The 288,358-nt window shown below is 38.9% G+C and overlaps 4 protein-coding genes, 3 long non-coding RNA genes and 1 pseudogene across 56 annotated transcripts; 4 read left to right on the plus strand and 4 right to left on the minus strand.

The window, feature by feature from the left end:
* The first annotated feature begins 36,202 nt into the window (after positions 1-36,202).
* Positions 36,203-50,402, plus strand: CCDC28A (coiled-coil domain containing 28A). The gene is made up of 6 exons (XM_072825132.1): positions 36,203-36,613; positions 40,681-40,880; positions 41,387-41,550; positions 44,543-44,697; positions 46,741-46,763; positions 49,832-50,402. Exons 1-6 carry the CDS (start codon positions 36,359-36,361, stop codon positions 49,887-49,889), a joined length of 855 nt encoding a protein of 284 aa, XP_072681233.1. The 5' UTR covers positions 36,203-36,358; the 3' UTR covers positions 49,890-50,402.
* LOC140633095 (BAG family molecular chaperone regulator 2 pseudogene) lies at positions 38,332-39,193 on the plus strand (annotated as a pseudogene).
* On the minus strand, positions 44,690-52,325 carry LOC140633154 (uncharacterized). Its single transcript, XR_012030744.1, has 3 exons — positions 52,192-52,325; positions 51,300-51,460; positions 44,690-45,512 (listed from the first exon to the last, which is right to left on the minus strand). It is a non-coding gene; the product is annotated as an uncharacterized lncRNA (long non-coding RNA).
* Positions 52,326-52,362: 37 nt separating this feature from the next.
* ECT2L (epithelial cell transforming 2 like) lies at positions 52,363-132,282 on the plus strand. 39 transcript variants are annotated; one of them, XR_012030802.1, is made up of 20 exons: positions 52,363-52,470; positions 61,936-62,062; positions 63,116-63,228; positions 82,240-82,399; positions 85,727-85,979; positions 86,881-87,058; positions 87,802-87,940; positions 90,885-91,053; positions 95,292-95,420; positions 101,916-102,008; positions 103,597-103,848; positions 105,568-105,671; positions 107,279-107,404; positions 111,281-111,367; positions 116,371-116,444; positions 116,544-116,700; positions 117,386-117,451; positions 118,833-118,921; positions 127,979-128,094; positions 129,942-129,956. XR_012030802.1 is itself a non-coding variant. In XM_072825261.1 (19 exons), exons 2-19 carry the CDS (start codon positions 61,961-61,963, stop codon positions 131,815-131,817), a joined length of 2,349 nt encoding a protein of 782 aa, XP_072681362.1. In that variant the 5' UTR covers positions 52,363-52,470; positions 61,936-61,960; the 3' UTR covers positions 131,818-132,282. The 39 variants fall into 39 exon arrangements, 25 of the variants coding, with proteins under 25 accessions (XP_072681362.1, XP_072681349.1, XP_072681355.1 ...); XM_072825261.1 differs by lacking the exons at positions 127,979-128,094; positions 129,942-129,956 and adding an exon at positions 131,760-132,282; XM_072825248.1 differs by lacking the exon at positions 127,979-128,094 and having other exon boundaries at positions 118,833-118,904; positions 129,942-132,282.
* On the minus strand, positions 102,761-109,401 carry LOC140633249 (uncharacterized). Its single transcript, XR_012030888.1, has 3 exons — positions 109,119-109,401; positions 103,440-103,829; positions 102,761-102,962 (listed from the first exon to the last, which is right to left on the minus strand). It is a non-coding gene; the product is annotated as an uncharacterized lncRNA (long non-coding RNA).
* LOC140633254 (uncharacterized) lies at positions 116,133-126,097 on the minus strand. Its single transcript, XR_012030896.1, has 3 exons — positions 123,884-126,097; positions 116,765-116,913; positions 116,133-116,656 (listed from the first exon to the last, which is right to left on the minus strand). It is a non-coding gene; the product is annotated as an uncharacterized lncRNA (long non-coding RNA).
* On the minus strand, positions 132,267-214,866 carry REPS1 (RALBP1 associated Eps domain containing 1). Of its 8 annotated transcripts, none has more exons than XR_012030871.1 (21): positions 214,604-214,865; positions 172,222-172,345; positions 170,445-170,641; positions 170,147-170,300; positions 169,518-169,642; positions 168,845-169,007; positions 168,500-168,563; positions 167,402-167,556; positions 156,425-156,546; positions 152,994-153,074; positions 146,874-146,961; positions 145,577-145,678; positions 143,514-143,586; positions 142,034-142,152; positions 140,514-140,578; positions 138,689-138,874; positions 137,739-137,834; positions 135,497-135,645; positions 134,582-134,687; positions 133,020-133,109; positions 132,267-132,529 (listed from the first exon to the last, which is right to left on the minus strand). XR_012030871.1 is itself a non-coding variant. In XM_072825551.1 (21 exons), the coding sequence occupies exons 3-21, from the start codon at positions 172,340-172,342 to the stop codon at positions 132,461-132,463; spliced, it is 2,235 nt and encodes a 744-aa protein (XP_072681652.1). In that variant the 5' UTR covers positions 172,343-172,345; positions 190,714-190,804; positions 214,604-214,732; the 3' UTR covers positions 132,267-132,460. The 8 variants fall into 8 exon arrangements, 7 of the variants coding, with proteins under 7 accessions (XP_072681652.1, XP_072681625.1, XP_072681610.1 ...); XM_072825551.1 differs by lacking the exon at positions 133,020-133,109 and adding an exon at positions 190,714-190,804 and having other exon boundaries at positions 214,604-214,732; XM_072825524.1 differs by lacking the exon at positions 133,020-133,109 and having other exon boundaries at positions 169,581-169,642; positions 214,604-214,866.
* A 29,981-nt stretch (positions 214,867-244,847) lies between these two features.
* ABRACL (ABRA C-terminal like) lies at positions 244,848-257,527 on the plus strand. Of its 5 annotated transcripts, XM_072825597.1 has the most exons (5): positions 244,902-245,124; positions 245,562-245,686; positions 246,888-246,989; positions 251,261-251,327; positions 256,952-257,527. In XM_072825597.1, the coding sequence occupies exons 4-5, from the start codon at positions 251,267-251,269 to the stop codon at positions 257,134-257,136; spliced, it is 246 nt and encodes an 81-aa protein (XP_072681698.1). In that variant the 5' UTR covers positions 244,902-245,124; positions 245,562-245,686; positions 246,888-246,989; positions 251,261-251,266; the 3' UTR covers positions 257,137-257,527. The 5 variants fall into 5 exon arrangements, with proteins under 5 accessions (XP_072681670.1, XP_072681698.1, XP_072681696.1 ...); XM_072825595.1 differs by lacking the exon at positions 246,888-246,989 and having other exon boundaries at positions 244,909-245,124; positions 245,597-245,686; XM_072825585.1 differs by lacking the exon at positions 246,888-246,989 and having other exon boundaries at positions 244,910-245,124.
* Positions 257,528-288,358: the final 30,831 nt, after the last annotated feature.

The following is a 288,358-nucleotide window of genomic DNA, read 5'->3' on the forward strand; positions in this document are numbered from 1 at the left end:
AAGAGAACTCCTGTCTGCATTAGAAGGAATTTGGAAAGTCCTATAAATCAAGAATTATCAAAGAACGATGTCTAGAGGCTTCACCAGATCTGAAAATGGGTCTAGAAGCATGAGAAAAACGATACCACCAGAAGAGGAAGCGGATTTCGAGGCCAGGGGTAAGGTCAGCACTGCAGCCACTGCAGAGACAACCACAAGGAGAAGTTCCAGCCAGGAGGAGTAACATGTCAACTTATGCCCAAGACTGGGGAACATCTAGTGGATAGATCCACATTTGAACCATTCCTTAGGGCCTCTTATGTGGCATTGGGGAATACCCACTGTAGGACTTTGGACCACTATGATTTGTCTATTGCAAAACATATGTACATAGATGTTGTTTGTTTATCTTTAAATAAAACTTGGTTTTACTACACTATAATTATTGAACTTGCAAGTGGAGTTCATGTCAGTTTACTATACTATCAAATAGACCATTTTCTTGGATTTTGGCTCATGCCAAAGAATATGATTTTGGAGTAAAAAACTCCATCACTAAAATGTTCAGAGCCCAGTTTCCTTTCTTCTGAAATGACAATATTTCTCATCTTAACAAGTCTTTGCTTCTAGTACTTTATCAGGCATATAGTAGACACTTCATGAATATTAGTTTCCTTCCTCTCTTTATGCCATAAACATATCTGGCAAGATGATTATAACTCGAGACATTAATGCATATTTAAGCTCTAATAAATGTTTCCTGTAAGAAAGCAAAGGAAATAGCTTGAACTCTCAGAATCATTGAAGAAAGCCCAAGAAAGCATTGTTACTTTGGTCTTGCTCTTCCCCAAAGTAGATGACATATTATGAAAAGCAAACTGTCTTTTAATTATTTTTGTTTTATGAACCATTTTTCATAAAATCAATTAGGGGAATTAATTTACTTCTTTCTAAGAAGGAAATAACCCTTCAAGCACCATGTATCCTTTACCACCTTTCTCATGCATGAAAATCTTTTTATACCTACTTTACACATCATTTTAATTTTAAATGCTTTTTAAAGGTTTTAAATGGCACTTTCACTGTTTGATATTTATAAACTTGAAAATTAGTAGATTTTGCCTATATTGTACATATTTCTAACTATCCATGTAGATATTCTTCTATGGGCTCTTAGTATTTCAAAAGGTTATGTAACTAGATATTTTTAAAACAAGGAAACAGGAACCAATAATTTGTGTTGGTCCTGGAAAGAGCAAACACAAACATCACTTTTCAATGTATCACATTGTAAATATGTTTTTGGAGTGGTTCACAGGCACTAATGAGGTTGGGGAATATTGATTATATATACATTACTGTATTAAAAAAGAAAATATCTATTCAGGTACAAGTTCCTATCTGTTGATCAATAATAATAATTAGTAAATAAGTAAACAATGCAGTTTGGGATACCTGGGTGGCTCAGTGGTTGAGTGTCTGCCTTCGGCTCAGGGCATGATCCTGGGTTCCTGGGGTTGAGTTCTGCATGGGTTCCCCTGGGAAGGCTGCTTCTCCCTCTGCCTATATCTCTGCCTTTCTCAGTGTCTCTCATGAATAAATAAATAAAATCTTTTTAAAAGAGAAAACAATGTACTTCAATCAACAAATATTTATTAAGCATATATTATATACTCAGAATTATGCTAGGTCCTACAAATCTGACTGTGAATGAAACCCCTTATCTCTTACTAGTTACAAATGATAGAATGATGCAGGTTTTTATTTTTTACTGAATGAAAACATAAAAATTAAAGTTTCATATATTTTAAAATATTAATTTTATCATAATAAATCAATAAATGGGGAACCTAGGTGACTTAGTGAGTTAGGCATCCACCTTGGGGTCTGGTCATGATCCCAGGGTTCTGAGATCCAGCCCTGCATTGCATCCGGCTCCCTGCTCAGCTCTCAGATAAATAAATAAAAAAAATTTTTTAAATAAAATCTTTAAAAAGAAAAAAAAAAAACACCACAAACCCAAATGTTGAGCCAAAATGGAAACTCAGCTATAACAGCTACTGGATTTATGGAAACTATTCTCTTCTTTTAAAATTCAAACTAGCTATAGAAAGCCCTTTCACTCCCAGAGGGCATATTAGTAATAGAAATTGAGATCAGAGGATTGAAGGAGCAGAGACAAAGTTCATACAAAGTGAAGCCATATGTACCAATTGGATTATTGTTCACAATTCTTTTCTTCCCTCAATTCCTGAGCCATGGAAACCTATAGCACATTAGAGTGGATGGGTGTTTCCCCTACTTTACTGATACAGTGCCATATAACTTGTTCTAGTCAATAGAATGGCAGTAAACATGACACGCACAAAAACTTAAATGTCCTTGTGTCATTTGGCTCAGTGTCTCACATTCCTGTGATTGCCATGAAAACTGACTATGCCCATTAACTGTGTCCCTTCAGTCTAGGGCCCAAAGTGAGATACACAGGCAGTCCTCCACCTAAGAGCCAAGGTATACTGCAGTCTTTATATAGGCTTCCTGTTATAAGCCAGAGTGGCTGTGAGATCTTTGCTGGATTTTTGTAGAAAATAAGTGAACTAATTCACCATTCCTAGGTAAAAATGGCAGTACATGCACAGATTCTAGTAATCCAATTAAAAACTAGTGTGAGTGCTTTATATCCAATTGGAGATAAAAAGACTGACAAATTGTGCGATTAGTTTAAAATCCTTAATAAAGTAATAGACCACACCAGTGAATGGAAACATGGGACATAGATGGGAGTCAGAGGAAGGTGCAGAAACAGAGCCCAAAATGAATTAAGCAGGTCTAGACATCATAGGCTTGTCCAGTTACTGAGAGTTGGTATGTCCCAATAGCAAACTGCCACAGTCAACCAGAGTTGAATTTGTCTCCTGTTAAAAACACAAAGCTTCTCTTCTCAATTCATAGTTGAAACACATTTTCATAGATCAAAGACTTTGCCTTAAGTAATTTAATAAAATGAGACTTTAATTTCAGATCAATATAATTTGAAGAGCAAGCACAATGATATTCTTTGTTTTAGCAACTAAGGAAAGTTAAGAAAGCCTTATTATGTACATCATACATTTGTACCAAACATTCGTTTGCTATGAATGTTGTCATAGCAAACTCTGTGAATGAAGGTTTTGCAATAGTTTAAAAAGAGAAAAGCAATGAAGAGATGATTCGTTACACAGCACACACCTTACCTTATGTGTGGGACACAAAGGTATGCAGAACTCAAAACAATCCACAACATATTCGTCAATGCCATGGTCTTTGGTGTTTGAGGAGGAGAAGTTTAGCTTCTGAAAACAAAAAATAACATTGTTGATTTGAACTTTTCTGGTTTGGTAGTTATGTTGGCACCTAATTTTTGTTTTTGTTTTAGAGTTACAATAAATGTTGGAGGTAAGAAGTTTGCCTCAGTTCATATCTTGTTATTGTAACAGAGAATCCAAACTCAAACTCACTTAAACAGAAAAGAAAATTTATTTATTCATGTAGTGGAAAAGCCTTGGGGTTGTTTAGTGTCATGAGTGGTTTGATCCAGGAGCTCCAAAAATGTAATAAAAATTCAATTTATCTTAGTTTCTTGGCTCAGCATTCTGCTGTGTCAGCTTCATTCTTAAGATTCATGCAGCAGCCTCTGGCATCTCCAGGCTCACATCTTCTCTATTGCTACGAGTTCCTGTGGAAAGAAAGAAAGTAGACCCCATGCACTGCAGTATTCACTCGGATGGAAGCAATCACTGCAGCCAAGGCCACATGCTCCTGTCATACAACCTGAGGCATACAGACAATTTTCAGTGAAAGGTGAGGGTGGGGGAAGTTTCCCAAAATGAAATTAGGATCCCATTTATAAAAGAAGGGGTGACTTTGGGTGGATAAAGAAGATCATGCATCTTCTATAACAGAAGTCAGCAAACTACAGCCCATGAACTACAGATGTCCTAATGCCTGTGTTTATACAGCCACTAGCAAAGAATGGTTTTCCCATTTTTAAATAGTTGGGGGGAGATTTAAAAAGAATAATAGCTCCTGATATTCAAATTTCAGTGTCCCCCTCCACAAAATTTTATTTTTATTTTTATTAATCTTTATTTATTTATGATAGTCACAGAGAGAGAGACACACACAAACACACACACAGGCAGAGGGAGAAGCAGGCTCCATGCACCGGGAGCCCGATGTGGGATTCAATCCTGGGTCTCCAGGATCGCGCCCTGGGCCAAAGGCAGGTGCCAAACCGCTGCACCACCCAGGGATCCCTCCACAAAATTTTATTAGAACACAGCCACATTCACTCATTTATGTACTGTCTATGGCTGCTTTCATGTTACAATAGTTACAGCTGAGATGATATGTCCGACAAAACCTAAAAAACTTGCTATTTGATCCTTTAAGAAAACCTCTGCCAACCTCTGCTCTATAGGTTTATATCTTTTAACATACTGTTTTTAATGCATCATAAGGTAGCATTATTGTTAAAATGATTTAAGCCAAGACTGAGGGTCTTCGGCCATCTATATCCTTTTAAAGGAGATCACACACATTTGAGACCTTCAGTTTCAGCTACAGGACACTAGATATCACAGATGTAACAATAAGCAAGATTTCAATTAAATAAAATAGAACTGGACACTACCTAGACAAGAAGACTTCTAATAAGGACAAGCAAATTTTGAAATGCTCCTATGACTTTGCCCCTCCCATGGGACACAGGCAGTGTTATGTGGGAGAGTTGGGAGGACACTAGGATACTTTTGTCCATAAGGGAAGGGAGTATGTATGCCTGGCAGCCAAGCTTTACATTGTTTTAGACACATCAGTTACATGTCTCCCAGGTCCAGTATCTTCAAAGCAAACCACCTTGTCCACAACCCTGCCAATGGCCTGGCTCCAAGCACTTCACCCAGGGGTTCCAAATCCATAGCTCAACCAATGGCCAATAAACATTAAAGTTCCTCAGAGATGAGCAGGAGTATTAGTTTCCAATAGTTGCCATAACAAATTGCTGCCAACTGAATAATTCATTTTTTTAAAGATTTTATTTATTTATTCATGAGAGACAGAGAGAGAGAGAGAGAGAGAGAGAGGCAGAGACACAGGCAGAGGGAGGCTCCATGCAGGCTCCATGCTGGCAGCCTGACGCGGGACTCGATCCTGGGTCTCCAGGATCAGGCCCTGGACTGAAAGCAGTGCTAAACCACTGAGCCACCAGGGCTGCCCCCAACTGAATAATTTAAAATAACAGAAATGTACTCTGTGTTCTGGGAGCCATGAGTCTGAAATCAAGATGCTGGTAGACTTGTTTCCCTCTTGAGGCTCTGAGGGAGAAGCCATTCCAAGCTTCTCTCCCAGCTTCAGGGGGCTGACAATCCCTGGCATTCTTGGCTTGTGGCTGCACTTTATTCTCTGCCTCCATCTTCCCAGGGCCTTTTCCCTTCTGCATCTCTAGGTCTTCTCCTTTTTTGTGTTTTTTATTTTTTTTATTTTTTTTTTATTTTTTATTTATTTATTTATTTTTTTATGATAGTCACAGAGAGAGAGAGAGAGAGGCAGAGACACACACAGAGGGAGAAACAGGCTCCATGCACCGGGAGCCCGACGTGGGATTCGATCCCGGGTCTCCAGGATCGCGCCCTGGGCCAAAGGCAGGCGCGAAACTGCTGCGCCACCCAGGGATCCCCTTTTTTGTGTTTTATAATGACACACTCATCATTGGATTTAGGGGTCATCATCCTCTATGATGATGTCATCTCATTAGCCCTACTTTAACCATCTCTGCAAAAACCCTTATTCCAAATAAGGTCACATTCTGAGGTTCTGGGTGAACATGATTGGGGGGGGGTGGGCAGCTACTATTTTACCCACAAGAGCTGGGTCAAACAAAACCATCCTCTCAGGAATTTGAGATGGAAGAGTATAGATGAGGTAACTAATATTGGAAGCTGATGTTTCAAAGATGTCCTAGATGGACCCTGGAGCAAGCTAAACTTATAAGCAAGCTGAAGGCATTAAAACCCAGAAATTATAGATCGAGAAGCTTTGAGGAAGAGAAAAGATATAGGATAGACTGTAAGGAAGCCAAGTGGCAGCAGAGAGAGGAGCAAAAAGACACTAAGAGAAACAGAGATCAAGAATATCAAAGTCAAATAAGTGGGAAATATCAGAAAGGGAGACAGAACTGAAAGACTCCTAACTCTGGGAAACGAACTAGGGGTGGTGGAAGGGGAGGTGGGCGGGGGGGGGGGTGACTGGGTGACAGGCACTGAGGGAGGCACTTGACAGGATGAGCACTGGGTGTTATTCTATATGTTGACAAATTGAACACCAATAAAAAATAAATTTATTAAAAAAAAGAATATCAAAGTCATGTTAATATCAGAGCATTCAAGTGATCACACATAACTGTCCCTTTACTGCCCTGGACATGTTCTAGATTTTGAAGACATCTATTGCTCATGAGTTTCTTTGAGTTTCAGTCTCTTTTTTTTCCGAATACATTTTTATAATTATCACTATTATTAGGCCTTGTTTTTAATGTCTCTTTTACTTATAACCTAAATAGCTGTAGTATCTGACTATATTTAAGGTAACTGCTGAGCAAAACTTAGGTGGTACATGTCCATAATGAGCTCTCAGTTATCCTGATTCATCTTTTTACTATATTTACAAGAACTCTTTTTTTTTTTTTTTTAAAGTAGGCTCCACACCAATGGGGCTTGAATTCATGAACCCGAGATAAAGAGTTGCATGGTCTACCAACCTAGCCAGCCAGGAGCCTCAACAAAAACTTTTTAGTTAAAAAACTTCTTCAAGTTATTATAAAAGATATCTATCTGAACCAGATCTGCTCAACCAACAATTATTCAAAACATGATTGTCAACAGTCAATATGGCCCATGTATTAGTGAGCTTATACTAATAAGCCCCATATCACAGTAACTTAACAAAATAAAGGATTATTTCTCATTCATGTTGCTTATCAGTCATGAATTGATCACAATTCTTCTGTAACATGTATCTTCTTCAGTATCAGAGACATGCTATTCTCAGAGAAGAGAGAACAGAGAGAAAAGGGTGGGAAAAACACACAGTGATAATAAACATTTCTATTTAAACATAATGTTAGTCATATCTACTCACATGCCATTGGCCAAAACAAGCCACATGACCAAGACCAACATCAAAAGAGCAAGGATGTGTGCTTTCACAGGAGGTACTGCAAGTAATAATAGGCAGGGATATACAGTCCTCTTGCAAGAAAGAAATGATTAGGACAATAACAAAATCTACTAGCTTACCATGTAAACTGAACCAAATAGGGTAATGTATTAACATATCAATATGCTCTTTTCTGGATAACATACAGCACTTTATGAAAGCATATTGAAAACGAGATTAATATGTATTTTTATATTTAATCATTTATATTCTTACAAATAAACTTTAACTATCACCATTATCTAGCATGCATAGAACCCATGAGAGTCAATACAAAGTTATAAATAATTCAGTTGCTTTTCTAAAGGAACTTAAGACCAATGAGAGTACTTGTTTCATAGCATACATATTAGTTTTGAAGTATTCTATAATATATATTATAAATTATAAATATATAAATAGGTACAGCATAGGGAATATAGTCAATGGTATTATAATTGTATGGTAACAGATGGTAGCTACACTTGTGATAAGCACAGTATAATGTATAGACTTGTTGAATCACTATGTTGTACACCTGAAACTAATGTAACATTGTGGATCAACTATACTTCAATTAAAAATTATCTGTTAGAAACCTTTTGTGTACATCTCCCTTTCTTACACCTGATTGTGATACAAATGATTCCACACAGGCTGTGACCCTTTTTCTCTCTCAGCATCTCGCTTCAAGAGTGGGTCTCACATTCTTGCTTCCCACCCAGAGCTTCTCTGGCATTATGGTGTAGGGCAACCCCGGAGCTCACCAGTACCGACACATGGCATGCATAAGTGCATATCAGCAGTGGGGGGAATGCTTCTCATTTTGTTCCTTTCACAGAGGTCTTCAGAAACCCTCAATAGGAATAAGCACTAATCTCTTAATAATGCAGTCTTGTGTTACATTTCCCTCCTTCTCTAGTTCACTTTCCTTGGTTTCTCATTTCTACTTCCTGGAATCACATCCCAAATAAACTACCACCATGCAACCCTGACCAGATCCTGCTTTTGGGGAAACCCAGAATAAGCAAGTTGATATCAGAAGTGACCATGGAAAGAAAACCCTCAAGACAGGATTCTAAACCTAGATAGCCCACTGGTCGCGCAGCAAAAAGATTCCCATTGTTGGTAGTATGTAAGATGGTTATAATCTCTGATAACAATGGTTTCACGAATTGCAATCATCTGTGTTGGACTGGAAGATGATGAAAGTAGAAGGCAAAGCATGGGTTATGTGGTAATTTGGCAGTAGTATAGAAAGCAATAGTAATTATAAGAATTATACAATGGTTTGGCATTTGTTAGCTGTTTTTCAAGTCTTGATAAAAGAAAACAACATAGTCATATCATCTAACTACCAACTCAAAGCCTACTGTAAAAATAAAAAGTTGGGTGCCTGGGTGGCTCTCTGCTTTCAGCTCAGGGCATGATCTCAGGGTCCTCGGATCAAGCCCCAGGTCAGGCTCCCAACTCAGCAGGGATCCTGCTTCTCCTTCTCCCTCTGTCCCTCTCCTTGCTCTTGCTCTCTCTCCTTATCTCTCTCCCAAATAAATAAAATCTTAAAAAAAAAGTCCTCCATGGCAGCATTTTGATAACTGGTGCTGGATCCACTAGATATCCATATAGAAAAAATGAATTTTGACCTCTATTTCATACCATACCCTAAAATTAATTCTAGATGGATCATGGATCTAAATGTAAATAGTAAAACAATAAAGCTTCTTTCACAGGAGAACATATTCATCACCTTGAAGTTAAAGAGAACATAAAGAGCACTACCAGTAAGAAAAGATTGATAAATGGACTTCATTAAAATTAAGAATCTCTGGTTCTTAAATGACACCATTATGAGAGTTAAAAGGCAAGGAGCCTGGGACGCCTGGGTGGCTCAGCGTTTGAGTGTCTGCCTTTGGCTCAGGGCATGATCCCAGGACCGAGGATTGAGTGCCACATCAGGCTCCTTGCAGGAAGCCTGCTTCTTCCTCTGCCTATGTCTCTGCCTGTCTGTGTGTCTCTCATGAATAAATAAATAACATCTTTAAAAAAAAAAAAAAAGGCAAGGAGCCTGGCTGGCTCAGTCAGTAGAGCATGCAACTCTTGATCTGAATTTCATGAGTTCGAGCCCCATGTTGGGTATAGAGATTACTTAAAAAAAAGAAAGAGAGTTAAAAGGCAAGCCAAGGACTCAGAGCATGTATTCAACAAAGTACTTAGATCCAGAATATATAAAGAATTCTTACGTATCAATAAGAAAAAAGGAAATCTGTATGGTTGGATTTTTAAAACTGCTTCCAAAACTCTTTCACACAAAGGATTAAAAAAAAAGGGAAAAATGCATATGAAAAGATGATTAATGTCATTATTCTTTTTAAAATATTTTTATTTATTTATTTGAGAGGGGGAGAGAGAGAGTACAGAGGGAGGGGGAGAACTAGACTCCCCACTGAGTAGAGAGCCTGACTCAGGGCTCATGACCCAAGCTGCAGGCAAATGCTTAACCGACTGAGCCACCCAGGTGCCCCAAATGTCATTACTCATATAGGAAATTAAAACTACAATTTGATACTATCACAGTATCACAAGAAAGACTTAAATGAAAAGGTTAATGAGAAGTAAGCAACTGGTGAGGATATGGAGCAACTGGAATCTTATATGTTGCTGGTGGGGGTATTTAAATCGGTACAACTACTTTGGAAAACTAATTGATAGTATTAAAGTTTTATGTACCTATGGCCAATAACTAGGCTACTCTACTACTCCTGGAAAATTCTACTCCCAAAAGAAATGAGTGTTAATGTACACCAAAAGTCATATGTAAGAATGTGCATTGCAGCTTTATCATAACAACAAACTGGAATTCACCCAAATGTCCATCAACAGAAGAGTGGATAAATGAATTGTGGTATGCTGTGGAATTCTGAACAGCAATGAACACAAACTACTGCTTCAGACAACACATGAATGCAGCTCACAGATACAATGATGAACAAGAGTACAAACCACAAATTATATTATGTGAACTTAAAGAACATGAAAAATACATTTATGATTAATAAGGTCAAACAGGGATATCTTTGAGGGGAAAATGTTGACTGGGAGGGGGTCAAGAAGAAGCAAGCCTTCTGGAGTACTGGAAACAGTCTATATTTTGAGTGGGTAATAGTCATAAGGGTGCACACAAAAGTAAACATATATTAAGTACTATGCTTAATATGTATATACTTTGCTGAATGGTCAATTATACCTTGATTAAAAGTTTAAAAAAAAGAAAAATAAAAAATAAAACATCCTTCATTTTCTGTGGCTGTGGGCAATATATGCTGAAAAAAAATCAGGCCTGAGATTTCATCGTAAGGGTGGCAAAGTTGCTAAGGGGAGTGAATGCATGGCCTCAATCTTCTGTGCCTAAGTCAAGGCCCTAGTAGGAAAAGTTGGATCCTGACATCTGGGATGGTGACATTTGGGTGGATTAACTAAAATATCTTGAACTCCCAGATTCTCATCAATCTTTTGCCAGTCCTTTACCCCTCACTAGAGAGAAAAATTTCACAATGGCTGGAAGCTTTGCAAAAACCTCACCTGAATCAGGCATCTTGCAAGACAATGCTTTTTTTTTTCTAGGCTAAGATTTGCCACCACATCCTCAATTGCCTCAGGAATAACAAGTGTCTACTGGGAAAATACATTTCCTACTCTGACAGGAAATAGCTTATACAATCAAAACAATTACAGGACCAGAATAATAAGTACTGGCAAGAACTGGAAGAACACGTGTGGGAGTGTATTTCGAGAATGTTCAATCAGGGTGGTGGTAAGGGGAAAAAAGATAAATCTGCATAGTGGGGAACTTGTTGACATTGAAGCACTCTCCTGTGACTTGGGGTTATGCCTCCTGGAAAGGAAATCTCGAGTCATCTTTTTTGCTGCTAAGATAGGCTCCTGAAGGTTGGCCAGGCAGATTTCTTACTGTAAATGAGGCTGCGATGCCAAAACTTCTTTGTCAGAATAGTGAGGAAGGGGTCTTAAGGCTCAGGGAGATAAAAAATGTTAAAATAGATTTATTACACTTATTATGTATGATCAGAGAACCCACTATCTCACTATATTCCCCAGGAAGCCCTAGAGAACACTGACTTCAGTAAGGGAATGAGAAATGCACCAAGAAGTTCGCATTGGGTCATTTAAGAAACTCAATGACACAGTTCTTCTATATGTTGAGGAAATGCAGCCTTGAAACCAGCCTTCAAAAGAGATGATAGAATTCTAGAATGGCAGAGGCCAGGGAATGGCACCTACCAACAGCTGATACGAACATAACTACTACAATAGATGGCAAGGCTGGAATGGCAAAATGCCGTCATAGACCACTGGGTAAAGACTTATGGGTGTCTGGAGATCCCTGGATGGCTCAGTGGTTTGGCGCCTGCCTTTCACTCAGGGCGTGATCCTGGAGTCCGGAGATCAAGTCCCGCATCGGGCTCCCTGCACGGAGCCTGCTTCTCCCCTCTGCCTGTGTCTCTGCCTCTCTCTCTGTATCTCTCATGAATAAATAAATAAAATCTTCAAAAAAAAAAAAAGACTTACAGGTGTCAAGTGATAAAGGCAGAAGTCCATGTTACTGTGAACCCAAAAATTCTGCAAAATAGAATCTTAAAGATACAAAATAACATATTTTGTGGTTATTTTCCCAGTTCCTCAGTGTGAAATTTGAATGGACATACTTATCACTTGGTAGAATTTTCACACTCCCTGACCAACTGTGTGAAAGTCATCACGGCAAGCAGGGCTATGAAGAAATCCTTGAAAATAACCCCTTCCATCCATCCCCATTATAGTCAAACTGCCAAGATAGTAAATTGAACATATCCCAAGAAGAATTTCAGGAATTCACACAACTTGCAAATATTTAAAGGATGCCGAGGTGTTGGTTTCCATCACATCCCTGTTTATCTATATGACCTTTGCAAAAACCAGACAGATAATGCCGGTTAATGGAGATATATTAAACTTAACCACTTGGTAGCTCTAACTACAGCTGATGGGCGGGACATAATATCCTTAAAATAAAAGATCAATATAAGCTCTGGTATATGGTATATATACAGCTCTTGATCTTACAAACATGTTCTTTTCAATATCCAATAGTAAAGAGGGTCAAAAAAGTTTGCCTTTACATGACAAGGACAGCAGTACATTTTACGGTCTTCACTACGGGCTATATATTGTCTTCTGCTTTCTTCATAATATTGTCTGCAAAACCCCGGATCATTGTGACAATTCTCCAGAAAATCAGGCTGGTCCACTATGACATCGTAAGTAGACTTGGAAATAGAAAATGACAAGTACTCTGGATGCCCTAGTAAGACCCCTGCATGCCAGAGGGTAGGATATAAACATTACAAAGATTCAAAGGCCTGCTACTTCTGTGAAACTTTTAGAGTTTCAATAGTCCAAGATGTCACAGACAGGCCACCTAAGGAATAGGACAAATCATTGTCACTTGCACCGCTACCAATAGGAGGCCTCTTTAGATTTTAGAGGCAGCATTTGCTGAATTTAGGAATACTGCTCCAACCTATTTATGAAGCAATTCAGAGGGCTGCCAGCTTCAAGTGGGTCCTAGAGGAAGAGAAAGTATATTAGCAATTTTAGGTCACTAAAATCATATGCTGATGAAGAACCAGTGATTTTAGAAGTATCCTTGATATGTAAGGATTTAGAGATATTAAGAATCACTGGCAAACCTTAATAGAAGAGTTGCAACTCAGACCCTAGGATTATGTTGCAAAGTGATACTTTGGTGGCAGAGAACCTGTCATTTGAAAAGTGGATCCTGGTGTGCTAGTAGGCCCCAGCATAAACTAAGCTGCTGACATGAGGCATCAAGTTACTATGTAAGGAGTACGAGCCAACATGAATTCAAGATCATAAGGCCCATCAAACAGTAAGTTCAGATAGGTGTAAGCAGTAATCTGTCATAAAAGGTAAATGGCACACACAGGATAGGGTCTAGCATATGCCTAGGGTTCAGGTAAGTGACATAAACAGGTGGCCCAAGATCCCCTATCTCCTACTTTTAGTGCACTGATGCCTCACTTTGTACCTCTGACCAACTGATGGGGGAAGATAAAACTCAGGCTTGGTTGTCAGACAGGTCCTGTCACAATGCTGAGTGAGAGCCAAAAATGCACTGCAGATAGATACAACTCCACACAAACAAGTGAAGGTAAAGTCCTCCCAGAGACAGACCTATATGTGCCAATGAAATCTAGCATTTTCTTTGACTATGTATGTAGATAACAAACCACATGAAGACTGACAGTATCTGAGTCATTGCAATAAATAAAAATAATAAATATCTTCATGTGATATTATTTATGACTATCACTACTTTGAAATTGTCAGTTATTAGTTGTTACACATTTAATTCAGCCATAAGGAAGCACACATTTACTGTATATTAATACAAATAATTTCTTTTATAATCCCACGTATTTTATCTTATGCATTTAAAAATACTATTTTGAGGAGTCCACTGGCTTCACCACACTGCTACAGAAGTAACAGCACAAAAGTAATTGAGAACCAGGTCCAGAAAAAAGTCACCTAGCAGTGTCTATGGGCATACATAGGGATAGTCATGCTAGAACTGTCTATCACACAGGGAGCTATGTATCCATCATTGGAATGGGTGAGTTAAATGCTGGAGTTTTATACTATGGAATACTACAGATATACATACTAAAACATGAATTCGTCTTAAAATCATAGCACTGAGTGAAACAGAAAAGGGACACAGCAAAATCTATGTGGTCTACACAGCACAGTGTAATTCAGAAAAATTTAAATTAAGAAAAAATTAAAAATAGTTGCACACATAAAACACTATATATATTTCCATACCTATATATTGAAAGAACATATATGCATTCAAGAACCTATATTACAGAGTTGTCATACTCTAGAATTGGAGCCCAGGGCCATGGGTAGGTATAGGTCAACAGCAATAGGTATTGCTCTTCAATAGAGGAGCAAAAAATTGAAAAAATTAGCTACCACATGAGAGGGGCCTTAACTGAAGCAGTAAGAAAGGTGAGCCATGAACTGAGACGTATGCATAGTTCACCCTGCTGATTCAAGTTCAAACAAATAAACCAAAAGACCCTACCATGAACAAAATGAAAAGCTAGGGAAAATAATTATGTAAAAAATAAGGCAAAGAGTTAATTTCCTTAGTAGACAAGTAGCTTTTATCGATTAGTAGGGAAAATAAGCAGATTTTTTAAATAGACAAAATATTGTCAATTAATAAAAGAAGACACACATACAACAAAGAAATGTTTAAGCTCACAAATAATACAAGCTAAAATGTCCAGTGTTGTCAAGGAAGGGGCAAATCTAATGTCTCAAGCACTCCTAGAGATGGAGGGAAAAATGGTACAAATGTTCTGGAAGGAAATTTGGCCTATATTTAAAATGCCATGAAAATCTGCCCTTTAAGCCTGTAAGTCTTTGGCACAGCATTTTCACATTTAGAAATATATCTTAAGGCAATAATGAAAGTGTATGAAATTTAGTTACAAAGTATTTACTGTAGCATTGTTTCTCACAACTGAAATGAGAAAAGGTGACTAGACCTTGGCAAAGTGAAGTGTAATATGCTCATAATATAGAATATGATGATATCACTCACATGGTATCAGTAGGATGAGAATGTGTTTAAAATACAGTAAAGTGGAAAACAAAATTTGTGTAGTATGAGCAATTTTGTGATTTAACACTTATATAGTATTTTGGATCATAAAAGTTTCACATTCACTAAAAGGATTTGGAAAACAAAGGTCAAAGAATATAGAAATCACCTAAAATTTCACCTACCAGATATATTTGCTGTTTATACTTTAATATATGTTATATGAAGTCTCCTTGTAATCCAATGTAAACAGACTAAAAACATGTTCCTTAGGAAGGCAATGCCATATTTAATTTCTAATCCAAATGTTCACAAATCAGAGAAGTTTGGTGAAGTTTAACATCATTGCATCTGGGAATGGTCAGGGAAATCTTAACGAAATAGATGGTCCTAAAAGCATAAGTTTAAAAGCAGAGGCAGGGGGCAGGAGAGTGGCTTAGTCAGTTAAGGGTCCTACTTAAGATTTTGGCTCAGGTTATGATCTCAGGGTCAAGAGATCGAGTCCCGCACCAAGCACCACATCAAGTCTTGTATCTGGCTCCACGCTCAGTGCAGTCTGCTTGTCCCTTCCCTCCTCCGCTTGTGCTCTATCACATGCACACACGCCCAAATAAATAAAATCTTAAAGATAATAACAAAAAAATAAAAGTGGAGGAGAGGGGATCCAGATGAGAGAAGGAATAAGAACAAGGTCTGGAAAACATAAGAAATGAAGTGGAACCAGGTAACAAGGGGTAGAGTATTTTGGCTAAAAACAAAGGTTCACAAATTGAGAGAATGAATAGGACCAGTATGAGAGAGGGGCTGAAGAGTTTTATCTTCATCCTTTCCCAATGCTAACTGACCCCAGAGTGCTTTTCTTATAATTATAATGTATTCATGGATGACCATCAAAAGTTAAATGCCTTTAAAAAAATGCCTTTTTAAGGTATAACAGCTTGATGAAACACCATTAGAAAATTCAGTGCCTGCCTGAATTAAAGTAGGCAGCCAAAAACTGTCTCCTCACAAATAAGGTAAAATCAGCAACAACAAACACAAGAAATGATCAACTTTGGATACTCCCCCATTTTTAAGGCTCAACCATGGGAAAATCAAAACCTTTTATTAAGAACAAATGATATCTACTATTAAATATCTCTCATATTTTTTTCTCTCTCATATTTTTATTGTGCAAAACAACACACACAAATATTATTTGGCCATCATGTGGCCACTTGATGTTGAGAGTCACGCTGCAGGTCAGGTCCTCGTATCAGGTAGCTGCATCAATTCTACTGCTTCATTTTGTCTTCACAAAACAAAGCTACACTTCACAAGGTGCATCAAAGCAGAGGGAATATTTCATATGTTGTGATATCCAAGTGCTTTCAAAATAGGCTGCTAGAAAAATCACTCTGTATTTTCAGTAGTTCACTTCCCTACTGTTAATTTTAGTTTTTTTACTACTTTCTAAAAAATGTATCATGTATATTGGTAAAAACAACAACAAATTTTCTAACTGTACAAAAGGTCTAGAGTGAAAAGCCTGGTCCATACTTCCTACCCTTGAGCCATGATGTCCTAGTTCACTCCCCAGACAAGCACTACTGTTACTGTCTCAATTGTCCTTGGAGACAGTATCTTCATACTCAAAATGGTAGCATATTCCAAAAACATTCCCCTGACCTTGCTTTTGTCATTCAATTCCCAGCTTTTTAAAAACTGCTGGTGCCACCGGTAGGCTTCACTTTGAAGTATTCAGAGATTTGCTTTTGGATTCAGAAAGTGTGAGAAACTCAGGTGTAGTTAGAAAAGTTTACTTTGTAATGGAAATAGAATAGCATTATAAATACATGGGGCCGATGGAAGAGGAAACCGCCACTTCTGCCACTAACAAATCAAAGGAAAACTAGAGATTAGGAGGTAATGAAGTTTGAAACTCTTGCCCAGATAATAGAGAATGTCCAGGATTCTACATGGGAGGTGCCTAAAAGGAATTGAGAGGAACCAGGTTAGAATAGGGATAAGTGCAAAGGGAGGACCTACTTGTAAGGCCCTAAGTCTTATTTTGCCCTCCCTTTGGAGAATCAAGAGAAAGCCCAACTGGTGAAACTTTGTGAAATTGCCCCAGCCCTTCCTTAGGAAGTTCTTGCAGACTGGTACAGCCTGCGATGCTAGTCCTGGGGAGATGGAAAGGATGGGGAGACCAGGGAAAAGAAGAGCTTTCCTTTCTTCCCAGATTCCAGAGGACCAGAGACTAAAATTCAAGGTAATGACAGTGAACAAGGCCAGTGGGTGACCTGAAGCATCACTGGGGATGGTGGGAAAGACATATGGCATTAGACATTAGAAAGGCAAGAGGCAGACCACCTAGCAGCTGAGAGAGTGTTTGCTAGTCTAACTGATCCAAATCAAGTTATCCTCTTCATGACTCCATTTCCTCATCTATGAAATGGAGCTGGATGTCTAAAGCAGACTTAAGACAAGTGTGAGTGTTAAGTAACAAAATATAAGTGTAAAAAGTGTAAATAGCTTAGAATGGTGCTGGGCCTACTGTGAGTGCTCAAAATGTGTGCCCCAGTGATGAGAGCACTGGTCTTCAAAGTGATCTCAAGCCTGGAACACCTGGGTGGTTTGGCTAAGGTCACGATCTCAGGCTCATGAGATTGAGCCCCACATTGTACTCTCCCTCCTCTTGCTTGTACTCTACTCTCCCCCTAAGTAAGTAAGTAAGTAAGTAAATAAATAAATAAATAAATAAATAAAATCAATCTTCAAAGTGATCTCAGGCCTACCTAGCTCCAGGCACTGGCCACCTCCTCCCTCACCCCCATCTCCACCAATACTTTGCTCAAATTCCCCAGGAAACTGCTTGCATCAAGGTGTTCACCTCTGTACCCTCCTGTGCCTCTAATGTTCCTCCCAAGATGTCTGCACTGCTCACTCCCTCACCTGTTCAGGGCTTACTCAGATGACACCAGCACTGTGGGATCTTCCTAATGACCCAAGAACTTCTCCCACCCCCCTTCTCTGCTTTATTTTTCTCCATAACACATCTATTTCTTATACATCATATTTTTCCTATCTCTTCCCCCCTATCCCACATCCTCCCTCTCTATGAATTGTAAGTTCTGTTGGGGCACATATATTTTTGTTTTGTATAATGTGGTACCCTTGATGCCCAGAACAGCACTGGCATACCATAGATGCTCAATGAATTCTCCTTGAATTAATGAATGAATATTTCCTAGTATATCCATTCTCCAATTCAGGCACACTTTTATACTTGTATATTGCTTCTAATCATTATTGTTACAACATTGCAGTGAACACTGTATGTGACTATACCTAGAAGTAACATGGATGTGAGTGTACCTAGAAGTAGAACTACTGGACTATGAGTTATGCACATCATTAATTTACCAGATATATTGCCAATCAACTTTCTAAAGTGGTACTTATTATAATCCCTATGCAGTGTGAGACTCCTGTTTCACATTCTTGACAGCACTCGATATTTTCAGGCTTTTTAGTTCTTGCCAATCTTGAGAGCTCAACGGTATTTATTTTCATTTTCATTCATTTGACTATTGGTGATTTGAACATCATGTGTTTGTTGATCATTTCTATTTTCTCTTTTGTGAATTACCTGTTCATATTTTTTGTCCACATTTTTTATATATTCTGGATCCAATCTTGTCTGTTATATGTGTGGCATGTAACCTCTCCAGCCTCTGTTGTTTTTAACTTTTTAAAAGTCACGTTGTATGCACAGAAGTTGGCACTCCATTTCTTAAACAAAGATTATCCCATGTTAATAATTTCTTTAAAATGTTTAGAAGTTTCCTAACATAGACTGATTTTAAAATACATTTTAGAAAAACATTTTTCCACAGGCATCTATTTTTCAGTAAGATGTATTACCGTCTTACAGAATACCAGTGTTCCACGCACAGATTTGGGGAGATGCTTCTCTAAGAAATAGGGATAGACAGGAGGCTTTTGAGCAGGGTAGTAACATGATGGCAACAGAGAACACTGCTTACTGTTTTCTTTTGTTAATGAGGTGGAGTATGCTCTGCCATCTTCAGTTTACACAGTTTTTCAAAAACTCTTGACGGATTTATACAATGGCCAAATTTATCATTGCATCTGAAGGTCCTGTTTTATCAAAACATTTGACAAGTCTGACATCATTCTGCACGTTACTCTGTCAAGGGCCTTAATAGTATCTGGGAAACTTCTAAAATACTTTATTGGGAAATCTCTATGCCTGACTTCATATGGGAAATCTCTATGCCTGACTTCATATAGGAAAGGCTTAATGTAGCTGTAATATTCTGTTTATTTTATTTTTTTTTTTTTATTAAATTTTTTTTTTTTTTTTTTTTATTTATTTATGATAGTCACACACAGAGAGAGAGAGAGAGGCAGAGACACAGGCAGAGGGAGAAGCAGGCTCCATGCACCGGGAGCCCGACGTGGGATTCGATCCCGGGTCTCCAGGATCGCGCCCCGGGCCAAAGGCAGGCGCCAAACCGCTGCGCCACCCAGGGATCCCTGTAATATTCTGTTTATTTTAAAAGATTTAACATTCTGGAATTAAAGTCATAAGATTTAGTCAGGCATGTTCATTTTAGTTTCCCCAATGCCTGATGATTACCAGCTGATCATTAAGTGCCTAAACTCTAGTGTGACAGAGGAGACTTAGAGGCCAAATTCCCCTTCCTCAGATGGTCAAGGAAACATTCTAGAGTCCTTATCAAGTTTGATCCTTTAAAGATAGAAATGGTATGAAGCTACTTCTTGTAACTCAATTCTGACCCTCTTCCTTCTCCCTCAGTTACAGTCTCAGGTAAACAAACGTTGACAATTTAAATGACATTTAATTTCCTCAGTGTTTCCCATCTTCTTTTCTTTTGACTTCTGTTCATCTTAACTCAATTTGAAATTCTAGATTTAAAGGAGGTAAGAGTAAAGTTGTTTAAGCATTGTTAGTTGAAAAATAAATATAACTTATTTGTAATAACAAAAAATATGCTATTAAAAATCACAAATATAACTTAGAAGCTATGACCTCTTAATATACCATAATTAATGATAATGTTTTCATGAAAGGGATTATTGAATAATTTCTAAGTCTTCTAACCAAGACACTTAATATGACAATTACAAAGGAGAGGAGATAAAACTAAAGGCATATTTTTTATAGGATTTTATTTATTGATTCATGAGAGAGGCAGAGACACAGGCAGAGGGAGAAGCAGGCTCCTTCGGGGGAGCCTGATGCGAGACTCAACTCCAGGACCTGGGATCACGATCTGAGCTGAAGGCAGATGCTCAACCAGTGCCACCCAGGTGCCCCAAAGGCATATTTTTAAAGCATTCAACCTAAATGCCTATAGCTCCACATGCATACAAAGGAAAAATAATTTTATGATTAACTAATGAACTGACAGGAGTAATTCTTAGGTTTGTTTCACTATAGAGTACTTGTTTTAGGTATTTTGTCACCATCTTGTTAACCTCTCTCTATTTTATGTAATAAAATAGCATCAATTAGGGGCACTTGGCTGGCTCAGTAGGGAGAGCATGCAACTCTTGATCTGGCATCCTAAATTCAAGCCCCATGGTAGATGTAGAGATTACTTAGAAAAAAACAGCATCAGTTATTTTCCTCCGCTGATAAATTTAGCTACTAAGAGATTATAGATCACAAAAAGATCCAAAGTGTAAAGTTAATTTTAATACTGTAGTACTTCTTATTCCAGGAACTTGTCTGGAGCTTTGAATTTCTCTTCATTGTGTCCTAATCTAATCTCTCTCTCTCTCATCCCGTCTTACAATTTGGCTCCACTCTTTGTAGCACAGATTGGAAGAATAGTACAGTACTCCTACACCCTGGACAGAGTTTAAGTGATAACTCGATGGGGGCGGGGGGGGGGTGGGGAGTCTCTGCTAACAACATATGGAAATTCTTAGATGTGAGGTATACTCCAAATAGCATCACCTTGAGAAAATCTCCCACTGAAAATTGAAAAATTTAACTTTAAAAGTCTGCTGAGTTACAAACAGGGCTCAAAAACATTTTTCTTTTTTCGGACTCTAATAAACAGTGAGTCAACCTCACAAAACTAGAAAACAAAAAAATATATATTTAATATGAAAAAAATGTTTCTTTTTCCTTTTCTATAGTGTCCTCTTCCAGGGACAAATTGAAACAACAGTTTTTATCAGTATGGTTATACAATACATTTAAAAGTGACACTGACGGGGGGTGGGGGTGACTGGGTGACGGGCACTGAGGGGGGTACTTGATGGGATGAGCACTGGGTGTTATTCTATATGTTGGCAAATTGAACACCAATAAAAAATAAATTTATTTTAAAAAAAGTGACACTGAGATTTGAGGAGAGCAAAGTATGAGAAAGTAGAGAAATTCAAGGTTTTACAAGAAAGGATGCAAATAAAATATCAGAGAAGTGTACAGAAAAAAATTAAATTTTTGGCAGTTAAAACTGATACACAAGGCACCAAATATAAGATGGTATTGACTAAAAGAAAAAGATCTGGAACTCACAAATATATTCAATATTTTCAAAAAGCTGTGATACGGGAATGTATTAGTGGCATTACAACTTAAAAGAACTATCAAGTGATCCTCCTTTTCAGAGTTGGTAAAATAAATCCCCAGCCATCACGCTTGTTATTTGAGGAAAACAGCAAGATCCTGTTTACCTTCTTTCGAGCTGGTGTTGGTTTCTCTCCTACCTGCTCTGAAGCTCGCACTATTAGAGCCACACCTTTAGGTTACATAATGCATATAGGGCATGGGCCCAGGATATACAGTTGCACCCAGTGATGGTGAAAACACTCTCCTCAGCGTGGATTCTCTTGTCAGATCACACAATCGTCGCAGGTGGATTCCAGCCTGCCCTCTGCCCTCCTTCTGCAGCATGCCTGTTTCTTTCAGGCTGTAACTTAGACTGTGGGTATCGGAAAATGAATAGGATATAGTCTTTTTCCTTTAGGAGCTCCTTGTCTGGCAGAAGACACCAACAGGAAAACAAACACAATGCAACATGATACATTTTGACTACACCAGACACAGGTTGAAAAGAATAATATCCAGCAGTAGCTAGAACATAAAGACACAGAGCACTGAAACACCTTTGCCAGAAGCTGGAATTGGTAACAAGTCTTCTGGAGGACACTGTGGCATTCTGTGTCAAAAATCTTAAACAACAAGTGAATACAGTTCACCTCAGCAGATCCTCAGAGCTCAGGATTTATTCTAAGGAAATCACCAGCAAGTTTGCAAAGACGTTTGCACAAATATATACAGTGAAGCACTTGTTGTAATAGTAAAATACTCTAGTGCCCAATAATAGGAGATTGGTTACATGAATTTTGCTACATCCATTCAACAGTATAAGCTACAGATTTATTCAGTGAATAAAAAATATGCTTTTGATATATTTTTGAGTGAAAAGTAGGTGAAAAAGCATCATACCGATGTGATAAAAAAGGCACTTAGCCTCTGTGATCTTCCCCTGCCAAACCTGTGACCCCAGCCTAATCATGAGAAAACATCAAACTCCAACAGTGAGACATCTTACAGTATGTCTGATCAGTACTTCAAAACTGTCAAGGCCATCAAAACAAGGAAGTCTGAGACACTGTCAGAACCAAGAGGGGCCTCAGGTGACATGACAAATAAATGTAATATGATATCCTGGATAGGATCCTGCAACAGAGAAAGGACACTCTTGGTAAAAACTAAGGATATCTGAATAATCTGTGAACTTTAGTTAAAATAAAGGTATTAATAGTAGCTCATTAATTACAACAAATGTGTCATATTAATGTAACATGTTAATAACCTGAGGGATGATTTGAGAACTTTGCAATTTTTCTGTAAATCCACAATGTTCTCAAAAATAAAATATATTAGTAAAAAATAAATCAGTTTTACGGATAGATATTTATCACATATGCATAGGAAAAAGTGAGGAAAGATATACCTCAAGGTGTTAATTTTTTCAGTCAGATATATCGAGGTATAATTTATAACAGTAAAATGCACTTCTTTTAGTGTGTAATTCTGATCATTTTAATATACATAGTCATGTAACTACCACTTTAATCAAGATACAGGACATTTCTATCAGCCCTAATACCCTTTGTAGCCAAACCCTCTGGCAACCACTGTCATTTTTCCCTTTGCCTTTTCTAGAATCCATATACATGGAATCATACAGGATGAACTCTGTTGATTAAAATTGTTTCCCCCCCCAGAATGTGGGACTATGGGTAATAACTTCCTTAGTTTTTTTTTTATCTTGCTTATTTGCATTTTTAAATTTTCTATAGTAGACCTAACTTTTGCTACTTAGAAAAATAAAAGTACAAATTAATTGTAATAGGTATTATATTAATAAGTAAGGGGATAAAGCTACTGGAGTACAGATGAGGACATTTTTGTTTAAGATATTTAAGTTGCAGAATTATTTTACTAAAGAGTTAATCCTGAGCAGCAACAGAAGTTAAGAGGTGGGCTCTAGGATTAGCTAGAGCTAGGTAAAAATCCTTGCTGCACTACGGACTAGCTATGTGACTTCGGTAGTCTATTTAATATCTTTCACCCTTAATCTCCTCATTTTAAAATAGAGTTAACACAGTACCTGTCTCATACAGTTGTTAAAAGGATTAGATGATACTGTAAATGTGTGCATTAATAGGTTTTAGCTACTAAAATGATTTTTATTGGTTATTTGGCTCTTCTCATTCTCATGATGATGCTATCACCATGAATACTGAGCTCCTGAGAGGTGGAAGATATGGAAGGCCATTCTAGGCCAAGGAAACAGTCCCAAGGACAGAGGGGCATGTAGGGGCTGAGGGAAGGAAGCCAACCTTCTAGAGCCAGGTCATAAAGGGCCTGCTCACCCAGGCCAGAGAATTTGTTGCTTATCTTAAGCCTGAGGGCAGGAACCATTTTGTTTGGCCATATATCTTGTACTTCTGGTTATCTGTCTTACAGTGGCATCACCTTTTATGCCAAGTTAGTCCCCCCCTTTTCCCTCCCCATGTTTCCAAAGCATTCCATTCCTATCTATGTTACTGCATGTATAATGTGGCATTGTAATGACTCGTTTACAGGCCTGCATCTCTCTTAGGCATGAGCTCCTGTAGACTCTGTCCTCTAGCTCACATTATTTTCCAAAGACGTAGAAAACCCTTAAATATTTAGTGAATGAACAGCTATGTTTTCTCAGGAAAAACAAAAACAAAAACAACAACAAAAACAAGAAAAACTGTGGGAGGATGCAATTTGTAGTAGATATGTTTCCATAAGGAGAAAAAGAAGAAACCGAGAAATGAATGATCTGAAGGAAAAACATTGTAAAAGGGGAGACAGAATGAAAGCTCTGCCTTACCCCGGAGTTGGGGTGGGGGTCCTCAGGGCACATTCACTTGACAGTTTTTTTTTTTTTAATGACAGTTTTGACTAAAATAATCTAGGCAGCTATCACATTAATCAGCTGTTAATATACTACTATATTTAGAAAGTGGCAGCTCTGTATATGTCAACATGGAACACAGTCTAAGATACATTAAGTGAAAAAAGAAAGTTGCAGAGCAATGTGCATATTCTATGTGTGGAGGGAAAATACATCTGTTTGCACATACCAATATTCATATACTTATATCTGCATGAGATGGAATCCATAACACAGGCTGTGTCTGGAAAGGAGAGCTCCTTTTCATTATACAACTTTCACTACATTTGGCCTTGATACCACATACATACATTAATCTACTCAAAATTTATTTTTATTTTTATTTTTTTTTTTAAATTTTTATTTATTTATGATAGTTACAGAGAGAGAGGGAGGGAGGCAGAGACACAGGCAGAAGGAGAAGCAGGCTCCATGCACCGGGAGCCCGATGTGGGATTCGATCCTGGGTCTCCAGGATCGCGCCCTGGGCCAAAGGCAGGCGCCAAACCGCTGCGCCACCCAGGGATCCCTCAAAATTTATTTTTAAAGAGCTCTGTAAAGTGATATTTTAGAATAGATTTCTAAGACTAACTTTTTTAAAAGGATTTATTTATTTGAGAGAGAGAGAGAGAGATCAAGCACATAAGTGGTATGAGGAGCAGAGGGAGAGGGAGACTCCCCACTGAGCAAGGTGCCACGCGGGGCTCAATCCCAGGACCCCAGGATCACAATCCAAAGGTAGATGCCCAACAGATTGAGCCACCCAGGCGCCCCTAAGACTAATTTTTAGAAAAGGAAGGCATATACATACAAGGAACAAAGGTCTGGAATGATACATGCCAAAATGAGAGTGGTACACATACTGTAGATATTTATTTTCTCCATTTCTAGTCTTTTTCTGTTTCCATTTTTTAATTTTGCTGGTTCCTCCTCTTTCCCAGAGCTCAGTCCTTAGTAATTTTCTCTGCCTGCATTTTTTTGGTGATCTCATGGAACCTCATGGTTTTAAATATCAATAATATGCCGGACAAATTTATATTTGCAGGCAAGATCTGGCTTCAGACTTTAATATTATATACAATGTTTATTCAATATCTCTACTTGGGACGTCTAAACATCATCTCAAACATAACACAACCAAAAGTTGACTTCCTGCCCCCTCCCACACACTTCCAACACACAAGTCTTCCCATCTTAGTCTATGGAAAATCCTTGCAGTTGCTCAGGCTAAAGATGGGGGAGTCATTCCTGATGTATTTCTTACAGCCTTCACCCAATCTCTCACTAAATCTTGCTAGTTTTATCTTCAAAATGAATCTGGGTTTTGACCACTTCTCACCTCCTTCACAACTGCCACCCTGGTCCAGGCACCAACATCTCTCACACGGATCACCTCAACACTCTCCAAACTGGCCTCCTTGTGTCTCCCCATTACCCTCTACAGTCTATCCCCAACAGCAGCATGATGTAGTGATCTATCAAAATATAGACCTGATCATGTCACTCCTCTGCTCAAAACTCTCCAGGTGCTTCTACTTCTCAAAGAGAAAAAGCCCAAACCCTTAAAATGGCCTACAAGGCCCCATGTAATTGGCCCAGTTCTTCCCACTCTCCCACACACATTGCCTTGCTCTCTCACCTCACCACTTCTCACTCTTTTCCTTGCTCATCCCCTTCCAGCCAGTCTGGCCTCCTTACTAGTTTTCACACACAGGGCATGCTTCCATCTCATGCCATGGTGCTGGTCCTTCCTCTGCTCTGACCATGGATATTATCAAGATCGGTTTCATCCTTTCCTTCACATCTTTGCTCAAAACTCACCTGCCCAATTAGGCCTTCCTGGAATGTCTGGTCTAAAATTGCAACCACCCACCCACATCCCTATTCCCTTTCCCAGCTCAATCTTTTCCCCTAACACTCATCCCTTTCTATTCTATAACAATGATTTGGTTAATTCATACATAATCGGCCATGGTCACATTTGAAATATAAGGTCCATGAGAACAGGGATTTTTGTCTGTATTGTTCACTTAGCCTAGAAAATACATGGCATAGAGTAAGTAGATGCTCAATAATACATGTTGAATGAATAAGTTTGCACTACTCACTCAGTAAAGAATAAATTTTAAATAAAAATCACTATAATGAATGAACGCTACAAGTGTGTACTTAATCATAATTTGAAAGCTTTTTGAATGTGTATAAACTTTATATTTTCTGTTAAAAAAAACCTCACGATTTTTGTTATCCTAGGAAAATACATTTCTAGGTTTTACTTATTTTTTTTTTTTTTTTACTATTTATTAGGACTGTAGTAGCAAAAGGCTTTTAAAATTTTCACTCTGGATTAATGCTGCAAACGATTTCATTCCAGTGATTTCCTTTTCTACTGCAGACAGCACAGCAAAGGCAAGACCAACAGCATTGGCACTAAACAACAGGGGTGCCTATCTCCACCACTCTGGTGGCCACCCTTTTATGCTTTCAAAGGACTTTCACCTCTCTGAGCCTCCTTTTCCCTAATTGAAAAATAGGAGTGACACCTCATATGGTCGTGAAGATTAAATGGGACCAGAGCTAATATTTGCCAGGTGCTTACAACATGAAGTGGGTAATATCATGACCATTTTTCACAGCTTAGGAAACAGGGACCAAAGGTTAGAGAGCTAGTTCGGTAGAAGAGTCAGAACCCTGTTCCCTAGACAGTGAGTTTGGGGCTCTTCCCCTCCACCCTCACTATCTCTTATCTCTTTGGGAAAAGGTAAAGGGTAGTCAGAGTGTCTAAAGTGTCTAAAGGCAGCCAATCGGGAATTGTTTGATTCTGCCTTCAGCACATGAAAGACCACCACCCTGAGCAGGGGTCTTTAGCAAGTCCACTCCGGCCACAACTGGGGGACACAAGAACTATGTCAGGACATCACAAATCTAAACAAGTTAAATAGAATTAACACTGATGTGGGGCAATATCCCTCCCACCTCTCCTTCCCTATTCATGTAGATAATCATGCAAAGTCAAATTCTTCTCCTTGTTAGTCTTCTTGTTGAGTCTCAGCTCAATAACTGGTCTTCATCCCATAAATCTCTTCCTCATACCCCACATACAAGTACTGTCTAATCCACTTCTGCTTCTCATTGACTCTTATCCAGTTACCTCTGGTAAACCTTTCTTCCTCTTTCTGACATCTTTAATTCCATTTATAACCTCTCAAATAACTCCATGATGGTTGGTAACCACCAAAGTGGTATTCATACTGCACTGAAATTAAGAAGAGACCTGCCATTTACTTTGAACTTTTCTAGGCTTAGTGAACCATACTGTGTACTACCCCAGACAGTGATCAGAGAGGTGTCACCTTCAAAACCTTCTCAGACAATTCCTTTACCTCTTTATTTCAAATTAATGTAACTGTGAGGGACAGTGGTTAAAGTGGCTACTGGCTGCCTCAAATCCCAGGCCTACTATCTAGTAGCTGTGTGACTCTGGGCAGCTATCTATCCTTTGTTCCAGTTTCCTCATCTGTGAAGTGGGATCATATGGAATCTGCCTCCTATGGTTATTATGAGGATTAAATGAGTTCATTCATTTAAAGCTTTTAGAATGGCTTCTTGCACAGAGTGAGAGCAAAATAAATATGAGTCATTGATATTTTCTCAAATATGAATATTCAAAACTTTAAAAACTTTTCCTAATTCTTGCTCTTTAAAATACTTTTATTACATCAACCTTTAAAGAGAATTTAACCACAAATAGTGTTTCAGTCATATAACCAATTAAATACATTTTTACTAGGTAACCTGAAGATCTGACTAATATAATAATGTTCCTATGGAAAGCTTGTTTTGAATTCAGAAATATCTGCAAATGAACTTTTGAAGAGCACTTTATCTGGAAGAGAAGGAATGCATACATTAAAAATGCAAATGTGTGGGGCACCTAGGTGGCTCAGTAGGTAAAGGCTCAAGTCTTGACCTGATTGAGCCCCACACTGGCCTCCACACTCAGTGGGGAATCTGCTTGAGATTCTCTCTCTCCTTCTCCCCTCTGTCACTCCCCTTGCTCATGTGTGAGTGTGCTCTCTCTCAAATAAATAAAATGTTTCTTAAAAAATGCAAATGTGCATAAAACTATGACATATGATTTAATTTACCAGAAAATTCTTTACTTTTTTGAAATAGGGCTTATTTCATAAATAATTAATTTTTTTTCTATTGACATAGCTGGTATGTATGAGTATCTCTGAAAAATATAAATCAGAGGTGAAGGGATCTAGGATCTCCTTGCTTATTCACAGAGCTTGGTTTTTACAATCAGATTCACAAATGCTAAAAAAAACACCGTGTTTGTATAAAATAGTCTCTTCAGACTATACCATCTGCACTTGCCTGAGGGGTCAGTTTCCTGAAAATAAGTTACTCAGCTAAAGAACTCTGCTCTTCATGGGTAGCCGGCAGCGTACAATGAGCAGAAGGTTGGACTTACAACAAGGAAGCTGATCCTACCAGTTACTTCCTTTCCATCTCTCCAAATAAGGAAACACCACGGTGTCTGGCAGACCTGGTAAAGTTATGCTTATTTTGGAATTAAAAACAACAGTATATTTGTTGGTAAGACTGCCAGATTTAGCAAAGAAAAATGCAGGAAAGAAAAATGCACGATGACCAGTTGAAGGTGATTTTCAGATGAGGAATATTTAGTATCAGGATGTCCCAAATATTGCATGCAACTTATACAAATAAAGTATTCTTTATATATCTGAAATTCACATTTAACTGATCATCTTGCATTTAATCTGGTCACCCTATTTGTTAGGCAATGATTTCTTTCTAGACATATTACTATTCACTCACTTTCTCTCTCCATGGCCTGTTCCTCCTCCCATACCCACCCCCCACATTTTCATACTTTGAAGGAATATATGTGTTTCATAAACAAAGTACCCAAATTTGTACTTATTGTCAATATTTTGGAAACTGCTTAAATTAGGGAACTACCAGTAATTTTTATTTATGTTGAAATTGGGGGGAAAGTCCATAATCTTATGTAATTATATTTTATTTCTTCTTTGGCTCTGTGCAATTATAGAAATAAACTAAGAATTGGATTTTTAATTCATTTAGGTTCTCAAAAGTTAAATGGAATCGGGTATCAAAACAATTTAACATGAGATAATACTGCCACCTGGAGATCAGAGGCCAGTATGACTAAGAATCAATCTTAATTCTAATTGTTGAAAGTAATCTGAGTTACGGTGACACTTAATTTAATAATAATTCCATCTGCCACTTGCCATCATATGGGTCCGATTTTTTCCTCATTTATTCATTAATTTAGTGAATATTTTCTAATCTTCCATTGTATGCCAGACACTAGGCTAGGCTTTGGGAACATAAAGATGTATAAAACTTAGTTCCTTCCTTGAGTAGCTAACAGACTAGTAGGAGAGCCCAGCATATTATTAGGTGTCATCTCATGTACCCCTACCCTTTAAACTGAAATTGAAGGGTACCTGGTGGCTCAGTCAGTTGGGCAACCGACTCCTGGTTTTGGTTCAGGTCATGATCTCAGGGTTGTGATATTGAGCCCTGAGACAGGCATGGGGCTCAGCATGGAGTCTGCTTCATAGTCTCTCCTTCTCCCTCTGCCCCCTCCCTCACTCCCCTACTTGTGCCCATGAGCCCACTCTCTCTCTCTCTCAAATAAATAAATAAATAAATAAAATCTTAAAAAAAATAGAGTGAAGCAAAATTGAATATAATACTTGTCTTTATGTAGTGACAAACTCATCTCTTTTCCTTTTTCTAAGATTATATATAGCATAGACCATGGTTTGTAATTTTCCCAATCACCTCCGACTCTAATCTGCCTCACCTGAAATAATGGAGTTTATAGATCACTCTACTGTTACACACATATTGCTCTTGTTCTCCATGAATCTCCAAAAATGCAGAATACAATGCGTTTTCCTTGATTTTCATAATGATTAATTCATACAAAGCTTTGAGCTCGAAGGGGATTTATCTTGAAGTGTGGAAGCATGGAAGACGTGTATGTGTCTGTGTAATTACAGCAACTCTGCAATTACAAATTGGACAATAGACTTCACTGACCTTTTTAAAGTCCTCTCCCTCTTACCACTTTGATCTCCTTTCTCACTTTGCTGCTTTCTTTGCTGTCCTGTTTCTCAATATTTCCCGACCTCTACCCTCTACCACAGTGAACAATTCTTCCCACTTTATTACATAGAACAATTCAATTTTCTCAGTTTCATGTCCTCAAACTCAACCTCCTGCCCACTTGTGCATATCCAACTCTCATTGCTATATTATGACACACAATGGGCCATCTGCCTAGAGTTTCATCCCCTTTCCCTCCCTATGTAAGATTTATTTCTCCTTGACAGGAACTATGACAACTCTTAAAAGACAGAGTGGTAGCAATTTAGGTTTTATTATTTTTTTTTTATTTTATTTATGATAGGCACACAGTGAGAGAGAGAGAGAGGCAGAGACGCAGGCAGAGGGAGAAGCAGGCTCCATGCACCGGAAGCCCGACGTGGGATTCGATCCCGGGTCTCCAGGATCACGCCCTGGGCCAAAGGCAGGTGCTAAACCGCTGCACCACCCAGGGATCCCTAGGTTTTAAATAACACTTTAAAATTTCCTTGTTAGATAGAGATATAAATAAGGTGTTATGAGGGCCCCTTCTACCCTTCCCTTCCTCCCTGCCTCCTTCCCTCCCTCCCCACCTTCTACTTTCTCTTCCATACCGTAAGCTATCCCTACAAGCATTTCTTACTAGCCTTGTGGTACTCTTTGGTAATACTACTAAACTTAAAGTTCAACAAAGGACAGAAAACTGATGGAAGTGTTGTCATGCAGTACAGCTAACTTCCTGGTCCATGGTATACTTTGTTTTCTGGTTAAGCCTATAACACAAGCCTTCTCCTAAAGCTGAAGTGTTCCTATGACAAGAACTTGGAGAAAAGATGTTAGAAAGATGAATTGTGCTCTTGCTAATATCTTGCTGATAATCATTCCCTAATCCTGTTAACTACTCTTGGCCTTAAAAAGGAAGTGTGAATATGAAATTGCATTAAAACATTTTGTAAAATCATAAACTAAAACTATCCCAAATATTAAGTTGAAAAAGAATTACTCAATTAACAATTTCCCTAAACTTTTGGATTAGTTTCGTCATCAGATCTCTTTGTTATGAAGGCTGGTGTACCAAAACACAAATTGCCCAGCTAAAAGAGATGATTTGCCTGGGCATTAGGGATGTTATCTGATTGGCACTGTGACTAGGCCTTGATCTTTGGATTATGGAGTTTAAATAGGGATTGTAGAAATCACTTCACTTTCAAAAATAAAATTAGAGAACTTTATCAATTCACAACACATACATTTATTATCTACTTTATGTCACATTCTACACAATGTGCTTAAGATACAAAATCAAAACATATCTGCTCTCAAGGAACTTATGATCTAATGAAGAAAACAAATAAATCAAAGACCATATATGGGGCAGCCTGGGTGGCTCAGCGGTTTAGCGCCACCTTCAGCCCAGAGCCTGATCCTGGATACCCAGGATTGAGTCCCAATGTCAGGCTTCCTGCATGGAGCCTGCTTCTCCCTCTGCCTGTGTCTCTGCCTCTCTCTCTCTGTCTCTCATGAATAAACAAATAAAATCTTAAAAAAAAAAAAAAGACCATATATGTAAGAATTCTGTAAATGTCTAAGTCTTTGTAATTGGTCAGGTCTGTTATTTACCCTTTGTTTTTCCAAAGCAGCTACCAGTAAAATACAATTATAAGCATCTCTATGTTTAGTTTTGAGCCTTTCACTAATGCTTACTTAACACGAACATTTTAGGGTAGACTAGTACCTTGGCATTCTTTCAGTTTCATGAATATGGTGAGCTCATTTATGTTTTAGGACTTTGTTATTAGATGTTTCCTGAGCAAAGCATGCAAAGAAGCATTGAGTCTGACCTATCCCAGCCTAGGCATTCTGATATGGCAGGAAAAGTAGGGGGAGAAACACTTAGCAAATGAACAGGCTTCCAAACGAAAACAAAACAAAATAAAAAACCTCTTCCATCTTAGAAGTACAGGCACAACAAAGGGATTACTCTTTTTCCAGGCACTGAGGTAGAGTAGAAATTTGCTTTGGGTTGAGATATCTGCCTTTTCCTTTAGAATGTGACCTTCTCAAGGGGAAGGACAACGCATGTTTGTGTCTGAAGAAACGAGGATGTAAAAAACACTGGCTTCCAAATCCATTCATCACCTGAGGACTTAAAAAAATATTCCTGATTCAAATGAAATGTGGAAAAAAGTGATGAATGACATTTATGATGCTATTGGAAATTTGAAGACTGACTGGATATTTAATAATATTAAGTAATTATTACTATTTCAGGAATAACAGTGATATTCTGGTTAAGTTTTTTTCTCTTTTAGAAATATATACTGAAATATTATGGATTAAATGATGTCTGAGATTTGCTTCAATATAATAGAGAAGAGGAAAAAATGTAGGAGGAAAAAATAAGATTGGTCATGAGTCAATAGGTAGATAACAGGTACTATTCTATTTTCTTTGAAATCTGTTTGAAATTTTCTGTAAGAAAAATTTTTTTAAAAACAGTGATTCCTGAGTTCCCAAGAGTTTCTGACTTGTAAGTCTAGAGTCTGTGAACCTGAACACTGGTATAACCATCACTACCAGGAGATTCACCAACAGCACTCCTCCTGCCTGTCTATGCTATAGAGTATATTAGTGGTGGGGCTAGAGATTGTTGATGATCAAAGCTCTTATGCTTTGCATATTGCCCTTAGGAAGAAAGCATCTGGTTAGAGTAATTTATACAAGGTGTCTATTTAACAATTAATCCAAAGGAGGGATTTTTGCAGTTTAAAGAAAATTCTAATAAATCTCAAAGAACAAAATTTCTTTCAAAGAAGAACTCTAGATTTCAAGTAAAAGAATCACACGCCAAACTGGTACAGCCACTCTGGAAAACAGTATGGAGATTCCTTAAAAAGTTAAAAATAGAGCTACCCTACCACCTAACAATTGCACTATCATGTATTTAACCAAAGGATACAAAAATAGTGTTTTGATAGAGCACAGGCACCCCAATGTTTATAACAGCAATGTCCACAATAGCCAAACTCTGGAAAGGGGCCAGATGTCCATCAATAGATGAATGGATAAAGAAGATGTGATATATATATACACACACACACACACATACACATACATGATGGAATATTACTCAGCCATTAAAAAATGAAATATTACCACCTACAACAATGTAGATGGAATTAGAGGGTATTATGCTAAGCAAAATAAGTCAGTCAGAGAAAGACAATCATTATATGATCTCACTCATATGTGGAATTTAAGAAATAAAACAGAGGAGCATAGGGGAAGGGACGATGAAATAAAACAAGACAAAAACAAAGAGGGAGACAAACCCTAAAAGACTCTTTCTTACTCATAGGAGACAAACTGAGGGTAACTGGAGGAGAGTGGACAGGGTAACTGGATGATGGGCATTAAGGAGAGCACGTGATGTAATAAGCACTGGGTGTTACATACAACTGATGAATCACTGAACTCTACCTCTGAAATTAATAATACACTATATGTTAATTAACTGAATTTAAATAAAAAATTAAACTTAAAAAATAAAATTCAAATTAAAAAAAGAAATCGCACTCTAAACTGTACCACTGTGGCTCTATCTCATGCACTCTGTCTCTAAATCAGTACAATTTGCCACACAGACCGCTTGCTTCCTCAAATTTGTCAATCTTGTTTGTGCCTAAAGACCTGTGGTTTAACCATATATTTTGCTGAAGGATGTTCTTCCTCTAGATCATTCCATGGCTGGCTTCTCTACTTCATTCATATCTCAACTCCTAAAGTTGCTTTTTCAGAAGGGCCTTACACTCCCTCTTCAGTACCCCACACCTTGCAGTAACACCCTGTGAACTTAAGCTTTTATTTCAGAGCACTTTTCATTAACTGAAACTTTCTTGTTTACTAATTTATTGACCATCTCCTTTATCAAGACTGTAAGATCTCTCACTATAGGGCTCTTGTCCAAGACTTGTTTATAGATGCCCTCTGACCTCCTACAATAGTGTCTGGCCAAAATAGGGACTCGATACAGAACTTTGAAGACCTGAAATATGTACACATGTAAGGATACCTTCTTGCGTCCCTACATTATATTAGGGGTTGCAAATGCAAATACGACAGGGCTCAGACGAGTACTAAAAGCAGAAGGACTTAGGGAAAAACTAGAGAGCACAGGAAACAGTGCTCGTCTGCTTGACTTATTGCTGCCAGGCTACAGTGTAGATCTAGTGTGGTCAGATCTTCCCATTATTATTAGAATGCCAAATGAATGGGATGACATCCATTTTTTTATTAGTTCCATTTTAGCTGTTAGCAACCAATTTGAAAAATTAGAATAGCATGTGAATCAACAGTTTGCAAGCTCTGCTCATACAGATAAAATAACTCAGAGATTAGTTAAGACACATTGAGAAAAGATATCGAGAATACTGTCCCCTACAACACTGTTTGTAATGGTGAAAAATGGGAAACAACCTAAATGTATCCATCACTGTAGGAATTTCCAAATAATGTGTGAGAAACTTCTTTGACACAATACTATACAGCCAACCAGATGAAGTCTAGACAGATGTATCAATGTGGATAGCTATCAAAAACAGTTAGATGAAAAAGCCAAGTTGTCGATCAATACACAAAATATAATAACATTCATGTGAATCTTCAAAAGCCCAGTCATACTATATATTGCTTATAAATATATAGTAATAGTGAAAGCATTCAAACCTAGATTAGCAAGCTGCTTATCAACTTTAAGACCATGCCTCTTACAAGGGAAGTAGAGTGGTACTGGGAATAGGGGCACCCACTTAATCTGTAATGTTCTATTTCTTTCATTAAAAAATATAAAATGAAAAAAATTAACATCATACCATTCTGGATGGTGGATACATGGATGTTCACTTAGTCTTTCTTTTTAAAACATTTCTGAATCTTTAAAAATGTAAGGAGTAGCGGTGGCAAAACATCCCAAACTAGAATACTTGACTTCTACTTTGCTCTGCCTTTCTAGAATTGATATATTGATATCAGTCTCTAGATACAGTTTCCTCATTAACAAATTCAGTATAAATATGTGGTACTATTCGGAGTCTATAAAATCTAAAAACCTAAAACTATCCAGAGTCTCTAAAGATGTACAAACCTAAAACCTCCCCCACCCTACCACCACACGGGAAACGATATCCACCAGACTAGGGAATGAAATATGGATCTGTCCCCTCATTTAGGATAGTTCGTCTCTCACAATTCACAATTCCTTCTCAGGAAGAAATATGTAGAGCGGAAGAACTGTCTTGGTGACAGAGAGACGTGGATTTATTAGTCTTTCTGAGTGTCAGAGTCCTCATCTCTAAAACGGGGATTAAAACCCCTAGAATTGTAGTGAAGGTGAGAGATTAACATATGTCTACGGCCTGAACACAGTAGCTCTTAATTGTAATAAAATCGCATTTACGGGCTCGGCCCGGGGTCGTTAAGCAGAAACACGACTTTTCATGCCGCCTTCCGTGCTAAAAAAGTTGGTTTACCTGGAGACATCCGGGAGAGGGAGTGGACTCAGTTGCTATGGCGACACTTTGGTTCCGCCTCCGGACTTGCTCGAATTGCATGCTGGGAATTGTAGTGCGTGGGAACTGACACTCACCCAGGGGGCGGGGCAGCTTCCGGAAAGGGCTCGGAGTTTCCCGTCCTGCCTCCATCGCCACTCCTTCACCCCCCGGGCTTCTGGGCCACAGAACCCAAAATAAAAGCCCAACTATGAGTCTGCCTTTCCACGTCCGCCTAAAGTACAGTTGAGGACAAGACAGTGGAAGCAATGCGGTGCCAAGGGCGGAGACGGGAGCCGTACTGGTGGGGCAGGAAGAGGCCAGGCTCCCGCCAGGGGCACGGAGGCTCCGCCCCCTTGCGTCACTTCCGTAAACAAAAGGAGTTGTGGCGGCGCTGGGTCCGGGATGTGACCCCGGCTCTAGCTGCAGCAGTAGCGTCGGCGGCTGCAGCTGCGGCACTGACTTCGGAGACTCCGGGGTCTTTGCAGGTTGAGGAAGAGAACCCCCATCCTCTCCTTCCTCAGGTATGAGGTGGAAGCAAAGTCGTTCCCGCAGTGTCCCCTTTAGGCCCCTGCCGCCACTCTGGTCACTGCTCACTTCGGGAAAGTCAAGGGTCACCGTGTGGGCAGATTGAGGAAGGGGAATGAGGTGAAGTCAAGAGGGACTCCTAGTGGTCCTGCTTGGAGGCTGTGCGTCCCTGGCACTCAGAACCAGTGTGTGAGTAACTGAGCAGTCTGGGAAGGCCTTCTCTAAAAGGTTCCTTGCTATGTGTATACGGGAAAGATTTCGGTTCTCTGTGGCAGAGATTTGCCTTCCAAAAATGGGTAAATTTCTAGTCCTCGCCCTTCAGTACATCGTAGTTTAAACCACTATTGGGGGCAGCCTGGGTGGCTCAGCACCTTCAGCCCAGGGCCTGAGCCTGGAGACCCGGGTCGAATCCCACGTCGGGCTCCCTGCGTGGAGCCTGCTTCTCCGTCTGCCTGTGTCTCTGCCTCTCTCTCTCTGGGTCTCTCATGAATAAATAAATAAAATCTTTTTAAAATTTTAAAATAAACCACTATTGGTTTATTTGCATAGCTTTACTTCCTCAGGTTTTGGGGTTTCTTTTCTTTTTCTTGTTTCACCAAATGTGTATTAGCATCATTAAACTTGAGGTTGAGTGTGTTTATGTGTATCACAAGTTTATACAGATCCTTGTCTCTATTCAGTTGCTTATTAAAATTCTTTTTACCTCGTGTTGTATGCTGAAACAACGCCAGAATGTCTGTTCAGTTACTAAAAATGTATCTTAAAGAAAAATTGTTAGCCACGATTTGGATGAATTTGCCCTTGGTATCTGGGATTAAAGACTGGTCATTAGAGCCTTTACTTTAAACCCTTTGCTTCTTTTTGAGGTATCATAGTGCCTGTTATGATTGTTTAGAGCCACCTTGAGCCCACTAAGCTGAAATGGTTTAAAGTCCAGTGCTGGTTAAAATCCAGTGGGAAAAATCTATTCTCACTAAAGTTCTCAAAGAATTATGTTAGGAGTCTAATCAGTGAATTTGAATCTTTTGGAACAGTCATAGCATGGTTACATTCATCACAGTGTACACAAAAAGAGCTAATACTGCTAAGGCACTTTATAGTCTGATGAGGTAAATAGCCATGTAAATTTGTCATGATATATGAAACAATATAATTAAGAATTTAATAGTATGTGAGAAGCCTGGGTGGCTATGTCGTTGAGCATCTACCTTTGGCTCAGGGTGTGATCCTGGGGTCCTGGGATCAAGTCCCACATCAGGCTCCCTGGGGGGGGAGCCTGCTTCTCCCTCTGCCTATGTCTCTGCCTCTTTCTCTGTGTCTCTCATGAATAAATAAATCTAAAAAAAATTTAATAGAATGCCTAGTTTAAAAATGTAGGATATTTTTAGATGGATGACTGTTAGGAAAATAAAACTGATTAATACATGAAATAAGGGGAAAATATTGGGTCTGTGTTCTCTATGGAAGGGCGACCTGGAGCTTCATAGTGTAACTTTTGATACTAGCAAACCTAAACGTATATAATACAGTTTCCTGTATCCTTGGAAATAAGTAGAGAAAGTTATATTCAAAATAGTCATGGAACAAGTTTAATTTTACAGAACTTCAGTTGATCAAGGAACTAGAACCAGTATTATCCCTAGGGTGAAACTGAGTTTCTGCTTCGTAGTTGAAATATGGTTTCTAGTTGTTAATTAAAATGCAGATACCTCATATGGCTTAGGCCAAGATCAACACGAAAGCCAATGAGGGGCATTTCTGCTGCTCCTCCTCCATGGCGGACCACTCCAGCCGCCTGCTGGAGAGCCTGGACAGCTGGAGCTCAGGGTGGAAGCTTTGAGAGAAGCCGCCAACTGCTGTTGAGCAAGAGAAAGAAATCCTTCTGGAAATGATCCACAGCATCCAGAATAGCCAGGATATGAGGCAGATCAGCGACGGAGAAAGAGAAGAATTAAATCTGATGGCAAACTGTTTGATGGGATGAACCCTCACTGTTGAAGTTTCAGTAGAAACAATCAGAAACCCCCAGCAGCAAGAATCCCTAAAGCATGCCACCAGGATTATTGATGAGGTGGTCAGTAAGTTTCTGGATGGTTTGGGAAATGCCAGGAGTCACTTGATGTCCCTGTACAGTGCATGTTCATCTGAGGTGCCACCAGGGCCTGTTGACCAGAAGTTTCAGTCCATAGGAATTGGCTGTGCTCTTGAAGACCAGAAGGAAATTAAGAGAAGATTAGAGACCCTGCTTAGAAATATTGAAAACTCTGACAAGGCCATCAAGCTGTTAGAGCATTCTAAAGGAGCTGGTTCTAAAACTCTGCAACAAAATACTGAAGGCAAATTTAATTAGTTTTGAAACATAAGAGCATTTAAAAATAATGGCATAAAAATGATTAAACACTAGTTCTTTGTGTTAGGCATAACCTTTGATATTGATTGTTGTTTGAGATGAGGAAAATACTCCAGTGTCATCGTTTTGTGAATGATACAATTAAAACTAGAAATATTTTAATTATCTTTCTAGAAGTTTTTAGATTGAATTCTTGTCTTGTATTAGGCTCTAGCACCTAATATATATATATATATATATATATATATATATATATATATATATATATTTTTACTATTCTGTGGATGAATGCTTAGTATATAGGAGAGAATAACTGCTCAGCCTGGGCACAAAGTATTATTGTTCTGTCCTGGGCTTTGTCTGGCATGGAGATACTTGGGCACATGGGGCATTAGGCTGACTAGAAATTCTTGACATTAGGCAGCACACAAACTTACCACCATACATCTACTGTTAACTACGTGGTGTGCTTAAAAGGACAAAAGAAATCACAAAGTAAGAAACTTTCCCTACATAATCTTTTTCAGAAAGCGCTTTTTTTGGACATTTGTATATTTAAGATTTACGCATCTGATAATATGAATATAAGTCTTGAAATATATAAAGGCTTGGCGTAAAGAGAATTCAACTCTAATGTTATCATTGTGAACAACTATATGTCCACCTCATCTTTTTCCAAGTGTATAATTTCTCTAAATTTTTAATCATTACAAAAATACAGTGTTGTACCTTGCCTTTAAAAAAAATGCTGCTATAAAGTCTAATTGTCAACTTTAAAACCTCTATTCTGTATGGTTGTATAATTTACTTACTTATTCCCCTTACTAGACTTTTAGGTTGTTCTAATTTGTTGCTTATTCCTGCAACATATTTATATACAGAGACTTTTTTCCTTCTTTGTTTTTTATTTTCCTTATATAAATTCCCAGTAGTGGGACTTACTGGGTCAAAGATATATATACATTTTCAAGCGTTACATCAATTTATACTGTCTTCAGTAATTAAAGTGTAGCTGTTTCATTAGAAAAAAAAATGCAGATACCTCTTCAGTTGTATCTGTATCTGTTTGAATCTAGTTGGTTCTTCTAAGAATAAATTTTAGCAGGGAGATCTAAAGACCACCTAAATCTTGAGTGGGCTGAGAATATCACATGGCTATTTTGTTTATTTTTCATGTATTGTTTCCCTTCTATAATGAGGCTTTTTGAGGACAGAGACTTTGTCTTTTTCACTACTATCTTCCCAATATCCAGAATAGCGCCTGGCATGTGGAATAGTGTAAATATTTGTGGGGTGAGTGAATAAAGAAAATGGTGAAAAAAAATTTCTAACAGATTTTGCTTAGGGCTTCTGTGGCTTCTGTATATATAGCACAGCAGCTAGATCTTTATTCTGAGGCACCTTGGTGACTCAGTCGGTTGAGTGTCTGCCTTCAGCTCAAGTCATGATCTCAGGGTCCTGGTATGGAGCCCCACATCGAGGTTCCCTGCTCAGTGGGGAGTCTGCTTCTTCTACCGCCGCCCCCCCCCCCACTCGTGATCACTCTTTCTCTCAAATAAATAAATCTTTTTTAAAAAAGGATCCTTATTCTAACTTTATCTAATGGCCACTGAAATTCTTGATCTTCTTTCCTCCTATGAAGTGGGTCTTTAAAAACCCCTTTCATTTTTGCATATTCTAGCATATATGTATAATTTTGCTGTATTTCCTTAGGTCATAAGAAGCTGGCCTTGGTGCAATAAGGAACTTAGAGCAATGGAGGAGCGGAAAGTGAAGAGGAGGAGTCCTAAGTCTTTTAGTGCCCACTCTACTCAGATTGCTAGTGCCAAAAAAAATGCCATTCCAGTTAGTAAAAGCACAGGGTTTTCAAATCCTGCATCACAGTCAACTTCACAACGACCAAAGTTAAAAAGGTGAATTATTTTCTTTTATATTATCACAGCAAAATGCTATCAGAGTAAATACTGAATCCAATAATTCTTATAACCCTTTTTTTCTCTTGGCTTGACTTTTTAAACAGTTGAAGCATGTATTATCATGTGTGATTTTAGAGAAAAATAATGAAGGTTACAATGTGTAGGGATTAGAACATGCAGAATGAATGATTGGTTTGAACGCCCTTACTTTGTTTCCTATTAAAATAGAATGAGAAAATTTGTAGACAAAGTTGATGCACTAGCCAGAAAAGGAATAAAAAATATACAGGGTTTTTGTTGTTGTTTTGTTTTGTTTTTTTAACTAATTTAGGAGCAACAGGTTTAAATGTGATATAGGATATTGCTGCATGTGTGTGAATATTTTGTAGTATTAGATATTTGGAAAGCAAGATAATATATCTTATGTATATTATATATGTATAATTTTCTCTTTTTAAAGATAATCATATGCAGTTAATGTTTTTATTGCATCATCTTCGCAGAGTGATGAAAGAAAAGACCAGACCTCAGGGTGGAGAAGGAAAAGGTGCACAGCCTGCTCCCATTCAGCACTCTTTTCTCACCGATGTCTCAGATGTTCAAGAAATGGAGAGAGGGCTTCTCAGCCTTTTGAATGATTTCCACTCTGGAAAACTTCAAGCATTCGGCAAGCCATAGATATTTCCCTTTGTTTTTCTTTTCAGGATGTTTGCATCCTATTTTTTGCATTTGTTTTGCCATTCCTTTTAAAAGTATCATTTTCTTTTATTAAAAAAAAAAAAGAGTCCAGAGGCATAACATGCAATCATCCTATATTTCATTTGTCATGGTCGTGGACTATAATTTGTCTTCTGAAATTTCAGGAAAAGTTTTTTTTTTTTTTTTTTTGACAGAGAGAGAGATAATGTGCAGGGTGGGAGGGGCAAAGAGAGAGACTATTAAGCAGGCTCCTTGTCCAGCATGGAACCCTACACAGAGCTCAATCTCACAACCCTGAGATCAGGACCTGAGCCAAAATCAAGAGTCAGACGTTTAACCAACTGAGCCACACAGGCTCCAGGAAAAGATTTTTTTTTTTTTTTTTTTTAAAGAAAGGAGGGTTTAAAAAAAAAAAAAAGAAGGAAGGGTTAGGGATAGGGATGCCTGGGTGGCTCAGTGGTTGAGCATCTGCCTTTGGCTCAGGGCATGATCCCGGGGTCCTGGGATCAAGTCTTGCTTCTCTCTCTGCCTATGTCTCTGCCTCTCTCTCTCTCTCTCTGTCTCTCATGAGGAAATAAATACAATCTTTAAAAAAAATTTTTTTTAAAAAAAAAGAAGGGAAGGTTAGTTGAAATGTTAAAGTAGGATTGCTATTATGAAATAACTATCCTGAAAGTAACAAACAAAAGGAATATTCTTTGTCAGTTAAATATTTTAGACTTAATGTTTTAGTTTGGGAAAGTCCCAAGATCATTTTTCTTTATCCTTTTAAGCCTAAACTTATTTCTTGCCTACCATTCCTCATTTTGAATTTAAAAGAATCTGATTTTCTTGTTCTTTCATGAACAGTTAACTGTTTCATTAAAAATTCTGAGTAGATATTTTTGTATGAGTTCACAAAGCATATAGTTAGAGCTTTTGTATTCAGCTTGCAACTCACCTTATAAGCCTTTTTTGATAGAATTATGTCCCTGTATTTTTTATAAAGCGATTTGAAAATTATTGAATGCACACATACAGAATCTCACACAAATCCAAAAGTGTTAACATATATGCTGGTTTTTTGAGGCCACCACTACCAACAAAAAGATAAATAACCAAATAGAAAATTGGGTAAAGGCCCTGAAAAGAGCAATTCAACTGCTTAACAAACACAGACACAATAGCAATCAAAGAGATATCACCTCATACCACCAGACTGGCAAAATTAAAAGACTTGTAATACCTGTTGCTGGTGGAATTCAGAGAAAAGAGTTCTTTTTATAAATTGCTGATGATACAAAATGATGTTTGAAAGTTTTCTTTCTTTAACTTTTCTCATCAATCCTGCCTGGGAATCAGTGAGCCCATCATATCTACCAACTCATTTTCATCTGAAGGAATATTTTTTCTATTGCTAGTTGATTTCTCCTCCATCTGTTCCTTTTTATTCTTTTGGAGTTTCTGTTGTTCTCATGTTAGATCACATGGATCTCTTATGATTCCTGCTTCTTTATATTTTTACTTTATATCCTTCCCCACCTTTTCTCTCTCTCTCTCTCTCTCTCTCTCTCTCTCTATATATATATATATATATATATATATATATGTTATATAGAGATACATTTATATGTCTGCCAGTATATACATATGTGTACACACACACACACACACCTCTCTTTTAGGGTATTTCTTCCACTTGACCTTCCAGGTTACGGTTAATTATTGAAAAACATCATTAAAGTAAAGGAAATATGAGATATTTTCTGTGAGAAAAGGATTATTTTTAAAGAGCTGTAACTAGCTTCAAAATTATCAGTAGTTAATTTAATATTGTCGGTGTGTGAAGATGATATAAAGCTAGCTGGAGGAAATTAATAGTGTAATTTACATAAATTCTTGTTGATTTAAGATATATGTACTTCAACTTCTGAGCTATAGTATATCTCTGAGAAAACCAGAGTTTTTTAGAAAAAAAAATTTTACTTTCAAGAAGTTGTAAGGGCTAGGAGCACCTGGCTGGCTCAGTCAGTGAAACATGTGACTCTTGATCTTGGGGTTGTGGATTCAAGCCCCACATTGGGTGTAGAGGTTACTTAAAAAATAAAATTCTCAAAAAAAAAAATTAAAAATTAAAAAAATAAATAAAATAAAATTCTCTAGCAAAATAAAAGGTTGTTGAGGCTATACTTAACTATATAAAAATATGTAATATGTACTGTATATATATTAGCTGCCCTGAGCAGATAATACTACCTCAGACAATTCTAGTCAATAAATAGTGTAAGACCTGTCCTTTAGCATTTAAGCTGTCTTGCACTAATGGGTATACAACTGAAAATATTACATTGTATTTCTCATGCTTCATAAATATTTTCATTTATATTTCTTAAAGGAGGCATACATAATTGGTGGCAAAAATGAGTCATAGTTGAAGCTCTTATAGGATTCTTAAGTTCCGTCATTAATATAAAATGTGAGGTCATTCGGTTAAAATGGCAGTTGTCAAATTGAACATGATTAGATGACGCTATTGCTTCTAGAAATGATATTACTATTGAAAAAAGAATTTCCTTTACCTAAAGGATGATTTTTGGGTTTTGTTTTGTTTTGTTTTAATTTTCAAAATATTTTATTTTCAAGTGATGCCCACCCCCAACATGGGTCTTATAACCCTGAAAACAAGAGTTGCTGGCTGCACCAATTGAGCCAGCCAGGTGCCCTGATGATTTTGTTTTTTACAGAAAATCTTTCCTATCTTATTTTCTTAGTGCCCATAGTCATTTCTTAGATTATCATTGTTTTCCTGGCCAGAGATTTGATTTGTGATTATACACAGAAAATATGCAGTTATTAACAATGTAACTTACAAAAGAAAGAAAGCTAATTTCTTGTGAACACCTTGAGTTTAAAAGTTTTTCCTCCAGGCAGTTAGTTTGAACTATCCTAATCTTTATTAATGTTCTGGGATGTTCCCCCAGGAAATGAATGTTCCATCGAACAGATGGAGCATGTTCGGGGAATGCAGGAGAAATTAGCTCGCTTGAATTTGGAGCTCTATGGGGAGTTAGAGGAACTTCCTGAGGATAAAAGAAAAACAGCCAGTGACTCCAATCTAGACAGGCTTCTGTCTGATGTGAGTATAATTCTTTTTCTTTATTCTTTCTTTCATAAACATTTTTTATTGAAAGTTCATCGTTTTAATCATTTTAAAGTATACCGTTTAGTGGTTTTTGGTACATTCACAGTGTTTTGGAGGCATCACCTCTGTCCGATTCCAGAACATGTTCATCACTCCCAAAAGAAACCCTGTCCCTCTCAATCCTCCCTTCTCTTCATCCCCTTAGCAGCCATTAATCTACTCTCTGTGTAGATTTGCCTATTCTGGATATTTCATATAAAGAGAATCACACAGTATGTGGCTTCTTATGACAAGGTTCTTTCACTTAGTGTAGTATTTTCAGGTCTCATACACATTGTATTCTACTCTTTTTTTAAAAAAAGAAATATATTTCAAAGGAATTGTCATATATACATTTACACATACATTCTGAGAATGCTGGCAAATCTAAAAGGGAAAGATTTACTTCTGTACATATATGATAAGATCTTAACATATAAACACTCCTGACATGATTAATATATTTTCTATTATTCACTCAGGTGATGGTTACTTATTTCTAAATACAGAACCATATTTGGTGTTTACGGTAATTTAGTACACTGCCATGTGTATTAGCATGCTAAAGCTGCCACAACAAAGTGCCATAGACTCGGTACATCTGAAATTCATTCCTCACAGTTCTGGAAGCCCAAAGATGGAGGTCAAGGTGTCGTCGGCAGAGCTGGTTTCTTCTGAGGCCTCTTCCCTTGGCTTGTGGGTGGCCATCTTCATCTTTACATGGCATTCACCTTTTTATGAATGGGTTGCCTATGTCCAAATGTCCTCCTCTGGTAAAGACAACCAGTCATCTGGATTAGGGCCCACCCTAATGACCTCATTTTAACTTACTACATCTTTGTAACACCCTATTCCAAATACACTCACATTCTGAGGTATTGGGGATTAGGCCTAAAATGTATGAGTTTGGGGAGGACATAGCCCTGTCTGTAACACTACATATGATTCTTATACTGAAAAGTATTAATGAAATTTGCCTCTTTAAACCTTTTCTTGAGGTCACCCCAGGTGGCTCAGCGGTTTGGCGCCGCCTTCAGCCCAGGGCGTGATCCTGGAGACCAGGGATTGAGTCCCACGTCAGGCTCCCTGCCTGGAGCCTGCTTCTCCCTCTGCCTGTGTCTCTGCCTCTCTCTCTCTCTCTCTCTCTCTCTCTCTCTGTGTGTGTCTCTCATGAATAAATAAATAAAATCTTAAAAAAAAAAAACAACCAAAAAAAACCTTTTCTTGATATAAAAATAAACTGAATTCAATGTACTTTAATTTCAGAATAGTTTCTGTATTCACTAATGACAAAAGGTTTCATTTCTGTTGGTTTTGTTTATCCTTTGAATAAGTAAATGTAAGGGAAATGGTAGGCCTACATGTTTTATTTCATATCTACTGTGTTCTGTCTTACAAGTATTTCCTTTTACTTGTTCCTCTTAATAAATACAAGTTTAATTTGCAGTACATTTAGGAAAGTGACTATGGTATAGAGAGAACACTGAATTTGAAACCAGAAAGCCTTTGTTTAGTCTGGGATTTGCATTTCAGTTATATCTGAATATTGTCAATTTAGTTAACATTTCTGTAACTTTGATTTTCTCCTCTGTAAAATAGGTGTGATTAATTCTACCTCATCCTGAAAACTGAATGATATGTGAAATCTTTTCATAATCCACAAAAGTTTTTAAAGATTTTGATCATTAAAATGGCAACTTTTAAAAACTAATAATAGAGATGATTATAATTATCATGGTTCTAAGAATCTTTATAAAACTCTAGTTTTTATTACCTGGTTTCTCTCCTTATATTTGTGTTTAATAAATGTTAACGATACTTTATAATTACTTTGTATAAGTGAATTTCCCAACCCGGAAATTTTTGGAAAGTTTTTTCAGTATTTACTTTTTCATTTAAAGAAAGCTTAAATGAAAAAAATAGTTTATTTTAAAATGTGTAAACAATTATCTACTTAAGATATTTTTCTTATAAAAGTTAAATTTGTTTCTGTTACAGTTAGAAGAACTGAATTCTTCCATGTATCCTTTTGCCTAATATCAACAGTGAAAAGTTTACTAATTATAACATCTGGTTATAACTTCTGGTTATAAATTATAACTTCTGAAGAGCCCTGCTGTTATTTACTGGGGCCATTTCTCTTCCCTTTTGGTTTCCAAATGACATTTTCAGTTGTTTTTTGTATGCTGCCATTGTTTCTGGTTTGTTCTGCTTTGCTTTGTATTGTTTTTGGAATTTTAAAACAAATTTTAAAAAAATTAAGAGATTTGAGGATTAGGCTAGTTGCCATGGAAATTATTTTGAATCTTGGATTCTTAAGTTAAATAGCAGTTGGATATATAGACATAATATGCCAAACTTAATTTACTATCATTACATAGAATACTTTAGATGTAAATAAAAGTGTATTACAGAAGTAGCTTAAAGGAAATCACCAAAACACATGTAAAATATTTAGGTTTTAACTTTTCAATTTGGAGCAATTATTGCAGGAATTTTCAAAATGTATTTTTGGATATAGTCCTAGGCACAATGTGAGATATATAAGAACAATAAGAAATTATCCTGCCTATAAAATAATTTTAGAGTTTAGTCCTTTTGGACTAAATAATGAGATACTGAAAAGGATGCTGGTTGTAGAGTCCAGAGATTTGATTTTTGAAATTTGGTTTTGATAATTTTGATAATTAACCTTGGATAAATTGTTTAACATCTCAAAGCATCCTCTGTACTATACAGTAATTGCTACATGTAATGATGTGTATATGAAATTTTTCAAAATGTAGAATATGTGTGTGTATATATATATGTATATATATATATACAAATTATTATTACTCTTAACACATATTGTTATTGTTAAAATTTGCAGTAACAACAATGAAGAAATAGAGAAGTAAATACAAATCCAGTAATAACAATTAAATAGGTCATCTTATTTGAGTACTTATTACTTGCCAAATATTTTATGACGGGCTTTACATGCATTTTCTCATCTGGTCCTATTCTTGTAAGTAGGTGGTGGTATACTTACCATTTTACAGATGAAGAAAATAAGATTTTGAGAAGCCACGTAAACTGTGGGCACATTAATGTGAAACATCATTGCCAAGAAGGACTTAAATTTGAAGATTAGATATGAGTTAACTATGAATCTTCTCTTCGTAGTAGTTCTTTTTTCTTTCCGTATTTTCATTCTGAGCTTTATATCCTATGCTTTTCTTTCTGTGCAGATGACACATCAGTTTAGGAACTGAGTTTCTGTTAAACATTAGGTTTATTTATCTTACCACTTGACTTGATTCGACCACAACAGTTGAACAAGGAAACATGATAGAATACAAGAGCATGGGCTTTGGATTGCTTGGTTTCAAATCTTGGTAAGCAGGTGTGTAACCTTGAACAAAGTTTGGCAACCCTAGTTTCCTCATTTGTAATAATTGTTCTCTCTGTATTCAGACTTTCCCTCCTAATTTCCCTTTCTGTCATCAGTTGCTTCTATTATTTCAGTCTCCAAGATTATTTAAATTCCTCCTATGACTATATCAGACATTGCTACTTAACCATGGCACTATCTGCCATTGAGCCTGGATGTGGGCAGGAAATTATTTGCCATTTCTTAATTACAGTTAGTTGTCAGGCATCATCAATTCTGCCTTTTATTCTTCCTTCATTCCCTACCCTCATCACTTTATTCCATAACCTTTCAAATTTCTTCTGTTCCAACCCTGGAGCTGCCATACTGTCCAATATGGTAGCCACTAGCCATGTAGCTACTGAGCATGTGAAATGTGGCTAATATAAATGGAAATGTGCTAGAACTATAATTTGTACACTGATTTCAAAGATTTAGCATGAAAAAATGTAAAATATCTCAATATTTTTATAATGATTATGCTGATAGTTTTTTGATATATTAGTGTAAATTAAATATATTTTTGAAATTATATCTGTGGCTTGCATTATATTTCTTTTGCACAGTACTGCTGTAGACTTTAGACAATACCAGTAAATTATTCTTCCTAAAAACATCACTGTCCTCTTGCCATTCCTATTTCAGACCAAGTTTTTTGTTTTTTGGGTTTTTTTTTTTACCATGTCAGATTTTCAAAGGCTCTCAATAGTATGATCACAGCCTACTTACTGTTATATTTTTCATTATCTTTCATTCCCACTAAGCTGATTCTCTGGATTTCTGAGAACACATCATGTTCATGCTTACCTTAATGCCTTTGTTCAGGTTGTACTTCCTACCTAGAGTTGCTCTGCTCCCCCTTTCCCTTACCAAATAACACCAAAGCTGACTATTTCCATATAGCATTTTATTTGTACCTCAAACTAGCATTCTGTCTTATTTCATTATCTGTTGATTTTTGTATATGTTAAATTTCCGCTTTCCAACTGGACGAGAATGTCTTTGGCAATACTCCTGTCTATATACTTTAGTAACCTTTGCCATATGTGTATTGCTAGCTTTTAGTTGTTCTCAGTGTATCTATAGCATTGTTTGAATTGGGGCTTGACAAAGTAGGTAGCAGGTGGATTTATATAGAGAGATGAAAGAGGAAAATGAAAAACATTAATGATAAGGAAAGGGAATAATACATGCAGGAATTCCATTCTGTTTCTAGTCTTCTTAAAGAATAATTAGGATTATAGAAAAAGTTTTAGAGCTATGATGATTTTATTTTTTGACTTTTACAAAGAAATCGTTTTCCCAAAGATGATAAAGTGGTGTTGTCCTCTTAAATTATTATTTTTTTAATCTGGTAAGTTTTCATATTTGCCTCTCATAAGTTCCTTACCATGAAAATGATTCTTGCCACATTGATATAATTCTGTGCTCTATTAGAACCTGTAACATAATCTTGATTTAGTGACTTTTTTTTAAGTCTTCAAATTCTGGATATAATTACTTCACTACGTTTAAAAATTGTCTTATTACATCCAAGTTTCTCAGGAGCTATATGGGCACTTTCCCTTTAAACATATTTCTTTTAATACCTCTCATAGCTCCTGAGCATGATTTCCCATAATTTAAAAGAAGCCCTCATTATAGAATGAAAATCTTCTTAACTGATGAATCCAGACAAAAACTACATTTGGCAGATGCACAAGATGTCCCAAATACTTCTTCTACCAGCTAAAATGACATGTGGTTGCTTTCTTGTGGTTTGAAGAAAAACAGCATTTTTTACTTTTCCAGCTGAATCCAGTAGCAGAATCATCTTCCACAACAAGGAATAAAGTCATTAAAGTGCCAGTGCAATGATTGTTTTCACTACTGCTTTTAGTAAATTTGACTTGCTGTTATTCGCCATAACCGGAGCCTCAGCCTTGTTGAAGGCTTAATCAGGAAATATGATACAGAGGCTGTGCTGCTATGCTTTCTATTGTTGCCTTATGGGGGTTATACTTGAAATGCAGTGCGCAAAATGTTATTAATAGGGCTGAAGGTTTATCCTTCCTGAGCTCACCAAACTTAGTCCCGTGTTGATTATAAGTTGATGATGCACAGGCTTTTTGTGGCAGCCCTGCTTCAGTTTACGTTAGACAATCAGTACACACACTGGTGTGTTTTCCAGTGGCCAGTGCCAACAAAATGTTAAATGAGTATTTGTGAGATTTGCTATTTTTAATAAAGTGATCATTTTAAATTAGTCTTTATTGTTTTATTTTGAAGAAACCTGTAGTCCTCAGTCTGGGAATACAAGAGTTCAGTCCTCAAAAGTAAGCTGTGTTTATAAAATTTTAGGTTACATAATTTTCTTCCAGATTTTGCACCTTTTGCACATTTCAGTATTGGTGTTAGTTATGAAAAGATCATGGACTTTAAAGTTGGACCTTGACTTGAATCCCCACTCTGCCTCCTTAGCTTTGTATTCATGCCCATTTACTTAGCTTCTTTGGGTTTTTTTGTTTTTCCTCTAGAAAATGAGATTAATAACCAACTTGTAGTAGTTATGAGGAGAAAGTTAAAAAGCATGTATAAGATGCGTATCACAACAGCTAACGCCAGTAATGTACAGCAAACGTTAATAATTACCCATTTTACAACAGCTTTTTTGAAATAAACGCCATAAAATATACCTTTTTATTTTTTTTAAGATTTTTTTATTTATTTATTCACGAGAGACACAGAGAGAGACAGGCAGAAACACAGGCAGAAGGAGAAGCAGGCTCCACGCAGGGAGCCTGATGTGGGACTCGATCCCGAAACTCCAGGATCATGCCCTGGGCCAAAGGCAGAGCTAAACTGCTGAGCCACCCAGGGATCCCCCTAAAATATACCTTTTAAAGTGTACAGCTCAGTGGTTTTTAGTGGATTCAGAGTTGTGCACCCATCACCATAATTGTTCTAATTGTAGAACATTTTCATCACTCCCATCTTTCAAAAAAAAAAAAAAAAAAACCCATTGGCTATCATTCCCCATTTCCCAAACCTCCCAGCCATTGGCAACCAGCAATCTATTTCCTGTCTATGGATTTGCCCATTCTCAACATTTTGTATAAATGGAATCCTACATGATTTTTTATGACTCACTTATTTTACTTACAATATTTTCAAGGTTTCAGGGTTCATCTATGTTGTAGCATGGATCAGTACTTATCTCATTGTGTGGTATGCCACATTTTGCTTATTCAGTCATAGCTCAGTTGCCTTCACATTTTGGAAGAGGCCCATGCTGCTTCCTCATTTCCAGGACAGAGAAATCACCTAATTTGGGGTGGGAGAGTGAAACCCATTGAATGATACAAATTTTAGTAATTTTAGTAACTTTTGGCATTCTGAGTTCAAAGAATTTTGATCAATTTATCAAATCAGTCTTTTTGATAACCCCTTTTAAAAATGAGAAAGTTAGCAGAACATTAAATACAATCTTGTAAACTTTTCAATTGGGTGGAGAGAACAGGGATTCCAGGGTGGGGAAATAGGGTCTAGGGTCTGACAGAGCAAAAGGAAATTTTGCCATGTGACATGTTTTTCTTGGATAGGTCCTGAGACAGTAAAGCAAAAGCTGTTTCCTGTGGATTAGTGACAGAGTATCAGATTGACCTTGTTTGTTCACTTGGTTCATTTGTCCTTTGTGTCAAGGGGACCCATGTGGGCCTCAGGTAATAAAATTTTAGCTTATCTAATTTGTACCCTTTCACACAATTTAAACATATGAAAGGCAGCAGGGAAAAAAAATGAGGTGCCTGGATTAGTCTAAAACTGTATTAGAATAAAATTTATTGATTATATAGGTGCTGTATATTCCTTGTAGACAAATTTTAATTACCGATGATTTTCTAAAAACACACTGCCAGGACAAACCATTTATCCTATTCTGTGTTCCCTTCAGATCCCTTAAACTCGTTTACTCTGGTGTTGGTACCTTTTGTATAACGCTAAAATTGGTAATTATTAAAATAGCCTGAGGAGCTGCGGACGCTAAGGAGCCCCACCTTTCCCACCACGGGGGGCGCCGGCCTTCAGGTGGGGGCTCCAGCACGCCGTCTCCGGGTCGGGGTGCCGCAGCCCGGCGTCGGTCCCAACGCTCCGAGCCTTGGGCGGAGCCACCGCAGCCTGCCCGGAGCCCCGCCTCTGCGCCCCCCCCCCCCCCGCGCAGGTGCCGGCGGGGCGCGGTGTGCGGGTCCCCATGGCGACGGCGCCCCGCTGCGGCCGCGCGCTCCTGCGGCTGCTCCGCGCTGGGCGGGCCGAAGAGGAGGCGGCCCCTCCGCGAGGTAAAGCCCGGCCAGCGCCCCCCCCCCCAGCCCCCCGTGACCTTGAGGACCTCGGCAGCCCCGCGCTTCCCCGAAAACACTGCAGTGGCTCTGGGGAGAAACCGAAGCAATCTTTGCGTAGGCTCGAGCGGGCGGTGGCAAGGAACCCCTTAACCTCCTCCGGAACATTCGGCTGCCGTAGAAATGCAGTCTAGTGACGAGCACTTGGGAAAACACGGGTTCGCGCCCGACGCCGCCCCGGCTCGCGCCAGCTCCCGCCCTCTGCGGTTCTCGGGCTCCTGCGACCCGGGAGGCGGGGCCGCGGGGGGTGGGGCGCGGCAGAGACACAGGCTCCTCCTAGGGAGCCCGACACGGGATCGATCCCCTGTGGCGTTGTGTCGCTCTGGGGGTTAACGCGCGAACGGGTGGTGAGCGGGACAAATAATGACTGGCATATGCTATTTCCGTTTTCGTGCTTATCACCAACTCTTGCGGCAAGTATCGGAACGGAATATCCAGACATCATCTGTGTCAAAGTCTGGCACAACCCAGGCCACTGTTTTCGGGCCGATCGTGACATTGGCGCGCTTTGGGAATCTCAAAAATCATGCTCTAAAATTTATTTCAGGGGATCCCTGGGTGGCGCAGCGGTTTGGCGCCTGCCTTTGGCCCAGGGCGCGATCCTGGAGACCCGGGATCGAATCCCACATCGGGCTCCCGGCGCGTGGAGCCTGCTTCGAACCCTCTGCCTGTGTCTCTGCCTCTCTCTCTCTGTGACTATCATAAATAAATTTAAAAAAAATTAAAAATAAAATTTATTTCAGGAGAAGAAAAGAGGGATTAGGGGCTTGAAAGTTTCAGGATAGCCATAACTGGTTATTTTTCCTGAATGAGTTTCAGTAGTACTGTTGCTTCTTGCCGCAGCTTTAATTTTATAGTTTTAATTTTATCAGTGAGCCAAACCAGCATTTGAATTATGTCCACTTTGGGCTCACAAGCAGGGCCTTTCTTATCACCTCCTGTGCTATCAAGAGTGCGGATTTCCTCGAAACTATGCCTGGGGCGCCTGGGTGGCTCAGTAGGTTAAGTCTGTCTTAGGCTGGGGTCATGATCTCAGGGTCCTGGGATGGAGCCCCATCAGGCTCCCTGCTCAGTGGGTTTCTGCTTCTCCCTCTCCCTCCGTGCTCGATCTCTTTCAAGTAAATCAATTAAATCTTTTTTTTAAAGCCATCATTTCATTTTCCATTACTTATTTGTTCATTTAATAAAAATAATATACCAGTTTATGTTCAAAGTAAATCATGTTTTTACATGCCATCAATACAGACTTTAACTTAACTGGAATAGTTTTTTATTTCTCTTTTTCACTAATCACACACATTTTTCTTATACTCTGGTCCTTTTTTGCAATCTTTAGAACCAGATAACTTTTTTTTTTTTTTAAAGATTTTATTTATCTGTTTATTTTAGAGAGAGTGGTATGTGCTTGAGTTGGGAGATGGGCAGGAAGAGGGAGTCTCAAGCAGGAGACTGAAGATTCCTCCTCCTGAAGAGGAATCTCAAGCAGACAGGAGCTGGTCGCAGGCATCAGCTAATTCAAGAGTCAGTCACTTAATGGACTGAGCCACTGAGGCACCCCTAGATCCCTCCTGAGAGGCATATTTGAGGGATTAAATTGGGGTTTCTTCCTCACTCCTAGTAGTTTATTCCTTTTTCATGCTACAAGAAGAAGACTTTCTATAGATTTTTTTTAAAGATTTAAAAATATATTTTTTTATTTATTTATTCATGAGAGACACAGAGAGAGAGAGAGGCAGAGACACAGGCAGAGGGAGAAGCAGGCTCCATGCAGGGAGCCCAACGTGGGTCTCAATCCCGGGACTCCAGGATCACGCCCTGAGCCAAAGGCACTCAACTGCTGAGCCACCCAGGGATCCCCTAGATTTTTTTTTTTTTTTTTTTTTTGTAATGCATAGAATCTAAAAGTTTCTCAAGGAACTACTGTCAGGTACATATTTTAAAAGTTCAGATGACTTTGCATAGCCTCTGAAATGTTGAAAATCTAGAACATGCTTAAGGGATTAAATTTTAGATAATAGATGAGTCATGGTACAATTTGCATGGGTGGATCATAAAAAAACTCAAATGTAGGTACCTCTGTGGCAGGGAAAAAACAATGGTTTGTTTCTAATTTTCCTTCAAGTCATTTTGTCTACTAGAGTGGGGCAGGACTGGTTGAATTTACATGTCTCCAACTGTGTAAGAAATCACCTGGGGAAACTGTTAATGGCAACATGATTCTGCTTTATCCCAGTGACAGTTTAGCTCTCTGTTGAGTGGCAATTGCCCAGCCTTTCACACCTTAATCTGGCTTTGATTGTCACACAACAGGCTCCTCCCCATCTCCTTCCCCTTTTTTTGCTAAGCAAAGAAGTGCTAGTGTCATTTGCTAATTTCCTCATCAATAGCCAGTTGTAAAGTATAGTCAGCCAGGAAAAAGAAGTTCTATTTCCAAATTAACCCAGAGAAGTAAAATATCCAATTTAAGTTATACTCACACTTTAGGGAAAATCCAGTATAATTTTTAAATGTGATGCCCAATTATTCCCTGTATGACCTCAGATAATTTTCTTTACCCTGCTTTTCTCCTCTGTAGTCTAACTGCCAGGGTAAATGTGAAAAGTGAAGGGGCTCGTGTATAGGGAAGAGATTTACTAGCACAGTGCCTGTCAGAGTAGCCTCTTAAAAATTAAGATAAGTATAGCATTTATTACATGGCTCCCTTCCCACTTTGATTTTGTAACAGTATGTATGTTAGATCTAGTTCTTTTTTAAAAATACTTTATTTATTTATTCATGAGAGACAGAGAGAGAGGCAGAGACACAGGCTCCACATAGGGAGCCCGACACGGGATCGATCCCATGTCCCTAGGCTCATGCCCCGGGCCAAAGGCATGCGCCAAACCGCTGAGCCACCCAGGTGTCCCTGTTAGATCTAGTTCTAAATGAGAAGAACCACAGATTGGAGTTTCCTATTTCATTTCCTTCTTGCAACCCACTTCAGAAACATTTAGAGCCCTTGTTTTTCAGGGTCGTGTAAGAAAGAGATATGGGGGGTGGGGGGCCTGGGTGACTCAGACCTGCCTTGGGCTTAGGTCATGCTCTAGGGGTCCTGGGATGGAGTCCCGCATCAGGTTCCCTGCTCAGCGGGGAGCCTACTTCTTCCTCTCCCTCTGCTGCTCCCTCTGCTTGTGTGTGTTCTTTCTCTCTCAGATAAATGAATAAAATCTTTAAAAAAAAAAAATTATCCAGTTGACATCACCCACACTGGGGCCTCAACTCAGTGGACACTTGGGCCATAAACAAGGCAGCAGTTGGACCTTTAATTTTCCAGGCATGACACATTTCTTTGTGTAAGAACAATAGAAATCCTAAATGATCAAGGAAGAACATTATGATACAGTATTTCATTCTTGGAGGTAGGGCACAAAGAAAAGACGAGGAACGGATGGGAATTTGGTTTTGTACACAGGTTTTGAGCCCCTCTTGGTAATTGAAGACATTGGGGATGGCCATATTATAGACCTAATTCCCAAGAAGTATTCTTGCCCCAGAGTTCGCAATCCAAATGAGCACCCTAAAACACTCCCCTTCCAATTTGCTGACGTTGTGAAAGAATCATCTATCAGATGTACGTATTAATTCAATTCTAAGCATATTTTACCATCTACCTAATTTAACATCATCATGGAGATTACTAATAAGATCTACACAAGTTAATAAATTGTCACAGTTGTGGGGCGCCTAGGTGACTCAGTGGTTGAGCATCTGCCTTTGGCTCTGGTCATAATCCCGGGGTCCTGGGATCAAATCCTTTATCAGACTCCCCGCAGGGAGCCTGCTTCTCCCTCTACCTATGTCTCTGCCTCTCTCTGTGTGTCTCTTGTGAATAAAGTAAAATCTTCAAAAAAAAAAATTGTCACAGTTGTGACACAGGGGCCAAATCCTAATAATCAGTGAAGGAATTTGGCTTTTTCTTAGCTCGTAACTTGCTTTTCAGCCCTTGAATTTGGAAAATTAGTACATGTGAACAATTTTTCATTTACTCATCCAACAAATACTTGCCAAGTGCTGGGTCAGTGCAAGCATTATGTAGTAGGGAGATTCTAAAATGGTTCCCCAAAACCCCAACTTCCTGATATCTATGCCCTTGTGAATTCCCTCCCCTTGAGTGTGGGCTAGACTTATTTCTAATGCAGGGGTTGCCAAACTTTTTCTGTAAGGGAACAGGTAGTAAATATTTTTGGCTTTGTGGGCCATATGGTCTCTCCCAATTACTCAATTTTTCCTGTTATTGTAAAAAAGCAACCACAGACAATATGTAAATAAATGTGATTAGCTGTATCCCAATAAAACTAGAAAAGTGGTTGGCAGGCTGAATATGGGCTGCCAACCACATTTGCTGACCTCTGTTCTGACTAATCAAAAAGCGATTGTGTCTCGCTTCTGAGATTATATTACACAAAGACTCCAACTTCCATCTTGCCTGTCCTGTCTTGCCCTTTCGATTGTTCACCAGGGTGGAAAACAGCTGCCATTTTGTAAGCTAATAGGCTATGAAGCTTACATGGGAGGGAACCCTCCAGCCAACAGCCTGCAAGGAGCTCAGACCCTGTTCTAGTAGTCTGTGGGAACTGAATCTTGCCAACAACCACTTACATGAGCTTTGAAGTGGATCTTTCCCCGACCCAGCATTTGGATAACTATAACCAACTGAAACTTGGTTGTCAGAGACTGTGAGCCAAAGGACTCAGTTAAGCCATGCCTTGATTTTTGACATAGAAACTGTGAAATAAAAAAAAAAAAAAAAAAAAGAAACTGTGAAATAATAAATGTTTGTTATTTTAAGCCACTAAGTTTTGGGACTCTTTGTTACACAGCATCAGTTTACCATCATGATAAGCATGTCATATAGCCAGTACTTACATTGTGATAGGCTCCTATAAGGATGAAGAAGGGAAATGCTGCCTATCATTTCTTGGAGATTGACAGCACCTATCAACATAAGGTTTCCAAAACATCTTATAAAAAAGAAACTTGTTTAATTGTGTTCAATCAGTCATTGCCCAAGCATATTTAACCATGGATCTTGTTTTTCTGAGAAATGCCTATTAATATCTTAAGGAGTCACTATTTGGAGAGATATAAAATGCTGGAATATGAAAAGAAATCATTCAATTTAAAGATGTAGTTATTGCCAACATGCCATTTCTTCCTGGGTTGAATAACTGATCAGCAAAATTGACATCTTAGAAGAATGTAAATAATCCTATGGGAATTTATATCCCTATCTCTATCTCTGTATTTGTATCTCTATCTGTATATTTATATCTCTATGATGTACTGTACTCACATATTTAAGCTCATCAGCAGAGATAGTGACTATTCTTTCTGTAATGTTCTGCTCATTATGTAACTCAGTAATCCCCTAACACAGAGGATAATAACAATTTTAAGAACTTGCTAAATCAAAACTCCTTATGTTGGCTCTTGGAGGGATTTCATATAACAACAGCTGGGCATCTTAGGGAAACTAAGGATTTGTTTTGATTTAATGTTGATTCAGAAGGAGGTATTTAATTTCCCACACTGCCATGAAGTTTTTATCTGAACAACACATTATTATACTGTAGTTTGCCAAGGCACAGCATTGCATTGCTTTGCTTTACACATGAGTAAACTGAGGCTCAGAGGTTAGATTACTTGTAAAGCTTCACTTGGGGAAAAGAAGAGTCAGAGCAAGGATCCAAATTCAGCATTGTCATGCTACTCTCTGTAATATTTCCAAAATTGTTCCGAGGTGGCTCAGCTGGCTCAGCTGGTTAAACATCTGACTCTTGATTTTGGCTCAGGTCATGATCTCAGGGTTGTGGGATTGAGCCCCAAGTCAGGCTTTGCCCTTAGTAGGGAATCTGTGTGAGATCTTCTCTCCCTCTCCCTCTGTCCATCTTCCTGCTCTCTCTCTCTCTAAAATAAATAAAATCTTAAAATAAAATTGTTCCTAATCTGGTACATGCCTTTCCAATATACTCATTTTTAAAGCACACTCCTTTCCCAAGTGTAGTAAGAGGAGAGAATCTGCAAATGTTTGCTTTATTCTCAAAATCTTCTGGCTCTCCTGGAAAGTTTCTTCAGCTACTCTGAGCCTCATTGTTCTCTCTCTTCTTGGAATTGATAGCAACAGAGGGTTGCTTAGAAACTTAGACATTTCTGATGCTGGAATCCCAGCTGGAATTTCACCAACAAGTGGTCATCCAATTTGTGTCTTCATATCTCCAGGAATGGACATAACCTCCTGAGACAGCTAAAGCTGCTGAAGTGACTGTTTTCCCACTTAGACTGATCCAAAATCCGTCTCTCTGACATCATACATTGGTCTTAATTTTGTCTTCTGGGGATTCACAAGCCATGTGTAATTGATTTTATATATGAAAAGCCTTCAGATAGTTGATGTGTGTGTGTGTGTACAGTGTGGGAAAGGGCTCCAATTTCTTCTTCTTCTTTTTTTTAAACAGATGCTCTGTTTTCTATTAATGGAAAAAATCCATCTCTTCTTTGATTTACCGTCTAACAAGTACCCACGTATACAGGAGTCTATTTCAGACTTTCTCATCTGTTCCCCTGGCTTGAATATTTGTCTCCACACTGATGCCATGTCATGCTATTGCCCCAGCTTTATAGTGAGTTTTTATATCTACAAATACATCTCCCTCTCTGGTTCTTCCAGACTGACATGACTATTTTTGGACTGTTAAACTTCCATAAATATCTTAGAATCAGCTTTTCAAGTTACACACACATACCACAATATCTCCTAGGATTTTTTTTTATTGAGTTTGCCTTGAATTAGTGGATCTACTTGAGGAAATTAATCTTCTTCATTCTTCTGAATTCTCTAATTCATGAGTAAAACATATCTCTCCTTATATTTAGGTTCTTTAAAAACATTATTCAATAAAATTTTTATAATTTTCTTTTTTTTTTTAAGATTTTATTTATTCATGAGAGACACAGAAAAAGAGGCAGAGACATAGACAGAGGGAGAAGCAGGCTCCCCGCAGGGATCCCAAAGAGGAACTCAATCCCAGGAGCCCGGGATCACACCCTGAACCGAAGGCAGATGCTCATCTACTGAACCACCCAGGCCTCCCCTATAATTTTCTTTTTCAATGTTTTGTTTTTTTTTTTTTAAAGTAGGCTCCACACCCAGCATGGCACCCAACTGGGGCTTGAACTCACGACCTTGAGATCAAGACCTGAGCTGAGATCAAGAGTTGTACTTAACTGACTGAGCCACCCAAGCATCTCCAAATTTTATAATTTTCTTCATAAAGTTTGTACTTTTATTTTTTCTGGATACTTAATAGCATTTGGTGTTTTATAAGTGATATGATTTTTTTTTTCTTTTGAGAAAGAGAGAGAGGGAGAACAAGTGAGAGGAGAGGAGCAGATGTAGAGAGAATCTTAAGGAAACTCCATGCCTAGCAGAGAACCCATACAGGGCAATCTCACAACCCTGAGATCATGACCTGAGCCAAGATCAAGAATTGGATGCTCAAATGACTGAGCCATCCAGGTGCACCCCCAAAAGGATGTCTTTTTTAAAACTTCTTGATTGAAATAGAAGATGTAGAAAAATATGGAAATCATAAGTGTAGAACTCAGTGAATTATAAAGTGAACCCCCTTGGGTCCTTACGGCCAGATGAGGCCCAGTACCCCAGAGTCATGTCTCATGTCCCTTTCAGTCATAACCTCTCTTTCCTTCTCCAAAGGTAACTACCATCTTAACTTCCAACATTGTAGTGGAGAACTTTGTATAAATTAAGCCATATAAAATGTAGTCCGTTATTCCCAGCTTCCTTATTTAATGTCTTATGTGTGTGTTTCACACATATTGTTGTGTGTAGTGGCAGATTGTTCATTGATATACAGCAGTCTAGCACATGGATATATGACAATATATTTATCCATTCGACTGCTGGTGAATGATGGCACTGTTTCCAGTTTAGAGCTATCCAATGTACTGTGAATGTGGCTGTGGATATATTTGGTCCACATGTTCATGTTTTTCTGTTGAGTCAATTGCATGCACATGTTCAACTTTAGGAAATGATGCCAAGCCATTTTCCAAGGTACTTGGAAATACTTACACCAATTCGCACATTCACCAGCTGTACGTGACTGTTCTGGATACTCACCGTACATGGCTCTGTCAGTTTGTGCTGGATAACAAATTCTAGGTAGCTTGAAATAGAAATCATTATTTTTCGTGGTTCTATGGGCACCTGGCAGTTCTGCTCCCTATTATAGTCTGGGGTCATTCATATGGCTGTATTCATTTGGGAGCTCAGTTGGAACAGAATACCCATGATGGCTTCATTCCCACATCTGGTGATTTGACTGGGGTGGCTAAAGCAGCTTTGGGCTGGCTCAACCTCTGTCTCTCCATCTGGTCTCTCGTTATTCTGTAATCTAGCCCAAGCTTATTTACATGGCTGCTAGATCCTAAGAGAACAAAAAGACAAACTGCAAATCATCCTAAGGCCTATGCCCATAAGTCACACGTCTTCACTTTATCTATATCCTTTGGTTAAAACAATGAGCAACCGAATCCTGCTAACAACCACATAGCAGAGCGTCAAATCCTTCAAATGAGCCTGGAGTCCTAGTCAACGCCTTGACTGCAGCCTGATGAGAAACCCCGAAGCAGAAGTACCTGTTATGGCCTTAATTGGCGCCCCCCAAAATTTCATGTTGAAGCTCTAACTTCCAATGTAACTATATTTGGAGAGAGAGTCTATAAAGAGGTAATGAAAGTTAAATGAAATTATAAGGGTGGGACCTTAATCCAATAGGACTAATATTTTTATAAAGAGAGGAAGAGACACCAGAAGATCTCTCTCTCTGTCTACCTCCCACCCATCCCGCCTGGTTTGCACATAGAAGAAAGGCCTTGTATGAACACAGAGAGAAGGTGGCCAGGCGGAGAGGTCTTTTCTGAAATCAGACCTTGATTTTGGACTCCCAGCTTTCAGAATTGTGAGACAATAAATTTTTGCTGTTCAAGGCACTCAGTTTGTGACATTATGTTGTGGCAGCCCTAGCAGACTGATTAGACACTCCACTATCCTCCCCAGTTAATAGCATTTGGTGTTTTATAAGTGGTATCTTTTATTTTTCTTTTGAGAGAGAGAGAGAGAGAAGGAGAATGAGTGGGAGTGGGGAGAGGCAGAGAGAGAGAGAGAGAATCTTAAGCTGTGATTTGCTATATGATTTATATGATTTGCTATAACTATCCATATAAATATAGAGATGTAAATGAGTGGCTACAATTATATAATTCCTAGAAGAACAACATTAATATACTGGATTTTTCTAGGTTATCTTCATTAAGCATCTACTGAAATGAACCTATATTTCTTAGGACTGGAAGAAAATAATTTGCTGAGATGTCAGCTGGGGATTCTTCTAGAAAAACCCTGGAAATGGAGTGCTTCCACACAAGATTCAGTGCCTGGACACCTTTCAGCAATAAGTCATTAAATAGACAGGTTAGCTACATACTCTTGAACAAAACAAGTTTAATTTGTAAGGTCAATTTTGCTGTGACATATTGAGTTTCATGTTGCCATATTACAAACAACAACAACAACAATGTAATGTCTAAAGAATTTAGTTTTGGAGTCACTCCAAACAAGATAAAAGCCTCCAGCACACACAGTGTGCTGGGGGAGGAGAAAAGAGGAGGTGCTTTGGGTGGTGTTTGGTGTGGAGAGTATTAATGTGTAATTAATTCTTTGCATATTTCTTTAATCCTGTCTCTGTCTCATGCCAACAGTTCAGTTAGATGGCCTGGGGATTCCCACTCCTTTGAAAGGTAGCCAGTAAGTAGTCACCAAAAGGCTTAGGTAGCTCTGCCAGCCATTAATGGAGTAGGCTGACTGCATGCATGGGTCAGGCCTTTTCCCAAGGGAAGGAGACTGGCAGGGCTGGGCCAAAGCCTGATCTGGTAATAAAACCAGTGAATTTGTATATGTCATGTGAGCAAAGCTGGTCTGAAACCCAGGTTTGGGGGTGACCCTGGTCCTTGGTGTATCTCTTCCTTACAGACACATCTAACAATGGCTACTTAGCAATATTTAATAACTTTTGTTTTGGTGGGACCTATGAAAATATAGGACTGTGGATTAATAAAATCATACCTCCTTCAAATGGTCCTATTTTCACAATTCAAGTGTAGCCTGTATGTGTTTTCTAGATGAAATGTTTGGAATCTTTCCCCAGGCCACATTCGTTTAGGTAGAAACAAGAGCCAAGATTCATTACCTGTTTTCTAAAGAGGCCCTCCTAAGGCCCCACTGTAATTATATCCCCTGGTCAACCTTTCCCACCAACCCACCCAACAAGCCTGGGCTTGTCTCAATCCCCAGGTAAAACCAGTTTAAGCTGAAGGGAGAGACCCCTACTACAGAGTAAAAGTGCTTTGTGAACTGTAATGTGCTGAGCAAATATTACCCATGAGGTTGTGAGATTGCCTAAGGATTGTTTAGCAACTAAGAATAGATCGAACCATACAGGAAAATGATATCTTCTTCCCCTTACAGCTCTTTCAGGAAAGAGTTGCTCTTATAAGTCATTGGTTTGACCTCTGGACTAACAAGCAACGTCAAGAATTCTTATTCACGATTTTTTTACGATGCTCCAAATCACAATTAAGGTAAATGTAGCCTAAGGATGTGATTATCATTGGTTCTTAAAGGAAATAAAATATAGTAAAAGGTTTATGTAACCTTTTAGGGTTTCTTCCTTGCCCCCCCCTCCCCAAAAGAACAAATAAAGCAATTGGTTTTTTAAGGTTTATAAACAGAAACTTCTAGAGCTGCTTCCTCCTTGAGGATGAAACGGAACCTTGAGGGCTTTAACATCTTCCTACCACAGTGGGATGTTTAGTGTTTGCAAACATCAGAAGCTTCAGCCAGTGAATTTTTAACATTCTCTTAGTATATTAATTACCCTTAGAACTATCAGACTGACGGACCATATATTTCAAGTAGATATCTGGTATGTAGGCAGTCCATAAGTAATTGTTACATGAATGATGGATCTGAAAAATATCCGAGGAGTGACCATGGTAGCAACATTTAGGAATATGCACAAGACTCGTACAACAGTGCCACTGATTGCCAGTGGGTCCTTGTTCTTATTCCTACCTTGACCTCCTATGTCTGTTACTTGCTTTCAATTATTCCAGCTGAGATGGTGTAATATTTGAAAGTGCTAGTTGAAATTACATGCAGAAACAGCTAGTTTTTTGATCAAGAATGACTACTCTAAGGGTGGTAAGCTCACATTGTATTGGAAAGGTCGCAGTGTCGAAGTTATCACAAAATACTTTGCTAATTAGCATAGCAAATATCAGACATTAGTTATTATCAGAGCAACCAGTGGCTTGTTCATCTATCAGATGAAGGGTAGAAATGGACTCTTTTTGGTGAAATTATAGGTATTCAGATGTGGGACTGAAAATATTCTAGAGAGCCCTCCAACATGCCTGGACCTGGTTGAAGAATCCAGCCAGCCCTGTAGCAGATGGTTGTGAGGCTTTCCCCAAATAAATGGCCTTGTCAGTCTGGGGGTTTCTGATAGCCTGAGGCTGTCAAAAAGGGTAACAGTATAATCTCATTTCTGGAATACTGTACTTTCTTAGTTGAGTAAACTTTTCGTCCAAAGAACAGAGAGCCGGGACTCCATCAAGCCCACAGAGGAGACTGTATAAAGTGGTTGGGGCTTGTTTACTAGGTTTGTTTAGGGAATCTCTAGGTATGACATCATTTGGCACTAGTTGTTTTCCCTATAACCTCGTGGTGAGGTTGTTGGGAGAGGCTAACCTTTAAATTTCTTGTAGCTTCCAGAAAGCATCAGAGTTGTGCAAAACCAAATTGGTTTATTTTAGTTTGTGATACCTGTCTTCCACTCTTTCACACTTCCTCCCACTGTCTCCTTCAGCAGCCATGTCATCCCCCCTGCTTGCCTGCCTCCTCACCTTCTCCCTTGCCTGCTTTCTTCTGCATCCATGGGTGCACTGTGGATTGTTAAGAGACTGCCCCTGATGGAGTCACCAAGTCACTGGAGTGAGATAGACATCCTGGCTGTGTTGAAAGAGGCTGAAGAAAGAAAGCCTCTTTAGTCCAGGCTTAAAAATCAGAGAAGGGAACTTTTTATAGTATTTATTGGCTAGGTTTCCTTTTACTCCAATTTTACAGCTTTCAAGATAAAATAACAGACCAAACCCCAAACCCATAACTGCTTGTGGTACATCATGTTCTAGTCTCCTGTATCATAAACCATGCAGTTTTAACTTTAACCACTGGAGGTCATTAGAGATCTTGTGGTATATTTTGAAGCTCATTAACATTCGGCCTGACATTTTATCACTGGAAATTGCACCCTTTGGTACCTGAATTACTATGACACAATGATATAGGACTAATCCATTCAGTGGGATTACTTTGCTTTGTTCTGTAGCAGCTGTATCTCTTCAGAGAGTCGTATACTGTAGTTGCATGAAGCTATTATTACATATTCTGGACTGCGGCTTTTAGGAGAAGTTGTATGCCAATTTCTGGTCTCTAGATTTGGCATCCTGAACCCATCTCTAATTTGTAGTGGTAGGTTTTTGTTGTTGAACATCAGTTAGTTCATTCCTCCAAGTCATAATTGAGTCTTTCTTCTACTCCTTTCCATCTCTTTGAGTCAGCCATGGCTTCTCTCCTGCCAACATCTACAAAAACCATTTGCTGATAGTCTAATCTGATTTGAGTTGTGCTGGATTTCGATTAAATCTAAAAACCCAATTCATTTTATTTTTTAAAGTTAGTGCAATCAAATTTCTTCTTAACATCTTTATTGAGATATAATTTACATGTAATAAAATTCATCATTTAAAAGGTATGAAGTTAGTGGTTTTAGTATATTCACAGAACTGTGCAACCATTGCCACAATCTAAGTTTAGAATATTTTCATTACCCAAAAAGAAACCTGCTACCCATTAGACATAACTGCATCTCCATCCCCAGCACTGGGCAACCACTAATCTACTTTCTGTTTCTATAAATTTGCCTTTGCTGGACCTTTCAAATAAATACAATCTTACAATATGTGGTCCTTTGTGACTGGCTACTTTCATGTATTATAATCTTGTCAACAAAAGGCAACCAAGTAAATGTGAAGATCCAATTGGCTTTATTAAATTTTTCCTGAATCCGGCAGCGCCCTGTCCAGTAAATAGAGTGGCACTCTGAGGAGTTATACAAAACAAAATGGTAGGAAAGTTTTTATGGATGGAGGGTGAGGGCAAGAATGTTGTTAGCAAAAGAGAAAGATTGTTTCAAACAAAGCTGTTTGCTGGGGGGAAAAGCAGTGTGTCTTATGTGTCGTGTTTCTTTGGGGGATGGAGAGGGCCCAGGGGACAGACAGACTTGTTGGTGCAGATAGAAAGAAAAATGTTCCTGACCAACCAGTTAAAGACCTATTTCTGAGGGGTTGAAACTGCAATTAGATTGGGTATTAAGCCCCAGTTTGGCAACTCAGTCTAAGTGACACCATAACCATCAGAGCCTGTGGTTTTCTTTTTTTAAACAATGTTCGCAACCTTCACCCATCTGTAGCATGTATCAATACTTCTTTCCTTTTTATTGTTAAATAATATTCCATGGTATGGATATACCATATTTTATTTATGCATTCCTAAATTGATGGGCATTTGGGTTGTTTCCATATTTTGGCTTCTGTGACTAATGCTGCTATGAACATCTGTCTATAGGTTTTTCTGTACAGATGTCTTTATTTCTTTTAGGTCCATGCCCAGGAATGGAATTGCTGGGCCAAATAGTGACAGTGCAATCAACTTTTAATTATTAAACATTTCTTTTGAACCCTATTTATTCCTATAGTCCCTACTCCCCCATCACTGAATAAGCAGGTGAATACATGAGAGAATATAGCATTATTTAAATGTCTAATATCTTTCTATGTAAGTGAGGCTGCATTTGTGCAGTCCCTGTTTTCAAGGCAGAGAAACCACTGTTTAGATGTTTTTGCTTTATAATTTCTGAATAATTTTATTTTAATTCAGGCAGTTATAATTACAAAGCTTATATGATATATTGTGGTATTGGTTGAGACTGTGTTTTGTTTTAAAGTTTCTTCTTGGGGATCCCTGGGTGGCTCAGCAGTTTAGCATCTGCCTTCAGCCCAGGGTGTGATCCTGGAGACCCGGGATCGAGTCCCATGTCAGGCTCCTTGCATGGAACCTGCTTCTCCCTCTGCCTGCGTCTCTGCCTCTCTCTCTCTCTCTCTCTCTCTGTCTGTCTCTTATGAGTGAATAAAAAAAATTTTTAAAAAAAAGTTTCTTCTTAGTGTCAGTAAGATATATTCCAGTACCTAAGATTTGTCTTTTATGTCCTTGTATTTCCTATTGTTAAGATTTGAAATTTCTAGGGGCACCTGGGTGGCTCAGTGGTTGAGCATCTGCCTTTGGCTCAGGGTGTGATCCTGCGGTCCTGGATTGAGTCCCACATCAGGTTCCCTGTAGGGAGCCTACCTCTCCCTCTGTGTCTCTCAGGAATAAATAAATAAAATCTTTTTTAAAAAATTAAAGATTTCTTAAATGGAGTTTTATGATATTTAAGACATTTTCCAGAGGTTCAGCTTCTTAAACTATGGCTCTGGCAAGCTCTTCCTCACCCAGCTTCAGTGGTCCCTCTCCTGGGAAGCTTTCCCTGCCCATCTTTCACCTCCAGTGATTTCTCAAACATCTATCATGGCATTTCCCCCCACTACATTGGGCTTATATGGCCACATGTCTAAATGCTTCCACTAGCGTCTTCCCTTGGCCACTTGACCAGGCTGACTTTTCCTGACTCCCTGAAGGAAACGGAGCTGTTTGTGTCTGTCACTCAGAGAAACCCATGAGAAGTCTGCGTCTGTCTCCTAGCCAACTGGTGGGACCGGTTTCAAATGGCCTCCACTCAGCAGCAGGCAACGCCCCACACAAAGGCCTCTCATTCCAGGGCTGGAGCTGTTCAAACCTGTAGCTTTCCCTGGTGGGTCCCTGGGGCAACATTCATGCAACTGCAATCCCAAAACACAGATGGATTACTTTTTTTTTAAGATTTTATTTATTTATTCATGAGAGACACACAGAGAGAGGTAGAAACATAGGCAGAGGGAGAAGCAGGCTCCATGCAGGGAGCCCAATGAGGGACTCGATCCCAGGACCCCGGGATCATGCCTGGGGTGATGCTCAACCAGTGAGCCACCCAGGCGCCCCACACAGATGGATTTTCTGCTCCTGTGTGCATGCCTGTGTGTCAGATGAGAGGGAGATCACAAACAGTGAAGGATTAGTTCTCATCATCAGAGCCAACAGGAAATGAGGTGGGTCAGAAAAATGTACTGATCAATGTACAGGTGAGCAAGAACACCCCTCACTCCCACTTCACTGCATTTAGCCGCTCTTTCCATGCAGCCCCTGCGAGAGCTCAGGTGAGCTGGTCTATCTCATTTGTGAACAATGAGGAAATCTGCTATATACATTTTTCAGAGACAACATACATTTGGGTTAATTTTGGATACAGAGCCACGTCACTCTGAGTTCCTGAGCACCCATTTGAAAGGGGAATATTTCTATGTAGAGGCCGTAGACAGCAGAGGGGTGTAGTCAAAAGCACACTGGGTTTCTAAATATCCAAGACGAGTCTGGAAATATAGGTCATCCTCACTCTTCCCTCCCTCAGCCCCATATTTTGGACATGCTCCTGTCCTTTCACATAAATCAGATGGTCATGGACAAACATAATTTGCCATTGGGGCAGTTTTTAGAGGTGGATGAAGTGAAGAAGAAAAATCCTTGAGTTTAAAAGGAGAAACCAAAAACCCACAGCTTTTTTATTGGGTGGGGATGAGGACTAGGGGGGTGGGTGGTGGGAAGGTCATTGGCTTATGCTTGGCAAAGCTTGTGCCCAAGAGATCCTCATTTCCAGTTTATAAGGGATACCATTCTCTACAATGGTTTATAATGTCTAACTTGTCTTTATAGCACTTAGCACCCCCCACATTATGTTATATACAGTGCTCATTTATTTACTGTCTGCATGCTCCACTGGACTCCTGCTCCATGAGGGCAAGAACTTTTTCTGGTGAGTCTTTGTGTCCCTAACACTTAGAGCAATAGTAGATAAATAGCAGCCACTCAGTAAATGCTTGTTGGATGAATGATGTTCAAAATATTCCTAATGACAAGGATAACAAAAAATTAATCACAACAAAGTTTTCATTCGGAGGAAGAAACTTTTCAAGATATTACAATTCCCAAATATGGGAGATTACTGATACTTTGCTTCATTCAAGACTTTTTGTTAATCAACTCAAGAAAATTGCAAAAGGAATTATGCACAATAATACTACCCAAGGGTAGTGTGTCACACAACTCTTGTTTCACACTATCATCTGTGATAATGGCATCTCCTGAAGTTCTTCATTGCACAACTTCCCAAATGCAGCAGCCCTGATAATGAATACTACTAGCTAGCTATTTATAAAGTACCTGTAGCTTCCACAGCTACCAAGAATCCTCTTAGCTACCAAAACTTCTCTGCATAGGAGTCCAATTCACAGGTAAATCACTGGAGAATGGAGAAAAATTTTAAGAGAACATTTGTCTCTATTCTGTATTTAAGAATCTCTTTAGGAAATGGCCAGGAAGGTTACGGCAGAAGAAGTGGAGAAGTGACAGCCCATGAGACCACAGCAGGCCAGCAAGTCTTAAAAGCAGAAGTAGAATGCCTCCAGTGCACAGTGTGTTTGTCATCTTTCCTCCTGCTCTCTCTGTGTTTTTTTGATGTCATGGTCAGAATGCTTTCAAGAGCAAATAACAGAAATGGAATTCAAACCAGCTTAAGAAGAAATAGGAACGTATTGACTTAAGATTTGTCTGGCTTTAGGCTGGGCTAGATCCTTCGATTCAAATAATGTTCCCTGGGCTGGTGGGCCTGCCTGCGCCCCCCTCCCCACCCCCTCTTCTCTCAGCTCTGCTTCCCTATGTCTGTTGTATAAAAGTAAAAAGAGAAGTGCAAGACCCTTACAAAGAAAATTATGAGTTTGTGTTAAAGGATAGCTAAGAAAAACAAAACAAAACCAAACCAACCAAGCCTGAATAGATAGATGTGCCATGTTTAAAAATGCCAATTCTCTCTAAATTAATCTTCAAGTTCAAGTCAATCCTGATACAAATTCCCCAATAGGATATTTTTATGGACCTTGGGAAACTGACTCCAAAGCTAATCCAGAAAAGAAAATGTATAGCCACAGCTAAGAAAAGCATACACATAAAGAAAAAAAGAATAAGAGTTACACTACCAGATATTAAAACCACATTTAACCATGTAAGAAATACCTGCAAGTAGTGTCTTGAGGGTAAAAGGGAACAAGAATGGAGATAAATAAGAGGTCTGAAGTAAAGGAGGAGGCATCTGTGAAGGTCGTGCAGATTGGACAGCTGAGGCAGCTAGATAGATCTTCCATTCCTTTCCTTCAGTTCGTGTTTAGTGGGCTGGGCACTGTCGATTACTCACCTGCCCACATCATTCTCTGTTACTTCTCCATATTCCTGACAGAAGCCTTTTGTCTGCAGGCAGTGTGTGTTTCAGAGGTGGCTTGTCACTCTGCCCCACTAAGGGTGAGTCAGGCTTGGACAGGATCATGATGAGTCCACCCCCTTGCTGGTGTCTGGATTACAAACAGGCATGTAGCTACAAATTCTTCCCAAGGGGACATAGAGATTGGCCACTAGAGAGCTTCTGGGAGAGTTGTCTTCACTCTGAAAGGAACTTAAATAGGGGTTTGAGGAAGGAACATGCTCTTTTGCATCCTGTGAGGATCACTCCTCACAATAGTCATTTGGAAATCCCCTCTAGGGACATGTCTAAGGACCAGAAAAAACTACCGAGCAGGCAAAGTGAAAATATGGACGATCTTTGTAGCTTGATGACATCTCTGAGTCCTTGAATTCACTAACCCCGGAACTGCCCTGACCCTCCTTATTGCTTAAATGTAAGGAAGAGAAATAGTTTTAAAATAGTCTGTAAGAGTCCATTTATCTAGCTGTACCTTCTCTAATCATAACAATTCTCCAGAATTGAGCTGTGAATCAGCTACATTTAGAAAAACAAAACGCATTTAGCAGTCAACTGATGCTCTTTACACATAGGAGAGAGCCTGTTGTGCAGTGTCTCAGTATTTAATTGGCTCAGGGCCTTAAAAAGGAGCTATCCTACTCCTATCCTAAAACCGCCATACATACATTCAGTGCTTTGTACTTGACTTGACCTGAGCATCAAGATCTGCTGCCCTGTGAAGTCAATTTCACCGATGCTGAAAAGGGCTAGGCCCATTAGTATTACTTGGAATTTGTAAAAACATAGACTCCGAGCCTCACCCATAGAGATTGTGGCTCAACTCATCAGGATGGGGCTGAAAAAGTGGTTCTAGTCCATTCTCAGAGTGATGTGGAACACAGCCAAGTGTAAGACACAAGGCCTGGGTGACCTGAAGGCCCCAAGGCTTCTTCCACCCCTTGATTCTACTCTTCCTCAGAGGAGGAGCACAGACTACCTGAGTGCCCCAACCCTTCTATTCTTAATGAAACAGAATTACCTGGTCTCTAGATGCCTTCTTCATCTTTCTGTGGCACTAATGCTTAGTGGTTTTCAAATGTATCATTGTAAGTAACCCTAACACAAGTAATAAAGGAAAAATTTCCCTCTTAACTAATTGAAAAATCCAGAGTAAGTTTGGCTGCGGTTGAAGCTCAATTCAGAGGTTCAGTAATAAAACCAATAACTTGATTCTTTCTGTTCTTCTGCTCTGCCTTTGGCAGTTGTGCCTTCATATTATGTTTTTTCAGTTGTGTACAGAAATAAAAAGAATTTCTCTGTTTGAGCTTCACTATGGTGAGACTAGTAGGTCCATGACCCAATTTTTGCCAATTGCTGTGGCCATAAGAGTGACCCACATGAATTGAATTAGCCTTGATCATATGCTTTTTGGAACCAGGGATGGAGTCAGTTTCTGTAGAACCACCTGGAACAACATATAGACAACGAAGTTATTTTACCTAAAGAAAGGGAAGTGAAAAAAAAAAAAAAGAAAGAACGAAAAGGAAGTAAATGATGGGTGTCAAAAGAGTGCTGTTCATCCAGCACTCAACAAATGTTTACTGAGTGCCAACCACGTGCCAAGCACATTTCTGGGTGCAAGGACTCAACACTAAAAAGAGAGTAAAAGATTCCTACCATCTGAAGTTCATATTTTAGTAGAATAAACCTTGTCCTAGGACAAGGGAACATCCATGCCTCTCACTGGATATTTGACAGCACAACGTAGTACCACTAAATATTTTGGAGTGTTTTCCATGTTCTTGGAAGTGAGAGCAGTGCAGTAGACTAAATAGTGGCCTCCAGATATGTCCATGCTGTCATTCCTGGAACCTGCAGATGTTACCTTATGGGGCAAAGGTGGTTTGCTGATGTGATTAAGGATTTTGAGATGGGGACACTATCTTGCATTATTGGGGCTCAGATCATAATCACAGAGGTCCTTATAAGGGATGCAAGAGGCATGACGGAAGACTATGTGATGTCTGGAGCAGTCAGAGAGATGGAGACATGTGAAGCCATGTGCTACTGGCTTTGAAGATGGAAGAAAGGGCCATGAGCCAAGGAAGGCAACCAACTTCTAGAACCTGAAGGTGACAAAAAGACAGATTCTCCCCTCCAAGCTTCTAGAAGGAGCCAGCATTGCCAACACCTAGCCCAGTGTAACTGATGAGACTTCTGATCTCCAGAACTCTGGAAAATAAATTTTTACTGCTTTAGGCCACTATGTCAGTGGCATTTGTCAGAATGAATAGGAATTAATATAAACAGTGAATTTCTATTATTTATTTTTATTCTTTCTTTATTCTAACTTACACATATTTATTTAGTTCCTGCCAAGTTAGAAGCACTGTACTGGGTGCTGGGGACAAAGCAGCAAATGAGACAACCAGCACACCTTCTTTCATGCAGCTTGTTGTCCAGTGGAAGAGAAAGACTTTAAATAATGAGTGAGCCCCAAAATGGATTGAGTTGGAGGGTCAGCAAGAATGGACATACAAAAATCATGCTTAGATTATATTATAGAGCATATTGAGTGTATAGGACACAGTTTCAGGAAGGCACGGGAGATGGCATTAAGAAAAGAGAGCTCAGTGAGTGGCAGTAGCCTCCTCATACAGGCTAGTATTTGGGCAGCAGGAATGGTCAGCCTGTTGGGGGAGTGGGGGGATTCTGTGAGTACACCAGGAATATCACCCTAAAATTTCACTATCGTTACCCTGTATGGTCCCCTATATTGTTGTAAAAATAGCTTTCCACAAACCATGTAATTTAGATCTACCACACGGGTTCCAGCTAAAATCTCTCACTCCTTCCCAGGCACCATATTGCTTCACTGGCCATAAGTTATACAATATGTAATATACATGGGAAGTCATACTGCACTTTTATAACATGACAGGTCTGTGTACAGGCATTATCCTTTATTTCTCAGAATCCAAGGCAGGCTTTGTCAACCTGATAGATATCAGATAAATATAGCTATGACTGTAAAAAGTGACGAAGGAAAAATAAGGTGACCTCACCCAGTCCCAGGGATTGGGGCCACTTTCCCTGAGGCTCTGACGTTGAGATTGGAGTCTGAAGGATGCCTAGGAAGTCAGACAAGCAAAGACTTGGAGGATGAGTGAGCCACCTGGCCAGGACGACATGGGTAGAAGCCTAGGGCCTTCTCTGTCTATTCAGTAGTAACACCAGGCTTTTGTTAGAAGCATTGGAAAATGTGAGTCGGCAAAAAGAGGGAAATACCAATTACCCATAATCCCACCCTCCAGATAGAACCTTATATTTTTTATGCTTACATGAATCAGAACATACGAATTATTTTAAGATTTTTATTTTTATTTTTTTAATTTTTATTTATGATAGTCACACACACACACACACACACACACACACACACAGAGGCAGAGACACAGGCAGAGGGAGAAGTAGGCTCCATGCACCAGGAGCCCGACGTGGGATTCAACCCCGGGTCTCCAGGATCGCGCCCTGGGCCAAAGGCAGGCACCAAACCGCTTCGCCACCCAGGGATCCCTATTTTAAGATTTTTAAAAATATTTTACTTATTTACTTATTCATGAGAGATGCAGAGACACAGGCAGAGGAAGAAGCAGGTTGCCCTGCGAGGAGCCTGATATGGGAGTCAGTCCCGGGACTCCAGGATCACACCCTGAGCCGAAGGTAGATGCTCAACCACTGAGCCACCCAGGCATCCCTATTTTATCATCTTTTTATTTAATTTATTTAATTTTATTTTTTATCATCTTTTTAAGACACTTTTCAATCACCCTCCCTTTTTGCTTCTCCCACACCTGGCTTTGCTTGCTGTCTTACTCACTGGAGACTTCAGCACATGGGTCTCCACTACCTTTATAACCCAAAGCTAGTCATTATCCTGTGTGACACTGGCTTCCATATGGAAATCCACCTAAGATAGGCCCTTGCCATGCCAGAAAGCGTTTGTAAAGCCACCAGGCAAGACTACAGGGAACTGCCCAGGTGGCAAGAAAGCAGACACCTCTGCAAGCTCTTCTTCCAATAATTTTTTTTAAGGATTTTATTTATTCATTAGAGACACACAGACTGAGAGAGAGAGAGAGAGAGAGAGAGAGAGGCAGATAGAGGGAGAATCAGGCTCCTCGCAGGGAGCCCAATGTGGGACACTCTCTGGACCCTAGGATCACGCCCTGAACTGAAGGCAGGCGCTCAACTGATAAGCCACCCATTTTCATCACAATTTGAGTAGCTTCTTTCTACTTCTTATCAGAAATTTAAGAGCCAAGAATTAGATTCAAGTTCTGTATTCCTAAGCCTTGTTATTTTTGCAAAGTACACATTGTACATTCAGGAACACACTGCAAAGTAGTGTCATGAATTATTTAAATGAAGTTATCCTTGTCACAATAAAGGAGCAAAGCACATTTTGTTCATTGTCTCCTTACATGTTTTTATTTCTCTTCATGGGTTTCTTACTTTGTAACATTAACTAAAATGCAATGAGCCACAATGTCATTACTGCAAACTACCCTAGTTGTGCTGCTTGGATACTAATTTTTTTTTTTTTAATGTGACTGAAACATTTTCCTTCTTTCTTGCTTAAGATTCATTATACTTGAATGTGTCCTTGTAGCAGTGCTGACTAGGAACAAACATACAACTTGCATAATCGAGGTTCACTTTAGAAAGTATTCTCAGAGTGTCTGGCTGGCTCAGTTGGTAGAGTATGTGACTCTTGATCTCGAGGTTGTTGAGTTCCAGCCCGACGCTGGGTGTACAGATGGTTTAAAAATAAAATCTTTTAAAAATTAATTAATTAAATAAATACATAGTAATGCAGATTTAGTTCTCCCTTGCTTGACTGGGATGGAATAGTAGATACTGTGGATGGGAATGAAAACTCAAGATCCTGAGACCCATCTTTGAAAAGGAGGTGAAAAACATTTTTGTTTTATACCTCATTTTATTGTTCTGTTTTGGAATTCTAAATGAGAGCATATTGTCCCCCAAGGGCTAATGAAAGGATGCTGAAGCCTGCCTGGGACACTGAGGAGTTAGGTCAGGGATCCACTGGGATTAACTGTTCTTGGTGTTATCACAGGCTCATTCAGCCTCAATGTTAATCTATTAACAATGAGAGGATTCCCCTTGTGTTACTTTTGTCTGTAGTTACTATATACTGCCAGTACATACACACACACACACTTTCCCCCTACTGCATACAAACAGGTTCATTTTATTTATTTTTTTACCAACAAGTTCATTTTATTTATTTATTTTTATTTAAATTTTACTAGTTAATATATAGTACAACTTTAGTTTCTGGAGTAGAATTCAGTGATTGATCTCTTACACACAATACCTAGTGCTCATCACAACAAGTGCTCTCTGTGATACCCAACCCCCATTTAGCCCATCCTCCACCCACCTCCCTCCAGCAACCCTGAGGTGGTTCTTTATTCTTAAGAGTCACTTATGGCTTGTTTCCCTCCCTCCTTTTTTTCTTTTCCCCATTCCCATATGTTCTTCTGTTTCCTTTTTAAAATTTATTTTAGAGAGAGTGTTGTGGGGGGGGGGGGTAGAGGGAGAGAGAAACCCAAGCAGACTCTGTGCTGAGTGTAGAGCCCGATGTAGGGCTGGATCCCATGACCCTGAGACCATGACCTGAGCCATAACCAAGAGTCAGACACTTAACCAGCTGTGCCACCCAGGTGCCCCTGTTTTCTTTCTTAAATTCCACATATGAGTGAGATCTAGTAAGATCATTTTAAATCACTCTGTTTTATCTCACGATGTGATAAACTGCATGGATAGGGATCAAGAAAGCAGTACCCTGGGACCCCTGGGTGGCTCAGTGGTTGAGCGTCTGCCTTTGGCCCAGGGTGTGGCCCTGGAGTCCCGGGATTGAGTCCACATTGGGCTCCCTGCATGGAGCCTGCTTCTTTCTCTGCCTGTGTCTGCCTCTGTGTGTGTGTGTCTCTCATGAATAAATAAATAAAAAATCTTAAAGAAAAAAAGAAAGAAAGAAAGAAAGAAAGAAAGAAAGAAAGAGCAGTGCCCTAAAATAGTCAGGGAAGTAGAAACACACAAAATAATAGGCAGTCACTAAACCTTCCAAATGAAGCAGTTAACCTTTAAAAAAAAAACTTTTTTATTTTGCCCTAAATTTCAACTTAATAGAAAAAATGCAAAAATAATGAAAATAATTCCTTTATGCTTTTTACCTGGATTCTTCAACTATTAACATTTACCATTTTTACCTTATTATTCTGAATCATATGAGAATATGTTGCATGGGACGCATGGGTGGCTCAGCGGTTGAGTGTCTGCCTTCAGATCAGGGCATGATCCTGGGGTCTGGGATCAAGTCCCACATCGGGCTCCTTGTGGGGAGCCTGCTTCTCCCTCTGCCTATTTCTCTGCCTCTCTCTCTCTCTCTCTCTCTCTCTGTCTCTCATGAATCAATAAATAAAATCTTTAAAATAAAAAAAAAAGATATGTTGCAAACATGATGCTCCATTAACCTTAAGCATCTCAGTATGTGTTTCCTAAAAAATCAAGGACATTCTGCTGAAAAATCAAAGTACATCCTCTAATATCAAGAAATCAGCATTGATACAGTACTATGGTCTAATCCACGGACTCCATTCGAATATTCCTGATTGTTCCAACAACGTCTTTTGTGATCATCCTTTCCTTTTCAGTCCAGAATCCAATCCAGGATCACCTATTGTATTTAGTTTTCACGTCTCTATAATCCACTTTCGATGTGGAGTAGTTATTTAGTTTTTCCTTGTCTTTTATTGCTTAACACTTCTGAAGAATACAGACCTACTCTGTTGAATGATCTTCAGTGTGTGGTTGGCTGATACTTCCTTAAGATTACGTTCAAGTTAAACATTCTTGGCAGGAATAACACAGAAGTGATGCTGTGTTCTTCTCAGCAGATCACACTGGGGCATCCCATGTTGATTTGTCCCATTGCTCATGATGTTGACTTATCACTTGGTTAAGATGATTAATTATTAAATATTTTATACTTATTAATTAATAATTAGGAAGTCTTTGAGTGATTAATTTTATTTTTTTTTATTTTATTATTTTTTTTTAAATTTTTTTTTTATTTTTATTTATTTATGATAGTCACAGAGAGAGAGAGAGGCGCAGAGACACAGGCAGAGGGAGAAGCAGGCTCCATGCACCGGGAGCCCGATGTGGGATTCGATCCCGGGTCTCCAGGATCGCGCCCTGGGCCAAAGGCAGGCACCAAACCGCTGCGCCACCCAGGGATCCCGAGTGATTAATTTTAAATTAATTTAAAAGTATTTGAATCTATGCAAATACCCTGTTCCTCATCATATTTTCACCCACTAGTTTGAGTCTCCATTGATGATTCTCATCTGACATAATTATTACTGTGATAGCTGCCAAGTGCTCATTTTCTGACTTCTTAATTGCTTCTACATGTATTATTAACTGATGTTCTGTTACAAGATAGAATTTTTCCTTCTCCCAAGATTTATAGATGAGGCTCCAGTTAAACCAGCAGTTTGAGTAAATTACTGTGAAGACCTTCTCTGGGTCTCATGAGTGTTCAGTTTGTTTATGTAGGTAACTAAGCTTTTTCTGGTCCCTAATTGGAGGTGTCATTTTCATTTCACATTGGAACTTTCTGGGGCTTGACTCACCTTGTTGGAATTTAGCTTATGCGGTTACACATTTAGAGGTCAGAGAAAGAAGACACATTGTAGAATGAGATCTACTCAGAGACAGGACTTTTCTTTCACTGAGTTAATCTGTGTCCATTAGGATCTAGTAACAGGACAGCTGTGGCCACTTAGCAGTGAGAACTAGTTCTATAGTCCAAATGGCTTGAGATAAATGAGTTCTGGTAAATACTTATTTTTAAAAATATTTTATTTATTTCTTCATGATAGAGAGAGATATAGACAGACAGAGTGAGGAGCAGGCTCCATGCAGGGAGCCCAACGTGGGACTCGATCCTGGGTCCCCAGGATCACACCCTGGGCTGAAGGCAGCATTAAACCGCTGAGCCACCCAAGCTGCCCTGGTGTGAATACTTATTGCCAAAGTTTCCAATTAGCTGTGAGATTGGCCACAAACATCTGTAATTTTACCAAATATGGAGGCAATTAGGGGTTCCAGGTAAGAGTTTGACTTACCAATACCTGGATTGTTTCCAAACTTTCTTGTTCTAGTGATTCTTATGCAAATATTATGACTTATTTGCTGGTTTGGGATTATAACAGATGTTTATTGCCAATATCTAAAGAGGGCAATTAGGTATTAGGTATCTGTTTTTTTGTAGAGTGGCTACAGGACCAGCAGTGGATCTTTCTTGGGCTATAAAATGTCTCTTTGGTCCAAGGGCTACATAGCCTCCAAGCCTCCACTTTGGTGAAACCTTGGATTTTTTATTCATTCAAGATCCATTTGTGCTTAAGTGGCCATGTGCAGAGCAATGTAAGAAGTTTTCTCAAAAAAAAAAAAAAAAAAAAAAAAAAAGAAGTTTTCTCAATGAATGCCATAAGTTTAGAATGTTTTTAAAATAGATATCACGGGGGTCCTAAGTAGCTCAGTTGGTTGAGTGACTAACTCTTGGTTTCAGCTCAGGTCATGATCTCTGGTTGGTGAGATGGAGTACCACATCCAGCTTCCTGTTCAGTGGGGAGTACCTCTGCCCCTCCCCCTACATACAACACATACACACATGCACATGCATGGGGATTTTCTCAAAATAAATACATCTTTAAAAATTTAAAATAAATGTCACATTAAGAAAGTATTATTGAATTTCTTTAGGCATGATGATATTATAGTATATGTTTTTTAAAAATGCTCTTATTGTTTACTGAGGCACATTGAAATATCAAAGAAGAAATCATAAAGGAAATTAGAATATTTCAAATTGAATAATATTGAAAGTACAATACATCAAAGGGGGTGGGACAAATGCAGTGATATGATGTCTTAAATTTGCTTTCAAATAAAAAGGGAGTGAAAGAGGAAGAAAAAGGAGGAGGAGAAGGAGGAAAAGATGATATAGCAGAAACCAGACTGGCTACAAGATGATAATTATTAAAATTGGTTAATGCAGGTCATAATACTACAAATATTAAAGTGAAATAAAGATATTTTCAGATGAAACTGATAAAGTTTGTTGTCAGAAGACATGCAGTAAAGAAATGCTAAAAGAAATTCTTCAGGCTAAGGAAATTGATACCAGATGGATACTTGGATTTACAAGCAGGAAATGGCGATGTGTGGAAAAATATAAAATTTTAAAGTCATTTTAAAGATACATGACTGTTTAAAGCAAACCCAGTGTATTATGGGCCTTTAACATAAGTAGGTGCAGTATTGTGACAAAAGCTTAAAGGATGGCAAGAACTATACCATTCCACTGTTCCTTAATTTTAAATGAATATTCACTCTAAATAGACTGAAATGTTAAAGATGCATAGTACACTTCCTAGCAACAACTTAATTGCATAATGCAAGAGGTATGCCTAAAAGCCAATAAAGAAATTGAAATGGAATACAAAAAAATTCATATCTCAAACCAAGGCAGGAGAGGAGGAATAAATTTTCATGAAACAGGGAAGCCCAGGTGGCTCAGTGGTTTAGCACCACCTTTGGCTCAGAGTGTGATCCTGGGGATCCAGGATCGAGTCCCACGTTGGGCTTCCTGCATGGAGCCTTCTTATCCCTCTGCCTGTGTCTCTGCCTCTCTCTCTCTCTCTGTGTCTCTCATGAAAAAATAAATAAAATCTTTTTAAAAAATAATAAAAAATAAATTTTCATAAAACAAAAGAGAAAAACAAAAAATCAAGACCTGGATTCAACCATATCAATAAGTATATTAAATATAAGTGGACTAAACCCTCTAATAAAAGGCAGTGATGGTCAAATGAGCTTTAAGAAAAACAAAACAAGATCTAACTGTATACTGACCACAAAGGATACATTGTAAATATAAACACACTGATTGGTTAAAAGTAAAAGGATAGAAGATATACCATACAAATGCTAAGTGGATAAAAGTAAGATGGCAATATTAATATCAGACAAAATGGACTTCAAGACAAGGAATATTACCAGAAAGATAGAGAGGAATGTTTTGTAAAGAGAAAAGGATCAATTCATGAAGAAGTCAGAACAATTATATATGTACCAAATAATAGAGTTTCAAGTTACATAAAACAAAGCTGACTGAATAGAACAATTAAACAACAAAAAAGTAAGAATATAGAACTGAGAAACTTCTCAATCACCTTGACCTAATATTTATAGAAAACTAAACCCCCAAAAAAAAGAAAAAAAAAAGAAAACTAAACCCAACAACTTCTAAATATATGTTTTTTATGAGCAAAGCAACTTTCACCAAGATACACAATTTCCTAGTCCAAAAAATAAGACTCAGTACATTTCAAAACTGTTAAAATCTAATTATGAATATTTTTTAAACAACAATGCAACAAATTTGAGGTTAAAAAATATAAAATATCTAGAAAATCCCAAAATATTTGGAAAATAACTCACAAATTACCTGTGGCCAAAGAAGAAATCACAAGGGAAATTAGAATACTTCAAATTAAATGACAGTTTGAATACAACACATCTAAGTGGGTAGGATCCATCTAAAGCACAGCTGAGAGGAAAATATATCATTTAATTTCTTATATTAGAAAAGAGAAAAAGGACTTAAAATTAATTATCTAAATTTCCACCTTAAATAGCTAGAAACAAATAGCAAATTACTTACAAACTAAGTAGAAAGAAATAAGTGATGAAGAGTAGAAATCAATAAAATAGAAAATGAATAGAAAACTTCTGTGAAAACAAAAGCTGGATATTTGTTTTTATTTTTAAATAGCAATAGAATTGATAAACTACTAACAAGAATAACCAAGCCAAAAAAAAAGAAAACACAAAATGCCAATATCAGGAATGAAAATGGGAATATTGCTTTTGATCCCATAAACATGAAAAAGATAAAAGAAAATCATCACAATTTTAGGCTAATATGTTCCATTTTTTATTTTTATTTATTTATTTATTTTAATTTATTTATTCATGATAGTCACACGGAGAGAGAGAGAGAGGCAGAGACACAGGCAGAGGGAGAAGCAGGCTCCATGCACCGGGAGCCTGACGTGGGATTCGATCCCGGGTCTCCAGGATCGCGCCCTGGGCCAAAGGCAGGTGCCAAACCGCTGCGCCACCCAGGGATCCCTGTTCAATTTTTTAAATGGTTGTTTTGTAGATTCCTGAGTTGTTTTTTAAACATTGTTTTGTACATTCTACATACATGAATTGAGAGTTCATGAGCTGCTTCCTTTCCAATATATATTCTTTTTTACTTTTTTTCTGGCTATGTTGAAATGGCTAGGACTTCCAGTATGTGTTAAATTGAAGTGGTGAGAGTGAACATTCTTGCTTTATTCCTGATGTTAGGAGTAAGGAATTAATATTTCATCACTAAGTGTGATGTGGCTTACAGGTTTTTATTTTAATTGCACCAGGAAGTCGTTGTAGGGTTTTACTTGCATGGGTGATGTTATCTAATTTATATCGTTAAAAAACCACTTGGGCTGCTGTGTAGAGAATGGGCTCCAGGAAGAAGAGCAGAAGCAGGGAGACTGTCAGGAGGGACTGCTGGAGTTGTGCAGGAGCGAGGTGGAGGTGCTTTGCACCAGAGTGATAGCAGTGGATATGGAGAGAGGTAGTTGGATTCGGAGATACGTATGTGTAAAGCTGATAAGACCTGCTGATTTATTGAATTTGGGGTAAAGGAAAAAGAGAGAAAATCCAGATTTACAGCTGAAATAACTATGTTTATTTCAGATTTTTTTTCCCTATGTTATTTCAGACTTAACTTTTTTTAAAAGTCAGAACATCATAGAAAGAACAATGACCAATATTATATTGGATTTTTGGTCAGTTTTAGATACTAGTGTTCTGATTGAAATTTCCATGTCTTTCTTTTTAGGTGTGTCCAAGACTTTTCAGAAAGGATGCAAGTGGCCAAACTGGATTTCTCTACAGTGTTACCACGCTTCATTTCTCTATATATCTTTTCCTTCCTGAATCCAAAAGATCTGTGTGCAGCTGCACAAGTCAGCTGGCCCTGGAAGTTTTTAACTGAACAGGTTTACTACTTGTCACTTTCTAGTAATAGGGCGCAAATACAACTGTATTCTGTAATGAAGCAATAGGGGTAGCTTCCTTCCTGAAGATAATGACTGAGGGTATTTGAACCGTAATTAACTTACTCTTCAGAGAAAAAAATGGGGATAAGTTAAATACAGTAATTTACTTTGTAAGTAAGGAAATATACACTATTCTAATAATTCGTGTAATTTTAAGAATCTTTAAATTACTCAATTTAATTATTTAGAAAATGTTTTATCTTGGCTAAAGAAGTCCACTTTTTTCCAAGAGAAATTAGTTAAGCTTTGGTTATTATATGATATTATTTTACCCATGATAACTCACCTTGAAAACTGTTATACAACCACAGCCTCATCTGATTCCTCTTTGACTAACATCTGTTAAAGAGATTTTCCTCCTCTGCCATTAATTTTGCCTCCGGCCTAGTCGTCTCATTTTCTTTTTAAAGATTTAATAAAGTGTAATGGCAGACATACTTTGAGTACAAGTCAATAATGAATTTGCTTCTTTACCGTGAACAAACTTCCCAGGGTGGGCTTGCATTGAGTGTCTGATCTCAGAGAATACGTAGCTCTCTATGGAGAGGCCACATGCAAAACCAACCATGAGCCTTGGATTGACAGCATTTAAGAACCCAGGCCAAGTGTTTGCACATGTATTGTTTTCTGACTTTTTACTTTCAACTTATGCCCTTATATTTAAGGAATATGTCTTGTAAACAGAATATGGTTGTTGGTGGTTGTTTTTTTAACATTTGACAATCTTTGGCTTTCAGCTGGAGTAATTTTTCTATTTACATTTGTGTATATACTACATATTTAAGCTTAAATCCACCATTTTACTTTGTATTTTTTGTTTCCATTTTTGTCTTTTGGAGTTCTTAAATGTTTTTTATATTGTTAATTATGAATTATTTAGCAGTTCTCTCATGGCTGTACTAGAGATTACACCACTCATCTTAGGGCTTTTTTTTTTTTTTAACCACTTCTGAGATAATGCAAGGAGCTTAGGACCCCTTTAACTCTAATAGCTCTGCTTCTACCTACCTTCAACTCTGTTGTCAAATTTGTTTTTTAAGATTTTATTTGTTTGAGAGAGAGAGAGCACAAGAGAGCAGCAGAGAGAGAGGGATAAGCAGACTCCCTACATAGCAGAGAGCCCAACACAGCTCAATCCCAGGACCCTGGGATCATGAAGTGAGCCCAAGGCGGAGGCTTAACTGACTGAGCCACCCAGGAGCCCTTCATGTCAAATATTTTAATTTTATACACACACACACAAAATACACAAACACAATTTATATATATAAATTATATATATTATATTATTATAAATTATATATATATATACCTCACAAGACTATTATTTGATATAGTCAATATTTACTTATAAGTAACTATATACTTTTTCTGTTGTTCTTCATACCTTTCTTCATCTCTGAGTTTCCATTTGGGATCCCTTTCCTTTTGAATTCTCTTTAATATTTCTTCTATTGCAACTTGCTGCTGACAAATTCTCTTATTTCTGTTTGAAACTATCTTGATTTTCACCTTCATATTTGAAGGATATTTTCACTGGGAATATGAACTCCATCCTGGCAGTTAATTTTATAAAACTTTGAAACTTTTCTGTTGTTCTTTGGCTTCCATAATCTCTTTTTTTCTTTGAGAAGTAGAAAGCTTTATTGTTGTTCCTTTAATGGTAATATTTTTGTTTACTCTAACGGCTTTTAGGATTATATTTTTCTGTCTTATCTTCTCTTTTCTACAATTTTATTATGATGTACCCAGAAGTGTGTGTGTGTATATATTTCTCCTGTTTTGTGTTTTGCAGTGATTTTTGAATCTGATATTTAATATCTTTATCAATTTTGAAAACTTCTCACAGACTATCTCCTCATGTATTCCTTCTGCCCCATTTTCCTACTTTTTTCTGATGAGATTGCAATATTTACACATTAGACTGATTCACCACCTCCCACGGTTTCATGTTTTCTCATGTGTCTTTTCCTAGTCCTTTTGGCCTTCATTGTTTCTACTTGGATTTTGCTTCTAGCTTTTTAGTTTACTAATTACCTCTTTAGCTAGATTCTAATTTGCTTTTAAACTGGTCCATTGAGTTTTAAACTTCAGTTATTATATTTTTCGATTCTAGAATATCGGTTTTGATTATTTCACCAAAATTTCACACCTCGCTGCTTAACTTCTTTAGACATATTAATTATAGGGTTATTTTTTAAGTTCATACTTAACAATTACAACATATGGCTCTCCTGAGAGTCTCTGTCTACTTAATAAAAGATAATAAAAGACAGAGAAGAAACAAACAACTATGATCCTTTTGTGTGCCTGGTGCTTTTGATTGAGTACCAGATATTGGATATAAAATATTGATGCAATAATTTGAGCCTCTGGATGATGTAATCTTCCTCCAGAGAGAATTTGCTTTTGCTTCTGGCATTTGGTTAGGGTAGGAATGCATCACTTAAATCCAGTCAGAGAAGGAGAGATTTTAAAATGGTTTCAGTCTTTGTGAGAGTTTGTCTAATTCCTTACCCTCACTGATAAGGATCTCAGCTGAAAGTCTGCTGTGATTATCAGGGCTTTTTCCCCTGGTGAGCCCTGAGTTTACAATTGTTTCCTCTCTTCCTTGTGAGAATGCCTAAAATTCTTTCTTAGATTCCATGTCATTCAGCCATAACTTTCTGCTCTGCTTCTCAGCCGTAGCTTTGCTTTGGAACTGTCAAATGCCTTGAAGTGAAAAGTAGTGCCAAATATTGGGCTTACCTCTTTAGGTTTCCCTTCTCTCTGGGGTCATGGTTGCATGAGCCCTTATTGCATTGGTAGCTCTATATGCCTTCAAATACTTGTTTTATAATAGTTGGTCTAGGTGCTTCAGTTAAACCACATGAAATTTGCTGTTTCCATATAGCAAAGCTGGTTGCATACTGGCAATATCATATGGTTCAACCAGAGGTGTTCCCAGTGGGAGGTTTGGTCCAAAACAAAAGAAAACGCTATTGCTAGTAGCAGAATACTCAGAATCTAGGGCTAACCGAATGCTATGGGAGCAGGTATACAGAGATGACTAATACATATATTCATATATAACATATATTGTCATCAAAGACTATTTTTGTATGGAATAAGGCATGCTTATTTGTTAGTGTCAAATTCAGATGACAAGTCAGCTGCCACAGAAATCTCAATGTAAAGAAAAAATATCCGTGTACCCAGAAACATTATTCCTAAGAAAGATCAGTAAAAATTTCTTGCAACTCATCTTTCTCATTTCTTTTTCTGTAGGATTGCTTATGGATGTCCAAATGCATTAGGTTTGGGTGGTTTCTGCCCTATACTCCAGCAGATAATGAGTATGGTGCTTGGAAGCATCATTACATTGCTTGTGTGTCCAACTTAGATTGGCTAACACCTAGGGAAGCTGCTGCTATCTATGGGACCCTGAATGAACCCAAAACAAAATATGAGGAGTTGCAGGAGAAACAAAGAGAAAAGTGCTTAAGAAAATTAATTTGGGAGAAAAGTGCACTACGTAAGAGTAAGTAGCATCTTAAAATGGTATCTTACCCAACCATTGTAGAAAAAAATGGATTCATGTATAGATTCCCACAGAGGAGGATAGCTATGTCTTTCTGGAATAGCATGTGGAGGGTATTCTCTAAAGTATACTCAGGACAAGCTCTTCCCCCTCCCCACCTCCACCATATACTTCAAGTTAATGGATAAGAAAAAAAAGAGTTCAGATGAAACACAGAAAGTCAAATATCAGTGCCTCCATTATTGTGCTGGTTCCTCTCAGGTTTATGAGACAGAAAAAAAGACAAGGAGGAGAGGGGAGTATGAACACATGCAAAAGCCAAGGACATAGGTCCAGGACAGAAAAATTGGGATTGGAGACAGAGGGGGAGAAGTGAAACTGAGAATGGACGCAGGAAGAATGGCACTAAAAGAAAAGTGGGAAGGGAGGAAGGATAAGAGCTGCTCAGCAAAGCCTTCTGATTTGCACAGTGCACTGCTTGAACAGTGAAAGTGATTTGAGTCCTGACATCTTTTTTTCACTGACTCACCCTCTGTGAGATGGGAACAAATGGGGGATTACTTGAAGCCAAGAAGGGTAGACATGGATGTGAAGGCTATAAATCGATTAAGTGGTTTCCACAAGAAAAGAGGTGCTTGTTCTCTGAGTTTGGTTTCTTGACCTGACATGACTGGTAAGTAGTAAGTAGCATCTTAAAATGGTATCTTACCCAACCATCGTACTTGCAGCCACAGCACGGAAAGGATAAGAAATCCAAACAGAGTCTGTAAAAAGGGCTATAAGTATTGGCCATTTGGAGTAGTACCCTGGTACAGCTTTATTTTTGATGCCTTTATCTATGTAGATTTGGCTGAGAGAAGAATGAAGTAAACAACCGAGCCTGCTGCTGTTTGTTTTTCAGAGGAGTTATTCAAAGTTCGACCCCCTTGGGTGAGCGGAACATGCTGCTCTAGATTGTTAAAATCCAAATGCCAGCCACGTCTCTCCCAGGCTCTGAAGGATCTGAGGGATCGAGGGGGATTACATGAAGCTTTGGAGAAACAGCTTGTTTTGGCATCCTTAGAAGCTTTGCCCAAGCAGTAAGCAAACCTCCATCTCCTGAAGGCTCAAGACCATCCCATGATACCAAGAATTCATTTTAGAATTATTTAGCTAACACACAGGGAGGTTGTAAAACTATCTGGCTCATATCCTATGAGATAGCAATAGAGATAACTCCTTCATCTTCAAGAGCGGTGGTCTATGACATGTTTTCTAAAGAGGGAAATGTGTAACATTCAAATTTTATATTTCAAATATTCTTGACCCTGCGGAGAGGCTGCAATGTAGTACATTTTCTGTGCAAAGTTATTGAGCAAAAGTAACTTTTTTTTTCAGAAATTTTTTTTTATGGAGTAAGTGTATCCAAATGGGAATGTGGGGGTAAGGGTAAGAGAATGGAGACATTATTTAGAAAACTGTGAGGACCAGATGATCTAGGAAATTTTAAATCTCTCAGCTGTTCTTTTTTAAAATGTCATTTGAACTGCTGAGTATGTCACTACATTCATTTTAAGAGCCCAACAAAAGCTAAATAAGTTCCAGGAAGCCTTTCCAGGATCCCATGAATGGAGTAGGAGAGACCCAGAGGCCAACTCTGGCCCTAACCCACCCAGGAGCCCCATTTGCTGCTGTGCCCATGGGAGGGAGGGAGACACTGAGGTCCTGAGGCCACGCGCCTTGCTCAGTATAACTGATGCCCAAACAACCTGTTGGTGCTCAGTTATCAAAATGCAATTAATAGAAAATTTACATTTCACGTATACCCTTCTTTTCCCTATAGAAACAATCTTTCTGGAAGCCATTCCTACCCTTTATTATCAAAGAAAACTTGGCATGGAGTTCATAAAAATGATGACAGCTCTTCACATGCTTCCCAGCCCCACTTCTTATTAATATCATCTCGGATTCCTGCATATGAGGTACAGAGTATGTTAGGAGGTCTGCCCTTTTCTGAATCTATACCAGGGGGATGTATGGCAGTCTTTTGGTCACCATGTGTATGAAAATTATTCCTCTTCTAAAAGGAAAATGGCCTAAGGGGAAATTTACAGACCCCAAAACACTTCTAAAAATCAGAAGCAATAAAGATAACCATAGGTCAAAATTACTTAAAAAAAAAAAAAAACATTAAAGGCCCAAACTACCTTGCATTTAATTAAGTGTCCAGTGAATTCTTATTGAACTGAATTTGTTATGCTTATTCCAGAAAAGAGCAAGGTGATTGATTATTTTAAAACCTCTTTGACATATCCAAGGAATTAAATATTATCATATTACCATCATTTCTCAAAAGGAGAATGTCAGAAATCCATTTGGTGAGCCATTCAAGGAGGGTGCCATTAATTAAAAAAAAAAAAGATTTTATTAATTTATTCATGAGAGACACACACACAGAGGCAGAGACATAAGCAGAGGGAGAAGCAGACTCCTTTCAGGGAGTCAGGGAGCCTGATGTGGGACTCCATCCCCTGACCTGGGATCACACCGTAAGCCAAAGGCAGGCGCTCCACCACTGAGTCCCAGCAGCTCGTGCCCCAGAATATGTTTTCTTTCTTTCTTTCTTTCTTTCTTTCTTTCTTTCTTTCTTTCTTTCTTTCTTTCTTTCTTTTTTTATTTTATCTATTTATTCATGAGAGACACAGAGAAAGAGAGACAGGCAGAGGGAGAAGCAGGCTCCATGCAGGGAGCCTGACGTGGGACTTGATGCCAGGTCTCCAGGATCACACCCTGGGCTGAAGGCGGCGCTCAACCGCTGAGCCACATGGGCTATCCGAATACGTTCTTTCTATAATGAAGTTATGTATTTTAATTTTAATATGACTAATAAGAAAAATGAAGGAAGCACAATGACGACATAGGAAGCATGTATTTTTATAGATATGTGAGTGCAAATATATGCATTGATATGTGTATGATTTTATAGATATCTGATTGCATGTATCTATATATGCACTGATGCACAAAGAGGGACATATGTAAGGGATTACATTCAGTAGGTTACATTAATTGGCCTACTTAGAAAGATTTTTAAAAATTCCTATTTCTAACAAAATGGTTGCTTTCAAAATATGAAATCGGTATTTTTTCTGGGCACCTAGAAATTGACTCTGATCATTTACAACCTGCCAGTTTCATGAATTCACAGGAAAGCAAGATCAGAGCTTTGATCTTCCCGTGGGCCCCAAATAGTTTCCCTAATGTTTAATAATGGGCATCAAGCTGGGCATCTGGTAGTACAGTATGGGTGAAAAATCTAGTTTAAAGTAAGTCCATTCTCCTATTTGTCTTCTCTATCAATGCCATAATTACTCATTTTATTATGAATGTGATGGGTATTTAGGCAAAAAGTAGTATATAACGATGTGGTAGTCCTGTGTTTAGTTTGCACTGTGACCTTCAGAAAGTGGCATGAGGTTTGGGGGAAAAAATCATTGACTTGAATGACTTTCTAGCCTGTCTGCTGGTTGTTGAATTCAAAGCACAGCGGTCTTTATATTTATTTAAATAACAAATATTTAACCAATTAATGTTGCTAACTAAAAAATTTGTAATTAAGAGGAAAACTTTAAATCTATTTTAAAAGTCCATTGCAAAATCATATGATCTCAATTTGTTTTTTAAAAGTTGCATATACGTCTCTTCGTGGGTATATACGAAGATAAAAAGGCTGGAAGAAAATAATCTAACTTGTTAATCGTATTTATCTCTGAGTGCTGGAGTTACAAGGGTACTTAATTTTCTCTTCTTATAATTAGAAAAGAAATAAAATCATTTAAAAGAAAGCAATGCAAATGACATATCAGATAAAGGGCTAGTTTCCAAGATCTATAAAGAACTTATTAAACTCAACACCAAAGAAACAAACAATCCAATCATGAAATGGGCAAAAGACATGAACAGAAATCTCACAGAGGAAGACATAGACATGGCCAACATGCATATGAGAAAATGCTCTGCATCACTTGCCATCAGGGAAATACAAATGAAAACTACAATGAGATACCACCTCACACCAGTGAGAATGGGGAAAATTAACAAGGCAGGAAACAACAAATGTTGGAGAGGATGCGGAGAAAAGGGAACCCTCTTACACTGTTGGTGGGAATGTGAACTGGTGCAGCCACTCTGGAAAACTGTGTGGAGGTTCCTCAAACAGTTAAAAATATACCTGCCCTACGACCCAGCAATTGCACTGTTGGGGATTTACCCCAAAGATACAAATGCAATGAAACGCCGGGACACCTGCACCCCGATGTTTCTAGCAGCAATGGCCACGATAGCCAAACTGTGGAAGGAGCCTCGGTGTCCAACGAAAGATGAATGGATAAAGAAGATGTGGTTTATGTATACAATGGAATATTACTCAGCTATTAGAAATGACAAATACCCACCATTTGCTTCAACGTGGATGGAACTGGAGGGTATTATGCTGAGTGAAGTAAGTCAGTCAGAGAAGGACAAACATTATATGTTCTCATTCATTTGGGGAATATAAATAATAGTGAAAGGGAAAATAAGGGAAGGGAGAAGAAATGTGTGGGAAATATCAGAAAGGGAGACAGAACATAAAGACTGCTAACTCTGGGAAACGAACTAGGGGTGGTAGAAGGGGAGGAGGGCGGGGGGTGGGAGTGAATGGGTGACGGGCACTGGGTGTTATTCTGTATGTTAGTAAATTGAACACCAATAAAAAAATAAATTAAAAAAAAAATAAATAAAAGAAAGCAATGAATGAGACATCTTATTTTCCTCTTTCAATGATTTCTGGAAAAAAGTGTTTAAAAATCACAGCAAATTACATACCATTGCATTAATTTTATTAATAAATATTCTAAAATAATCAGCTTTGGTTTCATTTTCTAGATAGTGGTGGCCAGCATTAGGACAGGTATCATTTCTGTGGTGTATGAACATAGCAGCTTAACCTTGGACAGCCTGCTTTATCTCATAGAAAAAGCTCTGGATGGGCAGAAGGTACAAAGTATGGGGATATTTAGTGATGGAGACAGCAGAGAAATCAATTTACTCCAAGGTAAGCTTCGAGATTGGAAACAACAACCAACTTTACACCAATGCCACATTTGTCCACGTGTATGAACTTCAGAGCACTATTTAAATTTCAGTTTGCTAATAGAGTTGATAACCTAGTTCAAAGCAGTCATACAGGAGGTGTTCCCTCTTATTCAAGGGAGGATCAGTCTTTTTGTTCTGTTCAGACCTTCAACTGATTGGAGGAGGCCCACCCACACTGGGAAGAACAATCTGCTTTACTCAGTCTGCCTATTCAAACATTAATTCCCAAACACTCTCACAGACACACCCAAAATTATATTTGACAAAATATCTGGGCACCCTTAACCCAGTCAAGTTGACATGTAAAATCAATCATCACACCATTAAATAAGAACTTCCCTCTTCCCTCTTATTCCAGCCCCTAGGAACTACCATTTACTTTCTTTTCCTGTGAAACTGACTACTTTACATACCTCATATAAGTGAAATAATGCAGTATTTAACTTTGTGACTGGCTTATTTTATTTAACATAATGTCCTTAAGTTTAATCCATGTTGTAGCTTATGACAGGATTTCCTTTACTTTTTAAAGCTGAATAATATTCCATCATTTCTATAGACCACATTTCATTTGCTGATGGACATTTAGGTTGCTTCCACTTCTTGGCTATTTTGAATAGCACTGTTACGAACATGAGTGTGGATATCCCTTTGAGATTCTACTTTAAATTCCTTTGGATATATATCCACAAGTGGGGTTGCAGAATCACATGGTAATTTATTTTTAATTTTTTGAGGAATGTCCACAATATTTTCCATAGTGGCAGCACCATTTTGTGCTCCCACCAATGGTGCACAGGGGCTCCAATTTCTTCACATCCTTGTCAAAACTTGTTATTTTCTGTGTTTTTGTTTGTTTTTAGTTGATAGTAACTACCTTAATGGGTTTAAGGTGATATTCATTATGGCTTTGATTTGCATTTGTCTACTAATTAGTGATATTGAGCATTTTTTCATATGCTTATCAGCTATTTGTGTATCTTCTTTACATATATCTAATGAAGTCCTTTGCCCATTTTCTGATGGGTTTATTTGACATTCTTTATTGAGGTATAGACATTCTTTATATAGTCTAGATATTAATCTTTTATCAGATACACGATTTGCAAATTTTTTCTCTCATTCTCTACGCTGTCTTTTACTCTAATTATGTTCTTCACAAAAGTTTTTAAGTTTGGTGAAAGTGTAGCAATTATAATAGCAGCAAAACCCAAGATCTATAAATTGGTATGCATGAACAGCAGTCATTGTACTTCCAAATGGCTTATACCACAAAGGAAAGGATTGACTGATATCATTAACTTGTATGGATCATCTTTTTAAAATGTCAATGGTTATCCTTCTCTGAGAGAAGGAGATGATGACTGTTTTAGAATTAAAGTTTCAGTTTCTTCCTTATACTATAACTTACATCTTTCCTTGTTAAACCTAAAATAGAATGGTTTTAAGATTTACTAGTGTGAAATCTTCCATCTTTGTGAGATGAGGGAAGAAAGAGAATGAGATGGTCAAGGGTCCAGCTGGCAGGGAACTCATAAAATGGCAAAGTGGGTACCTGAATCACCCATCAAACTACTGCCTCTATGGCTATGTTACCCAGTGATCTATCCCAGCTGCTAACTCAGGAAATGAGCAGGGAAGCCCTGGTGCTCTGCGGAGACCAACTGCTCCATCTGGGGGAATTTCAAGAGGGCTGTAAAATGGATAGCAGAGCTCCTGGCTGGGTTTGTCAACACTGTGGCTGAATAAACTTGGATAAATTCAGTGGCAAGAGAAGCCAATCACTCAAGAGATAGGGTTTGGAAAAAAGAAAGGAAGAAATTTATTTTGGGTGCCAGTAACCAGGGGAGGTGACAGGCTTATGCCTTAACAACTGACCTCTCCACCTGTGAGATGGACACTGGACTTTTATAGAAACAGGTTCAGAGATGCCTAGGTGGCTCAGCGGTTAAGCATCTGCCTTCAGCTCAGGGCGTGATCCTGGAGTTTCGGGATTGAGTCCCGCATCGGGCTCCCTGCATGGAGCCTGCTTCACCCTCTGCCTGTGTCTCTGCCTCTCTCTCTCTCTTTCTCTCTCTGTGTTTCTCATGAAGAAAGAAAGAAAGAAAGAAAGAAAGAAAGAAAGAAAGAAAGAAAGAAAGAAAGAAAGAAAGAAAGAAAGAAAGAAAGAAAGAAAGAAAGAAAGAAAGAAAGAAAGAGAAAGGAAGGAAGGAAGGAAGGAAGGAAGGAAGGAAGGAAGGAAGGAAGGAAGGAAGGAAGGAAGGAAGGAAGGAAGGAAACAGGTTAGGGGGTACATGCAAGGGAGCAGGCAGGGAGCACGTGATCATGAGAGGGGGCCAGTATGTGTTCAGCCTACAATCACAGTCAGGGAAGGAGACACGTGGGGTGTGGTCTTCTAGGCATTTCATTGCTATCAGGGCTTTTCTGGTTTGATTGGAATGTTCCAATCATTGCAAAAATGTCTTTTCAATGCCTCAAGGAGGTGCAGTAAGAAATAGGTATGATGGGTTTTATTTGAAACGTGAATTAATCAGTCTTGTCTATTTCTGGGTTTTTTTGTTTGTTTAGTTTTGTTTTTCTATTTCTGGTTTTAACTGTTGGGCTCTATAGTTGGGCTTGCTAACAGCTAGAACTTGGCATGCTTGGAATAGGTTTGATAAATTTTATTAACAAAAATAAACTACTTCTGGTTTATCTTTACCTTATTTTTGTCTTTCCTTGTTTAGTTGACCTATGTATGGAATAAGTTGTGTTCCACATCTAATTTTATATCCCCCCCTGGAAGTACAGCACAGCTACTACTTAGGGTTTACATTTATGAGTAATTACATGGTAGCTTTTCTCTAAATGATGGAGAGGTATCAATTGAAATTTATACTGTGGTTTAGTAGGTTTACCTCTTACAGAGTAAAAGGACCTATTAAAGTTTTCTAGCATCTCAGACTTTATGTTGTGCAGATGAGAAGGATTTTCAAACTCTGCCTTTTCCATGTTTTCTTATTTATTTACTTATTTGAGAGGGAGGAAGGAGAGAAAGAGATAGGAGGGGCAGAGGCAGAGGGGGAGGGGGAGAATGTGGGAGAGGGAGAGAAAAAAGAGAGAGAAAGAGAGAGAGAGAATCATGACCCTGAGATTATGACCTGAACAGAAATCAAGAGTTGGATGCTTAACTGACTGAGCCACCCAGGTGCCCCCACCTTGTTTTCTTTTTTAAAACCAATACTAACATAACAAAATATCTGAAAACTAAAGTTTCTCTCTATATAATTGTGGTGTTTCCCCAAGAGCTTTTGCCTTAAAATTAAGAACAAAATGAGATCTCTTACTCCATTCAATTGAAGAGGTCCTTCCTTCTGTATCTAGATTTCTTTTTTTTTTTAATTTTTATTTTATTTATGATAGTCACAGAGAGAGAGAGAGAGAGGCAGAGACACAGGCAGAGGGAGAAGCAGCCTCCATGCACCGGGAGCCCAATGTGGGATTCGATCCTGGGTCTCCAGGATCGCGCCCTGGGCCAAAGGCAGGCGCCAAACCGCTGTGCCACCCAGGGATCCCTGTATCTAGATTTCTTGATGGAAAGAAGTGAAATGTTGGGATTCTTCCCTGACTTTGTTTTCATTCCCTTACCAGGATTTAAGAATTCAGAATCTTAAGGACTCCTTTAGAAATGGGTCGAGAGAGAAAAAAAAAAAAAAAAAAAAAAAAAAAAAAAAAAAAAAAGAAATGGGTCGAGACACATGCAGATTCATTGAATCATCATCCAGAATTCCCAGCAAGTGAGAGTGTCAGGGATGTTTACCATCTCTGAGAGCCTTCTATTCTGAATGACTTATTTTTTGATTGACACCTTACTTTGGACCTTGGTTGCAAAAATCCCAGGACTTGACTGGCCATTTACCCTAAACCCTGCTGTTAGCCTGGCAATGCACCTTGCTGCACAGTGATGGCAGAGAGACAATGTCCTAAATCTAAATGCGCCGTGTCCAATAAGCCCAAAATGTGAAGGAGATTATGGTCACGTCGGAGTCCTCCTGTGGCCCCGATATGGTGCACCACTGAAGCAGAGGCTCCCTCCAGATCTGAGTCTTACCAGCAGTCACTGGCTTTTTGAATTGTGATTGCATTTTCACAGAGTGCTAAGAGTTTCTGTTCATGATAATGTTATAAACTAATATGACATTTTGAGTTCTTCCTCAGGTTATAAAATTGGTATTAAAAATTTACTGAGGCCTGAAGTGAGAGACTTCTGGGAGAAGTTAGGAAGCTATGTGGCCCCTGAAGAAGAAGGGGGTCATGTGGACCTCTTTGTACCACTTGGAGCATCAGGTCAGTTTTAAAAGGCAGTGGTAAATAAATAAATAAATAAATAAATGGCAGTGGTCATGGCCTTCCTTAGTAATATGTTGTGAATGTTTCAATTCAAATGATTCAGTCACATTTTACTCCTTCTTTCTCTCTCACACCTCACATACTCAGGTATTTAGGGGGCAAAGAGCTGAGGTTAATGGTCAGAGTAACCTGTCCCTGCAGAATGAAGTCACTAGTGGCAAGAGCCAGCCAAGAATACTACCGGTATCTCTTCTGGAAAATACAGTAAAATCAGCCTCCTCTATAGAGGGGGAAATGCTGAAACCATAATCAGTTGGTCTGAGAAAAGTCTCCCTGCTATGTTCTGAACCTGGAAGGAGTGAGCATGAACTTGTGACCAAGGACCTTGGACTTGAATCCCACTCACACCACTTTAGCCATGTGGCCTTGGGCAAGTTTGTAAACCTCTGTTTCCTCATAAGGATAATAGTACTTTACCTGACAGGTCTTGTGAATATCAAAATAATGTAAATAGTTACAATAACTGTATTTATAAAAATACTTACAATAAAAATAAATAATAGAAATGTTTAAATAATATTTGAATATTAAAACCAGATGAAGTGCTTGCTAAAAATGAGACTGATTGCTGATCCTGGAGGTTGCTGATAGAATTTTAGGTGCCCATCTGTCTCATACCAGTCATTATAATTCAAAGTTGATTTTAACATGAAGAGAAACTTTAGAAACATTAGGACAAATTCACTTTTTAGACAGCTATTAAATAAAAGCTCTACACTCATGGGCCTTTTTTTTTTTTTTTTTTTTTAATGCCAAGCAGAGCAAGGCAGAGGGAGTATATAATTAAATTTTCTCAAACAGTTTCTTATTACCCATTCCTTAGGGAACTCTGACTTTTAAAGTTCCTTCTAATCCTCAGATTTCACTGAACTATTCATACATGCCAAGCATGCTCCTGACAGGTTTCAACCGGGGTAAAGGGAAAAACAAAAGGATGGAAAGGGGTTTAAAAGAAAACGAATTACAAAATACTGTGATTTTTTTACATGGTTATGATAATTGTGTAATCTTAACTAAACTATACCTAGAAAAATCTAGGAGGAAGTATAACAAAATTATTAACAGCATTTATCTCCAGATGGGTTTTGCAGATTTTCTGCTTTTGAAATCAGAATACGGATGGTGTGATTCCTTGTTTAAAACCTGTGTGTGGGAACCCTGGGTGGCGCAGCAGTTTGGCGCCTGCCTTTGGCCCCGGGCGCGATCTTGGAGACCTGGGATCGAGTCCCATGTCGGGCTCCCGGTGCATGGAGCCTGCTTCTCTCTCTGCCTCTCTCTCTGTGTGACTATCATAAATAAAAAAATAAATAAAATAAAATAAAACCTGTGTGTGTGTGTGAGAGAGGAAGGGTAGCAGTGTATAGAAAAGGGTTTGGAAGGATGTATACCAAGGTGTTAACAATAGTTAGATAGGTACGTGACTTTTCTTTCCTTTTATTAAAAATCTCTTATCTGTCCCTATTTTCTGTAATGAACTAGTATTACTTTTATAATAAGAGCATTTTTAAAAAAGATTTTAAGTAATCTTTACACCCAACACAGGGATCCAACTTACAACTCGAAGATTAAGAGTTGCATGCTTCACCAACTGAGCCAGCCAGGTGCCCTGCAAAGCAAATTTTTAAACTGGAGTAAAAGAGGATTTGAGAAAGTAAGGCATTGAAAGGTGACCTTGAAAGACATTGAGAATAAGGGCAAAAGGAGGAAAGAACAATAAATTTGGTGACAAAAAATTGTCTCCAGTGAAACTTAATGGTAACCCAACGGTAAATCTCTCACCACCATCATGGCCCCCAAATCATTCCTGAACTCCTCGTCAAGCGTAATTTCCACCTAGACGAGCCATCAAGACCCTGATTCAGTGAAAAGACCTTGGCTTCTCAGTCCAAAAGTCTCTTTTGTGCCACCTCACACATCACTCTGGAGCTTGTCACCCCCAGTAACTGTGTAGCCTCTGAATGCTTGATCTCCAGCATTTTTCTCTCTGAGTACCACTTCCAAATTAGGTACTAAATAATCCAAACATCCATGTTCCAAACATTTCTACTCTATCAGCTCTTTGCCTTAAGACTACCAACGCACACGCTCCCACTTTTTCACCCTATTACCGTGCCTTCATCCTCGGTTCCATCCTTGTGAAATTTGGATTTAAAGGTTCATCATTGTCATTACTCTCTTGCAAAGAATCTGAACTTCTTTGTTTTTCTCGGGCTAAATTTCTGTGCTCCTTAAATGCCATCATCTGTATAATCTATGCCTGCCTGCCCTAAAGCAGTTAAAGCCTGTTGAAAACAGTACTACAGCTATTCTTAGTAATCTACCTTGACTTTGATGGCAAAAATATCAATGGGATTGCAGCACTGAGAAGCGGTCCTACCACCTTCTGTTGGTAAATTCCTTTCCCCACTCTTTGAGATGACTGTGTATCATCCCTTCTCCTTGTCGATCTTTCACGAACCTCTCTCAGCTGTTGACCTCACCTTTTACTGCCCTGAGAAAACTCCCACATTTCCCTCCCACCACCAAATCCACCACCTACTCCACCTCTTAACCTTCATTCTCTGTCTTCCCTTCTGTCACAATGGAAGAAACAGCTCCATTCAAATCAGAGATCAAGCACTGACTTGAACTCTGTATACCACTTCCTTTCACCTCCTCACCGCCACATTCTCACAATGCTCTCCAACAGCCTCAATTCCTCCTTCTTTACTGAGTCATCCCTATCACATCAGGATGCTACCTGTAGTAGCAGCTCCTGTGCTTAAAAAAAGAGAAAGAGACCATGAACTTTCCCTCATTTCTATATACTTACCTATATACACCTATATGCTGACTAAACTAATGATTCTCAAATGTTAATATGTATTTTAATCACCTAGAAAGTTTATTAAAGTACACACGGCTGGGTCTCATCCTAGCATTTCTTAGTAGTTGTGGCATGGGGCCTGAGAATTTGCATTTCTAATAAGTTCCCAGGTGCTGCTGCTCCAAGGCATGCTTTGGGAACCACTGGTTTATGCTGACAACTTTACCTTCCTCACCCCTCACTCACTCCTCAAGCTCTTCCAAATGGTCTCTTTCTCTCTACTATAGTTGCCTGTGGGAGACTCTAAGCACTTCCACATGCCCAAATCCAATGGTCCTTCTTCCATGCTCACCTTGCTCTGACCTCAGCAGCATTTCATGCAGATAGACACTGCTCCTGGAAGCTCATCTTCTTCTCTGGATTTCCCTAACACCACCGTCTCCCAGAATTGCCTCTTAGGCCAGTGGGCTCTTGTCCATCTCCTTTGCTGGCTCCTCCTTCTCTGAAAATTCTTCAACCTTTCCACAGCCACACTCTTCGCATAGACAACCTCATCCAGTCCCGCTCTGAATCTGATCTATGAATTCAAGACTCCCAAATGTATGCTTCTGGCTCTGAGATCTCTGAGCTGAGACTCATAGCTAGCTCCTACCTGACATCTACTTAAGAATGTTGGGTTCGTGCATCTAGGAGGCATCTCAGAGTTAATGCATCTAAAACTCTTATTTGCCTCCCTAGCACCAAACCAACCCCTTCCCTAGGATTCCTCAATTAAGATATCATTCACCCAGTTACTTCATAAGCCAAAAACCTAAAATTTGTTTTTTGGGGACATTATTTGAAAATTTTAAAGGGCTGCCAGGGTGGCTCATACGGTTAAGCACCCAATTCTTGGTTTTGGCTCAGGTCATGATCCCAAGGTTGTGAGATTGATTCCACACTGCCAGGCTACATACTCAGCAGGGAGTCTGCTTGAGATGGTCTCTCCCTCTCTCTCTCTCTCTCTCTCTCTGCCCCTCCCTCCACCTGCTCACTCTCTAAAATAAGTAATAAAATAAATAAAGTCTTAAAAATTTTTTTCAAGCAGCTTTACAAAGATATAAATGACATACAATAAACTATAGATGTTTAAAGCATGCACTTGGATAAGTTTTTTTTTTTTTTTTAGATTTTTATTCGTTTATTCATGAGACACACATAGAAAGAGAGAAAGAGAGAGGCAGAGAGAGAAGCAGGCTCCATGCAGAGAGCCCGATACGGGACTCCATCCCAGGTCTCCAGGATCATGCCCTGGGCTGAAGGTGGCACCAAACCACTGAGCCACCTGGGCTGCCCACACTTGGATAAGTTTTGACATAGGTCTACATATCCTGTGAAACCATAAAATAATCAAGATAATGAACATATTCACTACCTCCCAAATTTTCCTCATGCCACTGTAGTTTTTCCCTCCTGCTTCTCCCCACCCACATCCTGAATCAAACACTGATCTACTTTCTTTCACAATGTATTAGCTTGTATTTTATGGAATTTTCTATAAATGGAATCATACACTGTGCATTCTTTGTCAAGCTTCTTTCACTCAGAAGAATTATTTTAGATTCATCTGTTTGATGCCTGTATCAATGGCTCATTGGGTTTTTTTTTATTGCTGGGAATTATTACATTCTATGTATATACCACAATTTGTTTATTCAGTCACCTGTTGATAGATATTTGAGTTATTTCCAGTTCCTGGGTCTTATGCATAAATTTCCTATGAACATATGTGTGAACATATGCTCTTACTTCTCTTGGATAAATACCTAGGAGTAAAATGGTTGGGTCAGATGACAGGTGTTAACTTTTTAAACAATGGCTAAACTATTTTCCAAAGTGGTTGTACAATTTTACATTTCCACTAGCAATGTATGAGAACTCTAGTTGCATAGTACCCCCACACTGGGTACATAGTCTTCTTAATTTTAGCCCTTTGAGTGGATATGCAGTAATATCTCATTGTGGCTTTAATTTGCATTTTCCTAATGACTGATGATGCTGAACATCTTTTCATGTGCTTATTTGCCATTCATTGGTCTTCCTTGGTGCAATGTCTGTTCAAGTCTTTTGCTCATTTTAAAAATTAGGCCATTTATTTTCTTATTGAAAACTTTATATATTCTAGAAAAATAACTTACAAATATTTTCTCCCACTCTGTGACTTATGTTTCCTCTAAATAGTCTGTTTTGAAGAGATGAAGTTCTTAATTTTTGTGAAGTCAAATATATCTATTTTTTTCTTCTATGGATTATGTTTTCAGTGTCATATCTGAAAACTCTCTACCTAACTAAAGTTCACAAGATTTCTTTATTTGAGAAATAAATAATTCCTTTTCTTTTTAAATATTTTATTTATTTATTCATGAGGAACAGAGAAAGAGAGGTAGAAACATAGGCAGAGGGAGAAGCAGACTCCATGCAGGGAGCCCGATGTAGGACTTGATCCCAGACCCTAGGATTGCACCCTGAGCTGAAGGCAGACACTCAACCTCTGAGCCACCCAGGCATCCCTTAGAAATAAATAATTTCTAAATTATAATTTGACTTTTAGATTTCTTTCTTTTTTTTTTTTGACTTTTAGATTTCTAATGCATTGATTTATATGCTTGTCTTATATAGCATTAGAAGTATGAGTTGCAGTTTTGTGGGATTTCTTATGTATGGATATCTAACTTTTCCAACACCATTCCTTATAAAGACTGTCCTTTTCTCAGGGCATTCCATTTGCATCTTTGTTGAAATCAATCGACTACATATATGTAGGTATACCTACGGACATCATTCAATTCATTGATCCATTTGCCAGTTAAAAGATTAGACCCTGGTAAATGAGAGACATCCCCACCTTTCTTTCATCTACTGCCACCTTGTTCCACACAATTTGGAGTAATTGTTTATTCTTAGGCCACAAAGAATTAAAATACATAACCCAATATCTTAGTTTCACTCAAAGTAATTCATTCTATATCCTGAATTCAATCTTTATGCTGTGTCCCTGAAGAAGGGATGAAATTAATGCCACACTAAATTTTGACCTCATGTTTAACAGTTTCAACCGTTTTAAATCTCTCCTCTTATAATAAGATTTCTCCTTTGAGTCAGACTATTTTAGAAAATATAAGTAGGGATGCCTGGATAGCTCAGTGGTTGAGTGTCTGCCTTTGGCTTAGGGCGTGATCCCAGGGTCCTGGGATGGAGTGCCGCAACAGTCCCCTGCATGGAGCTTGCTTCTCCCTCTGCCTATGTCTCTGCCTCTCTCTTTGTGTCTCTCATGAATAAATAAATAAAATCCTTAAGAAGAAAAGAAAAGATATGTAAACTCTTCAGTCCTTTGGCCTGAGTATTCCACCTTGAAAAATAAGCACCAGGTCCACCTTCATGCCCTGTCTCTCCAGCAGTTCAGTCCTCATCAATTGTTTGGACTTAGGCATTGAGGGGCAAGCTATAAAGTGTTTCATGAGGGATTTGAATTGAAGATGAGAAATCCTAGCAGCCATTCCTAGCCAGCTTAGCACTCCTAAGTAATACTTAACTGTTCCAAGGCAAAACCTACGAGTAAGCTAATGAAAGTATTTTTGACTCTGCAGAGGCAGGAATACAAGTTCTTTCCCAGCTGTCTCAGCTAACTGGCACGTTCTTTACTGCCCCAACGGGAATTGCAACAGGCTCTTACCAACACAGTAAGTGTATATGGGGACTGAGCACGGTGCCCAGTGACATCCGCCTGTTCCTAGGTCACCAAAAGACAAAGCACAGCTAATAATAATAAGCCTTCTGGCCCATGTCACTTACTGCCTTCCATTCCTTCTCTAAAGGAATGCTGTCACTACCCAAACTGTGTCATTTCCTACTGCCCACTGTCATTTCATTTGCTTAGAAAGGGATTATTTATTGTAAATATTTGCTTCAAACCATGATGTACACAAACTCTGTTGAAAACATCATTTTTAATAGTTAAAGATGTATAGTTGCTGGTCTAGAGGAATAATAAGTACAAAGAATAATTTTTCTTAGGGAGATATGATCAATATGGTTTCATTTGGAAATGAGAATCACAACTATAAAGAGATGGTGAAGGGGCTTGCTCAGGTTCCAATTCAATTGCATTATCTGAGAGGAAACACAAAGATAAAATATAGAGCTGACAGCAAAGTTTCATTTAGAAATTGAAGCTGCAAATATTAAATGCAGATGTAACATTGGCTGACCAACAAAGAGATCCACATTGCTCTGCTAAAGTGGCAGGGACAATTCTCCCTTTAAAACTCCCTGGCCTCCTATTACACGGGGTTTGGGGCCACATTGAAACCATATAAAGCATGATGTCTCTAATCCCAAATGTCAAGGGAGTTTCAAGCCTGGGGGAACCGGCATGATTGGAAACCTGTAAGGGAAAAGAGTCCATGTATCTACGAAAAGAGCATTGACCTGATAGCAGAAGCCACTTGTTTATTGTAGTTACATAGTCACATTACTAAGTGATAGCTCAATGGGCCTCGTGCAGAGAGGATGGCAGCCTTGCGGGGTGGAGCTCAGTGCAAACACTGTTCTGGATGGAGCAGCCTTCTTCCTTTACCCCTCTGTCTTCTCTTCCTTCTGTTCATCTTCCTTTTCCCTCTCTTCTTCATAGTTTTCTTCAGGAAAAATACATTAGAAAGAGTTGTACATGTTTATCAACAAAAATGGGGGAAGGTGAATCAAATGAGACTGTCTATCCAGTGAGGACAGAAAATCAGATTTAACATGCCACAGCATCATTTAGTAATTGATGTTCCAACGAGAGAGCTTCCTTAAGCACCCACTACAGTCATGTAGAGATGTTCAGAGAGAGAGAGAGCAGCTGGATGTGAAGTAAGAAAGCCACAGGGCCAGCTAGCCCAAGATGACTTTGGAGAACATGGTGGGGAAACTGGGCAGAGTGGGGTTGTCTTGTATGTTCATTTTGGGATGTAAAGTAAAAGCATCACCTTCTTGCCTACTCTGCTTCCTGATATACAAATCCAGAAGCTACTTAATTTTTTTTTCAAATATAATATGTCGACCCTACCTATCAAAGAAGAGATAGGCATTTGAAATTATTCACTGTGTCCTTCCTGAGCTTCGAATTTTACCTTGGAAAGCAGACAATGGGTGTTTATCTTAGTCTTCTAATGAGAAAGGATAACATGCCTACTATAAATACAAATAAGTTTTTGTTGTACCATAAACATGAAGAATTCTTTCATCTGAGCTCCAGCCCACAATAATAAAAGGAGAAAATAATGTCAGTTCTCAGTGATTGGCTGGGACGACCGGAAAGGGCTCCATGTTCCATCTACTTCAGCGAATCAAAGCTGTACACGTGGTCCCGTGTCACAGACTTTCTGGAAGACACCTTGAAATCAGTAAGGAAGCAGTTGAGTCCTCTCTTCAAGGAGTTGCAGAAGAATATCAGTGCCAGGATAATAGGTAAGAGCTCGTGCTGCTTCTGTTGCAGGTTCATCACGAAGGTGGTTCCGGATCTAGAGTGGATAATACAAGGTTAGGAAGCAAAAGTCTTTTATACCTGTGTAGTAAAACTTTATTTCCTTTGTTTTTCATATCTCCTTTCAAATGTAGTGAATATCCACTGAGAGCAAAAATATTCATCTTCAAAATGGGGAAGCTAGTTCATTTTAAATAGGACCGTCTTAATGCCATGCCAGTCAGTTGTTAACCTGGACCAAACTCTGAGGGTTTGCTAACCCAGAGGGCTCTGCCCCTTTTCCCACCACAATTTGCTCTAAAAGTTCAGGTATTCTTAGACACAGCGCCCATTACTTAAATTGTTCTACAATGTTGTTTTGTGTATTTTCCATATAAAATACTCGATTTGGTGATGGGCTCTATGGTCCTCTGTTGAGCCTGTTGGACATCACTGAATTTATCATCCCATTTGCACTCCCTACTCATGACTTATTTATCACACTAGAGTCTTGGAAACCATATTCTGTGTCAACCAGATCTTCCCCTAAATCAGTCCATTCATTATAATGAAGTTTTTTTTTGTTTTGTTTATTTATCATCTGCGCAAAGGACCCCCCATTTTTATTACCTATTCAATTTATCCTTAACTCTTCCCATCTGACTAAAATGCCCTCAAAATCAAGTCATTAATAGTTATGCCTCGCTTCCTTCTTCCCTCCCTGCCCTACTTATTATTAAGGTCCTATTGCCACAATTTCTGTCTACACAAGAGCTATAGCACACAAGTATGCATGGATATATTTTATGTCAATTTATGTTCTGCATTGCTTTACATAAATGCCTCCAAAACAGGGAGTTGTCTTCATGGTTTGATATACTATCCACTTGACCACATTTAGCAGATGTTCAACCAATATTTAAAAATGGTCATAAGAATATAAATCGGGAGACATTATTTCTCCTGTTTTTGTTTTTGTTTTTGTTTTTTCATAGATACCAAGGACCAAAGAGAAAAGCAGGAAAAATTAGCTTTTTCAAGATAGAAGTATTTTTTTTTTAAGGAATTCTTTTTTCCTTTTCTATTTTTATTTTTTTAAATATTTTATTTATTTATTCAGGAGAAACACAGAGAGGAGAGAGAGAGGCAGAGACACAGGCAGAGGGAGAAGCAGGCTCCATGCAGGGACCCCGACGTGGGACTCGGTCCCAGGCCTTCAGGATCAGGCCCTGGGCTGAAGGCAGCGCTAAACTGCCTAGCCACCCAGGCTGCCCGATAGAAGTATTTTTTTGATGATATTTATTTGTAAGCTATGAGAATTTAAATGGAATAAAATTATTTGCATATAAATGCACATTGTTCAAAATATTAAAAAACTATAAAACATGTCTATGTAACTACAGATGTATATTATTTGCTGTAGACTTAAAGTATTTATGTACTTGAGCACAAACATACAGGGGAGGGAGGAGGAAGTTTTGGTGGGATTGAGAATCTAAAATTTAAACTTAAAAGGTTTATGTTCACATCTTCTCTCCTTATTGTCCAATTTATAGATTCTATTTAATATCAGCCTTACCAGGGTAGGTACTTTTGCATATGTTTTACATTTAGTTACTCTTGCTCAATTTATATTTTATCATGGTGGATAATTCCCATGGCATAATAGAATTTTAATTTTTATTCTTCACATTTTTTATCTACTAAAAAGCACCTGTGAGGACTGAGTTGTTTTCTTCTTGATCACATCTCCTACATAAATTAATTACGAGGCATATGGCTTTATATATTTACAGGGCAATTTACTTTTGACAACATGAATATGGCTAACATTCTGGATAACCAAGAAATTTCACAAGCTCTGGCTGATGGATTGATGGAACTTTCAAAAGATAATTCTGTAAGTGTTTTTTTGAAGAACATAAACTTTAAAAACCCAACACTAAATACATTTTTAGTTTGCTCTTATTTGTGTGTGTGTATGTGTGTGGGGGGTACTCCTTTGGAGGCACAATTTCCCTGAGAAATTACATCAGGTCAGTCACTGAGAAATTCTGGGCCCAAGATGTATTATATATAGGAAATAGACAAGTGGGAACATCTTCTAGGTTATTTAAAACTTCATTACACCATGCATTGTTTTCTGTCTCGTGATTAATTTCAGTCGGAAGTGACTTCTTTAAACAACATGTTAGTGGCTTTATGTTTCACATAAACATTACTCAACGGTTTAAACAATTAATAGTATGATAGGAAAACCAAGAAAGCATGAAATCAGATGGAAAAAGATGAAAGGCAAAGAAGGCTGGCTGAGAGGGGAAGAGAAAGAGAATGCGAAAGAAAAGGAATAAATAAATCAATAGTTTGGGGGCAGGCATGGGGAAAGTGTGAAGAAGCATTTTTATCAGAAGCCAATCTTGGCTACTCTCCCAGAAAAGTCAGTCCACACATCAGGAAATAGGAGAGTTTACAGGCCCCCTGTCTGCCTCGAGACAATGGCGAGGCTCTAGGACCATGAGCTATGCAGCTGTGGGCTGGGCAAATTGAGAGCAGGACAGGACGACGGGGGTGGGGGGTGGGGGGGTGGTGGTATTAACATAATGATGCTATATATACAAGGTCTTTAGTTCTCCACGAAAGATTCTCAATCCTTCTCTTCTTCTATAGCAATTCTACTCTGTGGGTAAACTTAACATTGCCTTTGTACGTGGGTCTGCCCTGGTTTCAAGTTGGCTGTCTGGGTCAGCAGCTGGCATCTCCAGAGTCAGCCGTGCAGAGTGCGGAGTCCGAGAAGCTGCCGTTAGCCACGATTTGTCTTCTCTGAAGACCCAGCTTCTCACTTTCTAGCTACCCACTGGCAGCCCACCAAGTACAGCCTCCCCCACCCCCTGGGTGGCAGGGGGGCTTTGCTGATACATTGATTAGGGATGTTCACAGGGATGACCCTGAGGTCTTAGAAGATCTTGCCCTGTCTCCTGAAAGACTAAAGAATTACTAAACGTGTTTACTCTAATTTCAGTGTACTTACTGCCAAACGAATTATTTTAAAATCATCTTGTATGATGTAATTTCATGGGTGCTCACACTGGTAGCCTGAGAGGAAACAGGATGTGGAGGTGTCCTAGTCTGTTGTGCCTGGTCATCCTGCTGCTACATCCCTCATCCCCCCAGAGACAGCAGGACCCCCGTTCCCCGAGTGGCCTTGGTGCTGACCTGGGCCACCTTGGGCCACTTGGTTCCAAAGATCTTGAGACCCTCCTGCAAGACCTTGACATCCTAACTGGATTGTGACAATAAGAGAATCGGGAATAACTACAACCCATTTTTAGACTTTAATCGAATAATACTTTGCTTTCTAGCCTCTTAATTAGATAGAAAGAAGACGACACTACCAAAAATATGTTCTCTTTCCTGCTGCACTTGTATTGGTCCGTATTCCAGATGAATGTTTTAATCAGAAATTATCTCTTTTTTTTCTTTTGGTGTTGGGGGGGTGGATTTTTTTAGGACAAACCTCTGGAATTTTTGTCAGATTTTCTGCTGAAGAAATGTGGTAAAGGGAGCCAGGATCTTGAAGAAAATGTTATTCCGACAAAATGTGACCCAAAGGCAGCGTTCAGTTTACTCCCAAAGGTAAAGTTATTGCTGCAATTTTAAGCCATTATTTCCCTGTACATTAGACACATGTGGTTAAGAAATCCATAAACAATAAGGGTAATTCTACTTGGAAAGCTTTCAACTTGTCATTTCCCCTAAGAACTTCCCTTTCATGGATTATTATTAAAAAGGGTGTTTTGTAGTTTCATAACAAGAGTGACATTTAAGCCCCTTGAAAGCGGAAGGCACGCACATCTACCGGAGTGGCACCGTCCAGGCACAGGAGAAGAGTCAGCAGTTTGCATCATGCAGCTCACCCAGTGGAGTCCTGGGACAGACTAAAGAGAAACTGTTTTCATTTGCAGCCCAGGACACTTTTTTGGTGAAACTAGGACACACCGGGGCTGCCCACAGTCATTGCTTTGAGGTAGATAAAGTCTGCACAGAAGCAGAAGATGTGGCATGACTGGTGCCTATTAGCAGGATGTGCGAGAGGGGGCGGGAACACCAAAATGAGTATCCAGATTTCTCTTCTGCTTTTCAGAGGCCTTTTGCCTTATTATAGCAGCTATTATCCTCTGAGGTTCTTGGGTTTTAGTCTCCCCAAAAGGTGGATGTTATCTCCATCCATCCTTCAGCCTTTGGAAAGCCTTTGAACAACAGCTCTCAGGATTCTAGTACCACTCACTTTCCCTTGCTTCACTAAAGAGGATGCTCAACATGCAACCACATCACGTGGGTTCCAAATTCTTCCAAGGCCCTTACAACATCTGCATCATCCCCGACCTGTGGAAACATCACTGGAGTTCTTCCACCCACCGTTCTTCCTGAGAACAAAGCTGTCACCCCCAAGGCCAGACATACAGACTCCAGAAATGTTCATCTTTGAAGCAAGGAAACTTGAAGGAAGCGATGGGGACAAAATGACCAGTGCTTCCTCTTCTAAAGTGTTTCTTTTTTAAAGATGTATGTATGTATGTTTTTATTTATTTATTTATGACAGAGAGCATGAAGCGGGGCAAGGGCAGAGGAAGAGGGAGAAGCAGGCTTCCCGCTGAGCAGGGAGCCCGATTTGGGGCTCAATCTGGGATTCTGGGATCATGACTTGAGCCTAAGGCAGATGCTTACCCCACTGGGCCACCCAGGCACCCCCTGAAGTGTTTATTTTACATTTGAAAGACGTGACAATAGATGAAAACCATCTCTGGAAACTCTAACACCTACAATGGTCACTTGGAGCATTTCCTCACAGGCACAGAAATGAAAAGTAATTGCTTCTGAGAGAATTGTTTTAAAGACCCTTCCATAGGGAATTCTGTAAGAGGGATTTGGATGTGCCTGCCAAATCCAGGACCAGACACACACACATGGAGCTATGTCTGAAGGCAAGACCAGACAGGGCATACCTTCCACCCAGAAGGCCCAGACTCTGCCCAGATAGATGTATATGTGTGTGTCTGTCTGTCTGTCTGTCTACCTACTTACCTACTATCTGCCCATCAGATCCTACCTATCCACTACTGCCTCATCAGTTGTCACTCCTGGTTTTGTGTAGCTATAGTGTTTACACTGATACTGTATAACCATGGCGACAGGCTACAGCCAGAATCAGAGCTGTTCTTGAGCTGTATCTGTCATTTTCACAACTATTTCGGGCCCCTAATTCAGGCAGCTGAATGACTTCTGGGAGAAGTATCAGCAGTAACTAGGATGTATCTGGACAAGGCAAGCAAGCTAGGAAAATTCTTACCATGTAAGTAGAGGTCTGCCTTATATGTCACGGAGAGATCCAAGGCAAAGACTCACCAGCCCAAAATAATGGTTCCTTTATAAATGTGCCAAGTTTGTTGTTCCTGTTACTTCCTCTGAATTCACACCTGAAAATAAAATAAGGGATGAAATATTTTTAGAAATAGTCTTAGGGGCTCCTGGGTGTCTCAGCCAGTTAAGTGTCCGACTCTTGATTTTGGCTCAGGTCATGATCAGGTGGTGAGATGGAGCTCTGTGCTGGGTGTGGAGCCTGCCTGAGATTCTCTCTCTTTGCTCTTCCCCCTTCTCTTTCCAAAAAAAAAAGAAGGCTAAAATTTTTTAAAAACCTAGATGGATTGTATACAATGAAAAAACTTGCTATTTTTAGATTCAAACAAAATTACTATGCCAAATTAATTTCCTTTTTTCCCCCAAATTAATTTCCTATCCACAAAGAAAACTTTATATTTAATAAAAATAGCTGCTGCTGAGCCAGAGGTGAAATGAAGCCCCAGTAGGAGTGAGCAAGTTCCACCTAACCGGGGTGGTCTAAGGGGCCAGGCCAACACCTGAGCTGAGGGGCTCAGCACTCCTGTGAACCCGTACAATAGGATGGCGTCCTAGACCCGGCTGTCTCCCTGACCTGTGAGATCCACGTTCGATTCTGTACTATTTAGGTCCTCTTACTCTTGGGCCAGTTTGAATTTAATTTTCATTTCATGTCTGCAGCCACTTCTACCCATACAACAGCCAGTGTCACCACGGGCTACTTGAAGTTTTCATGCCTCTCTATAAGTCACCAGCACCAAGATTTATTCTGAAAGAAGAGAATGTGTTTCTTTCGCAGAAACTGAATGATTTTATCAAAATTCAAAGTAGATCCCCACCGCCCAGCATATGTGTCAGTGAACGGCAGGCTGACGGGACAGCCACAGAGCAGGGAAGAGAAAGGGTGGGGGAGACTCTGGGGCAGCTGCGCATTGCTCAGGCTCAGGGGGTCCTCCTGCCCCCCAGGCAGGAGCTGGCTGCCTGCGGCTTGGGCCCTGGGGCTCTGACAAAAGGCTTCAGGCAGCCGTAAAGAACAGCTACAGATACTAACTAAAAACTCCATTTTGCCTGAGGGAGTAAGGGAATAAAACAAGTCTCGGCTGTAAATTGATGTTTTTTTTCAAGTCTCACCCCTAGATCTCAAGGGGTTACCATGAGTACTTTTATCTTCCACCAGGAAGGGCAGCAGTGTGGCCAGGAATCACCCATTAGCTCTCACCACCAACGCAGGGCTATTGTTCCCCTGTTAGAGTGGACCCTGCAGGCAGCAGGTGGGACTATTTTTTATTTTACTTTATTTTATTTTATATTTTATTTTTTTATTTTTATTTTTCGAGAGAGATAGAGCCAAGGGGTAGGGGGGAAGGAAGAGAGAGAGAGAGAGAATCTTAAGCAGGCTCCATGCACAGTGCAGAGCCTGACGCAATCTCCATCTCATGACCCTGAGATCATGATCTGAGTGGAAACCAAGAGCCAGTGGCTTAACCAAGACTGAGCCACCCACGCATCCAGGACTGGTTTGTTTGGTATTTTTTTAATGTGCTAATTTATATGGAAGCTACAAGAACAACTAACAAAGAAAGTGAAAAAATAATTAAGCTATATTTAAATGTGGGAACAGGTCCAGAGAGAGCATGTGAACTGTTTCTGACACATTTTTATTAGATTAAAAAAAGAAGTGGATTTTACAAAGTGCTGTGAGCTTTTTCTTCTGGCAATTTTAAACATAAGATAAGCCATGTGCCCTCAACTGACAAGTGACAGAGCAGAATGAGGCAGAAGCCTGGAGTGTGTGGGATTTCGGGAGCCTTGGAGGAGCTGCTGAGGAGCCGTGTCACTCTCCTGCCCCCCAAGGGAGAAGGGGGTTTTCCTGAATTTCATTTCTCAAGTGTAATGTCATTTTTAGGAAGCTAAAGGTTATTTTTTTTTAAACATAAGCTTTAATTTAAGAGAGGCATCAAATTTGTCAAGTGCTTAATTAATTTTGTCTGGGGTACAGTGGCGTTGAAGGCAGGCAGCTAGCTGTTGGAGGCCTCCTGTGGGCACAGCACCCCCTGGGCATTCAGACATCCCAAGGTCTGCCCCCACATAATCAAGTCTGCATTTAATTCTCAGGAAAGAAATGTTATAGAAGACAGCCCTCAGGACACAAAATCAAGTCTCAGCAAAAACGATCCAAACTTGGAGATGCTGGTTAAACTGGTAAGCCGATCACTACACAGAATTTTCCATTTGCTTTGCTCCTGACCAAAAGAAAAAGACAAGGGAACAAACAAACAAACAAACAAACAAAACCCTTCAGTCTTTATTCTGATTAGTTCTTTTTTTCTTGAAAGTTTCCCTTAAGGGGAATTTTAAAAACCTAAATATAATTCAGGGAATCCACTGGGTAGATTTTTCTTTTGAGAAAGTCTTGGTCTGAGAAGTCAAACTAAGAGGATGGCAGTGTAACATCTTGGGGGTAAGAGCTGTCTCTGTGCTACTCTGCTTTCTAATATAACACGAGGACAGAATTTAAAGAAATGGCACATGGACATAAAGGGTCACAATTTCTAACACCTCCTAGCTGGTGGTCTGAGTTCTAGTCTGAGGATAATCAATATAACTTTGAGGGCCCAGTCCTTCTGTTTATAAAAGGTAGTATGTGGAGGAGGCTGCAGACAGGCCAAAGCTTGTTCTGTCCTGCCCTGACATGCAGTACGTGCACACCTTTTTGCCTTTCTTCATCACACATTCACAAATTCATCATCATATTTTCGTTCTCAGAATCCTTTAAGGTAGACATTAGCAACCACGTTTTGTAGACGAGGAACTCCAGTAAGAACACTTAAATCGCTTCCCTAAGGTCAGACAGCCGGGGGACAGGGGAGAAAGAAACTTGAATTCCGTGGTCTGGAGCTCAGCCCTGGAGCTCCTACCCCAGCGCCTCTGTACGCTGGGTGAATCCACCTGCTACAGGTGGTGAAGGCGTGGACCTTGTGGCGTGGGCACTGGTGCACCCTCAGATCCACCCCCAGGATTCACTACAGACAGGGGGTTCACATTCACATGGTGCCATGAAGAACATTGTCTCATCCCGCTACTGGTCATAACACCTGACGTTGGTTTTAAGACAACAAGGAAAGGTTTGGCAACTGAAGCCTTAATTCAAAATGATTACAAATATTGGAAGACTCCAAAAATTTTTTTAAATGTATGCAAAAAAAAGTAATATGGGTTCCAAGACAGCTGCCAGGTGGGATACAAATGTTTTATTTATTTTTTTTAATTCATTAGGTAACACTTAGCTGAAAACAGTGTGTTTATAGTATTCCATAGAGTGAGTTTTTGGAATTTTCTCCTAAATTACTTTTACATTTTAATTTTGGTTCATGAATTTATGGTATGATTTGTTTTGGGTGAAGTTCACATTATTACACTTAGTATTGTCATATTTTATTTGGGGCAGTTTGGGGCATACTAGGGTTGGAGGGGAAAAATTGTGTTCTAAGTTCAAATATAAGGCCATTACAATTCTAAAATTTAAATATTATAATTGTTTTCTGTTGTAAAGATACTCATTTTTCAGTTTTTGAAAAGTACAGATAAAAGAAAAAGAATTAACCTATTCCCAGTACTGAACATTAGTTGCTCCATATGTGTAAATGGCATACATAATAATAGGGTGTGGAATTTCTTTACGCCAGTGAATGACTTTTCCCTCTGCATTAAAGGATAAAACAGGACTTTCAAACGTAGATAACATTTGGCAACCTAGCCAGATGCATTCAGTTCCATTTTAGGGTCCTTTTTCCTAAATGCTGAAAGAAGTGCATGAGTTTTGTGTTTCATAGATGCCTCTGAGAAGCGGGTTAGTTGTTAATGAGAGGGCTGGCTCATGTCAGTGCTGCCGTCTGCAGAATAATCAATACAACGGTATAAATCAATAAAACATGGGGGAAAAGAAATAGGAAAGCAGTCGAGAGAGGGCACAACCCAAAGGCTTCCTCACTGGACGGTCACTGCCGTGAAGGCAGGACTGTGCTCGCACCACGTGTGGTCAGCACCGAGCCCACGTCACCGACAGATGGACAGTGGGGCGGGGGGGGGGGGAGGTGGGTAAACGGGGGCCGCAGTCGGCTCTCAGGGGCCGAGACTCAGTCCCGTCTCCGCGAGGGCGATCGCTGGCCTGATGAGGGGCGGGCAGTGGTCCCGGGTCCTCGACGGTGCCCGGTCCGGGCCCCTTCCACGGCGCGTACTGCAGAGCCCAAGGGCGGCCCCTCGGTTCTCCGCCTCCTCTGAGACTGTCGCCTGGGGAGGCATCCTGTGTGCCTGGGGGTTCCGCCTGCCTCCGCACCGACCCGCTGGGAAGCGGTGGAGAGCGGTCCGGGAGCCCCTCTGGGGCAGGGCACCTAGTGGAGACCTGCAATCCGGAGAGGCGTCTACGCAAGGGCGCTTCTCCGTGCGGCCCGCGTCCGGGCCCTCTTCTCGGACGTTGTGCAGATGTTAAGTCTCAACAGGTAAGCCCCGAAGAGGTGTTTCTTTCAAAGAGTCCTTCTGCCGTCCGAGGCAGCCACGCCTCCGTGTTCCAGAAGCCGTCGGGAGGCTCGGCCTTGGCCCTTCCCGGAGCCCTGCGGCCGCGGGGCTGCGCGCCCGGGGAGCGGCCCCCGCCCCCGCCCCCGCCCCCGCCCCCGCCCCCGCCCGCCTCGCGGGCCCGCCCCGCCGCCAGCCTGGGGCTCGGCCGGGTCCTGTCGGGGTCCCGCTGGCGCCCAAGGCGGGAGGAAGGGGGGCTGCCTGGCCGGCTCTTCATCGCGGCGTCTGGCTGAGCGAAGGGAAGGAGAACGAAGGACTGCCGGGGCCAGGTCCGCGGGGTCCTGAGCCGGGGACCCCAAGGCGGGCTCCGGCCGACGAGCGCCCGCGGGCCACAGAGGAGCTGCTCGCGCCCCTCCCCGCGCGGGCCCAGCAGAGGGAGAGGACGGTGGCGGCCCAGCCCGGGCCTGGGCGGGGGCGGGGGCGCGGGCGGGGGCGCGGGGGGCGCGGGCGGGGCGCGGCGGGGGCGCCTCCCAGGCCACCTGCAGCAACCGCCGCGGGAATCAGGAGGACGGGACCCGCCCCGCGGCCCGCAGCCCCGCCGCAGCCCTGCCGGCGCACCTCGACCGCGGGGCACCTCCTACGTTTCGGGGTTGTCCCGCCGGCACGTCCCAGGCACGCTTTTCTCGCCCGGCAGGGGCAGGCAGTTTCTAGACCACCTGAGAGACAGGCTGCAGGAATGGGGCCCAGCCCACTGCGTGGCGGAAATATTCCTCAAGTTTGGAAGCCAGTTGAACACATAGACCAATTCCTTCAACAGTTACCCGGTTGTTCTGAGAACTACGGAGAAGGTAATGCTGGAGTTGCCATCCGAGCTTGAAAGGGAGTTTCGTGTGCAATCCAAAGGACTAGAATTCCTAAGAAAGACTTCTTCCCCACCCCTAGCTTCCAGTTCGCCGTGAGGTCTTTGAGGCCAGGGACCCGGACTTATCTAATCTTGTGTCCCTGAGGGTTCGCACAGTGCGTGATACAGCAGGACCTAGGAACTGGCTGTTGGACCGAACGGATCCTACAGATTGCCAGGCTTTCCCCCGCCCCAGGTACCCTTGGTTCAGTGAGAGAAAAACATTTAACACTTAGGTAGGGACGAGACCGAGAGCCCGGATTCTACTCTGCCCGCACAGCCCTCTGCGGCCTTGACAAGTTCAACTCTCTGATGGAGAAGAGGAATTAATATTCCATGTTTCTCAGAATAAAGAGGCCCAGTTTGTGAAATTTCACTCTGAAGCAAGGAATTTCTTGGTCTTCCACTCCTTGAGAGTTCGCTATGAACGATCTTCCTGTCGTGACTTAAGCTGTCCCTGGGCTGAGCGGGGATATGCAGCTCCCTTCTGTGTCATGCGCTGCTCTTGTTGGGATCTCTTCTGATGGCAGTGAGGTGTCTCTTTCTTCCCTCCCCAATTTGTATCAAAAGTGCAGCAGGTGAGGGTACCTTCCGCTGCTGCCAGTGTCTACTACATGCACTTTGGCTGTGTTCACCCATCCATTCTGAGGCCCTGGGGGGAAGGCCTGGCAACTGGAGGGCCTTTGAACAAGTCCTGACCTCAGACATCTTCTTTGCAGTATTCTTCTTGCTCCATTAGGGAGTTTAAATACTGCTGGACAACAGAATTATGTGAAAGGTTTATGAATAAGGCAATTTCATAGACCCAACCTTTAGGACAAGAATGGGGACAAAGTGTCACATAATATTGTAAACAAATTGATGCCAAAATTGTATAGTCAGGGATAATAATGTGTCTCTTTTAGCAGCGTGGGGCATGCAGAGAAGTAAGTACTCAGTAAATGTTAGCTATTAATATTACAACCAGTGTATATTTGACTTCTAGAAATTAGCATTACGGGCATCTTTTGGCACATATGTACTGAGAAAAATGAGGTGATTTCCTGAGTGCTCTAATGGTGATGAATGAAAACTATTTAAGGCAGACATTTAGCACAGTTACTATGGAAAACACAGTTAACAGCAGTATGACAGTGAATACTATTAATAGCTTTTTACTGTGGAGACAGCATTTACTGCCTGACAAGTACTCTGTGGATAGGATTTTCCCCCTCATCACCACAAGAGTTAGCTAGGATATCCATGTAAGACCAAGGCTCGGAGAAGTTAAATAACTTGACGGGGTCATGTAGAATTAAAGAGAATTAAATTAGATTTTTGATTTTAATCCAGACCTACCTGATTGCAGAGTTCATTTTGTCTGTACTAAGTTCACCGAATAGGGGATCCCTGGGTGGCACAGCGGTTTGGCGCCTGCCTTTGGCCCAGGGCGCGATCCTGGAGACCCGGGATCGAATCCCACGTCGGGCTCCCGGTGCATGGAGCCTGCTTCTCCCTCTGCCTGTGTCTCTGCCACTCTCTCTCTCTCTCTCTCTCTCTCTCTCTCTCTGTGTGTGACTATCATAAATAAAAAATAAAAAAAAATTAAGTTCACCGAATAGGGTAATTTCGGATAAAATTAATACACTGCACTTAGTATATTAGGAAGCACCAATAGTACTAATAATACTTTGGTTAGATGTACTTGCTGCCCTTCTGCTTTGAGTGCTTCATAGATCATGCTTGCCTGGTGGAACAGAAGGCTTTTCAACCGTATTACAGAGCAAATTTTTGACATAATGCTCACCTTTAGTGCAGAGAAATGATACCAGCATTCTGTGCTTTCCTGAAGAGGCATGATAAGACCATTGCTACCAAAATGCTGAGGTAAGTTCTGAGGGAGCACACAGTGGGGGTGGCCCAAGGACAGGGCACACTTTGATCTTCAGGGAGCGACCAGGTTTCCCTTTTCTATGCCTTATGCAGCCTCCCAGAGCTGCTTTTGTACCCATCCCGAAGATTCGAAGAATATATTAATCTTCTCTATGCTCTGAGGCTTCACACTCCTGCAGAACACGTTGACCGTGGGGACTTGACCACTGCAATTGACCAAATCAAAAAATATAAAAGTTATATAGATCAGGTTGGATGCTGATGAGGGTTCGTTCATGTTCTTTAAAAATGTCACAATGCTTTGTGGTACTGACTCAAAGATCCTGAAATGCCTTATCCTTTCGTGGTGTTCTTTACTTCAAAGTCTTTCCTCCTTTTCATGTGAAACCATTGGGTTCAGTGATTTTTGAGCACGAAGGCAGCTTTTCTAAGCCACACAACAGGAGACAATGTTTTCAGGTATCTGTATAAGTGCAATAAAACTTTTATTTTTATGGAAGTTTGAAGAACTGAATATTTGGATTGATTTTTCTAGATAACTAAAAGAAAAAAGTAAAATCCTTTGTTTTTGAAGGTACCTCTTATTAATGAACTTGTCTGCCTCCGTAACTATAGCAATCATAATTATCCTCTGAAAGAATTTGGCATCTTGGAAAACAGGACTATCGTTCAGAAAATATAGTTGTGATGTGCATATCACATGGGCATCTGGGCTGAATGTAAACTGATAATATATATGCCCTGAAGATACTTTGTAAATACAGTCTTGTCACTTACCTCTTTGTTTTAAAACATTGGGGACACAAAATTGAGATTCTTATTAAGTTTATGAAAATACTGAGCCCTGTCTCAAGTGCCATAAAATATTTTAAACCTGTTTTTAATGTATAAAAACTTTCCAATTTTAGTTTGCTTAAAATCACTTTGTTTACTAGATGAAGCAAAACATCAGGATGAAAGATCAGCTGCCAGACATACAGAGAATCGTGCGGGGATGCCCGGTGCGTATTCTGACCTACTCATTACATCTCATGCTCGTGACTTTAACCTCACATCATTGGCAAAAGGAGACATGCAGATTTTGATTCAGCTAACATCTATTGAATGCCTGCTTCATGCCATGTGCCAGCAAGCTTTCACATTTCACATCCTTGATAGCTGTAAGGATGCATATGAGAAGAAGTGCAAGTGGACTTGACCCTCCCCCATAACTTTTCTACAGCCTCAGCTCCTTGATTGGTACTTCTGTGAACATGACCTCCTTTGGGGAAAGGGGCCATGACTCCTATTATTTTATACTTTCCTGTATATCGTGCCTGGTGTAGGATTCTGTACACTGAGGACATCTGAAAAAAATCTCAAGAGTCCTCTGTTAGTTATTAACTATAGGATATCATCTGGTTCCACTCTTCCTTCTTTCTTACTGCCTTGCCTCCCACTTCATGATCAAATCACACAAATCATCTCATAGTTCTGCAATTGCATTAGCCTTTCTCCACACACTTGTGCTTTGCCCATGCTTTTCCTTCTCTGAAATTGCCTTCTTTCTCATGCTATTGGATAAACTATTTGTCCTTTAAAAATCCAGTTCAATCATTACCTTCCTTGTAAAGTTTGCCAACATCTCCAGCTGTGAGTTCCCCTCTTCTTGGTATCCTACAGCACCCTGAAGATCTCTGTCATACTTTTTTTTTTTTTTACCACTCCTTAGTTCATGAGACTGAAGCTCCATCAGGTATGAGCTATGATTTATATCCTCTAATGTTTTGCATATAGTAGGAACTCGATATATGAAATATGTTGAATTAAGGTACCAACTTTTTGGAAATATTTTTATTTGGTCAAATTGGGGAAACAAGATGGAGCTATTTTGTTTGAATTTAGATCTGCAAATTTTGGTAGGGAGAGTGGAGTTGACTGGATTACAAAAAGTCCAAAATCTTGGAACTCACAGAGCCCGATCTTACTTCTGAATCACTGTTCACACCAAGTGATCCTCTCATGGTTAAATCAGTACAAGGGCCAGCTTCTGAATTTTTAACAATCCATTCTTTTCCTTTCCTTGATCCCTTCTTACATGCTCCCTACCACCCCCCCTCTTTTTTTTAATACTAGGAAAGCATTTAAAGCATTTATAAATAAAACCATAATTTCTGGTACTTTTAAGAATTGGACAACACCATCAAATATAGTTTTCATTCTGAGTTCTGTGGACTTTGTAAAGAAAACCCATTTTGTCAATAATAAAAATATTCACTTTTTAATAATTCAACAGAGTTCTACTCAACACAGTTTCTGGGATATAGAACAGTTCTGCAGGAGTGGAACTTTTTATTTTCTACAAATTTATGAATGTTTCTAATTTTGTTTTTGATTTCACAGCCTCTATCAGAAGAAAACAGATATTTGATTAGGGTACAAGATGTAGCCCAACTTCACTGCTGTGATGAGGCAGTAAGTTTCCCTTTAAGGTAAACATTCAGCTATCCTATGGCTGTGACTACGTCTTGCTCATTTTGTACATGGGATTCAGTAATCTATGTATTGGACTGAAAATGTAACACACACATTCCTCTGAAGCATTGTAAGGTGCTTTATGACCTTACTCACATTCCAGGCAGAAACTGGATAGAATGTGAGAAAATACATTATCTCTGCCAGAATCACAAACTGCGTAGAGTCAGGAATTCTGAGGATGGTCATTTTCCTACTGAAAGAAGATCCAAGTGTTGTGGGTATCACACTAGTGATTTGCTCAACTATAAGAAAGAGAAGACTAGTTAATTATCCTCAAAGAGTTACTGAGGTTAGTATTAAAAAGATCTCACCAAGAGACCACCATATATTGAGGTCTCACCATATCTGTTTTGCACAGTGCTCACAGTAGTGTAAGAACAAAAGATGGGAGGGGTGCTAATTTCTGTAAGCTGGCAATCCCTTTCCTCCTCTATAACAAGGACCGGCAAACTTTCTTTGTAAAGGGTCAGATAGTAAACATCCTAGGTCTTGTTGGCCAGATGATTTTTGTGGCAACTACTAACTTCATTGTAGCACAAAAGTAGCAACATAATGATACATAAATAATGCAATCTTCATAAACAGTACAATACATAAATGAAAGAGCATGGCTGTGTTACAGTAAAATTTTATTTATAAAACAAGTGATGGGGCCATAATTTGCTGATACCTGCTTTAGAAAATTGTTTGCAAAACTATGTTCTCAATATTAATGGCAAAGATGACAACTCAGCAAATAGTAACCAAATGGAGAGAAATCAACTCCTTTAATTTGTCTAGCTCCAATAAAAGAAATAAAAATGGATTTGCCTGTTATTTCAATTAATATTTCAGTGAATATTTCCCAAAGATGTAGGTCGGTTGGCGGGGGGCGGGGGGGGGGGTGGTTGGAAGAAATCCAGGGCTTTCCCCTTTTTCTTGACTAGAGAAATGAAAAATCAAATGAAAATCAAATGACACAATTGTGTCACTTTTCTCATTATCATAGTGTTTTTGTTTTGTTTTGTTGTTTTTGTTCAGTAGCAATAGAAATGAGCTGTAGGGATGGAAGGAAACTAGCTATCAAACCAGCAATTCTAAGCACACTGGGGTGGTAGGAGATGTGCTAGGGATTATTCCAGTTTTTTATTATTAGAATTTATTTTATATTTGTTTTTAATATTAGAATTTATTTCTTGCCTACATAATTTACCTTCTCTCTAAAGAACTTCTTTTAACATTTCTTTCTAGGCAGATCTACTGCAATGAATTTCCTCAATTCTTGAGAGTCTTTATTTCTCTTTCACTTTTGAAGAATAATTTTGCTGGCTACAGAATTGTCTTTTCTTTCAACATTTTACTCTCTTCTTGTTTGCCTGGTTTCTGAAGAGACATCTGGTGTAATTCTTATTCTTGTTCTTCTTTGGTAAAGTGTTTTTTTTTTTTTGTTCTTTTTTTTTCCCCCCCAAGATTTTATCTTTGATTTTCTGGATTTTGAATGTAATATGCCTAGGTGTAGAAATTTTGGTATTCACCCTGCTTGGTATTCTCTAAGTTTCCTGGACCTGTGGTTTTGGACTCTCAATAATTTTGGAAAATTCTCAGCCATCATCACTTCAGGTATTTCTTCTGTTGTTCCTTTGTCTTTTTTCTCCATGTGATGATAGTCCCATTATACATATGTACACCTTTTGTAATTGTCCCACATTTCTTGGGTAGTTTGTTCCTTTCTTTTTCAGTCTTTTTTTTTCTCTTTGCTTTTCAGTTTGGGAAGTTTCTATTGATGTATCTTCAAGCTCATTGATTCTTTCCTCAGCTATGTCCAGTCTGCTAAAGAGCCCATCAGAGGCATTACTCATTTCCATTTCAGTGTTTTTAAATCTACAATCTTTTAATTCTTAGTTTCCATTTCTTTGTTTCTATTACTCATCTGTTCTTTTGTTGCATGTTGTCCTCCTTTTTCATTAGAGTACTTGGCTTATTCATTATAAATATTTTAAATTCCTGATCTAATAATTCCAACAATATCCCTGCCATATAAGTCTGACTCTGATGCTTGATTTGTCAAACTGTTCTCTTTTCTCTTCGTATGACTTGTAATTTTTTTTGTTGAAAGCTAGACATGACATGTTAGGTGAAAAGAACTGATGTATGGCATCCCTGGTGGCTCAGCAGTTTAGCACTGCCTTCACTTCAGCCCAGGGCCTGATCCTGGAGACCCGGGTCCCTGCATGGAGCCTGTGTCTCTGTCTCTCTGTCTCTCTCTCTCTCTCTCTGTTTGTCTCCCATGAATAAATAAATAAAATCTTTAAAAATAAATAAAATAAAATAAAATCTTAAAAAAAAAAAGAACTGATGTAAACAGTTCTTCAGTGTGAGGTTTTGTTTATGTGGCTAGATATTAGCCTATTTTTACTGCTTGTTGTAGCTGTGGTATCAGAGGCTACAGTTTATTTTGGTATTCTTGTTTTTGTCTCCCCTGTTGTCACTAAGTTTCCCTAGAGATCCCTTAAATAGGGTCTGAGCCTTCTAGTTCTTATTAGCTGTAATCCCTTGTCATTATAAGGAATCCTTTTGATGTGGTGTCAAATGGGAAGGGAAGAAGAGTTCTATAATCTCATGATTAGGTCTTAATTTTTTAGTGAGCTGTGCCCCTGGGCTAGGACTCTCACAAGTGTCTTTCAGTCCTTTTTGTTTTGTTGTTGTACACCTCTAAGAGACAGGAAGGCTAGAGGGGCCTGGAGGTAGGTGTTTCCCTTCCCCCATATGGTTAGATTCTGGTAAAATAGTTTCCCTTGAGGTAAACTGTAAGGTTTACCCCATCTTTTCCTTTGGTAAAGAGAAGAGAACTTTTCCGGCACCATTTCTAAAAAGTTACCATTCCCCTCCCTATCAGGAATAATGAAAATATTTTTCTTTGATCTTCACAGTGAGAACCTAGTGGTGCTCCTGGAAGTAAAACTCCTGAAAGTTTTAAATTCATGCAAATGGAGAGAGAATGTTCCCCTAAGGCTAGGCTTCCAGGAGTTGCTACTCTCTTAAAGTAGTTCACACTGACTCTTAACAATTAGTCGGTTCTCCTTTAAATACTCTTTTTTGATGCTCCTCCAGCAAGGAGTTTCTGCTTCCAGTAAGCTGTGCTTCTGTCAGTGTCTCTCCAGCTTTTGGGGTGCTGGTTTCCCTTGTGACCTTAATTCACCGATACATCAGAGAAGAGTTGTTGATGCTGAGGTTTTCAGCTTCTTTTTTGTTGTGAGGTTGGAAGTTAGGACTTCCAAGCTCTTTACCTGTCCAACCAGAAACCAGATTCTCAATTATTAGAATTTAGGCTTGTTTTCAGTATTGGGACAACAGAGAGTACAATTAAGAATTTGAGGACAATGGGAGAATACTAAATTATTTTACCCTCTAATTATGAGGTACATTTATATTAAAATAGGTACTATCTCAGTGATTTGCCAAGCAAATAAATGTAAATGTAACTTTAACATTTAAAATTAAGTAAATACAAGATAGGTTCATATTCCAAAAAGTATTATAAAATATTTAGCCTGCAACTTTGTTTTCTATCATTTTGGAATGTCCCATAAAACTTAAGAAATCCCATTCCCATAACTTCCACTAGGGATTTCTATTCAGAGGAAACTCTGCTTATATTTATAATACTGACTCACATGAGTATAAGGCTTTATAATTTACCATATTTTTAAGTCAACGCTTTTATTTTTTATTGTAATCTCTACACCCAACATGGGGCTTAAACTCACAACCCCGAGATCAAGAGTCACATGCTCTTCCCACTGAACTAGCCAGGTGCCCCTATCATATTTTTAAAGTCTCTCATTTGATACACTCATTACAATCACTTGCTAAGGCATGTAGGACTGGAACAGTGTTATTGGTGAGAATCTGGATTTAAGTAAGTTTTCTGAGGCCACAGAAAAAGTGCTGGTCTGAAATTCAAAACCAAGTTTCACTGCTCTATCTACTGATTAGGCCAGCAGGTGAAAAAATGAACTGAACCTTCCTCTAAATAAATTCACCAGCTGAGTAGCACGTACTAGCCAAATTACTAATAGACAAGAGCTGTGACAGAAAAAAACAAGTAAATATTTACACCATAAATGAAAACATTTCCTCTGGGCTAGAGATGAAGTCATAGGGTCGTTTTAGAGCGAGGTGATTTGGAGCTATTGGTCTATGGATACAGCCCACAGTTTGGGGATATGTTAAGCTTTTATAATATGTAATTTGGAACTTTTTTTTTTAATTTTTATTTATTTATGATAGTCACAGAGAGAGAGAGAGAGGCGCAGAGACACAGGCAGAGGGAGAAGCAGGCTCCATGCACCGGGAGCCCGATGTGGGATTCGATCCCGGGTCTCCAGGATCACGCCCTGGGCCAAAGGCAGGCGCCAAACCGCTGTGCCACCCAGGGATCCCGTAATTTGGAACTTTTATATCATTTTTCCAGAAACACCAATTTGCATTGATGTGACTTAAGCCTGCTGGTTTTTATTTTTTTATTTTATTTTTATTTATGATAGAGAGAGAGAGAGAGGCAGAGACACAGGCAGAGGGAGAAGCAGGCTCCATGCACCGGGAGCCCGATGTGGGATTCGATCCTGGGTCTCCAGGATCACGCCCCGGGCCAAAGGCAGGCGCTAAACCACTGCGCCACCCAGGGATCCCAAGCCTGCTGGTTTTTAAACAGGCTTTTTATGTTCTTGTTGTTCTCTCTTCCTTCACTTGATGCAAAGGTGACAAAAGATGAAGCCCTCTAGGACTGGTAAATAGTGGCATGGCCTTGAATCACCGAAGGGAGACATCTACTTCTCAGACCAAGTCCTCTTGGGGAAAACCCCTATTACACTGCCCAAAATGCATAGTGTAAACATTCTTCTTAACCTTACACAAAGAGACCGGCAGTCACTTACCAAGGCAACTACATATTGGGGACTTCCCAGGGATACTGGCCTCTGGCTCTGAATCGATTCTTATCCTGGAAACTCAGAAAGCCGCTAGCATCAAAAGTCAGCGTGTGGATTTATAGGAGCTACAGTTGTGGTTCAGGTCGGCTCAGAGAACCTATAGCTCACTGTTGTCTGTTCATGCCCGAGGTTGTAAGATTCCTTTCAAGGTTTTATGTATTTATATAAGTTGGGTACTTCATCCTGTTGGCAGTCTAATACAATAAACAACAATAAAACATTTCTAGAATGATATTAGTAATTTAAACTGTAATAGACCTGTTATATTCTGCTGAGTCATTTGAACTATTTCTGAACAAGAAAAGAAACCCTACACAAGTTCAGGGGAAAAGAAATTGTACCCTTGGAATTGGTTCTTGGAGTTGGAGTTGGTTCTTTTGAATCTGCAGAAGTGGCTTTCTGAAACCCTATTAGGATCCATAGTTTCCACTTCTATTGCTTTATTATGTCAATATGAAAGGTGAAATTATTTACTTTGACATATGTAGAACTATTGTTAAGTTTTTAAAAAAGGTTCTGGTGTTTCTCATCTCTGCATGAAAATTGTTGGAGATCTTGAGGGCCTCCCTCCCTCGCTCCCTTCCTTCCCTATGCTCTCCCTTTCCTTCTTTCTTTTAAAGATTTTATCCACTCATTTTAAGGAGGGAGGGTGAGAGACAGTATGAATGGTGGGAGGAGCAGATGGAGAGGGACAAGCAGACTCCATGCTGAGCCTGACACAGGACTTGATCCCACCACCCTGAGATCATGACCTGAGCCCAAATCAAGAGTACAACACTTAACCTACTGAGCTGCCCAGGTGCTCCTTGAGGGTCTTAACTTAGTAAATGGCTTTTGAAAACCTTTTTTTTTTTTTTAAAGATTTTATTTATTCATTCATGAGAGACACACACAGAGAGAGAAGCAGACACAGGCAGAGGGATTAGCAGGCTCCATGCAGGGAGCCCAATGTGGGACTCCATCCGGGGACTCCAGGATCACACCCTGGGCCGAAGGCAGGCGCTAAACCGTTGAGCCACCCAGGGATCCCCCTGAAAACCTTTTTTTCTAGATAGAACAGATTTTAAATAGCACTCGCATAATCAGATTGAAATAATGAAAACCTCTTTGTGTCTTCAAGCCTCCTTCCCTGTTCACGTCCTCTAATTACAAGTGGCCTCAATTCCGAGATAATGTGCCTGCTCCTGCCCTTCCTTGGGCCAACCACCCGCTCGCTCCCTGTGGGTCACAAAATTGGGATCCTCTCCTTTACCTCCACCCCCAGTGTGACCCTTTCCAAAGGAAAAAGGTGATTACTTACCAAAGCAACCACCCCTTTCAAAGCCACTCCTTTAGAACACATTCTGATAATTCAGGTAAAACAGCAGAGTTTTATTATAGCTTTGAACATTTTTCTAAACTGGTACGAGAGGAGAAGTAATTGTTCTTCTTATTAGTAATATGGTAAAATTGCCAGAAAAGGACAATATGGATGGGGTTCTCTTATCTACTTAAAGTGGCCATTCACCACATATAGACCATTACACACAGATTTAAATATCTCCTCCCTTTCTTGCTTCCTCTCTTCCTCGTCACTAGTTCTATATGCACCATTATTGTCAGGATACCCTATCAACTTGATCTAGAATATGATTTCCTGTAAGACATCAGTATATGTGAAGCACCACACTCCTTCCAGCCTAAGTCATAACCACATAGACATGGAGAGAAAATGTGTGAGAAAGGCAAAGCTGGCTCTGGTGGGTTGGGTGACCACTGCATTTCTCCTTAACCATACACTTAACATAGCCAGTACCTCCTAACACTCTCCAAATAGCTGAACCTGAAATATAATAGTCCTCACCAGAACTCTGGATCCAATCCTTTGCCTAGCATGACACAGTTGTAACTAATAGATGGTTTAAATGCCTCACCACTCAAAGTGTGGTCTGCACATCAGCATTATAAGGGAGCTATTATAGATGCAGAAAATCTCAGAACTCTAGCTCTACTGCATCAAAATTTGCATTTTAACAAAAATCTCCAGGTAATTTAGAGGGACATTAAAGTTTGTACTGTGTATAAGTCAGAGCCATTGTCATATACAATGAATTCTAAATGGTAATTTTAGCAGCTTTTACGGACAGCAATCTGAGTTTTTTTTTTTTTAAGATTTTATTTATTCATGAGAGACATAGAAAGAGACAGACACAGGCAGAGAGAGAAGCAGGCTCCATGCAGGGGGCCCGATGCAGGACTTGATCCCAGCTCTCCAGGATTACGCCCTGGACTGAAGGCAGTGCTAAATTGCTGAGCCACCCAGGCTGCCCATCAATCTGAAAGTTTTTGATAAAAATACATAAAACCTTTGATCAATCAATCCTACCCTCCACAGGCCTATTTGATAGAAGTAACCGTGTAAGGGATTTGATTTTATGTGAAGATCAGTTTATTCGAACATTGCACATAGTGGCAATAAAGAACTAGTGAAAGGAGAGAGGGAAGGGAGAAAAGAGACCCAAGTCTGTAAACAAAATCACTGAGCATCGGGACACCTGGGTGGCTCAGTGTTGAGTGTGCACCTTCAGATCAGGGTGTCATCCTGGGTCCTGGGATTGAATCCAGGGCTCCCTTCGAGGAGCCTGTTCTCCCTCTGTATCTCTGCCTCTCCGTTTCTCATGAATAAATAAAATCTTTAAACAAAAACAAAGAACGGGGATCCCTGAGTGGCGCAGCGGTTTAGCGCCTGCCTTTGGCCCAGGGCACGATCCTGGAGACCCGGGATCGAATCCCACGTCAGGCTCCCGGTGCATGGAGCCTGCTTCTCCCTCTGCCTGTGTCTCTGCCTCTCTCTCTCTCTGTGTGACTATCATAAATAAATAAAAAATTAAAAAAAAACAAAAACAAAAACAAAGAACAAAATCACTGAGCATCAAAAGGGGAATAGTTGAATAAATGATGGTCTACCCACACCCTAAAGTATTATTTGGCCATTAAAAATAATAAAGGGGCACCTGGGTGGCTCAGTTGGTTAAGCATTGGACTCTTGATTTTGGCTCAGGTCATATCAGGTCCTGGGATCAGTGTAGGGTCTGCTGGAGATTCTCTCACTCTGTCCCTCCCCCCACTTGAGTTCTTTCAAATAAATTAAAAAAAAAAAACATAAATAAAATAAAGCAAAATAAAAAATAGTTAACTTGGGATCCCTGGGTGGCTCAGCGGTTTAGTGCCTGCCTTTGGCCCAGGGCGCGATCCTGGAGTCTCGGGATCGAATCCCACGTCGGGTTCCCGGCATGGAGCCTGCTTCTCCTTCCTGTGTCTCTGCCTCTCTCTATCATGAATAAAAAAAAAAAAAAAAAAAAAAAAAATAGTTAACTTGAAGTGATTCCCATTCCTAAGTGAGAAAAGCAGGAAAAAACTGTGGATAATATAACCATTTTTGTAAAATTATGGCAACCTACCTATAAATAGATGTATACATACATACCTATGTGTGGGTGGGATTACCTGAGCAAGGATGAAAACAAAGATAGAGAGTGGTTGGCCTGAGTGCAGGGAGGAGGGGACCAAGCAAAAAGAAAAAGTGAAACAAAAAAGGACACTTAAAAAAAAAAGCCAATGGTATGGATTGATGCCACTTAAGCATTTATGTACAACTTTATAAGGATTTAAATTGACAATTTAAAAATCAAACAAATATGGTAAAGGTAAAAAATGAGACTTCCCCTGAACATCAAGCCAGACTCCCTTCCTTAGAGTAACTGAGGGTTGCTTGATGCTTCTAAGAGAAAAACGTTTTTTGGTTATCCTCCTATCAAAACACTGAGATACCCTCACGTGGTCTCTCCTGGTGTATGGGTGTGTGTGGGGTGCTAGCTCCTCCACAACATGTTGCTTGACTCCCTGGTGAGTACACACACAAGTAAACCAATACTAGGGTACATCAGACACAAAATTCCAAACTTGACAGAGGTTTAATGACACAGCTCTAGCATGATTCATGTCAGAAAGGAGAAGTTCCATGTCCCTTTCCCTCATATTGATTGAATCCTTGCCTAGCAGGTAAGTCAATTCATTCCACCAAGAACCTTGAGGCCCACCCACAGCATTGGTCTGAGACAGAAGGGACTCTTCACACCAGGAGGAAAATATGAGAACTCCAACGAGCCACCCCAAAAGTCTGTAGTGGGCAAAGCCTTGACTGTTGGCTTATCAATGCAAAAATGGTGTACTGTGTAACAAAGCGTGTAGGTCTACCTAACCCTTTTCCACTTTAACACAGGCTCTACAGGGATCCCTGGGTGGCACAGCGGTTTGGCGCCTGCCTTTGGCCCAGGGCGTGATCCTGGAGACCCGGGATCAAATCCCACATCGGGCTCCCGGTGCATGGAGCCTGCTTCTCCCTCTGCCTGTGTCTCTGCCTCTCTCTCTCTGTGACTATCATAAATAAATAAATAAATATTAAAAAAACAAAACAAAAAAACACAGGCTCTACGAACAAACCTGTGACCTCAGTCTTTTCCTCTTCAATGATGCACTGCTGGTTTCTAGTCGGGGCACACTGCATACTCCATTTGAAAGAACTTCAAAATCCACCTACCAGTTCATGGCATCAGTGGCCCTTCATAGGTTACTCGTAGAGGATATTCCAGATTCCAAATGTATGTATTCTTTTTCTTCCAAGAGTTAAAGACCTTTAGAAAGCTGTATTATATAATGCTCATTAACTATTGAAATATAAAATAGAAAAAGGAATGGAATTTTCATTTCCAAGTTTGCAAATAGTTCTCCCAATGTTTTTAGGATTTCATTAATGTAAATTTGCATCTACCTGAAATAGCAAAAGAAAGGAATGCTGGCATTGTCAGACATGCACTACATTATTAGGAAAATAACTTTTGAAAATCACAAAGGGAAGCATGAACCCACATTATCCTGAGTTCTTTGAAGCAATCAGCCAGGAGAGCCACTACTTACTACTGCTTGTAAATGTTACAACTTTACACTTTTACCTATTATTTTTCCATTTTACTAGGACTCTGTACTGCCTATCAATGTTACTATTTTTTTTTAAATTTTTATATGCTGTTTCCATTCCACTAGAACAAAGTGATTACTACAGATCTGTGTACCTTTTAAGTTCATATTCAAGTTGACAGTTCTTCTCTAATTAAGATTTGCAAAGGATGTTTAATAACAAACATTTCACTCATTAATCTCAATGGAACTGTCGTCTGTTACAAAAAGAAACCCTACTTAAAACTACCATGCCTATTTTTAATTATTGTCCTACACTCTACTTCTTAAGCTCAAAAGGATCCTTCTCTTTCCTGTTAGGCCAATCTGAATGGAGTACCTCTCGTTCCAATCCTTTTCACCACGTGAAGGCAGGACTGACAAAGGTTTTAGGGAACTTACCCTGTAAAAAGGATTGCTTCCCTTTAGCTTTAGCATCATTTTAAATCTGAACCTGAGAAAAAATGAATACCAAAGGTGAAAATAAGTATTTCCACCTAGAAGACAAACTCAGGTGACATATCTATAATCACTAGGAATGGTTATCTACTTTTCATCTCCCCTTAAGTCAGCACTGTCCAGTTGTCAAATTGCTGTCAGCTACATAGGTGGCTTAATTCTAACAAAGGCCTTCATACCAAGGTGGGTCAGGCTTAGCTCTCAGCATCTTTACTTGCACCAACTCAAGGCAGACTGTTACTGGTGCTAGTTTCTTCTGGAGTGGCTGAGACAAGTAATTAAAGAACATGACATCATTTACCACTTAGTCTTTAAAAATAACTGCTAATTAAACAATCACAAAGACGAGATTATTTTAGATTATATTACAATTATTCAGTATTTTTAGTAAGTTATATTCTAAAATGGACTTGTGTTTGTTGGAATTCCTTTTCAGTTGTCAATACACTCCTCAAGATGACTTGATCAATTATTGAATTTTAAAACATTTTCTTTTCTTTTGATTGTGACCTGCCAGGATTAATTAGTGGGCTTGAAATATTTTTTACAGATGTCAAGAATGCATTTATTCTTCATGGTCCAAAACATGAATGGATTTGTGCTACAGAGGCTGAGGATGATAAATTCCTATGGTTGTCAGTGCTCCAAAGTGCAATCAAAAGTAGTATGGAGAAGTGAGAAAACATTATGGACGCTAATTCTCCCTGGCAAAGATGGTGTATTTTGTGTTCCAGAAGATACAGTAGGAAGCGGAATGATGATTTGTCATGGATGATGGGAGAATGAACTAGGATGACCCATAAAGTCCCTCCTAACTTTTAAACTTTATCACCTATGTTCAACTATGCAAAGAAATGTATAGTAATAACAATTTGAGCCCAAAATTCTGAAGCACTTCTTTTTGTAGTTATTTTTCAGACAGTATTATTTAATTTGACTGATAAAACCTAAGACAGAACAAGGATAATTGTGTACTTAAACTTTTGTTTTATGATCTAATGAAAAAGTCAGTATAAACAAGCATTTCTTAATGATCAGTCTAGAGAAATATTTTGATTTACCAATCCCATCTTTATAAATTTTCATGATATAATTATTGATTTAAAAATGTGTATAAGAATTTTAAAGGGCAATTTACTCAAAAACCTATTACATACATCCTTAATGTGAACATACTCCTCCAGAGAGCATTAAAAATAAACCACTATGAAGTACTAAAAAGTACCGTGATTTTTTTAATTTTTTTTTTTTTAATTTATTTATGATAGTCACAGAGAGAGAGAGAGAGAGGCAGAGACACAGGCAGAGGGAGAAGCAGGCTCCATGCACCGGGAGCCCGACGTGGGATTCGATCCCTGGTCTCCAGGATCGCGCCCTGGGCCAAAGGCAGGCGCCAAACCGCTGCACCACCCAGGGATCCCTGATTTTTAAGTGTCTTTTGGTTGCAAAGTTAAAATTTTCAGACCTTCCAAGTAAGAAGTTTCAAAAAGTTAAATTAGACATTGTTAAATTAGAAGGCTGTTGGGGGGAAAAAAAACTTTTAGGAAACAAAAATAATTAAGACAATTGTGTTTCAAGAAACAGCAAAACAGGTGTTCAGTAGTTTTCTGTACTTTTAAAATCATTTAATTATTTAACAAACTGAAGCTATAAATCTATTAGCCACTTGGAACTTCTGCTGATGTATACACATTTTTTAAGTAAAGTTGGTATTAATCTTGGGAGCTTTCATTTGTCAGTTTCCTTTCTCTTTCATATTCTCTTTTCAGATAATAAAAATCTACAAGTATACCCTTGGACTGTGAACTGGGCTATTTTAAAGTTTCTTTTTTCCAATAACATACAAAATTCCTTCTAATTCTTAAAAATTTAAATTCCTATTAAAAATGTAGAGAAGTTAAAATATTGTTCTGTGTTATTAGTATAAAATCACACTTTGATTCTGTGATCCTACAGAATAAACCTCTACATCTGATGTTGGTCAGCAGTGAATGCAAATTTACATACGTGATCAAAATGTATCTATATCATATAAATATGAAACAAATCATACGACATTATATCATCCTGAATAGGGCACACTGCAGAAGCTCTGTTAATAGGAAAAACCAATCTATATGGCTGAAGATTGAATGACAAGATAGCTGAAAGTAAATTAGAAATCTCCAGAAATTTCCATTTATTTCATGAATAATCAATGCCCTCAGATGTTTTAAAACATTATTATTTGAAAATAATCTCTGTAGCAACTGATAAGCATAAGCTTCTAATTGAGAGTTAAATGCATAAATCATGCAAAAAATGATGATGTTTGCATTGGGTGGTACTTATGTTGTTTGTGGTCACAATACCTTCCCTTCGCTTCTAGGAGACAATCAAGAAAGACCTGTCTTCATAGCATCTTCATAAGTTTACATGACTGCTGAGGTAAAATCACACACACAACAATTCTAGGTTATTGGCAAAACTGCTCCAATTTTCACTGGGAAAATAAGAATATCTGCCCCTCAAGTTAACATAGAAGAACCTGGAAGTACCACAGGACCGCCAAAGAACACTGATTATGGTTAAAGGATGCCTCAACCAATACAGTTCTTTCAAATCAAAAATTAAGTAGGAAACTCATTTTCAAAATTTTTACAAAATATAGATGCTTTATGTAAAATATTAAACCTAAAAAACAAATTGACAATTTATTTAATTTTCTCTCCTTTTACAAGTATTTGTGCTTGAGATATAGATGGGAAGGCCATTCTGTAAACCAAATCTGTGTGAGGTGCTGGCCAGGTAAATATGCTGAACCAATGTCATGTATTCCTGATACTATGGAGTAAGATGGGTGGGCTATACCAACAAACAAAATATATCCTCCAAGAAAAGTCATCCTGACCCTTTTATTGTTGAAATTAAAAAATAAAAGATACTTAAATACAGGTGAACATATAGGGCAAAACAGAATCATAAAATTTAACGTTGAATTAAGCAGTGAGCTGAATGTTTGGGTCTCCAAATTGGCTTGAACCCAAAACTGCTTAAAAATGGGTATGTTCACAGTTAACGGCAATTGGCTTATAGGTGAGAGAATGGTCGAAGCTGTTCCAGTTGAACTTCCAGAGAAATTCTCTCCTCAAGAACATCCTGAAAAAGATGCAAAACTAAGTTATGTTTCGAAGTATATAAAAGTAAGGCACATCTAACAACAACTCAGTATCAAGGAAACAATCTAAATTTGTTAAGAAGATGAAGGGAGAGTCATTCATATTTTAAGAGGATACTTCACTTAGGAAAGTTTATATGTATGTAATATTAAAATATGATCTTAATTAAAATATTTTTCTTACTAAATAAATCAGGGTAATAAAGTGTTTTTTTAATTATTAGAAAAGCCAATATTTGCAAATGATGCTATTAATTCATGCATTTTGCATTAAGCCTACACCCTACAGTAACAGTAGATGACCATTAACACAGGCTCTTTCCCCTGGTGATTATAATATCTGGTCATAACAACTCCTGAACCTGATTTGAGTTTGGGTTTCACAATGAATAAATTTATTTTGCAATCAGAATTTCTAATCACTGTTGGTTTTGAGCAGTCTTTTCAGATAGCCAGCAAATCCTAACTTACCTACTTATTTTGATTTTTCTCAATCATGCTGATAGTATTGTGTTTTAATCAGAACTACCTCTTCCTACTTCATATCATACTTCCTGTTTTCTGTTCTCAAAAATAATGAGAAAAGTTATTTTTAAAATAGCTCCTATATACATGTTTCTATAAGGCGTCTTTAGTTCTTCAGAAAAAGATCCATCAACAAAATTTCCATTATCAAAGTATGATAACAGCAAGCTTATCCTTAGTTTTACGTTATTCCTTTATAATAGACCAAATTCATAATCATAGAATGACTACAAATATCTACTTTGATCAAAGAGCTATACAAAAATATCATTCATTCACAGATATTTATCAAGTGCCTAACATGTGCTAGGTATGGGGGTAGAGACAAGATGGTTATGAGTTTATTGAGGAGAGTCCCACTTTATTTCTGATTTCCTGCCTAAACATTAACACATCCCTCTCTCTCTTTTTCTCTTCAAAGTATTTTTGTGTGGACAACCTATATATGGTCAACCTGCACAGAAAAAAATTATGATTTACTCTCAGTGAGTTCATTTTAGTAGGACAAAGAGACAAATGTGCCATAATAATTCCAGATAGTGTGATGAATGCTGGTTGAGGGATAAAAACAGAATGTTATGGGAACAAGCATTCATTTTACACTTCCACGGACTCTTTTTTTCCTCATTTTAGTGGTTTGCAACCTTCCAAGTGGGACCAACAGTCATTCCCATCATCCGGAAGCTTACAAAGAAATGCAGAATTCTCAGATCCCACTCCATACCTAGTATGAATCAGAATTTGCATTTTAACACGATCTCTGATTAACTGTATACACATCAAGATGTGAGAACCACTGGTTTACAAGACATGAATGCTTAATAATGTTGGTAAACCATGAATGATTCTGGCTAATTTTTACTTGTAGGGATTCAAAAAAATCATAGTAGTAAGAAAGAAAAACCCATTCCTCTCAAGTATAAATGATGGGAATATACACTGGCCGTAAGTCCCATTTCTACTTAAGGCTTTTCTTTTCTTTTCCACATTCAAAATGACCTCAATTGTCCTCACCCTCCTTCTTTAGACCCGTTTAACTCCCTTTAATAGAATCTGAGTTGTCTTTGATAAAGGGATAAACTAACAATACTCAAATCATCTTAAAATTAAAGTATAGAAAATCATGTATATGATCTTGGATGTACCTGAGGTCACAACATTTCTTATCTTGGGTTTTATTATGAAAGTTTAGGAACATTATACAAACAGTGATGCCATACATAGAGTGTCTTATTTTATATACATATATAAAGATATATATATATATATATATATATATATATATATATATATATATAAATATATAAAGACAATCAGACCAGAATCAAGCATACAAAACTTCTTTTAATACCCAAAGATTCAAAGGCATAAAGAACATTTTAGATACACGTTTCTCTTGGTGCCTGGGAAGTTTTATACTAGCTTAAGAATTGCTGGATCACTTTTAAGTTCTAGCTAACTGAGATGTTCTGAGTCCATGGGACTTCCCAAATAAAGATTCAGAATACCTTTAATTGTTGCTGCAATTCACTGTTCAATCTGGCCAAAACTGTGTTGGTTTCCTTATTGCGTCTAATTGATGCCTGAATTGCTTTCTTATCTTTCCCAACAGACCTAAGAAGATAAAAAGAGCAAGAAAAACAGATTGTCATTTCTTATCTTAAATTCTCTCCATTCTTCCAACCTATCTCTAAATCCAGAAACTAGAGGGAACATTTTTTGCCTTAGCAGCATCGCTCAACCTTACTTGTTCCATTTCAATGGTCAACCAAAAGTACCTAAGCTTCAGGAGCTTAAGTATTATGGTTATTGTTTTAATTCTTCTTATCTGTAGAATCACCTGCATTTATTAGTCCAGAGCAGGCATCGGCAACCATTTTCTATCAATGACCACATAGTAAATATTTTAATTTGTGGGCCAAATGGTTTCTACAGCATATTCTTGGTTTTTGTTTCTTTTCTTTCTTTTTCTCTTCTTTCTCTCTTCTCTCCCTTCTTCTTCTTCTTCTTCTTTTTTTTTTTTACACAAATATAAAAGCCATTCTTAGCTCTGGGCCTTACAGAAAACAGGCCATAAGGTGAATTTGGCCCATGAGCCCTTTTTGGCCAATTCTGGGTCCAGGACAACCATAGTTAAAATCTTAAGTGTTATGTACACTATTAATTTTTAAAAATTTGTTCTAGGGTTTGTGTTAGTTTATCAAAATGAAATTGGAATTGAACCTGATAATAGAAAGGGGGGAAAGTGGGGAAGAATATTACACCTATTCATAAAAAAGAAAACTCTTAGAGAGGGAACAGCTGAGAACCTCTGCTCAATTAGAGAGCTAGTCTGACTTTAATTTCTTTTATTTTGATAGAAATTTAATTGCTGTGCTTTTTGTTCCTTGTAATTATATGTGTTTAGGAACAACTCTGATTACCTAGGAATAGAAGGCTGTGATGCAAGCACAGCAGCTAAGACACCTGTCTTTTGCGTATGTTCGTCAACTTCTGGCCTTAATTCATCTTCTGATTTTAATCTTCTTCGAACAGGTTTAGGTGGTGGAGCGAGAGGTGTTGTGCCTTTGCTCTACAAGAGAAGAAGTCCATTAACAATAAGCATGTCTTCAAGACATTCATGGTTACTCAGCACTTTACCATAAAGCACTTTTTTTTCTTTAAACTGCTTATTCTCCAAAAATTAAAAGTCACCTGTCCTACTTTAATTTATGTATCTGTAACACAGTTAAGTTAAATTTCAATGTGAAAGGGTTTGTTCCTGGTTGACACAATTGTGAAATGTAACTACTTTTTTAAAAAAGGGAAACATAAGCTCCTTGAGGCTTAAATATGACTCAAAACTGTAATCCACTGTTTAAATATTAACAAAAAACATGCTCAATATATATGTACTGTTTAATAATATAAAAGGGTGTCTTCAGGGGTGCCTAGGTGGCCCAGTTAGTTAAGCATCTGCCTTCAGCTCAGGTCATGATCCTGGTCTTGGGACCTGGGTGCCCCCCATCGGGCTCTCTGTTCAGCAGGGAGCCTGCTTCTTCCTCTCCTGCCATTCGTGCTCTCTCTCTCAAATATATAAAATCTTTAAAAAAAGTGGGGGAGTCCAGAAGTATGTATCTATCATCATCATAGGATTTCCTACTCAAAAATACTTAACTGTGTCTTAATAAATACATAAAATATATATCTTATATAAAGCAATTTATAAAATAGAAAGGCAATTCTTTAAAAACTCACAACTAAGATGCACAATTATTTTAACTCTTGAATATGAATGGATATTTTTTTTTAAGATTTTATTTATTTATTTATGAGAAACATACAGAGAAAGAGAGAGAGAGAGAGAGAGAGAGAGAGAGAGAGAATCAGAGACACAGGCAGAGGGCTCCATGCAGGGAGCCTGACATGGGACTCGATCCCGAGGCTCCAGGATCAGGCCCTGGGCTGAAAGCGGCGCTAAACCGCTGAGCCAACCGGGCTGCCCTGAATGGACATTTTTTTTAGAAACTGTGAATTTGACCTCAACAGATTCAAATACAGTATTTTGGTATTTACCATAACTTGGTTTGATCTGCTAATAAATAAAAATGACAATAAACTGTCATATCTTTGGTTAAGTGCTATTTTAAATTTGTTGCTGTAAGCTGACAAAAATCTATTTCACTATTAAAAAAAAAATCACAAAAATATAGTAAAAAATAAAGTGTCCAGAAAGTAGAATTTAAGTACTCTCAAACACACGCTATAATAACTATGGGAGATGTCCAGATGATAGTAGAAAAAAAATTACCAAAACTTTTCTTTCAATGGAAAAATATACAAACATCTTTTATTTATTTATTTATTTATTTATTTATTTATTTATTTATTTATTTATTTATTTATTTATTTATTTATTTATTTTTTACTTATGATAACACAGAGAGAGAGAGAGAGGCAGAGACATAGGCAGAGGGAGAAGCAGGCTCCATGCACCGGGAGCTCGAAGTGGGATTCGATCCTGGGTCTCCAGGATCGCGCCCTGGGCCAAAGGCAGGCGCCAAACTGCTGCGCCACCCAGGGATCCCAAAATATACAAACATCTTGAGTTTACTTTGAAATTCAAAAAAAGATAAAGATTGATGTAGATAGATGGAGAGATATAGGATAATGCAAGTACAGTAAAATATTAATAGTATAGTCAAAGTGTAGGTTTATTGATATATATACAACGTAAACTTCTCTCAACTTTACTGTATGTTTAAACATTTTCATAATAAAATGTTGGGGGGAAAATTATCCCCAAAACAGTAAAGAAAAAGAGCAGAGAGTATAACACCCTTAGAGGATTGGTAATTTTTCCCTATGACACTTAAGATTGCAATAAAACAATTTGACAATATATGTGGAAGAATGTCATCAGCAGATAAATTTTGAGAACCTATGGCAAATACTAGATGACAGACTATCCAGACTATCCTCTCCCAGATTTTTTAAATAGATAGACCTTGTTCTGAGACAGACCAAATATATTACAGTTGAAGGCAGTGGAATGGCTTAGAAACTCTGTAGTTAACTTCATTTCTAAGATTTTCATCATCTTTAAAATCTTACAAAGTAAAAATGGTGTCATATAATTTTTTATATGTACAAAATAATCAATATTATAGATGACTTTTTCCATACCACATTGGCGGGAACACTAGCAGCTGTCTTTTCTTCAATTTTACTATCTGTTTTGGCAACTCGAAGAGAACTTGCAGGATCTGAAGCTTTTTCAACCTGGAGGTGAATACGTTATTGTTTCTAATTACACATAAGCAGTATATAATAATTATGCATAAATATATGTTAACAAGTCAGAGAGCAAAATGTTATAAGAAAATGTTCATTCTGATAATAAATAATTTGAGAAAACCCCATAAAATGACCATTCTCTTGTGCAGAAGGGCAGAGAAAAGGGAAGGGAATGCATCTCTGAGGGAGCAGGGGAGGGGATGCCTCCACTACAGGGCATGAGGACCAGTACCCTGTGCACACCTGTACTTCCCCTTGGGCCCTCCCTTGCTTCCTGGAGGCATAGCCCATACCCCTAATGGGCCCAGGGCTAGGCAGAAAGTTTCAATTTTGAAGAAGTGGCTAGTAGAAGTTCCTGCCACTAGAACTCAACAGCACATCCTGGAACACTGCAAAGACTGAATTTGGCATCCTGTAGTCTGTAGGTCTAACTAAGGTGACTTACTATCATATGAATGGAGTGTAGCTATGGTAACCATAACCACTTGTTACATGGAAATCTTCACCAAATCACACATCAGATGCAAACCCCGGAGCAGTGTTTTAGCCACGCTCAGATGGTTGTGTTTGTGTCTTTTCACACCACAGCTAACTCCCACCCAGATTCTGATTCTTATTGAGCATATATCGTAACCAGCAGGTACCTGAGGTCAAATAAGTAAAATGCACAGATGTAGGAAATATAAATCCTCTGCAGCAGCAGCAGCAGCAATTTTACTCACTTATAGTCACTCTTAATATCTGCTCTTTTAGAGGTTCCTCTGTTTATAGACCTGCTTATGAATATAATGTGGGAAGAGTTTCTCAGCAGAAAATTACATAAGCCCTTAAAAACTGACCGGCAAGACCTCTGGATGTTTCTCAGCTTCATCATCTTGTTCTTCATTTACATTTGATGCAGCAAATACTTCAAATTGGCTGAAATCTGCAAAATTTGGTTGTTCTGGTATCTGCTGAGGTGAGGTACTAGTGTGAGTTATCAGGCCATCAGCATCCACTGGGCGATGCACAACGGGACCAGGAGCCTACATGATGGATCAGGATAGAGGAACACATATTTTATTAGTGAATCACTGTCCGCAACCTTCTCTGAACATATATTGTAGATATGCTTTGTTATCTGTAAATTCAGGGTGATAAGGGACGGTAGCATCTGGCTCTAAAATCCGTAAGTGGAATGCTGACACACTAAAAAAATTAAGATGACAAACCTTCAATAAAAAAGATACTTTTACAAAATTCTTTTTTGCAAAGAAAGTACATGAAAGCAGAGGGAGGGTATGGCCCTACTGTCTGATTCTCCACTTGCATCCACTGTTTTCTTAATTAGGGTACCGCAGAATAGTGTGTGCTTTTAACAAGTTATTTTTAAACTGTTTCATTATGTTTCTAAAAGGGTTATTTTAAAGTATGAAAACCACTGCTCTAAGGATCCTCCCAATACTTCAGTGTACTTCCCTTTGGTATGTCCTCCACTCCTTTGGTGGAGCAATCCTAAAATCTTCAGTTCAAAAATAAATTTACCGAGTATCTAACTTGTGGCCAAGCATTATGAAAATAATAGTGAATGAACAAATAAAGTCTGCGCCCTAAAGAAGCAGATAGACCAGAGCAAGGTAAGAGACAAGTAAACAAGAACGTAAAATGCAGCGTGAGAAGTCTCATGACTCTCTCTGGGTCTTGAGTACGACACAGAAATACTCTGCCCCTTTCCAACCACCTCTTCAGTTTCATCTCCCATCATTCCACTTGCACTAAACTGACTCCTTTACCCTGAATATGCCAGGCAATGTCATTCCTTCTGATTGGAGTGCCCTCTCCCCAAGAAACACTACTTTATCTCTCAAGTCTCTGCTTAAAGTCTTACTTCTTTCATTTTACTTATGCCTTTTCAATGAGATCCTTGACTTTACTAGCTAGTAAAGCTGTGCCAAAGCATTTCATAAATATATCTAGCATAGCCCTTCCATTATAATTGTTGTTTACAGGTCTGTCTTCCCCACTGAACTCGTTCTTGAGTCAAGTGACTAGCTCATTGGGTTTCACAGTTTAACCCAACACAAATATTTTTGCTGGCATTTTAGATAAACTAGATATGGAAACATTCAAATTTCAGGACCTTTTATGATTAAGAAACCATCTTTCTAACTTCAAGTAACCAACCTCATGATCAGAATCTAACTCAGAAAAAAATCAACCAAATTCATTTTTGTAAGAGGCAGCCAGCCAGCCAGTCACATAAAACTATAGCTATAATCCAGAATCTGTCTCAGAACATACTAGATGAAAACAATTTCCACCTGGCAGGGATGCAGAGGTCTTCTTACACTTTCTTTCCTGATGGAGTAACATCCTTGGCAGGGAGATGCAGGGAGGGCACAGAGCCTCTGCTAGACCCAGGACATACATGGACATATATCTCCCAACCCACTGTTCTCTCCACTAAACCTTCCATTATTAAGACATTATCATTTGGTCCACTTTTAAGTTTCTTTCAAAGGTAACTCCTCTGGACTTCCAAAATAAGACCCAGCTTCCCTAAATGAAATGCTCATTAAGAATGATTAACTGGGTAATTCTTGATCTTCAAAATAATTCCAGAGTAGAAGCAAACCCCTAACAGACAAATATAATTGTTCAGTAATGAACACACTGAAGAATTACCTGTGAGGGCTGTGGTCTTGGAGGCACTGCAGGAGGATGGGCAACAACTCCAGCCTGTTGTTGTCCTGAGTAAATACACAAGTCATTTCTTTTCTTTAGTAAACACATACTTTGCTAGTAGAACGAACAAGCAGAGTGAATGGGATCAAATGACAAAGACTTCTAAGAATGCTTGACAAGTATTGGAAGGCATTTATTATCCTGTAAAACTATCTAGATATGACCTAGTAACCAAGCCTCATAGCCTTTTGTGAGACCTCATTATCTATCTTTTTGTTGTTGTTGTTAGGGAGTTATTTTGTTTAGTAGGCTCCGCACCCAGTGTGGAGCCCAATGTGAGGCTTGGACTCATGACCCTGAGATCAAGACCTGAGCTGAGATTAAGAGTCGGACACTTAACTGACCAAGCCACCCAGGCACTCTATCTCAGATCGCATTTCTCTTGTTCTATTGCACAAGGCACTCATGGTATTCTTGTTTCCATAATACTATACATTCTTGGTTTTCTAAAATTTCTGAATGCTCTTCAGCTATAAAATATGCAGACTTCCAAATTTTCTCTTTGCATTTAATACTTCACTCAATCATTTCTAAGTAAATAATTCTTAAATAACACAATCTTTCTTAGTCCACAAGTCCAATGGCCTACTATTATGTCATGTTTTCCTCATCATTCCAAACCTATGACGTCTAAAATAGAACATCATCACCCTTTGGTTCTAACTTTTCTGTTTTGATCAAAATTTATTAACGGGATCCCTGGGTGGCGCAGGGGATCCCTGGGTGGCGCAGAGGGGATCCCTGGGTGGCGCAGAGGTTTGGCGCCTGCCTTTGGCCCAGGGCGTGATCCTGGAGACCCGGGATCGAATCCCACATCGGGCTCCCGGTGCATGGAGCCTGCTTCTCCCTCTGCCTGTGTCTCTGCGCCTCTCTCTCTCTCTGTGACTATCATAAATAAATAAAAATTAAAAAAAAAATTTATTAACAACAATAAACCAGTTATATAAAAATTAAAACTTGAAGTAAATTATGAGTGTTATCTCTCCTTTGTTAGTTAACTGAAAACCTAGCCAGCTTTCCCTCCTTGATCTCTCCACATGGTTGTTTTAAAATCTCTTGTGGCAACTCTCAGGTTCCCATCTCTATCATTTTCCCTCAAATACATGAAGAAAAAAAATTTCCTCTCATCTGACATCTTCTAAACTCAAAATTTTTCCTCAGATAAATAAAAAATAAGGCATAGTAAGAAAAGATTAAATAAAAATGTTGTGCTCTTTAATGAACTTTAAAATCAGGGGTGCCTGGGTGGCTCAGTCAGTTAAGCATCTGCCTTTGGTTTGGGTCATGATCCTGGGGTCCTGGGACTGAGCCCCACGTTGGGCTCCCTGCTCAGTGGGGAGCCTGCTTCTCCCTCTCCCCCTACTTGTACCTGCGTGCTCTCTTTCTCTCTGTCAAATGAATAAATAAAATCTTAAAAAAAAAAAAAACAAATGAAAATAGATATGGCTCTTAATCCCTACCTGTGGTGACTGCAAAGGTCCGATTCATATCTAAAGATGATGATCTAGAATGAGAAGGCTGTGGTCTTGGAGGAGGAGGTGGTGGTGCAGTGTTATCAGGAGATGTTCCTGAATGAGACCTACAAAATATACCCCGTTATAACTGGTCATGTTACTGGTATTGGAGCTTTTTCCTTTTTAAGCATTCAAATTTGGCTAAGCAGTGAAAATTTTATTGGTGTGACATTTTCTCAAGTAGGTATACAAGTCCTATGATGATAAAGACAAGACTGTTTATGATATGCATTGGCAAGTAATTAGTCAATGTGTCAAATAATCTTTTTTTTATGAAGCATAATTATTACATTTTTTAAAATTTCAAAAATTTTGAAAAGAAAGTTATTGACAGGAATTCAAGGTAGACACAAACCTAGTAACTTTTTCCCACTCAATTAAAGATAATACTAGATAATACGAGTAAAGATAATACTCAATTAAAGATAAATGAAAAAACATTTTCAAAAAAGAGAAACTTTACTTTCAGACATGGTTAGCTTTCACCTTATTTAAAGTTTGAAGTTTGGTAAGCTGAAAGAGAATCTGGCTCAGCTACTGAGGTGCCCATTCCTGTGTCCCCACAGGCAATCTCATTGTAGCAGTGGCTGCACTCATTCTTTTTTTTTTTTTTTTTTGGGCTGTACTCATTCTTGACCCACCCTAGAGATTCACTTTTTTGCCACCAAAGTCTTCTGTATTCTGAAAAGAATCTCATGGACCCTGGCAATCTGATCCTCATGTACAGGGATAAAAAGGAGAATAAAATCCAAGATATCTGAAGAGAAATAATTATACAAAGAAGCAGTCTTTGACTCTGGAAATTCTTCTGAGATTCTATATTACTAGTCTCTATATCCTCCAGGAATATGGGAAACGATACTTAGTACATATAAAGGATGAGGGGGAAAAGATACTCTTGTCCTGCACATAATTTTTAGTGGATGGCTAAACCCTTGCAGACAAATCCCTTGCCACCTTCACCCTATCCCATACCTTTTTTATTTGTGCCTGAAAAGTTATATGTAATGCAGATCCTCAGGGTAAGTAGATAGCCCAACACTAGGGTGTGTGCTTCTAGATGGTATCTTAAAACACAGAATTTTGTTGGTACTTGCCATAAAGCTATCCAAGAAAATCTGTACATTACTTAAACAGACTCTCAACTACTTACTTACAAAAAGGACTGTATTAAACTGCTAATGCTACTATAGCTCTTTCTAGACCTTCCAAAGAATATCATGGGAACAATAAGGTTCCTTTTATTTCCTATTATAGTTGAAAAGAATAAAAAAATTATTTCCCTTCTACATAAGTCAACAGGTAATCTAACAGTCTCCAGAGAGCTGAAGAATAGAGGAAAATAATTCATACTTGGTTCTAAAATATTCTCAATTAAAACATAACAAGATATTTTAATATGCTTTTTAATTGAAGAAATACTGACCTTTGATGAGTTACGTTGTTTCCAATCTGTTCTGGGTCCGAAGTAAAAGAATCTGAACTACTGTACCCATCTGCTGATAAATGGAATATATCCTATTTAATAATAATCTTTTATTCATTTTTTACTCTATATAATCTAAACAAGTATAATAATTATTATTTCAAATCACAGATATTTAAAGATTGGCTAATAGGTTAACAGTTCATCCTAGTGTTATGAAATGTAAAAACTTAAATATCAATCAAATCATGGCATATTTACACAATGAAATACCATGCACACAGAATAGGTTAGTCTAGAGAAGTTAATATAGGAATTAAAAAATATGCTTAGACAATAATAAAATTTTTTTTTTAATTTTTATTTATTTATGATAGTCACACACACAGAGAGAGAGAGAGAGAGAGAGAGGCAGAGACATAGGCAGAGGGAGAAGCAAGCTCCATGCACCGGGAGCCTGACATGGGATTCGATCCCAGGTCTCCAGGATCGCGCCCTGGGCCAAAGGCAGGCGCCAAACCGCTGCGCCACCCAGGGATCCCACAATAATAAAATTTATGAGATTAGCCAGACATTCCCCATTTTTCACCTGAGAAAATATCATTTCCAAATCCTCACAATCTTATGAAGAGCAGAGGGTCCCAGAGACAGACTAATGGTTGTGATGAATGATAAATCTTAAAACAGAAACTCAGGGACAATGTGAAGGAACACTGCTGCTTACTTTGAAGGGTTATGAATTGAAGGGACTGGTTATTTGGTTTGGTTTCATTTCAAAATGTATCCCTTCCTTTTTCTTACCAAATAACTGAACTGTTTAATTAATTGGCCCATGAATGATGTTAAAACTAACATATTTCTATTTGGATGTTCCAATAGGCATCTCAAACTTGAGATGTCCAAAACTCAACTTCTGTTTTTCCCCAATAAACCTGTTATCACAGTCTTCCACAATTCCCAGTGGCTCAGGCTAAATTCCCCGAATCACCTGTGACCTCCCACCATCACACTTTATAACACAAGTAAGCAAATGCTGACTCTTTTTCTATAAAATATAGCCAGAATCTGACCACTTCCCAGCACAGCTACCACCCTAGGCTAAGCCGTCCTCCTCTCTTACATATGTTCCTCCAGTTGTTTTTTAAACAATCTTTCCTGTTTTGACTCTTGCTTTCTTGGGGGCTATTACTCTTACAGCAGCTGTAGTGATCCTCGTATATAAAAAAAGGAAGGTCAGGCCACATCACTTCTCCATTCAAAACCTTCTAATGGCGTTTCATCTCATGCAGTAAAAGTCACTCTTACACTGCTCCCTGATTATTCCTCTACTACTTGCTACTTCTGGCTGCCAAATTTGCTAACTGGTTCTCTTCCAGGTGTTTGCCTGCTGTTCCCAGCAGAAGGCAGATTTCTAAATAAGGGATTCACATGTGCTGTTTCCTGTGCCTTAAATGTCCTTCCTTCTGATATTCACAGCCGAATCCCTCATCTCATTCAAGTCTTAACCCAAATGTCATCTTTTGGTAAGGTCTTCTTTGAGCTCCTTCCTTAAACTGCCACTCCCTCTTCTTCTCTTTGCCAGCTTTATTCTTATCCAATGTGTTAATTATCTTTTAAGATAGGAGGAGTTAAGATTTTTGTTTTGGGTTTTTTCTCTTATATTCCCTACAGAATGTAAGCTCCATAAAGGCAAAGATTTTTTGTTTAACTGCTGAATCCCCAGTGTCTAGAACAGAGCCTGCCACATACTATTCCATTAACATAGGCTAAATAAATGAATGTACACCTAATTTCTTGTGAGAGGAAGGAGTAAGTGTGAAGAGTTCATGGACTAAATGTGGCTAACGGAGAAGGATGGCAAACAGAAGGCCTGCCTAGAAGCAGGTCCAGGTGGCAATAAGCAACCATTTACTCATACAGAGGGTAGGGTACTTAAAAAGGTTGACTTATCTCTACTTTATTCAGTAAGGTAATATGAAATAGCTATACATTTGAATTATTCAGATTCTAAATCCACACTTAACCAACTTCAAATGGAAGCTGTAATGCTATTTTTCACTTACCTACAGTATTTCCAGAAGCAAATTTCACTGATGAATTTATCTTACTTTCCTCCGACAGGTCAGATGTTTTCACCAGTAATGGGCTAGTGGGATTAGTATGATCTAGTAGAGAAGTAAAAGGTAAAAATACAAGAACTGAATTAATAAATTCATAAACTTCAGAGTATAAGACTTCATTTATATATTCCAAAGAAGTAGAAGGTAAACCTCATGAGATATAAGACAAAATAGTATTTTTAATAAAAATATGAGCTTGTTCATAGCGAATTTTGCTTTCTACCACAAAAGAAGATTGGTTTTAATGAAAAATGTCAATTTGCATGTTCATACTTTGTTAATTTATCCCTTCAGGGTAGTAAAAACCCCAAACAAATGGTTATAAAATAATTTATGATGTTGACTTATACAGAAAATAGATAAACCTCTGAGAAAATAAATAGATGTCTAACTAAAACATTTAATCTAAAATGAGAAACTTCAAGACTTTAAGCAAAACATACAATTTCAAAGCTAAGATTTAACATACTACCTCCTCTTCAGTTAAAATCTGAACATACTTTAAATATATGTTCACAGCAGTTATCATAAAACCCATAAGGTAGAGATGCCTGGATGGCTCAGTCAGTTAAGCAACCAAATCTGGATTTTAGCTCAGGTCATGATCTCAGGGCCTTGAGATTGAGCCCCACGTCAGGCTCCACATTGGCATGGAGCCTGCTTAAGATCCTCTCTCCTTTTCCCTCTGCCTTTCCCAACTTCTTCCCCATACCCGGCTTACATCCACTCTAAAATAAAGAAAGAAAGAAAATCTTTTAAAAACCCCACAAAACCCATTGGGTATTAGAAAAGTCACATCTTCCAAGTGTCCTTATTTTTCTTTATAATATAAATTCAACAGTTTCCCTTTTTAAAAATTTTTGAAAAATATTTGAGAGCAAGAAAGAGCATACACTCGGGGTGAAGGGCAGAGGGTGAAAGAGAGAATCCTTAAGCAGACTCCCTGTTGAGCATGGAGCCCAACATGACATGGGGTTGGACCCCAGGACCCTAGGATTGTGACCTGAGTCAAAATCAATAGTCAGCTGACCAATCAACTGAGCCACTCAGGCACCCTTTAACAGTTTCCTTTTGAAACTGTAATATAAATTGAATAATATACACAAAAATACATCTATACTTATAGAAAGTACTATGTTAAAAAATAAACAATTATGAAGGAATCTGAGCCCTCAAATAATTATTTGTGTATTTTAGTTAGATGCTAATCTAAAATACAACCCAGCAACAGCTTCCTTACCACTGCCAGTTCTTTTCAGTTCCATTTCCTGCATGTGGATTTTGCTTGGAGTCATACGAATGGGAACTGGATGAACAATAGCAGTATCCTAGAGACGAATGGGAGGAAATACAGACTTTGCATTAAAAACGCCAAGCTGATACCATGAATAATCCAAACTAACAATACTTTAAATAGACTTTCTTATTCATGCTAAGGCAAGCATGAAAATAAATTTCTTAATTAGAAATCTTAGAATTATGCGTACAAATCAAGTTCACTATGCGTACCCTAATAATCTGATTTTTTTAAATAAAAAAGTACATTTTAATTTTTGAGTGGTTAAAGATTTGAGTGGAAAAAAGATCTATAAAACTATATTTGAGAACTATATCAAAGGCAAAGTATGAGATGATCTAATGAAATTATACAAATCTAAACCTTTGAAGTTAAAGTGAACTATTTCATGAGAACTCAAATTTTTCTCTAATTGCTGAAAAAAATGGACACTTACTTTTTCCTATATAAAACAAGGTAATAATGCTCGCTATATTGTAACAGCATAATATATTGTTTCTACAGATTAGTTCTATAAAACTGTTTAAAACTGGGGCACCGGGGATCCCTGGGTGGCTCAGCGGTTTAGCACCTGCCTTCAGCCCAGGGCATGATCCTGGAGTCCCAGGATCGAGTCCCATATCGGGCTCCCTGCATGGAACCTGCTTCTCCCTCTGCCTGTGTGTCTGCCTCTCTCTCTCTCTCTCTCTCTGTGTCTCTCATGAATAAATAATTTAAAAAAAAAAAAACTGGGGCGCCTGGGTAGTGCTGTTGGTTGAGCGCCTGTCTTTGGCTCATGTCACGATCCCGGGGTCCTCAGATCGAGCTCTGCATCAGGCTCCATGTTCAGTGGTGAGCCTGCTTTTCCCTCTCCTCCCTGCTCTATGCTCTCTCTCGCTTGCTATCTCCTTCACTATTCCCATGTCTCTATAATAAATAAAATAAAAACAAAAACTAACAAAGAACCCTACAAAATTCCACAAAGCCATGTATTTTTAAAAAGGAATAAGTAAGACTCCTACTCTTAACATTCCATTATTTTTCTTAAACCTTTTCATGGCTGGAATATATCTGATATTCTTAAAATTTCATGAGTGGCAAGTCTAGCTAGAGGAGTAAGGAAACTGTAGTACAGACTTTTTGAAAAGAATGCAAACAGCAAAGCAAGAAGAGAAGATGAAGACAAACATCTTAGATTCAGTTTAAGTCAGACACCTTTTTTGGTTGACAGTACTAGGTAACACCAAGCCTCTGCTAAAGGAAGTTTGGTTCTAGCATACTGCCTCTTGCTTGACAGGCCCCCTTAGCTTATTCTCATAATCTCAAATCAACCAATTTATAACAAATGAATTTTTTTTGCAATCATACTGATAGATCCATTCACAGTAATTTTCTGTCCCTACACCAGCGAGGTTGTGGACAGAGTTCTAACATTTCCCCTACAACTCTAAATTACGGTTATAAAGATTAATATTATAGCTGGATAAAAGTTTATAGATTTCTCAAACAATAATGAGTTACTCTCAAGGAAAAAAAAATCTTAAAGATTTTATTTATTGATTCATGAGAGACACAGAGAGAGAGGCAGAGACACAGGCAGAGGGAGAAGCAGGCTTCCTGTGGGGAGCCCAATGTGGGACTCGATCCTAGGACCCTGGATCACGGCCTGAGCTGAAGGCAGACACACAATCACTGAGCCTCCTGGTGTTCTTCAGGAAAATAATTTTTAACAATACACTTAAGATGTTCTTTGTTGCATTTATGGTTATAAAAACATGGCTTTAGGAATAACTACTTTCTTAACTCACAACTTTAGTGGTAGAAATAAATGCTATAAGAATCAGAATTTAACCTTATAAGGCAAGATTAAAGGAAAAACAAAGGATAGTTCATGAGACAATAAATTCTTATTCCAAACCCAAAACAAGCTAGGAAAAAACAAGCAAAAAAATTGTTAGACATTTTAATTCATAATATTCATCTAATATATATTCTGTGTGTATAAAATCAGATATATAAAACTTATGACAGTTGGAACTATTAAGTAATCTTTTCATATATTTCCAGTACAGTATGTGGAAGTCATGATAATGACTCTAAGAAAAGAAAATCATGAATGTTCTATTCATTCTCCAAATTATTTGCATAAGTTTCTGTGCCAGCAAATCAATTCTGTATCACATACTTCAGACATGCAACCACTGGCTGTTGTGAGCTTGCAAGTCCAGCTGCTAGCAGGACAAGAGAATTCCTTACAGAGCTTTACACTGATGGCAGGCCTAACCACCAACTAGTATACACATAAGAAGCTCTATTTGTGACTGTGGTTTGCAATAGGATAGACAGCTTTGACATTAAGCATTTCGACATCCAAATGAAGAACCATGAATGCCTATACTCTTCTAAGTCCTGAGCCATCAGATGCTCCAAATTAGCAACCCCAAATTTACAAATAGAGAAAAAAGTATAAAGACTGACTAGCAGGCTCTGCCCAGCTTCTTCTACCTATTCAAATCACCTCGTCACCTTTAGGAAACCCATTCTTAATCACTCATGGTACATCTGTGTCATATATTTGGGCATTTCACTTTATACTTTACTGAATATATTATATACTCAAGTGTATTATAATATATAATATAATATACTTGAATATATTATATATATTATACTATACACTTTATTGAATATATTAGACTCATCTACCTGTATTTTCTACTTGCCTTAAATCTCATGATCCACCCTCCCTGCTTTTCCTGTCACTCATCATCTTGCTCTCTCTGATCCCATCAATTCTTCACATTGTTTGTTGCCTGACTGATCTTCCCCAACTGCCTCTTTCTCACTCCTATCTTTTCATGGTACTCCTGGTTGGCTCCTCAGGTCTATGAGATGAAGTTCAGATCCTTGGTCTAGCACAAAAGATCTTCCCAGTCTGGTTTCAACCATACTGCTTAGACCCCCTCAACCCCATGTCTACCCTATACTCTCAGCACACTCACCAGATCCTGCCTGTGATATTCTCTCTGCTTGGAATGCCCTTGTCCATTTCTGCCAATTCATAGTTTCTTTCAAAACCCAGCATAAAAGCATAACCACTCTTGTGAAAACTTTCCCAAATACACCAGGCTGAATTAGCCCACAGTTCTCTGCCTAAAATTTTGCTCACAACTATATATAATTATCACAATCAGTGATATTACAACCATCACCTATCATGGTTAAGCTGTGGGCTACCTACGAGTGAAGTTTTTGACATTTTTTATACTCCTAGAGACTGTCACAGGCACCTAGAAGGGAGCTCCACTAAACCAGGTGGGTTGGCTGGGCATCAGTAGTAATCAAATTAACTTCTTTTTATATCCTGAATTACTCAGAAGTTTTACAGCACTTAAGATCAGGCATAAATCATGGCAAAGACTAGTGCACTACACTTCTCATCAGTCTAGAATTTAGTAGCAGAAGCAGATTCTCCCAGAGGCTATTAACGATAAGCAGTTCAACAAAAGCAATCAAGTTTCTGGAAATGATATATCAGAAGCTCAATTTCATTATAATTTTGGGAGCCTAATAACTATCCATCTCAGTTTGCATGTGAGGTCACTGTACTATGTGATGCAGAAGTCTCTAAATGCTACAGAGAACTGTGGGGCTTCTCATAGACTTTCACTTTACTGAGCAAACAGCTAATTATCAAATTTTAGCTTTTTAAAAATATTCCATTAAATATTTCCAAGACTGTAAGGTTTGTAAATTCATATTAGAACTGCAGTGATATTTTTCTCTTAGGCAATTATCTTCCAATCTGTATGGACCTTATTTACTCACTTACAATTATTTATAGAAGACTTGCAAAGGATCATTTGGGATTATGGGTATAAGCTGTGTTATACAGAAGGCAGTTTGCCAGGTTAGTATTAAATGAAGGATAAGAACTTAGATCCTCAATGGGAGAAGGGCATTCTCCTAATGGCAGGTTTATTAATGAGATCCCTAAGTTGGGGGAACAAAATTAAGATTTAAGTTTATCATCATAAAAAAGATTTCTAGGTAACATTATAAATATTTAAGACTGCCAACTTTCAAGTTTAGAGATCTAATTTCAGATTTAAAATAGCAATTATAACTTTTAATTTCTTACAGCTTCCTGCCACACAAGAGATAATAAAAGAAAGTACTGAGCCATAATATTTTAAACACTAGAGCTAGAACTCACAAATTTGGGTATTTTTTCCAAGAAGTTACAAGAACATCACTATGATAAAGTCAAATATTTCCTGGCATTTCCTGCCAGTCATGAGTCAATTTATTTTGCCTCTGAGTTCTATGTTTTTATATATAATGTTCTTTCCTGGCCTGACAAAAAAAATCGTAATATTCTGCATAATTATTTTCACCATCTCTTATGGGTTGGGGAATAAAACAGAGCAATTCTGTATTCCTAAACCTAACCTGCTTTCCCAATAAAACATTTTAAAATTAAGTATTTAAAAAAAATAACCTGCCTATGTAAATAGTAGGTAAGAGTAAGATGAAGGGCAGCCCGGGTGGCTCAGTGGTTTAGTGCCACCTTCAGTCCAGGGCGTGATCCTGGAGACCCAGGATCGAGTCCCACGTCAGGCTCCCTGCATGGAGCCCGCTTCTCCCTCTGCCTGTGTCTCTGGCCCTCTCTCTCTGTCTCCATGAATAAATAAAATCTTGAAAAAAAAAAAAAAAAAAAAAGAGTAAGATGGAGAAATAAATCTTAGAGCAAAGGTAAACTTTCTTTTAAGTTATAGCACCTGTCACTTCCCAAGAGACCTTAATTAAAACTGAAAATAAGCAGCAGATATTATGTTTTGCTTTTTCATTCCTCAATTTTCAGGTTGAAACCAAAGATTAATGCCTTCAAAATAGCAATAAAAGAAGCAAAGGGCACAGATGATCTACATATTAATTGGCCCATAAATAATTAATAAACTATGAAAACAGACACTTAAAACACTTCCATATTTTATCTGTTTGAATTCAATGTAACAGCATCCTATTTCAAATAGATACCAACTTTTTAAAATTATAAAGCACATGAAAGATCCAATAATTTAAACTACTGAAGATGTACTGCTATCTTTATGTGCCATTTCTCCCAAATCCACACTAAATAAGGACATTACTATATTAAAAATTAATGGTTCTTTGATCAGAAACATCTAAAAAAAAAAAAAAAGTCTTGTGACACTTTATCTTTTCACTCATTTTTAAAAAAATCCTACCTTTACTCTCTTCTTCCCTTCCTACTTACTTCCTTTTTTCTTTCTGAAAGATGCTTATTACTATATCCTTCTCTTTAAAAGAAAAAATAAAAGGACAAGCAGGAGTGAACAGTGAAGAGAATGATTAATAGCTAAGGTTTTGAAGTTTTCTAATGATTTGAGGGAGAGGCAGGGCATATATGAAATTAATTCTGTGGGGACAGAATTTACTTTTTAAATCAGGATGTGAACTTTGTAGCATTTTCAAAGCAACACAGTGAGCCACAGGAAGACAAGACAGAGGGTCCCTTGCACAATGGCAATCTGTGACCAACAACTTTTTTTTTTGCTGAAATTGATTCTCTTAACAGAACTCAACATACTAATTAAGTCAAAGCCATACCATCTGGACTGTTAAAATAAAAGATGACATTGCATATTTACATATAAAGTACATATTACATGATGTATAAGCATACAAATAATAGTATTTACTAAATGTCATTGCACTGAAATACACAGTATGTTTACTATGAAATACACAGTATATGTTTAACATACACTTAATTAGCAAATCAAAACAAGGTCAGCTCAATTTTCACAAAATGCTTCCTTAGACACATGTACTAGATTTAAAAACATACAGTTATCTCCCATCAAAATAACTAAAAAATACAAATGATTAAAAAAAAAATGTTCTTTCCACCATTAAGCACACAAAAATTGAAAAGCCTGCCACCATTTCCCCCCTAAGCACTCCACTCAATCATGCATATCAGCTAAAAACCATAATGAATGGAAATTTGGGTTAATAAAATTAATTTCAAACAAGCAAGCTAAGTGATTGACTTACAGGATCAGCTGGTGCAATGTTAGAATCAAATTGGGTCAGAGTTTGTGAGCTTGAAGAGCGTTCACTAAATGTCTCCCACTGCTGAACAGACAGAGGAGAGACAAGTCAGCATGATGAGAAAGATGGAGTAAAAGATCATTGGAGAAGATTTAGCAAAGTAATTCAGAGGTTGCACTGCAAGTTGTGTTTCAAAGGCCTGACAAAATTCCATAATTTCTGTTTTTCCATAAACATTTTATACTTATCTATGGTGGATCATCTTATAATGTAAGGTGAGCAGCTTCAAATTCAAACGTATAATAACAATTTATTGCAATCTCAATGTAAGAGACTAAAAGTCTCACAGAATTAAAACTCAAAACATAAAATAGGAACAGAATCTAAGTGGTACAAATGGTAACAAAGTAAAAATGTAAAGGGGTTTGTCTAGAGAAAAAATTACTTCAAATCCTTCTTTCAAAATTCTAACATTAATGTATTGGTTTGGTGATGCTAATGTACCCTGTGTACCAAAATTCTGGTCAAAACAAAGCAAGTCAGTGTGACTTGCCAGTGCGACCCCTGAAAGATGATTCTATTTATGGACGTGCACATAATTTATACATATGTATAGATATTTAATAAGGCGTAATTGAGATAAAATGAAAAGATTTTTGGAATTAATATATGTTTGAGCTTCTGTCCATCTGTAGCAAGTCAACCCCTGCAATCCGCACTACACACAGGGCCATGCCAGACCACAAGACAACTGCCTCAGGCAACGTCCCCTACCCCATGCTAGAAAAATCAGACTGCGGCCACAATGAGAGCAAATGAAGCATCTGAGTAGGTGTTATATACAGAAGACTGATTTTGATATGAAATACTACTCCTCTAAAAGAGGTACACAAGTATTAGACCTCTTAGAATAGGTGGAGTGATAACATTAATTTTAGTAAATTCCATTTATTTTGAAGATCTTAGTAATAAAATAGTGTAAGATTTTATATCAAAACTGCATTAAAATCATTTAAATTTGATTAAGAATTATCGGTTATCCTCTGAAGAAGGAAAAACATCTACACATATACAGTATATACATACAAATGCTTACACACAGACACACCTACTCATTTAACCAAAATCCTTTCTATAATTCAGTATGGAAAAGTATACATTTTTATGCTTCAAAGTTCGATTTACTATTTAAAACAGTGATACTCTATTTGAGAAGACATGTAGAAATTATTAGCAAACATGTTGATGAAAATTATCTATAAAAATAGATAATATAATCTTTCAACAAACTAATACTGATGCAAAGTGATTGTTGAATAAAGAAAATCCACAATAATTCACTTTTATCAAGGGGCATCACTTCAGTGATGTTAGTATAATTAGTTTTCTCAATAATTACTGTTGTAGGGGTAAACAAAGGAATTTTTAAAATCCCAATTACTTAATTGTGGAGAAAAATTTAGATGTAGAAGATTTTCACCATAAAATAGGTATTACCTATTCTATTTGGCGGCATGAAGTTTTAGTAAGACTGTACGTAAGCTACCTGGAAAGCAGAGAGCATCCTGATCTTTGTAACTTTAGTATAATGGCTAAGACCGCAGGCTCTGGATCCAGGCTGCTGGAATCCCAGTTATGCTATACAGCCTTAGGCAAGTTATTTAACCTGTGTGTCAGTTTTACTATCTATTAACACAAGATTAATAATACCTGTATCATAGGACTATTGTGAAGATGCAAGGAGTTAGTACATGTAAAGAGCTTTGTGAACAGAGCTGGCACATCAAGAGTGCTCGATAAATGTTAGGGATGATTATTAGTGTTAAATTCCATCCATATTTGCAGGTGCTGAATAAGTGTTTGCTGAAAGAGTATTAGTGTTTTGTGGTAGAAAGTTAAAATATAATTTAAATTCTATATCCTCAGGTATTTTTAGAAAATATTATTATTGAAATGTATCAAAATCAATGTTTTATTAACATTCTGATTTTCCACATACAGTAAAAAAAATTTATGACATTCATGAACTTTTTAGCAACACTACAAATGAAACTTGCTAGGAATATTTAAGGGAAAATGCAACTACTAGAATCAGAATTTGGAAGGGACGCCATGATGAGGCTTGAATGATCACACTGCAATTTTTATTTAGAATGAAGATGGGATTTAGAATTCAGTTGCTTCTTAGAGTTGCTTTTATTTATGAACTGATATCAAAGGAATATAAATACTCTTAATCTGATAGTGCTTTTAAAAAATGACAAATGAATAAATGCAGCAAAAATTAACGATTTCAAGAAAACTGATCCTACTCTTTATAAAGCCTCTCTATTAGTAAATTCTTTTAAGGCTTAATTCTTCCCTCTAAAAAAAAAAATACCTAAACAGTTGTTTTATGATAAATGTGCTATAATGTCTCCAACACAGGTATCTGTGATCATGTCCAAAAGCAAGAAGTACTTTAAACTGGCCAGTTACTTCTCTGCTTTTCAACTGTCCAAAATTAACTAGTGTTGCTTTAACCCAGTGGTTTTCAGCCTTTAAAATATACGGAAAGCATAGAAAGCTTGGAATTTTTTTCCTAAAAGTCAGCAAACTTTGAAATTTGTAGCACTCTAAAGGTGATATTAAAAATTATAATAAAAAAAGTGACTTGTTCACAAAACTGCTCTAAGCAGCCTGGAACAGTTTTCAATAGGAGTTCTACAGAGCACTAAGGTTTAAGAGACTGGGGGCCTCAGACAATCTCTCTAATCAGAGCGGCCCTACTTCTATTGTTTTCTATAATGGAGTTCCAAAGTGATAGGGGAGCAGTGTATTCATCTCGAATTTCATTGTTTTGCAAGCTGTGCTTGATCTTACACCAGTTTTCTTTAACCACTGCATTTAACAGTGAAATCATTCCATTTTGTATTACATAGAATAAATTATAAATAGCCTGAGTTGTAGAAAATGCTTTCTTCTGTGGAAAGCTGGATTAGTGACTTTTCACACACCACTTCCAATGTTAAGATTGCAAATATATAATCACATATCCTGCTTACAGAAAGGGGAAGGAGTGTGATATGGTGGGTGGAGCAGCTGAGTGAATCTCAAAGGACCTGTGGTTAAAGCCTAGCTCTAGTCCCTCACTGGCTAAGAGGTATTAAGGCCAAGATACCACCCTTTGGTTGATTTCATGTGTCTGCCTCATCTAACTCACAAGGTTTTAGCAGGAATGAGTGCTGGAAACCAAATGATAGTATTCACTGTGAAAAAGTACTTTGAAAACCTTAGTCACATAATTATAAACATTTATCACAGTCTTATTGGATATGTTCTCTCAACTGTGCATGCATATCGAAAGAGCTATATATGTGCTAAAATTACTCTGCCTGGAACTTCTTACCTTCAAACAGTTTAAGTTAGTAAAAGAAAAGGGAAGCTCTGCTAACCTCACTGCTCTGATTCAACTCAGGCCAAGTCTGGTTTAGTGACGGCATTGATGGTGACTTGCTTGGAGGTGCTTCTGCAGGAGAGCCTGAATAACCTACCTCACCTGGCTGATCTCCAACATCTGCAATTTAAAAACAGAGAAATTACCTATAAACAACAGAGTTTAGTTTAGGAATATTTATTTATAAAAGAAAATCTAACAAGAGTTTTACAAGTAGTGATTTATAGTCTGACTTTCCTTATGTTCCCCAATCATTTTAACAATCAATCAGGCAATACCTGTTCCTGTTACTTATTGTCTACTTAAAACCATTGCTTTCCATGAAAATAAAATCTAGTTAGGCATAAACAGAAAAGAGTGTTACACATAACAATAATGCAATAGGGCACAAGCTTTGAATCATTTTCTAATAATCTTATAACAGTTTCCAAAGTGTATTTCATGGAATATTTAATCATTAAGATGCTTTAAAAAGTTAGGCTTTTTGTTCAAATAAATGTGGGGATACTCTATCCCTGTTGGACATCCCCATGCATATCTGTATATCAAAGACTTGTAATGTTTAAGAGCAAATAAACCTTATTTAAATCAGTTTTTTCCCAAACACAGACCATTTATCAAACAAAATCCCTCCATATTCCCTTGGAATATAATTTGGGAACTACTGATTTATAACTAATTCATTCATAGTTTCTCTACAAATCTCCTCTGTTACCAAAAAGCTGCATCTATTGGCAAGGCAGACAGCAGAAGAAAAGGAAGAGTCCCAGGCGTGGGCAAAGAGCAAAGTCACTGAACCAACTTATATCATTACAACGTAAAATTACATTACAATGTAAAAACAGAAGGAATTTCAATGGTAACTAAATTCTCAATCCAAGCTTTCCAAATTGTATGTGGTTTGGAATACAATCCCAATCTGAAAATCACATAAATTGCCAAAATAATGGGGAATATCTAATCTGTTGAGAACCTGTATCAAAAATATGATTCTAAAATCTGTCACTATCTCACTGACCATGGGCAAGTTGAATAAAATAGCACCTGAGTTTCTCCATCAGAAAGAAAGACATTTGCCATTAAATGTTAGTTAGCACTGTAATTAAAATTCCTAAACAGCCATATAATAATTTAGCAGTGTAGGTTTTTACCTTTCAATCTATTCATAAATAAATCCTTTACATGTTAGTGCCTAACATACTAGGACCTAATACATACCATACACTCAAGTATTTATTTGAGTTGTTTTCAGGTTCTCCTTCATTTTAAATTCATTCTCCTTTACTGTTATTTTCCTAAAACAAAAATTACTTACTGATATTTTTTATGTTCTCAAAATTTCTCTTTACCCTATTTGTTTTCTGTCTATCTTAAAACACTTCTCCCATTTACTGATCCTAATGTAATTTCTTTATATTCTCATCACACTGCAAGTTCTAATTTATAGTCAGCATCATATCTTGATAAATTCCTGTTTTCTAAGACCAAGAATAGGTGCTCTTCTTAATCTTATCCCTTTTTCAATAAATGTCTTGAAGTAGTATAAAACCAATGCTTCCAATAATATTCAATGAAGACAAAGCTCTTAAAGACTAATGAAAAAATTATTTATGATAAATCATAACGGTAAATCCCTCATGGGGAGAGCTGTGGTTTTCAGTATGAATGAAAATTATGGATTTTTTTTCAATGATAACCAAGGGAAAGGAGTTAAGAAAAGGAAGATAATAGCTATAAATTTGACTAAGTCGATTGAAAGTGAAATGGAGGTGGAGAATGAAGAAATGTCTTATAAGAGATGCCCCAAAGCAGGTATTAATAATGAAGAAAAACAGAATTAAAATAGTATTAACTAGATAGGATGAATAATTTTCAAAGAACCTACTTAAAGTCACATTGTATCAGCTAAGTTTTAAATGCCACCATAGGGGAACCTGGGGCCCTGGTTTGGCTTTCCAGACATTCTTTCTATTAGTTTTCCACTTACAAATTTAAGATCAGACTGCATCCTACCCCCACCTCAGGGCAGTTACAATTTCAGGTAAATTGTTTGAATCTCTTGGATTCACTGGTACAAAGTTGCAGTGGGTCCAGCCTCTTTGAGGCTGAGAAGTAAAATGTTATTCTCCCAAATAATTACACTTCATTGTTATGCTAAGAGTTATTTTCCTTGAGTAGCAGTTCTCAAACTGTAGTCCATGGACTCCTGGGGGAATCCCCAAGACTCTTTTAGGGAGTCTGAAAAGTCAAAATTGTTTTTGTAATGATAATAATGCTTTTTTCCTGTGTTGGCACCTATAAGATGATGCAAAAGCAATGGTGGGTAAAACTGCTGTTTATCAGCAAGAATCAAGGCAGTGGCACTAAAGTACGTTAGTCATTATATTCTTCACCGCCATACATTCTAGTTAAAATAAACATGCATGGCAACTTCACTGAAGAATGCCCATAATTATCACAGTAAAAATTATTTCAATTAAATCTCAACCCTGAAGACGCATGTTAATACTCTGCATGGCAAAAATGGGAAATATATATAAAGCATTCTGCTTTGCACCTAGGATTATGGTTGTCTCAAGGAAAAGTACTTGTGTGATTAGTTGTAAGCTAATTTCCTGGAACACCATTTTTCTTGAAAGAATAGCTGATAAACTATAATTATTCAGACTTGGGTATTAGGCATTTTTTTCAAAAATTAATTTAATGAGCCTATCATTTCAAGGAAACCGACTGTCTTCAATATTTGTGTATGTGTGTGTCTTCAATACTTGTTACAAGTGACAAAGTTCAAAGTTTGAGCTTTTAGCAAAAATATGAACTTTAGAAAAAAAATCCATGTCCATACTGTCAAGAGCTGTCCAATACTTCTTTGATAAGATAGCTTATATTAGCAAAAATGTTTTTTTGATATTTTATAATAAAATGCCCCAACAACTGAAAGATTTGTATAACTCCACGAACTGGAACTGATACTCTATAATCAATGCACTATGTTACAAAATCATGCTGTGGGGTAAAAGATTCATTCAAAGTGCAAGAGGGATATGTGGATTTTAATGTAACAGTATAAACAATTCATTAATATGGTTTCAGCTTTCACACTACAATCAACCTTTAAGAAATTGCCATCTGTTGAGTTTTGGAGTTAGTACCAAAGAGCATCTGTAATTATCTGAAAACACTTCTCCCTTTTACCACTAAGGACACATTTTCTTCATGTACAGGCAACCTTTTTCTACAAAGAGCTGGATAATAGATATTTTAGGCTTTGCAGGCTGCCTATATGGTCTCTGCTTCAACTATTCAATTGTTGCAGCGCAAAAGCAGCCATAAATAATTCGGGAAGGAATGAGGTTGGTTTGTGTTCCAATAAAATTTTATTTGTGGACACTAAAATTTGAATTTCATATAATTTTCATGTATCATGAAATATTGCTCCCCGCCCCCCCACTGATTAAAAACTCCACCACCACCACCACTCTGCTTGTGAGCTGTACAAAGAGAGGGGACTGAATCTGGTCCTCAGCACTTAGTTTGTCAATTTCCTCAAACAAAATAACATCCAACAGGAAATGCAGAAGCAAATAGGAGAATCCAGCCGTCTTCTATTAACCGAAATATTAAAGAGATTGGAAAAGATGTTAAACATTGTCACCCTTTTTATAATGTTTTAAGAAAAAAAAATATTCTGAAGAATGTAATTATTTTCCTAAAAATATCTGTTAGTATGTAAAGGTTTACTATAGTTATTTTAAAATAAAGCATAAAATTTATCAGTCTTAATTTCTAATAGGGTAACTTTTTAAAAATAAGGTAAACTATTGATAGATCTAATTCACATAAACAGAGGCTCTTTGCAGTCTATGACAATTTTTAGGAATGTAAAGGGGTCCTAAGACTAAAAGTTTGAAAAATTACTGTCCTAGAAAGTCCAAAAATTATTTCTGGAATAAATTAGCAAAATTACACATTGCTTCTTTCCTGTTTCATATTTAGAACAATAAATAGTAGTAGAAAAAGCACAAATTACCTATGTTCTAGAAAGGTAACATCCTAGTAGTCATGAGTCCGAGGAGAAGTATCAGGTCTGTAAATAAACTGCACCTCCTTCAACTTGGCTCCCTATAAACTCCAACAAAGAGCTTCGTGCCCACACACAAAAGTTAGTCTTTGAGACTGTATCTTTTCGGAGGCAGGGGTGTAGTTTTACTCTTACCTGATGCAGTGTTCCAACCTAGCCTCCTGCTGGAACACTGTGTCAACCCTGCCTCCCTCCTGAGGGTTCTGCTCTGCCCCTGACATCATCAGAGCATCAGGGCTGAAAAAGAAGAGCATGAGCCTAAATTATTTGTTAACCTAAATCCCGAAAGGGCTTTTATGCAAAGAGTATCTCCATGTATAAAAGTGTGTCTGGAAAATACAACCCAGTGTGATCACACTGACATACTGTCAATCTACATTTAAAGTGAGAAATGGTAGTATTAAAAGAGTGCAAACTTCATTTTCAGGATCACACTATAAAATAAAAACACCATCAGTAGTTTTCACCCTTCTAGCCTCCAAAGATTCTGAGAAGTTCCCAGATTCAGCTCAATATTGGGTACCTGCTGAACAACCTCTTTGTGAAAGAGCATCAGTTATATTCTAGGTTTATTTTCTCAGTATTATACTCAACATGCTAAGCATTGTTTCAAAAATGACTGCAGCTATTATTAATCTTAGAGAAATAGATACATTTCCTAAAGTCTCATAGTTTAAAACTCATTTAGTAGCTTTACAAAAGCAAAAACAACTACATGTTTTACTTGAAATGTGAATACTATTCTTACCTGAAAAAGTCCCTAAAATTAAAAATTAACAGATTTGGATAAACTTTTAAGTCTGCAAGGAAAAGTACTAATGGTACCTTTTTCATTCATACTTAGAAGACAGGGATAAGCAGGGGTACCTGGGTGGCTCAGATCATGATCCCAGGACCCTGGGATGGAGCCCAGCATCCAGCTCCCTTGTTCAGGGAGGAGCCAGCTTCTCCTCCCTCTGCCCTTCCCCCACCTCATACTCACTCTCTCTCACGTGCTCCCTCTCAAATAAATAAAATCTTTAAAATAAAAATATACAGATAAGCAATGAAAATGAAAAGAGAAATTAAAGAATTTAAGATATACACTTTGTTTTGAACGGTATCATATCCATCAAAAAATTACATTATATTTGCAAAATTAATTTTAATTTTCTTAATTAAAATGGAAACTTATTCAGTAATGCAGACCTTTATACAGTCTACATAGAAGTTTATTAGTTTTAAATTGAAACCAAGGATTCTTTTTTTTTAAAGTGAAGATAAAAATGTGTGCAACACGGTTTGAAAGAAAAAAACATTCACTCAAATCCTAATTAAATTGTAACCTGTTGATTTTTTTGTTTTTTTGTATTACTGGTCAGCATTTTATAGGAACTATTATTTGACTTGGCTACTATACTTCAAAGATTATTACCTGCAGATACGAGGTTCCCACTATCCAAGTATAACTAAAAATGGAAGAAGTCTACCTAATGTTAATCTACTTGAGATAACTAAAATTTCATAATGAAAAATAATTAGGGCTGTTTTCAAAACTTACACAGAACATTGTGAAAATGAGTATGAAGACCAAAGAATAAAAGATGTTACAATTTTGGGGCATAATTTGGTGGCAAAATTAGTAAAAGCAAGAATTCAATCAGTGAGCATTTACTGAGGGCCTATACATAAATACATTAAATAAATGTACAATATTGAGCAAGATGACAAGGCTCCCATTTATTTACATGGAGTTCTCTAACAGAGGAAGACAGCTGTCCTTTACTTCAGTTTTGATTTTTGCAGTACAATTGTAAATTGTAATTATTATTTCTATAATACAAAATTTGTCCTTTTTTACAAAAAAAGAATTAAAAGTATCAGTAGTTATTCCCAAGGAGTATTATGAATCCCCTGATATGTAAGCCCTAATCTTTTAAAGCTCCTATTGGGTCATTCTTGTAGAAATTTTCTTCTTCAAATATTATTTAGCCTTCTCTGTCAATGTCTTTGCTAGAAATTTTGGGAGTTTTAACTATTTTGGCCAATTTCATTAAATGATGTGTTTTTGCCAATATCTTTAATTGTCCTGATTTGTCAGCTACAATACCCAACTATCTGGAAAGAAATGACACTAGTGTTAAGAATGTATGTATCTGGGGTACCTGGGTGGTTCGGTTGGTTAAGTGTCTGCCTTGAGCTCAGGTCATGATCCCAGGGTCCTGGGATCGAGCCCTACATCCCTGCATCAGGCTCCTTACTCAGCAGGGAGCTGCTTCTCCCTCTCCTTCTGTTCTCTGTCTGTCCCTCATATAACTATATAAATGAAATCTTAAAAAAAAAAAAAAAAAAAAGCAGCATCCCCATGTATATGGGGATGTCGGCGTGCTTGAAGCAATTCCTCAGTGTAAAGTTGATGATGACTATTAGTAGGGCATATTTTCATTATTTTTCCTCTGCAACTAACGGCACCTGGAAGAGTGAATTTTCAAAAATAAAGATTTATGATTCTTTATATAAAATAAAAATATATGTATTTTTTTTGGCAGCGCTGTTTTAAAGGTAAAGTCAAAAAACTACCCAAAAGTCCATCAAGGCACTGGTTAAATTAAAGCTTATTTATCTTTTGGGATACACTGTATGATTAAGAATGAGACAGCCCTATATGTGACAAAGTGCAAAGTTGCTCAACACTCTAAATAAAAATCAAGGATGCAAAAAAAAAAAAAAAAAATCAAGGATGCTTATACTGTGATTGTACTTGGTAAAAACAGTTATCTACATGTGTTATTTGTGTTGGCTTTTCTACGTCAAAAGTTTCTGGATGAAGAGAAAACTCAACAGTGATTTAGCATCACGCTAGTTTTGAGTACAGATTTTTGGTAAACTGTTCATAAGAGTCTATGGCTTTAAAAATATTCCTGTTAGGACTGCTAGGAGTTTGGGGATCCATGCTATGTACCAAATCAGCAATAATGAAACATGCTCAAATTTACTATGTGAGGCAGTGACGATGCAGGAGGAGACAGAACAGGGAACAATTCCTCTCCTGCGCTGAGCATCTCAACCAGGTATTACTGAATTGCTCATGAGTAATGTGCTATCAAGACAGAAAACAGTTTAAAAACAAGAGGCTCAGGGAATCCCTGGGTGGCTCAGCGGTTTGGCGCCTGCCTTTGGCCCAGGGTGTGATCCTGGAGTCCTGGGATCGAGCCCCACATCAGGCTCCCTGCATGGAGTCTGTTTCTCCCTCTGCCTGTGTCTCTGCCTCTCTGTGTCTCTCATGAATAAATAAATAAAATCTTTAAAAAATAAGAAAATAAAACAAGAGGCTCAGCCATTTAGTCTTTTCAAAAATGCGAATGCCTACTTTACACTCAGTTTGCATCCTGCTAGGTGCTGAGATATAATGAACAAGACTGATAGGATCCCAGGCAGGTAGTAACCTCCAGGCTAATTTAAGAGAAAGATATTTACCAAATAATCACAAAAGCTGTATGTCACATTGCAACTATGGTCTGAAGAGGAATCTCTGTGGGTTGAGTTGAAGGTGTATAGATGGCATCAAAATACATTTGGTTTTGTCCTTTTAAGATATAGTGTTATTGTAGGCTAGCAGATCACTTTAGTCTCAAAATTTTTAAGTAGATAATCATTCTTAGAAGATGAACATTCGGGCAGCCCCAGTGGCGCAGCGGCTTAGCACTGCCTGCAGCCCAGGGCATGATCCTGGAGACCCTGGATCAAGTCCCACGTCAGGCTCTCTGCGTGGAGCCTGCTTCTCCCTCTGCCTTTGTCTCTGCCTCTCTCTCTCTCTCTCTGCATCTCTATGAATAAATAAATAAAATCTTAAAAAAAAAAAAAGAAGATGAACATTCTTCCTTGAGTAATACCTTCAGAAAGGTGTTTTCATAGATGAATTTTTGTATGCTTTTTTTGGCTAAAACAATAAAAACCAAGTTTTCCTTTGTATTCCCTCTAGGTGCCAAATTCAGTGCTGATGTTAAATATTAAGTATTTTGATTCAAGCCCACATAAACACTCTACCTATGATCATCAGTTTTTCTGTTTTATCTGCTATTTAAACTGTAAACCTGGTCAAATAATTTTGGAAAAGTTACATATGTCCCCAACCATGTCTGTATGCCTACAAAAAGCATAGCTTGTTACTCCATGTGGCTATTAACTCAAGCCACCACTACTCATTGTTTGCTTTTTGAGAAGTTATTTAAATTGCCAATGCAGAATACCTGTAGAGCTAATATTTTAGTATGTCCCCCAATATCACAAAATATAGTAACAGCTATATTTCAAAGATAGAAATGTGTTAAAAATATTCTTCTTTAAAAGTGGCACATATTTAGCATTAATTCATTCAATATTTGCTGACCAACTTAGCACATGCCTGGCAAAGTGCTATCCTTAGGATACTAAAAGAGTAGAATGCATTTCCTGTATTTTTAAGGAGCTCACTGAGGTAGTAGAAAGAGGAAAGAAAGAACAGGATTCAGTATGATACATGTGCCATAATAAGCAGCATGTAGGACATGTTATGAGAGATCAGAGAAAACAGAAACTACTTTTGCCTGGCAGTCAGAAAACCTCCAAAGAGGGAATACCTACGATAAATTCTCAGATCAGTCAAAAGAAACTGTTTGGGTATTTCACTTTTAGTGTCTAAAACTTCTAAAGTGAACTTCTAAAGACACAGCTATTTTAAATTGTGTTTGTGGATACTGATGGATCCACAGTGTCACATGACAGTTTCTATATTCAAAGGGCTTTATGTACTATGAATCTCGGGCTTCTGAGAAGTAGGTAAAAAAAAGATTAATCAGTTTCACCCCAAAATTAACTGAATTCCAAATTTATAAGCAGGCAAAGATCTGAATTTAATATTGTGTAGCCAAATGTTTATAATAAATTTGGTCAGAAAACCATATAATATTATGTTGGGATGGGAATAAACTATCTGATTCTTTGAAATCTTTAAAATTATAATTAAAGCAATTGTATACAGATAAATGCAGGTAAAAAAACCCAGTGTCTCTTTGCCATACAGATTTAACAGGTCTAAAAAAACAAAGGCCCCAAAAAAGAAATTCTTCAATCATGAGCTTTAATTTAAAATTCAGGCAATAGATCAAATTTACGAAGAACCAGAATTCATTTAAATTAAAAATAAAAAACAAAAAATTCCACTGACTACATGCAATAGCCAGATTTACCAATCTGAATGCAACAGATAACAGGTTCAGACAAGTCTCTAGAGAATAACGTAACAGAAAAAAACTCAACTTATTTTCTTGTATTAGTATGCTATCACTTTTCAAAGAACTAAAGTCACAGAAAATTTCTAGATACAAGGACCAATTTTTAAAATGATACACCAAGGGTACAGCTACTAAAGTTTCATCTCCCTTTCGCTACTATCAAATAAGCTAGACAAAGTTCTTTTTATTTATTTCTCAATTAGGCAAATCAAAGTACTCTGAAGCAAAATTACCAACAAAAATAGCTTTCAGCTCAAGTTAGAGGTTACCTTATAACTACCTGAAATGATCAGGAAAATCTAGGAGTCTCATAGGATCATATTTCTAAAAAACATAAAATCAATGCTAAAATTTTTCATCAGTTTATTCATTAATAAAAAGTCAGGGTACAATTCAGGTTCTGAAACATGAATGGCATCAAATCCACATTTCAGGTGGAGAAACAGAAGGAAAAAATAGAATAAATGGTCAGAACTTGCCCAAGGTCACAGGAATAATTAGTAAAACTAGAAGCTGACTCAGATTCTTAACACCATCGAGATTATTCTCTTTGTGAGATTAATAACATGCATATGATTCCTTCTGTATAATTTAGGCAATAAGGTCAGATCATGTGCATTTCTGGGTTAAACAGACACTGCCTAATAGATAAATGTCCTTTTGAGAGCCAAATTCTGTTTTAACTTTTCTTTCAAAAGTATAAAATTCCTTCCATTAAAACATCCAAAAGAAATTTTAGATAAGAAAACTGAAAACAATAATTAAGTTTTAATTAGGCTCATTAAGAATTTAACGTTAAGATTTCCTTTTATTCATTCTGAATTTTATTTATTTCTTTAACCCTTATATTGTTTCCTTTTTAAGAAAGCTACCAGTATATATGGGCATTTACAAAAGCATTCTTATAAACATGGTAACAAAATGGCACCTATCTAATAATCAAACACAAAATTACCAGATTTCTTTATAGTCTGAAGGAAAGAGTTGGGCCTTTGAAAGAAAAATGCCTGCATATTGCATTGGTCTAATGATAAACCAGGTATCATCCTTCAATAAATTAAGATGTATTCAATGGAAAAATGGTGATGATGCAGACAGGCTACCTTGCTCACCCCAGATAATACATAACGTAATTAAAGGGGTGGCAAAACAACCAGAGATACCATGAGATGCTCGTAAAATCTCAGCAAATCAAAAGTATAAAGTGAAGTAGTGGCATGTATTATTTATCTCTTTAAAACTAAATAAGACAAACCATTAATCCAAGTTCAGCCTGTATATCATACTCTGATGGCAAATCTACTTGCTCTTGATGAAATATCTATGTTCTTGAGTTTTAATAACTATCTTGATTTTGCTTTTAAGAATTGTGTTGGGGCACATGGTGGCTCAGTCAGCTGAGCGTCCAACTCCTGACTTCAGGTCAGGTCATGATCTCAGGGTTGTGAGACATGCTCTGTGCTCAGCACAGACTCTGAGGGTTTTTTTTTTTTTTCTTTCCCTCTCTCTCTCTCTCTTTTTTTTTTTTTCCCTCTCTCTCTCTCTCAAGCAAATAAATAAATTCTTTAAAAAAAAAAAAAAAAAAAGAATCAAGTGCTATGTTTAAGGCCTGCAACCAGATCCCTTCAGTTCCCAATCTTACCTGCTGAGTCCTCCAAATCAATCAATTTGGGCATTAGGCTTTCAGGGAGTTTTTCTGGTAAGTCATAGCCATTCTTCCTAGCAACTACCAGATGAAAAGCAGCACAAAACTCATCCAGTGTCAATGCTCCATCTTTATCAAAGTCTGAAAGTTCCCTAGAAGACAAACTTACTATAAATATAATCATCTGCTTTAGATCCCTTTATGTCTCAAAAAGAAGAAAAAGAAATCCTTTTCCAGAAAAAGTGCAATCAATAATCCCATAAATGGAAAGAAATGGATTATACAACCTAGGCAGTGGGCATTTTGGGTATTTAAGGCACAATTCCTTAAACTTTTCTGAATGCTTGAAATTCTTATAATCAAATGCTAAAAAACAGCTTCAATAAATAAGATCACCAAAAAATGACTTTTAATCAATATGTATTTTTAGTAACAGAATTTAGTTTAAAGTCAGGCCTACTTAATAAATCACTAAATTTATAAAAAACTGTTTTTATTGTTATGAAAGTCCTACATGTATCCACTTTAAAGCATTCAATAGAATTACAAGGCTTGATATAAAAAAAACAGCAGCCCCTCTATCCTTTCACTTAATAGATGCAGAAGCAACCACTTATGTATTTAATGCCTCACACTATAAAGAGCATGTATATATTGCTAGTTCTAGATTTTTCAGTTTAGGCATTATCTATCTTCCTTCTACTATAGCATTCTACACTACTAAAAACCCTTTAAAGTAGAAATAACACTTATGTTTATCTGATAACTGTTTTAAAACCAAATGGGCTACACACAACCATGTAAGTACCAACTAGCTTTTATTCCATGCATTATGCTAGCAACAAGAAATAGCAGATATGATTTAAAAGAATTTTAGCACTTTTTAAAGAACTACTGTACTGGCATCACTTATTTCTTTTCCAGAGAGTGAGACAGAAGTTGACCATTTTAAGGCAATACTGTGTTCTTTGAGAACACTCTTGAAGAGCTTGTGCTCTCATCGTTTATTTTTTAAGGTTTGAAAATCCACCTGCTGGAAGGAAACTCCTTTGAAACAACCCACATTACCCAACTGATGTGATATACCACACTTACCAAATATGAGAAAGTTCAAGAATAGGAAGTTTTGATTTTGTAAAAAACTCTTTAGCTGCAGATCCTGAAATATTAAAACAGTGTTGTTTAATGTTATTCTGAACTTACAGATTCAAGAATAAAATGTGAGGTTAAGAGTCTTTTTAAGACTTTTTCACTGGGAAAATGGTAATCTTAACATGTGTCTATGTCATGTTTTTGTCTCCAGTGATTATAAACTTTTCAGACAATTTGAGGATCAATTATCTTTTATAATCTCTGACCAATAAAACCATATCTTTGAAATTATGAAATTGAGACTTTGTCTTGTCCCATCTAGAAGAATTTCTGTTTTTAACAACTCACCTGGAATAAATCCGTTTAGATCAGGCTGAATGGTTTTAAATTGATTTACATAATACTGCCTTTGTTCATCTGTTATTTTCCAGGGATCATCATAACTACTGGATTGCCTACGAATTTCATTGGCAGCTGTAGCTGATGCTACAGTTCGTACTGTTGTCTGGTCCTGTAAGGAAACATTTTTTTTCCTCAGTACAGTATCTATCTATATGATTATACGGACCAAGATTGCTAGGTTATTATTCTTTGAAAGTGAAACTTACTTTTTGTGGATGTTTAAAATATAAGAAGTCTTCACAAACTCATCAGCAAACCACATATTTGTTATAATCAGGTTACTGAATGTTTCTGTACAATGATTATATAAGTGCGTAGAATGATAGCAATATGTAAGCAACAGAAAGTTATGAAAAATGTGCTAAGAAAGCCAAGCAAATATATTCCTAGGGGCAGAAAACTTTCAAAATGTCATTGAATAATTAGAAAGAAAATCAGCCAAAACTTTTAGTGAAACATTCCAATGATAACAGACTTTAAGACACAGAGCAGAGTTCCGTGTTGTATAAAAGAGTGAACTTACATTTACAAAATTTGCAACAGCAAAATATAAAATGAATGACTGCAGCGATACTCTGAATGAAGCAAATAAAAATGCAATACCAATAAAATGTCACACCTGGACAGAAGCAGGATGCATGGTTAAAAGAGTACTGGTTGGTGGAGTATCTGCAAAACTGACCCAAGTTTCTTGTGGTGGAGGTGGAGAATGCCCTGACCACACTGCATCACCAGCAGAAGAACCTAAGAGGAGAATGGGTACACATGCTGGCTCACTTTTGAAGAAAAGTTACCAGGTTTTTTACCATAACTCACCATACATATATTATGTTTTCTTTTGAACTCTAACTTTGAAAAAATGTTAACGATTTCCAAAATCAATCTCCTCTGTCAACTTAAAACTTCATTTAAATCTTTTTAAATTGTTCTTGTACTTTCCTTGTCAATACTGGAATTAATGTAATACACCCCTCATATTCTGAGAAATCATTATTCATTTCACCTTCAGAGAATCTGGTATCTATAAACTTCTGTCTGAGCACTACATGTGTAAGTAAACGTAATTACCACTGTTCAAAGTGATATATCTACTTACAAACTTTCATTGTTGGCTTCTGCTTCTAATTAAGGCACTTAAATTATAATTAAAAATGGTCTTGAAGGCAACTCTTAAAGGAGTATTATCTAGTTTCCTTCAATTTATGACCCTTCATAAATAACCGTCCCTTCTAAAGAATTTCAAAATACCTGATTGTGCTTCACCAAAGGGAGACCAAAATGGTCCAGGTCCTGCAAGAGGCCTCTCGCTATTTCCCCCACTGGGGTGACGGCTGTGCTTCCTCCATGTGTGTGGAGAAGTTGGTGGGGACTGCTGGGGTGAAACTACTGGAGATGCAGGTTCCTAAAAACAGTATTATTAGTATTATTATTATTTTAAGACTTAAATCTTTTTAAAATACCATTTTCATTAAGAAAGCACTCAAATGTTTTAGTGTAAACATCTACACAGGACATAAAGAGATAACATCTCCAGGCACATGATTACCTGCTGATCTGCAGATGTACGAGGCTGGACAGTATCATGGCTTACAGATCCCTTTTTCACTTGCCCCCTGCCAGGTGGTGGTGGAATTACACCAGAGTAAGACCCTTGATTTTCAGAATCTGAAGAATATGAGGCTGCATGGCGAGATTCCTGTTCATTCTTTGAAGCAACAAATCTTGGCAGAGGAAGGTCCTTTACTGTTAATCATAGAAATAATTATTACTTTAAAATAAAACAAGGGCACACATTAGAACTGCTATACGAATTAGATATTAAAAAGAACTTTTGCAAAAACAAATACAGAAAAAGCAGACACACATTTATCATGACATTTAGACCATCTCCCTTAGATTGTGGGAGACTAACCTAGAAAGAAATAGTAACACTAAACTTTCCTTCTAAAGGCAGGAATAGCTAATTACAGCTAATGGTAATAGCTATAAAAATGTCCTGTCTGGCTCTCTGCTTACAACTGAGGCAACAAGATGCCAAGGTCAATGATAGTGACTGACAGAATCTGAACTCAGGGCAGCCTGACCTGAAAGCTTAGGCTACTTCTTTTCTACTCATACTGATTCTCTTAACTAAGATGTTAGAGCCACAAGTAAAACAAAGACTATGTCACTAGATTGAGACTAGATTCATCTAGACATTTCATGGCACAAATTCCTGAAAAATATTTTACTGTCCACCTACCAACAGAACAAAGCATTTTATCTATCCACTTTAGTCTGGCTTATACCCTACATTCAATTTTAAAGAGAGGAAAGAACACTGAGAACTACATTGCACATCAATCACAGCTCACACTTTTAGACTAGACAACACACAGAAGAGCAGAATTTTTAAAAGAAAGTACGCTTCCCTCCACTATAATTATCTGCATCTCTCTTGAATCCTCATACAAAGGAGAAAAAATACTAAGCTTATTCAGTATTTACATAAAGGAATCCAAAATTACCTAAAAAGAATGTAAACTCTCAATTCTAGACAAATGATGTGTAGCAAACCAGAGGTCAACAATGAAAACCTCACAGTGACTAATAAACTGAACTTGGTCCTTAAAACTATTTATAAAAATTTTAACATTACAGAAAACCTCAAGTTTTGTTTCCTCTTTTCCCTACAACAACCACAGAACTCTCTGCAGTTAAGTACCTAGCTTTATAGAATTTCCACTGACTTCGACATCAATAAGCAGAAAAACTAATTATCCCAGGTGACACTCGTAAGGCAGACAGATATCTATAACTAGGCTTTAGCCTGCCAATATTTTAATATTGTTTCTATCAATCAGAAAGTTTTGGTTAACTAATTCCTTCTAATTTCAAATGCACAGCCTTCTCAAACGAAAAAAACACAAAGTATAATGTAGTTTTATACTTACTAGAAAAGAAGAATATAAGGAAGACATATAAGAAGATGGTCAGTCACTACGACTTATCATTTACTCTGATAAAAATTATCTAAACTTTCTAAGCAATTTTAGTGAATTATTTCTGAAAAATCACCACTTTTTTTTAAAATCACCACTTTTAACAATTTTCATATTATCATCAAATACGTATTAAGTACATACATGCTGTAACAGTTTTAACAAAGAGATACTTTTCTAATATTCACAAATGAAAAAAGCATGGTAGTGAGAATAAAGCCATGACACTTAAGTTGCAAATGCCAGTATAGTATCAGGAAAACTCAAAAATTCTACTGACTTTATTTCATTTGTGATCAGAAGACTATTTTCACTTCAACTACTAATGTACGCCATATTTACCTGTATTTATACTTTCCACTCTTAAAGGGAAACCAGACTGGGCAACAGCTACAAGTTTCAAAGCAATATAGAACTGACTTCTTCCAAAGTAACCAAGCCTCGTTGCACCACAAAGCTCCATAATCTATAAAAAAACCACAATGTTAACATTAAGATTTATGACAATAATTTTCCAAATAAGCAGATATCTAACTTCTGTTTATATGACTTCTCCAAAACATAACTGACACAGTATATTACACTCAACTGACAGCCAACTTCCTCAGGTTTCAGATTTGCAAGTTTGAAAATAAAAAGGCACTGACCTTATAATAAGAAAGTTATAGTCTTCTACTTAGAACTAAGCATCCATGTGATAAAAGCAATTTTATTTTATTAGAAAAACTATTTTCTCTTATGGGTCATATTTTTCAGCAACAATGTACCATCATCCATTCTTCATAAACACTATGCATACAACAGGGCCAAAAGTTCCTGCAACTAATAGATTATCATGCAGCCATTTAAAGTAATAGTCATAAAATAAGTAAATAAATAAATAGTTATAAAATGATATATTAAGTGGAAAAAAGCAGGATACATAATTTTAACCACATAAACACAAATTTGAAAAGAATCAAATATATACAATTCTAACAGCAATTTTCTTAAGGGAGATTAAGAGTAGGGTTTTTCCTCTTATTTCTCAGATTGTATTTAACGTGGTTATACTACTTTTCTTAAAAAAAGAAAAACCCAATTTTTGTTTGCTTTGTGTTTTTAAGGCACAAAAGGATCTATATCGATCATTGTAGTCATTCAACATGTATTTTCTAGACTGGCTACTACAAATAAGTCTCAGATTAGAAAAGAGAATTTTCAGTTATAAGATTAAATTACAACTCCAAAAGCTGGAGTAATATCTACTGTCCAGAGATGATAATCTTAAAATAAACACTAAGTATCGTTGTCTCACCTCAAAAGATAACAATTTCTATAGAAAGGGAACATATTTGTCTATTTTCTTTTTCCCAAAACACTCAAAGATTAGGGTACCCAGATGTTATGGTAGTAAGTCAGAAGTACTTACTAGAATTGAAAAAAAAAGCACCACCAACCATTAAGCAACGTATCACAATCACAGTAACCATTTGTTTACACACATGAGAAGACCGCAGTCATTTTTTGTGATTGATCAGCAACGGAGAAAGTTCCTGATTCTGCCACTAAGGGGCATCACTTCAGTGTAAATTTAAAAGGGCAAGGAGGATAAAGAGGAAGGAAGGTTCACATTAGGGACCTTTAGGAGGAAAAGGAGGGCAAGAGTTAAGAAGGTCACACAGCCTTGAAAGACACGCAGGCATTTTGTCATGGTTACTGCCCTTTTCCAAGATTTCCAGAAAAGTCTGCCTGCTCGGCACCCTGTAAGGATCATTACACATCTTAGATACTCTTGCTTATAAAACAAATCTAAAACATCCAAAATATGCCCTGTATCTACGCTAGATAAAGGGAAGACCTACGAGGAAATCACAGGTAGTTGGTTTATTTATCCTTGTTAAATGCGGTTCAGTCAGTAGGAGATGCCCAGGGAACAGGAAGGAATGCAGAAGGGGTGTTAAGAAAGAGGTACACTGTGGGGATGTGCTCCACACCCGGGAAGCAAACAACAGGTGATGACTGAAGCAGAGGGAGGAAATGAGAATGGAAGAAGATATTTGCAAATGACCTATCAGATAAAGGGCTAGTATTCAAGATCTATAAAGAACTTATTAAACTCAACACCCAAGAAACAAATAATCCAATCATGAAATAGGCAGAAGACATGAACAGAAATTTCACCAAAGAAGACATACACATGGCCAACAAGCACATGAGAAAATGCTCCACATCACTTGCCATCAGGGAAATACAAATCAAAACCACAATGAGATACCACCTCACATCAGTGAGAATGGGAAAAATTAGTAAGACAGGAAACAACAAATGTTGGAGAGGATGTGGAGAAAGGGAAACCCCTCTTGCTCGTTGGTGGGAATGTGAACTGGTACAGCCACTCTGGAAAACTGTGTAGAGGTTCCTCAAAGAATTAAAAATAGAGCTACCCTACGACCCAGCAAATGCACTACTGGGGATTTACCCCAAAGATACAGATGCAGAGAAACAGCAGGACACCTGCACCCCGATGTTTATAGCAGCAATATCCACAATAGCCAAACTGTGGAAGGAGCCTTGGTGTCCATCGACAGATGAATGGATAAAGAAGATGTGGTACATTTATACAATGGAATATATTACTCAGCCATCAGAAAGGACGAATACCCACCATTTCCTTCGATGTGGATGGAACTGGAGGGTATCATGTTGAGTGAAATAAGTCAATAGGGGAAGGACAATCATCATATGGTTTCACTCATACGGGGAATACAAGAAATAGTGAAAGGGATTATAAGGGAAAAGAGAGGAAATGAGTGGGAAAATTAGAGAGGGAGACAAACCATGAGAGACTCCTAACTCTGGGAAACAAACAAAGGGTGGTGGAAGAGGAGGTGGGCAGGGGGATGGGGTAACTGGGTGACAGGCACTGGGTGTTATACTATATGTTAGCAAATTGAACTTCAATTAAAAAAGAGAAAGAGAGAGAGACAGAGCGCAGGAGAGCGCTTGCCTACAAACCCAGAGCAGTGAAGGGAACTTTGGAGAACACCAAAACCTAAAGGCAGGTGTAAAAAGGAGCCTATGAAAGAAGCAGTGGGAAAAAGTATCAGCAGAAGGAGGAAATCAACGGTGGAAAGAGGTTCTAGAAGGTAGGAGCAAGCCTTAAAGAAAATCACTATTGTACATACAAATTCATGTACAAAGGTGTTCACAATGAGAAGCAATCTAAACTTAAACGCAAGAACAAAACAGATACAGTTGATTATGAAATAACTATATATGAGAAAACCATTAACATTTAAACTCACAGCTTACCAGTATTAATGTTATGAAAACAAAAAGCAAGATACAAAGCAGTGTATACATAAGTAAAATTCCAATTTTATTGGGATATATGTACACATAAATCATAGTGAATATGCCAGTGATTACTTCTAGGGACTGAGATTAAGGGATATTTCTATGTTTTCTTTACATGAGCCTATATTACTACCAAAAGTATTTAATATTATTTAATCAAAAATTTATAAATAATTTCCAAACAAGAGAATTAGTGGGGCCAAATTAAAAAAAAAAAAAAGAAAACACTCTATTTTGCAGTTAGGTTTTTGCTGCTTGAGCACTAGTAGAGATGCGATAGGGTAAAATCTCATTTACAATGGATTAAGGAATAAACAAGAGGAATGCAAGTGGACAGACAGGTTAGGATGCTTGGCTCTCAAAGAAAGTATGTTTAGAAGGGTAATCTTGCTTCTCCTAATTCTCAGAGCTAGTGAGTGGAAGAACCTGCTCAAGAAGCCAGGTCCTTTGATTCAAAACCCAAAGCTCTTTCCAAGGGGCCACTTTGGTGGGGTGGAGGGTAGAAAAGCAAGAAGGTATACTATATTTCTACTGTATCAGACATAAAAAAATTTTAAATATATACATATATATTAAAAGCTGCCTATAAGGAAAGAGGAATGAGGTTTTCAAAGGGGAGATAAAAAGGACTCAAAGCAAAATATTTGCTGTTATTTCTCTATAATCCTGGCTGCATCACCTACAAAACTCACTTTGTGGTGCAAGTTAGGCATATATGTGTCACTGATGACTATCTTTCCAATTAGAGAGGCTACAAGTCCTTGAAAGCAGCTGACAAAGAAAACAAAACAAAAAAAAAAGAAAGCAGCTGACAGGGAAAGGAGCTGTAACATACAAACTTAAAAATGCTTTTGCTATTGCCAAATGCCTTTCAAAAAGGTTACTGAAATTTATTCTCCCACTATCAATACGAGTGTTTCCTTTTCATCTTTTCTCCAGTAACCTAAAAAGGTCATTCACACACCTACATGTAGCATTTTGACCGCCTGTGTTACAGAGTTTCATATAGCTATTTCTTACTTTAGCTTTATAATATTTAAATATGTGATAGAGGAGCACTCAGGTGGCTCAGTTGGTTAAGGAAGGCCTTCTACTCAGATCTTGATTTCCTGGCCCTGGGGTTGGCCTGCATTGTCAGGCTCTGCTTCTCCCTCTCCCTCTGCCCCTCCCCACCTCACACTAGCAAGTGCACTGTCTCTCAAGTAAATAAATAAATAACATCTTTTTTTTTTAAGTGAATGAATGAATGTCTGACAGATTATTAGCCCAGACTTCAATGTTTCTTTCTTGTTTACAATTTTCTGGACTACTCTCATATTATTATTCCACCAAATAATCTTTACAATTATTTGTCAAAAGAAATTGAGATTTTAAATGGAATGGCAATTTATTTTTAATCTTTTTCCTAACTTTAATGAAACCATTTCTAGTGGTTAAGCATGATCCGGGCTAGTAACACTCTGCAACACCACCGTTATGTTAAGAAACTATTCAGCTAAAGAGTGCCTGGGTAGTAGGTCAGTTAAATATCTAACTCTTGATTTCACTGCAGGTCATGAAGCCTCACATCCGGCTTTGTGCTGGGGGAGGGGGGTTGCTTAAGATTCTCTCTCCCTCTCCCTTACTCATGGGCTCACTAGGAAGGAAGGAGGTAGGGGAGGGAAGGGAAGGGAAAAGGAAGAAAGGAAGAATAGATATTTTTAGAGAAAGAAAAAACAACTAGTTCCACTGGTCTAAGAATTTTCTTTGGAATTTTCTGTTTTCAAAAACAACAAATAGATGTTAATTTTATTGTGTGCACTTTTGGGCAGAAAAGTAAAAGATCACAATTTTTCTCCTTGGTCTATTAATAATTCCATTAACAGAGTTCCTAACATTAAACCATCCTTTGATCTGTAAAATGAATTCCATTTAGTCATGGTGTATATTACTGTTTCAAATAAGATTTACAACATTTTAAACAGAATCATAAAATGATTAGGCCCCCCCAAAACACAAAAAACCCAAAACCCCAAAACCCTTATATCTAAAAGGTTTGGAAGTAGTGCTATGTTGGCTTTGTAAACACAACTAACAAGTTTTACTTTTTTTTCCTCTCTGCTCTGAATACTTTAAATAGATTTGGAACTATCTGTTCCATAAAGATTTGGAAGAATTCACCTATGACACGTGCTGAGTATGATCTCAGATGTGTCTGTTTCTTGAATAAACTAGGTTGTCGATCTCTAAAATGATAATTTCCTAGGAAATCATTTCTCATCTCAAATTTTGAAATTTACTATTAGTTCAGCATTATTCAAAGCAGTCCCACTCTTTCAAGTGCCTCTCTATGGTAACTTCCCCTTGGCCTAAATTACACACATTTGTGAGCACGCTTGTGCAGTTGTCTAATATTGAAAATCACGAAAGCCCTTGTTAGGATCCAGATTCCCAGACCTCTTCATTAGACTATTACTCACCTAGGACACCCAGGGCCAGCTAGTGTTGCTGGTATACTAACAACAGCTACTGAAAACCATTAAAACTTACATTATTGTGGTAAAATAAGTACCTAAGGATATGGAATTCAAAGTTCCTCCAATCCCCATCAGAGGTAACAATTCTTTTCATATGTACTTCCCATTTTTTCCACGTGTATACAAACATATGAGTACACATATTTTTTACACATACAGGGTCATACTGTATGAGACTTTTTCACATCATATTACTTGAAGATCTTTTTATATCAGCATAAGTCTCTTTCATATTTCATATCATACGTATTACATTGATGATATTTCATATCATACGTATTACAAATTAACCAGTCCCCTACTGATGGACCCTTAGATTTTCTTAGCTTTCTATTAAAAATAATGCCATAGACATTCCTGTGTATTATCTTTGTGCACTTGTAGAACTGTACGACAAATTTCTAGAAATGGAATACACTTTAAAATATAATATAGTCAAGCACTCCAAAAATGGAATGACTTACAGACCAGCACAGAATCATGGCTACATGGTCGGAGACAGGATAGAAAAAGGCCAAAAGTTTTCATTAATTTTATTGGCTTCATGAGGATATCAATCCTAAATAAGTCAGTGTTGACTTTTTTCCTGAATGCACTATTCCATAATACTTATCAAAAGGTCATTAACTTCCAGGAAGAAAAGATAAACTAGATTACAGTTCATTTTAATACCTATAGAGATCAACATGGTTAGGGAGTCATTCTGTGTCATTTACATAGTACTTGAGCAAGTTATATCACTTTACTATTGTCTTAGTCTCCTTCTATGAAAACTGGGGAACATAATATACTACCTCTTATGATGGTTATCAGGAGTCAATGAAATTGTATTTAATTGTAAAACGCAAAAGTGTCTCATTCAAGATAGAATTATTATTACTTTTACCTGTGATCATAATGTATTTTATTCAGAGACTCCAGAGACTAAGTCCTCCTTAAAAACTACATTCTCCCAACAGCCAAGAGTTAATTCTTTAAGTGCCAAAGTGGATTTTATTATTATCATTATGAAAAGTCTTCTAAAATATAGGATGCTTTCAAGACTTTTTAAGTGTTTTGAAGTTCTTAAAAAAATACACTGAGTACAGGAAATTACCTCCTCTCCTTTCAAGAATCTTATTAAAATGACAGTAAGGGAATATATATCCACAAAAATAAATAGGAGAGAAGGGGAAACAATGAGCAGGCAGGAAATCTCAACAAATGTTAGCAATCAGAAAGCACATGGATTCATGCCTAATAAAGTAGGTGGAAGAAACAGTGCCAAGAATACCTATGGAGGAGAACTAATTTGTCCTGCAAAATCCAGGGACTCACCCAGAAATGCCAGGTATGACTAAGTGAAATTGGGACAGAGATGAAGATCCGTATCTCTACAGCTGCTCACAGAATATTAGCAACCAGACTTTACCCTCCAAATATAAACAAACAAAAAGCTGGAAGTTATATCTCTAAAGAATGAAATGTAGGGAAGTACTAGATCAGCTGATATGGACAGAGGTTGTTGCCCTAGAGAAAAGCTCCTGTTTCTAGTATTTAGCAATCTACTACGAGTCAGCATCTGACCCAGTCCTCCCAAAATAAGGCTGCCTTTTCAAGAGCTAATGCAAGAACACAGAGCTCAGTTATTCTACTGTTGCCTTAAATATAGACAAGTTACCAAACATCAACAAACAACTGAGGAAAACCTACATAATGGAAGAAAACTGTAAAATTTAAAAAGAGGAAAAAAACTCTGAGGGAAAAATGTAATTCAGGAAAGAGAGAGCACTTAAAAATACTCCAGTGAGGAGCACCAATGTAGTTCAGATGGTTAAGGGTCTGCCTTCAGCTCAGGTCAGGATGCCATGACCCTGGAACGGAGCCCTGTATTGGGCTCCCTACTCGGTGGGGAACCTGCTTCTCCCTCTCCCTCTGTCTGTTGCTCCCCCTGCTTGTGCTCCCTCTCTGTCAAATTAATCAGATAAGGGGATCCCTGGGTGGCGCAGCGGTTTGGCGCCTGCCTTTGGCCCAGGGCACGATCCTGGAGACCCGGGATCAAATCCCATGTTGGGCTCCCTGCATGGAGCCTGCTTCTCCTTCTGCCTGTGTCTCTGCCTCCCTCTCTCTCTCTCTCTCTCTCTCTCTCATGAATAAATAAATAAAATCTTAAAAAAAAATTAATCACATAAAATCTTTAACACACACACACACACACACACACACATCCCAAACTCTAGTGAGCATTCTTTGACAAATTTAAGACAGTAATGCATCCATAAAACAAGAACAGGATACTATGAAAAAGGAACAACCAAAGAACAAGATGTCTGAAAATACACAAAGTTCAAAAGAAATACTAGAAGATAGAGAAAAATTTCTCTAGAAGTAGGAAGGGACAAGGTGGGTTAGGAAATGAGAGAAAAACAGAGAATTAATTTGGAATGACAAAATGTTTCTTAAAATGAGGTATACAAAAAAGGCAGAGAAAATAGAGTAAGAGATTTTCCCCAAATCTAAAGTAAAGATATCTTTCAGATTGAGAGAGCCTATTGAGGGCTCAATACAATGGGTTAAAGAATTCCTGAACACATTACTGTGGAATTTCAGAATAGCAAAGATAAAACAAAGATCCTAAGAGCATCCAGAATATGTGTAAGGGAAGTGGATAAGGGAGAGAGGTACTGATCACTAAGAAGAAATATTAACTGGACTGGAATCAGACTTCTCATCAGTAACACTGAATCAGAAAACAATAAAGCAATACCATCAAGGTTCTAAGAAAAATTATTTTCAACCTAGCATTCTGTATCCAAACTAGCATTAAGATGATGGAAAGAACAGACACTTTTAGTGGATGCAGAAATAAAAAAAGTTTACCTCCTATAAAATCTCCCTTGAGAAAATATTTAAGGATGTTACTCAGCAAAATTTAGAGACAGAACATCCAAGAAAAAGCAGATATGCACCAAGAAAAAGGGAAATAAGGCTGCAGGATGACAACTATGTAACTGGCCCGAAGAGCAGCTAGTCCATATTAGAGCAAAATGACAGAAAGTTCCAGGAAGATTTCAGAAAAAATAAAGGGGAAGGAATGGATACAAAGGCAAAGGTCCTAGGGGGTTTAAAAAAAAAAAAGGGGGATCCCTGGGTGGTGCAGCAGTTTGGCGCCTGCCTTTGGCCCAGGGCGCGATCCTGGAGACCCGGGATCGAATCCCGCTTCGGGCTCCTGGTGCATGGAGCCTGCTTCTCCCTCTGCCTGTGTCTCTGCCTCTCTCCTTCTCTCTCTCTCTCTCTCTGTGTGACTATCATAAATAAATAAAGAAAAAAAATAAAAAAAAAAGGCAACTGAGAAAGTTTGGTGAGGGAAAGCTTCATGAGAATAATCACAGTACTATATCATAGAACTGGATCTGCAGTAAAAATATTTATATCTTCATAACGTAAACACACTTTGGTTTTCAACTTTTAGATTCCATCTGAAGTCGGAACATATTAAGAATTATGGTTTAAGAACAAGGTGCAAATGTTCTCAACATTAAATATGTAAAAGTGTAACTAACAAGTTCAAAGAAGGATAAGAAAGCTGAAGGGAAAAAGTCATGGACTTCTGGTTTTTGGTCTAGTACTTAAGAAGTAGAAGCCAATACTCTTTCTTAAAGCAAAAAGCTGAACAAACTGAAAAACCAAAAACTCTTCTTAGATCTGTAAGAAAAGTTGGGCAGATCACAGAACAAACTGCTGCCCCCCCGGAACTGGAGACCAACAGAAGGCAGATACAGAGAATCACAACTTACTGGAAGCAAAACCCATCCGCATCAACCGCCTTGAAACCCAGATGAAGTACAGGACAGGGGAAGGAGAGGAAATTGTTGCTCTGTTCAGAAAACCCTTACAATCCCTGATTTTTTAAATCATATGCAGATACTATTTTTTTAAAGACTTTATTTATTAATGAGAGAAACAGAGAAAGAGAGAGGCTGAGACACAGGCAGAGGGAGAAGCAGCCCAAGGTGGGACTAGATCCCGGGTCGCCAGGATCACGCCCTGGGCTGAAGGCGGCACGCTAAACCGCTGAGCTACCCAGGCTGCCCTGCAGATATTATTTTGATGAAAACCTAAAGTATGTATTTTTGAAAGATGTAATAATAGCACACTCTTAGTTTCAACAATATAGATTTTTTTCCAAAGGTTTTATTTGTCTACTTAAGAGAGAGAGGAAGAGAGAGAGAGAGAGGGCGCGCGCATGCACAACTGAGGGAGAGGCAGAGGGAGTGAAGGTGAATACTCCCTACTGAGCAGGGAGTCCGATGTGGGGCTCCATCTCAGGACTCTGAGATCATGACCTGAGCTGAAGGCAGATGCTTAACTGAGCCACCCAGGCATCCCAACAATACAGATTTTACAAACAAACTAGTACACTGTACTATATTGCAGTTATACATTCAAAGCCCCTGAGAAAAAATGAAATGTTTTTCTTCGCCTAATAGACTAACACTATTAACAGAAGTTTTTTTTTTTTTTTTTTTTTTAATGATTTGTGACTTTTTCTTTGTTGCCAAGCTCTTTTACTCTAATCAGCAGTCTTCCTACTTGCTGACCCCTTCTGCCTTGCCCACCATGGTTTAGAAATAGAACCTTTTAAAACTGTATAAAAACAAGAATAAATAGTTCTTTAATAGTAACTCAAAGAGCTCACCAAAGAACAAATTATTATTATTTTTTCTTCCAGATATACAAATGGTCGTGGTACATTTGTTGGTAGGGGAGAGGGATTAACATTTATTGAAAATACATAATGCTAAGCACAATCCCAATTACTCAAAGTGTTCCCATCTAATCCTAAAAATAATGTAGAAGAATTGGTATTATCATTTTATGAAGAAAGAATCAGGCTGGCCAAGTAACTAAGGCCAGAGGGCCCAAAAGGGTGAGCTGTAATTCAAAACTATGCCTTTAATTTTCCACCACGACATGTTGTACATTGTCCTTTTCCCAGGATAATGTTGGCTTCCTCAGGGCAAGTACCCTCACTAACCTCTAACGCATGTCTTATAGCCCAGAGTGCCTAGAATCCAGTGACAATGAAAGAGTAGTTTAAATGTGTAAGCAAGGCTCTTTAATCCTAGGTTCAGGACATGAGGTACAGGAATGCTAGCAACACTGTACAGTTGTTTCTTATCTGAAATAAGAAAAGGTTAGATGCCAAATTACACATTTGAGCTTGAATTCATGAGCTGAATTACAATATAAGAATTCAGAAAAATGGAATGAGGACTATACTGAAACTGTATGATATGGAGAAGAATCGTAGCAAGCTGTCTATATTCTCCCCAAGATGAAATTTTATGAAATGTTTAATACAGTTGAATCCTGAGCAACACAGGAATTAGGGGAGACAAACCCCTATTCAGTCAAAAATACATAAACTTGTGACTTCCCAAAAACTTAATTAAAAATCTGTTGACCAGAAACCTTACCAATAACAAAGTCGATTAACATATATTTTGCATGTTAAATGTATTATACTTTGTATTTTTACAATAAAGTAAGCTAGAGAAAGGAAAATGTTAAGAAAATCATGAGGAGGAAAAAATAAATTTACAGTACTGTGCCCATATTTATTGAAAAAAATCTGCATGTAAGTGAACCCACTAAATTCAAATCCATACCGTTCAAGGGTCAATTGCACTACAAAATACAATAGAAAATAAGATCCTCCCTTTAGGGCACTTGGGTAGCTCAGTCAGTTAAGCGTCTGCCTTCCACTCAGGTCATGATCCTGGGAGTCCTGGGATCGAGTCCCGCATTAGGCTCCCTGTTCAGCGGGGAATCTGCTTCTCCCTCTACCTCTACCCCTGCTGGTATTCTCTCTCTCAAATAAATAACATCTTTAAGAAAAAAACAAAAAACAAAAAACCCTCCCTTTATAGTCATTATCAGGTTAAAAATGAGGTGAATCCACCATTGCTTTCATTTTTAAAATGAAAGATTAAATGGGAATGAATCGGTGGCAAAGCTATGTATTTGCTGGCTTAAAAGCCCAGGCACCTTGGTAGCATTGTAGTGTATACATGTAGACCAATCAGTGTCATTTTTCTTAATTTACTAACTTGTTAGACTAGTCCCTACACATCTCTGACTCATTAGCTTTAGTGACATGGGAGTATTTATAATGAAGATTCACATTTACCAGAGAAATTAAAAGAAAGTAGGGAACAATTATACTTAGTACCTATGATTAGGAAGGCTGTTTACTTGTTATCACACTTAATGATCAGAACAATTCTCTAATGTTGGCTACCATTATCCCCAGTTAATAGGAAAGGACACTGAGGCTAATAAGTGGCAGAGCCAGGATTCAAAGCTTTATTAGTCTAAGTCCAAAGCTCTCTGTTCCCAGCTGTCTCCAAAGCACAGCTAAACACAACTCTTAACACTGGCATACTTATGGAGCAGTAGTTTCAAAATGTATTCCAATGAACGCCAGTCAAGCTAAAGACTCTGCAGTTGAGTAAATTAAGAGATATTCTATTTCCTGTGGAGACTACACAATGCAGTTTTAGACCAAAAGAGGCACCAAAAAAAAAAAAAAAAAAAAAAAAAAATCCTGTAGCCTAGAAATAAACCTCTTTCTGATTCAGAGACTATTAAAATGCTTTAGAAGTAGTGGTTCATAGAACAGATGCTTGGTATAAGAAACTTTGGGAATCAGTGCTGTGGACCCTAGAGCTGTGATTTTCACATTTTTTGGTCTCAGGATCCCTTATACATACTTTAAAAAGTTATTGAGAAAAAAAATATATTTTTTTATATAAGTACTGAGGACTCCCCCAAAGCTTTTGTTTTTGTGGTTTATATTTACATATTTACCATATTAGAATTTAATTCTTTAAAATTTAGGAATATGTATCTATAAATTCATTTAAAAATAAAAAAATAAAAATCTTATTATATGTGATGTAAAATTTTATGAAAATAACTATTCTCCAAAATTTTAAAAATTGCGTAAAGGTGTGCCTGGCTGGCTCAGTCTTAGAGCATATGACTCATGATCCTGGGGCAGAGAGCTTACATTAAAAACAAAAACAAAACTAGCGAAAAGAGTACATTGTTTTATATGCATGCAAATTTTCCTTAATGTATAGTTTAAGCTAAGAGTCTCCTACCCGTCTAATATTTGATTCATTGCAATATGTCACTTTGTTTCAAATATAAGAGAACACTCTTACTTCACAGGGATATGTACTGGAAAACAGAAGGTGATTTAATATAGCCTTGTCAGATAATTCTGATTTTATGTTTTGATACTAACCTGAAACTCAACAAATGGTAAATGCTTAAAATACAGTTGCAATATGGAATCCAAAGCCACATATTTTTGCATACCATTAAAATGCACTGGTGTACCAAGCGCACTGCATCCTCCATTGGTCATTTGTAGACTATTAGTTCTGGTTATGTAGATCTTCCAAATGTTGACACATTTCATTTACACAATATTTTTTAAATCAAAAGCTAATATCACCACCGATTTCCTCAGAAAAGTCATTAAATATTGGGAAGCAATAATCAAGCACATAGTTGTAGACAAAGTTTGTTGAAATCTAATTTTTGCCAGAAAGCTTGAATTTCATCATTTGTAATAAAAAGCATCAGTTTTTTACACGACAGGCACACTGTCTTCATTTGTAACCAAGTATCTGCCCAATCTCCAAGGTAGCTAGTTGTTCCTTCAAGAAGTGGTGTTTCATGAAAAAATATGGTTCACAATTCAAATAAAAGTACTTTCCCTTGGGGCAGCCTGGGTGGCTCAGCGGTTTAGTGCCACCTTCAGCCCAGGGCCTGATTCTGGAGATCCAGGATCGAGTCCCATGTCGGGCTCCCTGCATAGAGCCTGTGTCTCTGCCTTTCTCTCTCTCTCTCTCTCATGAATAAATGAATAAATAAATAAATAAAATCTTTCTTAAAAAAATTACTTTCCCTCAAGACAATCATCACATTTTAGTATGCAGAAGTGCTTTATGCACACTTAACATTTCCTCACACAAAATACTAAAAAGACATATGCTCAAGGGTTAAGATTTAATAGAATTAATTTTTTTCTATACACTGAACATTAAGTGAAACCGGCTTCTCTACTGTAGCAGTTAAGAACATAATACTAGTAAAGTTTGGTAAATGTACTGATCTGTACCAAGGACCAGTAGTTTTATCTGCCACTACTTTGAACTACCAATGCTAATGTCAACACAGAAAAAAAGGGCAAAAACCAGCTATTAGTTTGCAAATAATTTTGACCTCACACACTAGGGGGCTACAAACCAAACTTTGGGAAATGCCATTACAGAGCATATACCCTCTTCTGCTACAGAGGAAAAAAAAAGACAACAGTGACAGGAGGACCTCTTGCTTTGATGCCGATGCTCTCTACTCCTTGCCCTAGAACAGCCACTGAAAACATACTGTCTTACAGGTGCAAGCCAGTACCATAAATTAGTGAAGCTGGCCAGATGGGGGGAGGTAGTGAACTAAGGAGAGAAGGTGTGAAGGAAACTGCTAGGACGCTCTAGCTAACCGCTATTACAAAAGAGTATCTGCCAAATGATGCCATCTTCAGATTTTTCTAAAGATGGAAATCCGGAATTTTCTAGGATACGTTCTCATTTTCAGATGCTAACATGGATTCAAAATAATTTTTAAAACATATACTGACTAACTAAAATATGTGGACCATGTATTTACATGTTCTGTCCCCAAGGGTGTTCTATAGTTAATACTAGAAAAATGGCATAAAATAAATAGCAAACCTGCAATAATGTCCCTTCGGGTCCCCTAGCAAGCAGGGCAGAAAAAAAGTGAGACCAAATTTCATGAAAGATACTCATCCATTCAGGCATTATTATATATCAACTTGCCCTGCTTATATAATGGTCTTAGAGTGCTTTAAGCTATCTAAGATTCTGAATGCACAGAAAAAAATTATTCTCAGGCCATTAATGAATCATTATATAATGGTTTTATATAAGATCTTGTTATCTGGCAAAGTGACTCAAGGTACTGAGACTATTGAAGAGTAACCAAGAGAAATTAATTCTAAGGAAATGTGTGATCCCATCCTTCACTGGTCTGTCAGGTACGGTTCTTACATATTCCCACAGTATCAGTAATACATGAATTCTAAAATACCTCTTCCTCCTTTCTTTCAGTAAATCAAGACTGCTCCTGCTTCAGGGACTTTGCACTTGCTGTGCCCTCTGTAGGTTTTCTTTTTCTTTTTCTTTTCTCTGTAGGTTTTCTCCGCAGATTTTTTCTTGGCTGGCTTCTTCTGCCAGCCAGGTCTCAGCTCAAGTGTCTTAATCTTAGAGACCTTTCTAGAGCACCCTACTGTTTACTTACTTATTGTCAACATCTCCAAGAAGGCAACCTCTTATATTCCCAGCACCTAGAACAACTCCTGATGTACAAGTATCAATGTTTGTTGGCTGGGAGAATAAATGAACGAATTATTTTTTTAAATCAACTTTGCTGTAGTCTCTGTCCACTACAATACACAAGGCTACCGGATTAACAATCCTAAAACACAGCTCCAAATAATGTTCATTATATTTAAAAGAACAAACTTCTAAGTCCAGCTTTTAAGACTCTCCATAATATATCCCCAAAATTCTTTTCCAGTCTTCCTTTGACCAATCTAGACTGGACTACCCTCTCTCCATGCTTCGGGTTTCTCTCACCACATCATGTAGGTCTGCCTATTAAAATTATACCCTTTTCTTCACAAACACCTTAAGAGCCTCCTCCTTCCTGTAACATTCTCCATTCTTCCTACTAATCTGTAAGTGAATGACTTTTGTCTTTGTATTTCTACTCCAGCTTCTACCATCTGAATTACTTGAGTTATCTGCATCATTATGTGTGTCAACCACACACTTCTGATACTCCCTCTACTAAGATCCTTGGGGGCAGAGATTATGACTTAGTCATAGTAGCAAGATCTAGCACTGTACTCTGCACTTAGTGTTGAAGGGAACTGCTCCCTCATGGTGCCCACACTCTCTTGATTTACCAAATTCATTCTGTTAGCCTTTATTTGAATTAAATCTTTTGTGTGTGTGTGTGTGTGTGTGTGAGTGAGAGAGAGAGAGAGAGAGAGAGAGAGAATTAAAACTTTCTGATTAGAAAAACTCTTTAAGAGTTAAATATTCTCAAAAAAAAAAAAAAGAGTTAAATATTCTCTAATAGTAAACACTGTTTGCTTTGTGCAAGGTAATTTGGATTACACATGATCCAGGCACATCTGCACATCCCCTTCACCACTACAGTATATTGTGGTAAGCAGAAAAGGTAAAAAAGTCAATGGCAAAGAAGACAGGGGCATACATCAAAGTACAGTCATTACTGTACTTAACTTCTTTAAGTAGGACTTAACTTCTTTTTAAGCACTGCTGTCCACACAGAATATGTTTATTTACAAATTATGTGGACACACTAATCTCTAGTATTTTCCTTTGTTATAAAGGCAATTTAAATACGTAGCCAGTGCCACTAACAAGTGAGTAACTCATATCTATTACTACACTCATGAAGCATGTTTGCATTCCTAAATGATTTTAGCTATCCCTTTGTGGCCAGCTCCACTGTTAATTTCCTAGGAAATTTAGGACTAAAGTGAAATGCAATCTTACCAAACTTTTTGAGATACTTAGCAGTCATGTTAGAGCAAATACCTCATCTCCCTTTCAATATATTACCTTCTTCTCCAAAATCCTCAGTACTATTGGTCTGCCTATACAACTCAAATGCTCTTTGATTTCAAATCTAAGTAAGGTTCGAGACCACACTGCTGCTTTGCTTTCTCGTACTATGACTTTACTTTAATCTGTAAGTAAATAGGCATTCTCTTATTCTTTTCTGTCACTTGTATAACTTCCATTTCATATTTCAGCCACAGTCTTTTTTTTTTAATTTTTATTTATTTATGATAGTCACACACACAGAGAGAGAGAGAGAGAGAGAGAGAGAGAGAGAGGCAGAGACACAGGCAGAGGGAGAAGCAGGTTCCATGCACCGGGAGCCCGATGTGGGATCACGCCCTGGGCCAAAGGCAGGCGCCAAACCGCTGCGCCACCCAGGGATCCCCAGCCACAGTCTTAAGGATGAGTCTGCCCAGTCTTTTCCCAACAGTATGTCCTTAGGTAAAATAAAAAATTGTCTACATATTGCTGTGCTGGCAATGGCATATATTTTACATCATCTCAAAAATAGGAAGTGTATCAGCCTTTTCTTGAGCCCTTATAAAAAATTAGGCACTGAAATATCAGATAAGTAATGGATAAATATTAATCTCCTCTCTACATTTGCAAAAGGTGTCCTTTTCAATACAAAAAAAAAAAAACCTACAAATGTCTCCTATAACTTTACTGTAGAAAAAGTTTAAATATATGTTTTTTCACCTACTAATATTATCACAGAAATCTATCCAAAGAACACACTATAACAGACTACTGCTATAGCACCTAGAAGCTTACTAATATTTGGAAGGCAGTTACTGTTCTACTTGCTAAAGCAAGGAATTGTAAAGAATGTGTTAAGTAGTCAACACAAAAAGAGGACTGAAATAGATTTAAAAAAATATATATATATATATTTTTTTTTTTTAAGAGAGGAAGAGACAGGGAGGTAGAGGGGCAGAGGGAGAGGGAGAGAATCTTACGCAGGCTCCATGCACTGGGCTCAATCTCGCAACCCTGAGTCCATGACCCAAGCTGAAATCAAGAGTCGGGGACTTAACTGATTGAGCCACCCAGGCACCCGAGATTTTTAAACTTTATGGAGTTCTTAATTTAAACTTCTGGATAGTATAGGTAATAAAAGAGATTCCTTTTGGCAATATCTGACTCTTAATTCTTTAACTATAAATTTTACTTGCTTTGGGCCATAATAGTCAACTGTTGTAATGTTATACTGTTAACAGTCTACTATGATAAGAGTAGTACATACAGACCAATAAATATTTTACAGGTTATAATCAGTATCACAGTCATTAGTTATCTAAACAAATAAAACACTTTTGACAGCCTCTAAACATTAGGGCTCTGATATGAAAAACAGTATGACTGCCTATAAAGTTCACTGGTAGTTCAAGTCCCAAATTCCCAATTAAAATAATTTTTGTATTTTCTACATCAACAAAAAAACTTAAAAAAATATCACAATACAGACTAAAGAAGAAAAACAACAAAAATGCAAAAGGAGTTTTTAAAATATAAACCATCTAAAACTTAAGCTTAAAATAGTTGCGTGCGCCTTTAGAAAATATTATTGAGGTATGCAGTCTTGTAAAATAAATCCAGCCAGTAAACTATACTTAGAGTAACCATAAAATGTACACCCAACCTAGGACATTTGCAAGAGTAAAAGGGGTACTATTTATACCTAGACAACAGGCATGAGATTGTCTCAAGCAAACCCAGACTTGTAACTACCCTTCTAAAACACCTTTAAAAATAAATGATCTCATTTAACTGGTAAGATGCATAAAATGACAGAAAAAGCCAACACTTCCTAACTATATGCCTTGATACTATAGTATTAAGTATATAATATACTTAATATATAATACATATTATAAAATATACATACTCATATATAACTATTAATACTAAATATTAATTTTTAATTAAGGAGTAATATTTTTCAGGAATTGGTACTAGTAATCAAAACCCTGTTTTCTTACACAGAGGCCTAAAGGATGATTCTAGAGCTACAGCAACTCCTGATTTATCAAATTTAACAAATAATAATAAAAGTTAGACATTTAAACACTCTGGGCCAGGTATCATTCTAAGAACTTTACAAATTAGCTCATTCAGTCTCCATAAAGGGAATGTTTATTCCTTTAAGACAGGGCCTTTTATCCCTTTTTTACATGAGAAAACTAAAGCACTGAAAGATTAAACTAAGTGGAGAAGCTGAGGACTCCACAGGATGCTCTTACCTACAGCACTCGGTTACTACTGCTCTCTTCCTGGGAAGACTGGGGGCCCATTATTCTTCAGAATAGAGTGGAGCTCTGAAGTGTCTGCAGTCTGTGAACACAGTTAAGCATCTGTGATATAACTCTGGTGTATGTTCTTCTTTACCACTGGTCAGGCATCAGCAAACATGGGTCTGGGAACTTGCTGTTACTTTGATAAACAGAAACCATTCACTGCACTCAGGATAATGCTCTACCCCGTGTGGGCTATTGCAGGTTGTTACCGGATAAGGATGATGACAATAATGATGATTATGATAAGCTAACATTAATAGTGTATATATGTATATATCAGGTACCCATCCAAGCTCAGTAACACATGAACCAATATAATCATCCTCATAACTCTAGGAGTATGAGTAGGTACAGTTTTACAGATGAGAAAACTGACATCCGGGGAAGCTTGCTCAAGGACACACAGCAAGCTGACAGAACATGGAAAGAAACCCATGCTCTTAACCACTACATTATTGTATAAAGGATAATGTCTGCCCAGTGGTAAAGTCACATAATAAGGTGAATTATACCAGAGCTTTACTATGTTACATCATGAAACAAGAGTTTCTGTTTTTTTGGCAGGTAGGCCACAGAATCAAGTTTTGATAACTGCTTCTTATGTGAAAAGAGCTAAGTTACATAATATATCTCAAGCTTCCTCCAAGATCAAAGAATGGGGTGGATTCTACTCTAAGATCTCTTCTAGTGCAAACACCATTTCTCTGAACACAAATTTCGTATCAAGTCTATAATTAAAAAACTGCTCTCTGAAAACATCTAATTTTTAAAAATCTATTTTCTGCCAAAGTACCAAAGATTACTAGTTATGTGCCACCTTTAAAAAATGCCACAGATGTATATTTAAATATGAGTTATGATGAACAAAAATATAAGGAGTTAATAAATTCACTGCTTGAATGGGGCATTTAAGTGGAAATAATTAAGTGACTTGCCAAAACCTTGTTCTGTAAACCTAGCTCCAAAGGAACAACACCTGGCGTGAAATTCAAGCATCAATATTTTAATTTTTAAATCAGTGCCTTATCATATTTTTCGACTAAATATTTGATAACGAAAACTTTCTGCACTCTAGTTTTGTATTATGTCTTAGGGTCAATTTTCCCCTCTATCAGAAGTGTGTCAATCAAATTACTCAAGAAAAAAAGGGGAAAAAAAAGAAAAAAATATAGGGGAATGATTTGGCTTACCACATCTGTTTTATAACCAACATCTTAGGAACATAACTAACCCACAGAATTAAAAAATGCTGCTTGTCTTAAAACCAGGTGTATTTTATAAAATAGATAAAAATTTAAAAAAGCAGAACAGTAGCAAATATACCATGAAACTAATATGAACCCATGACATTACCCTAAAGAAATGGTGATAAATTATAAATAAAACTATCAAATGTTCTGTGACATTTTACTTAATTAGAAAATGCTGTAACATACAGAAATTCACAATGACTGAACATTCGTCCCCTCAGATCTTTGAGGTTTAGTAAGTCTTTTGTTGAGTTTAACTGCATGCTGTACTAATTTTAGGGTATACGTATCTCGGGGAGGTTTTGCTGAAGACCTTATTCTCCCTTTCCTGTGTACCATGGTCCCAGTGTGACAATGCTTTCTACTCAACAAGTGTTTAACAAACATATACAAATATCAAAAAACACCTTCCATACTCAAGTCAGATAAGGACAAAGGAAAGTTTTCAGGATCTTCCAAGACGCTACATCCTTCCTAAGGAAATAAAAACAGTAGTAGACAACAGTTATCTAGCACTACTCCCAAGTACCAGGCACTGCTCTGGGTATTTTATGAATTAATTTAGTCCTCAAAACAATCCTATGAGGCAAGTGCTATATTATTCCCAATATACAGATGAAAAAACTAATGCCCAGAGAAACCAAGGCCCACAATAAAATACTTGCTTCAAAGTAAGAAGTCTTAAGAATTAAACTATGTCTTTAAAATTCTATCAAAGATTAAAAAAAAAAAAGATTTTTAGCTGACTAAATGAGAAAACAAATACTAAACAAAATAACAAAATTGATGATATCAAAGAACCTCAAACAACCCTAAAAAAGTAGGTACTGTTATATTCATCTTACAAATCGAAATAGCCAAAGAGAAGAAAGTTCTTGCCCAAGATCACAGACTAAAAATCAGCAGGACCAAAATATAAATAGCTTTGAGAAACTGCAGTCTGGCTTGCTCCACTAAGTCACTGTTTCCCAAACTTGAGGCATCTGTACACCACTTTCACAGACTCTACCGTGTCTATGAGCTTCTTCTGCTGTTAATTTTTATCTCTTACACCATGATACTTAAAAAACGTTAATACATTTTTTTCAAAAGATTTATTCATTTTAAAGGGAGTATAAGCAGAGGGAGGGGCAAAGAGTGAGAAGAGAGAGAATTCTTAAGCAGACTCCATGCTAAACATGGAGCCCTGAGATCATTTACCTGAGCCCAAACCAAGAATCGGACACCTAACCAACTAAGCCACGCAGGTGCCCCTTAATACACTAATTTTTTTAAAGATTTTATTTATTTATTTATGAGACACACACACAGAGAGAGAGAGAGAGAGAGAGGCAGAGACACAGGCAGAGGGAGAAACAGGCTCCCTGCAGGGAGCCCGAGTGGGACTCGATCCCAGGACTCTGGGATCACGCCCTGAGCAGAAGTCAGACACACTCAATGGCTGAGCCACCCAGGTGCCCCTTAATACACTAGTTTAAAATATCACACCATAAATAAAATTTTAAGTATCACTTGAAATAAACAGAAAATAATAGAAACTATATAAGTTCCAGGAAAACAAAACTGCTATTTAATTTCATCTAAATACCATTGTCTGCAAAATATCCTTGTGGCTCCATCTAGGCCTGCCTGTAAGAGTAACCTGTTAGGAAGGTGATAAAAACTTAGTTCCAAGCTGAAATTTCTCCTTAATCAGACCTGGGAAACCACTGAAAAGGGAACAGCTTTCTTACCGTGCTTTCACATTTTCTTGGGTACATATCCCCCACTTTAGGAAAAAAAAAAGTTTTCTACCGCCTCCCTTAAACCAAGTATGCAGCCATGCCACCAGTCTTTCTTTACACTCACATTTTAGAGAATGCTCTAACACAAAAAGAAGGCAGACTGGTTATTGTAATTAGTAGCACTATAGGAACACCTTCATCAAAATGTTCTCCTCTGAAGTACTCCATACAGTGTTCAAAGTACATAGTATACCCTTAGAAGCACACAATGTTCTAACACACATCCCCTGCTCTCAAGAACTTCTGACCTAGTTGTAAACACAACACATAATTGAAAAAGATAAGCCATGATATAAAGCTGTAATTTTACACATCAGAATGGTTATCTTGAATACAAAGTTTTGTCACCAAATGGGAGCTGGATTTGAATCCCAGCTCCTACTAAGCATATAACCTCTAAAACCCCAGGTTTCTCAGCTATAAAACAGAAATAATGCCTGTTCTCTAAATTTAAAATTAGTTATATGCCAAAGAGCTCAACACCTGGCTCATAACAGACGCTAATAATTAGGACTTGATACTGGTAAGAGTTACAGAGGGACTACTATGGGTTGAAATATTATTAGAAAAAAAAAAAAAAGGAAGCCTGGTCTGGACCTTAAAGAATAGACAGGTTTTGCTAAGTCTAAACAAGATGGGCATTCTAATTGTGGGGGCTGGGCAGAGTAAGGAGAGTGCTACCAACAGATCAAAACAGAGATTGTAGTGGTGGCTAGGTAGCAAACTGGACAGAACTCAATGGCGAGGGCTCTGAATGTGACTATTTTTTACCAAGCATTTTTGAAGAATGTCATATAATTTTTTAGAAATTCATTATCTATTTCAACAATTACAGAAAACCTAGTTAAGAATTCAGAGGCTAAAAAACAAAACAAAACAAAAACAAAAAACAAAAAAATTCAGAGGCTACTGCAGTGTTGAGCAACATGCTGGTAAGAGCTCAAGTGCATAATGGAAAAGACAGAAAAGAATGATAAGCTGATATCTAAAGAGAAAATCTGAAGAATCTCACAGGTTGGACATAAGGAAAGGAGGAGTCAAAGCTAATTCTGAACAAGAGAAAGAGACACAGTATGAAGACAGGAAGCTAAAGACATAAAGTAACAGTAATTTAGGATAATGGCACGCAAAAAAAAAAAAAAAAAAAAAAGAATATCTACCAAGAAGTAATTCAGTGTCACTTGCAAGTGAAATGGTAAAACAGGGTAAGCCCTAAGAATTTGGTGACTAGGATAAAAGCAAACTTTAAGAATATCCTTTTTTAGGGGTACCTGGGTGGCAGTCAGTTGGGCAGCTGACTTGATTTCAGCTCAGGTCATGATCTCAGGGTCTTGAGATCAAGCCCCGAGTCAAGCTCAAGGTCAGCTCCATGTACACTAGGCACAGAGCCTGCTTAAGATTCTCTCTCCTTCCCCCCTGCCGCTCCCCCTCTTAAAAAAAAAAAAAAAAAAAAAAAAAGAATATCCCTTTTTAAAAGAAAAGGAGAGTGGAAGTAGTACAAAAGTTAGATTACTAGTGGTTGAGGAGAGTATACAGGCAGTGAAAAGAAATCTGGGTCATATGTTATTTGGCAGTAAAAGGAAAAAGAAAAATAGGGAAGGCAGCTCCATGGGTGTGCAGGGTCAAATGAAAAGAGGAAGCAAAAAAAAGAGCACTATGTAGCAAATAGCCATGATACAATACAATTAGTAACTATGACAATGCTATTTTGGCCATTTGTTACATGCAAATGAGGAACACAAAGTTTAGATTCACTCTAGAATCTAGTCTTAGGGGGAATTTGCAGAAATATGATGAAGAAAGTAAAAGATTTCTAATTCCAGGGGTTTAAAACTGTGGGCAGTAATAGAAAAGCCAACCACAAACTCCCTTCCTCTGGCTATTAAATCCTTAGCTTTTTGCAGGGAGGCAGAGAATACAGTAGGCTCTTATGTCTCAAAGGTTTCACATCAGCAATTTCTATTATTCCTGTTAGATTCATACAGATCATGACAAATGCTATAACCTGTCATTCTGTTGTGATACAAGTTTCATTGGCCTGTGCTAGGGAATAGGCTGTGTGTGATGTCATGTGAAGTGTGCCTCACACCCTCATCTTTAAGTGGGTCTGTCTGTGGTCTTCCATTTCCAGCCAGGTACAATAGAACTGGACAGAAGTTGTGCTTTATTACATTTTATTAAAGAAGGTATATGCTATAGTGCTAGGATATCCAGACTCGACCAGAATTTATTTCTTTACCTGCCCACAAATTCTTAGTTTTGTTTCTCATTAAACTTCTTACAGTCACTCTGCTATAAAAAAAAGAAATTCGGGGGGGGGGGGGGTTAGGTTTTGAAAGGGAGGCAGGGGGAACTGGCAACATCAGTCAGCAAAGCACCAAAGTCAGATCTCAGAGAATTCTGTGCTATTTGTTCCCGTTCTTGCCACCTCCTCCTCTTCTCTTCTCGTGCCCAGAACGTTGACTGGGGTGGGCAGAGAGAGTACCCATAGTGCTGGCAGAGGAACATCCAAAGCTGCAAGCTTTACCACCCCCACTTTTTACTTCCCTGGGTGAAGAGCCCAGACTTGTCTTAATTCATCATCCCAAACACGTCTATGGGTGCACAGCAATAAGCAGAGCTAAGCAACTTCCTTACCCTTAAAAGCTGGCTATGTTCTCTAAACATCTACTATGTGCTTTTGCTACTCTAGATATCACAAGGTCATGAAAGAAATGAAACCTGAATTTTATTCAGTTTGCTTAAATATTGTTGAGAGGTAAATCTACTGGAAGAGCAGCTAAACAATGACATAAATGAACAAAAAGCAACCTAGTACAAAACACATAGAAAATTATGGGTAGGAGACAAAGTCTCAGAGTGAGAGTGAGGTTGTTCAAATTGGATTTCCATAGATACCAAAGCTAACTCATGTTCTGAAAAAAGGGGAGGATGGAAGGTGGGGGAGGGTACTGCAGATAAACAAAGTAGCATGATGAAAAGAAGCTGATAAAGAACAAGTAACTGTGAGAAACAGAAAACAGATTTGGTGGGTGGGAACACACAGTCCATGTTAAGACAATAATCTAAAACAAGATTGTGAGATGTGGGGGTGAGTGGTAGGTAATTTTAAGGCTGGTAGACAGGACTATTCAGATCTGATAGCTCTAGTGTCAGGGCCGGGCATTTCGTGAGAATGCTATGCTTTTCCTCCCAAAGTGTCAACCAAATTAAATTAGAAACTACTGACCTATTTCCTTATTTAGATTTTTTCTTCCCTTATTTAGATTCTCTACCACTTCCTGCTTATTGTCAAGTTCAAAAATTAGAAATTATACTTCTAAAGGGCAGAGGAACTCGTGAGTTTATGACTAAAGTGAACCGTAATTATCTTTAAAAATTAAGAGAACAGCCTTTAGGCACAGTACCTTACAGAAAAGTTGTTAGTATGCATGCTCACTATATCTGATTAGAGCCACCTGAACAACTTCAGAAGTATTAACTAGCACACTCAGTCTAATTGAAGATCTATACAATCTTGTCTCAAAGGCTTCATATTGTTCCAAGAGGCTCATACACTGTTATTCAGATTTTTTTTTTTTTAAGATTTTATTTTATTTACTCATGAGAGATACAGAGCGAACGAGAGGGAGGCGGAGGGAGAAGCAGGCTCCACGCGGGGAGCCCTACGTGGGACTCGATCCCGGGTCTCCAGGATCAGACCCCGGGCTGCAGGCGGCGCTAAACCGCTGCGCCACCAGGGCTGCCCTGTTATTCAGAATTTTTAAAGTAGTATGATAAAATGAAAAGATCAGGTTAGGATCCACCAATGTACTGATAAGGAATGAAGGCCTGATGTGCTAATTAACCAGTCCAATAGGTTTGGGGTGCCTATCATGAACAATGATATGAAGGAAACAAATACTAATAAGTAAATACTTGCCTTCAAGTTGCTTGCCACCTATCATTCAGGAAAACATAGACACATGAGCAGGAAGCTAAAAGTCCAAGTTGTATACAAGTGCAAACATACAGAACAGTGTGGGAAAATTACAGAAGGAGGGATATCTCATTCAAATGATTAGGGAAAAGTAAGAAGAAGGATGTCAAATTAAAGCAGAACAAAACAAAGCATGAATGATATAAAGATTTTGAATTATTATTTCAAATAGTTTTCTTATTCCATGGGCAACAAAATAATATTACAGAGATATTCTTGATGACTCAGATAATTTAGATAAATATTATGTCTGGGATAAAAATTATAAAGGAAACAAAGGACTTTTAAAAATAAGTTAGTCTGCATATACCTCAGTATATAGAAATGAACTCATCATGAGAAGGATTTGTTCTAGATACCAACGAAGAATATGTAAAATCTCAGTAACAATTTGGAGAATTTAAGAGAAAAATCTAGAATGAGTTAACCAAAAGTCTTAATTAAAAAATGTTTTGAAAGTAATATACAAACTTGGCAGCAAGCAATCTGACTTCCATTCTTTTTTTTTTTTTTTTTTTAATCCATGAGCGACACAGAGAGAGAGAGAGAGAGAGAGAGGGAGGCAGAGACACAGGCAGAAGGAGAAGCAGGCTCCATGCAGGGAGTCTGACGTGGGACTCAATCCTGAGTCTCCAGGATCAGGCCCTAGGCTGAAGGCGGCGCTAAACCGCTGAGCCACCCGGGCTCCCCCTGATTTCCATTCTTATACTTCTGTGAAACCCAATATTGAGTTTTGCAGCATGCAACAGACTATGCTTTTCCAAAACATGCTTTCTTTCCTTGCTTCTCTGCTCATCTCCCTCCAAAGACCCAAGCAGCTACTTCAGGCTTTCTCTTATGCTCTTTCTTTTACTTAACAAAGTCATCTTGCCTGACCTTATTCATCTCTGTGGCATAAGCTGCCACCTCTGTTCAGGAGATCCAAACCATGTTTCTGTAAACTTTCTCCCAAGTTTCAGTCCTCTTGAGCTTATAATAAGCAGGCTCTCAAAAAAGTCAGATGAATGAATATTACCCAGATTTCCTAGAGGAGATCTTGATTAACTTTGCTTTAGCAAATAAAAGTGTTTGGTTTAACAATCTATTAGAATGTTCCTTGTCTTTATATAAAAATAGTTTTGGATCATATCCCTTTATTTTAATAAAGTTATTAATATACTTATTAGCAAACTGAAAATAATCAGTGTATCTAAATAAATGCAGAAGAACCTATTTTTAAGTTTTACTTACAGAATGTTCGAAGACACATGCCTGAAAGACAGAGGTAAAAGAGGACTTGTAACTGTCAAGATTACACAGCTAGTAAATGGTAGAGTTGGGAGTTAAGTAGTCCTGTTTGTAACCACAGTGTTCTACTTCCTAAGTATTATATGATTAATAATCCCACTTCTATGCTCATCTCTTTGTCCTCTATCTAAAATACTCTAAATCCCCAAATTTCTTCTTTGAAATTATGTTGAGAGGCCCCTACTTGCTTGCAGTCTGCCTCTAGTGGCCTGAGTCCTTTTAGAATCTTTAACAGTTGTGTAGTGCCTACTATATGCCAGCTACTGTTAAGAAGTTATTTATCCTCTCCATGTCTTTATTTTAAAAACAGGTAAAATAAACTGTACCAACATTGAGAATTAAATGAATTAATACTAGTAAAGGGGCAAAAACAGCTGGCATATAGTAGGCACTACACAACAGCATCTATTATTATTTTATTATTACAGCATTAAAGTTAGTAATCAGCATACTTCTGGGAAAAAAAGATAAATTTGTGCTCACTCATTCAATATTCAGCAAATATTAACCACCAAAAAATGTCTGGTCATGATCCTGATAGTAACAGTTACCCTGGTAGATTGCTGGAGCTTAGGAGAAAAGATTTAAGTTTACCTGAAGAGCACGAATTAGGTCTCTTTTACTCATCTCTATATATTCAGTACCTGGATGCATACATTGGTGCATAAAAGGTGTCTGACAGTGATTGCTGACTTAATGAATAATGTTATTATAGAATATTAAATAGGAAAAACATATTCTGAATATACAGAGAACAGAATTCAATAGAACCATCTCCTAAATAAAATAGTATAGCAATGCTACAGCTACAAGGTAACTGATCTTCAAGTAATTTGTTCACAAATCTTCAAGAATCCACTAATTTTAGAGTATCATAAAAGCATACATTTTCTTATTAATAAAATGGGAATAACAGGCTTACTATAAGGATTAAATGAGACCATGTGTTAAATAAGAACCACAAAGCTGCAATGAGATGCTAGTGGAAAAGAGTAGGCTAGACTATTCTAGCTCCAAGGCGCATTCCTCAGCCAAAATGCAATCATACTATGTGTGGATGACTTGGGTATTGCTTGCAAATGGCTAAAAGGCTCTTACATTAAATATGCAAATGTTAAAAAATATGCAAATACTTCTGGGTTTAACATCCAAGGTTCAACTTTTTGGAGGCTACACTAATTTTAGGCAAATATTATACTTCTACATCCACCTCGCCTTGCTAGGGGTCTCAAGAATATTTCAGAAAAACCTCTGAAATCTTAAGTGAGAATACCTAAAACTCTACAGCAAAAGTGCAACTTGCCATTTACTGTGAAAGAATATTTCAAATATAATGAAGTATGAAATCTTCATTTTTTTAGTCAACAGCCTTATTCAGAAACAACCATCAAGTCTGCACAAGCTTTAAGGCCACCCAGCTGCTACTCTCAAGCCCTGAAATGCCCACTGAATCTTGCTAACACAGATGAACTGAACATGACATCTCACTCAGCACATCCAAAATTCAGCACAAGGTAACCCCAAAAAACTATACAACCCTCCTCACTTCTTTCTGTTAATGGTTATCACCACTCTGTAAGCTACATAAGATCAAAACCTTAAAATCATTTTTATGATTTTATGATTTTATGATTTATTTGAGTTTTCTCAAATAAGCAGAGCTTGACTGAATGACACTTATTTGATCACCCTCTTAGAACTGGGTACTTTGCTCTATGTTTACACTTTATTTCACTTTGGTATTATGAAAACTTCTGGTATTACTGATATTATCTGATATTATCCTCAGTCTACAAATGAGGAAATGGGAGTCTTCAAGAGAGGTTAAGTTACTTGTTCAGGGCAAGAGTTATTAAATACAAAGTGGAGATTCATTTATTTATGTGAGAGGGAGAAAGAGCACAGGGGAGGGGTAGAGGAACAAGCAGATTCCCCACTAAGCAAGAACCTGACATGGGGCTCTGACCTGAGATCAGGACCTGAGCCAAAGGCAGACACTTAACCAATGGAACCATCCTGGCACCCAAGTGGAGATTCAAATCTATAACTGTCACATTCGAATACTCAATACTTGCTGGCACAGAATAAGGGTGTTATAATTAAATATTTTTCTATGGAACATAATTAAGTGCTCTAAAAAATATGAATTCTTCTTTTTCTGGGGTGGGCAGGAGAGGGAGAGAGAATCTTAAGCAGGCATCTAGCACAGAGCCTGAATCGGGGGTTCCAACTCGCAACCCTGAGATCATGACCTTAAACACTTGTGTTTAAACAAACCTCTGGGGCAGCCCAGGTGGCTCAGTGGTTTGGCGCCGCCTGCAGCCCAGGGCATGATCCTGGAGACCCCGGATAGAGTCCCACATCGGGCTTCCTGCATGGAACCCGCTTCTCCCTCTGCCTGTGTCTCTGCCTCTCTCTCTGAATGAATAAATAAATAAATATTAAAAAAATAAACAAATAAATCTTAAAAAAAATAAACAAACCTCTGTTCCTTCTAGTCCTAAATGAGACACAAAGAAAAATCAATAATTCTTAATAGTTTCTAGAAAATGATTTTTTTTCAAGGATAGAGATTTCTATTTCCACATACACCTGACATATTCCATGGACAAGAAACAATAATCACTCTTAGATCAGGGCTGTTGGCTACTCTTTATCCAATGCAGCATATTTACATGATTGTGAGGACTGGGTCCCAGATCTATCACTTATGCAAATTCGGACTGGATACAACAATGCAGAAATACAAAGCCACCAAATCAATGCTTCAAAGTAACATTAGAAGCTTTTAGCCTAAAAAAAGATTCATGATGGTGATGGTGATTATTTTTTTAAAGATTTGCGAGAGAGAGAGAGAGAGAGAGAGAGAGAGAGAGAGAGAGAACGCTCACATGTGCAGGGTGCGTGTGAGGGGCAGAGGGAAAGGAAAAGATAATCTTAAGCACACTCCACGCTGAATCCTGAGGCAGGACTCTATTCTCAGGATCCTGAGATCATGACCTGAGTGGAAACCAAGAATCCCGACAGTGATTATTTTAATAGAAGATAACCAGAAGTAGTCCTTCCTATAGATTAAAACTACTATTTTATTAAATTACTACTTATCAGGCATGATTATTTCAAAGTCAGATTATTTTTGAGGCACTATGTGTAATTTTCCAAAAAATTACGATATCTGAATTAAGTGTATATAAATTCAGCATACGACCCAAACTCAACAGAAACTGGTCTCAATTCTTTCTAAATCACAACTTTTTCAGCCCCTTCTAAAGCTATTAAATAATGTACACGTAAAAAAATCTAGCCCGGGTGGCTCAGTGGTTTAGCACCGCCTTCAGCCCAGGGCCTGATCCTGGAGACCAGGATCAAGTCCCACATCAGGCTCCCTGCATGGAGCCTGCTTCTCCTGCCTGTGTCTCTGCCTCTCTCTCTCTCTCTCTGTCTCTCATGAATAAATAAATAAAATCTTAAAAAAAAAAAATCTAGTACATATAAGGCATGTACACAGAAAGCAATGAATAAATGTTAAAGCCAGAATTATTATTCCAGTACTAGTGCTCCATGTAAATATACCTGGTTGTAATGAATCTTCAAGTGGCAATCTCCTCTACACATAATTATCAATGTATCACCTTTCATATGATATTCAGAACATAAGACACTTAACAAATATCAATTATGTAAGTAATATTGATATTGAGGTTTTGTAAATAAAAATACATTATACAGATAGTAGAGGATCCTTTATTCTCTACCATACTTACCTTCACATCCTCCAAGATGACTGTTTCATACATTCCCCCCACCCTGCAAAACCGTTTAAAAAAAAAAATGTATTGCTTTGAGGTATAATTCATATACCATAAAATCCAACGATGGTAAATGTAGGATTCGTTAAATTTTTTTTTTCATTTATTTATGATAGTCACACAGAGAGAGAGAGAGGCAGAGACACAGGCAGAAGGAGAAGCAGGCTCCATGCACCGGGAGCCCAACGTGGGACTCGATCCCGGGTCTCCAGGATCGCGCCCTGGGCCAAAGGCAGGCACTAAACCGCTGCGCCACCCAGGGATCCCGGATTCGTTAAATTTTAAGAAAATTTATGGAGTTGTGCATCATCACCACATTCCAATATTAGAACTCTACCATCACCCCAAATGTTTTCCTCCAGTGTTTCCATCCTAACCTGGTCTCAGGTAACCACTGTTCTTTCTGTATAGCTTTACCTTTTCTAGACATTTCTTATGAGTCCACAATATGTACTCTTTTGTATCTGGCTTCTGTCACTTACCATGGTTTTTTTTTTTTTTTTTTTTTTTTAAATTTCACAGGGGGAGAGAGAGAGCAAGCACGCTTGTGCACAAGCATGGGGAGCGGGAAAGGGAGACGCAGGCTCCCCACAGAGCAGGGAGCCCCACACAGTACTCAATCCCAGGACCCTAGAATCATGACCTGAGCCAAAAGCAGACAATCGATTAAGCCACCCAGGCCCCCCACTTACCATGTTTCTGACATTCATCTTTGTTGTAGTATTTTGTAATTTGTCCCTTTATGTTACAGAATTATGTTTCACTGTATGGATATACCATATTTTGTTTACCCATTCCACCATTTGATGGACAGCTGGACTGCTTTCCAATTCTTGACTGCTGTGAATAATGATGCTAACAGACATTTACAATTCTTCATGTGCACATTTTCATTTATTTTGGATAGGTCCCTACGAGTGGAATTGCTTATTCATATAAGCTTCTGTGTAAAACTTTTTAAGAAACAGCCAAACTGTTTTCCAAAATGGCTGTACCATTTACATTTCTAAGAGCAGTGTATACGTTCCTGTTTCTCCACAATACCATGTAATATCAGTCTAATTATAGTCATTCCGGTGGGTGTGTGACAGCATCATTGTTTAATCTGCATTTCTTAATGACTAACAACACTGAACATCTTTTTATATGTTTATTGGCCATTTATAATGTTGAACATCTTTTCATATGTGTAATGGCCATTTATACAATCTCCCTTGGTGAAGTATCTATTAAAATCTTTAGTTCATTTTTTAGTTTTTTTCTTTATAACTGAGTTGTAAAATTTCCTTATATATTCTAGATTAAAAACCTTTACTGTGTTTGTAATATCTATTTTCTGCCAATCTATGGCTTGTCTTTTTACTTCCTTAAGTATTCTCTGAAGTGCTGAACTTTTTAAGCATTTGAATGAAGTCTGATTTGTCAGTCTTTTCTTTTATAATTCATGCTTTTGGTATCATTTAAGAACTTTGCCTAACATAAGGTCATAAAGATTTTCTCTAATGTCTCCTAAAATTTTTATAGTTTTAGATTTTATAATTAAATCTATGATCTATTTTGAGATTTTTGTATATGGTGTGAAGTTGTTTTTTTTTTTTTTCTTGAGGTGGGTGCTCCAATGTCTCCCAAAATGTTCAACATGGGGTCCCCCCCACCAGCCACCAGACCTCAGTACTGAGCTTTACTACTGCAAATACTGTTCCTACAGTAATCGGTCAGTTGTGGGAGTGCTTGTCCACTACCAGAAAAGACATCCAGAGATAAAGGTCACTGCCAAATATATCAGGCAGACTCCTCCTACAGCTCCTCCTACAGCTGCAATGATGAGGGGGCCCCAAGACTCCCCTCAGCCACCCGGCCCCATGCAGCAGCTGACCCGAAGCAGCTCTGAGAGAGACGGCCCTCCCGCAGAGAATGAGATGTTCTTTTGCCAGCACTGTGATTACGGGAACCGGACGGTCAAAGGTATCCAAGTCCATTTTTTTTTTTTAAACATACGGATATCTAATTGTCCCAGCACCATTTGTTGAAAAGACTATCTTTCCCCCATTGAATTGTCGTCCTGGCACTTTTTCAATAACCTGTTCATTTCTAGACTCTCATTTCTGTTCTATTAATGTTTTTGCTTAGTCTTAGCAAATCACACCATCTTGACTACTGTAGATTACAGTAAATTTTAAAATTAGGGCAAAGCTTCTATTTTGTTTTCAAAATTGTTTTGGCTATTCTACATCCTTCACATTTCCTTATAAATTTTTGGCTCTGTTTTACAATTTCTACAAAAATGCCTAGTAGGATTTTGATAGGGATTTTGCTTGAATCTAGAGAGAAGTTTGGGGACAACTGCCATTTTAACATCAATCTTCCAATCTATGAATACAGACTATTTATTTATAGATTTATTTATATATTAAAGAGAGAGGGAAAGAGCAGGAGTGCAGAGAAGGAATCTCAAGCAGATTCTGAGATCATCATAGAGCATGACACAGGGCTTGATCTCATGATCGGAGCATGATCTCATGACCCGGAGATCAGGAATCATGCCGAAACCACAAGTTGGACCCTTAACCAAGGGTGCCACCCAGGCACCCCTTTCCATTTATCTAAATCTTTAATATCTCTTAGTAATGTTTTGCAGTATAGAAATTTTGGTGCTTTTCATTAAAGATTTTATTTTTAAGTCCTCTCTGCATTTATCGTAGGGCTCGAACATAGAACACCAAGATTGAGAGTTGCCAGCTTAACCAACTGAGCCAGCTAGGTACCTCACCTTTTGTTAAATTTATTCCTAAATATTTACTCTTTTTGATGCTACCAAAGATTTTTTTTTGTTGCTTTCATATTCAGATTGTTCCTACTACTAAATTGTTAATATTGCCTCAGTTTGTGTAAAAAAAAAAAAAAAAAAAAGTAGAAGTAGAAACCATTAGGCTAGAATATCCTTATTTTCCTCCACTATGTACCTACTTGGTTCCATATCCATGTTCTTCATTGTTTTCCCCTTTCAAAATTGAGGAAGAGATCCCTTTTCTGTTAAGACCATCCTATGCAGCCAGGATTCTGAACAATATTGCTTTGTCAACTCCCTTTCTCTTCTTGTCTTCCTTTCTTCCCTTGTTAAGCCTAACAACTAAAATCATGCTGCCGTATACTTTTTATGCTCAAAAAATAAATCAGAAAAGACTTCCTTTATATCCTCGAATACCTCCAGTTTCTACCTCATGTCTATTTCATTTCATCAGCAAACTTCTATAAAAAGCCATCCATACACCCTATGTCTAGTCCCTGGGCCATCAAGTATCCCTCAAGTCACTCAAATCTGGCTGCCACCTCTACCATTCCATGAAACTGGCTCATCAAAGTTACTGATGACCTCCAGACCACCAAATCCAATGGGCATATTTCTGCCCATATCTTCCAAACCTCTTGGCCAAACTCAACACAGTTAAGTATTCTTTTCTTGAAATACTCATATTTCTTGGCATCCATGATATAATCCAATATACACTGTCAATTTCCCTACAACCACTCTTTCTTATTAGCCTCCTTCCTAAAGGCCTTCTCCCAGTTTACCCAATTTAAAAATGTGCATTCCTCAGGGTTCCATTTCTAGCCAATCCGTCTTTCCTCTCTATAGTCTCTTCTTTCTCTTCTTCCCTGATTTCATCTATTTTCATGGCTTTTAAGTATCACTAGTAATACACTGATAAACTTCAAATTGACATCTCCAAGCCAAATATCTTTGATCGTCTCTGGTAGAGACCTGACAATCTACATGATTCTAAGAACCTATGATTGACCAAAAACAAACAAACAAAAACCCTCCTGAATTTACCATTACCCCTCCACAGAAAACAAATACAAACAAAAAAATCCTCTCCCAGCCATCCAATAATGTTGACTTCCAGCAACATCTGAGTTCTAACTTATGCTCCATATCCAATCCATTGTCATGTTGTCCTATTTTTGCCGCCTCAAAATATCTCAAATATATCCACTCCTCTCCATCCCACTGACGCCTCACTAATCTAAGTCATCATTTCCTATTTGAGCTACTGCATATCCACTGGCCAATCTTTCTGTTTGCCCAATATTCTCTTATCATACAGCAGGGTAAGCTTTCAAAACATAATTCAGATGGTACTCCCTTACTAAAAGCTTTTTTCGTATTTTTTTTTTAAGATTTTATTTATTTATTCATAGAGACAGAGAGAGAGAGGCAGAGACACAGGCAGAGGGAGAAGCAGGCACAATACAGAGAGCCTGACGTGGGACTCCATCCAGGGTCTCCAGGATCACGCCCTGGGCTGCAGGCGGCGCTAAACCGCTGCGCCACCGGGGCTGCCCTTTTTTCGTATTTTCAAATCTAAACTGCTTGTTGCTGTGTACAAAGGACTTGTAGTATGTGGTCCCTGCCATGTCCATCTCCCCTCCCCTATAGTGCTCCAGCTTTTCATTTCCTCAAACACATTAAGTTCTTTAGGCTTCAGGCCCTTCATATGCTTTCTTTTTTTTTTTTTAATATTTTATTTATTTATTCATGATAGTCACACAGAGAGAGACAGAGAGGCAGAGACACAGGCAGAGGGAGAAGCAGGCTCCATGCAGGGAGCCTGACGTGGGATTCGATCCCGGGTCTCTAGGATCGCGCCCCGGGCCAAAGGCAGGCGCCAAACCGCTGCGCCACCCAGGGATCCCCCATATGCTTTCTTTTATGTGAAATATCTCATTCTTGCTCCCTTACCTGTGTCCATACCTCCTCAGAGGAACCATCGTCCTACAACTAAGTAGGGCCCTGGAGTCTGCAATCATTCTCTATTAACTGTACACGTTCTTTTCCTTAATCCATAAAGGCAGTAAGGATTTCTGATTTTTACCTCCTCAGAGGAACCATCCTCCTACAACTAAGTAGGGCCCTGGAGTCTGCAATCATTCTCTATTAACTGTAACACGTTCTTTTCCTTAATCCATAAAGGCAGTAAGGATTTCTGATTTTTTATTACTGCTAAATATATACCCCTAATGTAAATAATACCATCAAAAAGTATTCATGAAAATATACAAAACTAACTTAAAAAATTATGTTTAGCACTTCAGAGGTATGTCTGCTCTTCTTCAAAACTTTATGTAGAGGTCCATGGGTTGAGCTTGGCTAAACTGGAGGAAAGCTAGCAACCTCAAATTATATGCACAACTTTATAAACTGTGTTTTCTAAATAGATGTCTAGTACATGCAACAGAATTTCAAAGGAAACCGCAATCCAAGAGTTAGAAGATATATGTAATCTAATAAATTCTAACTTCATCATTTAACAAGATAGACTCAAATTGAACATAAAATCAATTCATGAAACAAAATGAAAAGAAGATACAGTATTTTTTAGGGGGTGCCTGGGTGGCTCAGTTGGTTGTGTCTGCCTTCAGCTCAGGTCATGATCCTAGAGTACTGAGAGGGAACCCCATATCAGGCTTGCTGCTCGGTGGGGAGTCTGCTTCTCCCCCCACCCCCCGCCCCCGCTCCTGTTGTATGTGTGTGTCTCTCTCTCTCCAGCTTACTCTCTTTCTCTCCGAAATAAATAAATAAAATCTTTTTAAAAAAACAGTATTTTTTTAAAGGCCTAAGTCCTATAATTTACTAAACCTCAATAGAATTTAGTGTATGGTATGAACTTAAAAAAAGATTTCTGAGACAAGGTTATCATGTCCTGATTTTTATGTCATGCCTATATGTGCAACCCAGCAGACATAAATTCTTTATATAGATGTAAAGGAGGGAAAAGATGAATGAAAATGCATCTATCACAGAAAAAGCTACAGAAAAAGAAACATCTATGAAGGAAAAGATGAGAAATGCCAAGTCTTATCATCCTTTCCAAATTTTCACTGGCCAAATATCTTGAAGAATTAGGAAACCACAGACCTTACAACCTTTTCATTATTAGTTCCTGCTCATGTAGGTAGTCACTTCAGCATTCCAGGCTGATATTCTCTTCAAATCTCCAAAAGAATGTGAAAGAAATCAATGTGTTAAAATTGTGGAGCAACTAATTTCAAGACTGTACACTATGTTCTCAAGGGTGTGGCTGGCTGGCTAGGGGGCCATTTTGACACTGTAACAATTTTATTTGAAAAATCCAATCCAATCACTTCAGGCTATGAGAACATGAATCCAAGATATTAAGTGATCTGTTCAAGGTCACAAGGCTAGCTAAAGACAGGACTGGAACTTGCCTCCCATGTTTAGTGTTCCTTATTACCAACTTCTCTTTTATAGCTCCATCAAAATGCTTAGCATGAGGTCCCCAAATACTACGACTCTAACTCTTTCTATAAAGAAAAAAAAAAAAGATTAAAGCTAGCATGATATGATACAGGAAAAAGAAATTTAAGAGGTAAATATGACACTACAGAAAGTCATTAAGTACGACTTCTCTCACAAACAGTATATGTTTTTCAACTGTGTATAGGAAGTGTCTAAGGCAAGATCATATTTGTAATTTGTTGTAATTAGTGATTCAGAAATTACAGATAAAGAAATCACTACTCCAGAATAACAAATCTGACCTTTACATTAAATTTATAACTTTCAATGAACAAATGAAGCTCTACTTCTCTATTATAATATTATCACTGATGAGCAGATCTTGTAATTGAACAAATTTCAAGAGAAAAACGAAATGGTTTATATTTCATTGTCATTTTTCATCCATTAAATTAATGTGTTATTCAAATATTCTACTGAGATGTTGTTCAAGAAAATAACCTGAAAGATTTCTTGAGCTTCATGAATAGGGGTACACTGGTTATAACCCTCAATGAAAGAACTGTTAGTACTAGAACCTTTTATGCACTCAAGGTCTCTGTGAAGTTTTAAAACATTCCCCAAAATGGGGGGGAGGGGGGGGCGGTGCTTGGGTGGCTCAGTCTGGCAAATGTCTGTCTTCATCCCAGATCATGATCCCAGGGTGCTGGGATTGAGTACCACATCAGACTCCCTGCTCAGGGGGGAATCTGTTTCTCCCTTTCCCTCTACCGGGTCCCCCTGCTCACGGTCTCTCTCTCTCACACGCTCTCTCTCAAATAAATAAAAATCTTAAAAAATATATATTTTTCCCAAAACAGAAGCTTTAAATAAAAGCTAAGAAAACATACTCATCAGTGTAGTAGCATACTTTGCCTAATCTTTAAAAAAATAAATTACTTCTGATTTTTAAGCCAATAAATGTTTGTTATTTTGTTCAGCAAAAAGCAAAATTCCTCCTGATTAAATCCTATGAACCAAATTTTTCTCTACCCAGTCCTGTTCCTCTCTGTTGTGGAGCTTTTAGCTCATTCATTTTATCTACTAATACACGTCTCCAAAAACAAACCATTAAACTTGACACGTCTTACTCTATTTCAAAACTAGTGTACTGAATTGCCTTTAAAATATCTGACCATTGAAAAAATAAATAAATAAATAAATAAAATAAAATATCTGACAATCGTACTAATAATGTAAATTGTGTCTCTGTGTGTACAAGATAACAACCACAAGAATCTTCTTTCTCTTAAGTGGCTGTGTCTCAAGACAGCATCATACATAAAACCATTCACTATGCAAAGAAGGAAATCCATACATAACTCAAAATCAATCTTAAATCTCTACTCTTGAAAAGAACTCTGGGCAAACCAATCACATGAACAGTGAAAGTAAGAAAAAGCTGAAAGGTAGCAAGGAATAATGGGAAAGGAGAGATGCTTTATTCACTAACAAGTTATTTAACTTCTCTACCTATCGTGTTCCTAGTTAATAAATAAAAATAACACCCACTTCACAGGGTGTTGTAAGGATCAAATGAGTTCCTGCATGAAAACGACATGCCCAGTAAAAGGAACATAACATGCACTCAATAAATGCCAGCTCCTTCCTCCTTCAGTTCTGGGCCCTCTGTTCTTTGTTCTCCACATCCATTCCCCCAGATGACTCAGCCTTCTCATGACTTTTATTAACAAATGCTGAAAACTACTACATCAATCAAAGTCCTGATGTGTACATGCATGCTCACAGTTTAAGAAGCTGTCCGTCCCCTACCCCTGAGATACTTAGGTGAGAAAGGCAGAGGAAGAGACTTGAATATCTGAATTTCACTGTAAGAACAAGCACTTGGTGTGGACAAATGTCCAGGAGTTTCCAACTATCTCCAGAGACTTTGCACTGCCCTCTCAAAATGCCAGAAATCAAACCCACCAGTATCTTTTTTAAAACCAGGCTCTCTTCCTGCCCAAGTGGTGAGTGGTGTCCAACAGGGAATAATCCTCGCACTAATCTTCCCTCATCTAAATATCACCAGGTAACTCAGGCCCGTCAAGTCTACCTTCATAATTTCGAGCCTCATTTTCCGTTCCACTGTTACCACCAGAGTCCAGGTGAGGATTTCTCAATCTCAGCACCACTGACTGACATTTGGGCCCCTATCAATCTTCGTTGTGGGCACTGTCCTGAGCATTGTAGTATGTTTAGCGGCATCACTGGCCTCTATCTGCCAGATGCCGGTACAACTGCTCCTTCCCTGCAAGTAGGGACAACCAAAAATGTCTCCAGACAGTATCAAATGCCCCTTGGGAGACAAAATCATCCTCCCAGGATGTCCCCCACTCCTGCATCTGAACACCATGGCCCAGTTCCTCATCACCTCATACATGCAACAGAGAATGGTTCCCCAAATTCATCTCCAGCTTCTTCCCTCTAATTCCTGTTGCACTGATCTCCTACAGGTCTTGTAAAGCACGGCTTTTATGAATCATTTCTCTTAAACTACACCTCCCTGTTACCTTTACAATTAGTTCAAAGCTCTCCACCCAGCCTGGATAATCTGGCCTCAATTAAACATTATCCAACAAAGCACCTCACATAGTGTCTACCCAGCAACCCTTCAGTAACTCAGACCTGTTCGTCCGGATGTTTCCTATTCTACAGCTGTCACCCTAGTTTGGATGCCCATTACCCAACATACATTCCAGACCACTGCACGAGCCTCCTTCCCCCGACTCGACTCTCTTCTTACTCGAGGTTAAATAACCAGCAATGAGTCTCCATTGCCTATTGAAATACGAAATCTTCTGCATATTCCTTAGTCTTTCTTAATATGGTCTCTTTCAACTGTATGTTCCTTTGTCCCCAAGGCACACTCCAGCTTCAGCAAAACCTAACTATCTGCTACCCCTTGAAAAGGCTCCTACACTTTCCACCTTTTATCATGTTTTCTTCTGCCTGCAAGTCCTTCATCCCACTGCCCTACCGCCATACTAATTTAAAGTCCATCTCAATTAAGTCAAGGAGACTTTCCTGATCACACCTCCTTTGTACCTCTCCTATGGCATTCACATGGTACTTTATGTCACATATGTGTATTTCTGTAGTTTACAAGGTCCTTGAGAGATTCTTACTCCTCTTTCGATGCCCTGTGATGCCTACCCCAGTTAAGTAGCTAACTTAATGTATTTGAGTTGACTCAAATGTCTCCCGCTTAGCAACAGGAGGCTGTGTTTTCAGACAATCCCAAATTCTCAAGAGAATCAAATCCATATTCCCCTTTTGTCTCACATTTTATGTCTTAGGCCGGTTTTTAAGTAAACTGCCTTCAAATATACCCAAAATACTTAGTTCTGCTTCAGCGAGCTCCTACAGCTTCCAGCTTGTAACTGAATCCTGAATATTTATGCTATGTAAGTCCTTTCTTTATACTGAAAAGCAACAGAAATATACTTTTGAATGTTAATAAAACCGAGCAAAACGTGAAAATAACTTGATTAAACAGATTTCAAGCAAAGGTTAACTAACACTAATGTGTCTATCTTAAATAATACACTAAAAGTCCTAAAGTTTTCTGGCACCATTAAAAATATGAAAGTCTGTTTATTTTAGCTCCCTCCACCCCAAAAACATAAACCAAAACAGAACTCATAAAGTTTCTCGTTTAGTTCCTAAATGACTTGAAAGTGTGTTTTGCTATTGCTACAAAGAAGGGCAATAGCATTAATGAGCATGTTCTGACCAGACGTCTTTCTAAAAGTCTAACTCCAAAGGCATAAGAGGTGAGAGTATGGTATCCCAAAGCTCCCACCATTTTTTAGCCAGAATCAGCAGACTGTAGACCCTCCCAACCCTGTTTTGTATGCCCCCGAGCTAAGAATATTTTTTACATTTTTAAAGGGTCTCAGGGACACCTGGGTGGCTCAGTGGTTGAGCGTCTGCCTTTGGCTCAGGGCGTGATTCCAGAGTCCCCGGATGGATTCCCACATCGGGCTCCCTGCGTGGAGCCTGCTTCTCTCTCTGCCTATGTCTCTGCCTCTCTCATGAATAAATAAAATCTTAAAAAAAAAAAAAGGGTCGCAAAAACAAAAACAAAGAATATTCGAGAGAGACTGTATGTGGCCAGCAAAGCCTAAAATATTTTATTTTTGTCCCTTTACAGCAGCACAAATTTTAGACTCCTAGCTGTTGGTATCTAAGACATCCAACTTTTCCTCCCAAAACTTTTTAAAAAGCAATATGAGACATATAAGATTATGCAAAAAGAACGCATTCAACTTAGTCATAGTTAACACACAGGTAATTTCTAAAACAGAGACCTTCGTGGGCATTTTTATACTTCCAAAATTTTTGTCAGAAGGAACCTCTCATTCATTAGATGAGCAGATTTACGCTTAAAGAGTGAAAGTACCTGGCCCAAAGTCCCACTGCTGGTTAACAACAGAATGGGGTCAAAGACCCAGGCCTCAAAAACCCAGATTCAGTGCCCTCTGCAGTATACTACATTATACCTATGCATATGGCTTTAAGTTTTGGAGATGTGGGTAAGTGGCTTGGATCATGATAAAGATGAAAGCTTAAAAACCTGCCCCAGATATGCTGTTTAGACAGACTAGCAGCTATGAATCATTAAACAGTAACAATAATGTTCACCACATACATTAGATAAGACCTTCTAGGAAACCTTCTATTTTAAAAACAGACGTGATAGAGAAAGCTTAAAATTTACTGCTTGCTTTTCTAGTGCTACACATCTGATTGAAGCAAACAAATATGCACGTTTGACTTAACAGCTGGCTCAATACTCATCTCCCAGCCCAAACCCACAAGTTCCACCAAATGTTACCGAATGCCAATCGCAAACTGTCCAGTTTACATCAGTCACATGTCCTATAGTTAGCTGCAAGTTCTTTCCACATCTATTTGCAAACGACTAGCTCTAAGTCCAAATTTTTGATCTCCCCAAGAAAGAATTCAGCTTCCTTAAAAGAAAACTGCTTCTTCGAGTCCTACAAAACCCCACTTTGTCCCGTCTGCTGGCTCATTCAAGAATCAAAAAAAAAAAAAAAAAAAAATTATCTACACCGATAACTTTACTACTCTGCAGGATCCAGGATTCAAAGACACGGTAGCAATGCAAGATCCTTCAGCTCAAAGTCGCTCTTCCCGCGTCGAAAAGCAGAGTCTGGGGGGCAGCCGCGAGACCCCGGACTTGGCTCTTGGGAGAGAATACCCAGACCCCCGCCCCCACCCACCCCCACCCCCGCCCCCACCCGCACCCGCACCGGATCCCGGCGTGACTTTTGTCCTCCAACAGCGACCCCTCCCCCTCGGCCGCGGCGCGAGCGCGGGCCGCCCGGGCACCTGCGGCCCCAGCCCGCTGCTGGGGAGCCCGGGCCCCCTCCCGCCCAGCCCCGGGGCGGCCGCGTCACCTGGAGGACCACGTCGTTGGGCAGCTGCGCGGCCCGGAACAGCTCCAGCACCCGCCCGTTGGCCGCCACCTTCTTGGTGCTCTCGATGTCGCAGTAGGAGAAGAGATCCGAGTAGTATTTCTGCTCCGCATCGCTCAGCGTTAAGCCTTCCATCTTCGCCTCCGGCTCACGGCCGCCCCGCCCCGCCCCGCATGCAAGACCCGGGGCCCGGCCCCACGACCCCGGGACGGCGGGGGCCGCGCGCGCCCCGGCTTCCTCCTCGCCCCGCGGAGCCGCGCGGAGCCCCGGCCTCCGGCGCGCGGGGGGCGCGCGAGCAACAGGGCCCGGAGGTCGCTCGGCGCGCCGCCGCCCGCGAGGCCCCGCGCGGTCCCGGGCTCGGCTCGGCGCGCGGCTCGGGCTCGGGCTCGGGCTCGGGCTCCGGCTCGGGCTCCGGCTCCGGCTGCGGCTGCGGCTCGGGCTCCGGCTCCGCGGCCGAGGGGAGGGCGCGGGGGAGGAGGAGGCGGGGGCCGCGGCGGCGCGAGGCTCGGGCGGACTCCGCCACCGCCCCCGCCCCCGCCGCGGGTTCGAGGCTCCCCGGCTCCGCGCCGCTTCCCCCCAGACTCCCCGCCTCGGCTTCCCCTTCCGTCCACGCCCCCGGAGCGCCGGCGCTTCCCGGAAAGTTGTGGGGCTTCGCGGCTAAAGTTTCGGGGGCTGTGAGCGGAGCGTGGCCGCCGCTCCGCCTCCCTCCGCCGCCATTTACTGCGCCCGGCCCGGCCCCCGACGCGCCCGCACCGACACTGACAGCGGCCGCCGCGCTCCAGACCCGGATGTGAGGCCGGGAGGAGAGAGCGCGAGAGGGAGAGAAACACCCACCGGGCGGGCTCGGCCGCTCCCGGGAGAGGGGGCCGCAGCGCCCCCTGGCGGCCGGAGCCCCGCGGGGAGGCCCGCGCCGACCGCAGCCCCAGGCGGCCGCGCTAGGGGCCCCCAGCAGCGGCCCCGGGACGCCGAGGCGGGGCGCTTCGATGGCCTCGAAGCTCCGGGCACTGGAGGCCGAATGAGCGTTGATTGAAAGAGGAACAGTGCTCGGGGGGTAATCGTTGTATCTGTTTGTGCGCCCTAGAGGTCCGGTGTCGCGGAGGCTAAACGCAGTATCCCTGAGCGCCCCTACAGATGGCTTGTCTTCCAAAGGTGTAGACAAGAGGAGCGCAACGGGGTAGGGATTGGAGCACAGTTGCCTTCAGCATCTTTTCCTCCACCACCTGTCCTAGGCCTTTAAGGTCTTTCCTGCCCCTGGGCCTTTGTCCCTGCTACCTGGAAGATTCCATCTACCTGGGAACTCCCGGATTGACGGGAACGTTGAGCTCCAGCTGCCGCTCTCGCTCCAAACCATGTTTACCTGAGAAACAGAATTTGCGGAATAGAGGGGAAAACCGGCGCGTAGGTTTTGTTCTACGCGCGAGGCCGACCTGGTGACCTCGCTCGTGCGGGCCTGGGCTGACCTCAGGGCTCCCTGCCCCGCAATAGCCGCCCGTCGGCACCGCCCTGGGAGGAGATCCTAAGATGGCCCACGTACAACACTGAAGAGTTTATGCTTAGCAAATATGAAATATTTCAAAAACAACAGCTAAGGCTGTTTGTGACACAGATTCTTCCATTTTGGTTTTTTTTTAATTTTGTCTTCTCTATGTTGCTCCCTAGAGTTTTCTGATCCTATAGATGGCCCATGGGAGGAAATCAGGACAGGTTCCCAGTCCTTTCCCTATAATTCCAGAACAAAAAGCACGGAAAATCCACAAAGTTGTTGTGGATTGTTTTTGTTGTTTGGTTTGGTTTGATTTTTTTTTTTTTTTTTTTTTTTTTTTTTTGCTTGCTTGTTTGTTTGTTTTGGTTTTGGGGTTTTTTGTTTTTTTGTTTTGTTTTGTTTTGTTTTGTTTTCAGCACTTTGGCAGCAAAACATGCCCTGTTGTCTCATTTGGAGGCAAAAACTTAATTCACTTGAAGCTATTCATAGTCTTATTTGTGCCACTTAGTGTCAATCTTTACTTATTTTACTCCAGGCCTTGATGGGATGTTGATATATACATAGTTACAAGCATTTTATTATCTTTCTTTAAAAAAAAAAAAAAATATATATATATATATATATATGTATATATACATATACAGAGCTGCCTGTATATGAGGGCTACTTTTGGCTCAGGTCATGATCCTGGAGACCCAGGATCGAGTCCCACATCCGGCTCCCTGCATGGAGCCTGCTTCTCCCTCTGCCTGTGTCTCTGCCTCTCTCTTTGTGTCTCTCATAAACAGGTAAATAAAATCTTTTTAAAAAATAAATGTACACACACATTTATGACTATGGAACTGTAAATACTTTCTAACTTGACCAGTAGCATTTTAGGTATATATATATATATATATATATATATATATATATATATATATATATATTATGCCAATAGGCTCGACCTGCCCTAGCTCTAAAACTTTCAATTTGCCACATAGACATCTCACATACCTGTACAGGGGACCTGCTGTAGGTGACCAGAGCCCTACAGATGGCTTGTCTTCCAAAGGTGTAGATAAGAGGAGCACAATGGGGTAGGGATTGGATCACAGTTGCCTTCAGCATCTTTTTCTCCACCACCTTTCCTAGGCCTTTAGGGTCTTTCCTGCCCCTGGGCCTTTGTTCCTGCTACCTGAAATACTCTTCCCACAGACCTTTGCATGACTTGTTCTTTCACATCATTCAGGTCCTTGTTCATATGTCACTTCCCCAGAGAGAACTTCCTCTCAACACCTGATCCATAACAACCCTACCACCACACTCTATCCCCTCTCTGAATTATTTTTCTTTATAGCTTTTTTCACTACCTGACATTAAAGTATACATCTGTTTACATATTTAATAGCTAATAGTTATTGAGTGCTTACTATGTTTCAGGCACTGTTCTAAAACTTGACCCTAATTACCGCATTAATCACAACAATCCTATGAAGTAGGCACTTAGTATTTTTATTGGACAAATGAGGAAACTGAGGCACAAATGAGTTAGTTACTTATAAATCACATCGTTATTAAATGCCTAGATCTAGGATTCAAAATCCAGGAAATCTCAACTCTGAAATTGCTGTTTTATAGAGCCTTTCTTGTAATAATGTTAAATCTCCCCAACCACCATCCCTGTATTTACCAGAAAATATTTGCTCATTGCTGTGACTCCAACACCTAATACCTGGCACATAAAGCTCATCAAGAACCATTTGCTGTATGAATGAATGAACAAATGAACTAATGACATGAGGAGCCAGTCAGAACCCTAATCTCCTAATTTGGCTCCCTTAACTCCGGCAACCTCCAACCCTACTCCGCTTTAGCAACCTAAAATGCTTATAGGATTGTTTTCCTTCCAAGTTCTGGGATTCTGAGATTTCCTTCTCCGTCCGTAATGTTCTGTGCATTTACTCTTGCCTCCTTTTCCTTGAAAAAACTTGGTCCTTATAACCTGCAGTTTCTTCTCTTCCAATCCCAACACATCTATCATGCATTCACAGTGTACTTTGAGCATCTCATACCAGTTTAAAACAAATTTCATGGCTTCATCCTCAGAGATCATCTGTCTAGAGACCTCCTAATCAGTCATGCCAAAGACACCCAGCTGGCACCCTGGATTCCTTCATGCATTGCCCTTCCCCCCTACCCCTTGCCAAATGCTAAAACTGAATTGGCCTCCACATGTGAGTTACGGGATGTTGAGGAGGACTCTTTCTGTGGTCCCATTGCTCCATGAGGCCTTCCTAATATAATAGGATACATAGTGGGGTTTTTCCTGATGAGCAAGACCAAGCGGAGGGCAAAAAGTCACCTGTACCACATGATTCAAAGCAAAACAACAAAGTCACACCCCAGCCCGTAAGGGTTTACTAAGAAGTGACTCAATGGGCCCTACTACCAGCAACTACTGCCTCAGCCCCAGACCAGGCTCCCCAGGCTCATGAAGGAGTCCTGAACATCACTCCGTTTATAAGGAGCATGGTGGTTTGAGACCCCCTCCAAACAAGCATATACTCCCCCAGAGTGAGGCTCTTACAAAGACAGAGAGGCCTGCTCTGGGGGAGCCTGCCTTCTCAGCTCCCTGCGGTATTCTGGGTGGGCTTGGTACTGTAGAGTTTGACAGTTTCACAAATGTAAGAGATTTTTCTCTATATCTGTCACTTAAATGTGTATTTCCAGGTATGAAAGGGAAAAAAATATAATTTAACACATGCTCTTTGAGGTCAAGTTTGATTTTTTTTTCCTAGTATACATTTCTAGACCTATCAATTTTAAAAGGTGACATCATGAGAAAGCTATTTTAAAACAGATGGTCTAGATTATATAGCTACAAATGTAAGCACGCTGGTTTTCAGGGAAAGATCAAATAGTTACTGGCCAGCAAATGCATCAACTGTTATTTAACTGGAAATCTCTAGGCTTTTAAAGTAAACTGTATACAGTAAAATTCATTGTTTCTGGTATACAGTTGTATGAGTTTTGACAAATGCATGTAGTTATGTACCCACCACTGAAGTCAAGATGCAGAACCATTCTGTGGTTCCGAAGAACTTTGTGCCATCGCTTTTTACTCACCTCTGTCTCCACCCTCAGCCCCTGGCAACCACTGATTTGTTTTCTGCTTCTATACTTTTGCCTCTTCCAGAATGTCTTATAAATGGAATTATATAGTGGGTAGCCTTTTGAATCTGGATTTTTTTCATATAGCATAATGCATCTGAGATTCTTTCATGTTCTCGCTTCTATAGTAGCTCATTTTTTTAAATTGCTAAGTATTATGTGATAGGAATGATTATAGGTTGTTCATCTGTTCACTAATTGGAGGACATTTGGGTTCTTTCCCATTTTAGGTGATTATTAATAAAGATACTGTAAACACAGAGGCACCTGGGTGGCTCAAGTGATTGGGCATCTGCCTGCAGCCCAGGGTGTGATCCTGGAGATGCAGGATCGAGTCCCACATTGGGCTCCCTGCATGGAGACTGCTTCTCCCTCTGCCTCTCTCTCTCTCTCTCTCTCTGCGTCTCTCATGAATAAATAAAATCTTTAAAAAAAAGATACTATAAACACATATGTAAGGGATTTTTCTGTTTTGTTTTTAAAGATTTTTTATTTATTAGAGAGAGAGAGAGAGGCAGAGAGGCAGAGACACAGGCAGACTCAATCCCCAGTCTCCAGGATCAGGCCCTGGGCTGAAGGCAGTGCTAAACCACTGAGCCACCCGGGCTGCCCCATATGTAAGTTTTCTCTGCAAACTTAAGTCTTCATTTTTTTTGCTTAGGTAAATATCTGGGATTGGAATTGTTGGGTCATATGTTTAACTTTTAAAAAATGCCAGACTCTAGAGGCGCCTAGGTGGCTCAATCACTTAAGCATCTACCTTCAGCTCAGGTCATGATCCTAGGGTCCTAGGAGCCAGCCCTGTGTCAGGCTCCCTGCTCACCAGGAGTCTGCTTCTGCCTCTCCCTCTGTCATTCCCCCCAACTTGCTTTCTCTGGCTCTATCTCTCTGTCAAATAAATAAAAATATTTTTAAAAATTTTTAAAATTTAAAATGCCGGACTCTTTTCCAAAATGGCTGTGCCACTTTGCATTCCCACCAGCAATGTATAGAATTTTAATTTCTCTGTATCCTCATAAACTATTCTAACATAATTCTAATGAGTGTGTAGTAGTTTCTCACTGTGATTTAAATTTGCATTTCCCCAGTGACAAATGATATTGAGCATCTTTTCACGTGCATATTTGCCACCTGTGTATTTTCTCTGGTCAAGTGTCAAGACTTTTCCCATTTTTTTTTAATTGGGTTGTTTTCTTATTGTTGAGTTTTGAAAATTCTTTCTACATTTTTGATACAAGCTTTTGTCAGATATATGATTTGCCAGTATTTTCTACAGCCCATGGCTTGCCTTTTTATTTTTTGCAGAATAGAATTGTTAGTCTGACTCAGGAGAGATCATAAAAGACATTAGTGAGGGGAAACCCACTGAGGAGAGTTTTTTTAGCGCACCTGGTCATTAACTTTGTATAAGAGAGACTGCCCAAGATAAGAATATACATTAAACTCATGCAGAGTGGCAAATAGTTGGGCTGATAGGGCAGAGATGTGGGAGAAAGTAGTTTGGAAGATCAGGGAGAAGACGATCTAAGGGAAAAGCAGGTGGCTGAACCAGGGGCATGAAGTGTGAATATTTCTGTATTTTGTGCTGACACCCACTGGAAAGCATCCACTATGGAGGAGGCACATGACAACCAAGTAGACTAAACAGCCTGGCTAGCTATTGCCAGGTAGCCTCTGCAAGCAGCCACCCCAGTGTTGGTGCACTGGCTTGGGAACTGAATAGCTACTATGGCAGCAATGGAAGGCATACATGGGCCCCACATTATGGGTTTCCACCTACCAAGGTCAAATGTTAACCTACCAGCAAGAGTTGAGTTCAGCTCAGCTCAGCTTGGTGTCCGCTTAATACCAGGTTGAGCTTCTGATGCAGCATCATACTTCAGGCGAGACCCATCAGACACTTAGTGACAAGTTGATTTATCTTTACTGGAATCAAATGTATTCTAGACATAAATTTGTTTTTCTGTCTTCAGAGCCTCAGCCAACAATACTATCTGTGGGTCTAAGCATTTTTATCACCAACATAGAATCTATGTAACATCACTTCAGGCTGAGAGATTCACTTTACAGCAATACAAGTGCATTAATGTAGAATCCACTGGACTTCTCACGTACCACATCATCCAGAAGCTGCTGACTTCAGAGAATATGATATGGCCTTTTGAAGTGCAATTGATGTGTCAGCTTGGAGATGATATTCTGTAAATATGGAACCCCGTACTCCAGGATATGGTATGCACAGTAAATTAATGGCCTGCTATAGTACCACAGTATATGGGACATGAAACCAAGGGGTAGAAGTCAAGGTGGTCCCATTTGCCTTTGTCCTCAGCAACCTACTTGGGGAGTTTGCACTTCCCATCCTCTCAATTGTGGATTTTGGGCACCTGGAGGTCCCAGTTCTCAAAGGGGAATGCCTCTACTAGGAGGTTTATTATTAATCCCTCTAAACTTTAAGCTACAAATGCTGTCTGTCCAGTCACTTAGGGCACCTCCTGCTAATATACTAGTAGAAAAGAAAAGAATCAACATATGAGAAATTAATTGAACCCACTAATCAGAAGAAAACGGTGCTTATTTTACACGACTGAAGTAGGAAAGAATGTGTTTCACACCCAGAAGACCACTGAGGTGTCTCTTCGTATTCCCCTGTTCAGTTTTAATGTGAATGGGCAAGTGTAATTAACACGATCTGAGAAGAGTGTGGTGACAAGGGACTCAGGCCACTTTGGGATGAAAGTCTGCATCACCTTACACTGCACCTGGAGTTGCAGAGGTGTTAGCTGAGGTCAAGAGGAATCTAGAATGAGAAGTAGGGGGGAACAATGAATATCAGATGTGGCCTTGAAATGAGCTGCAATGGTGGCAGATATAGTTTGCTTCACTAACTTTCCTCTCCGTAAAAATTTCCAGGAAACAACACCCGTCAGAATCCTGGGGGAGTTGTTCCCATATGGGTAAATACATTTCATGAAGCAAATGGACCTGAGTGGTGTCAGTATGGACTGTGGTATGCTACCACCCCTCCGGATGGAGACACCGTTCTTTCAACTGTTAGGGATGTTGGAATGTCAGGGGCTCACAGCTGAATCCCACGCCAGGAATTTCCCTTGGGAGACAAATGATTCCTCACCTAAGGTCACACTTGTGTCCTGGGGGCAGCACACTAGTCAGAGGATATAGAAGCCTAAAGGTCCTTACGTTACTTTGAGACCATCTGAAGAGCCATCTCAGCTCCAGAGCTCCTCCAGGAATTGGCTGGTGCCTCTGTTGTTACCACATTGCCCATCTCCCTTGGTCCAATTATGGGCTTTTTCCACTTCACTTCTGTATGTGTGCTGTTCTTGACAATAATTATCAATGAACTTCCTGTACCCAAATCTTCATTCCAATGTGTTTCCTGGGGAAACCAACTTAAGCCACCCACACACTTCTGCTCCTATTAAGTAAATTGAGTTAATTAGTGTTTACCAACCTGTTATACTTATTATTGTTAATTGTTACAATTGGATTAAATGTTACATAAACAAATTAATTATGAAAACAGGAAGACGATTTTGTTTTTATAAAAACGCAAAATAGTGTTTTGGGAAAAGTTGACGATAGTAAGTTGCTAAGATGCTACTGTTGAATTGGCTGTAGAACTCATGAAGAAAGACCAGGAGTTGAAAGCAAACATGGTACTACTGTAACTATGTGTTGGGCACACAGCAGATTCAGTATGTGCTTCTTGTTTAATTGATTGATCTAGAGTTTGGAATGGTTGGTAGTTTCCTATCTCTAATCAGAATTTCTGTTTTGTTTTTGTTTTTGAAAAATCTTGTATTGTTTTTGTAAAAATATACACAGTGTAAAAACAAAATAACTCAGAAAAGAATGAAGAAAAAGAAATTACTTGGAATCCTGCCATCTGCAGGCAACTTCTATTAACATTTGGGTAAATATTCCTGACATTATTTGTTTAAAATAGACACAAAATGGGGGCACCTGGGTGGTGCAGTTGGTTAAGCCACCCTTGGTTTCGGCTCAGGTCATGATTGCAGGGTCATGATTGTAGGATTGTGAGATTGGGCCCTGCTTTGGGCTCTGCACTTGGTGGGGAATCTGCTTGGGATTCTCTCTCCTTCCCCCTATGCCCGCCCCTCCCATTCATTCTCTCTTTCCATCTAAAATAAATAATCTTTTTGAAAATAAAATAAAATACACACAAAATGATAGGCATACAAGCATGCAATATCAAATAAAGGGATGGATTATATGTATATATAGATGTACATCATATGTATACATTACTCCTTATATTCTGAAACATAACAATTGAATAGATGTATTATATATTACTACATATTTTTACTACATATTATATATGTCTATATGTATGATTCATCCATTTATTTGCTGTGGTATGCCTATATCTTTCTACTCCTTTGCAGCAAGTCTTTTTCCTTTTTTTTAAATTAAAACATTTTTTTAATTTAAATTCACTTTGCCAACATATGCAGCAAGTGTTTTTCACTCAAGATTATATTTGTAAAAAGAGTTGTCCTTTTCTCTTAACTTAATTTGAATCTTATTTCTTTTCCTTTTTTGGAGTCAGCAATATAAATGATATAATCAGATTAACAGATTGGAAAAACACAACTGTATCCTCCAGAAACCATTTAAGGCAATCTTGTATTTTATTACCAGTGGGATCTATTTTCATTACCTAACTAGGAGGGAATCACAAAATGATTATTTTTTTGGTGTTGCAGCTGTAAATCAGTGTTCCCATAATGAGACAGAAAATGCCAAATAAATTTAAGATTTCATATTAGCATGAGGTTCATTCATCAGGAGCAAAGGCATAGAAATCTATACAAAATTGTTGGCACAGCAGAAATAAATCAATTCTTTATATAAATAGAATTCTCAGAAGAGATTAGCCAAAAAATGAAAAAGCACTTTTATCCAAATAAAAATCAACCCAACAAATATTTATTACTTACTCTATGGAGGGCAGTTTTTCCTTCTAAGTTTCCTTTGTAAACATTCTCAATTTAGTATTTTCTCAATACTATGAATTTTTAATATGGAAAAATCAAAATGGTTTTTCTTATTCTTTGTAATACTGAAGCCTGTAGAGGTAGTTGTTAAAAATACTAAACACATGTTGTTTGCCACTAGTAGCATTTTCTTTTTTCTTTTCTTTTTTTTTTTTTTTTAAGATTTGTTTATTTATTTAAGTCAGCTGAGTGGAAGGAAGGGAGAATCTTAAGCAGACTCTGTGCTAAGCACAGAGCTTGACATGGGGCTGGATCCAAGGACCCTGAGATCATGACCAGAGCAGAAATCAAGAGTCAGAATCCTAATGGACTGAGAGCCACCCAGGCGCTCCCACGAGTAGCATTTTCTAAAGCAAAAACTCTGCATGTGGGTAGAGTTGTCTCCAAACACATCAACTTTTTAAACTATTAATTTAACAAAAGTAAAAAAAATAATTTTTTGTTAAAATTGTTAAAAAATGCCTTTTATTTTACTTCCACAGCATGTATTAGTTTCTGTTCACTTCCATCACCCTGCCATGGAAATATTTTACAGTGTTATGGATTCCATGACTGTTCACGGTGCTTAAGAGCTATAGTGTTTCTTTTTCCATTTTAGCCTTATGTCATGCTTTGCTGTTGTCAATATTTCATTTTCTGAGGATGCTTAGAGGTCATCTCTGTGCAATCTTAAAAACTTAAAATGTGTAAAATGAGTATAAATATTTTTTTAATTTTATTTATTTATTCATGAGAGACACACACAGAGAGAAGCAGGAGATAGGCAGAGGGAGAAGCAGGCTCCCCGCAGGGAGCCGGATGTGGGACTCGATCCTGGATTCTAGGATCACGCCCTGAGCCAAAGGCAGATGCTCAATCATTGAGCAACCCAGGTGTCTCATGAGTACAAATCTTTTTTTTTTTTTTTAAGGTTTTATTTATTTATTCATGAGAGAGACAGAGAGAGGCAGAGATACAAGCAGAGGGAGAAGCAGGCTCCCTGCAGGGAGCCTGATATGGGACTCGATCACAGGACTCCAGGATCATGCCCTGGGCCAAAGGCAGGTGTTAAACCACTGAGCTACCCAGGGATCCCCCATGAGTACAAACCTTAATGGTTGCAGCAGTAAGAAGGTATTAAGTTGGGCAGCCCAGGTGGCTCAGCGGTTTAGCGCAGCCTTCAGCTCAGGGCATGATCCTGGAGACACAGGATCGAGTCCCACATCGGGCTCCCTGCATGGATCCTGCTTCTGCCTGTGTCTTTGCCTCTTTCTCTGTGTGTCTCTTCTCTCATGAATAAATAAATAAAATCTTCAAAAAAAGAAAAAAAAGAAGGTATTAAGTTGTAATAGAAACCCAAGGGTCCTCATTTGAGGTCACATACATGGGTTTGAAACCTGATTCTCTTCTGCAGTTTTAATTTCTCTGAGCCTCAGAGTCTTCTTTTGTAAAATGGGATGATTTAATTGGCCAGTGTAAGAATAAGAGAGAAAGAATATAAAAAGTTGTTATCCAACTGGTGTTTCACAACTAGCAGCTATTATCAAACATGATCAGTTAAAATCTGGATTGTTTGGGGGGCACCTGGGTGGCTCTGTCAAACCTCAGCCTTAGAGGTCAGATCATGATCCTGGACTCCCTGCTCAGCAGGAAGTCTAATTTACCCTGTATCCCTGCCCCCTGCTCCTCTCCCTCTCCCTCTCTCTCTCAAGTAAAGGAATACAATCTTTAAAAAAACAAAACCTGGATTGTTTTAAATTTTGTTTTTCTTTGTTAAACTAATTCAAACAACCAGGGGGCATCTCTTTTATAGACATAAATAATTATTTAAAACATTATTCACAGCTATCATATTCATTTCCTATTAGTCTTTAAGTTGTTACTATCCTGTAAACCCTCTAGATAAAGAGAACCTGACCCATATCTAGTGATTTGGGTACATTCAATAAGTGTTATAATCAGTAAGCATTTAGTGCTTAAAATCTACTTATCTTTTCTTAAAAATATAATTATTTCTATAGAGGTACCTAAGAATAGTGGGATCAAACATTTTAAACACTACAAGTGGCTTTTTAAATTTCTTCTAATGAACTATCATCTTCCTCAATAGCAGCAGAGTTTAACTTAATTTCACCAGTTATCATATCTCTGGATCTTTCTGTTACTGTATAATCATTTAAGTAGTTCAGTATTTCACTTAAATGTTCAGCCCTTATTTCTTCCTCTTTTCTCTGCTCCTCTCCCAGAAGTCATTAGTGGTATATGAGGGTAGGGGTGCAAATCACTCATGTGATTTTTTTGACCGTCAGAGAGAAAGAGCCTGAATCAGCAAGCCTGAGTCCCTGTGTTGTCCTCTGGTTCCCCAGCTAGTTGGCTGATGTGGCCTGGTCCCCAAGTCTATGTTGAGGTATCTTCAGAGTTAGCTGATCCAGTCTGGCCTTTTAGGGCATCAGATCGGGATCACAAAATCACTTGTAGCCTTTAATTCTCATTGTTAAGTCTCTATTGGTGGCCTCTGCCATTCACCAGTCCTCCCACTGGTAGTTCCACTTATCCATATAGAAACTTGGTGGGGGTGTGGCAGGGCAGGGGGCGGAGGGGTAGATGGATTGTTTCTTAGAACTGAGGCTTTGGGGATCCCTGGGTGGTGCAGCGGTTTAGAGCCTGCCTTTGGCCCAGGGCACGATCCTGGAGACCCGGAATCGAGTCCCACATCGGGCTCCCGGTGCATGGAGCCTGCTTCTCCCTCTGCCTGTGTCTCTGCCTCTCTCTCTCTCTCTCTCTCTCTCTCTCTGTGACTATCATAAATAAATAAAAAAAAAAAAAAAAAAAAAAGAACTGAGACTTTGGGGCAGCCCTGGTGGCTCAGCGGTTTAGCGCCGCCTGCAGCCCAGGGCGTGATCCTGGAGACGTGGGATCGAGTCCCACGTCAGGCTCCCTGCATGGAGCCTGCTTCTCCCTCTGCCTGTGCCTCTGCCTCTCTCTGTGTGTCTTTCATGAATAAATAAAATCTTAAAAAAAAAAAAAAAAAGAACTGAGACTTTGGTCTTAGGCAAATGGCTTATCTATTGTTGCATAATATATTGCCCCCAAATTGAGTGACACAAAACATGATTTTGTGGGTCAGGGATTTAGGGAGGGCTTGACTAAGCAGTTAGTGTTTGTGATATATATGTCATCATCTGAAGTCTTGACTGGGCTAAATGTCCAAGATGACTCTCCCCTATGGGTTGTGGTTAATGCTGCCTATTGCCTGGGAGCTCATCGAGGGCTATCTCTTGGAGTATCTTATGGCCACTCCTTTTGCATGGCTTCTTACAGCATGATGGCTGGGTTTTAGGAGAGCGTCTAAAGAGAAAGTGTTCCAAGAGATCATGGCAGAAATTATTCAGCATAGTTTCAATGCATTCTGTTGGTCATAGGTGAGTCATGAAGGCCAGCCCAGATTTAATGAGAATTATATATATCCCACCTGTTGATGGAAGGGCCCAGTGTTTTTCATTGTAAAGAATAAGCCATGCAGAATATTTGTCTTTGAAAACCATATATACTGTAACTGACAAAAGATGAACACAACTAACCAGTGGATTTACTTTAGATTGAATTTCTCTCTTTCACTCAGTCTCACTTCTTCCTGTTGTTGGCACTATACCATATTGTCACTTCCGTTAAGATTATATTTGTCTCCAAATTAACTGGACAGTCTTTCTCTTTACCATGGAAAGATCACCTATAAAACCATTTGATATTTTTGTGTGGTGGTTTCTTTGCCAATTTATCAGTTTCTTCGTGGATTATTAGCCTATTGAGATCTTCTTTTTCTTGTTAAGTAATTTTTTTTTCTCAGAAATTTATCCATTGCATTGAGATTTTACAATTGATATTGATCTTTTTAATGTGTCTTTTGTGACAAAATATTTTAAAGGCAGAACATAATTAAGCTTTAGGATAAAAGGTAAGTTTAACTGATTTCCTTGGTATTTTAAAAGTAGATTTACAGTGTCTTTAAAAAAACTTAAAAAAATTCTCATCATGAAATGTACTACTTGGTTGGTAGCGAAGCTGATTTTACCAAAATAAGTTGAAATAAACTAAGAACTATAAAATTAACTGTATGCTGCTTTCTGCAGCATTTGATAAAGAAACTCACCGAGGGTCAATGCAACAAGAAGTTAATAGGTACACCAAGGTTCAGTCTTGGGGTTCCACGATTCAGAACAATGTTTTGTTCTAGTGTGTTTTCTAGAACAATACTTTGATTTAAAGACAGAAAGCTATTTTACCAAAGTTACTCAATAAACCAGTTCATTCACTCAAAGACAATAATTTTCAAAGGGTTATTTATGAGGAAGGCAGTCATTAAAATAACCATTGTATGTAGAAAAAGAAATAAGCAAACAGAGAAATGCAGCTAAGGAGTCAAAACCGAATGTTTCCCTGAAATTGCCTGATCACCAAAATGAAGTTTGTTATTCATTTGCTCAGTCTGGTTTAGTGTTTATTGTTGGTGATCATATTTGTAAAACTTGGAAACCTTAAAAAAACCGTTGTTTTAGTTTTCTTCCTTGCTTGGCAGCCTGGGACATGCCTCGCTCCTGTGAAAGTTGGATTCTCCTATCTCATTCAAGATGTGTACCTTAACGAGCCAGCTCATTTTGAAGGACCAGGCCAAGGAGCTATTACAATTTTGTTGTCAGGGACACCTGGGTGGCTCAGTGGTTTAGCATCTGCCTTTGGCTCAGGGTGTGATCTCAAGGCCCTGGGATGGAGTCCCACATCGGGCTCCCTGCAGGGAGCCTGCTTCTCCCTCTGCCTGTGTCTCTGCCTCTCTCTCTCTGTCTCTCATGAATAAATAAATCTTAAAAAATTTTTTTGTTGTTGTCACAGTGCCTATGAATAATTGGTTTCCACAAATTCAATATTACATTCTCCTCTTTTATGAACAGAATTCCCCCAACTAATTAACTAACCCCTTTCTTCTTCCTTCCTTTACTTTTCCCTTTGCTTTCTTTTCTCCCTCCTCCTTCCCTGTCATTCATCAATTATTAAATATTTACTCTATGTCAGGCAGCATGTTAAGTTTGAGGCTTTGAAGGAAATGTTTCTTTCCTTTAAAGAGGTAAGAAGCTAGTGAGGGAGACATGCACTAGAAGTCAACACTTAATACGATGTAGTCACTGTCCAGGAGACAGAAATAGAATACTCTTAGGCTCTACAGAACAACGGCCCTATACAGACCTGGAGTGCTGAAAAGTAAGGTCAAGTTAGTCTTAGATGCTGTGGGCCTCTCCTTTAGGAGGAATTTGGGGGTAATTATCAGTTCTGTGACAGATAGAATAGGACCAGTGAGATAAAGGTGATGACATTTCAGGGCACCTGGGTGGCTCAGTCAGTTAAGCATCTGACTCTTGATTTCAGCTACCATTGTGGTCTTGGGGGTGGTGGGTTGGAGCCCTCAGTCCAGCTCTGCACTCAGTGGGGAGTCTGCTTGAGATTCTCTCCCTCTCCCTCTGCCTCCCCCCCCCCCCATTCTGTGTTTCTCTCTCTCTCTCTCTCTCTCTCAGGAATAATAAATGGATAAATCTTTTTTTTAAAAAGTGATGACATTTCAAATTAGGTCATTGGACATGGGACAATGGAAGCTGGAACTGGAGATGAGGTTGAAGGCAAGGTAAGTGAAAGATAGTAAGAAAAAGAAGAAGGATTGAAGAGAGTTACACAGGATGAAATAGTTCTAGCAACCCATTGTACAACACTCACGTGCAGGTAACAACACTATATTGTGCACTTAAAAGTTTAAGTGAGTAGAACTCATGTTAAGTGTCCTTACCACAGTGACTGAAAAACAAGTGTTGCCATAGATCCTCGTGTTGACCAGGCTGAGCTTAGCTGAGAGTGATGCCTGATTCTTCATACCAGTCAGACTCCAGAATCTCTTGACATTTATAATCCCTACCCCATTGCCTTCATCATTTTAAGAGTAAGTTGGGGTTTTTTGGAAATAAGACTAGTGTCTGATGTTTCTTCAACTGCTCCACTTAGACCAACTAGAGTTAAATTAAAGGAATTGCTTGATTGTGACTAGCTTTGAAAAACAGTCACCACTTAGTCTATTTTTTACAGCCAGGTATTTTCTCCCTGTATCCTTTATATTTGTCTTTCTTACCATTTTCCTAGGACCTTCATTGGCATGTATTCCTTTTTTTTCCCTTCTCAGTTTTAAAATGTTTTATTTCAAGGGGCACCTGGCTGGCTCCGTCAGAAGAGCATGTGACTCTTGATCTTGGGGTCGTGAGTTTACACCCCACATTGGGTATAGAGATTACTTAAAAATAAGTAAATTAAATGTTTTATTTTATGGGGCACCTGAGTGGCTCAGTCAGTTAAGCGTCTGCCTTCTGCTCAGGTCATGATCTCATGGTCCTGGGATGGAGCCCCACATCGGGCTCCCTGCTCCACAGGGAGCTCCCTCTGCTACTCTTCTGCTTTCTCACTCATGCTCTTTCTCAAATGAATAGATAAGATCTCTAAAAATAAAATAGTTTTATTTCGTAGTTCATAAGAAAAAATTTATATGTACAAGACTCAAAATGAATAGAAAAGCAGCTTTCAATCACAAATTGATGAGACAGCAGTCATTCAGACTCCACTGTGAAAGCATATTTAATTCACACACGTCAATGTTATGCATAAGTAATTTTAACTATGCAGTTCAAGTTCTGGTTTCATATCAGATCTGCATATATATGATACTTGTGGTCAAATTTTAAGATTAGTGAAGTCAATTTGTAGCTGCTTATATTTTGAGTACAGGTTTCACTCTTATAACTGTGTGGTGCTAACGAAATAGCAGTTCTCTAAGATCTCTTTGTTCCGTGTTCATACATTTGTAATCTAAGTTTGCCAATTTTTCTTTTTGCAGTTACTCTTCAAATTATAGTTGTTATGCACCACATTCCATAGGCATCTCACTCAGCTCCTTTATCTGAGCCTTTCCATACTTTCCCATTCTATTCTGACATGCATTTATTTAAGGATTCAATATGTCTCTAACCCTCTAAAGATTCAAGAATTGTCTGGGGTGTGTAAAACAACCTGGGGGCTTTGCACATACCTATAAATGCCTGTCATGAAAACATTTGGTAAGTTCTGTTCACTTCAAGCTAACATTTATTGAGCATCTACTATGTGTTAATAATTGTACTAGACACTGAGAACAGAATGTTGTCATTGAGACATGTATAGTCTAACGGAAGACACAAATACACACTTCTTAACAATTTTCCTGTGTCTGTGTTGAACTGTATATCTCCCCACCCCCACACTCTACCTCTCAGGCTCTAGTTGGCTGTGTTCCCAGTTTGAGGGTGTCTGCTTCTCCTCTAATGGCCTTTGATCCCCTTTTATGTGAACATTTTGCAGTAGTTGGTGAACTTTTAGGCTGCTTACTATGAGAGCCTTGTTCCCCTTCTTTGTCTGCCCTGGGAAAATGAATTGCAAATATTTCAGCTCACCTCCATGGAAGGTTTGAAGTTAAGCTTTCTCTTCTCCAGGAGAGCTAAATTTTCATTTTTTAATTAACATATCAATTTCTCAATGATCAAGCCTATTGTGAAAATGCCACTGGAGAAGACTGTGACATGAAGGAAGACAATGATCTGGAGGGAAACAGCAGGGGAGGAGGGATTTTTGAATGAGAGGAGCTCATCGGAGAGCTCCTTGGGAGCCTGGGAGTTGATCCTAAAGAAGCAACCTAGAAGGCTTGGTGTCGAGCAAAGCAAAGTGAGCAAAGCTTAGAAAGGACTACCAAGAGGGACAATGTTTAAGGCCACAATAGTCACAAGTCTCAGAACCCCTGACTTCCCCGGGGAAGCCTCTTGCCTAGGCTCAGGGACCAAATAGCCATTCTCCCTGTCTGCACCTAATACCACCCAACACGAACAGGAGAGATGCATTGGGAGCATATAATTAAGTAAACGCTACCATTCAGTAAATTTGAGGGGTTTTCAAAAGCATATGTCATTTCGCAATGGCTTATTAGAAAATTATGGAGCCTAAAATTAAGTCAATGTAAATATATAATGATACAACTAAATTAATAATGCTATGCTTAATTAAAAGTCCTTATAATTAATCATATGTCTACTTAACATTTGTGATCATTAAAAAGCCAAATAACATTAACTGAAAACAAGAATGATCACAAAATAATGCTAATGTTTCGCTGATAACAAAGTGACCTTCCTGATACAGCCACCTTTCCACCCTTTGCTGGTAGAACTGAAAATAAATGATTTGACAAGGGTTGGCAAGCAGTCTTCTTAGTAGTAGCTCTTTCTGATCTCAGATCTTGCCACACTGATGGCTGCTACCCTGCACGTTCAGAAGGCCTCTCTGCTCTTAATTCCTTTGAAAATAAGCCTGGATTTAGCTAGCTATCAGAGGCTCTCTACTCCTGGGGAACAGAATAATAATTTAACAACTACAAACAGAAGCTTCTGAAAACCATTGTAGAATACCGAAAAGGGAGAGTTTAAGAGACTTACATTATCTCAACTTAAGTGCTATGTAGTAGATATTTCTTTCCCAGAGTAAATAGTCCTACATAGCAGACCCCAAATCCCTGTAAGGGATAAGAGTGATCTATCAAACTCATCGTAGGTACTCAATAAATATTTGCTTAATGGTTACCATTATCAATGGCAAATACCATTGAACTAACAAAATATTAATATTAAGGTCTTTCATTACTGTAACATACTTTTCTTTCTTTTCTCTTATAAGCTTTGAATTCCTAACACTATTCCAGGAATTTAGTAGCCTCTAGGATAATCCATCTTGTTTTATCTTTATTTCTGTGCTTATAAAAAACGGCTTATAAAAACCAATCTGATGTTGAAAGTATGGGAATCTGTTTCCAAATTATCGATGCCGCTAGGTGGGTACCTAATCTTACTTTCTTACAGTTAGAGTGCCTATTACATACTAATATTGATATTTCAAAGACAATCTTCTATATACAGCACTTGGTTAACATTAGCCAGTCTTCCTGACATGTGTCAAACTTGAGGAGCACCACGAAGCCACTTAACTACTTAGAAGAGAACCCTATCTAGAAACATCTGGATGTTTGAATTTTTAAATTGAAATCTAAATGCTTGAGTGACATTACCTGTCAAACTCCATCAGACTTTATAAGCCCAAAGAAGTAATTAGCTTTTTAAAGGAAATCTGTGGCAATGAAAACCACGTTCTGAGTTCCTAAGAAATCAATGAAGAGATTGAAATTAGTCCTGGAAAGATATCTCTGTTTATCAAATAATTCTTCTGTTTAGAACATCAGTTTTATCAACACTACTGAGACAAGAAAGGAGCAAATGTGGTATATGTGCCCTCCCCACCCATTTTTATTGTTTCATCCCTTAATTAAATACACAGAATAACTGCCAAAGAGACTTTTAAAGTTTGCTCGTAGATAGATCTTTTCAATTTATACTGACAAAACATCAAATCACAGTTCTCTGAAATTTTTCTCAGGAAGATTTAATAAATGTGCATGACAAATACTTGCTAGTAACTGACAGCAAAAAGGCAAATATAAAGAATTTTTCATGTAATTGATAACATGGAAGGTTCATATGATGCTGTAAACTACAGTGTTAACGAAACTTTCCCTTTATCCCATTAAAAATGTATTCAAAAAATAATTTTTACATTTTAGTAGATTATTTCAATTGCACAAGATCCAGAGGCATTGATCCTGAGGGTAGAGACTAGACATTAATCTCACAATAAAAGGACAGTGGAAATAGAATGTCAAGGCTGAGAGGTTCCTGGCTGGTCAGTAGAGAATCTGACTCTTGATCTCAAGGTAGTGAGTTCAAGCCCCATGCTGTATGTGGAGCCTACTTAAAATAAAAGAAAAAAGAAAAAGAAATATGTATATATGTGTAAATATATATATATATATATATATGCTGATAACTGTATGCACTCAATACATACTCAATTTTTAAGAAAAGATTTTATTTATTTATTTGAAAGAGAGAAAGAGCATGAACTGGGGGGAGGGGTAGAAGAAGAAGCCAATTCCCTGCTGAGCAGGAAGCCCTATGATGCAGGACTCAATCTGACATGGGATCATGACCTGAGCTGAAAGCAGATGCTTAACTGACTGAGCCACCCCAGGTGCTCCTTATTTATTTATTTATTTTTATTACCTTTTCCCTAGAGGTTTGTTTAAATTTTGGAGAAATTGAGAAAGATCTAGACTACAATGGCTAAGATGACTGGTTTATACATCTACTCTTTCATTTTAAATAGTCCTGAGAGGAGTCAAGAGATTAGTCAACCCTCCAGTCTGTTCAACTAAACAATTGTTGAGTGCCCACTCCTTGCCAGGCATGGTGCCAAGCATTGCAAAGGATACAAAGTGAATAAGATGCTGCCCACCCCCAAGAACTTTATAGTCAGTCCACCAAAGGGGAATGACTATGGTACAAGTTCCAATACAAATTTCAATAAATGTCGTTTTTAAAACAATAGACTATAGTATCTTTTGTCTTCTTAGGAAGCCTTTGTCATAATTCACACCACGGAGAAGAAATTGCTATGGGCTTAGTTTCATGGATGGAGATTCATAGTAGAGAAAGATCGCCCCACAGAAAGAAAGAAAGAAAAAAGAAAAACAGAGACAAATTCTAAAGCCTTGCCAGGTCTTTCAAGCTGCTCAAGAGTCGACGAAGGTGCTTTTTTCAGCAGAGCACATTAAGGAGACTTTGGAGTTTGGACTAGAAAGCTAAACTGCTCTACATACTAAAGGAAGGAACTGGAGGTTCTGGAGCCTGAGAAGTGAGCGAGACCTTGGCAAACAGACAGGGAGAGGTGAGGACAGTCCTGGCAGCAGGTAGAAGGCTGGAGCTGCAGGGAGAGGGGACAGTGAGCAAGTCCAGAGACAGAGCAGTGAAGGAACTTTTAAACACTATATCTCATATTCCATTATAAATTGCCTGCTTTGCTTTATTATACATTGCCTGTATCCTTAAACTTTATCTTGAGAATATTGGCAGCCTTATGGGGCCTAAACCCACACTTTTTTTTTTTTTTTTTTGTAAATAGGCTCCATGCCCAGTGTGGGGCTTGAACTCATGACCTTGAGGTCAAGAGTCCCATGCTCTCCTGACTGAACTAGCCAGGCGACCCAACCCACATTTTCTTTAATCGAAAAGATGGAGATGAATTGCTATTCCGTTAATATACATAAAATAATATACAAAATATACATACAGAAAATAATAAATATACAGAAAATAATAAATACACATAAATACATGCAAATACATGCAAATATGTACACGCAGGGATATTTTATGTCTAGTTGTAAAATCCTTAAATAAGCGTATTTGGCCATCCTTGGACAACCAGGTAAAAGTGCTTTTCACAATTGTGTATTACTATGGACAAAACATCAAAACTGGTGTAGTGTTCCATTCCTACCATTCCATTCCTACCAATCATTTGCAATCTATTTTTAATAAACTTTGTATTTTTTAAAAGATTTTATTTATTTATTCATGAAAGACAGAAAGGCAGAGACATAGGCAGAGGGAGAAGCAGGCTCCCTACAGGGAGCCTGATGTGGGACTTGATCCCAAGACCCCGGGATCATGACCTGAATGGAAGGCAGATGCTCAACCACTGAGCCACCCAGGCACCCCTGTATGTACTTTTTAAAAATTCACATCATGGGATCCCTGGGTGGCGCAGCGATTTGGTGCCTGTCTTTGGCCCAGGGCGCGATCCTGGAGACCTGGGATCAAATCCCGCATCGGGCTCCCGGTGCATGGAGCCTGCTCCTCCCTCTGCCTGTGTCTCTGCCTCTCTCTCTCTCTCTCTCTCTGTGTGTGTGTGACTATCATCAATAAATAAAAATTAAAAAAAAATTCACATCATGTTGTAATTTATGGCTGCCCTGACATTCTTCACCTAATGCCAAATGTGGGTTGAGGAATTTGGGAAGCAATTGGGGTGAATTAAAGGAATGGAACTCTTCCATGTCTTTTTTGAACATCCATGAAATGTGAGATGTAATTGGGATTAGAGAACTCAGAACCAGCAGAAAGCAGAAGAAGAATGTACATTCTAAGAATTTGCAAAAATATAAGGTAGAGCATTGGATTAGAGTAGTGAATCTGAGTTGATTTCATTAAATTTCAGAGATGATGGTGATATTGGCATTTCATGAGGTGGGATGAGATAAAAGATCTCCTAAAAGATGCACAAGGTGCTAGAGGACTCTCAAAGGGGGATATGACACATTCGGGGCAGAGAGGATTAGAATGAAGGGAGAGAACAGGGCTAGGCCTGTTTCCTATATTAGTTCATTTTCCCTCAAATCCTTTTGCAATGAAGAGGGATGCTTAAAAGAGACACAGTTTTATTTAATCATTACAACCATCCAGCAGTTGGTTTTAGTCTCACTAATTTTTAGATTAGGAAACTGAGGCACATAGAACATAGTTCCATTCCCAAGGATGCACATAGTCAAGACTGGAGTTAAACTGGTGACTGGGTCCCCTCTGCCTTACACAACACACAGAATTTTGTTCAAGAGCATGTATTCAAGTTCGATCTTGAAGTTCAGTAGGCAAAGATATCATGGGGGACCAGGAGGAGAGACTCGTCAGGCAAAGGGCACCAGGTGAGCAAAGGGAAAAAAGAGGGGATTTGGTGATTTCAGGCTGGGAAGAGAAGAGGCACAAGGTTTTATGCCAAGCACACAAGAAGTACAAACTACACATTTATAGAACAAAACTGATCTGCATCTCATCTCCACACTATACTCTGGACCAGGTGCAGGAAAAGGATGGAATTCAATTGACTGATTCACGGTTTTCTCAGATGGTTTGGAGTGGTCAGAAATCTGGAAGGTAGTAGAGGCTAAATTGTGGAAGGTTTTAAAGGGTGTGATGAAAAGTGTAGACTTGATTTAATAGACCATCAGGAGACTAAGAAGAATTTAAGTAAGAGAGGAAAGCTGTACTTTCAGAAAGTTAACCTGGCAGGAAGGCGAAGAGTGGACCACAGCAGGGCATCCCAGACTTGAACATAATGCCATGTCAGTAAGTCTGAGATTCTGTATATCTAACAAGCTCCCTCCCTTAGGGATTCTGACACAGAGAGGCTGGTTGGGCTGGGGGATCTCAGACCTCCACACAGAGAAATATCAGAGTGGTGTGTGCTAGGCTGGGGTTGGGGGAAATGAGAAAAGTGTAGACTTGTCTGTGAGGACTTCTTAGTTCAGAGCCTCAGGGCAGTAAAAGGGGGCCGGTGAAGGGGTTAGAGAAGGAAGAAATGGTGACAAGAGGAGCATTGAGATGGCTCTTTGACCAAGTCTTGAGGATGGCAAGTGTCTGAGCTGGTGAGCTGCTCTTCCTTCTCCAGCCTTTCTGTGCTTACCTGCATGTAAGTGTTTGCTTCTTCTCTCCCATCGCTGATTAAAGGAAATTGAGGCTGTCTACTCCAGCCTCTCCTGGAGTCCTCTCAGAAGGGGAGAGTGCCCAACAGCTTGGCACTATTTGCTGACATTCCACTGAAAGATTTTGGGTGTGCAGATTGGGGTTCTGACCCATGATCTCCTTTTCCTCAGCCCTGACTTTCCTTCTCTGATTCCTTCCCTCCATCACCAGTCCTGGACCTGGTGGCAAGATCTACTTCTGTTCCTGCATCTAGTTCAGTGTATAGTGAGGGGGTGGGGATAAACTACTCTGTAAATGTTTATTTAGTGTTCTCTGTGCTAGGCACACAACTGTGTATCTTCTTCTCTCTTGGTTGAAGCCTCTGGACCAGAACTCCAATTCCAAACCACTTTAGTTGTACTTCCTTTGGACTCAGGCTTAGAATATCTCTTCCTTCCCAAGAGACCTTGGTTGACTCTGTTTCCTGCATTCCCTGCCTTCTGCTCGCTTCTTGGTGTCCACTTATTGATCTTCAGAAGCCTAGACTTCAAGCAGGTGGTGCACATGAGCCACTTACTTTCCCTTATTGGGTAATGATCATGACCAAGGGGATGGGTGACAATGCCAAGTGCTACAGAGAGCTGCATGACAGTGAGAACTGGGAATAGGTTATTGTGTTTGCCAGCTGGGAGTCATTACTGACCTTAGACTAGAGAGAGTAGCTTTAGTAAAAAATTGAAGGCAGAAGCCAGATTATAAGCAGTAAAATAAATGGTGGATGGCTTGGCATATCATTGGCAAGTTTAAAGCAGTTCCTTGAAGAAGCTTGTTAAGATAAAAAGTAAACAAAAGCTTAAGCAAGTAGCAGGATTAAGGATTGAGGAAAGGAATTGTGAGTAAACTACAGGATTAATCATTTTAGGGTAAGAATTTAGGTTTTTTGTCAGAAAAGTAGGAGGCCTAGAACAAGTAATTTGCACATTTTCTTTTGGTTGGTGGTTTGGGAGTGGGGGAGAAGTTACAAAAGCTAACTATTGGTTATCTCATTAAGGTTCTTAGCAATTTCCAGATTTTGTTGAATTTTTTTGCCATCTATAACACCTCTGATAGAACTTTCTGTGAAAATAGAAATATGCTGTGCTATGCTATACTATATAGTAGCCATGAACCACTTGTGGCAATTGAACACTTGAAATGAGGCTACTGTGACTAAAAATCTGAATTTTTAATGTTATTTCATTTCAATCAATTTAAATGTAAATGAAAATATCCACATGGGGCTAGTGGCTAGTTATTGTACAAGGCAGATGTACAGAGTTGCTGTTGTCTGTGGTAGACATATTTTGGTATGATCCCTCTCCAATGTCTCCTTGGTAGAGAAACTATCTCATTTATAGTTTTTGTAATGAGCAGTCATAACGACTGGACATACAGGATCTAACCGTGGGTAATAATAATAATCGATCTAAACTGGGTCATTTAGGTACTTTTTCAAGAATCTGGAATTGAGATACTGAAAGACTGTGTTCATTTGCCTGTCTCTAGAGGCATTTGAATTTGTAACTTCTGTTTTATGGCAATCTATACAGATTGGAATTCCAGGCATAAATTATGGTGGTAAAGGAGACACTTTGGGAAAAAGAGACCTCCTGAGCATCCCTCAGATCTTATAATGTTGCTGAACCCCTACCTTGCCTTGGTATCATATTTTCCTCTGCTCATCCTAGGAAAGTGCACCTACCCTACCAGAGACAACAGGAATGAGGGGGCCTGGGCAGAAACTAGAACAGACCCTTTACATTCTGTGAGATTGACTAAAAAGACATTAGGAGCTGCAACAGCTAAAAAGCAGAAGACCCTTGGAATACCTTGGAGCAACTGCTGCCACAAGATTTCTCTGGCTTCACGGGCTTGACTAGACCAGTAGTTCTCAACCTTGACTGCACACCAGAATTGTTTTGGGACCTTAAAACATAGATGTCTCAAAGATTATAATTTAATTAATTTAGGGAGGTCCTGGGCACTACTTCTTAAAGACTGGAAAGTGATTCTAATGTATAGCCAGATTAAATACCACTGTCATGCTTTGTGGCATTAACCCCTTCCATTTCAGGTCTTTGTAACCCTCAGACAACAGCCTGGACATTTGGTCTAGAAATTATATTTCTTAGTGCCCACCTTGCCACCTTCACTGTAGATGCCAGTCTGGCTCTTCTCTGCACATAGCATATAACCTCTTGTGACTAAGTTCAATGACCTTGAAAGTTTGACTCTCAGCAGGCAACACAGACCATTTGGCCCAAGCTCAATAAAGGATAATGTAGCCTTAGCCTCTCCCTTACTGAAATTGCAACAAAGACTTAGGAAAAAGAAAGTGGAAGAACTGAAAACCAAATGAAACAAATCTACGGAAGAGAAGGGAGAACTATGGATAGGGTGACCAGTTGTCCTAAATTGACTAGGGCTGGAATTGTTCCAGATTTTACTTTTGGTGCTGCCTTTGATGCATAGACATTTTAAATTTTTTTATGAAATTCAGGTTATCTATTTTCCCTTTGATTGCTTGTGCTTTTGGTGTCATATCTAAGAAAATGTTGCTTAATCCAGGGTCATGACAATTTACACCTATTCATCTTCTAAGAGATTTATAGTTTCCACATCTATGTTTACATCTTTGATCCATTTTAAGTTTTTGCATTTTATATGAAATGGGATTCAATTATTATTTTCCTTAAGGATATCCAGTGTCCCAGCACCATTTGTTGAAAATACCATTCTTTCCCCATTGAATGGTCTTGACACCCTTATAAAAAGATCAGTTGATCATAAATGAATGAGTTTATTACTGGACTGTAAATTGTATCCCATTTTCTATATGTCTATGGTACCACTTACGCTACCTTCATAGTAAGTTTTACATTACTTACTATAGCTTTGTTAATAAGCTTTAAAATCAAGGTATATGAGTTCTCCAACTTTGTTTTATTTATTTATTTATTTATTTATTTATTTATTTATTTATTTATTTATTTATTTTATTTTATTTTATTTTATTTTTTCCAACTTTGTTTTCAAGATTCTTTTGGCTCTTCTGGATCCCTTTCATTTCTGTATGAATTTTGGGATAAGCTTGTCAAAAAACAGAACTTTAAAAAATGTTTATTATTTATTTATTCATGAGAGACACAGAGAGAGGCAGAGACATAGGCAGAGGGAGAAGCAGGCTCCATGCAGGGAGCCTGATATGGGACTCCATCCCAGGACTCCAGGATCATGAGCCATAGGCAGACACTCAACCACTGGGACCACCCAGGCATCCCAAAAGTTAGAATTTTGATAGGGATTGCCTTCAATCTGTAGATCATTTGGGGAAATATTATCATCTTCACAATATTAAGCCTTCCACTCTATGAACACAGGATGTTTTTCCATTTACTTGGATTTAAAAATTTGTTTCTTTCAGCAATATTTTGTACAAGTGTTGTACTTCTTTAGACTTATTCCTAAGTATTTTATTATTTTCCTGTTATTATAAACAGAATTTATTTCTTAATTTCATTTTCAGATGATTCATTGCTAGTATATAGAAATACAACTGATTGGGGCATCTGGGTGCCTCAGTTGGTTTAGTGTCTGCCTTTGGCTCAGGTCATGATCTCAGGGTCCTGGGATCAAGCCCATTAATGGAGCCCTGCTCAGTGGGAAGTCTGCTTGTCCCCTCTTCTCCTCTCTCTGCCCCTCCTCCTTCCTCTCCTCCTGACTTGTGTCCTCTCTCTCCATCTCAAATAAGTAAATAAAATCTTAAAAAAAAAAAAAAAAAGGAAAAGTGTCTTTAAAAAAAAAGAAATACAATTGATTTTTATATATTGAACTGGCTCATTATCTCTAATAGTTTTTTTTGTGAATTCTTTAGCAGACTTTCTTGTCACATTCCTGATCTTAGGGGACATGCTTTCAGTTTTTCATGATTAAGTATGATGCTATCTATGGGTTTTTGTAGTTGCCCTTCTTATTATTAGGTTGAGGAAATTCCCTTTTTTCCCCTAGTTTATTGAAGGCTTTTACTGTAATACTATAAAAGAACAGTGTTTTATCAAATGCTTTTTTTCATCTACTGAGACAATTATGTGGATTTCCCCTTTATTTTATTAATATATTGCATTACACTGATTATTTTCCATTTGTTGAAGCAATTTTGCATTCCTGGAATAAATTTTGCTTGCTTATGATATATAATCCTTTTCCATTATTTCTTGAGAGCAAAAATTTTACTTTTACTTCTTTGTGTCCCCCAAAGCACTCAAACAGTACTGCAATTGAATCCAAAATTAATGCCAAGACATGCAATCATCATAATAGTACTATCATCTTTAACACTAACATGAGTACAAGGGGATGATAGTTTGAGCTACAATGACAGGTCCAACTGAGAAATCTCACTTTACAGAATAAGATAAAACCTAAAGACCCCTAGCCACAGGGAATTTTAAATTTTCTAATGTCGCTGAATAATCCTTACATTCCTGGAATAGGCCTTGTTTGGTTAATATTCTCTATTCTTTATACTTTTTTAATGTTTTATTAAGAATATAGCCACAAGAAAAGAAAATTAAGTGTCCAGTTTAGTGAATTCTCAAATCAAAACATCTGTTTATCTAGTGACTAGGTCAAGAGGCAGAAGCTAATCACCACCTGCATAGAGCCCCCGTCATGCCCATTTTAGTCACCCCACCACCCACCAAAGATAACCACTATCCTAACTTTTAACACTTCGGATGGGTTTTGCCTGTTTTTAAAGCTTCATATAAAAAGTGTCATCAGGATCATTCCACTCAGCACTGTGTGAGGTTCATCTATATTGTTGCATGTAGTTATTTGTTGTGTCTTTTCCTTGGTGGATAACTTTCTGGCTTATGAATATGCCACAATTTTTAACCATTTGAATATTACTGGGCATTTGGGTAGCTTTAGTTTAGAAATATTATGAACGGTGCTATTGTGACTACATGACTATTTCTGTCATGTTTTTGATGAATGTGCCTTTTCTCTTGGGTGTATACTCAGGATAGAATTACTATCCTCAGGTTTCTTACAAATATTACTTTCTATTCATTATAATGGAGACAATTATGTTTTCAAAATGAATACCTCAATTTGTCATGAACCTTTAAATACAACGCTATAATTTTTCTCATTCTAGGAACATGTAATTTCTTAAGTAAAATTATTAGCATGTATGTCATACTTTATTCTGGAGTTGTCTGTAGCTACACTGACTAATGCAGTAGCCACTGGCCACATAAGGTTATTGAGCACCTGAAATGTGCTATAAGTTTAAAATATACCATAGATTCCAAAGGCTTAGTACAAAACAAAGAAAGTATAATAATATCTCATTGATAAGTTTTATAGGTGGTAATGATAGTATTTTGGATATACTGGGTTAGAACATATTATTAAAATTAATTTCACATTTTTTAATGTGGCTAATAGAAAATTTTAAATTACATAATGTGGCTCATGATTATATTTTTATTGGACAGTGCTGTTCTATACTTTGCAATTAAATAAATGGATAAAGATTGTCTTAATATTTCATATACACCTTTCTGAACATTCTTCTTGACAGAGATCATACTGTAGGCTACTTTGTACCCTCCAATCCTGGCACACCATTGCTGGCACATCCTCAATATTTAATAAATACTTCTTAACTGTTTAATAAACTTTATTTTTTGCTTGTAAGTTAAAATTCCACATTGTTTAGCTACATGATGATAATATTCCTAAGAGAACAAGAAAAGATGGCAAAAGTCTGTATAGAAACTGAAAGAGGGTCTGGGTGGCTCAGTGGCTGAACATCTGCCTTCAGCTTAGGTCATGATCCCTGGGTCCTGGGACGGAGTCCTGCATCAGGCTCCCCACAGGGAGCCTGCTTCTCCCTCTGCCTTTATCTCTGCCTCTGTCTGTGTGTCTCTCATGAATAAATAAATAAAATCTTAAAAAAAAAAACTGAAAGTGTAGAAATTGGGTATGAAAAATATCTCCAATAAAAAAAATTTTAAAAAGAAAAATATTAAATGGCAAAAAATTTAATATTTTTCATCAAAAAACTTTCTTGAATTGTAATTCTTTATAGATTCACATGAAGTTGTTATGCTTAGTGTAGCATATGTATATAAGCAAAGTATTTTCAAAGACTGAATCCATTTATATATATATTTTATATTAATAGGGACTTTTCTTTCTTTAGGGAATCTGTTTCTTTTTCTGCCCATTGGTAGAGTACAGTGAAACACTAATTACTTAATAGTCGTAGCACACTACGGATTGATTAGTCATTTCACTGAATATTATCCAAGGACCGCAATCACAGCCACAGGCCAACTAGCCAGGTCAGAGAATTGCTAAACATGGTAATTTCTTGAATTATGATTTTGCATTATGTAGACTTTGAAAGATATAAAAGGTAACTTCTCAGCTTTGTTTTAGTGAGAAAAAGATAGGCCTCCAAGGATCTCAGAGTCACTTTACACTTCATCTGACATGGGAAACCTACACTGAATCAGAATCTTTTGGTGGTGAACAGAGACTCATTCAAAGTTGTGCCCAAAGGATAGGTGTTTACTATGAAAGGGAAACCAGAATACAGTTTGCAAAGTGGATGGATCCAGTGAAGCCTTAGAGACCTGGATACTCATATCCCCCTGGGGAGCAGGTGTTTGTTGCTCTTATTCCATCACTGGGTCTCAGCTTCTCTTAGAGTTTGCTTCTACCATTTCTGCCCACACACACCTTCTACTTCATCCCAAGGGTTTTCTGCTTACTCCACTGTTCTGCTTCCTGGAGGCCCATTTTTTCTACTCCAGCCTCAAGCCCTCTTTCAGCTTTACTCTTTCTATGGATCAGCTCATTCTTTGCTCTTCCCTTTCAATTTTGAAGGGAGAATCTGATTGGCTTACTCAATTATTAGAGTCCCTGTTGGGTAAGGATTGTTTGTTCCAAGTCACCTTCTAGGAGGTAGGCCAGTTTATGGATTGTGTGCTCTTGGGTCACATGATCACCCTTACTCCAATCAGCTATGGGGAGGGTAGTTTTCTTGGTTATTTGTGCAACCTTTGCCTTAGGAATAGTTTGGGTTATTTCAGTTTCCTTTTTAAGGGGATTCTGGGTACAGCAAGCATCTCTCTGTCTCTCTCTCTCTTTGGCGTGCAAGTAAAGAACAGTGAATAAAACAACGGTGACTAAAAGAAAAGGAGTATAAATAGACCGATTGAGCTAGGTAGTTAAATGTAGGAAATACTAAATGAAGAAGAGACGAAAGTTATATTCACTCCGGATCAAGAACTGGCATTGCCCGAGCAAAATTTCTTTGCAAGAGAACAGGTTGAAGAATGCACCCCCCTCCCCCCAAATCGGACTATCCTCCTGCCTTGTTGTAGTTTCCTGGAGACCCCTGCTGCTGGCCTCCAGAACCAAAGTCGTGTTCCTTCGAGAGCCCAGCAGTCATCACATTGGTGGCACTTTATTTCTGACGTTAGGAGAGAGATACTGGCAGGAAATCGATGCCCAGGATCAGATGCGGGTGGGGGGGGGGATGGAGGGGGGATCACTGGCCCCGAGGGGCGCAGGGGAAGGTGGCGGTAATCGCAGTTCGAGTCCGTGTTCCTAGAAGCCTCGGGCGCCCTGCCACCTGTCTGGAGTCGGCCCCTTCCCAGGCGTCTGCTCCGCAGTTTCCTCCCCATAGGCTTGTCCCTGGGAGTGTGGGCGGCCCCTTTCTGGAGCGCTTAAACTCTTACCTCCCACCCCCTCCTCCACACCAGCCTTTCTCTTCTGCATCAGTCACTTCCTTCCTCAGCCTCTTCCTCCTCGGTGTGTTGAAGAAGACGACCCGGCCCGCACCCACGCTGCACCAGCTTTTCCTCGGAAAGTCAGAAGAGGCGGAAAGGTGAGTGGGCCCCCCGGCAAGGTGACGGGCAGGTGTCAAGGATGGACGGGGGGGTCCGGTGGAGGCCCGCGGACGGCGATCGGGAGGTGCGGACGCGCGTGGAGCTCGCACCCGGCGCTGGGCTGAGACCCCGCGCGGGGACCCGAGGGCGCGCCCCCCGCCCCCGCCCCTCCCGCCGCCTCCCGCCGCGGCTCACGTGACATCGCGCGGGCCGGGGCCGGGGCCCGGGAAGCCCGCAGCGCGGCGAGGTTTCCTTCGCGGTGCGGCCGGGCCGCTTTGCGCTTGCAGGGGGCGCGGGGGGCGTTCTGCAGCGCCGCGCGGGCAAGGGCTGGGGCCGAGGGGCGAGGCTCCCCCGGGGACTGCGGATCGCGGCGGGGTGGGGGGTGAGCGCCCCGGGGGGTTTCGGGGAGCCCCGGGCCGGGGCGTCTCGGTGGCCGGGCAGGGGAGCTGGCTTTCGCCGGGGCGCACGGGCGCGGACGGGCGGCGCCGGCGAGACAAAGGCTTCCGGGACGCGCGGCCCTCCCCGGGGCTGCCCCGGAGCCCCCCGCGCCCCGCGCCCCGCCCCGCGCCCGTGCCGGTGCCGGGGTGGCCGTGGGCGGCCTGCGGGGACCGGGGCTTCGGACCCCTTCCGGGCCAGTCCCAAACTTGGAGCAGGGATGACCAAATATGGAGCGTGTGCGCGCCGCGGGCGGGCAGGAAGGAACCCAAGTCCTCCTTGACCCGGGAGGGCCGCGGGCGGCTAGGCAGGGCTTGCGAGGCTCGGCCGGAAAAGGTGGCCGGCCCCAGGGGGTGGTGCCCGGCCCCAGGGGGGGGGGGGGGGCCGGGCCCAGGGGGTGGTGCCCGGCCCCTCGGGGTGGACGTGCAGCTGGCGGCGGCTTCCCGGGCGCCCCACTCCAGCAGGGGTATTCCTCGAGCCTTAGAAAACCTCCTTGTATTGCTTCTAAACTTAAAAACTGGGAGAAGGTCCTTAAGTACATTCTCGAGCGTATACCGAGGGTGGAGCTTTTCGGCCTGCGGCCCAATCCGCCGACAAGCCGCTTTCTTTGTGATTCCCACGCACAAAGCCTAATTAGATTCTGACACAGTTAGAGGACCCGGCTAGCATCTGCCACCGCCTTCCCCTGAGCTCCCACTGAGGATCTCTTTCTTTCACTGGGCTTGCTCTGCTCATGGCCTCTCCCCATTGTTCTTGATCTTGCAGCTTACTCCAGCCCAGCCTTCTGTCCTTACCAACTGTCGGGGGCCTCAAGGATTGTGGAACAACAATGAGTACTCCCCCACTGTGTCCCCGCTAAATAATAAAGAAATGAATCATACCAAATTGTATGTGCTAGCAAGAGTTCCTAAACGTGTTGTTTTCCTACTTGCAGGGGTCTGGGCGGGGAGCTTTTCTGGCTTTGTCAGTGTTCTGCCTTAGTATGTACTCAGCATGTAATATTCCATACAAACACCACTCACTAGTATATTTAGCACACTTTGCATAACGACCAGGAAGAAGATGAAGAAGCGGAAGAGAAAAAAAACAGAATGATGGTGTAGCAACAGCATTTAATTGTAGGGAGTCCCTCTGAGCCAGTTCTGGAGTAGGTAAAATGGGTTTAAGTAATACATTCTTTGCAAGGTTTCTTAGGATTACATGAATTAGCATAGATAAGGAGTCTCGTGTGGAATTAATTATAAAGAAATGCCGGTTGCCTTTCTTTAAATTGGATCTGCATACATCTGCTTAATATGATACAGGTATTCACACTACTTCATAGTGGGATTTCCTCTTTAAGTCTCGTTACTAAAGGAGAGCTAGGTCTGAAGTGTGCTGCTGATTGTGTATGTGTGTGTGTGTGTGGGGGGGCAATGTTAAAGAGGTACATGTGTGGGAGAAGTCAGAAAATCTGAGAATTGGAGAGGACTGCAATCCCCTTGCATATTGTCTTCTGCCTCAGGCTAATTTCCTCACTAACTGGCACATCCATACTGCTGCATCAGTGTTACCAGTAACAGCTGCGAGCTTCATTGTTAGACAACAGTTTTGATTATAAGGAAATTTTTTTCTTATATGGCTCTCAAGTCTATTACATCCGTCCATCCTACCCAATAGAGCCGCATGAAACAACACTATTACATAAATACATAAAAGGAGCTTTATTTTATTTTAAAGATTTTATTTACTTATTCATGAGACAGGCAGAGGGAGAAGCAGGCTCCATGCAGGGAGCACAACGTGGGACTCGATCCTGGGTCTCCAGGATCACGCCCCGGGCTGAATTGAAGGCAGGCACTCAACCGCTGAGCCACCTAGGCGTCCCATAAAAGCTTTAATTTTAAGAAATGGTTGCAGGTCTTCTCTAGGCTGACTTTATGGGTCAACATTCTTTAGAGTACAAGTGACAGAAGCTCAATCAAACCAGCACAGGCAAAACCAGGAAAGATTGTTTCATGCAACTGGAAAGTCTGCAGTCATATATAGGCTCAGTCATTGTAATGTGGCTGGACTTTTCTCAGTGCTAACTTTATTCCTGATGGGCTGTTTTCACGTGGTAACAGTTTACATTAGGGGCTCTAAAGTGATATCTTCAAACCTAGTAGGAGAGTGTGTTTTACTGATCATTCTGGCAAAATTCCTGGGCTGAATCTAATTGTTCAGGACGGGATCACTGACCTTGGGTCCCAAATCAATTATTCTGGCTCTAACCCACTCCTGGAATTTCGAGTGAGGCTCTACTGACATCCTTGGATTTAGAGTAAGGAAGAAAAGACTGGACCCAACCAAAAATTACACTGCTGGAGCAGAATGCAGAATGGGTGCCGAGCAGATAAAGTGACGACTGCCCACCTCACTAACATCTGTAGGGTTTTTCTACCATTGTTTTCATGACGTATCTTTCTGTTGTATCTTCTGATTATATTTTAACTTTTTAGCATCTCTCAAATGATCTCAAACTGAATACAATGTTATAGTTTCACCAACTGGGAAGTTCTCAATATTTGGACACTATAATTTTTGGTATTGATTTTTATGTAGACACATTAACCCAAGATGTTGCATTTTATTGCAATAAACACTTGTTAAATTATAATATCCACACAAATATTGTAGCAGATAGTAGTGGTGCATTTCATTATGAGCTGATAGAAACCCGGGGCACCAATCACTATCACTTAAATCATCCTTGTTTTTAAAAGTTACCAGGAATTAGTTACAATGTGTCTAGATATAACGGTTTCTTCTAAATTATCACTCCTAAGCACACCACTCATACAACCCTACTTTTTAGTTCCTTATTTGATTTGAAAATAGACTGAATTGATGCATGTTCTGCCAATTGCTCATACTTTCTGACTCTCATGTTGTGCTTTTGGTGAGTTATTGCCTTTGTAGGGAAACTTTTCAGGGGTGCCTGGCTCAGGTCATGATCCCGGCGGCTGGGGGTGGGGGTGGGGTGGGGGAGTGGGGGCTGGGATGGAGCCCCATGATGGGCTCCCTGCTCAGCGGGGAGTCTGCTTCTCCCTCTCCTCCCTGCTTGTGCCCTCTCTCGCTATCTCTGTCTTTCTCTCTCAAGTAAGTAAATAAAATCTTAAAAAAAAATAATGTAAAAAGGAAACTCTTTACTGCCCTTACTTCTTTGACCCTTGATGGTTGGAGTTCTCTCCCCCACATCCACCTCCTCTTTCCCTATTTCTTGCTCTCTTCTCCCTTTTTGAAGGTGTTTGCTATGCCTCTTTACCTCCCTTTTCTGTCTCCGGATAGATATTGGTCGTTTCCTGCATCGAGAGTCTTTTCCAGGGACGCCTGGGTGGCTCCACGGTTGAGCGTCTGCCTTTGGCTCAGGCCGTGATCCTGGAGATCTGAGGTTGAGTCCCACGTCGGGCTCCCTGCATGGAGCCTGCTTCTCCCTCTGCTTGTGTCTCTGCCTCTCTCTCTGTGTCTCTCATGAATAAATAAATAAAATCTTAAAAAAAAAAAAAAGCCGAGAAACATAATTCCAGGGAAGTGGAATGGAGAGGGTGCCCAATGCTGTGGGGGAGCGCTCCTCCACCAGGGCTTCGGGGAAGGCTTCCTGGAGGAAGTCTCCTCTAAGCTGGGGCTGGATGTGTGGGAGTTAGCGGCAAGAAAGAGGAATAGCAGTAGTCCGGGTAGAGACACAGTATGTGTGAAGGTTGGAGGTGAGAGAGCCAGACAATTTGAGGAATAGAAAGAAGCTCCATGTAGCTGCAGCCCAGGGTTGGGGGGCTAGGGTGGAGGAGGCTATGATGGTGTGAAGCCCCCGGCGGGAGACCACCTAGTGAACCGAGGTGGGTCTCTCAGCTGCTCTTAGTCCTGGACTCCTCCTTATCTGAGACGAATGATGCTCACCACCAACTCTCCACTGCAGTCGGGCTGTACTGGACACTGCCCCGGGAAGGCCACGGCGCCCCGCAGGTGACCCAGAGTCATCATCACCCTGTCCTGACAGTATTAAAGCTGCCCTGTATTGATCTGCTTTCCGCACTAGACCGCAGGCTCCGGAAGGGTTGGAAGTGTGTTCCTTTATCTCGGGAACTCCAGCTTCTATCTTAGGGCTTGCCTCAAATGTGCTGTGCGCTTCCTCCTTTGCTTCTGGGCTTTTGCATGCACTCTTCCCCACTCATAGGGCTCCCTTTGCCAACTGTCTACCTGGCCCACATCTCTTCAGTGACCTCCACAAAGTCTTCCGCGGCTTCCACCTTTGTCAGATGAATGGATAAAGAAGATTTGTATACACACACATACACACACACACACACACACACACACTGGAATATTCCTCAGCCATCAGAAAGGGTAAATACCTCCCATTTACTTCAATGTGGATGGAACTGGAGGGTATTATGCTGAATGAAATAAGTCAGTCGGAGAAAGACAATTATATGGTTTCACTCATGTGGAATATAAGAAATAGTGCAGAGGATCATAAAGGAAGGAGGGAAAACCGAGTGGGGAAAAATTAGAGAGGAAGACAAACCATGAGAGACTCCTAACTCTGGGAAGTAAACAATGGCTTACACAAAGGGAGGTGGGGGGAGGGGGAATGGGGTAACTGGGTGATGGGCATTGAAGAAGGCACATGATAAGATGAACACTGGGTGTTATACTGCATGTTGGCAAATGAAATTAAAAAAATAATGATGAAACTAAGCTAAAACATCTGATCAATTAAAAAATAGAGTGAAAAAAAAAAAAAACACTGTCGCATTGCTATTACTCATTGCAGGTCTTTCTCTGCTTCTTCCCTGAGGGCAGGTCCTGTGTCACCTTTGTGGTTTTGGTGCAGAGCACCATGAGGATGGGGTTAGAGTTTTATAGTGGGTGCTGCATTCTTGCCAATATCCTGTGTAGAATAAGAGTGGGGTCAGCACAAAGGGGCAATGATGAAGATAGAGGAGAAATGGAAGTCCGGTGTCATGCAGGTTACACAAGTATTTTTAGGAAGCGGAACATGGTAAATTAACAGTGACAATTGAAACATGGGAAAAAAAAAAGATGACCCTTGGATTTGGCAAGATGTGCTTAATAGGATATAGAAATGGTAATAATATAGGCATTCTTTTCTCTCTCAGGCAGCAATGAATGTGGATCACGAAGTTAATCTTTTAGTGGAGGAAATCCATCGTCTAGGTTCAAAAAGTAAGTATTATAATAAGGTCATAGTATTCTGAATTTATCTCAGAGCAGGTAGGACCAACTTTTTTGGTAACCTAGGACTTCAGGACATAGTTATAGCAGCTCTGCCCTCAGCCATGGAGTGGTTTCTGGAGACAAAGCCTTTGGGATATTGTGAATTTGATGCAAAGAAAATTGCTGTGTTTCTTTAATCTGGCTGCATTGAAATCTGGTGATTGAATTGTATTCATATTTTTATTTGTCACACTATTAAAATTAATTTGTTTTATCTTGACACCATCTTACAAACTTCTAAATGACTAGGGACTCGAATTAAAATTACACCATATTGTCTCTATTTTCTCCAAATTCTTGAGTTTTGTCAGGTATTTATGTACATGTAACTAAAAGAAACCATATCCTTTACACAGTTGGTTTTTTTAAAAGATTTATTTATTTTAGAGAGAGACAGAGAGAGAATGGAAAAGCTGAGGGAGGGGCAGAGGGAGAAGGAGAAGGAGAGAATCTCAAGCAGATTCCCTGCTGAGCTCAGCCCTGGACTCAGGGCTCTGTCTGCTTTTAAATAACAAATCACTTGAAATAAGACATAGTTGGAAAATGCCATTGAGCTGTTAGTATATCAAATGTCCCTTGTACTAGTTCTCCACTGTTGTTCTGAATCTTCTTTTCTTCTCTCTCTCTCTTTTTTTTTTTTTAAGATTTTATTTATTTATTTGAGAGAGAGCGCACAAGCACAAGCAGGGGTGGGGAGGCAGAGGGAGAAGTAGACTCCCCACTGAGCAGGGAGCCCGAGGCAGGGCTCAATCCCAGGACCTCAGGATCATGACCCAAGCCAAAGGCAGATGCCCAAGCAACTGAGCCACCTAGGCACCCCATAAATCTTATTTTCAATAGTGATTGCTCTACCTGAGTTCCTCATTTCTACCTTTCCAATTTCTTTGGAGTTCTGTGAGGTCCTGTTGCTCTTGGGAGTAGTACTATTTAGATTGTTAAAGATATTAAGGATGTATTTTAAATAACTTGGGGATTTTCTTCTCAGATCTGTCTCCATGTTTAGCCTAGTGTTTATTGGTTGGATTCAATTGCATTTACATTTCTGACCTCTACCCTAGAACAGTTATTATTCTACTAAGGGAAATTGAATTTGCACTTCAAAATTAGCAGCTTTACAAATTAGAAGACCATAAGGTAATTATCATAATTTCTGTAAGGATGAAGCATTTTGAACTTTGCAGCTTCACCAGGCCTCCTTCACTTATCTATTCCTGGAAATAATTTACTTCCTGAGTTGGAAAGTGTCTATGGAGATATGTTATCTATGGACAGGTTATGGTTAATTATGTAAGTTGTGTCAGGGATAATTTTGACTAAATTATGATTTAGGCTAATCCTTTTTAGACTAATCTAAATATGTTTTAGGTGAAGCTTGTATTGATGAATTTAGTTTTATCTACTTCTTTTATTTTTTTTATTTTTATTTATTTATTTTTTAAAGATTTTATTTATTTATTCATGATAGTCACACACACACAGAGAGAGAGAGAGAGAGAGAGAGGCAGAGACACAGGCAGAGGGAGAAGCAGGCTCCATATAGGGAGCCTGACGTGGGATTCGATCCTGGGTCTCCAGGATCGCGCCCTGGGCCAAAGGCAGGCGCCAAACCGCTGCGCCACCCAGGGATCCCTACTTCTTTTATTTTTGTCTTCAAATTTTTACTTAAAGTCTCGTTAGTTAACATATTTATCTATTTCTTTTAAAATTAAATTCTTTAAAGTCTCATTTTTCATCCAGTGGAAAAAAAATTAAGTGGATAAAGATTATTTGGAGATTTAAATTCTTTCATTCAACAAGTATTTCTTGAGTGCCGTCTTTGTGCTCAAATGCTAGACATGTGAAAATAAACAAAATTCCATCTCAGCCTCTGTGGCCCTTTTTAGGTAGCAGGAAGACAGACAAATGGACTGGAGGTGTGGATCGGGAAGTGGTTATTTGCATATGCTCTGGAGTCAGACTCTCTTAAGAGTGAATCCCAGCTACCCTACAACTTACTGTGTGACCCTGGACACATTACTAAACATTTTTATGCCTTGGTTTCCTTATTTGGAAATAATATTCTATTTCAATGATTCAAAGACATTTTTCCCTAAACTTTAAAATCTCTAAAATAAGAATGCATTTTTTTTTTAAGATTTTACTTATTTATTCATGAGACACACAGAGAAAGGCAGAGACATAGGCAGAGGGAGAAGCAGACTCCCTGAAGGGAGCCTGTTGTTGGACTAAATCCCAGAACCCCAGGATCACGACCTGAGCCAAAGGCAGACGCTCAACCCCTGAGCCACCCAGGTGCCCCAAGAATGCATCTTACCATACATGTTATGCTATAGTTAAATTGGCAGTTTAATTGGAATATAAAATAATGGTGGTTCTTGCAATGAATTGTGCCTTACCTTCCATGAAATAGGGATTAAGGGAGTTTTAATTACTACAAAATGCATTGAACATTTCTAGGAGCATAGCAAATATTCAACAAATATTAGCTATTATTACTAAATTGATGGTGAGTACTTTGATATATACCTAATTTTATAAGAAGTGATTAACTCAACTGAAGGAATCACAGAGGACTTCTCAGAAAACGTCCCATTTGAGCCCATTCTTGAAGAAAAAGAATTAACTAGAAAAAGGGATCTAGGATGCTGGGCAAATGGCTAAACATGGGCAAAACTGCCAGGGCAGGATCTCTCATTTTACTTTAGGTAAGAACAAGTCATTGATTATTGACTGGATCAAAGGTACATATAACAATATGGCAGGAGACTAGGTGAGAGAGGAGTGCAAAAGCCAGAGGATGAAGGGTCTTATCTCTGACGCCATGGGCATCCCTATTAGAAGGTGGTAGGGAGCCACTGAAAGATTAAAGTAGAAGAGAATCAATCAGTCAGGGGTGCCTGGCTGGCTTAGTCCATGGAGCATGTGACTCTTGATCTCAGAGTCATGGGTTCAAATCCCACCTTGGGGGTAGAGTTTACCTAAAATATATATATATAATATATATATACATATATATATTATATATATATATATATAATCAGAACACCTGGGTGGCTCAGCGGTTAAGCGTCTGCCTTTGGCCCAGGGCATGATCCTGTGGTCCCGGGATCGAGCCCCGCATTGGGTTCCTGCATGGAGCCTGCTTCTCCCTCTGCCTGTGTCTCTGCTTCTCTGTGTCTCTCATGAATTAATAAATAAAATTTTTAAAAAATAAAAAGATTATCAATCAGATTTGTATCTTTAAAGTTTCTGTCACGGATTTTATTTTGCACCAATATGGAGGACATACCAGGGACAAAATGCCGAAAGGGAGGCTGGTGAGGAGTCGTGCAGTGATCTGCATGAGGATCAATTCCAGCCTGAACCAAAACATTGATTGTGCATGGAGAAGAGGGGAGAGCAACAGAAGATACAAAGGAAGTAGAATCACTTGTGAGAGTGAGGAATCAGTGGGCAGAACTCCAAGATTTCTGCCTTTGGCACCTTTAAAAAGTGAAACCTGGGGGTACCAGGGTGACTCAGTCACTTGACATCCGACTCTGGTTCAGCTCAGGTCATGATCTCATGGGTAGTAGGATGCAGCCCAGAGTCGGGCTTCGCACTCCGGGGAATCTTCTTGAGATTCGCTCCCTCTGCCCCTCCCCTCACTCTCTGTCTCTCAAATAAAAATAAATAAGTCTTAAAAAAAAAAAAAAAAGCTCCATGTTACACCCTCCCTAAAAGCCAGCACTGGGGTTGCCTCCTTCAGGAAGTCTTCCTTTCCCATTCTAGTCCATTCGAGGCATCTTGCCCTTCTCCAAAGTGTAGGATATACTTGGCTACATGCTGGACATCCAGTCACACACTGCTTTGTACTGTTGCTTTACTTATTATGTGCAAATGTCTTATTTCCTTGTGGGAACGGAAGCCGTTTCTTTGAAAGCTAGAAAGTGCTAGAACATGATTGTGTATTTCCTTCTCTTACCTCCAGTGGCCACCACCATGCTGCATTTACAGTAGGAATGTGCTAAGCGTCAGGTTAGAAATTCTAGCACTGGAGCTCGGGAACTCAAGAACCCTTGGCCAAAGGACTAGTCTCCCTCACTGTGATGACCGTGTTCTTGACAGCAGGCACGGCTAGTGGGGCAGTGCTGAAGGAAGGGAGTCAGAAGTTTAGCCAGGGAGATCAAAGGAATCAACCAGCAATGGGGGAGGGGGGGGTGTTTCATATTACTCTTATCTCCAAGTTACCAGTTGATTGATTTTTAGTCAAAGGTCCATCTTTCACTTACCTTATTTATAAAAAAAAAAAAGACTTAATTTTTTTAGAGCAGTTTTAGAATACAGTAAAATTGGGAGAAAAGTACAAAGATTTCCCGTATACTTGCTATCCCCACACATGCATAGCTTCCCTCATTACTAACCCCCCCGCCCCAGCAGAATTGCACAGTTACAATTGATCATCTACATGGACACATCATCAGCCACCATTCATAGTTTTACTCTATGGTTCACTGTTGGTGGTATAATGTCCTATAGTTGGAATCATATGGCACATAGCCCTTTTTAGATGGCCTTCTTTGTCTTAGTAAAGTAAAATATATTTAGGGTTCCACCATGTCTTTTCGTCGCTTCGTGGTTCATTTCTTTTTAGGGTTTACCTTAATTTTTAACATCTAGTAAAAACTGGTCTCTAAATGATAATCTAGGGATCTGGTAACTACAGATTTCTTCATTTTTAAGGTCACCAGTCCCTGCCTGGGGCTCTGAGTCTATTTAGAACACACTTAGAGAAACACTGCTCCTGACCCAAACTTTCTCTTCTATTTGTTATTTTTTATTGATTCAACAACATGACAATTAAAAAATCAAAATGTAGGGGCGCCTGGGTGGTTCAGTTGATTAAGAGTCTGACTGTTGGTTTCAGCTCAGGTCATGGTCTCAGGGTCCTGGGATGGTGCCCTGTCTCAGGCTTCCTGCTACTGGGGAGTCTGCTCAAGGATTCTCTCTCTCCTTTTCCCTCTCCCTGCACTCATACATGTGCACTGTATGTGCACGCATCCCCCCCCTCTCTCAAATAAATATACATCTTTTTTTTTTAGAGATTTATTTATTTATTTATGATAGACATTGGAGGGGGGGCAGAGACAGGAGGAGGGAGAAGCAGGCTCCATGCCAGGAGCCCGACGTGGGACTCGATCCCGGGACTCCAGGATCGTGCCCTGGGCCAAAGGCAGGCGCTAAACCGCTGAGCCACCGAGGGATCCCCAAATAAATAAATAAATCTTTAAAAAAAATCAAAATGTAGAGAGAGGGGACATATTAGTAACATTGTAACACATTCACTTTTTGTAAATGGGTTTTGGTTCCCCTCTAGTCTTTGCTCAGATGATCCTAAGGCTACAATAAAACACATTGTATTTATTTTGTCAGTCTTTGGGTCTGGCAAGAGATGACATTGTATTTATGAGTGTGAACTGTTTGTCATCTTGGCTAACCCATAGTTAGATTTTTTTAAAGATTACATAAATCTTCCAAATATGGGGCAAGAAACGGACTTTGCATTTGACTAACATTGTATTTTCTTAACTTAGATGCTGATGGGAAGTTAAGCGTGAAATTTGGGGTCCTCTTCCGAGATGACAAGTGTGCCAACCTCTTTGAAGCATTGGTGGGAACTCTCAAAGCTGCAAAACGAAGGAAGATTGTTACGTACACAGGAGAGTTGCTTTTGCAAGGTGTTCATGATGATGTGGACATTATATTGCTGCAAGATTAATGTGGTTTACCTTTGTTTATTATTATTTTTTGTTTCTGGTCAACTGGAATATTAAGTCAAAGGACAAACATGAGCATACTTAATGTATTTTTATAGAACTTTGTAAACAAAAGGAGACTCTTATTTTAAAAGTCTGTCCCTTTTTATACCTTGAAAGAGAACTTATGAATTACACTGTAAAATAAACAAAACCTATTATTTTTCTCAGGAATCTGACTGGAAAAATGTAGGCATGGAGGCTTTTTTGGTGAGGGTGCAAGAGTGTTCATAAATAATTCTTAGACAATCTTTACAGATAGTTGACATTCCATAAAAGAGGCCAAACTGAAGACCAGCTCCCACAAGCAATATTATAATGTTTATGTAATAAAAACAGGTAACTATGTCACAATTGTCTTATTGCCTTATTTTTTTCATTTAAGATTTATGTGCCTCTCAGAAGTCTTTGCATCAAGATTAAGTAACTGCAATAAAAGTTATCATAATCTGAAGAAAATTTCCTTAAAACTACAGAATTTTAAAAGTAGGGATATGTCATGATTGGGCCCTATAGAAAACATTGGCTTTGGTACTTACCACTGAGTTAGGGGATGTGCCAATGCCAAAAGAAATGAAACCTAAGATTTCACTATCTAATTGGATTAGTTAGGTCCACCTGAAATAATATAGAAATGTCTATAAATGCATGTTGCAGCCTATGGTACGGAATTGAAAATGATACAGAATTTCAAGAAGGATAAAATCCATGAAAATCATGATAGTTGGAAAAAGTATCATAGAAGAGTTAGAATTTGCATGATTGGAACTGATTATCCAGCAAGGAAAAAGAAGAGATGGACAAGGGTGATGACTCAGGCAAGGTAAGGCAGGGGTACATGATAAGCAAGGCTTGCTCTTATGAAAGCTTGGATGTCAGATTGAGTGGAATGTTGGGAGAAAGGTGATTCAGATTGTATAAATAAGGTTGAACCTGGGAAACTAGGGAAACAACAGAAATTGGAGCAGAGAAGTTACATGATGATAATGATGCTTCATGAAGGTAGCTCTGGCACTGATAACCAGGGCGGATTGTAGAGAGCAAAGATGCAGTAAGACGCCAGCTAAAACATTGCTCAAGAATCCATGGGGGCGATGATAATGGAAAAGCAGAGGAAGAATGGACTCCAAGCACATTTTGAAAGAAGATAAAACTCTCATCAATGTCCTTTCAATTGTGACAATTCAAAGTAGATTAAACAACAATAGTATTCACTGACACTTCCTAGTCATTGCTAACATTTATTGAGCATTTGTTATGCTGATTCTCATATAACCCTGTGAGGTAGATATTAATATCATCTCCCATTTTATAGATGAGGCAAGAGATGCACAGAGAAGTTAAATAGCTTGTCCAAGTTTAGCTAGCTAGAAATGGGCAAGTCAGAATCAACTAACAGGCAAGTACTGGGATGGGATGGACTGCAGGCATGGCTGGCTCTAGGGATTCAAACAATGTCAAAACCCTCTGACTTTCCATATTGGTACTGATGCCTTCTTCGGTTCAATCTCATTCTACTTAATTTTTTAAAAGATTTTATTTATTTATTTGAGAAAGGGAGAGGGAAAAACAGGCTCTCTGCTGAGCAGGGAGCCTGATACAGGTGATCCCAGGGCCCTGAGAGCATGACCTGAGCTGAAGGCAGACACTTAACCAACTGAGCCACCCAGGTGCCCCTTTTTCTAACTTTAAACAGGCTTTGTGCATTTAGTCACGTGGTTGCAAATTCACATACTCCTAGATGAGCAACCCTAGTTGGTATAAGGAAGAGAATTTCTTATACCTAATTATGAATCCTAGCAGAGGAACTCTGGCTGCACTTGCAGCAAAAACCTACCCCTTTGACCAATAATAGCATTTGCCATAGGAATAAAGTAGGGTGAATTGACAGGCCTGGGTCACATGTGTGTTTTCAAGTGAGGATGGGGTAGGTACTGTGCTTCACAACCTCACCTCAATAAACAGGGGTAATTCCCTGGGGGGAAAAAAAGGATACTGAGCATATAGGAATAACATAAGTTCACTATACATACAAGAGATCTTTTGAAGGATGAATCCTTAGAACTGCGTGGCAGAAAGTAAAAGATAAAGGAGAAGGTCTGGTTAGAAGACACACCAGCTGTGGGATCAGTAACTGATGATAACTTGTGAACAGAGACAGATTGGATGGAACAGGGCACTTGGGTGGCTCAGTGGTTAAGTGTCTGCCTTTGGCTCAGATTGTGATCCTGAGGTCCCGGGATCGAGTCCTGCATTGGCCTCCCCTAAAGAGTCTGCTTCTCCCTCTGCCTATGTCTCTGCCTCTCTCTGTGTGTCTCTCATGAATAAATAAATAAAATATTTTTAAAAAGTTGGATGGAGCAGGAGGACTGATCTTAGAGTTTTATTTGGGCATGATGAACTTGTGTAGTAAGCAGGTGAGGATTTGGTTCCGGAACTTGGCAGAGACAGGCTTGAGACTTCTGGTTCAAGATTTATTTCATCTCAATTTTGCTATGTACAGATAAGTGTAATTCTGCCTTTATTATTATCATTAAGTTGACATTTTTATTATCAGGTGCTTAGAAAACACAAAAGACCTATAATCTACAGAATTTGTAAAAGCCTAGGCTAGAAAGTGAAGCAAGCTTTAGAGGAAAGCAATTTGGGAAATTCCTGTCCGACAGAGCATTTTGAGAGAGGAGGCTGACTTCATCTTATCAAAGATTTCCTTTAAAAAATCTGCAGAAGTAAGTTGAATAGTCACTCAGTCTGTCATTTTGTTTAGTGTCTTCTCGTGAGTATCAAAGGAAGTTTCAAAGTTTCAAACCATAATGATCTAGAATTTGATAAATCTCCCAGAAAAGAGATCTCCGAATGATTGTTTTGTCATTTTGAGAAAATTGATACTATAGCATTCTTAACCTACTACTGACATCCCTGCTGTAGTTTTACATATTTTGCTTTAGATTCGCGATGATCAGTTCTTTGTAATGACTTCATATTTGGATACTTCTCTCTTATTTGAATCATGGCCTTAAAAATTCAAAATCATAAATTTGATTTCTTTGGGGCCAGTTTCACAGTGAAAATCATCTTTCTTGACCATAAACTAAATCCCAGTTAATCGTTTCAGTAACGAGTGTCATTGGCTATAGGTAGGTGAGAATTCAAAATTATGAGCAGTCGTGCATGAATATTTCCTCATGCAACAAAAATGTATAGCATTTACTTTTTCCAAGTCACTATGCTAGGCATTAGGGATTATTAAAGCAAAGTAAAATAAGAATAAATAAAATTTGGGACCCTGGGTGACTCAGGAGTTGAGTGTCTGCCTTTGGCCCAGGGTGTGATCCTGGAGTCCCGGGATGGAGTCCCATATCAGGCTCCCTGCATGGAGCCTGCTTCTCTCTCTGCCTATGTCCCTGCCTCTCTTTGTGTCTCTCATGAATATATAAATAAAATCTTAAAAAAAAAAGGATAAACAAAATTTGATTCCAGTCTTCAAAGAGAAACCAATGATTTGTACCATATATATTAAATATAGAAGAGGCTTTGGGTAGATGATAGAAGAGACAGGTACATTAATGATAAATTGTTCCAGGGGGAAACTGGGATGAAGTGAAGTTTGTCTTAAAGTATCAGAACGATTGAGAAGAGCTTTCCTAGTAGAGCGGTTACAAAAGGAGAGAAAGACAAGTAGCTTAAGGTAAGGAAGGAAAGGAACGTTTAGGAGCTGAGATGAAAAGGTTGAGGCATTATTTTTGAACTCTTAAGATAGAAGAAACAATTCTATGTCTTAAAAATGATGAATTATAAAGAATTGTTTAAAAAAAGGCGGGGGGGGGGGCACCTGGGTGGCTGCCTTTGGTTCGAGTCATAATCACGGGGAACTGGGATCAAGCCCCACGTCAGACTCCCTGCTCAGGGGGAGTCTGCTTCTCCCTCTCTCTCTGCCCCTCCCTCTGCTTGTGCACTCTCTCTTAAAAAAACAAAAAAACAAAAAACATAAAAACAACTTACATAAAATAACATGACAAGTACCACTAATGATGAAGTGACTCTAATCTCTAAGTTCCCTAACAGTGCTGTTTTGTATATTGTGATTATACAAGGCAACTTATATTATAGTTTATCATCCTCACAGAGAATGACTGTTAATTGAAAAATTGATGAAACTGACCACTTTTGCAAACTCAAATTTCCTTAATTTCCCATCATAAGAAATCCAAGCACCCCTGTGTCTTGGAGACATGGCTTAAAAATAAGTCACAGAACTGTTGACTTGAGGAATTTGTCATAATCGAACACCAACATCCCAGATTTCCCTGGTGTCTGAGCTGCTTCCTATAGCTCCAGACAATAAGAAGAGAAGAGCCTATGGACTGAAAGACAAAATACAAACATATGTGATGGTAAAGGAACAAGCCTACTTTTCTGTGTGGTATGTGGTATTAGACTCATTAATTTATAGCCTCATATATCTAGAAAAAGTCAAGGGACAGGCATGCACCTTCCATTTATTAATAGTCAAATAGTCTTGAAGTGTCCTCTTTCTTAACGAAAGATATAAATAACTCTTCAAAGAAAACTTGCTCCTCAGAAGACTTTTATGATGAGATATCAAAAATGACCATGTTTTTCCAGAAGATTATTCCATAGGACAACCCCTTTCCTGTGGTTTTTATCTCTACAGCCTCAAGAAAAAGATTCCTTTAAATAAAAATATTTGTTTCTATAGTTCTCCTTTTGTTTTAGTGAGAATTAGAGAGAATTTAGTGAGTGCTTCAGTGAGAAGTTTTTTGGTTGGAAGGAATGGAGACAAATTTAGCTAGTCAACAGGGATTAACTATCAGGATGCATACAGGGCAATTACGAAGATAAAGTCACTCACTGAAATCCAAGAAAGTGAAATGTGCCATGGCAGGGGCTTCTGGGGACGAGGGGCTCCTAACCACAGAGCGACAGAATAGCTTCTGTGGTTTTTGAACATCTCGGTGCTCCAGAGATTTTGATTCAGTAGGTCTGGAAAGGCCCAACCATTTCCACAAGGGAGCCTCTCCCAGACTGATGGGCAGCTCTCAGGAAGAAGGCCTCCTGGCTGCATTCCAGCTCTTCTGTTAATACCACTCGGCTGTGTTCATGGAGCCACTTCCCATTTGCTTCTCCTCCTGCTTCCAATTAGCTTCCTCATCCTCATCCTCTGTCTTTTCCCTAATCCATAGCTTCTACTGAAGTTTTACTTTGCTCCCTCATGACTTCGATTTGTTAGTGTCCCTTCTTGCCGCTAGCTGTCCCATGTGCTCCATGTCTGCATGTGTAAATTGAAATGCTTAACAGGCTGAGTTCGCCTAGCTCAGTTTGCCCTTAGCTGTCAGAACTTTCTGTGCCAGGCTACCCCACAGGTCGTTGGCCAGCTCCAAAGTTGATTTGGTCAGCTGCACTTCCCCGGTCCAATCAGTTAGGACTAGGTGGATAGGTGGGCAGGGGTGGGCGGGCGGAAAGTTCGGAGCTACTGTTCGAAACAAGGTTTGTGCTTTGAGCTTCCTGAGATGTGTCTGTGGATCTGGCAGGCATTGTGATCCCATTCTAACAATTAACTCAGAGATTCTCTGGATGGATTGATTGGTTGATTTAAAAGATTTGATTTATTTATTCATGAGAGACACACAGAGAGAGGCAGAGACACAGGCAGAGGGAGAAGCAGGCTCCTGGTAAGGAGCCCAATGCAGGACTTGATCCTGGGACTTCCGGATCACGACCTGAGCCAAAGGCAGACGCTCTACCATTGAGCTACCCGGGTGCCCCTCTGTGATATATGATAGAATATGAAGACAGTACTTTTCAATTTGGAGCATATGGCCACCCCTTTTAAGCATAAAAATAATTCCTCCACACATTAGTTGTACTTTTAGAGTCCATGATTTAAGAAAACATAATACAAAACATGCAAAATACAAAATGCTACTATGACTTTAGTGAAAGCTTTAAGACTGTGTATGTTATTAATCAGAGAGTAGTGCTTATACTTTAAAGATAGTAGTACATTTATTATGTATACAAGGAATATCATTTATCTACAGAAAATGCTTGGTGGTAGTATGGTTTCTTGGACTCTTTGAACTAACTCTGTGTCTTCTTATGGGTGCTCTGCCCGCAGGTTAGGAATGATTTTGTGGTATGATAAGCACATATCCCAAATCAGGAAAGTCTACATTTCAGCCTCAGGGTTTACTATTCACTAACTTCTTTTCTCAGAATCAGTGGTGGTTCTACATTTCCTCCCCTTGAACCTGGGTAGGCTTGTAACTACTTCAACAAGTAGAATGCAGGGGAAGTAATGTTAATGATTTCCGAGGGTAGGTCATAGATGGCCAAAGAGCAACTACTTGGCACATGTGACACAATGTTCAGAGGGAGGCAGGGTTTCAGAGATGGCTTGATCAAGTGTATCAATGATGTCCTCAAGATCCTATTGTGTTTTGTTTCTTTCTGTTTCTCCATTCTGACTTCTGTGCTATCAGTTTCATTGATTTCATTCTAAGTCTTTCTTCCTGGTCAAAAAATAAGTGCCAACAATTCCTGGGGTGACATGGCCCTTTGGAGAGAGAGAGAGAGAGAGAGAGAGAGAGATAAAGGAAGAGAATGGAGCTTCAAGCTCAAAAAGTAGCATCAGTAGATTATAGCTTCCAGTGTCGTTGTTGTAAAGTCAGGTGGCATCCTAATTCCTCATCATTTTTATTTGGCTTTCCTTATTGTGGAAGCTTTTATGTTCTTTTTATTTCTAGTATTGTAAGGTTTTGCTGGGTTGTACCTTGGTATGGATAATTTTTTTTACCTTTTATTTTGGGCATGCATGGACACTTTCTATCTGGAAACAGGTTTTTTTTAGCTTGAGGAAGTTATCTTGTGTTATTTCTTTGACAATTCCTTTCCCTTCATTTCTACTGTTTTATTTCTTTCTGGAACTCTTTTCAGTTGAATATTGGGCACTTTTTCTTTTAAGATTTATTTATTTGTAAGAGAGACTGTGAACAAGCAAGTCTGTGGGGAAAGGGCAGAGGAAGACACTCTCAAGCAGACTCTCCACTGAACATGGAGCCTGATGTAGGTAGGACTTGATCCCACAACCCTGAGATCATGACTGAGTCAAAATCAAGAGTCAGACACTTAACCCACTGAGCCACCCAGGTACCCCAAATGTTGGGTACTTCTGAATTGATACACTAATTTTTTAGTTTTCTAATGATCTCCCTCAATTGACTTTTCATTCTCTTTTTTTACTTCACTTTTTTGTTTAAAATTGAAAGTTAAAATTATATTTTGATATTTTAATTTCTGATTTTTTAAAAAAACTTTTCTAAAGATCTTATTTATTTATTCATGAGAGATACACAGAGAGAGGCAGAGAGAGAGAAGCAGGCTCCATGCAGGGAGCCTGATGTGGGACTCAATCTCGGGTCTCCAGGATCACATCCTGGGCCGAAGGCAAGCGCTAAACTGATGAGCCACCCAGGGATCCCCAATTAATTGTGGTTTCATTGATGTTTTCTACTTACTTCTCTTTCAACTGAAGTCCTATTTCAATTTGTTTGTATCTCTATTTTGTATGCTTTTGCTGGGGTATTTCCTCAAACAGCCTAGAAATCTTTGGCTCTCAAATTAATATGTAATAGTCACTAAAAACATTATAGGAGGCTTTGGAATGACGGGTAGTCTTTGCCAACTTATACTAGTGAGTTTTGCTATATGGTAATCAGATAGTAAGCAAGCTTTTTGTTGAAAAAACCCTACACATCAACATTGTAGGGTTTCCCCGACCTGAAGCCATTTGGTTTCTCCTGAGAAGAATTCAGCTGTTTTCTGCCTGGATGCATCTTATGGGCACCAGCATTCTGGAAGTAGAGTAAGGGAACAGGCTGAAGGCCCAACTCTTTAATCAGCAAACTTTATTTATTCTTCTGTTTTCAACTCTGCTCTCTACCAAACTTGAGGTTCTCTGGTATGCAGCTACTTCCTCTTTATTTTCCAAAAGCCTTGGTCTCTGTATATGGGGGAGGGGTGAAGGATAATTGTTTCATGGAGAAGACCTACCAGCTTAATGTACAGGTGATCAATTACTCTCCCTAATTTCAGTTACATATTTTATTTCTGCCTTAAGGGTTCTCAGGAACCCTTGTTCAGAGCTCTCTCTGGGGCTCTGTTGGGGTGGCTTGGCTCAATTCCTGCTAGTATCCCTACCCATAGGTGCTTAGGTGGCAGCTTTCTCAAATCTATTTTCCATTCTTCCATTTGCTCTCCAACCTCCAAAGATCATTAATGTTGCTTATCAGCTATTGTATCTTCTCACATTCTCTTTGTCCTTGTGAATTTATGGCTTTTTTCACTTATTTGTTGCAGTTAAGAACAGGTTCAAAAATAAGAGAATATTTAAAAACTGATCAATTTGCCATATTTAGCTGGAAACCTCTCCCTTTTTCTTATTCCTAAACTGTTTTCTCTAATATTTTTTGCTCTAAGACTCTCAGATCTAAAATGTTCATTTTTAGTTCATCAGCTGCATTGGAGGTCACTGCCATGCCAAATTTCCAGAGTATAATACATCTATAGCCTTCCCAAGGCAAGCTTTGCTTGGTTTTTGCTGTGTCTGAATCCTTCAGCCTCCAGATCATCCAGGCAGAGATGATCAGGAAAGGAGGTGTGGAGTAACAGGAGAAGCTCAAAAAAGCTCATCCCTGAAAAGTCTGCGATTTAGGACACTGCGAATACAACCTACACTTATTTTATTTCATGTGAGTGTGTTCTGAGAAACAGAAGAGGAGGTATAAGAAGAAAAGGCAAAGAAATAGCACATCATAATAAGAAATGGTGGATCTTGAAATTAAGAAATGGGAGTAGAAAACATAAGATAATTTTTTAAAGATAATTATTTAGGGACTGATTACAAAATTTGTTGGAACAACTTTATCTAATTGTCAAGCAATTCAATAACAATTATGTGTCTCATTAAATAGGTGCCAAATTAACTTTGTGGAATGCACTATTTGATTAGAATAGTAAGCAGTCTACACATATATTCAATATTTATTGTTTGTTGATGTTGTAATCAGCAGAGAAGGAGCTTGCTGACAGCTGGCTGCAGAAAGGCAGAGTATTAGCGCCAAGAACACATGATAAAGGTGAGGTATTTTTGGAGCTGGAGTCAACCACAGAGATCAGGACTCTACCATTGCAACCAGGAGGCATTCAGCAAATCAATCCTTGGCTTGAAGTGGTGGGCAAATCCAAGCCTCCGTCTCTTTTCATCTGTAAAATTGGAAAAATAATGATAATAATAATACCTAACTCTTAGGATTATTGTGAGAATTCAGTGTCTAAAATATAGTAATTGTTCAATAAATGTTGCGATTATTTTTCTTGACAGAAACATTGTTATTGGAGTTGTAATCATTATCATTATTTCTTTCCATGCTGTAATGAAAGTAACCTGAACATCAAGGATGACTTAATGCAAACAGGGGAAGTGGTCAAGGTCAAGGTCTCACTGCATCAGACTTCAATGGGAGGGAAAAAGGCTTACTGAAAGTCAGAGGACTAAAACCAGAGGCCAATTTACAAATGATAATTTTCTTCTTGGTTGAAGGCTACATCTCCACCTCCTATCACATATCATACATTTTTGTCCATCCTATGGTGACTTTGTCTTTTTGTTCGCTGATGAATCTCTAGTACTTAGAACAGTGTTAGCTCATAATAGTGCTTAATAAATAGTTGTTGAATGAATGGATGAGTGAAAGTCTGGCTGGATAATGAATTTAGCAGAAGAACTTGGTTATTGTTCGGAGCATCAGGAGAATGCTCATGTATCATGGTCACTTACAGCTTAAAATAATAAGAAAGAATATGGGCTGGCAGTTACAGTTTTTTGATTTGGCAGTGTGCTATAGTTTTTTTTTTATCAGCATTTTGGCAGCTTTTATTATACAGTGTTTGGATGATAAATGAGTACTTTCTCACAGAAAGGTAACACATGGCTCCTGCATTTTATGAAATAACAAACCCTTCATTTCATTGCTGGATTTTTAGAATATGTTTCATAATTGGAGAAATAAAAATGAGACTTTGCAAGGCTAAACCAAAATTGAAAAGTTTCAGAATGAATCCAGAACAATCTAGTCTTAGGTTTGTGCACATTTAGAGCCCTAAATACACAGGAGCTTGTGATGTTAAGGGGTGGGGGTGGAGGATGTGGACAGGATGGTCACTATCTTCCCAGAGAGCTATGGCTCTATAAACGGGCCTGGCTCAAGAGGCTGTTGCTGAGTAAAATATCCCCAAGGTGATCAAAGAACAAGAGTAGAGAGTGGTAGATTTGCATAGAAGTTTGGAGAACCTTGATTTTGGTATAATAATAAGTTTGGAAGTTTGGAGGGATCTCAACCTCTGGGGAGAGAGAGAAGGAATGACAAAGGTCAGAGTAGACAGTAGAATAAGAAAGGGGGGCTTTGGCAGGGGATGTAGGGCAGAGGTACCAATAGAACCAATGCCAATGAGCAGCATGTGGCCTAAAAGAACAGTTTGCATCTTCTAGGTTAGGACCATAATTTTCAAAATGGGGCCCATTGCTGGGTCTTCTTTTAAGAGCCTCAAACTGGTCTAAATATGCCAGGTCTTTTTTTGGTGCTTCAGGGCAAGTGACTTTCATTTTACATAGGGCTAAGAGATGCTAACTGGTATAGTAACCTACTAAGAAAGCCAAGGGTTGCTAAGCTTAACTTATTTGTAAGCCAAGCGTAATGCACATTGGAATTGACAAAGCACCTAACTCAGGAGCCTACTGACAAGTCTAGTTGGCACCCAGTAGTGCCCATGCTATTGAGAAGAAAATCCTAATATTATTTTAATCTAATTCTGATATTATAATCAATCACTGTGAAAAATAAACAACCATTGCTTTCTTATATTAGCAGTCTTGTAGCAATATATTCCTGAGTCTCATTCCATGTTTTGGTTTGAATGCTCCCTGTTTGCAACCTTTTTGGTGTCTGCACAGTGAACTTTTACTAATTACTACTTCAGTGATTTGTTTTACTTCTGTTATTTATCAACTTCTAACAATTAGAACGTTTGTAAATGGGGACACATATTTGAGGCAATGGTATTTGTGGCTGACAATTTTCCCTAAAGCTGGGCTTTGACATATGAACAATCTATTGCTAGAGAAGATGTGTACATAAAACCTATAATATGGGGCAGCCTGGGTGGCTCAGAGGTTTAGCGCTTGCCTTTGGCCCAGGGCATGATCCTGGAGTCCTGGGATCGAGTCCCACGTCGGGCTCCCTGCATGGAGCCTGCTTCTCCCTCTGCCTGTGTCTCTGCCTCTTTCTCTCTGGATCTCTCATGAATAAATAAATAAAATATTTTTTTTAAAAAAACCTATAATATGTGCTTGTAAAATAATTTATTTTTATCATTTATTTTTTCTCCTACTGGAAAATTTTTTCTCCTACAAAGACTATTTGATAGTGCTTGGGGGCATTATCCTGATTTAAATATACTATGGTTCAAAAAGTTTGAGCTACAATATTTAAACATTGATAAAACTTTTTTTTAGGGTTTTATTTATTTATTTGAGAGAGAAAGGGCACATGAGCAGATGAGGGCTAGTCAAAGGGAGAGGGAGAAGCAGACTCCCCACTGAGCAGGGAGCCCTACATGGGGCTCAGTCCCAGAGACTCTGAAATTGTTACCTGAGCCAAAGGCAGACACTTAACTGACTGAACCACCCAGGTGCCCCTATGGCTTGATAAAACTTTTAACAAAGGGCAGCTACTTGTATGTTGGTGACATGAAGGAAAATATCCTAAAAGCTAAAATTCCCATGAAAATTATTAACGTTATGATAAGAGTCTTAATTTCACTTCTGTTATCAAATACTAGGAAGTAATGGGTTTCATGATTCAGCAAGAGTTGATTGCAAAGCATGATAGAGTGGAGTCAGGCAGACAGAAAGAGGAGCAAGCAAAGATCTGGCAAGCCTGGGGCTGAGGAAGCAAACACCACTACAGCACTGGGTTTCTAAGAAGTGGTCATGATATCTGGGTATGTGGGCAACTCCGAGCTGACCCAGTTGGGTTGAAGGTATCAATCCCCATAACTCAGAGATGCTGACACTGGGAGCTACTCAAATCCTGAATTCTAGCCCGCAATCTTAAATCTTCAATTAGGCAAAAGCATGGAAGCCTCTGGATTAGTTATATTCCAAGCCTGACTACTCCCTATTGTGTTAGGAGTATCTCCAAGTTTCAACTCAACCCAACAATAAATGGACAACATGGGGAGGGAGCTCTAGAAGGCTGAGAATGAAGGTCTGAGGCTCAGGATAATTTTCTGAACAAGTTCAGGTGCTTTCGGTGGCTTTTTATTCAATGACTCATGTAGTAGAAGAGAAAGAAAGAGAAAGAATAGAATGAAAAAAAAAAAAAAAACCCTTCCTAAAGCAAGTCACTAGACTCTCTATTAGGATCTGCCAAAATCCAAAATGACTCTCTATTTTGAGATAGACTATGGGTTTCTTCTAACATACAAGAGGACAAAAACTGAAGAACACCAAGAGACAGTGAGCTGGGAAAGGGTTTTTCTTTTTTTATACTCGCATCAAATCAAATGCTAAATATTCAAATAATATTTGCATTGCCATCATCCCTCAGCTGAAAGAGGAGGGCTTTGAGAGGCCAGCAGCCCAGGGCAGGTGCTCATTTAGACAGAGGATGGGCACACGGTCATTGTGCCCACCTGGGCACCTGTTCCAGCAAAGAGGGGAGGGTGATGTCCTCTGTTATCATCTCCCCTAGAGCAGAAATTACGGACCCATGTGACATCTTAATTTTTCTTTGTTCGAGGTGTGAATGGAGATTCCCCCCCCCAATTTATTTATAGAAACACAAATATCAGAAGAATAAGAATTTCTTTAAAAATAGTTTTAAATGTGAGATTTGCAGGTGCTACATTTTCTCTCTCACTGATGTAGGCCGTCTCCAGGGCAGGTGTGAAAAGATTGTGGCATACCTCTTTTACTAACAGTGGTCACAGCCCATCTGGGAGGGAAAATCAGTACATGGTGTACCAGACACCCTAGGACTCAATTAGGAGATCTCAACAGTGCCCATTTCCTTCTGTTCACACTCTCATCAGCTACACTGTCACCTCCTTTCACGCTAGAGCAGAAACCCCAACAAGGCAGGGACTAAAAAAAATATTTTTTATGCAGGGATTTTTTTTTGTATGTTTTGTTCAGAGCTGCACCCTCAGTGCTTAAAATGGTACCCAACATGTAGTAGGCATGCAATAAACATTTGTTGAATAAGTGAATAAATGCCCTTCACCTCTGCACGATGGATAAAGATGATAGTAATAACTAACATTTCTTATTCTTTTACTTTGTATTTAGCAATATATTAAGCTCTTTAAATACATTATATTTTTTAATTTTTTAAATATTTTATTTATTTATTCATGAAAGACACAGAGAGAGAGAGAGAGGGGGCAGAGATACAGGCAGAGGGAGAAGCAGGCTCCATGCAGGGAGCCTAACGTGGGACTCAATCCCGGGTCTCCAGGATCACACCCTGGGCTGAAGGCAGGTGCTCAACCACTGAGCCACCCGGGCTACCCTAAATACATTATTTTATTTAATCTTCACAACACCCATGAAATAGGTATTAATAATAATAATAATAATAATAATAATAATAATAATCTCACTTAATATTCTGAGGCTTAAGGGAATCTAGTAACTTCCTAAAACAACTCAGCTAGGAAGTAGCTCTCCATCACTACTGCACATTGTCCTCCTCATTGTACAATTAGGAAGTTAAGAAAAGTGCATGAAACAGTTTTATTGTTGTCTCTATCAGTGCTTCTATTTTCTATTCAGGGCATAGGAATCACCTGGAGATTTTGTTAAAATGGAGATTTTGTTTCAGTGGGTCTGGGGTGAGAAACAAAATACTGCATATCTGGGGAGCCTGGGTGGCCCAGTGGGTTAGGCATCTTCCTTCGGCTCAGGTCATGATCCCAGGGTCCTGGGATGGAGCCCTGCATAGGGCTCCTTGCTCAGCGGGGAGCCTGCCGCTCCTCCTGCTTGTACTTTCTGTCAAATAAATAAATAAAATCTTAAAAAAAAAAAGATATTACATTTCTGATAAACTCCCAGGTGATGCCCATGCTGCTAGCCCCAGATCATGCTTTGAGAAACAAGGGCTCTCTCTTCCTTTCCTCAGGCGCTGCTAATGTTACAGGCTGCTGTGGTACAGAGCAGTGCACCTCAAGTATCTTGCATGAGAGGACTCCCACCTTCCTAGTTCTTACAATATCCGGGAAACACTGAAATTGCTCTTACCTTAGAAATTTTGATTAAATAGATTAACTCTAAAAATGAAAATATGTTGGGGACACCTGGGTGGCTCAGTAGTTGACTTTCTGCCTTTAGCTCAGGTCATGATTCCCCTCACATGAATAAATAAACAAAATCTTTTTTGAAAAGATATATGAAATATATCTTATATATGAAGTATATATATCATATGTGATATATGAAATGCATATTTTATATAAATATATAATAAGTACATTATATAATACATAAAATACATTTTAATATGCAATGTTTTTTATTTTTTTATTTTAAAGATTTTATTTATTCATTCATGAGAGGCACAGAGAGAGAAAGAGAGTCAGAGACACAGGCAGAGACAGAAGCAGGCTTCCTTCAGGGAGCCCGATGTGGGACTCGATCTGGGGTCTCCAAGATCACACCCTGGGCTGAAGATGGCACTAAGCCGCTGAGCCACTGGGGCTGCCCTACAATGTGTTTTATATTTATAATATGTAATAGATATATTTTTTGAAACCCCTATATATTTAACCCAAACTATGCCCTAAATTAATCCTGTTACAGCTAACATAATTGTCTATAGATTTCACAGCTTGTTGAAGTTATTTTCACAAAAGCTAGTGGCAAAATGGAATTATCTCAGAACTTTCTAAAAATGTCATGCCTAGCAGTGTCATTATTTTCTATGTCATGCATACAAAAGGTAACTGAGTGGTTACCTGTCTCATTAATTTGGCTTATATAGGGTCTAATCACAGCTCCACCAATATGTTAGCATTTAATAAATATTTTGGGATGATAATTGAATACTAGCAATGTGAATTGTTTATTCAATCATCTTAATACAGGCACCATCATGCCTTATGTGTTGATTACATACTCAGACTTGAGAAGAAATAATGATGCCCAGATTTGTGTTTGACCATATTAAAATAAGCACTGAGTCTGAAACATCTGGCCAGTCTTTGTTTCCCTATAATATGCAATGATTAGTAACCATTTTTAAAGGCCCTCTGTACAATGCTACAAACCCTGGTATGATAGACATAAAGAGGATTGGACTTGAAAACTTATTTCCTTAGTTTCATTGGGTATTTATTTTTAATTATCATATAATTAACTTAATTGGAAAGAGTGGCAGGGCATGATGCTCCAGGAACATAGTGTGAAATATTTAGAGCAAAAGGCTTCTCTCCATACCCCATAGCACAGTGTGAAACCAAGTCAGGTAAAGTCCGGTGAAGTTGCTTAAGAAAGGGCTCACTCTTACTGCTTTACACAGAATGATTCTTTCTACCCCCTTGCCCCCAAAGACAGTCACAGCTCAACATGTCCCCTGTTCTTTTTCTCCCCATAAAGCACAATCCCCGGCTTTTAATTCAGATCAAGAGGTTCCTGGTGGGGGGGGGGGGGCGTGACACACACAGAATTGTCTATGATTTGGGGCATATGGAGAGGGAAATAGAAAGATGTGGATAGAGGTAAGGAGGAGGGGGTCAGGAAGGAATTAAAAGAGACTCCTCTTCCTGCTAGATCCCTCCTCCCCATTTACCTTCTTGATGAAGGGAAGTGACTCTCCAAGTGGAGGGGCTAGAAAAGGAAGGGAAACTGCTCCTGGCTCACCTCCTCACCTGTGGCCTCCAGGCCAACATCCCAAGCCTCCTGTAAACACTATCTACAAGCCCGGCCACAGCCTGACTCAGCTACAGTGCTGGGACTTCCCTGGCCACCTGGGGCCTAGGCACCCCAGAGCCCTCACCAGGAGAGCAGAGGCAGGGGAGACATGTCTCAATTGAGCTGTTGGTGAGAAGACTTACTGCAGGAATGACAGTAAGGAGAGAGATAGAGGAAGGAAACAAAGAAAGGAAAAGGAAAGAAGGAGGAGAGAAGGAGGAAAAGAGGGCAGATGGGAAGAAGAAAGAGAGAAAAGAGATAGAGGCAAGAAGGAAAGGCAAGCAGATGGGCAAGGATGGTGGGGAAGAGTGGTGACCTCTCTCTCCCTGCCCCTGAGAGGGCTTCTTCCTCCAGCCACTATGGGAGAGGATCTGGGAACTGTGCAGGAAGCACATGTCCCTTGGGCACAGGCCATAGCACCATGCCTGGAGGAAGAGAGAAATAAAAGGCCAACTGACAGATGCCTGGTCAGTTCCGGAGCCCCTGGCAGGTGAGGGGCCACAGAGGATCTCTTTACAGGGGTCATGCCAGTGACACAACAGCAAAGCCAGCTGGGAAGTGGCTCTGACACCTGGGGAGCACAAGCCAGGGGCTACCATTACTTTGTTCTCGCCAATTCCATTTTTATGAAGTTGAAAAGCAGGCAAAAGTAATTTATGGTGATTAATGTCAGAAGTGTGGTTCTTTGAGGAAGTAATATTCACTTGAGAAGAGACCTGAGGAGGCCTTTAGGGGCTGGTCATGTTTTATATCTTGATAGGGGTAGTAGTTATGTGTGTGTGTGTGTGTGTGTGTAAAATTTCATGGAGCTGTACACATAAGACATGTGCTTTATCATATATTCTAGAAAAATCCATAAAAGACAAAATACATAAACATATTTTAATTTTAAAATTTTTATTTTTTTTAAATATTTTATTTATTTATTCATGATATACAGAGAGACAGAGAGAGGCAGAGACACAGGCAGAGGGAGAAGCAGGCTCCATGCAGGGACCCCGACGTGGGACTCGATCCCGGGACTCCAGGATCGTGTCCTGGGCCAAAAGCAGGCGCCAAACCGCTGAGCCACCCAGGGATCCCCTATTTTCATTTTTTAAAGATTTTATTTATTTTTATTTGAGCATCTGCCTTTGGCTCAGGGTGTGATCCTGGGGTCCTGCGATTGAGTCCCAAATCAAGCTCTCCATAGGGGCCTGCTTCTCCTTCTGCCTGTGTTTCTGCCTCTCTGTGTGTCTTATGAATAAACAAATAAAATCTTTAAAAAAAAGAAGAAGAACAGATGTCTGCCAAGATGGCAGAGGGATGAAGGTTATTTTAAAAGTAAGTGGGCAGAAAGGAAAGATCTGAAAACAATGGACAACTCAGTGCAGCTCAATTTGTCTGGAGTGAAGAATGGAGGAGACAAAGTCAGAAATTAATCTAGCAGGGCAAGCAAGATTCAGATCAAATCCTTGGACCTAGTGTTTAATTTGAGAAGTTGGTGCTTCCTTCTACAGTCAACAGAGGCCATTTAAACCTTTGGTGGCAAGTTGAGACTCTAACAAGAAAACATTGCCTCAGGGAGATGGACAAACCAAAGGCAAGGGCTAGAACTAAGGCAGTGGCTGTAGGGACAGAGAAAACAGGAATGATGGAGATGTGAGGGAGATTAAACCATCAGGGCTTGGACACCATGTGGGTGTGGGGATGGAGGGAAAAGGAGCATTGGAAAATGATCCAGCTTCCTGGGTTGGTTCATATATCAAGATTGCTGTTTGGCTAAGAAACTGGCAGTGCAGTTCTGCAGGCTGTGATGTGGCTGGGGTGAAGGCTCCTCCTAGCTTTCTGCTCAGCCTACTTCAGCGTGGGCCTCCATCCTCATGTTGTCATCCTATTGTCACTGCAAGAAGCATGAGCTACTCTGCACATCACATCTATAGACTAGGCTGGATGAAGAAGAAGGGTGAAGGACAAAAGGCTGAGTGAGCCCCTTGTAAAAGAGCTTTCCTGGATGGCCCATCCCTGTGTTTATAGTATGCATTAGTCAGAAGTAGCTTGGATAGCTGCCCTTAGTTGCAAGGGAGTTTTTAAATTGGGTATATTTCCTTTCTGAGCTAAACAGTGGTTGCATTAGTGAAAAATGGATATCGAGTGAACAAGAGAGGTATTTTGCTTGAAATATAGGTGGATGTTGGTTTCATGCTCTGAGACAGGTGATGCATGATGAGTAGCAGGCCTAAGTGGAGAAACAATGAGTTCAGTTAGGGATGTGTTGTGTTTGAGGTGACTGTGAGTCATCCAGCTGCGATATTCAGCTGGCATCTCAAAATCATGAAAAAGCATGACTGATGATAATTTTGGTTGTTCTTGTCCTATATATAGCAGTTGGCCTTTCTCCTCGTCATAACTGTTATGATTATATGCCTGGTTCCTTTAGGTCTCAAATCAGATTGGTTATTTGGTTCTTAAGAGCAGTAGTCTTGACGCTGGTAGGCTCCTGTGTGTAGAAGACTTTCTAAGGGGCATATGAGCATGGACAGTTTTCAGGGAATCAATGTCCAGATCCTCCCTTCCCAAGTATACATTTTTTTGACATTGATCTTCTTGAGAACTGGCTGGCATGTTTATCAGGGCTCTTCCTTCCGACATCCTCTTTCCCAGAAATCCTTCTCCCACTTGAAAGAAAGATATACTTCTACTGAGCTAGAATTTCATATTCCATCATGACTACAGATTGTTATAAGAAACATGTTACTTTCTTGTTTTAAAATTTATTATAAAAATGAAAAATTAATTCTATTAATTGCTTTTAGTCTTTACTACTTTTTTTTAAAGATTTATTTATTTATTCATGAGAGACACAGAAAGAGGCAGAGACACAGGCGGAGGGAGAAGCAGACTCCACGCAGGGAGCCCAATGTGAGACTCGATCCCAGGACCCTAGGATCACACCCTAAGCTGAAGGCAGACGCTCAACCACTGAGCCACTGAAGCATCCCTCTCAAGATTTTTTTTAAAAGATTTTATTTATTTATTCATAGAGACACACACAGAGAGAGAGAGAGAGAGAGAGAGAGGCAGAGACACAGGCAGAGGGAGAAGCAGGCTCCATGCAGGGAGCCTGACTTGGGACTCGATCCTAGGTCTCCAGGATCACGCCCTGGACTGAAGGCAATGCTAAACTGCTGAGACACCCAGCTGCCCCCTCTCAAGATTTTTTTTTTTATAAAAGAAGAATTTTCATGATATTCCTTAAAATCCATTTTATTATATTTACTTCAATTGATAAACTCAGTTTTTCTGAAGAAAGAGATTGTGTGTGATATGATTGATTTTGCCACTTGGTTAGATGGTGAACATTTCCCCCAAATTCAGTGAGATAAATCTGTTGCTTTAGCTCATCAAAGTTTTGACAAACAAAAAAATTCAAAATATGTGATAAGATAAAAATAATTTTATTAATAATTATGACTATGCAAAGATACACTGTTAAAATAAAGAAGTTTTATGTTCCCAAACCTTTTGAATATATCTTATTTTAGAAAATACCTCTAAGTCAAAAGTAACATATATAGTTAATAGTCACTTGATAAGTCTTGGCAACATTTCTTGGTGAAAGAGCTGATATCTGGATAAAAAGTTGGTGGCAAGGCAGCTGGTTTTCAATTCTTTTCTTACAACAAAATTGAAGGCAAGCCCAATCAAGTTGTCATTTGATAGAACATGAAAAATAATTTAATGACAAATCAGTAGGTGATTTTTGACATAAAACTTTGAAAGAATTCAAAGGATTAAGTGATTTTGTTTCAGCAAAACCTTTTCTCTCCCCTCATTCTTATTTCTAAAGATTTCTTAGTCCTTTCACTTACAAAAATGAAAAATAGGAAAAGAAAGGCACCAAATCTCTCTCATACCAGCAATAATAATATTCATGGATGAATATATGAACTAATTTTTAAAATGCAGCTGCATTCATCTTACTAAGAGATGCATTTCCAACCAAAAAACTCTTTTATGTTTAATAATCATCTATCAAAAGTGTCAACATACTGATATTGTTTTGATCAACTGTATACTAGTAATTATGATAAAAAATTTTAATATTTAGAGCATTATGGGCACATAAAGTAAAAAATGTTCAATTTATCTACACATTTATGTTGCAGATAAGATAATATGGTGATCTATAAAAGACTTTCAAGCTTAGAATGATATTACATTTGGATAAATTTATGCGGAGGAGGTAGAATGGAGTTAGCAAGGAATAAGCTAAAATTTCTGACTGCTAAAAAGAACTTCTTGTTCAGATGTTTTAAAAATGATAGTTGTGAGTATCAAATTGCTAGATATCTAGATTCCTTTGGCTGCTTTTAAGAGTGATGTAACAGTTTTAACAAATGTATTAATATGCAAACTGGAAATTATATTCTGTGCAGCTGCTAAACCTTACAGTAACACTCCTGGAATCAGCTTTAAAATGTCTGAGGGGGTACATGGTTTTATAAAATCTTTAAGTCAACACATAAGGGTTTTAGAGTGTGGAGCAAAATGTAGTTTGAAGACCACTGTTATTCAGGAAAGCTAGTCCTTCAGACCCTCCCTGGCTCCAGGCCCCACGTTGATGGGCTATATACAACACACACACACACACTCCTATGCCTTGCCTCTCCCCTAGAGCCAGGTTAGCCCCCAGGTACCACACTTCTCCTAGAAGGTAGTGTTATTATGAAGAGCTGTTTTGGAGGCTGGCCGGTCCAAATATCTAGTTCTGAAGGCATTCTGAGGCCATGAGGCATAACAAAAGTGACTAAGGAGTGGCTGGAGAAGACCACCCAGGATCAGCCTGGAAGCCATCCAACAACAGGGACTCCAGGCCTAAGTCTTCTAGTGAAAATGAAGACTGTGTATGACATAAAAGAGCAAGAGAACACATCAGGAAGAGCTCGTACAGGTGTCCATGGAGGAGAGTCAAGGACTCTGAAAATGGAACCTGGAAGCTGCCCCTTGAGTCTTCCAGATCTGAATAAGCACAGTAACATTGTCTGGCACAACTGACTACTTTAAATGAGTAAGAAAGAAATGCTTTTAACTACAAGAAAATGTAGAGAATATTATGAGAAGCGTCCACGTTTCATTCACCAAAATTTAATGTTCTCATTTTGCTATATTGCCTTAAGCTCCCTCTCAATTAATTTTTAACTCTACCAGCAATATATTGGAAGTTTTTTTTAGCTTAGGAAAGTTGATATGTGAGATAGATTTTAAAAAAAGATATACGTGGGTTGCTCATTGAATGCCTGAAACTTATGTTTTTCAGTGAATTTCTAGTTCTTACTTGTGTGGGTTTCATAATAATATACAGTTGAAATCTCTTATTTTCACACTATGGCTAAGTTGATCCTTCAAGTCCTTGAAGTATTATCAGTATGCTCAAGAAACCCGTTTCCAGGTTACTAGCTCCCAGCTTATTATGTCACTAGAGCGGCTTCAAAATAATTACTATTTCTAGTGTTCACTGACACATAATAAAGATCATCATTAAAGTAATTTAAAACATTGTCTGATTCCAAAATCTTGTGATGAGCTCCACTTGCTGATCAGACAACCATACATCTATTGTCAAATAAGAGTGAGAGTGGGTGTCTTCTTGAGTGTTTTCCTGGGCTGTGCACACCTCACTTTCCTCCTCTGCTTGCATCCCCTTAGGACTTAGGTGTTTGGTATGTATTTGGCAGCACTGTGATAAGCAGATGCCATATCCCCTTTCAACTGGAATCGGATAATTTCATACTTGTGATCATGAGCCACAGGAAGAAATACACTTTTTAAAAATTGGCCCATTACATACAGACACACACACACATTCATACTCACACAAATATTCTACTGGGATGAATAGTGTCCCCTCTAAATACATATTCACCCGGAATTTTAGGATGTGACTTGGTTTGGAGATAGAGCTGTTACAGATGTAATAAGTTAAGATGAGGTCATGCTGGGTTAGGCTGGACCCTTAATCTAGATGACAAATGTCCTTATAAAAACAGGAGATACAGAGATAGGTACACACTTGGGAAAAAGGTCACAGATGGACAGGGATAGAGATCAGAGCTGTGCAGCTATAAGTCAAGAACAACCAAGGATTGCCAGCACCCACCAGAAGCTAGGAAGAGGCAATGAAGGATTCTCCTCTAGATCCTTCAAAGAGAACATGGCTGTGCAAATACCACTTAATTTTTTGGTGCTTTGTTATACTAGGAATCTCTCTCTCTCTCTCTCTCTCTCATTCTCTCATACAATATACAATATATACATAATACAATGTACCAATACAATATTTTCATAAAATAATTCTTACCTGTATTGTGTGCAACATACTCTGATATTACATTTTGTGGTATAGTCTGTTATGTTTTATTTTTTTGTTATGATTATATTGATTTCATTAAGATGCCATGCTTTCTTCAATAAATCTTTAGGATGGAAAGCACTGGACTAGATACTCCTAAAGGAAAGAGAATACATAATATATTGGAAAATACTAAGAGTATTTAATAATTAATGCAAGAAAAAAGCAACACCGTCATTTGCATGATATTGGCATCATTAGTACATTAATTAAAAGCCCCCAAAGGAGTTAAAGTATTAATGTACATTCAGAAGTTTGTGGATATTTCTATGCCACAATTCAGTGGCTACACCCGGAACACAAATAGGAAACCCACTTTCTATTCATGTCAGAGACACCTGAAACTATACTAATAGAGTCTTGTATAACTGTACACCTTTAAGTTTCAAAGTGAGAGGGACTGATTTTTAGCCAGGTCCCAAGAGTTACTAAATGTGACTTTAAGAGAAGTTAATGAATATCTCTGAATTTCACCTTTCTTATCTGACAAATAATGATAACAATACTGTCTACATTATATCATGTATAGTGTTAGGCATAGAGAAAATACACAGTATATGTGAGTTGTCTTCTATTCTCCATTTACACTAATGTGTTCAGAGAAGGGAGTCAATGGAAAAATCATGAGGACACCAGGGCCTTAGAAGAGGGAAGAGATGGAAATAAAGATGCCGTAGGGATGACTACAGATGCACAGAAATGCAACACCTCAGAGAATGTAGTGGTAACAACTATATTTATTGGTAACAATATGCTATTATTGGTACCACTACAATTGGTGGTAAAAATGACAATTATTAAAAATAATAATAATAAAAAAATAATTAAAAAATGACAATTATTACATGAGGTTCTAATTTTTATTTCTAGTTTAGTCACATTTTGCCATCAGTTCTGCTAGTCATTAACTTTCATATTCACTTCTGCATTAGTAGAATAAACCACAGATATTAGAATATGAGATAAACTTTGGTAACAAAGCAACTTAAATATACAGAGGCCTGAATAAGACCCTGAATAAGACAACAGTATAACTCTGTCACGTAACAGTCCAGAGTTAATCAGGTCAGGGACAGTGGGAGGCTCCACTTTACCCAATAAGTGTCTTCTCCTTCCCAGGGCCCCTCATCTCCTATAGGGCAGAAAGGGGGACAGGGCAGGAGAGCACACATGCCTTCCTTTTGAAGGAATTCCACTCTAAAGAGACATAAATTACTTCTGTCCACATTCTATGTGCCATATTTAGTAATATGATGACACTAACTGCATGGTCTTCTGAGAGATATATTTTATACCTTGGTAGTCGTATGCTCCCTGGAATTTGGCAGTTCTATCATTAAAGGGACAAACAGATTTGGTGGGCAACTAGTCTCTGCCATAGTTCTCCCTACGTGCCTTCTACATATGCATCCTCTTCTTTCCACTGCCTGAACACATTTATACTTCCTAAAGGTGACAACTCAAATTCCCTTTTGGTAACTACAAATGGTTCGAAGTCCAAGAGCTCAGGGTCATGTGCTGTCCTCTCCAGCCAGGCTGCAGGTAGATCTTTGGGCTAGTAGACCATAAGTGAATAAAAAAGTGCTCCTCCCCTCACTTATGCTCAAAATACAATGGAGAAGAACAAAAAGGATAAATTCAATTAATATTATCCTTTGGAAAAGAGAAGGACAGGAAGCACATAGTGGTCCTTGGTCATTGGGAATTATGAATTCTTGCTAGATGTGAGCTCTGAAGACTTGGGCCCTGGAAAATTCTCGAACCCCCTTATGCACCTAAAAGGAATTTTTGTGAATGTCAGTGTGCAGCAGTAGGTGCTCTCAACACTTCTGGCAAAAGCAGTCAATCCAGATTGTGCCCACACAATTCTGAAGACCCAGCATTGGATGAGCAAAATGGGAGAGAGATTAAAGAGACCTTATCATTTACCATCAGTCTAGGAGCAAATTAGGGCTTCCTGGATCTACTCTGGAATTGAACAGGAATCATTTGCTTCTTTCCAGATAAATGGCAGGATGATAGGATGGATGTGCCACGTCTAGTTTTGTAGCCTTAATAATGCCATCTTCGTGTAATAAATATAGTAGCAAGATTGCTGTTGCTGCTGCCACTGCCAGGATGACTCACTACCAATGCTATTATTAACACCACAACCCTCTTTACAATGAAATCTGGGTGAAGTGGTTGCCTGTTTGTCACTTTGAAGTTGCAATACAACAAATGGTAATTTTGTAGGCGGAAAGATGGAAAAAATTAACTCAACTTCCTGGGCACCTTACTATGAACACAGTTTGGTCTTAAGGGATTATCCGGCTCATTTGCTGTTTTGTTTCTCCTGGGCCACAGTTAAATAATCACAACAGACCTGATTGCTGGTACTATGCCTCAAGAAATTTTCTTGTAACCTTGTAAAACTAAATGAATGATAGGCTACGTGTAACAAAAATACCAGCCTATTTTTAGGCCTGCAATGTCACAACAAACAAAATAACACAATGGAAGATCACGCACACTTTTCATATGTTGAGCAATGTCCATAGATTTGAATCTGAGTCATCTGTGGTCAAATACAGGTCATGGGTAAAGGAAGCTTTGGGAAAGTTATTTCATGAGAGAACTAAAGACAAATTCCCTCCAGGGGTCACAAAAGCAAAAAGAGATGTGTCCGTTCTGTGATCAAATAAATGGAATGTTCTGAGTGTTGGCAATAGTGATGTTGCTATTCACAGTAGAGGCTCTACATAGGCAAATCTGATTAGGGTAGAGGGTATGAAGATGAGGAAGGACAGGACTTCTCACTATATGTATTTCTCTGTGTGTGGTCTGTGTCCATGTCTCTCTCTCTTTACACACACACACACACACACACACACACACACACTTTTTTTTTTTCTTAGTTTTGGGAGGCAAAGTCACTTAATAGCTTAGGTGTGGAGTTCAGAGTCAAGCTCCACTGTGGCCTCATTCTGGGGCTCTGATAAAGTTATTTAACTCCTCTGGACTTTAGGTAGCTTATTGGAGATTATTATCATATCAGCCTCTTAGAGTGTTGAGGGACTAAATGAGATAATGTCTATAAGATGCTTGGTGCAGAACATGGCACATAGTACATTCTCATTAAACATAAGCTATTTCTTTCATTCTCACGGAATGATTACAAAACCCAGTGTGATATTTTAATGGACTGGAATTGTGTTTAGATTTTTAAAGGTCCATTTCTGGAAGTGATAGCATTAAGAATAAGCAAATTTGGGCAGCCCCGGTGGCGCAGTGGTTTGGTGCCGCCTGCAGCCTGGGGTGTGATCCTGGAGACCTGGGATCGGGGCCCGCGTTAGGCTCCCTGCATGGAGCCTGCTTCTCCCTCTCCCTCTGCCTGTGTCTCTGCCTCTCTCTGTGTCTATGAATAAATAAATAAAATCTTTAAAAAAATAAGCAAATTTGATCTGCTGTTATCAGAGGACTTACAAATATCTCATGATCAAATAACAAGAAAATGGTATTTACTATCAGCTCTAAAGTTTAAGTCTATATTTTGTAGTTAACTTAGATGGTTAAAGAGCACCATCAGCTCTTTTATTATGCTATCATTACATTAAATATATTGGAAGATACATTAAATAGTTTCTAACGTCGTGACAAGTGTGTGACCCAGATGCAAAGGGGCAGAGCATGAAAAAGCAAAAGAATTTTTTTGAGTATTGAAAAGGGCTTTCTGCAGGAATAGCAGTTAGAGGACTGGTTGCAAGGTCTGCATATTAAGTAAAAATCTTTTTGTTCCTTGCCCTGAAGCTGTGGAAGAAGAGTGATCTTTTCAAAAGGGATCCAGAAAACAACTATAGAGAAAGGAGTCATCTATTCCTGAGGGACTTAATCCTCCCCTCCAGAAACCACAGGGATGGTAGAAATAGCCCTTTCCAGGAAGATGTGACCTGGGACTGGAGATTCTAGAGGACAACAGGAACACTGAGAGCAATGCAATGTCGCAATGTCCAGGGAGCCCAGCGACAGCCAGCGAAAGATCAGGTGCCCAATGAGACTGATTGTAAGAACATCAGAGGGTGAAGCAGACCAGAAAGAGGTTGTGGTCTGAGCCAAGGTGTGTTCCCCTGGCAGATTGTCTCTGGGGCCGAAGGAGCAGAGGGAAATCGCAGTTTTGCAAAGGTGGAACGAAGGACAAAGAATCACTGATTGAACCAGGAGTCCTACCGTTGGGACCTCACAGAGAGGTCAGTGGACTCAATAGAGGGTTTAGAAAGGTGTCAGAATGGACATGAACACTAGCAGTGACAGGAGGAATAAGAGAAAAGCATTGAAGTCATAGGCATGGTCGCCTGAGGAAAGCCAAAAAGCCGAAGGGAATTTGGGGAGAATCTTGCAAAGTCATGACTACCACAAGACACAGAGTAATCTGCCAGATCTGGCTACAGTCCAGGAGAGGCGAAGGCTGAGGACCAGGACTGGGACTGAGGCTGTGTCCCCACTGACCCCTGGCTGGAAATGAGTACAAGTCCTTCAACGAGAAGGCATGCGGTGACTGCGTGCGAGTAACACACTGCTGTGTGTTACTCTTTATTGATACCAATACGTGTCTGAGTGAAAAGCTTGGCCAATTCATTGCTTGGCCTGGATTCCTATCAATTAATTTCTTTGTATTCTCAGTTTCCAAAATAAAGAATCCTGTTCAGATGTTTCAACAATATCTAATAGTTCAGTAACATCAGTTTAATCTGAGGAAACTGAATGAAAGTAAACAACTAAAGGCCTCAATGTATCCAGAAGACTGGAAAAGTAGTATGATGCCTTCATAATCATAAAAGGGCACGTATTTTTAAGTTAGCTGGATCCAGGTCTGAGACCCATCTCTAGCACTAGTTGGAGAGGTAGGCACATTTTAAATCTATACTGGCATTAATTCCTCATGTCTAAAATAAATATAGAGATGGCAACCTTGTAGGGGTGTTTGTTTTTTAAGATTAAATGACCTTACACATTTAAAGTATTTGGAACAATGTAGGTGCCCAGTAAATGGTAATCCTTTTCTCGTGATTTTTGACCTTGCTGAGAAATGCAGACCCAGAGACAGGTATGATAGGTGCCCTGACAGGTATGACCCCTGGGCCACCTATTGCCAAGTCAAGGCTTCTCAAGGGGCTGCTAAGGTCTCCAGAATCAGACTGCCTGGGCTCAGATCCACTCAGTAGGAGTTTGACCTTGGAGAAACTACTTAGCCTGTGAAATGAATTTCTTATGTATCAGTGAAGGTAGAAATACCTCACAAGGTGGTTTTGAGTGCTAAATGAAATCATTCATGTAAGGCACTTAGAATGATCTAAGGAAGGCGGAATTGAGGTGAAGTTGATGGAGCAAATGTTCTCAGAGGTCAAGATCTGTTATAGCACGCTCCCAAATTGCCTAGTTAGGCCTTGGTCAAAGGTAACACTGAGGGGTAGCGTGCTGATTGCCAGGTCCCTACTAGTAGTCGCTGTGGTTGATTCTAAGTAAGCCATAGTAGCCCGAGAGATGTTTTGGCATAGCTCAGAACATAGGATCGAATATAAAGCCATCCAATCTGGGAGAGCCAATCTCCGTGGCACTCCAATCCCCCACTGCCAACTTTGGATGGGTAGCCTTTATTTAAAATTCCACTATATGTTTATTTTCTTAGTTGCTTATTTTCTCTTCTCCCCACTAAAATGTAAGCCTTCTGAGAACAGAGACATTGAATTACCTACCTCTGTGTCCCTAAAGCCTAGAACAGGACCTGGCACAAAGTAGATGTGTAGGTGCTCCATAATAATTGCTGAATGAATTTTTTAAAATATTTTATTTATTCATTCATGAGACACACACACACACACACAGAGGCAGAGACACAGGCAGAGGGAGAAGCAAGCTCCATGCAGGGAGCCCGATGTGGGACTCGATCCCGGATCTCCAGGATCAGGCCCTGGGCTGATGGCCATGCTAAACCACTGAGCCACCCCGGCTGCCCACTGAATGAATTTATATGCATTCCTCTCCTGATCACACTAGATTATTTTTGACATTCATATCCAAGGTGTTATAATTCATCAAGTCTCTTTTTTTGGTGAAAGGGATAAGGACCCAAAACTAAATAGTTTTAATAAAAAAGGAAACTTCTATAATCAAGAGGTCTGAGGGTTGAATATGTGGCCTCCAACAAGGTAATCAGGGTCTTGTAGAACTGCTTTCCTCTGTAATTAGTATCATAGGTTTGAGATAAAGATTTGTATGCAGGAAGTTTATTGGGGAATGTTCTTGACATCAACATGTGCGAGAACAGTGAAAAGAGCAGGACTGAGCAGAGGAAGGTAGCTGATTCTGTGGGTAGCTCTGGATAACTCTTTAGGGCTGCTTTGCTTGGAAGGGGTCTGGGCCTCTATAAACCCTCACTCCCACAATATTCAGTCCCTGGACCAGGTGGCTATTTGGCTGAGGGCATGTCATGGAGAGCAACTCAGCTGAGAGCCATCACTTGCCAATATTCCAAACAACTGGGGAAATAAATGCTCCAGTTCTGAAGCAATGCAATGATCTGGGCAGAGGGCCATGCACCCAGTTGGTTGACTTTATTCTCAGGCACTGTCTTTCCATGTACCACCAACGATGGCCATCAGCAGCTAAGGCTTACACAGTCCTCAGCAGCTGCAATTTTTCCTGGTTGTTACAGAGAAAGTCCCAGGGAGAATTTTAATTGGCTTAATTTGAGTTAAGTGCTCATCCCTAAACCAATGTTAATGTCAGGGAGATTTGCTTTTCTCATTGTTCAGGTTGTATCATACGCTACCCTCTCCCTTACAACTCATGGTGAGTACTGTCAAGATTTCAATGGATACTGAGCAGGTAAATCCAGTATTTGCCTGTACAACCTTGTTATGGGTTGAGTTGTGTCTCCTTCAAATTCATATGAAGTCCTAACCCCCCAATCTCTCAGAATGTGACCTCATTTTGAGGTAGGGTTTTTATTGAGATAATCAAATTCAAACAAAGTCACTGGGGTAGGCCTTAATCCAACACGACTGGTGTCATTATAGGAGGAGAAATTTGGACACAGATAATCAGACAGAGAGAATGCCATGTGAACCTGAAGATGAGTGGCCATCTACAAGCAAAGGAGAGAGGCCTGGGACAGCCCTCTTCCTCATAGCTCTCAGAAGGAGCCAACCCTGCCAACACCCGACTTTAGACTTCTAGTGTCCAAAACCATGAGACAATAAGTTTCTGCTGTTTAAACTACCCAATTTGTGGTACTTTGTAATGGAAACACTAGTAAACTAATACAAACCTGGGCCATTAAAGTTTTTAGGCCACAAGATTTCCTGAAATCATAACCCAGATAATAAAAGAGGTTATTTGTTCTGTAAGTTTGGCTGCCCAGGACTTAGTGGATTGAAACATCGAATTGCTCTGGGAAAGCAGCCCATTCTGCTTGGTAGAAACACAGGCTGTTTTAGCTATTTTCCCCAGCCCGTCTCAACCGCAATTTCATGAGAGGATTAAGCTTTAAAACATTCAAGGTATATACAGAATTACCTTCTCTGTGTCTGTAATGGCACTAGAAATGGATCATCTGGGGGATAATTGAGAAGATAGCCACCCCAATCATCATGGACATTTTCTCACAGAACCGCTCTTGAGAATAGTCGCGAGATAGTGGTCCAAGCGTTCTCTTTTGTGCTACCAAACTCATCAAGTCATACATTTGTACTTTGACACCAGCTTTCATTTATGTATCTGGTAGTTGCCTTGGCCTACCAAGTCCATGTCATTGAGAAAAAGCAATGGGAATATGCTGCCACTACCTCTGTCTTCTTATGGAACCTCATCTTGTGTTGGGAGCATCCCTTCTGATGGTATAGAGCTGTGTCCAGCCAGAGAAAGTCAGGATCCAGGGCAGGCAAAAGTGAGAAAAATATTGAAAGCCTTCTCATCCTCCTATTTCTGGAGTAGATCATTTTGGTAAAGTTAAACCAAGAGTAGAAAAAGTACAATTTAAAACTATGGGGATCCCTGGGTGGCGCAGCGGTTTGGCGCCTGCCTTTGGCCCAGGGTGTGATCCCGGAGACCCGGGATCGAATCCCACATCGGGCTCCCGGTGCATGGAGCCTGCTTCTCCCTCTGCCTGTGTCTCTGCCTCTCTCTCTCTCTCTCTGTAACTATCATAAATAAATAAAAATTAAAACTATGACAGCCCTGGATAGAGGAGGTATTATAGGATTCAGTACGGGCTTAAGAATCTGATTTTGAATGTCCACATAAGGCCAAAGATATTTTTGGCTGTCTATTTTGTGCATGGATGTGTCTTTTTGTATGGGCTAACTTCTTACCTATTTCTTCCTTTGGAAAAAACCCCCAACAAACCCCAAGAATTGCTGATATTCTTTACTACTCTGAGGCCCTCTCTAACTAGAATTTTGAGGGACTTTTTTGCATCATAAAATACTTTTTTACTTCTTTGAGCTTATACAATTTCATATTTAGCTTTTCTTACTTAAGTCTAAGAATTTTTTTCAATAGTAACAAGACTTTGTAAACATCATTTTTAATGGTTTAATAGTATACATTCTGTGACTATATCAAGAGTTATTTAAAACAAATTAAGATACAAGCTCTATTCCCTGAGAAAGTTAAAAGTTGAATTAGGAGATTCAAGCCTCAGTTGGCTGTTTGGCTTCTCTCCCGGGGGAAGGAGTTATAAACTCATTTTTCACCTCTTAGAATGGAT

The sequence above is a fragment of the Canis lupus genome, chromosome 1 (assembly GCF_048164855.1).
Source record: "Canis lupus baileyi chromosome 1, mCanLup2.hap1, whole genome shotgun sequence".
Taxonomy (NCBI): Eukaryota; Metazoa; Chordata; class Mammalia; order Carnivora; family Canidae; genus Canis; species Canis lupus.

Excerpts from the sequence above, each read along its gene's own strand:
- CCDC28A (XM_072825132.1), top strand. The coding sequence starts at position 36,359 with ATGCGGTGCCAAGGGCGGAGACGGGAGCCGTACTGGTGGGGCAGGAAG. Across the intron at positions 41,551-44,542 it reads TGGAAAACTTCAAGCATTCG|GAAATGAATGTTCCATCGAA; the intron begins GCAAGCCATAGA and ends ATGTTCCCCCAG. Across the intron at positions 44,698-46,740 it reads TAGACAGGCTTCTGTCTGAT|TTAGAAGAACTGAATTCTTC; the intron begins GTGAGTATAATT and ends TTTCTGTTACAG.
- ECT2L (XM_072825248.1), top strand. The coding sequence starts at position 61,961 with ATGTCAGCTGGGGATTCTTCTAGAAAAACCCTGGAAATGGAGTGCTTC. Across the intron at positions 62,063-63,115 it reads ATAAGTCATTAAATAGACAG|CTCTTTCAGGAAAGAGTTGC; the intron begins GTTAGCTACATA and ends TTCCCCTTACAG. Across the intron at positions 105,672-107,278 it reads AACTTTCAAAAGATAATTCT|GACAAACCTCTGGAATTTTT; the intron begins GTAAGTGTTTTT and ends GGATTTTTTTAG.
- REPS1 (XM_072825491.1), bottom strand. The coding sequence starts at position 214,756 with ATGGAAGGCTTAACGCTGAGCGATGCGGAGCAGAAATACTACTCGGAT. Across the intron at positions 156,547-167,401 it reads TGATTTGGAGGACTCAGCAG|ATGTTGGAGATCAGCCAGGT; the intron begins GTAAGATTGGGA and ends TTTAAATTGCAG. Across the intron at positions 142,153-143,513 it reads AACAACGTAACTCATCAAAG|GTCTCATTCAGGAACATCTC; the intron begins GTCAGTATTTCT and ends TATATTTTGTAG.
- ABRACL (XM_072825569.1), top strand. The coding sequence starts at position 245,045 with ATGAAGAAGAGACGAAAGTTATATTCACTCCGGATCAAGAACTGGCAT. Across the intron at positions 245,125-245,596 it reads ATTTCTTTGCAAGAGAACAG|CCTCTTCCTCCTCGGTGTGT; the intron begins GTTGAAGAATGC and ends TTCCTTCCTCAG. Across the intron at positions 245,687-246,887 it reads AAGTCAGAAGAGGCGGAAAG|CTTACTCCAGCCCAGCCTTC; the intron begins GTGAGTGGGCCC and ends TTGATCTTGCAG.